Source organism: Hippocampus guttulatus, chromosome 1 (assembly GCF_054856545.1).
Source record: "Hippocampus guttulatus isolate MCC_2025c chromosome 1, RoL_Hgut_1.0, whole genome shotgun sequence".
Lineage (NCBI taxonomy): Eukaryota > Metazoa > Chordata > Actinopteri > Syngnathiformes > Syngnathidae > Hippocampus > Hippocampus guttulatus.
The window spans coordinates 1,626,259-1,848,359 of NC_141261.1; the positions used below are offsets into that span (position 1 = coordinate 1,626,259).

The following is a 222,101-nucleotide window of genomic DNA, read 5'->3' on the forward strand; positions in this document are numbered from 1 at the left end:
AACCCTGGTCAGCAGACATTATTTTGGCCTCAAGATGCCGTGAATCAGCATGGATAGTGTGACACAAAAACATAATGTAACAGACCAATTCATTCAACAAAGAGGAGAATTGTAAACAAAACAAAAACACGATGGAGATCAATTTTGGTTCATTCTTTTTGGCATTTGGCTGTTTAATTCAGGGAGTGGACCACATTTATTTGAGGAAAAACTCATGTCAGTATGATATCAATCAGTCATTCTGATAACCTTCAAAAAAAAAAAAAAAATCTGACACTGTGCCCCACCTAATCCAAACTGCATTACTTGGTGGAAACAAAGCCCTATTTGAGGAAATGACAGTTCATTTTCTGTTTACTTTGGCTTTAAATAAGACTTAAACGGTGAACATTTAATGTACAAGAATATGGGTTATTTTGAAAAAAAAAAATAGCCATAAAATATTTGATCCTCCTCGGTGCTAAAGCTTCAATTCATCCGCACTCATGAAACTGTCACCGCTCTCCTCAAAAAAGCATCCATGCAAATGTGACTGTTGGCTATGAAAAAGCTGTCTGTACTCATTTGTAGCGTCCGGCCCGGGGACACGTGGGAGATGCCTTCCCGCACCCGCCTCTCATTTGCCAACTCAAGGCTATTGGCCACGCGTGAGCCCAGGTAGTGCCGGAAGGTTCCTCGTCCCGTCGGCGGGCTGCAGATGTTGCTTTGGATGGGCCATCGTGTCCCCCAAACCTCGATTTGCAAGGCAAGCAGACAGCAAAGGCGGGTCAACTCTGGCTGTTATTTGTCAGGGAAGTATTTGTATTGTTTATGCTCCTCTACCACAGGTTGTCACCGACATTTATTAACCAAACGCATTTGTATGCATTCTGAATGGACCTGCAACAGTCTGCAGACATTGACGTAAACAAGGTTGATGCTTGCCGCCACGCAGTCGTCAGGCAGTTCAAAGCAGCTCCGCATTACAGGCGGAACAAGCCCGTGGCCCAACCACGGATGAATATACATTAACTGGAGCAAACACCCCCTCCCGATCCCCCTCCTTTTGACATGCCAGAATTCATTTGCCAATAATGGGAATGACAGTAACTCACAATGGACACCGGAGCGGCCTCACAAAACAACTTCTTCATATGATCAGTTGTGCTGATTTTCCGAATGATAATGATTCATCAAACGATGTTGCATGGCCACAAAAGGCCTCCTGTCATTAATAAAAGAATAGAGTCAAAGCACCTTGGGGATCGTCCTCCCATCTTCCCTCCGCCAGCGTCCAGACCGCCTTATCATTAAAGCGGCTGCTACATCTCAATGAAGTCTCATTGTTGCACTTCAACATGTGAATAAGACTCACTTTTCATATTAGGCCCTATTAGCATCACTGAGAGTTGTAAGATTCGGGTGACCTTTATGTCCCAGACAACTGCATCTTAGAAGTTTGCCGCCCTTTGAAGGGAAGGTCTTTCCTCTTTTAGTGGCTTTCATGCAGGACGGCGACAAAGTCTGTGTCTCCCCTTCCTGACGTTTGTCCTCAGAGGGTCAGTGTGTCGCCAGAACGGAGCCCTTGGCCAGCCATCCGTCCATCCTGCTTCTGGGCCGGTGGATATTTTAAATTGTTACGGTAATTTTCGGACTGCACTTTACACCTGGTTAAAAGCCACAACGGCTACACGTTTTCATTTCAATGGTCGGTTTGGAATTTCAATGAACCCCGTCACATTAAAAACCGAAGGGTTCAAAGGGTGGCAAAATAGTTGCATCTTATGGTTCGGAAATTCCGGTATTTCGATTTTACATGGAGCTGCTGACTATTTAACAGTGAAGCTCTGTCTTTGGTCTGTCATCCCCTAAACCTAAAGTAACACAGACAACATTTTTTTTTTTAAATTACTAATTTGTTAAGGAAGGAAAATATGCCCTTTTGAAGAAAATTGCAACATACAAGGGTAGCATTCACTGCACAAGGTGTGTTCCCACAAATTCTACATCCTGAATCGTTTATTATCATCACAGCCATCACTCTATGTTGTATGTGTGTAGATTTTAAGGTTATGAATCACAACTCATAACTTCCATGCAGTATTTCCTCTCTATGACAAACTATTGTCGAAAGGCATGCGCCTTCCTCAGTAACTTGTCCAACAAAATAAAACACTGATGTTTCCGGATGTCATCAAATCCCCACATTGCACTGTATGCATCAACCAGACTCATGCTTCGTTCAAAACATTGTGTTTGTCATCCAACATTGTCAACACTTTCCTCTTTAGCAGACCCAAGAGACATTCTATTTCATGATAATTTTAGGACCGTGGCGACGTCCCACTCTCCAGGTTCCACTGAAATAAAGATTTTCACTCCAGATTTGTCATATTTGTAAATGAAGTTTAGGCTGACCCAATGGAACTCCTCTTCGACAGACATCAAGCAGAAGCAGAAATGAATCTACGTTATTTATTTGTTGATTTGTTTTGGGGAATAAATGCTCATGGTTGAATGCATTGCAGGGAGAAATTAAGAAGCAGAAAACGATGGGCGGGGGTGACAGTGCTGGGGAGGTTTCTAGGTCGGATCAATACACAGCACATCGATTTCCCTACTGCATCATTTACCCCCCTACGCGCACACACACACACACACACACATACTGTACATCCCGGTTTATGATACTCTTTGTTAAGACACTCCATTCTGTGGAAACAGCACCCTCCTCGTGACGCAGTCCTTCCTAGCATCTTTCTGTCACATACCAGGCTTGGTGCATTTGAGGTGATGCAGAAGCTGGTAATCACAAACTGCAAAGCCCAAATTCTCAGCACGAAACAACACACTGTGGCCATTATTAGTGGCTGTAAATGACAAAATCAAAGCATCATCACTGAGACAAACGCTCCTAAAGACTCTGACAGAAAATAGCTTTGTTTTGCTATCGCAAAGTCCTGAGTTTTTTTTTTTTTCCTCTGTGTTTTCATCCTCAAGTGTTTTAAATCCATTTGAACCTGAGCTGGCCTTTTTCTTTCCTGTGAAGTCATTTCATCCCGCAGGAATATGAAACGAATGGTTGGTGAGGGGAGTGGCATTCCCGAGCGTGCGGGCAGTGCTTCTCATCTGGAACCCGTCATTAAAAATATTCAGTAGGCATTACTTTGTTGCTACCCTTTTTTCCTCTGTCTCCGACACCTTGAAATGGTTGAGGATGCTATGGTCAAAAGGTCAAACGAGTGCGTGTACTGTAGACGCGCTACCAGAAGCAATTCTTAATGATTAACATGAGAATCATCGATTGGCTTTGAACAATGATCAAAACAAAATGGCTGACGTAGCAGGGGGAAATGCAACTGCAATACAAATTGCTTGACAGATTGAAAAAAAAGGCAAACGATTATACCCGAAAAGGCGAAATGGCATTTGATTACGTTGGAACCCACAGAGGTTCCGTGTTACACCCATGAGACTTGATTTTTACAGCTTGGGAACATATGAGGACAGTTTTGGCCCCAATACATTAGGCTCTAAACACAGTACGAAAAGGTCATACCATCAAAGACAGAAATAGACCCCTCGAGATGGAGAGAGGGAAAGAGGTGCAGTGGGGGGATAGATAGATAGATAGATAGATAGATAGATAGATAGATAGATAGATAGATAGATAGATAGAACAAAACATTCTTTCCGCCATGTTGATTGGAAAATTTTAATTCAAATATGCAGCTTGCCAGACATTTAGGCAATGCTTCTCCAATGCCGTAATATCCATTTTGGTTGTTTGTCTGTTACAAGCTGGCTTATTTACTCACTGCTTTATTTTTTAATGAGCTGAGTATTCACTCGGGTCTGCCTCCAATGAAACTTTAAAACGTGTACAGTTGCAAAGAGAGGAAAATATTTACATTGAGGTCGGCCACATTCTCCGAAGATGTTTCGATGTAGGTTAGAACTGCAGAGCCGATATGCAAACAGAATCTTGGGCTAATAGCCATCAACTTGATTGATTCAATTTGGTTCTTTTATCTTCCAAATGCCTAATTAAAAGTCAGTCACACAAAAGACCAACTTTGTGTCTCGCAACGTTAAAGTTTATCCTACTTTTCTGAGATTCCTTGGTACAACGGCTGCCGTTTCAGTTGCCCACCATTTTCAGACCAGGTTTGAGTGCCTAATCTTGGAAACAAAGCCAAACGATTGCCAGACAACTGATTGAAAACTACACTCCGGTACAGAGCCTGTTTACAGGACAAGTCATCGGTCATCATATTTTTCTTGTCATATATTACAATCTTATTCCCATCACATAAGATGATTCATACCAGGGGATATAGCAGTCATTGGCTTCTTCCTGATTTGCACCGAAAGACCGAACAGAACATGTCGAAACGGGCGTCGAAGTCTAAAATAAAAATTATTTTGAAAATCAGGCCAAGCAGCCTGCGCCTATGTCAAAATACTAACCTTGGTCACGTGATTATGGTAAATAGTCAGCTGTTTTTTGTATTCTGTCAAGGCTATCTACGGATAGAAAGATACAACATTAGGCAGTTTTGGTTTGCGGCTACAGCAGGCTTGAACGACGCACGCACACTTGCAGAATTTGGCTTTCTACACCCTCCCGATCCATGCGAGCCGTATCAGACTGCAGTGGAACGCAACACAATGCGCATATCTCTTCGGGTGAGTAAACAAACCATCACACACCAGGCTGCAACACGAATGAACGTGACGGAATGGTTATCATACACCTTTGCTTGGTTTGAGAACCGCTACAAAAGGAGCAGCAAATGCACAGCAAACTTGGCGGAACGTGACAAAACTTGAAAGCATCCTGAGATCCTAGGGAAATACATATGCTTCCAAGACCACCTCCAGGTTTTGTCATGCACCATTACGTTTTGTTGCATTCGTCCCATTTTATCATGGCCGGCTAGCTTGCACATCTGCACCGTGACCGTTTAAAAATTTGGCCAGACATCCACGGCAATCACTGCTTGTCACATTTGCCCATTGTTGTCTCACGTCAAAGCCGTTTTGTCCACGATGGCAAGAAACGTGATTGTCGTGACTGACGGCAACATGGTGTAAACGTAGCATCGTCGTGTGGCTGGTACAGGTGGACAGGTGGTGAGAGTGGGTGGCAAGGCAGGTGCAGCTGGCAATGTGTTAGTGCAGACGGATGCTTAGACCTTCAGACGTGCCAGTGACCAGACAAGAGAGCAAAAGAAGGGCTCGGCCGGGATAGGCGTGACGTGATGAGGCGGCACTGCCAAGGCCCCCCTAAACAAAACAAGCTTCCTGTCGTATGTGCGTCTGTCTCACGGCGTCAAGCCGTTTTGATCTCATCCACTTGGACACTTTGAGGGAATATTTTGCTCCCCGCCTTCCCACAGCAATCTGAATAATTTTCAACTGCATATTTTAACTCCATCTATCTTTGATGTCTTATTTGTGTGATTATATTTCCCTGCTTGTGAAAAAAAAAAACAAGCAGTGTGCATGACTGTCATGCACTCATGGCACTTTGCACAGTTGGGACTGTTTTTAATTTGTTGTGCAAAGGATCAAAGCGAATCCCCGGTGCTTGCCTCCATTCATGTAAACACCAAAAAGCAAGGAAACTTTGGCAAAGGGCGTCCTGTTGATTCACAGCTTCTCCGGAGGACCATTGTCTTTAAAGGAGATGAAACTTTTATTTTTCGGGGTTGGTGAGCGTGAGCGACTGTCTTAACCTGAGCAATTAAAGATGACACGAAGCGTCGAGACTGCAGAAAGCGATGGTGCCACCTCCAATTATTGACTGGCCCCCCTCTTGGTAGCGAGGAAACCTTCATTATTCTTCTTGCTCTGCTAATTTGTATTTGCCTGGCATTCATCACGTGTTGGTATAACCTTTAATTCGTCTGCTGTTTGCACTTTTGTCTGCTGACGTCAGGTGTCGCGCTTTCCTGCAAACTGTAAATTGGTCAAACAACTTTAGGCTCGGTCCGATCGCTTCATATTCTCTCATCAGTCAGACTTGGGAAATTGGTGTGAGAATCAAATTAAGATTTCTTGAGACTTAAATGATCACTCAGCAAATGGGAATTCAAGAAAGTCAAGCTGGCCAGTTTGGTGTGCATATTTGACCTTTATTCCCTATATTTATATATATATATATATATACTGTATATATATATATATATATATATATATATATATATATATATATATTAGAGCTGTCAGTTTAGCGTGTTATTATCGGCATTAATTTAAATCAATTTTAACGTGATTACATTTTTTATCGCGAGATTAATGCGGCAACACGTCACAGCGGATGTTACGTTGCTCTATAAATAAACCGGAAACCGGAAAACAACAAGCGCGCTGCACATGTCCACGCCCATGTCTGTTTTGCCAGCCACGTCAGCACGAGACACCGAAAACGGATACTTAAAGAGTTTGTGAATGGAAAGTTGACTTTTAAAAAGTTGCCAGATAGTTCCAATGACAAGACCAAAGTTACGTGGATGTTTTACATTCGTAAACTGCACGTCGAGTCTGAAATACCGCTTAATGGCCAAGCACACAGCTGATGTGTGTACTCCGCCCCCTCGTCTAAGTCAGACAGCTATGGATAATTTCAAAGCGAAGAAAATCGATAACACGACGAAGAGAAAATTTGCTGAAGCCATAGCTAAATGTATGGCTACTGCATGCAAGCCTGTCAACATTGTCCACAGCTAGACTCAAGCTGAAATCATTCGCATTGCATCGAACGACTCCACTACGGATTGCCAGCGAGAGCCTCCATTACAAGCTATGTATAGAAATTGTGCGTAGCGGAGAAGGCACTGTTTCAGGAGAGAAATAAGAGACGAGGTTGATGAGCCTCTGGTGAATAAAGAGCAGGTAGCCTGTTGAGTACGATGTATGCCACTGAGGCGATGGTTACCTGTTTGGAACTATTTTGTGTGGAAGGTTACCGTTTTCCGTGTCCGTATAAATAAAGGGGGTGGAGCTTCTCTGTGTTCGTCTGACAGTGACGGTGCGCTGAGGCACGTCGAGAGTTCAGCGGTGCAGTGGTAGCGACCACGCTGAAAATAAGAAAACGTCTCCAGTGTTGTGCCTCGAACCAAGTATAGTCATCCGAAATGATGTCGACACAAAACCATAGAGAGACTTCCGCGTAAGAAAGACCAACAGAATCAACATAGCCTGACTGCTGTGTTCAAAGCAAACTTGAGAAAAACGAAGTATGCAACCATGGCTTGAATCCACGATAGGCTGAGTACTAGTTTACCTTAGATGTGCACTTTATAATTTTATATTGCTCTGTTTTGAGTCCATAAAAAGAGCTGTTAAAGGAGCTGTTGTGTGACAAAAAAAAAATAAATTCACTGTTGTTGATAGACAGTATTATTGTGTGAGAGATTATGTGTGAATAACTTCTCCAAGTGAAAAATGTCCATGTAAAATTGAAAATCGAAATTGTTTCAGTAAATATTTCCATTTTGCACAGAGAAAACTATTTTAATCGTTTGACAGCTCTAATATACATATATATATATAAATGTTTCCCCCCAACAGCAGGCTCACTCACAAATTTTGTGCCAGGTCACAATTTTCTGTTGTGTTGATTTGTATCTCTTTGACCATGGCACATAGTTTTTCCAGGTGAAGTTGCCATGAAACTTCCACATCTTCACCATGCCTTCATTTCTGACTCAACAGGTTGCAGCACCACCGTCATTTTCAGGTCTCACCGAGCTGTGTCAACAGTGTCCTGGAAGACTAATAATGTCTCATCCCGACATCAAAGCTGCAGCTGGGATTCCTGCAGCTCATATATGAGGAGCCCACCACTTGGATGAACACGTCATCAACTTCCTGACCCAAGTACACTCACTCTCTCTCTCTCTCTCTCTCTCTCTCTCTCTCTATATATATATATATATATATATATATATATATATATATATATATATATACACACACACACACACACATACACACACACACACACACACACGTTTACAAACCTTACAGAAAGCAGGACATGCATACATCTTAACAGTGTATTTTCATTAGGGTGGTGGATGAACTGGAGCCTATCCCAGCTGACATATAGATTGACAGTCAATTACACCCACATTTGCATTTAAGGACAATATTGAGTCTTCTATTAATTCACGTTTTGAACTGTGGGAGAAAGACGGAGTATCCAGAGAAAATCCACGTAAGCACAAGGAGAACATGCAAACGCCCAACAACAGAGCTGTGAGGCAGATGTGCTAACCACTTGTCTGCCTTGCCACCAAAAAGCAGGCCAGAGTGGAGGATCTTGAAAACACAGTGGTGTTGCTCAATTTTGCACACACACACACACACACACACACACACACACACACACACACACACACACACACACACACACACACACACACACACACACACACACACACACACACACTAACGCCATATAAATGAACAAATGAGGCCTCTGTTTACAGTCAGTGCTTTTTTATTGATCTTTAATAATCCACATTCAAGTAACACATAACCTCAATTCATAACCTCTAGATCAGATCAATATGTGTTTGCAGTTCGGCTGGGTAACGTGTGAATTTGAACGTAAGATGCAGGCTGTTGCTCCTTAAAGTGAAAAGAGATGTGAGAATTTTCTAGAGTCAAGTTTTGCTTTGAAGCAAAGTTTTTGTCAGAACTCAATATTCCCCGTGTGTGATTACGGCCACACAATGCCTGTCTGAACGTGCGCGCCAGCCACTTGCTAATCATACGGCGCACACATGGCAACAAACTTTAGAAGGATAATGATGCAATCCCCATGTCAACTGGCCCCTCAAGTGCAAAGACGGGAAGAAAATACAGTGGCTGCAAAGGAGAGGTGTGTCTCTCCGTATGAAAATCCAATGCAAATAAGCTTTGGCCCCCGTGGTACTTGAACTGTTTTCTCTTTGATAACCCAATTATTGTCTCAAGAGCTGCGTCAATTGCTCCAGCGATCTCTTCTTGAACACATCACTCCTCTAACCTCAAGCACTTTCCATTTGATTCTGCCATTTTTTGACAGTTCAAAGTAATCAGAGGAGGCCTCGGCCGAGGATGAGGATTGATTTTGTGCTCCCGCTTATCATGCTAATTCCCTGAAAATCAGCCGTTTTCATCCCCCTTGCCTGATTACCACTCTTGGAAAAAGGCCCCTGAACTACGCCACGCTCCCCAGTGCTCTGTGTCATACAACCCCCACAATCCTCTGTTTTTGTCGCCGTGCCTCCACCATCGCCGCTCCAACTTCTCATTGTCTTTTCTCCCAAATAATCTCATTATGTGATTGGCGAAGACATCAGCTGACTGCAAAATTGTGCGTCAAATACCTTCATTTTACATTTGATGAACTGAAGTTTTAATTGATACACCAGTGTGTGTGAGTATACCAGTGTTTTAACAAATTGTTGGCACCCTTTAGTGAAAGAAGGAAAATCCCACAATGGTCACTGAAATAACTTCGAATGATGAGCCACAAAGCTCCTGGGAAAATCTCTTTTGGACAGACAAGACAAAACTGCCACTCTTTGACAATTCACATTCACTCTATGTTTACTGATACAAAAAAATGAATTATGCAAAGAAAGGCGCACTGTACCTACTGTGAAATATGGGTGAAATATGCTTTTGGGGTGCTGCTAATTTATCGGTATGAAACATAAAATGAAATCTCATGACTGTTAGGACATTCCTAAGCCAAATGGGCTCAGCAACAGGTCCTGGGTCCAGAATAATGACCAAAAACACACAACTACACGTACCCCAATAGAGAGCAAAGCATCAAACAATTCTGGAGAGCCCTGATCTAGATCCAGTTGAATACTGTATATGGGGAAGGACAAACACGCAGTCCGCTTCAAAACTGAGGAAAGCTGCACTCGTTTGCTTTTGAAGAGTGAGCCAAAACACCCGTTGTTAGCTAAGAGAGCAAGTATCCTCTGAGATGCTTTACTTGCTGAACATTTACAATATTCATTCTTTTACCATTGATTTATAGCTAACAGATATACTTCTGCTTGAACCAAGGTAAAATAAAGAAATACATTTAAAAAAAACATGTCCTCAACTGGAAAGTTGTCAAATATACCCTGACAGGTTTTGACAACAAAAACAAAACATTCGTTTACATTCACTAAATGAAAAAGGAGAAAACAATCAACTAAATTTGCAGCTGCCCCTACTTCATACTGCAAGTACGTTTTACAAAGAATTCAAGAAGCGTAAGATGGTCCATCCATCCATCCATTTTCCGAACCGCTCGATCCTCACTAGGGTCGCGGGGGGTGCTGGAGCCTATCCCAGCCGTCTTCGGGCAGTAGGCGGGGACACCCTGAATCAGTTGCCAGCCAATCGCAGGGCACACAGAGACGAACAACCATTCACGCCCACACTCACACCTAGGGACAATTTAGAGCGTCCAATCAGCCTGCCATGCATGTTTTTTGGAATGTGGGAGGAAACCGGAGCACCCGGAGAAAACCCACGCAGGCCCGGGGAGAACATGCAAACTCCACACAGGGAGGCCGGAGCTGGAATTGAACCCGGTACCTCTGCACTGTGAAGCCGACGTGCTAACCACTGGACTACCGGGCCGCCGCGTAAGATGGTATTTCCCTTTTTATGAATAAACATGTTACAGCGATACAGCAGGTTACAGTGATACAGAATAATCCGTGTGTGCCCGTGTGAGTGTGTAGGTGTGTGTGTTTGCAATTGTGCATGCATGCATGCATGCATTCGTGTGCACAGTAATCAGCGAGGATCATATTGATGGGGGTAGACTTACACAGTATATACATTGGGAAAATCGTAATGACATTTCTCGTTAAAAGTTGAGTCGTCTTCAGAGTGCTGGAGTTTGACCCCAGACATCACCAGTCCCAAGAAGAGCATGACACATAGCATCCTCCAAAGCAGTGCCCCCCCCCCCCCTGCCAAATCTCCCCCCCCCCCACACACACACACTCTGCCTTTTGAGTCACGATGGAAATGTTCCTCTTCAACACAATGGCATTAATTATTTCTTTGGTGCGGGTGTGTTTGTTATGGAAATGTGCGTCGTGTAATGGGTGCGGGATGAAAACACCTTCACGATGGCATACCCCACGTCTGAGCCTTCTTGCGCACGTCGACAGCAGCCGCCGCACCTTTCATGGCAAGCGCTTTCAATTTTTGCTCTTTGTTTTCATCTTCTGGAATATAAATAATTGCTGTAGGAACTCAAAACCTTATCTGCAATTAAATAATTAAAAATGCAGATTTAGGTGGGAATAATGGATCTCAGGAGAGAAGAAGGGGGAGTTGTGTGAATGGTTCTCTGCTTAATTAAAGTTTACAGACGGCTGTGACGGGACGAGACCGACTGTTTGGTGAAAATGTTTGCCGAGCGTGTTTCAATCCCTTTGTAAACACTGAACCATCTTAATCAGCTCATTAATCAAGCAAATTGCAATCATAAGGTCCAATTTGTTTGTGATGGATATGTAAGTGCATAAACAGTTGCTTTTTAATTGAAACAGTCTGGCGCCGCATGGTGAGGATCCTGAAACTTCTGCTTCAACGTTTGATTCGATGTTATGCCAAAGGCGTTTCGACGTAAAAATATTGTTTCTTCCAGTTCCACGTAGCAGCGCTTGTGTCAAGGACGTAACCATCTTGGGGGTTACGTCCATTATCTTGATGAGGAGGTTCCTTGCACTGACAGTGGCAATTTGCAGTTCTGAATATACTGCACTCAAGGATCACATTTTGACCTCGTACATCCACTACCCCAGCCATGCAGCATTCCTTTCCATTGCACTTGTTTCACAACATTCCTGACTTCATTCGGTCTGTTGTTAGGGGGGCAGTATGATGTCCCAATTTGCGGTGCTGACCAGATGAAGCAATTTGCTGATGGTATTGTGCCAGAAGCTCTGCAACTTCTATGGCAACTCTAAGTTGGCTATTTTTGCTTGGTTTGTCTCATGGCACGGACAGGTAAATGCTGGACTCCCCATGCTGCTTATTCGCCAGAGCGAGAAGTGAGGCCCATGTCGGCCATCTTGCGTTGCCACTTGCTAAGCGAACCTAATTTGAATACATTCATTTTTCTGGGGGGTTTACACTTCATTTTGTGTCTTCACAGCAAAAATGCCACAGTATGTGACCTACTGTTGTGCCGAGAAGTCTGGGGAAAGTGCTTCATGCACATTTCATTGGTAAGAATTGGAATTTAATTTTTTCTCTTATAAGGTATCGCTCGAGTGCTACACAAAGATTTTTCCGCATCATATTGTTATAACCATGAACAATGAAATAAAAGCAAAGCCCATCAGAAAAAGGATCCTGCGAAATGTAAAAACCTGCCATCTGTAAGTCACGATACTGAGATAAAACCAGTGAAATGTGTTCTTTGAGAGGCTCTCTTTCCTCCATACAAGGATCCGAGCATAAAACACGCACCGATAGAATTTTTTTCAGCTGAGAGGGGAAAAAACCCCCCTAAAAACTCACATAATAGTGGCAATGCAGGTCCATGCCTTGTGGCCAAATCCATCCAGCAGCCGTTGGGTCGTTTCACATCAACAAGATATGAAACTAAGAGAAGTTACAATCCAATTGTGATTTTATGGACAACAGACCGTATAGATCTGTAATTTCCCCATTGCGGGACAAATAAAGGATATCTTATCTTATCTTATCTTATAAATCTTCTGCATCTTGAACCCTGACACATCTAATCTCCTAGTTAAATCCTGCCAGTGATTTAACAAGAATTCTCACTTAAAACAAAATTACACTGTCAGAAAGCTGAGGCCCAATGACCCCGAACAAATTAAATTACTGTTACGTAACACTTGCCGCCAACTGACGCTATTTCTGTCACTGAAATTTGAACCAACAAAACACTATCAATTGGACTTGGAGGGTGTCTGGTTTTCTTCAGCCTTATTTGCTTCATGTAAAAAAAAAATTTTAAATCCTTGGTCAATGTCATTTTTAGAATTTAAAAGCCCCAAAATGACAAAAGTAAGCTTCCCTGAAGCAACTTCTTGCAGAGTGCAAGACCAATGGTTCCTTCCATCACTGTACCACCTTGCTGCCCTCTCCTCATATAGACCACGTTTTAGGCATTCGACAAGTGAAGTGCACCTTACCATCTTGTTACAGTGATGTACAATCTTTACCAGATGACGACAAGATCCTGGAGAGTAGCGCTCAAGTGATTGGCTGCTAAAATGCACAGGGGCATGCTATTTCTCATTCTGCACTTGCTGAACATAATTTCTAAACTGATTTCAGGCTCACCTCGAGTGCCGACACTTGTTGCAGTGCTGTTAATGCTAAACCATGGCTGACACACAAAAAGAAAAAAAAAATAACAGCACAAACCACAATTTCAAAGCTGCTGCCTTAATTTACTTCCGCTGAAGGAGGCGACAACAATGGCAGAGCCGCAGTTTCAGAAAGCTATTGAATGGATGAATCGGACCATCACAGGTGCTTTGAAAGTGCAGTGACCTCGGAAGTGTAAACATCACATTTCACACACTGAATGACGAAGGTTAATTTTGCATAATATTTGCTGCACAATGACAGGTTGCCGGCTCAGCGGCGGCCCCTTGATTGACAGTCTCTCGGGTCCTACGCCATTTAACCACCACGACCTTCCACACATCACGGCCCTTGTGAAAAGGTCACCCTTGTTTTGCTAATGAGTCATCTGATCTCAGGAGTTGTGTTGACCAGGACCCGAAAGTGTTCCATATTTTTACTACATGTGTTTGGGACTGTGCTACATGGCACACTGTACGGACACATTGTCGTTCTTGCGGCACAATGTACTCGGCAACTGTGCTTTGGGCCTTTTACCGCACTATGTCATAAAAGGAAACATGAATTGTGACCTTGAATACCTTACAAATAATGGGATAGCAGAACCTGCCTGCATCCTCCTGGAGGAGCAACTCCAGGAAATTGGCCTTATTCCCAACACACTGGGAGGCAAGTGGCAATTAGGACGCTGATTAAGGCAAGGCGCTCTCAAACACAAATTCATAAAAGAGGAGATCATATTGAAATGTCCTGACCTTGTGCTTATTATCCGCAGCTAATCACTGCTGGCCTCCTGATAGAGCTGCAACCTGGTCAAACTGTTTGATTAATTTTCTTTCGTTCTAGTTTGCACTGGTTGTGTGTAACTGGGGGATATTAAAGGACTCCTCTGAGGTTTTAACCTCATTTGTTTGGTGCATTTTATCCGTCTAATTTTTTTCCTGAATGGAATCACTTTTTATTTTTCCCTGACGAGAGAGGGAAGTCTTTAGGTTCACTTGCTGGGTCCTCATCTCAATGAAAACGGTTCACACTCCACACCTATGTTATGGAAACTGCACTAAGGCAGGCAGGAAGAGGTTGCAGAAGCTTATAAAGGGAGCAGAAAAGATTTTGGGATGACTCAACAATTCCCGCTGCCTCAGCAGAAAAAAATGACATCGTCAAGCATTGCTCTCATCCTGGTTTTGCTTTGTTTCACCTGTTGCCCTCTGGCAAACACACAATTGGATTAAAAAACTGTTTATTTCCGAGAGCCGTAAGTACTCTAAACTGTCTCATGCAATTAACTTCCATCACAGTCGCGAGCAATGTATTTTTCAAATATTTTTACAATGTTGCTGTCATTTCTATTGTGTTTTTATCTACACTGCACTTTGAAATGGATAGCTCTCTTAATCTTGTCAGATGCTGTAGGCAAAGCAAGGCAAGTTTATTTGTATAGCACATTTCAAGACAATTCAGAGTGCTTTGCAAGAAATTTTCAAAGCATTAGAGAAAGTGAAACAAACTATTAATCATGACAAAAATCACAATAAAAGGAGTTTGATGGAGAACATTGGAGAACGTGAGAAGAAGCGGCATTGCGTCTTTGTCGTCGTTGTATCCACAGAGGAACTGTGGGACTACGTGAGGAAGTCTGGCGTGACAGAAAAGTATATTACAATAGTCCAGGACATGTTTGCACTTGAATAGCAGTGAGCTGTGCTGTCGGTTTGGCTGAGGAGTCGAAGGTAGAGGTGGGTATGCATCAGGGATCAGCTCTGAGCCCCATCCACTTGGCAGTAGTGATGGACAGGCTGACAGACTAGGTTAGACTGGAAAACGCCATCCACCATGATGCTTGTAGATGACATTTTGATGTGCGGTGAAAACAGGGACAAGGTGGATGAACGTTTAGAAAGGTGGAGGTATGCTCTGCAAAGTAGAGGTATGAAGGTTTGCTGAAATAAAAGGAGTGTAACAGCACTTAAAAAATGTTACTTGAGATCATGTTGAACCAGGAAAATATCATTCATGAAAGGTGGTAGTGTTTACATTACCCCCAGAGGCAACACTTCATCGGATTTTTCAAATCATTTCTTGCAATGACTTTCTCTTTCAATAATACAATTGCTCTATGACGCATCATTCAGCCTGGTTAACTATTGTTATTGATCCATAATCAGATCCGATCTACTCTAGTCATGAGCAGCTGAGGGCCTGTTAAGCTCTATCATATTAAGCTGGCCGTAACAGTCAAAGCTCGCCATAACCCCGGGGGGGAAAGTTCTGAATCCAGCCGGCTGCAGGAACCAGTGGCGGCCTCCATGCCTCTGCTTCATCCTAGGCTGATTAATACGCCAAATAGGAGGCGACACACATCACGAAAGATGCCAATGGTAATTAATTAGCATCTCATTTTGAGCATGGCACAACAGGACGCAGAGCTTGCTTCTCTATGCCATCTCCCCCAAGGCTTTGTATTATCAGGGTCAAAATCCTAACTATGAGGGCCGCTTAATAAATTGAGAAGGGCACGTTGACAGTCAAATGTTCATGGCATGTCCCCGTCTCGCCGTTGGCTACAAAAAAACGGTTTCAGCATCGTCCAGCGCAGCACAAGAGATCATACGGGTGGGTGGGGGTGGAGGGGGGGGGGGGGGGGGGTAAGGGGGTGGAGATGTGAGGGGGGGGGGGGTAAGATTGCTTCTCGCTGAGTGGAAATGTATCCAACATTTGGCCTCTGGCTGAAAGTTTTGCAGAGAAATGTGAAGTTTGAATGTAATTTACCAGACAAAAACATTTGCACTCATATTGCTTATTTTGTTTGGAGCATAAATTGTTTAAAAAACAAACTGAAGTTAAACTGGTTTGATAGCAAAACTTCACCAAAGGACACCAGTTCTGTGGGTCATTGACCCTTTTGGCCGCAATGCATGGTGGCGGTGAGCGTAAATATAAATATATACAAAGTATTTTTTTTGCATACTGCAATTCATTAACTACACTTGACAGTGATAAACAAATCCTGAAAGATACTTAGTAAGTCGTAGTAAAAACAGGCTGCATGCAATTGGACGTAGCCGTACGTAAACGCTCTCATACTTTGCGGTGTAAAGGTGAATAACAGGCTCATTTGCATGTTTTGGTACATTTACATGAATTTATTCATTGACACAAACTTAATGTTATGAAACATTTATTGATTGGCAGTCTAGCTGATGCTGCCTCTGGAGCCAGTCACAGCAGGGGGTCTTTATTCGACTCTTCCAGTGCATCAAACTGTTTCATAGCTGCCCGGCATCCACATTTCAAAAGCCTTATCAGATCATGTTAAACGTGACGGCCGACATCAAAATGTGACGGGGTGAGATGGAACATATTGGAATCTGTGGTGAACCAAAATGTTTGGTGCTCAGCAGCCCCGTCCGCCCATCACCTGTGATGGTTACCGCGACAGACATTAAGTAAACTTAGCAAGACTTGAATAGGGAGGGAAAATCCAAATCTCACGGCCCACTGCGTTTTAGGGCAAACGGGGTTGCCGTGGCCCCCTGGAAACATCGTGTAAACGTAGCCTAAAGTAAGTTAGTCATTATCAAGAGGAGAGGGGCGGACCTTAAATTTAACTCTAAAATTCATCTGTCATAATTACTTGTGTCACTAGGACATGTTTGAGCCCAGAAGAAGATGTGTATGACGCACACACACACACACACACACACACACACAACACACAAGCCAGAAGAATAGCGCTGCTGTATTGTTCACAAAAGGCCCCATTACAGATTCTGATCTCATTGAGGTACGGTTGCAACGATTCTCCTGTTTCCAGTCCTGAATACAACTTTAGAAAAAATAAATCTGCACGGGCAGTTTGAGCTCAGGTATGGGGACAAAAACAGCCAAATCGCCCTTCTCTGCATTTTCCATGACAGCAGAGATCTAATACTGGCTATTTTTTTCTTCTTTAGGCTTAACGTGTTTTTGTACATCCCTCTTCGTTCGTGTTTCAACTGCACTATTTGGAGCCATCATACAGGTCGGGGAGGCACATCGTAGCATTGGAGCTAATATAAACTGACAAAACTTGAAGGTAACATGGCGTGAGAACATAGAACTGATGTGTTTGATCATCAGGAGTGTTGTTCGGAGCGAAATCTCCTTGAAACCACACTAATGCGGCTTATCAGGCGTACTGTTTACCTGCAGGCGATGAACTAGCCTAATGTTTGGCTTTGCCACGCCACAAGGACTCTGCTGTGTGTTGTGAATTAGGCAGAACCACCTGGGCTGCAGCTTAAAGAGCGACGGGGGAGCAATAGGTGGATAGAAGCGACCTGCCTCTGCCAACCGCACGGCCAGATTGAGATACTGCACATTATTGGATCCAGCCTTGGCGAAGGGGGGAAGCGGCATGGCTGGCCCGCCCAGTGAAACCACAACAGAAGGCATGAAAACAAACTTCTCAGAATAGCAGTCCTCTCTGCAGTTTGGCTGCCTCTTCAAAGATTTGTGGGGAGATGTTTGATCTGGGTTCAACAATCTGCAGCGACTGTACACTCTAGCGGCATTACACGGTGGCAAGCAGAATCTGCCTCTGCTCAGAGGTGCAACATATCGTCTCAAGCCGACGGCCAGGTAGCTTTTTATCGTTCGTTCCTGGCCACGCTCCATTGTTAACAGACGGAGAGACTGTCCGCAAACGTCTGCGACACATTTACTCTGCATTTCGATGGTATTTGGTGTCGCTAGCCAGAAGTTCACCAAGGGTTTCCCTCTGTTACCAGTTAAACTCTTTTTTCATCCAAATACCAATGTTCTTTTCAAGCCCAGATTGACAGTTTGTGATTGCGCAACAAACTGCGCCATGTTGAAAAAGTGCTGATTGTTTTTCAGTCAAAGTTGAGCTGTTGCCTTAGAAGGCTTATGGTGGCCTTCATTTTGTGGCTTGAAATGGCAAGGTATCAAAGAGTGTGAGAGGACAATGTGAGCAGACAATAAGGCCGGAAAAAAAAAAAATGAGACAGAACGGTGATGCACATGATGACAACGTGACTGCATAATAAGCGCCAGCAATTAGACCGGCCCGGCCATTGGCAGATTGTAATTAATGCGCTGCCGGTCCATAGAATCAGTCAAGCTAATTTGGTTGTGGGTGGGGCAGGGGTGCAGATCAGATCCGAGGATAATTGCGGGTGACTTGGGTCGCTTGCGGTCCGTAGCTTGGGTCTCCTGAGGATGTTAAGCAATTGTAAATCCCCCCCTTCATCATCTAAACATGTGCCCTGCAGAGCTTGCTGGAGGTACACAGACTAGTACAACAAGCAACATTGGGGTGGGCGGCTGCTCGGGTGCGGGGGTTGTCAATTGCATTCACAGATGATCCTAATTTGGTGTTGTATGGCGCGTAATTTAGATCAAACATAGCTATGGAAATGAGTCTGTTTTTTCATAATTAGGTATAGGGCTGGGGAAGATCTTGGACCACCACAACTAGGTGTGGTTCTGCGGCCCTTCATCCGCTTGTGGCCGTATTCTTCTGTCTCTGTCTGCACTCAAAGTGGAGGAGTTGAGATGGAGAGGGGCGGCAATGATGGGAGGGTGTGGGTAGATGTGGGTTGCGCATGTGTAAATGTAAGGCAAAAGCAGCCTTCTGCCTGCCCGTAGAAACAAAGAGTTCACTTCGAACCAATTCGGATGGTCTTTTTCCATTGACGGACTCACCAAGTTGTTCGTGTTGCGTCCACACTCGGAACTGGCCCTCTGCCAATGTGCACACATGTGCGCGCACACGCGGATTACCACAATCAAACATTTAACGGTTGCGAAGGTGTTTGCCGTCAGCTCTTACTAATTCCGATTTGGGATGCAATTAAGAAACAAAAGGTGGGAGTGAATCAGTAACTGAATCGTGATCTGTAATTTTTTTTTTTTTTTTAACTCGCTTATCTTGGACCCATTTAGGAAATTGGATTTGGATTGCAGCGACTCTCACCTGACCTTTCATGGTGCACTGTGCTACACTGATTGGCAAACGTTTGCAAGTTTCTTTTGGTAATGGACTGTTCAAAGTCGCAAACGGTCGCAAAAATGTTCGCCAACAATTTTAATGGTCTCAACAGTCAAGACATTTTGAACATGTTCAAAATTTGATGACAACAAGAAAAATAAAACCAAAAAACAACATTCACTCGGTGGGGACACTTTTGCAAACCTTCTCTGCTCAGTAACACGCATGCTTCGATAAGTGCCCCATCAGCCTGTGCCACACTTGAACAGTTTCAAGACAGCGTCCTTCAACAAAATCCTGTGAGCAAGGATATTCGCTTTGCATGAAATCAGTACTCGAGAAGTAGGGTTCCGTTTTAAAAAGGCTGGTGATGTATCCCAAAATGCAGCGGAAAAATAACGGGCAACCAATGGTTTTCTGGAAAACCACGACATCCCATTGTGTATTGCTTCAATAACAAAAAGGATTTTCTGTGTCTGAGGTATTCATGAGTTGTACAATGAAAATATCTTTAATGTGATCAACACATCCCATTCTGGAGAGATATCAAGTGTTTTAACAATATGATGTTATTTCTTTATCACTGTCCGTTTCCTCATGAACGTCACAGGTGAGCTGGAGCTCATCATTTAGCTGACTTTCGCCAGCCAATCGTAGTGCAACTTATTTATTTGTTGAATATTTATTACGGAAGTTCCACAAGCTGACGTTGAACTGGTAGCTTGTAATTATGATGTGATTCACTGCCCCTGTGTAGTATTCACCAACTATTTTTAATTTGAGTGATGAATGCTCTTCACAGTCTCGTCCACAACATTAAAAAAAAAATCCTATTTACTTTAATCATTAGGGAGTAGGGAATAATTCAAAACAGTTGTGTCGGTAGCAAAGAAGTCGAAAATCATTTTCAATCAAAATCAAGATTTCTAAAATCATATTCAAGCTTCTTCCTCTTGTTTGCTCAATTGCCGTGCTTTGATTTAATTACATAGAAGGGTTTGTTAACTAGTGGTGCAAGTTTTTCCCACCTAGAAGTACGTGTTACATCATGGTGAAAATGTCTGTCGTGGAGAGTCTTGGGTTTGACCAAACTGCTTCTAATTAGCAAAGTTTTCCTGCCAGAGATTTTCTTTAGGGGGGGGGGCTAAATGTTGACGGTAACGAGACAAGCTGAAGGATGTCCTCTGTGCTGTGTGATGATGTGTCTTCACGGTGGCAAGATGGTGCACACGGCATCTCTGCGTGAAGCAGGTAGTCTTTTGAAATCTCATTTAAACATCCTCCTCAATACTTTGAGTGAATTGTTCATCTCATCTCTAATTTCCAACGACAGTTTCAATAATATGACACCTTTTCTATTGAAATTCACTTGAGAATATGAAAGACGTTATTGGATAACTGAAGACACCTGCTGCTAAATTTGTGAAGTTTTTGAGGACTCCCTTGTTCATTGAAAAAGTTCATTGCCCAGAATGGACTTGTTTATTTATTTATGTTTTTTTTTTTAATGAAACCCTTCAAGTTATGTGCTGAAAATGAGCTGTTATTAAAACAAAGGACTTCTAAAGCCTGCTGTGTGTGCGTTCTAATTAATTGGAACCTCTCAGAGCTGCTTCCTCACACTGTAAATCACACATGAGTAACTGTAAGTCGACTTTGCATGTTTTTGACATCAAAAAGTCATGTCACAGCGATGAGTTCGGATTCACAACAACCTTTGCAGGTGCGGCCAAATTCCTTTTTTGTTCTATGGTGCTAAAAGCGCTTTTTGTCATTTGTCTGCGGGCACAAGGGTTCGGGTTATCTTGTTCGGATAGGACAGAAAAAGAAATATCCTAGTCAAAAAAAGAGTATTGAAAGAGGCCCCAAGTGTTTAATCGCATAGCTTTGGGAGGAATTGAGGGTTAGGGCGCAGATTTCTGAGTTTTTGTTGATTTAGTTTTAAATATATGTAGTTTAGTTCTCCCTGTGTCCCATTTGTATCTCGTTAGGTTTTTGTGCCCACCTGTGCTTGTGTTGACCAATCAGCTCCCTCAGTCACTTGTATCTTGTCCAGGTGTTTCTCGTGGTCTCATCAGCTGCTTGTATTTAAGCTTTCTGGTTTCTTTCGTTCTTGTCGTTTTGTGTTTGCTGTTCTTGTCCAAATCAAGCCATGCTGTATGTTTTTTTTCCCCTTGTGTTTGTTTTCTTACTTTGTTTGGACTTTATTTTCTTTCGTTTTGATCATCCGAAAGTGCTTTATTTTTTATTTCTAGAATTAAATACTTTAATACTTAATGTTGAATTAATTAATGTTGAAGTTTCCTTGCCTCTGTGCTTAAAACATTTAGTAAGCATTTGTTGAGTATTCTTTCAACCTGTTTTGGTATGTTTCTTTGTTTTTTTTTAAATCCAAACAAGAATATATTAAAAATGGCAGTCGTGGACGTACCAATGTCACTGTGTGAATCTTTCTTAGCCAAAATCCACCGTGTCCACGACCCCCCTCATTCATCCTCCCTTGCAGAGAAACCTGAGGCTGGCACAGAATAGACGGGCTGCCAAACTCGGCACATGGCTCCTGATCTAGGGACAACAGAAGTGAGGTCCCTGCAGGGCCCTTCCGCTCTTACAAATCCCCACCACCACCGAACATACACACACGCATACACCGCTCTCCTCGGGCAGAGGGGGAGTACACAGTAGCCACCCCGGGAGAAATGAGACAACGGGGACTATGATTCCTTACAGCAACACTCCTCTTTCCACCTCATCTTCCTCGCTGCTGCAGGCTGCGTCCTGCACATGTGATCCAGAGCAGGGTCTCATGCTGCATTAGCCATACACCTCTGTGTCCTTGTGCACGTCGCTCGCAGCTATGTGCACTCATGTGACATCAAAAGTGGGACACAAGCATCACACTCGCAGGCAGGAAGGATGGAAAGTAGTGCAAAATGTTCCTTTTTTTTTTTTGTACCACAATCACAGAACAACACCGTCATCAGTAGTATCATTAGTTATTATGTTCTGAAGATGAGCACACCCGCCCGATTGGCTGATTGCGAGTGAACTGTGCGCAGGCTCTTGTAACTACAGTACATAGCCCAATTCCACAAAAGTTAGGATGTGGCATAAAACATAGATGAAATGCGAATAAAATTATTTGCAAATCATTTTCAACTTAGTACACTGGAAAGTCAAGGGATTCTGTCGGCCGAAGCTGATCTGAGATTAATTGACAGAAAGTGAAAACGTGTGCTGTGGTCTGACGAGTCCACATTTCAAATGGTTTTATGTAGGAGGAGTTATTTGTTTGTTTATATGTGGTCTTCAATTGAGTGGAAAGTGAGACGCTGAGACTGGCATATTGTCAGAGGTCAGGAGACACATTCCTTGCGCCACTTGATGATCAGTGGAGTGTATGAGGCCAGCTTTGCTGACATCACCTTTGTGTGTCGTCCTTCCCGCTGAGTCACGTTTGTCTTCTTTTATCAGAAACTTTCCTTCCCAACTCTTCCATCAGCACACTTTGTAATGGCTTTGGAAAGTGTTACCTGATGTTCATTTTCACTGCCTCCCTCTCCTGACACATCACAAAGATCTGCTGCTATCAGGAGGCCACATCATTATGAATTATTGTTTGTGGTCCATGTAGAAAATTGTACTTTGTGGCTCAGTTTCCCCCGTGATAAATCAACCCGTCATTTCTCACATCTTGGCCCCTCAAAGCTGCTGAGCCAGGGACATGAGCTCCACCCCCACCAACAACCCATTTACTACACCGCTCCCCCTCTCCCATCACCACAGTGACAAAACTTCCTGCAGGTTGTTTGCTGTTGCTTTTCTCCCATTTGTCAGCTGCAGTTCTTTGCCCTTCTCTGATTAGTAGCACCAAACGTAGCTGCTACACAGAGAAGAAGAAAAAGCATTAGCTGCTATCTGATTGCTGCTTGCTTACTTGACTCTGAGGTGAAGCAACTCTATCCAACTGCATCTGTCCCTGCTAAAGTAATCCTGCGTGGCAGTAGCAGCAACAAGATAAGAACCTCCAACAAGTTGAGAAGTTGCTGACCATCGCTCACAGATAGAAGACCAGCATGCATCACAGGCGGGTATGCCACCCTGACCGAGCCTGATGGGGGTGAGAGGATGGATGCAAGGCAAGAGGAGAACAAGCAGGAGGGAACATGGAATCATCTTTGGCGACAGTAATTAATTGTAACAAAAAGCCGCTTCCTATTCACCTGCTTCAAATAGACGGCCGCAGGTTATTGCGAGGCATTACCTTGATATGCGCGCTCGCCCGGCGAGTCACTTAGCTCTCGCGTCAAGTGCATACTGATCACTGGGCCGCCCTCCAACTTGCTCAGACTGATGAATATTAATAACTTGGCAGCTTGGTGCGCTGATCTGAGATGTCTGCTTACTGCTTCCCAGCGTGGAGCCGCACCTTGCTGTAGGTGACTGTCTGCTTTGATTAGGGGCAGATTAAGGGCTCTTTTTTTCTGTGCTGTGGCTCTCTATTCTCACATAGCCTGTGTTGCAAATGTTATGCATATAGACTTAATGTAAAACAAACATTGCTGAATATAACATTGACACTCTGTGGGAGAACATGTCTATTTTTGTTGTCACTTGTTTAGTATGTAACCTTTATACAGGTAAGGACACTCAGAACAGATTCTTATTTTCAATGTCTTCACCTTTAGTTTACATACTGTATTTAATATGCTTCAACCAAACTGTCAGTGTAGCATCTACATCAATCGTACATTTCTGTATATACTGCCGGTGGCAAAAAAAAAAAAAAAAAAAAAAAAGACAGTAGGCAAAAAAAAAAAATGGCCCCTAGGCTGTGATTTGAACATCACTGTTGTGGACCATCCTTCATAATCAACAGCAACTCTGGGATTAAATTCTTGCATCCTCAAATTAGATAGAGGTAGAGAGTCTACGGACTCCTAAATTCAACGATGAACGCATTTTTAAAGGGTTCCTTTGGATTCACTTCAACCAAAATGAGCATCATTGCTGGGTTCAAGAGAGCCATGATAACACGGTTCCTTTTCTGAGAGGCTTCAACTCAGTAATTACAACAAAGGTCTCTGTTACTCATGTACCATCAAGCCCACCTCAGGTGACATCCAATCAGGTGTCTGATTACTTGCTGGAGTAAGGCTGAGCTAACATGGCGACCGGCCTCTACCTCATCTGTCTTGGTCTTTGTGGGGCTATGGGGGGGGGGTTGCTTGGTTGACTGACCCTTGACCCCGCAGAATGGCACAGCATCCATCACATCACGTTAGGTAATGTGGTTAACTGTCTACTTCCTGAGAGAATCAGCACTGCTTAAGGGGAATTGTGAGTCAATTTATCTCCAGGTGGATGGGCCAAAGGGGATGATCCTTCATCTTGTTGCCTCTGAAACGTGATGAAGTCGTTATGTGGTGGATGCAGGTGAAAAACGAGCACAGTCCATCATTGAGCACTTGCTGTCGGATTATCTGAGTTGTTTCCTGCTGACGGTGTGGGCTGCCGCTGCCAATGTGAGAGAAAGCACTTTTTTTTTCCTAAAATAATATGGTAAAATGGCAACATGGATGAATGAAGTGTTGAAGCGTTCCAGTAGCATAGTGACCGACGGGTTAGCACACCCACCTCAACAGGTCTGAGGTTGGTATTTTGAATCAGGGCTCGTGCCTTCCTGTGCGGTGTTTTCCTTGTGGTTGTGTTTTCCTTGCGGCTTCTTCCCACACTCCAGACACATGCATGTTGGTTTTATTGAAGACTCTAAATTGCCCTTAGGTGTGAATGACAGTGTGAGTTCTTGTTTGTCTATATGTGCCTGGTGATTGGCTGGTGAATGGCCACGGTGTTCGAGGCCTCTTTCCCAGTCGGCCCATAAAGACTGTCGTTTACCCGCAGCACTAATGAAGATAAGCAGTGTCGAAACTGGATGCCTGTTAACAGTCAGATGGGACTGAGTCATCTATACTTCCTGTTCATGGAGGGCGTGATAGTTCCCAGGCTAAAAATGTGCAACACGGACCTGATTTTGTGCAGTTTCAGTGGCTTAGCATCTGGCTTTGGTGATAATCCCACTTCTGTCCTGCATCAAGCAGCTATATTGATGTAGCTACATTTACTCACATTATAGAACAGAAGTGAGAGGGCACTCTTCACCTGAAGAGCGATTGTTTGTGTGGAGGACTGCGCAAGGTGTTAGAGCAAGCAATTGGATAGCCATGAGAGCATGGAGATAAACTGAAGAAAGAATAAACGCGTTCAATGTGTATCTCCAGCCACACACGGGTCGTGCCGACACACCTAATGGCCATTCACAGAGTTGGGCAGATGGAAGGCAGGCGCCAGGAACAAAGAGTGCCTTTCCGTTCACCAACTCTGCCCATGCGTGGGATTCAACATGGCACCCGGAGACCCTCTTTGTGATCAGCCCACACTTCATTGCAATACCAGGATGATGCCAGCAAGTGCACGCCACGACAAAACATTATCTGCGCGCTGAGTTCCCCAACCACGGCAGATGTGAACAGCCGCCTTTTACGTCCCGATCGCTCGGCCGCATGGCTAACACAGGGGAGGAAGTTGTGAGGGGGAGTGCGCCGCTAAGGTGGTGCCACACCTCACATTGAGAGTAAACAGCTGATTTACGCCACTTCCCAAAACCCAAATTATGTGTCGCAAGCAGATGTTTGAGTGGCTCTTAGGGGTCCTTATTGTCCATGAGGAGGGGGGCTTTCATCGTTAGACGTGTTTATGGGCTGGTGTTTTTAAAATGTGTTATTTTAGCGTTGCTAATAGCCCCAGGCTGGACCAAGTGGACTGTCAGCAGCACACAAGGGGGGGGGGGGGGGGGGGGGGGGGACCAGCACCGTGGACCGAGCCTAATGGAGGAAAAACAACCTGAAGCTCCGAAATACAAGGTTGAGAGCAAAAACAACTGCTGGCACTCAGCCCTTGCGCAATGCAATATATCAACAAGAGATGCTTTAATCCACTGTTTTGAATATTTAGCCTGCAACTACAACCTGACCAGATTTTAGGACCACAGGGGAAGTAATTGTTGCACACTTCTTGACAAACTGAGTTAAGCGCACCTTAAGGAGGGCTTTAAGAAAACAAATGCCAATCTTTGTCACAGGTGGATATGGATAGTATAATGGCTGCCTGCAAGTTGATTGGAGCAAAGGAAAATAGCTCGACAGGATGCATAAAGGTGCTTGTATGAACCCAGACAGAACGGCGAAATATGGTGCTGTCCAATTTTGAATGTCCCCTAAATAACCCCACTGCAAACATGCCCTCCAACACACACATGCACAAACGCGTGTGTGTGTATATGTGTGTGTGTGGGTGTGTGTGTGGGTGTGTGTGTGTGTGTGTGTGTGTGTGTATATGTGTGAGGAAACAGATGTTTGTGTGAGCACGGCAGCCTGGCAGAGGGAGGCCAGCACCAGATGCCTAAACTGGTGCCAAGGTTCAAGATTGTACAGACGTTAAATGTTGCAAAAATTGCCCTCAGTTTGCCATAGGTACATCCACGATGCCCCTCCTCCACTGCCCCCTGGCTACTTAACCCTATCCTTCTGCTCAACCACCATACTTTGCACCTTTTTTTTTTCATTCATCAATTTGTTGAATTATTTACTCATTCCCTTACTTGCTTGACTATTTAATGACCTTCCCGCAGGCTTGATGCTGGTGTGTTTATATCACATAATTGCGATTTATGTCTTGATACTAATTGGTGCCATGGCAACAACCTTTTCTATTGGTGTTATCGCATGAACCCCCAAACAGGCAGGGCACTAGACCGAGGCGAGGAGATGCTGAAGCTCCGTCAGAAATCTGTGTAGGCCCAGTTTAGCCCCTCCACCATTTGATTTGATATTCTAAAATATATTTGTTATCTTCTCAGCCCCCAATACGTATCAGTCAAGATGTTAAAAATCAGTATGTGTAGACCCCGCTTGACCAAAACAGAAGTGTGACAAACCTCATGTGAAAACATCATCCTCACAGCCATCATTTTCACACAATGGAAGTAACGTGAACACTTGCTCACACTCAGCATGTGACTTATTATATCCTCCTCCCATCAGTCTTCTATTCAAGGTCAATGGAAGCTTCATCTGTGTAAATCTTTGTTATTAATACACAGTCAATAAATCCACTGAGTAATAACGTGCACCTTCATTAAGAGGCGTGAGGTGGAGGTGCGCTTGTCTGACAATGAAGATCCTTCCTCTTCCTGACACGGGAGACAGTTTCTGCCTCTCCTGACGGCTCCCCGTGTTTGCTACTTGCTATGGTAGGGCCTGTATTATTAACATCATCACCATCACCCACGGGAAATGGCAGTGATCAAATTGCACTCTAATTAAAATGAACCTGTGCTGTTTAATATGTACAGAATGGCGCTGATTGCGCAAACCATCTCCTCCCTTTGCCAGTGAAAAGAATGTGGGCCCCCGCCGACATGGGTGGAATGTGCATTCTTTCGAAGCATCCGCATCATGTAACCGGTGGTATCCGACTGCGATGTTTATGAATATTGAAGACGCACAGCAGAATTTCTTGCGTTGGTTGCGTTTAATCGTCTCAATCACAAAGCCTGACAATCATGTTCTCCTCGTCAATTATATTGATACAGCACACCCCGACGTAAATTATAAGACACAATGACGTATTAAAATACTTAAACTTACAACAAACAAAAGTTTCTCCAGCTCTACAGATGCTTACCTCCCCATGGACATCTAGGAAAAAGGGGAGAGTCAAAGGCAAGAGTTCAATTTAAAAGTGGCAGTGCCACATTAACGAGTGAAGTAGGGGAACACCTACAAATATTTGTTCCATTCTTTGATAATGGACTATATGGTTAAAGAACATGTCAGAATCAGAATCGCCTTTGTAGTCATTGTATAGCATACAACGAAATTTGAGTGCCACTCCTCTGTGCATTTCGGAAAAAAAAAAAATAAAATAAAATAGAATAAAATAAATTCAAAACTCAACAACACACGTGTCAGGTAGTTATCAGTTCACAGATTTTGTGTAATTATAATGCAGTACAGCAAGTATTTCCCCGCTTTTACAGGCCCTGTTCCAATCATCTTGGCCTGATAAATTGGTTGCGGATTAATGTCGCAGAACATTCGAGTTGTCATGCAGGCATATTTCGAAGGCCCTTTCTTCATCCTTACCTTCCTGACGATCTCGACGCTTTGACACATAAGTTAACAAACTTACATGTCAGATCACCTCATCTGTGTCAAACATAATAAAGCAGAGGCCGATGGATGTCATCGGAAGCTCGCATCAGAATTTGTCTTCACCTCAAATGAGATGGCTCGAATTCGGTCCATGATGAATTTGCCCGAAAGCAAGCTCAGACTCAGGTTTGTCCAATGTCCGTGAGTTGTGAAGGCAGATTGAGCGTTGCTACTATGTTTATGTTCACTGGTCTCCAGAGCTAAAACTTTTACCTGGGATGCGATCGATTTGAATTGTTTATAGATAACCGATGTTTCATCCTCACGAGTGTCCCCCCCAGCTTGGTGTGCCATTATGTGTGCGTTTTCATGTCCACAAAGGTCATGCTTTTCTGTGGTCGAGAGTGGAACTCATTTAGAGGGCAATATGTGCCGGTGAGCATTAGTCAAATGTGTTGTAGGCTCTCTTCTTCATTTTGGGTTCACGCGGGCTCCTGTCGACTGCTTGTTTACTTCCAAGCCCGGCGTCGCTCGAGGGAGCAGGTAGCGTGCACACCACTGCACAAACACTGTGCCCCCGCCTCACTTTTATTTGACATTTTATTTGGCTGTGACAAATGAGCAGCAGTTGCATTACAACATAATTTGTCTCTTTTTTATTACCGACACAAAGGAGGCCATTCATTAATTATTCTGCCGTTGCCGCTCACCGCTAACTGGAAAGGTCCCTCTTTGGACAGATGGCGAGGACAATGTTATTTGTATCAATCAGTCCAAAATATTCAATGAGGATTACCATTCCTTGGACCTTAATTTATTTCTCTGCACCTCGCCCCATTCAAAGCCTCACTGGGGCACTTAGACTGAAGGATTGAAAGCTGAATTTCAGGACAGGCAGAACAGGGAAGACAGTTGCCTAAGGAGGCCCAAGGCTGAATTTACTCTGCAGTTCCAAGGGCCCCGTTCTGATTTTATGCCTTTATCTGATCTCTTTCAATGCATCCTTTCAGTGACATATCCTATGTATGCGATAGGGCTGTGTTTATATTGAAATTGCAAGTATAACCCGGCAAACGTCAAAACCAGGCAATGCCGTCATAAAAGTCATCAGTAACAAATACAAAATAGAAATATGCAATGTTACATTAAGTTCCCTTTGGCAGATATTTGATTTGTATCCATATTTGGAAGAGGCCCGATGTTGATCTGAGGATAGTACCTGCAGATTCCAAGCGTTCTTTACCTGCACTGCCAGGATGAATATCCCAAGAGCAAATATTTGGAAGTGTTTGTCTCCCCATTACCACGCAGTGCAAATCCAACCTAAGTTGCCTGTGTTGTATGTCTGTCTATGATTATGATCTCTTCGAAAAAGACTTGTTTGGTTTTTCATTCCAAGTTATGCTGTTATGTAACCTACGAAAAAAAGGACACATTTCATGAGATGCACACTCCGGTTTCAGTTCTCTTTCGCAAACTTGGTTTCCCTGGTATAGGTGTTGTTGTGCACTAGTTATTTGAGGTCAAATGTCAATGTACTGCACTTTCATCATCAGTGCTCACGCCAAATCGCCTTTTGAAAGACAGTCGAGCGAGGGAATAAAGTTTTAATTGTAGGATCGTTCCCAAGAGAAGCATTTGTTGAAGTTATGTATGCACCTGTCTCGTCTCGGATGCACTTTGTAGCAGTTTGTCGGTTCGCAAATGTGTAGCTGCTCAACAAGCTCCTTGGTTGTCATCAGCTCTGCCTCTGACTCCGCCTCTAACAACTCATCATTACCTCTCTTCGCCCGCATACAAACCAGTCCCAGAGCGGCACTAGCTTGCCCGGGCATCATAATTTAAGCACCGGCATTGAAAGAGAATATATTGTAATGAATAGCATTTACAGAGGAATTAGTTTTATGCAAATGAGTCGAGATGAAAGCAGGTACCTTTATAAATTATGAATCATGTTCTCTCAACTCCCCAGATCTGATGAAGGGAGTGCACCTCCCTCTTCATTAAAAGAGGAGGAAGATGCTTCATCAGGTAGCAGCCAAGGGAGCTAAACTACTTGCTGCCACCTCTTCTTCGAAGCACAAAGTACTGAGAGGTGTAAAGCATGGCAACAGACTTGGAAAACCGCGAGGACAGGAGACATGAGGGGGAAAAAAAAAAAAAATCACCATTTCTCCTCCAAATGTTTGCCCACCGACTAAAACAATCTCCCCGGACCCTTGATGGCCCCTGGCTGAGCACAAGAATGCCCAGGCACTACGGAAACACTCATAAAAAGTCAATTCATCAAGACGAGCATAATTTGCTCAGAACAGAAAGCGCCACAAAAGGGGGCGAGCTTGTCAGCAAGACAGGTGGCGGGAGATCTCGCTCTGATACTGAGCGATATGAATAATAGATTCCGCTAAATGTACGCCAGGACCCAGGCTGTAAACACAGCTGCCTCCTTTCTCTTCCAACAGAACAGCTTGGCTGGATGAGAAGCCCGAGCTCTCTGCCTCCACCTGAGGACCAAGAGGGGGAGGCTGTGGGAAGGAGGGGGTAGGTGGTGGTGTGGGGGGGGGGGGGGGGGGGTGATTAACTAATCAAATGCACAGGCTAAACAGGAGACAGACAAAGGAGGGAGGTACAAACCAGCTATAGACATAAATATGCCGAAAATATAATATGGATTCTTGTTTTTGCAGCAGGTGAAAGGGAAAGCTGAGGCAGGTTAGTATTTGGGTGATGTTGGGGGAGGAGGGTCCGTTGGTTCAAAACTCTTCTGCTGTTTGGGGGATTGCAATTAAGTATTTTTCCCTCCCGTCTCTGTTGTTGTTGTTGTTACTCAGTCAAACGCTCTAAATAATGCAGACGCCACCAATGGCATTTGTTTTGGACGCCACGGTGTGAGCCGCAGCTCACATCGTAGCGCGGCACACACGAGGGCGGTTACTCATGAATTATCGCGAGTCTCGTCGGTTACTCACGACGGGCCGCACTGCTGATGTAATCTTCCTCGCCAAAACCGCCGCCCACTCTGACACGTCAGCGGCACGGGCGATGGGTCCCCAGATGAAATTTGTCCTGCCGAAGGTAATTAATTCTTCAATTAAAATGTTGTTAAATATTTTTAATGAGTAATTGTCACGAGGGACTTGGTGGTGGGAAAAAAAAAAAAAAAAACGATGTTCAGCCAGACAGAGCCAATACACAAATCTGGAACTTCTGTCGATGTCTTCTCTGACCCACTTCTTTTTTTTTTTATGATTTGAGAAAAATCCAATGTGAAGGTTGCTGTGCCACAAAAGATGTCCCCCTCCTCTCAGGTGACTCCTCCCTAATTAGGACACAAGACGGCACGCAGGATTCTGTAACATCACAGAGCCCGATCCGCTTGACCTTATTTTTTGCTCAAATAAATCTTTCTCAATAGAGTTGCTAACACGCTTGATTATTCACGGAAGCCGTACTAACTGTAAAGACTAATCCCGTAGTTAACTTGAACAATCATCAGTGACAGAACTTTTGAGCAGAAAAAAAACGATAAAATTATACTGGCACTTTAAGAGTGTGCATCTTGTCCAACGGACTGACATTTATCAGCAAATTTTGTCGATAGTAAATGAGGATTACCGCCTTAATGTTTACGACTGGCGGAGATCGTGTTTCTCTTTTCACACACATCCACATATAAAATAAAACAACAATTTCTACTGCTGTTACCAGACTAGTATTTAAAGAGATCTATATGACAGCAGAAGTCCAAAATCCATTTAAGTCATTGTTAGCTCCGCATCCCACGACGTTTTTGCGCATCTGTGCGTTTGCTACTAAAACACAATGGCTAATCATGACACTAGTTCAGGGAGCCTCAGTTCATTACAGCTCTGCACTCTTGTTGTCTCAATTAGAGTCTGTTGAACACACTGTTTGCTTAATTGCCCAAAAACCACCCCCCAGGACCTCCCTCAACGGTGTCCCATTAAGAAGGGCCATCAGAACAATGATACCTCACCGGTGTACGTTAAGTGAGCGATGATGGATGAGAATGGGCCTCTGTGTCAAAGAGCTCTATTACCGGAGATTGATGCAGCAGGCACGCCAACCGCCAAAGCCATCCCGAATGTCCTACTTCTACCTCTATCTCAAAGGGGAGATCAGAGGGACAAAGGTAAGCTTATCTCATCAAGCTCATTTGTATAATTAGCGCTCGATTCCTGGCGATGGATCCCTGAAGCTCAAGTAAACTGTGTGACAAGTCGCCATAAAAGCAAGAAGCAGTTTTCGCGACGGTATGAGCTTGTTCACGAAGAAACTTTTTCACTTCACCTTTGAGTATTGTTGGATTTTTGTCATTTTTATCGATGCTAAAATGGCCACAACAGAGCCAAACGGGGCAATTTGCTATCAACACGATATTGTTATGATGAAAATGAGAAAATCAGACAAACGTTTTAAATAACAAACACAAACTGATTAAAAAGAAGTCGCAAGGTGGACACGGGTGGCGAGTAAACAACCCAGAGGGTTAAACAAAACGGTTTTTAAAAATGTGGCCTTTGACCTTTGCCATGTTCTGCTACCAACCATGGCCAGTAAAAGAAGCTGTCAGCGGGTGCTAAGAAATACTTTTAAATGTAAATTATTGAGCATTTCTAAATAAAGACACCGCTTGCTTTCCCCGCACTGCGCTGCATGCCGCCGCCACTGCAGCCATCGAGGTGCGGCACAAAGACACACAAACCCTCAAACGTCGTATTCTTAATTATATAGAGAAGCCATTATATTCCCCAGATGGTCTGGTATATTTAAAGAAAGCAGGGTCCTTCCAACACTTTGCCTCTTAGGAATCTCATACTTAACAGGAGTTCTGCTCTTAAGGGAGCCTCCTCTGGGCACGTGTGAGCCAATCAGCAGACGCGACGCCGTGCTGAAGAAGCTTTGAACTCATTACGTACGTTTGAGTTCTCCAGGCATGTGTCTCTGCAGAGAAGATTTTCACAGGTAACATTTGTTATTTATTTTTAAAATTAAAAGGTCTTGAAAGGATTTATGGAACTGTGATGTCAGTCTGTGTGTTACCCGTTGAATATTTCAAAATGTTTGGTACCAGAAAACTTTGGGATGGCGGAGTGTCATAACCATGACAAAAACTTTAGTGTTTGGTCTTGCCCTGCCAGATATTCTCCAAAAGATCATTAAAACCCCAATCAAAAATAATCAGGTCAAGCCATTTATTTATGTCGCTCTGAACCACAGCAAAGTCTGAAAGGGTATCACATGCCCACAGTTAACGATAAACATAAACATCTGATAAAAAAAAAAAAAATAATAATAATAATAATAATAAACATCTGACGAAAAATGAGGAACCTTGTGATGGAGCCGCAAGATGGGTTCTTCCCCCTTCCGGCATGACCAGGCTGAAATGGATGCAGAGTAGGCCACATTTAATACAATATGGTTCTGTACAATGTTGGTGAAAATAACATGATGTACAATATAATAAGATGTGAGCTCTCCTCAAAATCAGCATGGTTAATCAATGAAGAAATCTTTACAGCAGTGCTTCCGATTGGGTGGTCCACCTCAGATCCGCTCCAGATCAGTCGCTGCAGATCTTGTCCAGATCAGTCGGCGCAAAATCCGTACGGTAACACCCTATTGGGTTATTGTCATCTCGCCCTCTCTCCAAACCAAGGAGGGGGGGTTTTAAACAGAAGAAGCGACAGTTAAAATGGTATGTACTTCAACCAAACCTCAAAGTATACAAAGAGGTCTCAATTTGGATTTAAAATCTTTCTACTGAAGCGGCGGCTCTGATTTCTGAGGGTGGAAATGATCATTTCTGCATCACGAGCAGATAGAATGGGACGGATCTTTACAGCTCACTGTGCCACATTGAAATCATGGATCCAAAAGAAGGCTAAAATCATGACGCCGGACATTCTCAACGGCTCTGCCTTGGTGGAATGACAGAAGGGTTTTTTGACTATTTGCTACCACGTATACGGCTACGGGGTTAGTGAAATAACATACAGTATACTGTCAGATACCGTTACATAGGTCTGGTAGTAGCATGGTTAGAAAGTTATATCTCCGAGCACGTCGACTGAAGTAAAAATAAACATTACAGTACTTCCTAAGCGGGAACCGCTCTCTCGCCTCAGACTGTAACCAGCCGCGCCGTGAGGCTTTGTGCCGCATTAGCGGCCTCTTCCAGTGACAGGTAATAATGCACACGGCTTAATTGCAAATGAATGCACACACCCCATTTCCATTAGGCATAAATAATTTGGCCACTTGGGTATGTGGCTCCCAAATTACTTATTCTTTTTGTGTCTCAAATTACCTATTCTTTCTGATGTTGGGTTTACTTGATTAGCGAGCTGTGCGGCACTCGCCACTGGCTTGCTTCAGGTTTCCACGCAACAGTCGCGTTTGCGTTTGTTTGCTCATGTGAAACGAATCCCATCTCACCTTCCTCGTGAAAGATGAATATTCAGCTACACACACACACACACACGCGCACACACACACACAAAACAAACATCCTCTCACCTTCATGAAATACAGATTTTTTTTTTCTTGCACTCACAAACTGTCAAGAAAATCACTTCTAGTGGACCACCATCAGTAGGTCCATTTTTTAAGAGTACAAAGTTATATAGTCACATAGTTACAGAATAACCGTACATATGTAATACAGAAAGACAATTTTTTTTCCCAAGTCAATACACGAAAAAAAAACCCCAACAAATCACACAAATGAAATAAATAAATGCATGCATTTAAGAACTAGATAACTGGAATGCCTGCCTCGACTTAACTGCTTTGTTTTTTGAGTCCACTGAAGAGACAGCTCATAAAAGGAAGTGCTTTCCACAGTTTGGGGGCAATGGACTGCTAGGCAATAGCGGTAGTATTGGCGGCATTTGATGGTGAAATGGGTGATGATGGTAACAGCTCTGATAAGGGTTGTCTTGGTGTCACAAGTTGTAGTAGCCAACAAATAACACAGAAACAGTTTACCCATTGGGCTCAGTTTTCATGGCAATCCTCTATAGATGATCACTGCTTAATTCAAACAGCCTTATTCATGGCATTGACGCACATTTGAGGTACGTAAATGACAAGCTGTTTTTTCAGTCCTTCATCCTGTTCTTCAAACAGTTATGTGTTATTTTGTCTTGGTTATCGGTTTTCACCTGATGACCGCTTGACATTTCTTCCCTGTCTGAATGACCATATTTTCCGTGTGGTACTTGATGGAGGATCCTGCATTTTATCTATATAATCTAAAGTGTTTGTAGTTTACATGTGACACTGTATACGTGAGTAGGAATGTGGTTGTCTTGAGCACAAAATTAGAGAAATGTCATTATGCTTAACACTCTTCTAAATGGCATGGGACCCTTTTTTTTTTTTTTTAACCTCGGGGGAGAGTCAAGGAGGTGATTGGCTACCCGGAACTAAAAAAACTGAAGCAATGAGAGGGGGCTAAAAAGCATCACCAAACTCAAAGCTAATGAATGAACATGAATGCATCGCTGCAGCATGGTTTGCTGTCCCCAATTCCTTGCCGTCCGGTGAACCAATCAGATGGCTATTTCAACAATTTGAAAAACTTTATTTCAGGTTTATTAAGAAGGCGAAAAATATGTTCAGGAATAAAAACATAGTTAGACTTGGTCAAGTTTAATGGCTGAGTCTGAAACAAGTCCAAGTCAAATGCCAAGAAGTCCGGGTTAAGTCTGAGACATCAAAAAAAAAAAAAAAAAAAAAAAAGTGTGGAGTCCAAACTCAAATTGTTGTTTGTTCATGCTTTGCATGAAAAAAAAAAAAAGTATTAACAAGCTATGCCCCTCCGGAGATGCAAGATTCAAAGTCTCTGAACTGCAGAAGACTGTCACTGCTTCAATTCCCCAAAGGAGAAGCGACGATGGCCATAACCCCACTTTAACTTCCCGCCAAGTGGACCCACACGTCGTTCCCAGGTTGCAATGGGCCTAATTAAAAAGTCCTTTCTTATGATGACCGCTTGCCCCACGTATTTTGGAAAACAACTGCAGGGCTTGCTCCGCCGGCAGCCAAATATAGACACGATACGCTAGTCGTTAGCCTCGTCAGATGGTCCCGGTCCGACATGAGAGCGAAAAAAGTGGGGCAGCAGCCGAGCCTCCCCAGTGGACGCTGGACTGCAGCATGCACACACACAGGCGCAGATGGCCGGCGCTCTTTCCAGGGTTCGGGAAGCAAAGCCACAAAGTGATACAATTTATTTATTGGACATATTAGCATTAATTTTAGCTCGCTGGTTAAACATTTGACATTCAAAAGCTTAACCCTTTTATTCCCTTCATTTTCCATGCACACGTAGCATGTTCCGGACCAAAAATATCCTCTTCACATTTGTCGGTATCTAATTAAGAACTGCAGAGCGCTAAAGTGGCCTGTCTGACATGACTGAATGCTCTCGGATTCTCCCATGACCCTTTAAAAACCTACAGGCAAATATTTCTCTTGGGACACAGACACTTCTATGGATTGTTTCAAGTCTCAACTGTTAGCAACATCCAATAATACAGTATTTACACAGATTATGGCATATACAGATTCAGTTTCAAGAATACTATCATTCTCCTCAATTTAACACACATCGGAAGATCTAAAAACCTATTTTCGTCGACAAAAGTTACATTTCAGTCATTGCTATCAACTGTCAAAACAGATCAGAGGTTAACAGCGCACAGCCTGTAATGTGCGGGCATAACATTTCAGTAATGTTCCAGAGCATATGAAAGTCATATAAACATATATGGTATGTGTGATAAAAACATGCGAAGCCTGTCATTAAAATGACGAAAGCTATATTTGAAGTAAAAAGCAGGCTCTGTGCTGCAACATGTCGGCATCAATCATTCATCAGCCAATGTGGGCGATGAAACAGAGCTAAATAATTGATGAGAACATATTGCCTTCCATGAACCTTTTTTAACCTAATTTCAGAGATGATTTCTGGCCATGTGACGCACGTACTTTTCTTCCTGCCCCCATCACACGTGAGCTCAGCTGCAGGTTCGACACCCGAAACAGAAAAACGTGATGGCGAAGACATGTCAGAGCAGGCTCGCCCCCGGCCGCCGGCCACGTGGTGCGAAGGCAGCATCTGCCAATGGGTTTGAGGGGCAAAATCAGGAGCTCCCATGACACCGTCCCGATGCCAAAAATTGGTGGCTTCGGTGCCAGCGGGTCAGGGCTAAACGGGTCGGCACTATCCAGCACATGGAAAAATGTCAATCAACATTTCAGCTATAGTACTTCCTTTTGGACCAGTGGTGTCCAAACCACAGTCCTAGGTCCATTTTTTTTTTAAATAAAAATAACAATTGACATGGTATTCATGAAATATGCATACGCAAAAGAAAGTATTTGCAACAAAAGTTCACCTCTCTTCATAATGGTGAATAATGATGATTCCATTTCAGAAGCAAAAACAAAAAGGTCCCTCCTTTCCTTTCTGCTACAATTCATGAACATATCACATTCATGATCCTCAGGGAACGTGCTATGAGATTTTGTATCTTTTTCAGCGTATTCCAAAAATGTGCTTGTTTCAAGTCATTGATGTGGAGATTTGCTTTGTGTCTGGATGGGTTATGATTCAACCGCAAAATGTCCTAAATTATACCAAATTGCCTTTAACAGAAACAAATCAAAAAGTTAACAATATGTATTTGCTTGATGGATCCGTTTTAGCATATTTAATCAATTTCAGGGAAAAGTGTGGACATCCCTGTTTTACATGTTTTAGTTGTTGATGGCTCGCAGTCAAACAGTGTCTAATGTGAGCACAGAACAAAGTGAAGTTTCCTCTGGGTTGACCTCGTCACAAAGTCGTGGTCAATTTTCAGCAATAAAAACTCTTCTTGAAGCCAGTAGACAGAAAATCCATTTAAGGGCAGAGTGCGACACCACGGTCACACTCATCCAAATTCCAGAGCAGCGCCTCCTCCCAGCTGGTTATCTACAGTGGGCCACAGAAACCAGAAAGGGGAGGAGGGGTCCATTTGACCACAGGGGAGGCCTGTCAATGGCCCAGATAGTTCTGGTAATTTCTCTGCGTTGACTCTGCTGTGCTTTTCCATATTCAGCAGGAACTGGAATATGGACGAGAGTTGGGGGTGACAGAGGGGTTCTTTGTTCTTGTGTGACGGTTCACTGGGCCAGAGGTTGTCCTAGGGAGACGCGCCTTGAAATGGAGCGAGGCGTTAGGTATATTTGAAATGATGCGTAAACAGGATTAGCATTATCAGGCACACTTGAGAGGGACTGCGCCGACAAACATAGTGTTCACTTTTGAAGACGCAGGATGCGCACGAGGAATGGCAAACGAAACATGGATACGTCAACAAAGAGGGCGGCCATATTACGGTACTTAGACCGCGGTGTTAATCACTGTTTCTCTTCTAGGAAGTTGGGCAAAGGGACAGAACGCAGCCTCGTGGAGGGTGGTGATGAGGAGGAATGCACTTCATGGCACCAAACCTGACACCCTTTTGCCTTTTGCTCTGAACGAGAGAGAGAGGGAGAGAGAGAGAGAGAGAGAGAGCTTCCTCCCCCCTGTGGCGCGCTGAAGAATGACCGTGATTTTCTTAAACTTGTTTGATATTGATTATTTTCAGAATGCCAGCCCTCTTCACCATCCGCACGCCCTCACATTACGGGCGGTAGCGGCGGATGGTGCTAATTTCAAAAAGCTCATCTCCTTCACATACAGTTCAGGAAGTTGATTTATAGACACCGCTCTCAGACTTAATTGCAGCGCACGACACAGTCAGGCGAGGGGGGCGGGGCTGAATTGACAAGCGGCACAGACAAACAAACAAACAAAAATATTCATACTTCCTGTATTTATTTATCAATGTTTTAGATTGCACTTTGCCTCCTAAATTCAATAAGAAACACTGTCATCTTATTCCTGGGCTACCAACAGATCTGTCTTCGAGGAAATGGAAACGTATATGTGCTGTAACCGCCTCACATGCCTCCGCCCTCCTCCGGCTTGCCGCATCCTCGAGATTCACCGCTCTGCAGAATGATGGCCATTATCTTGGCAAACATTTATCTTGATTATTTGGACATAAATTCTTTGATAATAATCTGCAGACGATGCTCATTCAACTTTGTAAAAAAATAAATAAATAAATAAAAAAACACGAAACGTCAAACCTCCAGCAGCGGTGCAATCTGACTAGGTGACACCAGCTGACTCCCACGCTCATATGTAAACACACACACACACACACACACACACACACACACACACACACACACATTTAATGTCTGATATCGACCTAGCCAGCGACTGCTAAGCCTAACCAATACAGTATACTACACTGAATTGTGTTTTATAATAATACTTTACTTGCGATTTCACATCCACGTTTGGCTAAAAAGCAAAGGGAGGATATCCACACTCTTTCCCCTCTTGTCGAGTGTCTTTCCTTGGGGTAATCCGCTTGTTCCTTGACAAACATGCCATGTTTTCGAGGTTCATTTAAAAAAAAATAATAATAATACAGTAAACTACTTTGTATATGGAGCCTCAGAACCCGATCACGTTTGCAGTTTTCCTGTTGCAATGCATCAGTAAATATGTGGCAAAATGTCTGCAACTTCTTTTCTTTTTTCTGTCCCTTTCAGCCACATCACACAGTCTGTGGCGTTAAAAATAGGATATAGGATTACACAACAGAGGGAAGGATGAGAGAACAATTGTCTCAACACATTATCAATGACTGTTGAAGATCCCATGATGGCAGCAACAATGCCAATAATAGTTCATTTCCAACGCCATTCTCCCCGGTCTAGGATCTGTGACCGTCAAAGTTCATGAAAGTTTCAGTCGCAGTTGTTTTGTGTGGTTTCTCAGTCAAAGCATGTAAACAGATCAGTGGTGTACTCTAGCTGGTAGGTAAAAGCTCCCTTTGTTCTGGCACGAGGTCATCAAAATCATTTCTAAATGTGACATTGTATCAGAGGCGTGTCAACACGAGCAGTCAGATGTTCGGCAAGATTAAAAACATTAACAGCAACAACAACACCAACAAACAATTACCTCAACCAGCCCTGCAGTCACAAGACATTTGAAGGTCACTAGTGGAGGTTGATGGTTTTGGAACCAAGCAGCCACTTTATCATTATACGTTTCCATTTTTATTTTTTTATTTTTTTAAATCATTGCGGCAGGTACTAGCAAGTACATCTGTCGCATTTAAATTTGAATTGCATCACAGGTTTTTCTTTATTGTCTTAGAAATGTGGCTGCTAGAGTATAATGCTTTGCTTTTTATGCCATTTTAAAGGATTTTTATCTATTTCTGACAAGTCAGATATCAGCCGTTTTGTCCTTCCAGCTCCGATTGAGATTTGCCACATAGGTGTTCCACCACTAAACACGCACATACACTGAGAGAGAACACACATGCCCGCACACAAAAACGCATCCCATCTCACAAGGCCACAGTGGTCGATGGTTCATCCAGCTTGCAGACAAGCTTTGAACGACGTTGAGCCGGCACAAACATGCAACGAGTCTTGCTTTTGGCTTTCGTCCAAACTCCATCTTGCGTCTTCCGGGAGAACAAGAGGAGAAATGGAACAACTGGTTTTAATGAAACAATTACACGACGCTAATTATTATGTTAATGTTTTGCTGCTATCATCAGGCGCCGCTAACAGCCTTGTGCACCTAGAGGTTCAGAGCCAACTGTGTGTGTGTGTGTGTGTGTGTGTGTGTGTGTGTGTGTGTGTGTGCGTGTGTGTGTGTGTGTGTGTGTGTGTGTGTGTGTGCGTGTGTGTGTGTGTGTGTGTGTGTGCTCCCAGCAAGGTGGCGCGATGGACGCCTGTGCGGCAGGAGTGCGCATTGTGGAAATGTGAAAAGACCCACAAAGCGCTGACTGTTGTCACAGAATGTCAGGTACATTAATTCCCATAATGCCCAGCACAAATAAATTAGCAGCGGGTTGCCAGTGATTCAAAGCCACCAGCCTCCGTGTGCGTATGTGTGTGCGCTCAAGCCTGGAGGCAAAAACAGACACAAATCTTTATTAAAAAAAAACAGAAGGTTTTCAGGTGTGAATGTGCACCATCCTTCCCCCATCCCTAACAGCAGCGAACCATGAACATTCACCTGGAGGTTCTATAAGGAGAGGAGGATGGCGATGATAGGGGCTTTTTTTTTTTCCTCAGTTGGTTGAATGTCTTCAGGGAATCAACATGCTCAGCTGGCACTCTGAGTTTGTGTGTTGGTGCATGTTTGTGGGTTTTCGTCTATGAGGGAGTATGTCTGTAGATTCTCAGCCACCCAGGTCATGGTAGTTGCCAGGTTGAAGATTGAAGCCAGGTAATTGGACCCATCTTGTTTGTTCACCTTTCGTGTCCACCTTTAATCCAAAAGACATCCTCAATTAAAGATATTTGAAGGCTTTTTCAGTCCAATTTGTTTTAAATATGGGGTCTCCCCATGTACTGAATTGCACGCTGTGTACCCTGGGGCTGTGTGGTGACATGTTCCGCGATTGTGTCACCCCTTTTAAAGTGACTCTCTAATTTAGTTTTGATTTGGTTTAAGGTTCACTTATTTTATTCGTCTGCTATTTTGATGGAGGAGTCGTGATGTGTTGTGATGAATTTTGTTTTCCCAACTTCCCCCAGAAAAACAGTTGGACTTAAACCATTTAGAGTTGGGATAGGCAGCCAGCCAAAGGCTGAGAAACACTTTTTTTTCTTTTTACTCTTACTGCAAAGAGCCATATATCGTACACATGGGCGCACATAAATTTCCTCTTCCCCTTGGCAGCACCTCCACAAAATGTATCTTTCATTGTTACAAAAGAAAGCCCAGTCTGGCTCATTTTAAGAAGGGAGAGGCAAGATTTATTTTTCATTTTTCATTCAAAACAGTAAGTGCACTGTCTTCATCAAGGCATTGTCCTCATGCCGTTACCTGTCAATAAGTGCACCAAAATAGCTGTAAATCCCTCAGCGCCTATTTGAAACACTTTCTGACTTTGCAACGGCACCACTCCAGCGTAGAATATTTTTCTCGTCGAGGTGATTTGCCTTATGGCAGACGTCCCAGCCACGCAGTGGCGCCCAGCAACGCACCATTCCGTGGTCCCCGCCCCTCACCACATACACAATGAATGGGGTTGACAACGACGCACTGCTAAATTGAGAGTGAAAAGGGCTTTAAGAGCCACATGAAAGCAGGAAAAGAGTCGCATGTGGCTTGGGAGCTGCGGGTTGGCCAGCCTTGATTTAGAGCTTTCGTGCCTTTGTTTTTGTTAGTTTCCCAACCAGTCACCTCGTATTAGAATTTTTTTTAGAGGGGACCATGTAACAGTTCTATCAAACAGTCTGAAGTCACACTTGGCTCTGTCTCAGCCATGAGGTCTCAGCCGCCAGGTCCCAACCAGCTCTCGGTGGGACTACCTGACTGAATGACGGCTCAATGGCAATGGGAACAAAATGCCAGGCTCGCGGCAAAAAGAGGTGATTCATAAACAGTGGTCACAGGGTCTCGGCTCGTACTCTTTGATTGAAACCTGTTCAGTGGGACTTGCTAATTTCATTACATGGTTTCGGTGCACACTGAGCCACTCCCAAAGAACCACTTTGAACTCTTGAGGCCCGAACAATGACATGGGCCAGTTTGGGGGTTGACGGGAGTATGATGGGTCTGCAGAGGGTCGAAAACAAAGCAGGCCGTGGGTTTTCATAATGCTGTCAAATATTTGGATGTGTCCCACAGACGACAGCGCAGCTCCTCCTGGGCCTTCTTGCCTTTCAACAGGGGAACAATTCACGTCGGCATCAAGTTGGCGGGCACCCTGCCTTTGGGCAAAACCTTTTATGAGGAGCCATTGCATGCTGTCACAGCTGTTCTTCCCGGGTTCTTCCCATGAACGCTGGGGATAAAAAGCCTATGAATGAGGAAGCTCTTAAGTCGTCACAGGTTCTTCTGTTCTCTTTCCTCCCAAACTTGACTCCGTTTGAACTTTGTTTCCAGGAGTGTGATGATTTATTAGGCGTGTAGTGGGGCTAAAAAGTACAAAACAAAACCAGCCTAAAAAAAAGCCCTCATAGTTTACAGTACTGATGATGGATTGATAGGCAAAAAGGAATCGTGGTCAGCACATCTGGGGAAATTTGGGGTTTGAACTCTTGGCTTGCGGCTCTGGCCTTCCTGTAGGAAGTTTGGCTGTTCTGCACATGCTTGCCTGGGTCTTCTTCGGCTTGCTCTGACTTTCCAAAAACATTCACTTTAGGTTACTTGGAGACTCCAAATTGCTCATCGGTGTTAATTTGAGTGTGAATGGTTGTTTGTCCTGTACTGTAATGTACTGTATCCTACAAATGGCTGGTGACCAGTTAGGGAACAGGTGTCAAACTCAAGGCCCGGGGGCCATATCTGGCCCGCCACATCACTTTATGTGGCCCGCAAAGCATGTCAAGTTCCGTGATGTTTGCTAAAGTCTGAACCAAAATGTCAAATTGCCATATGCAATCCACAATAACAGTCATTATTTTTGACTTCTGATTTGAAAACTAGTTATTCATCAATCTGTTGTGCACTGTATGTGTATTATGTAGAGGGGATTGAACATTGATATGGTTTCCCAAAATTCATAACGGCCCTCCAAGGCAAACCGTAGCTACAATGTGGCCCACGACAAAAAGGAGTTTGACACCCCTGAGTTAGGGTGTCCCCCTCCCAAAAATGCAGAGTAAGCTTGGATTTGCTCTAGCTCACGTGACCTGGTATTGATAGAGAAAATTGATCAATATTGTATTGTATGTCATTTTTGCAGCACACTGAACTACTCGCTGTGTTGCGGGTTTTCCAAACATACACAATGAAGCTGAGTTTGGAAAGTTGACTGCAGTATGAATATTCATGGCAAATTAGCCTAGCACTGAGCAGCTGATAGCATGCACATCTTCACCACAGTATTAGGCCTGAGAGGAGATGAAAGAATCTGCAAGCGTCTGTTGCCATCTCGGTAGACACAATGGACAACCAGTGGCTCAATTAGTCGGCCATCTTAGACTGACTGCTTGACAGCGCGAGCTAATTGTTAATCCTGCTATAACCGCTGGTTGCAGAAATGTATCATGTAACAAAAGGGCACTTGGTGAAGCCCCCCCTGCCATTGCGGATGTGTACCGGTAACAAATATTTAATCTTCATTTGCGGCACCTTAGCAGCAGTGAGTACTCATGTCAGCCGCTCTCCCGGATGTGAACGAGTGTGTGCGTGAGATCTGGCTAATGTAAATGCATCCCCGCTCGAGCAAGTTCCAGGGGTCAAGTGCCATTCATCACAAGACACAGCCATTTTCTCCTCTACATACGCGGCAGCTGCTGAGGAGGACAGAGAAAAGGAGGTATTCTTTGTGGCAGTGAATACAATCCAGGCTTCATACGGGAGGCGGCGGGGGTGGAAGAGGAACACAAGGTGCCACTGTGTCGGCATTCAAATGTGAGGCCGACTGCCGATGTCATTCACCTCCGCAACCCCACCTCGAGTCATAAGACGAGCAGCATTCCTGGGAATGGGAAGTGACACAAAGAGCCATAGTGTTCCACAGTTTTGTCACACTGACTCATTAGCCTGCGACACATAAGTGATATTTTTTTTCTCTCGGTGTGTCCTACCAATGATTAATATCTGCTCTCAATCTCTGTGGAGAATGGCCACTTTCACAAACAAGCACATCTCTTGTTCACAGAAAAGAGGAATTCAAAGCTCCCAGGCTTATAAAGGCCAAATTGGATAATTTGAGGAAAATGGACAAAGGTCATGTCTCATCTTCATCCATTTTTTTTTTAGGCCTTAAAGATGTTCACGTAAGGCAGTTGGTGAAAAGAATGAAGTGTGGCCTCAAAAAGCCTGATTGGATCTTCATCTTGTTCACCACAGCAGCGCCCTTTTTAAGATGTATGTTTCTCTGTCCAGCGTAGTTGTTGCATCACGTAACAACTCCGAAGATGGAGTCCAGCTGACTACACCAGGTTAGCAAAGATCAGCTGAGGATGGTCACTAAGTCGTGTTTGAAACCAGGAGATTGCTTCTTTGTGGATATTGGACTTTGCCTGGAGGTACGTGCCATTTCTGAACAGCAGCAGACACTGGGGCCTTTTGTCTTCCCAATGATGGAAACTATCAGAAATTTCCCCCAACACATGATTCAATGAGGCCTGTGTGTCAGTCTCGGTGGTGTTCTGTTCCGCTCTATTCATGGCGAACACCGAGGGGAAACCCAGCGATGCTGGCGGCCGTGGGCCTGTTTTAACTCATGCGGCACGACAACAAACTTCCAACGATTCATTTAACTCATCATTACACGGCTTTTACTTCGACACAGCACCGATTCAGTCTTGTCTGACTTTGAAAAGTTGGTCGCGGTGATCCACTTTGTCCTTTTGCGACTGTACCTCAGCAGACATTTCGTCCTGACAAATCTTGTTACGCTCATAGCGGCCTGTTAGAGTCCTCTTCGCAAAACTCAAAAAGGCCCAAACTATGAGGACACCAGTGTGGCGAGATTGGGGGACAAAACAATGCAATGTTGTTCTCAAAAGTCAACTAAAAGTGTGAAGAGGCGTCAACTAGAAGGACTACACGAAAGGTTGTTGGAAATCAGCTTGACACTTGAAACGTGGGTCAAATTAACAGATCAGGTTCTTTTGTGGTCCTCTTTAAATGTCTCAGTTCATCTTGTGACTGGGAAAAGGCCAAACCTTGTTTATAAGCAGTACTAAAATGTGTCCTGTACCAGATCACAATTGCCGTTAGCGCTGGATGAGTTTGATCCTTTGCATCAAATCATCACATCTGGATTTGGTTATCTCAAATATGTATCACAAATAAAATCAATGCGACATGAAAACGAAATGTCTGAGTTTGCAAAAATTGTAATCTATCAGAAAGTATTGTTTGGTTTTTAGGTTCTGTCTCCATCAGAGTTCACGTCAGGCCAAACAACAAACAAGGCCTGGTGTCACTTTAAACGGCAAATTAAGATTTGAAAGAAAAAAAAAGTTCCTCTCTGTTATGGTGTTCTGTCCCCTGCATCTCTTCATGTAAATTCACACAACTAGTGTTTACAGCAAGGAGGCACTGTCAGAGCGGATAAAGGAAGGTTACCTGGTGGCTGCTTTCCACCAGCAGATTTATCCACACTGATGTTTTGATGTCACCACAGCATCCTCCGGGCGCTCCGCTCTTTTTACCGACTGCACCCCAATCAAATCTTTGAAGTAGTCATGTATGCATAAGCACCGTCTACCTTAATGCTAATAATTAGCGATTGAAGACGCAGCTCACTGGGATCGCTTCCTCGGGGCTAAACTTGCTTTTCCTGCTTTGATCATCACATTAATTAAAGCTGGCTCCCTTGACAGGGCGTGGCTGAAAAGCAGGTAGGTGTCATAAGCAGCTCGGTGCAGACACCAGCACCTGGTGTGTGAGTACCACGTCTATCAGGGGCCATGCCTTGAGAGTCAGACGACGGCGGTGTTAATTCAAACTGATGTCCCATAAGGGGAGAGGAACGACTCAATCCCAAGATACCCCAATTCTCTGCTCTGGAGGCGGGCAAGGCTTCAGCTTTGCAGCATCTCTGGCCAGAGGAGGAAAGAAGTCATGTTGTCAGACCTCAGTGTCAGCTCGCGTCATCACTAGCGCCTCGGGCAAAAATTAGAAATGTGTTTCAAGAGATGTGTCAAAAGTGTTCTCGGTCCACATCACAGCAGGGGAAGCGTGCAAGGAGGACCCGAACCAAAGTCAAATGCCACAGGGAGTCAGGGGAGAAGCTCACCTATCATTTATTTACATCAGAATGGCTGCAAACGATGAATAATTGCGCAAGCATGCGTTCACATGTCAGCCCGCCGTGTAATTATTCATGTACCACTTGTTCAGGAGGTCAACACAAGATTGTCATCACCTCGTCCAAAACATGTTGCTGTGCCAAAGGTAACCTTGGGCTTAGATCAAGTCAGAGTAGAAGTGGCAACATTTACACACCATCCATTCATCTATTTTCTTCTGTTTAGGTTTACGGGTGTACTGGATGCTATCCCAGCTGACTAGGAGAGACAAGTTACCCTGGTCTCGGAGGGATGTGGGATAACCAGGACTTGTTGTTGTCGCTATTCGCAGCGCACATATACGATCGAAGGACCATTCATATACACACATAGGTGCAATTTAAAGTCTTAAATTACTCCCAAAGAGAATCCACACATATGGGCAAAACATGAAAACTGCACTCAGACATGGTCAGACATGAGATTCAAACCTCGGAATTGCGACTGTGAGGATGAGATGTGCGTGCCACGTGCTTCACAATGCCTCTCGCCGAATTAAACTTAACTCTTTAAAATGACACCGAAATTATTCCAGCTTGGAGCGTCCAGCAGATGTTGCACAGCCTCTTTGAACCCTGGTGGGCCTCTGAATCGTCCCCATGGAATTTGATTAGGAAAATAAGGCAAATGATGTTCATTTAACATGAAACTTAGATTGTGTTTGTTGGATGCACTCAAATCGAAAAATGTGGCTCTGCTCTAGTTGATGAGTGTTTCCTCCACATCCTCATCCAGCGCCTCACAGCGCACAACATTCAATAGCAATTAGTGTGTTCAATATGTTGAAATGAGCCCACATACCTGTTTAATCAAACCCTCTCCGGGCATTGAGTCAGTACTCAAAGGCGACGCTTGAAACACAAAAGTGCGTCGTCTCAGTAGCCACTTTTGATCTACATCATTAACGTTTTGGAATCAGGAGTTGACACGCGGCCCGGTTTTGTTGCCGCACTCCTGGATCGCTTTCTGTGTGGTGGAAGTTGAAGATGTTTGGAAAATTGCTCCGATTATAGTCTTCATGTGCCATTTGATAGCAAGTCCAAGAACAAGGCACCGCCGCCAAACCTACTACATCAACGGGAGCTGGCGGAACGGGCAGTCCTTTCATGGACCACATGGTCTCTTTACCGAGTGGACACATTTTATTATCACGGTAATGGACTTTTTTAATTTCACTGTGAGCAGCCTTGCCCCACTTGCTTTGCAGAGCCCAAGCTCAGTAAGCAATTTTATAAGTACATAAAGATTGTTTATTAAAGCGGGTGATAAGGTTGAGTCCAGTCAGGTTTTGTCTTCATCCATCAGAAAATGATTCTATAAGTTCTTCAGGATGAGCACCTTGTATTTGTATTTCCTGTTATACATTCAAAACATTCTCCTTTTCGGCCTCTGATTGCAGAGCCGCTGAACTCCATCTGGTGCTGGCGGCTTGAGGTGGGGCCAGCTCCTCCTCACTCCTCGCATAACCAAAAATTCCTGTCCTAAATGGTACGCTTACTCACATGATATTGCTGCTTTGGCATGATCATCAACTGACATTGTACATTTCCATATCATGTCTTTCTTTTAGCCTGGAGGCACAAACGTCCGTGCCCATGGGCGGCATTTATGAGAAATCACAAGAAATCAATTTCCTCCCGAGATGAAAACAACAAAGGCATTCCTTATGGCAGGCCGCCCTTCCTGTCATCTGCAGGCCACAAGTCTGCTAAGCTAATAATAGCAGCCTTTTTACAACTTTATGCTCGTCAGGTGACCTGCTTGCGCGTCTGTGAGGACTTGAAAGAGAAAATGATGACCATAAATGTGATTCCTGACCACTTTTCATGAGTTATATATAGTTGCTGCTTTTGCTGTTTGGAACCTTTTAGGCAGGGCTGATCTTCGATTCAATCACAAACAAGTTGACTATGAAGTTCTGTTTTTTTGTGTTTTTATCTTAAAACAGCCAGGATATACTGTACAGTATGTGTTTTGGATCCTAAAAAAAAACACATTATCTTCATCTGAACCGGCAGAGTCAAACGAAGTTTTATTAAGATTAAGATTAAGATATCCGCAATGGGGAAATTACAATCAGACTTCAGAAAGGAAAACGCTGGGTAGGGAGAGGGGGAAAAAAAAAAAACAGAAATCAGAAGTCATAGGAAATAGTGACAAACTAACATTTTGATACCCGTTCTACTACTGCTCAATTTATGTGAAGAAGGGGTTTGGTGAAAAAATGCAATTTATCTATAAAATAGAAAGACATTTGCAATGGGGGTCAGATTTTCTCAATGGAAAGGACACATGTATTTTGCCAGAACCTTTGGGTCTTCACTTTTAAAGTTGGGATCGAAACACAAAACGCATTTGTGAAAAACTCTGCACATTCATGTATAGGTTCAGTGTAGGCATGCCTAAAAGCCAAAGAATCAAAACAAGAGCCTTCATATCACGACAAACCACAGTGCTGCTTTATTGTTTGCTTTCTCAAGTCATGTAGTTTGTCCAACTTTGCCTGTACCGTCATCCTATGTATTGATTGATATTAACTGAATTGCCATTAATCCCTTACAGCCCCCCATCCAACCCCCCCCCCCACACACACACACACATTTATTTTATAATTTATTTGTAAAAAAAAAAAAAAAAGAAAACTCAGAATCACAACGTTTGGTGCACGTTCTGCTCTGTGTGAAAATTAGCCGAGTGCAGATTGCTCTTGTTTCTTTTATTTTAAAAGTGGAAACTGCTCAGTACTGGGGTGGAACGATTCTGATGGGATGCAGGAACACTGGCCCAGTCTAAAATCAAGACTTTTTGCATCATCACCTTGCTGGCATTTCGTTAATAAACATCTATCTATCTATCTATCCATCTATCCATCTATCCATCTATCCATCTATATATATATATATATATATATATATATAAACAATACATCATTCATTGACGTGCAAATCTTGACCTACACTGATTGTGGGTTGAATTTAGAGTGTTCAATAAATTAAAGGTGAAACAATGTCCTGTCATTTTTCTCTCTGCAGACCTTGAAAGAAAAATATTGGTAGGCCCTGAAGATCATTTTGACTCCATAGGCATCTGGGCATGAAACTTTTCAAAAAGAAGCAAAGTTTCCAGTTATACTCGGACATTCTTTAACCCATAGTCTTCTTGGCTGGTCCCGTGATGAAAAAAAGTTCATTGAGTACAGTGGCAATATTTCCATGTGATGGCAAACACATTGAGCCTTCCTGTGTAAACACACAACGCACTCGTCACCCATCAGCGAGCAGTCCATCGTGCGCTAATATCTCGGGGCATCAGCAGCTACTCCGGCAGCAGAACTAACAAGTTAAGCCCAAACATTGGGTTTGTGTGGCGCTGGCGGCATGGGGAGGGGGGAGCGGGGGCTTTGGGATAAGTGGGAGTCATGCATACATCAAATAGAGACTGATGGTCAATATTGGAGTATGGAGAATCAAACATGTTTTTTTTTTTTTAAAGGGAGAGGCTTATGCTCCAACCTCACAGTGCCAGCCTCGTCGGTTCCCGGGGCCCGGGATCACTATTTCTTATTTGCTGTATTAGAGCGAAAGAAGGCACAAATGTAAATTTCCCAGAGCAGGTGTTGGTGCAATGTCTTTGCGCACACACATCTGCAAATGACACCCTTTGAAGCTCCTGTTTGTGATAAAACCATCAGAGACATGGAAGCAGTGCACGATGGGGAGGATCCTCAGTCACGGCTCAGGTTGAGGGAGTAAAACCTTCCCATCATCTGTCAGAATCAGAATCGGAATCATCTTTATTGGCCAAATGAGTTGAACACAAAAAGAATTTGACTCCGGTAGTATAGGCTACACTAGTATTGCAATAACAAGCAACTACGGTCAACAAAGACATGCCATATAAGTATCAAAAGACTTTTCCGTAAAGTGAGGGGACCGTTGTGCAGTTTCCTGAGGTCCACGATCATCTCTACAGTCTTGAGCGTCTTCAGTCAGAGGAACAACCGCTCCACTTCTTGACAGTACGCAGACTCGACGCTGTCTTTAATGAATGACTGTGGTGTCGGCTGCGAACTTTATGAGTTGGAGGGGTTAAGTAGTGCTCCATTAAAATCACCCAAAATGATAAGAAGGGGTGACTCCGGATGCTTTAGCTCAAGTTTGTTGACTAGGTCAGCCAGCGTTTGTAGCCCTGTGTTCGCGTTAGCTTGCGGAGGGATGTAAACTCCCGCAAGTATGAAGGTGGAGAATTCACACGGCGAGTAGGATGGCTTCCAGTTTAGAAACAGCGACTCCAAGTCCGGGCTGAAGTGTGTGTTGTACTTCGTGACATCAGTGCACCATTCCTCATTGATATCGGAGCATAGTCCACCACCTTCTGATTTCCCTGATAGCTGCTTCTCTGTGGTGTCTGGGTGGCAGTTACTGAGCCGGGTTTCGGTGAAGCAATGCGCAGCAGAACATACAAAGGTTTTGTTGGTCCTTGTGAGAAGAAGAAGTTCATCCATCTTGTTTGGCAGAGAGCGAAGATTAGCAAGATGGATCGATCAGAGCGGGGTTCAAAATACACGCTTGACAAGCACGCCAGCTCGCTTCCGGAGGATTTTCCATGCTCCGTACAGTGCAGCTGCCCCGCCAGCTATTTCCTCCAAAAATATTGTGGGTTTCTGTGTGTAGGTGAAAAAAAAAAGTCTGAGCGTCGACTCCCTAATGCTTAGCAAGTCTTCTTTCGAGTTAGTAAGCGGCATAGGGTCGCCCAAAAAAAACCTAAAATGGCAATACTCGCGATACTAGGGTGAGCATAACCAAGGTAGCTACTCGTGCCGGCGCCATCTTAAGCACGACCTGTGTGTGGTGCTGTTTCAAGGGTATCCAAACTATGGCCCAGGCCCAAAATGAACGACTGCCATGGCCCATTACCCTGCGTTGTACGAAAGTGCTTACACATTACACTGGGTGGCAAAAAGAAGGAAAAGAAGAGCAGTATGTACAGTATGGTGGTTTCACAGCATATTATAAACAGTAACAATATTATCTATTGATAATGACCATGGAAATAAATCCGTTACAGCAGCAAATCACATGAATTGTGATTGTATTCTTGACTTTCTTTGCGTTCCACTCTCTTTAGTACAGATCGCTCTGGTTTTGATTTTGAATGTGGAACTGTGATTTTGCTGCTGCTCAATACAGGGTGGCTCTGTTCTACTGGGATACAAAGTCTCGAAAAATCTTTGACGTTTTGCTTCGTCGTGCTGTTACAATACTGGACTGTAATATTTGTCATGACTTAATTTTGGATCACTGATGGTGCAGTGGGACAGTACATTCACCTGACGTTGGACAGGTTCAGTTCCCACTCAGTGGTGGCATGGATGTGAGAGCAAATGGTTCTCTGTTTCTGTGTATATGTGTCCTGCGGCTGACCAGTCCAGGGTGGTTTTTGCCCACAGCCAGCTGCTTTATGCTTCAGCTGGCTGGTGCCATTGAACAGGCAATGGATAGATGGATGGATTCCTTAACCTAAACCAGTGGATTTGTTTTAGCGTCTTAAGTAAATGAAAAGTGGTTCTTACATCAATCGATTTTTCCGTACATGGCCCTTGGAACAATAATTTTGGACATCCCTGATCCATCAACTCGGTCATCTGTAAAATATTAGCAATTGTGCTCATCATCCGAGGGAGCGGTCATACACATCACTCCCACTCGCAGACATTACACATATCCTGTTACAATGTCAGATGACAGGAAATAGTCCACCCGGGGTGAAGCTATGGAGTATTTTTGGCGTAAGGTGTGATTTGAACTGCCTCCTCTCAGTTTACCTTCTGGGAATCTTTGCCATGTCGGACATGTGAATCCTGAGGTTATCTATCGGCTTCCATGCGCGTATGGTGCACAAAGAGCAAATCTCACTTTGCGATGTCAAAGGTATGAGCGAGCTCATTTCTCCAGCTTGTTATTGAAGTCATAAATCGATTATGAAGCATATTCACCAAAATCCATCTGGAAAATGTGTTCAATGTTTCGATAGTCTCAGCAGAACCTCCCCACCAGGTAAAGTGATGTTGCATGACCCCCATCAAAGCTGCGTTGCTACTTTTGACACGTCGTCTGACTTTTTGTTATCTCCACGATTCCCTCCGTTGTTGTTCCCGTTTGCGCAGCATCAGTGGAACCCACCGCCACCACCGCCGCCTCTGCTGTCACGCCAAATGGTGTTTTACAGCATCTGTTCATTATAGATGGCCAACATGATGGATATGGTCATAATATTAATGTAAGACTGACACAGCAGAGACATGAATCATGGCCGCCTTTATTTCCAAGCCGGCCCGACACTAAAAAGTGATCTATAAATGTCAGCATTATAAAGCACATTTGACAGTGCATTGGCTCTGTTATCAGCCAGCACTTATTTAGCAGTGCGTCTTGCTCTCGTGGCAGCTGGCGACACAACCATGAGCGCTCTTCTTCAGGTACGTGGCCTGTGGCTATGGAGTTTCAGTGAACACTTGGAAATGGAAACCGTTCAATCATCTTGAATGTTCATTTCCCACATCGCGCTTGATGTACAGCTTTGCGCTCTGCGCCTTCAAAAGCCGCTTTAGTTACACAATCACAAGGAGATTTGGAAACTCAGATTGAATGGCTGATCGTTCTCCTTCATGATCTGCTAAATTTGGAAGACTTAACTGGATGGAAACAATCCTCAAGAAAACAGGCATTGCGTGTTTAGATTATTATGATGTCATTTCAATTATTACTTTTGCCTTTGATAAAAATGTACGCTACACACAAATTCAAAATGTAATTTATGACAGACCAACAGCTATTTTCAGTATTGTTTCTTCCATTTCTTGACTTCCCTTCTAATGTCTTTCTTCCCTTCTTTGGTTTCCTTTCTTTCCTAAGTTCCCGGTTCAAGATTCAAACTCATAATGTAGAACAGTGTGGCAATCTGCACAACACGTGTATCGTCCTGTCCCTGGTTCTGTTCACTTATTTATTTATTTTTATATTTATACGTTTTCTATTGATTTCTTTGTCATTTCCGTTTTTCCATGTCTTCTCTTTCTTTCTTTTTTCTTTTTTTCATTCTTTCATTCTTTCTTTCTTTCTTTCGTTTGTCACTCCTTGCTTTGTTTATTTCTCTTCTTCCCTTTCACTTTCCTGCTTACCTTTCACAATATAAAAGCCGTCTGGAATGTAGTTGTCCATACCTACCAGTAATAGACCTGGTGTGGCATCACATAATATTCAAGTGATATGAAAAGCTTTGGCTGGACGTGAAAATGCAATTTCAGTAAAACCTTTGCTTTTGGTTTGGTTTTAAGGGAATGGGTTTGAGTCCCTTCAAACAGAAGAAGAGAACACATTTTGACTGGACTGGAAATCCCTGTTTTCAGTAAATCCAACGTCAGAAGAATAAGTACAGTCATTTGACTTTATCAGAGCAGATCGATGTGTGGCACTTTTTTAACACGCGAGAGCAAAAGAGAGCGGCAGAGAGAGAGAGAGAGAGAGAGAGAGAATTTTCCTTTCTTGCTAAAAAAGCAAGCAGCCACCCAACACCCACAAAGTTCTTTACTTTCTACAGTCAGTGTAGGATGAATCAAAATGAAGTGCCTAATTTCTTTGTTGTCCATATATACTGTATATACGGCAAGCAATAATTGCATTCTGAGGAGTTGCACAGTGGGGCACAACTGTACTGCATCATACTGTGAGAGCTGTTCCAGATTTTCTTTTTTTTTTTAATATGGCGTAATTGTGTATGTAAATTGAGGTGACAAAAATATCAGCCACAGCGCACACTGTGATGCAGTACAGTTCTAAAACACTTCAAAAGACAACACAGTACTGAACATATTGCACATTTAATATTCGTGTAATTTAAAACGGAACATGCATATCGATAAAACCATGTAGCACTTGCATTCACTGTTTTACTGTGCAAAACGTGTAAAAAATACATGCTACAGACAGGATATGGGTATGGGAGGTGGGGGGAGACATGAGTCGTAGATATACAGTATGTACAAGTTATTATGTATTAGGCTGTATATTTTACAATTTGGGGGAAAATTAAATTTGCACATATATTAGAGTGTTATGTACTGTATGGATGTCCAATTGCACATATTTCTGAATAATTTATGTTAGGTAGTACCCACGGGGCAAGATTGAAATAACTTTGACTTCCCACTGTTTTTCGGACTGGTATTGCACAGTTCATTTCTTTGTTTTTGTACCGTATGTTCAAAATAAAGTTCAATACAATCAAAAGCAAAACTATATTCCTCATGTTGTCATAATGGTGTGCTTGATATGTCGATATTTGCAAGGAAAAAGTCTTGCACCTACCTCTTCTTGATCTAGAATGCTTGGTTTTATTCATAAAGTTATGGAGCAAAAATATTTGTTTGAATTTCAGGATTTCATATTTTCCTCTTGCAACTTGCTAACATGATTAAAAATTGTTTTTTTTTGAGTGAGTGAGTGAGTGTGAGTGTATGAAAGACAGACAGAGAGAGAGAGAGAGAAATGTCCTCCAGCCGTGCTAAAACAATCATCTACTACATTTGAAAGTGATGTAGATGACGAGCGTTGGTTGGTATGTATTGTCTAGAATTACACGTCACATACTCTCCACCACAAGCGTCCCTCCTTCCTCCCTCAGTCGTCCTCCTCTTGATAGGGAGTGTTGCCATTCTGTTTCCAGCTCGGCCTGTTTGGAAGACGACTGCTGCTCCCTGCAGTTTGAACGCAGTCTCTCAATGCCGCGCTCAGTTTTCAGCTCTGACACAAACAAACACAATTTATTTTTTTTTATTTGATCTAACAGTTTTTTTTGTTTGTTTGTTTTTTAATCTGTCAACAAATATGCCATGTGACTATTCGGGCAAAATAGGAATACTGGAATCCAGCATTCATACAGTAGGTCATAATCCACTGTAGATCTGCTTTTCTAAAATCTGAAAAAAGAATAATTAGTGTATGCAGCCACGATCTGTGTTTTTCTTATTTGCTATTTCTAAATTTGAATACAAACTGTGATTCAAACAAACATGGCTACGCAGTACTGATAACGCAGCGTGGAAATAAATAAATGGGAATTAATGATATTGTTTGAAAAAACACTGACTAAAGTATAAATAAAATTTCATAAAATAAAATTACTCTTTAGAGTGGGACAATGTTTTAGGATGTTTCCATCTATAACTTTATGCCATAGTTGTACTCCTTGTTAAGATGAACAACGGACCAGGTATTTGTGGCAAACTGAATTGATGCGATGAAGCAGAAATTTCAGAAAGCATTTACACCACCTGTTGCCCCCCCCCCCCATACGCGTTATTACAGGCTAATTTTTAAAGGATCATTACCCTCGCTGAAAAATTAAATTAATAAATAAGTTAAAAAATGAAAGGTGAGCCTTGCCCAAATACGTGCCTTGTAAAAGAAACATCTCAATGATAAAATAAAATGAACTGCGTACATTAAATATTTCAAATTATTTGAACGTTACACATTCATATTTGTTAACTATCTACGTATTTCGGTCTTCATTGTCTCTCCTCTATTTTTAAAAATGCCATTGGTTTCAAAAAATTTCGAAATGCAAGTAATATTTTTATTTATTAGTAGTACTGTAATTGATTGGCGGACAGTGCAGAGTGGACCCCGCCTCTCACCCGATGTCAGCTGGGATAGGCTCCAATTCTCCCCGACACGAATCAGTACAAGCAGCATAGAAGATGGAAGGAAGGATTTGTTAGCATAATGTAAAACTGGAAAAAACATTAAATGCATGCTATGTTTCAGGAGTGTACATTTTCAAAGAAAATATGAGTATGAATGATTTCATCATAAGGCTGCAACATTAAAAAAGAATGTGGGATGATGAAAGCTTTCTGGTGTCTTTGCATTGAATTATTCCTAATTAGAGGCAGAAATGTGAATATGTCAACATGGGTCTTTTGATTCATGACCTATGACCTTTCAACATACAAGCTGTGTTGTTTGATTATGCAGTGTTCAGTATACGTTATTTTACGTTCGATTGCTGTTTCATAATCAATTAGACCTTAATTGCATGCATCTTATTCCATACTTTCTTACCAAACTGGAATTAGGACTTTTGTTTTATTTCTGTATTTAAAAAAAGACTTGTATGGATAGTATAGTTCATATTTTTGCATTGTTAGTCATTTGGTATGCCTGATTTGCCTCGTATTGTTTTCATTTTGGAGTCTGCTGAAACTGTGAATTTCCCTGGTGGATGAATAAAGTATCGATCTCATTATGTCTAAGCGCAATAATCATATGAAATACGCTAATCACATCCTTTTAAATGATTGCCTTTTCAATACATATTTCACTGACTTTATTAGCACTAGAGTGTCCTGAATAGTCAAGTGGTGTAGTATAAGCCAGGTGACTTTTTTTTTTCGATTCCCCCCCCCACCCTCCGCAGGGCCCCGTCGAGGCACCGTGTGGTCGAGCGAGCACAACTTTGTGCGATGAAAGTGAGCCACAGATGAATGTACGTTGAATTCTACTTCCTCTTGCAGATGATTAGCGTTGCTGCAGGGGAGATGAGATGCTTTGACTTATCTCTGGCAGCCTGAAGTGAAGCTGCGCTCTCTAATCTGATTGGGCGCGTTCCCCCCGAATCGAGGGCAATGGCAAAACAAAAGATCCCCAATCAGATAGCAGGGCTCCCGCTGAAGTGGCTGGCACGCCATGAATGCTTCGCCCTGTCATGTGCGCTAGTATCTTGCAGCGAGATTCCCCGTGTCGCTTTTATGTGTTAATCGCCGGCGCTCAGTACGGCCATTGTGTCTTCGTCATCGCCGGGGGAGCCAAAGTGCAAAAAAAAAAAAAAGAGAGGGGGGAGAGTTGACTGTGAGGAGGCGAAGAGTGCCGGCATAGTTTCACACAAGCCCCCGCTCCCACGTATGTAACCCCTCCTGGAGGGCCAAGAGTGCAATGTGGCGCTGTGCTGCCTCAGACGCTTCCGATTCCTGTTAGTGGAGAAGTGTTTCGGAAGATTTCAGTGAGCACCTGTGTGACTTACAGTATGTTATAGACTGCTGTTGTTCAAACTGCAGTCTGGAAGCCATTTGTGGCCAGCTGTTTTGTTTTTTTAGTGTAGTTAGTTTTTTGGGTTTTTTTTTTTAATTCACAGTTGACACTGCCTGTATAGTTTTCCTGCACTTTACACTGTATTGTAATCAGTTGACATTGGGTGGCATAGCAGGAGAAAAGAAAGAAAAGAAGAAATGTCTTCTCATTTCTGACTTTCATGATTTCCGCCTGTCACACATCATTGAATAAGATACAACTCAGAATCGTGATTGTTTCACAGCAAACATGGTGCATCAGCATGTAGTTGTTCTGCTTTACGGAAATGGAATAAGCTGCCAACAGAATTGAAGTTAGGCCCAAATGTAAATGCTTTTAGATCCAGGTTAAAGTTGTGCTCCCCCCCCCCCCCACTCCCCGCCCCCCTACCTATGATTAAGGGTTTTTAGAGCATTTCTAGAGTAAATTTTTCCCAAATTATGTTCTTGTGCTGGACATTATTTTAGTGATTTAAGTAAAATACTTTTTTTTTCTTCACTTTGCTTTTAAAAGGCTTGTATTAATAAATCTGCCTTGCCTTGTCTTGCCTAAATTCAAAATTAAACAGGGAAAAAACAAAGGAAAATTACAGCAACTTGATTTATGTAATGTTAAAGCTTTTATTGTGCAAAAAGACAGCTTCATTTTATTTTATCATGAGATGGATCTTCTTCCCACCATACAATTGTGAAATAGATAGGTAGATAATTCATCCCGTGGAGAAAATCCGTCTCAGTGGCCATCTTAACATGTACAGTCAACACTCATTTATAATACAGAAACAACCAACAAATTAAAAACAAATAAAAGAGCCGCATTGATAAAGAATTAGAATAAAATCTGCAGCGAAACAGATGATCGAAAAAAAAAGATTTAATAAATGTAGTCTAATTATGCAATGGTAATATTTGTACAATTTATGCAAAATATATCAGTTGTTGACAGTGATAGGCTAAGTAATGAAACAAAGATAAATTATACTGTCCAACCAATTTGTACATTATATTGTATAAAATGTTAATATGCGCAATTTGTATCCATAATATTACAGACGCTAAGTACAAATTAAAGAGTATAAACATGGCTAGTCCAATGAATAGCGTACTTTGTCTCTGCATCTTCAAGTAGACTTTGTTTCAGAACGTGGACAGCAGGTTTCATTATCAACGCTTCATTAACTTTTATTTTTCCAGAACATGTGCTCTAGACCTTCCGTGTCAGCAGGGTGGTGGAGACCTGGCAGAGGGGCGGCGGCGTCCAGGCGTAAACAGCGGTGAGGAGTGAACATGTTGTCGCCCGTGTCTAACATCTGACCTGGCCGAAACCCGTGGCGAGTCGCGCAGCTGAACGGGAGGCCGTCTGGGAGAGGGGGATGGCAGGCATGGCGGGCTTGGCCGCTCGCCGCGTCCCGTTGGCCAGACAGCTGAACTATTGCGGTGGGAGAGATGAGGGGGATGGGGGTGGGGGAGCAGTTTGTGTGTGTCATACATGACACAATCATCAGGGCTACAGTTGACCGTTACGCGCAGTAGCACCCTCTTTTGTATCCTTGGCCCAGAGAGCGGTTGGCAAAGAGCCTGAGTGAGGTGGAAACATGATTTACGAGATTACACCTGAAGTGAATGGCCTAAATCGGTGATAGCATAGCCATGATATAGAGACCATTTAAAAATGTTTTGTTAAATATAGTTTTACCCCTCCTACCCATTTAAATGTTTACTTTGTACCTGTTATCATTCTCTCACTGTGAAGAAATGGGAAACAATCATATAATATCACTTTGAGGAAAGAAAAGACCCTCTCACTCAAACACTTCTCCAACTAAGACCTGCATGCTTGCTTCATTTTTTTTTTTTTATCTGTCACTCACTTAACCATTCAACTGATGCATGAAAGATATTTTAACAATGTGGCAAAGGTAATGCCAACTTGCAATGCAAAACACCATCCACGGATGAGAAATAGTATTGATTTCACTGTAATTATAAACTGTCGCACAAAACGGGCACTTTAATCGACAGCGCAGAAATACATACAAACAACACTCATAGGCATATAGTCTCTATGCTCTGTCGGAACGATATTCAGTTGGATACCTACTCTGCCTCCTCTTCTTCTTGCTGTTTTTTTTGTGATGCTGCAAAATTTTCAGCTCAGTGCTGCCCAGCGTGTTGTGGCATAACATGGCACAGAAAATTATCACTTCAAAAGATAAACCACGACATAGCCGCGGCTCACTATGCACACAATATACACTCCTTGTACATACACCCTTTGTTGTGTTTAGCATCCACCAAATTAACATGAAACTCTTTATACTGCAAAACGCACGGCTAAAAGCAAAAAGGAGAAGTGAGACGTTAAAAATGAGAGTCCGGCAGGACAGTCGCTCAAAAGGTCTAAATTTGATGCTCGTTGCAGATTTGTTCTGTTTGTGTGTCAGCAGCGGGTTTGCCCCGCCCGCCCTGGTCCGGCTCCAGCCAATCGGGCACTGATATGCAGGGGCAGGAGCAGGAAAGGGCTGCCTGGACAGATGGCAGCCTGACCTGGAATATAAGGCCTTTGTCAATGTTCAGGATCCTGCCGATGACAGGTAGACTATTGTAACGTAGCCTGTTGTTCCCAGGTGTCATATATGCTCCAATTCAAAGAATTAAAGTCAAATGACATAAGCACTCAAAAAAATAAAAAAAACACCTTGAGAATGACAACAACATCTGATGAAATAATAACAGTAATTCATTGTTGTAGTACGTGTAAAAGTAAAACCTGTGACTTCCAGACACTCAGACTGTCTCCAGGTACGTTTGGCAATCTTTGCTTTTCTTTTTCTTGACACCAACAATCGTGAGCATGAATACGAAGTGATGTTTGCTTTGCGGGATTTGGTGTGCCCGTTTCCCAACATGTCTCTTTGTCGTATTCCAGCCATGTAATCCCGCAGAGCAGCCTGGCCGACCGTACGCGCCGTTCAGATGTGTCCTGACGCTCTGAGCCCAGTTGTAATCCCGCATTAAACCAGCGTGAGACCTAATTGAAATAATCCCCACCGACCTGTGCCAGTGCCAGTTTGGGTGATGGGTCCAGTTTAACCCACTGTGTGACTCTGACCTTTCCCTCACTGCTCGCTGGGACCATCTGAACCCATCCCAGCAAGGACATCTGGTCCGGTAGTGGGGAGGTCGTTTGTTTCGCCTGGCTGGTCCCAGAGTCCTGCGAAAGCCTGCCGGTGTTGCTGGAAATTCGGAACGTTTACTTGGAAATGTCCGCCATAGATGTTTTTACATATTGCTGCAAACATGTCAAATAGAAGAACGTCTTGGTGTTCTATGGCTGAGGAGACGAAAACAGTTCTTGTCAAAAATAAAAAAAAAGACGGGGGCCATTCCAGCCCGTTTACGGATGTAAATAATAGCCACTCTTGTCTATTTCCCCGCATAAACCAATTGAATTCCCCTCAAACACACCAAGTTGGGCTCATAAACTTTCAAGCGAAAATGAGTCAAATGTGTTATTTGGGCTTTTAAACACATTCAGCATGTTTATACAGCCTCACCTGAGTTATTGTGTCTCTGCATCTGCAAGTCAAACAGAGCCGCTTAAACCAGCTAACTGTATAAATGGGCGTGTGTGTGTGCGAGCGCACGTTCCTTCTAAAGCGTTCCACGATAGCATCGAGCTCCAGCGTTGCTCCTCAGCGGTGGCCAGCACGTGAGAGGTGATGGGGCGGCCATTGTGTTGAAGCGGAAAAAAAAAAAAGACATCACACGTGGGCGTCGTCGTGTTGTTCTTCTTCTCGCCATTGTTACATGCATTTATTGATCTTATTCAAACACTTTTTCAAGGTGTCTTAATTACTTGCAAAGAAGCGTCGCCTTGGCGGGCATACAACTCAAATAAGTTGATTTGCATTTCTGTGTTGTGAGTGTTTTGGCAGCGCGGCGCGAGTCCAGATTGTAACCCCCATTTCTGCCTCCAAGAAACTGCCTTGGAGGAGCGTCCACGGAGGGATTTGGGATTTAGTGGGAAGGTAAGTGTGACTACAAGCTTTGGCTCGCCATCTGCTCCCCAGCAGAGTGGAGGCCAACCTGTGCAGCCTGCAGCAAAGACCTGGGCGCCACGCTCGCCAACCTGGCGCCTGTGGCCGCAATGTCCAACAGTCTGCTGATTAGTTGTAAGAAGCACTCCATATGTAGCAAAGTTTGCCGTCCCCCCCCCCCACCCCCCCCTCCTCTCGCCGAAGCCAGTCTGCCGCTCTTCCTCTCTCACCTCCTCGCCGCATTAAATAAATATGGACGTATGGAAGTTTATCTGGAGCCTCGGGGCATCTGGCAGGATGGCGACCTGCCTGCAGCTCCTTCTCACCTCTGACTGGGTTCCCAGCCAGGCACGGAAGGCAAGATGAAGAAAGAACTCTGGCTCTCCTCCTCTTCCTCCCTCCGTGCGCCTGGCAGCATGGCGAGGCAGATGACGAGGGCTTGCGGCCGCCTGATCACCCCTGGGTGGCTCGCGTCTCATTCATTTCGTGGCAGCAGGAGGAGGAGGGGGAGGAGGAGGCCTGTATTCCTGAGGAGCAAGCGGAGTGTCAGAGGAGGGAAAACAAGAAACATAAAGCGTGTTATTAAAGCAGCAGCGGCGTTTATTAATTATTCATGTTGAATGTGCAGCACTCAGGTGAGCGCTGACAGAACGACTCATTTCACAGCTTAATGACGGCCGGGCGGCTCGTGCGTGCGATTAAAGCGCAGAATAAATCACTAATGGAGGCACCGGCTTAAATCCGTCTTCCTTTGTGTTTACTTGCGTGTGTTTTATTGCGCTGCCTTGCTCGGAGGCAAACACCTCGCCGTAACCTCGCCGCGAACGCCAAATGATAAACAAAGGGTTGATCAGAGGATTCATCCCAATTATTTTCTTCAAGCAGAATCACGTCATCACTCCGCCGTGATGCGATTAGCCCGGTTCTGCGCTACGCGTCTATTCGTCTGCTCGCACAAAAACACTTTGCCATAATAAGAATTGATGCACTTGCAGGAATTTGGAGAAGACCATAAACATGAAGTCAGCTCGGCAGGAAGCCTGAAGCCACACTGCGTTTATTTAATGCACGCGCATAAATGTCTGTTCTCCCTTCGCCATCGCTCTCAGGCTGACAGCGCACGAGGAGCTCGTTTTTTCGCGCACATCCTTATTCTCTCTGCGGGCGGGAAAAACATGTTTGCTTGTTTCTTGCGATCCGTACACACCATCGATTACTTCCTGAATGAAATACTGGAGGGCTGGGCATTGTCACCTGTACAGAGCGATTGTTTCTACCACTGCTAATTATTAACTATTGGAAGCCAAACTAACTCTTTGAGAAAATAACCAGGTCCTAAAAACCGAATTCTTTCACATAGTAGCTGCACCACAAGACGGCAATTTTACATTAATTAGAGACACCGCAAACATTAAATCAAAGTTTCAGGTGGTCTTTTGCCGCTGAAGAAAGGTTTCAATGAGGTCATCGAGTATTCACACATCCCGCATGCTCTCTGGTCTCCCACAATTTGGCTTCTAACAAGTAAAGGTCAGCCACGTTAGCCGGCGTGCACTCCACAAATTTTAAAAAGGCTCGCCGGTCACGCCGAATGTATTCCCTGCAACATAATTAGCCCCATCAATTCCCTTTCCCACCAAGCTAGCGGGTGTCTCTAAAGCCCCACCCACCCCTTCTCACCTCAACCCCCGCCCCCTTCCGCTGCCCTCTCGCCGCTCCGCCACATTGTCACTGCGCTAAACTTTCCGCAGATGCATAAATTAGTCATCAACATTAGCATTAGCCGGTGCATGGCACCCGGTGCCAACTGCTCTCTGAACGGCCATAAAAGGTCATGTTTTGATGACTGAATGCCACGCAGGCACCTGGCTCCCCTGAGGAGAGTTCCCCAGGTGCGCGTGAAAGGTTAAAAATTACCTAGCCGTCGCTGCTCGTCTCTGGTGAAGGAAATAATTAGGGGGTTTTAGGGAGCGCCAGAATGGCTGTCTGTTGGATGACAGCGTTACCTAATGGTCGTATCTGGGGAAGAGTCAAGCAGCCTGTCATTCTCTTGACAGGACAAATGAGCATAATGGTGGCAGGGAAATGGGCGCCTGTTTCCCCCTCTTCCAGTCAGGGAGGTGGGATAAAGCAAACGAGGGGGTGGGGGTGAAATGGCAGTGCCTGAGCAGAATAACATTAGGATGGACCTTTTACATAAATCTCTGAACACATGTAAGAGGGCTGTTTAAAGTCACTCTCCGTGCTCTCTCGCCCTGTTGGCTCTTCTTTCCTGATACTTTGCGCTTGGTTTGTCAGCAATGTTTATTCACGGCTCTGCTCAATGGAAAGTCCTGTACTATTCAAACTTCGAGTTGCACCTGAGGACTGTGAACTTGCCCATGAGGATCCACTCATCCAGGCATCCATTTTCAACACCGCTTATCCTGAACAGGGTTGCGAGAGGGTGGTGGAGCCTGTCGCAGCTGACTCCGGGCAAAAAGTGGACTACACCCTGAATTGGTCGCCCGTTAGTCAGTCCGGTCGTTTGGTTTGCACAAGGATTTGTTTCTGCGTTTTCAAACATAAAAGGGTCTGGACCAGCGTGGGAAACAATCCCTGGTCCGGACCAAACAGTGTAGGTGTAAATACACCATTAGATTCACGTTAACCCACAATTCCCTTCCTGTAAACGTCAAATCTTATGCTATTATGCTATAATAACAACAGGGGATGCTAGTGCACAATTAAAACTCTTTTTTCTAACTTTGGCATGTGAGTCACTCACTTTTGTGTTCGTCAGACACATCACAAGTTATATAAATCGAATGTTCCGGGTAAAAAGACTTGATGGGAGCTCAGGTGAATCCCGCTAGCTCTTCATCGCTCTGATTAGCCTCCCAGGGTTTCTCAATGGCTCTGAGGTGCTGTTTGACTCCACTAACCCCCCCTATCCCATCTCCTTCCTCACATCCTGTTAATGACAGAGGGGTCATTAACACAACAAACTGAGCTGCCCTGTATAAATAATACACTCACACGAATGCAAAGCGGCTCAGCTGACACGGTGTCTGTGGCACCTCCAACATCTGTTTATGAGCATTTTGCCTAATGATATCATCCGATATCATTAACAGTGGCAGCGTGCGCCACAGCAGCAGGTGCAGCTGTTTACATCCTCGCCACCCTAACGCACACGCTCAAAGACTTGCTGTCTCTTGCTAGCCATCCCTCCATCCACCCCACTCGCCGAACCACTAATTAGGACAATTTTCCCGAACAAAAAACAGGGTCCCCTGTGATTTCAATCCGCATATCACCTGTAATTGTAGTTTTTAACCAGAGGCTGATTTCATACATTTTGCGGCCATGGGCACACCAGCAGCTGCAGAGGTTTGTTTATAGACGGAAATAGGGTGGCTCTGGTCGGCCTTGGAATGTGTTGCCGTGGCAGGTGGGGCTTTGAGAGACACCGCCTTTTGTTTCCTGACTTGGTTCGGATGTGGAAAATGATAGAAAATTATTGGAATAACGATTACTGGCTGCAACAATGAGTGCGGACTCCTCCTCCTCTTGAACGGAAGGTTGTGCTCAGGGTCCTCGCAGGTTCTCCGGAGGCTGATTGGATCATGCGCTGCAGTAATTAGTCAGATGGTGGAATCCAGTGTTGTGCCACACAGACCGTTGTGTCGCATTACACGGTACCCAAAGCCATAGTATTATTTATGGATCAAAAACAAATAATGCAAAGACAGTGAACCATCCAAGTCTTCATTTCTCGTTTATGGATGTGAACCTGAGAAAGAGAGGCATGAAGAAGTGAAATTCATTGCTAGTGCAGCGGTTCACATGGTTTTCTTTCACACAGTGGGGGAGCCATTCCCACTCAGTGATGCTGAATGGCTTTGATTTCCCCCACCAAAACATCCTGATAAACTTGGGGAGCCATTGATGACAAGCAATGTGTCCGGGCCCTGGACAAACCTGTGGCGATGTTTTTGACATATTTTCATTTTTTTTAATGTTTTACTCATCACACATATCATCAACAGAGATGTACACGCAGTCGAGATTTCTATAGGTATCTAAATGAAAACCGAGGATCCTCCCCGCTCCTTTATTGAGACTGAGCTGTGCACGAGCAGTCATCTTAACAGGACAATCACTCCTAGGGAGAGTGGCATTAGTGCTGAACTTTCTGAATAGACAATCTGTTTGAATATGGACTGATTAAAAGAATGAGATATATTTTTGTGACGATTTCTAGCTCGATACAGGTTGGCTTAAGGATTGCCATTGTCGCTATTCAGGGAGCTCCTTTGTGCAAATGGCGGTTCACATCTGACAGTGCTTATTGAGAATACCAAACTTGGGTGTGTTTTATTTGGCAGTATAGCTTTAACGTGCACCGCCAATCTCGTCACATTCATCGAACTCAGAGTCGGCTGACTCTTGACTCCAATTAGCTCTCCAAAAACTCCTTAGCCTAGGGGCACATACTTTTTCCCACTCTGGACAGTGGAGGTTAAAATAGTGCAACCAATAAAAACATGAAGACATGTAACTGTTAGTGTAGTGCGAGAAGACTGCGCGTCTCTATTGTTGTGAATTAGATGAATATCAGATCACATAATATGGCCAGCTCATGCAGCAATCCAGGTAAATTGAAATGGGACGCACACGTTTTCTTGCATCTGTAAAGTATGTGGAAAAAGTGTGTGAGATCCCATCTGCAGTCAAACGATACACACATGCACGCACACACACACACACACAAAATGTCTTATATCATGTATCTGGACATGAGGAACTGCAAATGTACGTATACAATCCTCATCCTCGCAGCTGTGTTCTTAATGTTGATTACACAAGACACAAACGGGGTGGGGTGGGGTGGTTGGATGAAAGCATCCTGCCTCCTCCACTATGATCCGGTAGCTTCATGAGAAAGTCCTTCATGCGGAGACTGAGTAGGAACGGCTGACCTGCGGTCCTCAATGACCAATGGATCAATGGTTGGGGGTCCAAGGAAGGCTCCAGGCCCTCTTGGCTCTTCTTTCCTGCATGCATCTCAGCAAGTGGCGCATCGCAGGGACGGCAGAGAGACAGCAGCCCAGGGACAACTGGCGTACTAGCCGAGCGCAGATAAAAAATTAAAACCGCTGCATGCTTGAGATGCTCGAGAGCTGTCGAGCGAAATGTAGATGGAAGCCCACTGGGCTGAAATGATCTTTATCTCATGTGATGTCTTGTTGGGAGGTGTTAAACCGCATCTCTTGTTCAGCAGGACAACAAAAGTATCCAAAAACTTAGAACTGAGTATTGCCCATGTGGACTCATCTGATACATCTGTCCCAGTTTTCAGATCCCAGAGGAACTTAGTCTATGAGCCAATGCGCATATATATATATTTTTTAAATTTATTTGTTTTGTTTGATTTTTTTGTAAGAAGAAGAAGAGAGAGAGAAACAGAGAGAGAGACAGACAGACAGACATAGAGATTCATCATATATACAAAGTATATAGATGGATGGATGGATGGATGAAGGTTATGCTGAATTATCCAGCTAAAGGACTTGGTGGGTCAAGTCAACCCAACGTGAGGAACCCCTTCAGTCAAGTGATTGATTTTATCAGGGCTGCGGCTATGTTGTTCCTCTCTTCTTGAGTAAATGACACTTTTCGACTTTTATTAAGACAAGATGCACTTTTCAAACGGTCTTCTGCGGCGACGCACTCATTACTGTGTAGCCTTGGGCAGCCTTTTCCATCCCAACCCCACTTTTTGTTCCCTCCTCTCTGATTTTCGTCAGCGCTATCGTCACTCTAATGTCACAGAGCTTTCTTTCAAAGCCGCAGCAATGATTTGGGCTCCCAGCAGGTGCCGCCCCAACGTCTGTTCAATTATTAATGCGAGGGCCACATGGATGCATTACAGCCGCCGCAGCTATTAGATAAAAAGACGACGGCGTTTGACACGCTGCATATTTCCTCCCCGCCTTGCCGCCGCACTCTTTTGTTTTATCCATCGCAGTGCTCATATATATATATATATATATATATATATATATATATATATTTTTTTTTTGCTTTTGTTATGTATGAAGATATGAAAACAGCCATTCACTCCTTCTCATTGTCGCTGAGTGGCTTTGACTGGCTCTCATCAAACTTAGGTCCTACCCCTCACCACAACCATCCATCCAGGAAAAAAGGACGATGTGTTGATAAATAAACCTTTCCATCCTTTTGTTGGATTGTTTAGCCCGCACTGAACTAAGACTGAGTGGCGAAAGAGCCAATGCGCGACGCACCAAAGTTCATATTTAAAATAAAAAGAATTATTTGTAGTCGAAGAAAATATATTGATATTTCATCTTGCGCTTGTTGAACACCTCCGCTTGACTCTTCCCCAAGTAGTCAAAGATGTCATTACTCTCATTACAAGTAATACAAGTGTAGTGCATGTAGTTTGTTGTAATCTGTCACTATGGTCGAAAAGGCCATATTGACGTGACAGGCTTTACACGAACCTCACAGACAAAATGATGTGGAAGGGAAAAATCGGCACACATACAGTATACCCCAACTGCTCCTCATCCCCCTCTCCCTCGTTTGATTCTCATCTGTGGTACATGCCAACAAAACCTAATTGCGTCCTGTACTCTTTCCTCCCCACTGACGCTGCTCGCTTTTGTGCCACCAATTTTTTTGTGTGCTAATTAGGCACGCAAGTGCGGTGTTTCGCTGCAGACAGGTGCTGCAGGGGTCACGCACATGCACACGGTGAGAGACAAAGAGGCGCTTGCGGCATTAAAAATAAATGGAGAGACGAGATTAACGAGAAAGGCAAGGCACGTTAATTTCTCGCTTCCATCTGTTATTACATAAGCGCTGCCAACAACGACGTGTCAGTGGAAGGCGGGCAAAAAAGAACTGTAACTGAAGAGCGTGGATGAGAAATACCACAGGGAGGCCGAGGAGGAAGAATCACACCAATGGAGAGAATTACAAAACGCATCAAAACTTTTCGCTGGTCTGAACATAACATTGCGTAACCTGTTTTTCATCATTTTCCAGAGCCACAAGACTAGTACTCTTGATGCATGTCAAAAAGATCCCAAAGACTGAATTTATGGAAACATATCTGCAAACTACGCAATATACTCAAAAGCTAAACAATGTAAAGTGGCTTCATGTCGGGACGAAACAGTGCTAATTTGTGCAAACACCTTTGACTTTCGTTACCCTTGCAGCTAGCTTCTACTTGCCGAAGCAGATGCGCAAAGGGGAAAAAAAGTGAGCATCAATCGGACACACATTTTGTTCGTCACTTGCGGAAGCAGCACTTCACACACTACACTGTGTGTATGAGGCGCATGCACACATCACCAAATGCAAATACCCCCACTTCCCGCATGACAAAAACATCACCTAGCCAGTTGCCACTTGTTGAAGCTAATAATAACTTGTATGTCCAACATAATTCAATGCACCCTTTGGATTTAATATGCGGATGTACTGTAGGTGTTTATGATCATTTTTCAGACACAATAATGTAGGCCAGTGGCTGGATTAGCTTGAAAGTGGTTCTGAATCTTCACCGGGCCACGCTGCTTCTGGTGTTTGTTCATCATTGTGATGTCACAATTCTGCAAATCAAATCAATTATGTCCTCTTCAAGTAAAAGTCAGAAAGTTTCAGTGTTAATAAAATGAACGATTCACTCATTTTATATGCAAAACCATGGATTTTTCCTGTCCTAGGCTGCACACTCCAGCATTTTCACGTGTCTGCTGACCGCATTTAATGGTGGGTGTTACATTAAACTGTTTGCTAACCATTTGTCTTGAATGTTGCACCTGCACTTGAGTGGGTGAACTCCTGAGACCGAATTGCAATTAAGCAGCTCTGAGAACGCTCCGAAAAGCAGGACAGGAGTTGGGTAAACACCTTTTTCGCGCTCAAGGTAACAAGCGGGTAGTGACAGTGAGAAACCTCGCAGGGAGCAATTTCCTATTTATCTGTCTTCTGATCTGACCTCTTTTGACAAGGGCTCATTACCGAACTCGTCTTGCTTTGACAATCATGGCCCATTATGAGCATAAGGCAGGCTGGAGGTGCTAGATAGGTGAGGTAAAAAAAAAAAACACACGGCGGTGGGCTTTAAGTGCCTGATAAACAGTGTTGAGATTCTTGTGGTTTTTGCCCTTCAGGGCTGCATCCTACTGGAGTTCACAAACTCATCAGCATGTGTTCTTTGGCTACGCTGTGACTTGATCTGTTGAAAGCTTGTCTTCCACTGTGGCCTGTCTGTACCATTATTGGCCAGCCTTGTAGTCACTGGACAGTCTCCGTGAATTTGAAACTGGGCCTTCAGTGGGGATTTGACAAATTTAATCCATCTCATAAAAGGATAACAACCGTCACGGCTCAACAATTTTTCTGTGTTTGGTTATTTGACGTTCGCAAACAATGGCATTTTCAATCAACAACAAGTGGTAGATATGGCAAAGTGGCCACCACCTGAGACCGTTAACTACGGGTTGATTTTTTTGCATCTTAATTCATAGTCGCAATATTAATCAGAATACCGCGGTGAGACTCGCAATCTACTGCAAAGAAAATTTTTGATTTGACTTCCCCTTTAAAACCAGCACTATTTTGTCACAATGATACAATACAAAAATACAGCACACAAATGTGCAATATACATAATCTGAAACAGTTCAGATTCAATACTTAACGATAATAACCTAATATAAATATCCATGCATCCTTTAAATAAAATACATCATGCTCACCAGAGATGCTAGCTAATTAGATGTTGTGCAGATTGCTACAAATGTTTTGTTGTTTTGTTTTGTTTCTTTTTTATTTGGCAACGGTTCTGCTCCAACCAACTAATCAGAGGATGGAAAACTGCTGACATCAACAATGGTCAGAATAGCTGCATCCGGGAGGACAAATTTGAAATGTAATTGGTGAAAGAAACCATCCCGTTGCTAAAATAGTTTAGATCTGAGCAGCTAGCATTGACATGGCTGTAATGTCATTGGACATAAATATAATCTTCACTTCTTTTATACAGAGTGTGCATGTTCTCCCCGTGCCTGCGTGGGTTTTCTTTGGGTACTCCGGTTTCCGCTCACATTGCAAAAATATGCATGGCAGGTTCATGGAACACTCTAAATCAGGGGTGTCAAACTAATTTTTGTCGCGGGCCACATTGTAGTTACGGTTTCCCTACGACTGTAGTTTTAAAATCAGAAGTCAAAAATAATCACCGTTATTGTGGATTACATATGACAATTTAAAATTTTGGTTCAGACTTTAGCAAGCATCATGGAACTTGACATGCTTGATTTGCTCTTGCGGGCCACATAAAATGATGTGGCGGGCCAGATCTGGCCCCCGGGCCTTGACTTTGACACCTGTGCTCTAAATTGTCCCTACGTGTGAGTGTGAGAGTGAATGGTTATTGGTCTCTGTGTGCCCTGCAATTCGCTGGCAACCAGTTCAAGGTGTACCCCGCCTACTGCCCGAAGACAGCTGGGATAGGATCCCGCGTGCCCGCAACCCTCGTGAGGATAAGCGGATTTAAAAAAATGAATGGATGGATGGACTTATACTATACAAAGAAAGAAGATTATTTTGACTGTGCTAAAGTCCACAAGATAATCAAAAGTGACAAAGCCAAAAAGAATTTGTTTATTGTACACTAAAGGTATGCTCCTGTGAACCTCATGAAACCCAACAACAATCCTTATAGCCACCAACCAACATATGTAATGGAGGCCAACTACAGGCTAAGCTAACTTGGTATTGTACTTTGGCAATCATTCGTGGAATGTCAGAACGGGGGGGATTCAAATCCTCAGCAGGTTTCTGCTTGATGTGTAGCACGAACCATGTTTGGCAGCTTGTTCTGCTTTATGCTAGCTCACACATGCTATGATGCCAGCAGTGCGCGTTGTCATGCTCGCTGCCCCCCATGTATTATTCACAGCTGCATTAAAATACAGCAAAGGCATACTGGTATGTTAAAGGTGCCGTCACAACAGTTGAAAGTGTCTCTCGCAGTGCTTTCCTATGGTTCCACAGCAGTGCAGCTGCCTAAATGAGAAGGATTAAGATCAGAAGCAGCCCGGATTAGGGCGGCGGGCATGGACGCGGAACGCATTCAAGCACAGCATCTTTTTAAGAGCGGAGACGTGGGCAAAGACAAGGCAGCGGTGCACAGAGAGTTGCTCGAAAAAACACAGGGACAAGTGCGGAGCAACATCCCAAAGAGAGGAAGGCAGGCCTCTTTTAACCTTGGAAAACAAATTTACAATTCAGGGCAAATATGGGAATAATTAATTCCAAACTGTCACCACCATAAAACCACATTTACAATTTAAATTTTAAAATGTATTCCATGAAATTGTATTCATTTAGTCCACACGGCCTATTCTGTCCTTTTTGTAGCATTTGTATTGGCTGCACTGCTTCCAGTATATGTAGGGGAAAGTTAGGGGTTTTTTTGTTTGTTTGTTTTTTCTATTTAGGGATGGAGGGGGGGTCCAATCAGAATAATCATGTATGTGTTGCCATGTCAATGTTACTGTGCCAGGATATTCTGAATCAGTAGTAATGTCCCATGTTTTTTTTAAGCAGAGTTGAAACCCTTTTTTGAAATGGACAACTATTACTCGGGTATTGATGAATTAAAAAAGTTGGAGGGCTACAAGTTTCATACACGCTTCTGAATTAACACATTTCAAGGCTGCACGGTGTTGGAGTGGTGAGTGCAGGGTTCGATTTCCCATGCCTGCGTGGGTTTTCTCCGGATACTCCGGTTTCCTCCCACATTCCAAAAACATGCATGAACACTCAAAATTGTCCCTAGGTGTGATTGTTCGGGCGAATGGTTGTTTGTCTATGTCTGCCCTGCGATTGGCTGGCATCCACTTCAGGGTGTACCCTGGCTACTGCCTGAAGACAGCTGGGATAGGCTTCAGCACGCTCGCGACGCCTGTGCGGGTAAGCGGATTACAAAATGAATGCATGGATGATTTCTTTCGGCAAGTGATGTTTTCAAACGATCACATCCACAACATTCGGAAATCACAATGTCCCACCATTGTTGAGCTATTTTTAGAAGAGTCCCATGGGGCTGAATAATATGGTCCTTGGGGGCGACCTGGTGCTGGCTGGAACATGTTGGTGATCCCTGCTTTAGCTAATCAGATTTGAAATTCATTCTCCCAGGTCAAGCTTGTCCAGCTCAGTGGCCCTCGATGACATCATCATCCTTTGACTGCCTCTGACAATTTTTTGCTGTGTTCTATTAAAAAAATAAAAAGATTGTGACTGGCTCAGTTGTGTGCTGCTGTTTCATAGCATTTTTTGTCTTGTAACGATGGTTTTTCTAATTACATTAAAAGATGGATTAAGTCAGGTAAGGCCCCTCCGAAGTCCCATTCTATTACGTTGGCAACACGATGGAGGGTAAAGATGTCTGCAACTGAAGTGGACGCAGTGAAAATCGTTCCGTCTGAATGGATCAACCTGCCTGATTCCAAAAATATGCCCTCTCACCCCCCAACCCTCCTCTCCTTTGTGCCATCACAAGCTGGAGGGCTCGATCATGTCAGCTCGGTGACATCAAATGGACTGTGACACCGCTGCCCACCACCGGTGACTGATGCCTTTTTCCCTCCCCTAGTCAGGCTGCATGGTGCAGCCGGTCAATGGGCCTAATTGGAACGACAGGTGACACACATGTGGAAACCAAAAGATGATGGGAGCGACAACTTGAATCATATGACCTGTGCCTCACATTCACACCGCCCACAGACTTCACCTTCAACTATATCATTAATCGACAAACATTTGCCTCTTGTTTTCGTCATCGGGTCAAAAAGTATGCTATTACTATACTAGACCATTCGTTCTTTTCGTTAATATTTATAAAATAAAATGTATTTGAACAGCTAAATGATGTCATCTGATAGGAAACATTTAACAAATAGATACCGGTAAATGATTAAATAAATACCATTCCAAGGTGTTGAGGCTTTAATGAAACCAATTCTACCCAATTTATTTGAATCAATCAAAGTAAATAAGGAATTAAAAATAAAGACTTTTGACTGCTTTCAAAAGTAGCCACGCTAGATCCAAAACGCACACGTTGATGTAGAGATGAAAAATCTGGGCCCGTTAGGAAGGTTGATTACAGTTGCATTAACATAGCTAATGTGGTGAATTAAAAACAAGTGTGAGTGTCACATTTGGCAGTCGTAAAAGTTCACCGGCTAAATATTTGGGCTAACAAACTTTTTTAAAGCCTTTGTCATCAAGTGTTCTGGTAGGTGGATCATTAGTGAAGTACATGTAAAGTCTGTCAGATCCCCTCGTTGTTTATTCGCGGGGGTCTGAACTGTCGCCTCCAAAAGGAGCCCACAGACTGGAGAGTGGGATGCAGTGCCCGTGGGAGACAGGATACAGTTCTATTTGTCAAAGTGTTCTGTCTGATATACTCGAGTGTTTCTTGTTTGGCTGCTGAGAAAAGCCACATAAGTACTCACTCTGTTTTCGCCATCACTGTGATTGCGGAGCGACGGGCTTTTCTTTTTCCCTCGTCGCTCTCGTATGCCACTGAACATTGACAGGCCAGTCAACCTTGATGTCAGGCCGCCATGGCTTTTTAAGAGAGGAACCAAAGGGGTCTCTGGTGTAGTGGTTAGCCATCGAGGCCGCTCTGCTTGCAGCCAATAGACCTCGTCCCTGCCCTACAACAGCACCAGGGAAAATTCCGAGTGTTCTCTCTCTAGCAGTAATGAGATCATCAGTGTATCAGTGTCGCAGTTTTTGTGCCGCATGACTGTGTTTGGTTCCTGCGCTTTGCTTTGGAACTTTGTACTGGTGGTGGCATGGTACATGCTGATGCCTGTCATACAGACGGCATAACTTTGGTTCCCGGCCAGCGCCTCCATACCTACAGAGGGATAAACAAATAGAAAATGTGTTGCGCCGAGATGGGAAGTCTTGACTGACTTAAGAGGGTCCCCAGTAACAAACTGTCGCTTGGTGAGTTTTTTTTTCTCTTTGTTGTGAGACAAAACTTGACTTATTTACAAAAACATTTTTTTTTTTGGGCGGGGGGGGGGGGGGGAGTTCTAAAAGGCTAAAAGATCAAAGTTCTAAAAGGGATTAATGGCATTACTACCTTTATTGGGTAAATTGATTGGATACATGAATGAGTAACTGAGTGATCACGGATTGGGTTAAATGTGTGCAGTAGGTCAAGGTACCACTGTATTTTGCCACGTAATGAAAGTTGATTCTGCCCTTGAAACAAAAACTGTGGTTCAACATCTGTGTGACCTCTGGCAGCAGCTGGCAATTTGGCATCATGGCGCTCACCTCCTTTGATAGGCTCCCATTGCATCCTTTTTTTTTTTTTTTTTTGCTAGACTTCCTATGGGAAGTGCAGCAGGCATTGACCCACACAAGCCCCAAGGTGAGGAGTAACAATTGAGGAGCAGTCCTGACTTGTGACAGGGGGATGTACTGTAAGTGTTTCATAGTTCCGATGATTTTGCACGTCTATCAGGAACAGAGGACAGGGGACAAAAACACAAGATTCCGTAGCTGCAATATCAAACTGGCAGCTTGTGTACAGTATGTGGATGTGTCCTTGACCAATGTCATTTGTTTGCAGATCCTGCTGTGGGTCTGGTTCAACATAAAGGAATTTTCACTGTCACAATCACAGCTCGTTCCTACCGACTGCTGTCAGGCTGCTGAATGAAAATAACAACAACAACAATAATAATAATAATAATTACATGACGTGAAAATCAATTGTAAATAGCACTGCGATTTATCCCTTTTGTATTTATATTGCACTTAATTGAACGGTGTTTGTTTGTTTCTTCTTTCTACCCACATTCTTGCTGCCGGAGGCTGTAAATTTCCCCAGTGTGGGACAAATAAAGGATATCTTATCTTATAATTCACATGAATTCAACCAAACTGCAAATAACGCATGACCTAGCAATTTGATCTCGTCACTTTAATTTTTCTGTGAACAGGCTCGATCATAGGTGCTTTCCGCAAGTTACACCAATCATAGCAGTCCGCTGCATGATCTTAATACACTTCTTGGTTTTTGTGAATTATAGTCGAGGCACGCGTAACTTGTATTTTTCATATTTTACAAGCAATAAAATTTGCTAAAGAACGTGTCAAAAACTTTGGTGATGTCCTACACGAGAGAGAAGGTAAACCCGTCAACCAGAGGCGGGCACTGCATTTTGCAAAGGGGCCATATGAAAAACTGAAACGTATGCTGAAGGCCGAGCCCACATCACATCATAACCTCAACTTTGTATATATTAGTTTTAATGTACGGTAGTTAGAAAAATCATATTGCCTTGTTTCAATAAAATGCTATTGCATGGATAAGGTATGTATTTGCATTTTAATTAAGGACAGTTATCGAATTACAGTATACGTCATTGAAGGAATGGAGAAAAAAGAAAAAAAATGTTAAATCGTCATATCGAATCACAACATAAGCTTTTAAAAATTGTAACATGTGCAACAATTTATGTGAAATGCTGCAAAATTAGGTGAAACATGCGCGCGCACACGCACGCGCACACACATGCACACACACACACACATGCACACACACGCACACACACGCACACAAAGCTTGTGAAATCCTAGAGGGGCTCCTAAATGTTTGGCCTTCCAGTTAGTTTGTGTTACAGTGCTTGGTCCTACTCCGTCGAGGGCTCTTCTTGCAGGCAAGTCTGCTTGTTTTCCACTTCTGGGAATTCACTGACTGCACTTTCATTGTTTGACAGTCTTTTCCTGCTTTTCTGTCGTGGCTGCAAAAGGTGTTTTTCTTTTTTCATTTTTTTTTTCTTTTTTAAGGCATTAATACGCTTCCACTCGCCTGCTTCCCCAGGGCACAACCTCATTACAGCTTCAAGGCAGAAAAAAAAAAAAGAATCAACCAACTGGCAGCTTTTCTCTAGCTCAAACACTTGACCAGCTGTTGTCAGGCTGTGTGGCGGTGCAGCTGCTGTGCACTAGGGGGCAGCACTTTCTACATCAGTAAGGCCTTTCTACATTTGTCTTCCTGCGCACGCACATGGTTTCTGGTATTTATCTATATTTGTAGCAGAAATGTCAATAGAAGTGTCAGATCCCTCGTATGGAGCCAACAAACAGCATTGATGAAATGCTTATTTAGCTGCAAAGATGATTTCTAGTGATGCAGTGCATAAGCCTTAAAATATACACGCAGCATCTACTTGGGCAAAAATATGAATTCATGGAGGAGCTAATGGACGGCGTGACAGCATTTCAGTAAAGCTAATAAAAATTGATTTTCCCTCCGCAGACATCCCCGTGCTCCACATGTGTAATGAATCTGCCGAGCGCTCATCAAAAACAAAAATTGGAGAAGTAAATCTGCTTGTAGGTCTCGCCCTCATCTGCCTGGGTTTTGTCCCGCAGGCAGTGATCTGGCCAGAGCTTTCTGCGAGATGTCTCTTAATAAACTGACCCCCCCCCCCCAACCCCACCCCCTACATTAATAAAAGTTTTGCCACAAATATTTAATCCTCAACGTGACTGACAATGTTGTCAGACCTCCGGACAGCTTTTACGCTATGATTACAAGCGCTCCTCCGTCCGTGGTACTTTGGATTATTCAAGATTATGTTGTAATCCTTTTAATCCTCACTGCATTAAGATTTCAGTCAAAATACGGAAACAGTAAAGAAGCACTCAAAAGCAATAAGGTCTTAAGCGGGCGGCGCCTTCATTTCCTCTCTTCTCCTCCTTATTTACTCTCCACGTTGTCAATATGAAGTGTAGCGCATTCGTAATGCGATGGCTCACCTCTGGGTTCCCATAGTTGCTTGAAACGCAAACGCTTGAATGCTCTGTTATAAAGTACATCTAAACATTTAGATTGGGGGGGGGGGGGGGGGGGGGGGGGCTGGCAAATGGCTTCTAACATTCTTCAGTCACTGCACCCGTAGTCCTGCTCTCTCAAGGTTGAAACAGGAAGACCAAATGAGAAATAGGTCATGTGAGTGTGCTGTGTGTCTCGACTTTTAACATTTTAAATTGTTAAGTATATAAGAAATGAACCAACTTCAACAGCAACCCAAACACAAGTTTTCATCACAGCCTCTTTCAGTTGTTTCTGATGGGGGGGTGGGGGGGGGGGGATACTCCTTTGAGTTTCTTATTCAACAGGACAAATACTAAAAGGCTACATTGTTGTTGAAGCCTGCACGCTGACTTGGGTACTTGTTCCCTCTTAAAAGAACCTCTTTTGTTGTTTTGTCTGAGTGAAATGTCTTTAAATTGGCAGACAAATGATTTCTCGGCCGTTGCCATCTTATGTTACATCAACAGTGAAGATTAGTGAGCGCGTCCCGGAAGCAGCAACGCAAGCTGTGACATTAGCGCTACTGTGAAACCACAAATGAGCTCAATTGTTTAGGATCTTGAGCACCTTCTTTCTCCAAGCGTCTGGCTTTCCGTCACTTTGGTAAAGGTTCATTTTTGTATCAGCAGTTCACAGCTTTTTATCTGAAGTGGATTGAGGCATGTCTCTGGATGTTATTTTTCTCGCTAATGACCAATTTGCATCGTCCCTGACTCGGTAGCTTCTGTACTTGGTGTTCTTCTGTAAACTGGAGCTGGTGATACTGTCACTAGCAATTGCTCTGGATCTCTCAAAATGTTTCTGTCATCAAATCCTGGTGTTCTCCTTGTCCAATGGGCATCTGTGGTTTATTTCTACTGCGGTTGCACTGGCTGTGGGCAATGTGCATCGCTGAAAGGCTCTGATTGATCTGACCTGATTTCAGCCTCTTCGATTTTTTTCACCCATAGACAACGCTACGGTTTTTGTGTCGGTTGCACCTCACTCTGAAACAGTGTGTGGACAGTTTCTGCGCTATGTAGTCTTCACATTAGGACACACCTGTGACACATCTTTCGGTCAGATGTTCCAATAATTTTGCTCTAATGAAAAATGGGTTCGATTAGACAAAAAGGTGCTACTCTCAAGGTTGTGTAGCAGATCTACATGCCAGCATTGTATCTGGAAATTAATCAGTTGGTTTTGCATAGTCAACAGTTTTGAAGTCAACCCCAATTTTTCGCAGTCCACAGGAAAAATGAAGGAATTGTCCTCACCGTTCCAGTACTTTTCAATTGCATTTTATTGTGCACAACTAGATAAATACATTGGTCAACATTTACATTTTTTCTTTTTCTAAGATACAAGTCAACCTTTCTAGATTTTTTTTTTTTGCGCTGATTGTGAATCTGTCGTCCTTTTTCTCGAGCACATCAGGTTTTCATGATATGAAATATTGAATCTCTGCCCAAATCCAGTTCAGTTGTATTTAACTTTTATGTGTGATGCACTTTCATTCCGTCTTTAACAAGTGTTTGGTTTAAAACTTGCATTAAGGTACAGATTTGATTTAATTCATGTGCAAAACATCGAATCAATATTCTAGTACAATTTTTATGTCTACCTTAAAGTGTTCATAATCAAACTGTGCGTAAATATGCTCTGTTTTATCATGCAATATGAAATACATGGTTTTGGAGGAAACCCCTGCCTGGCGAATGTATTTTAATTTTGGTCATGATTGTGGAACTTTAAGAACTTCATTTTTAGGTGGTGCTTGGTGTGAAACGTTTAAGAATGATGGGGTTTATGGATCTATAAGAGGATGAATAGAGCTACAATAATGTTATCTGGTCCTCCCGCTATCTCCTCCTGTGACGGACCCTTCCCAGCTCCTTAGCCGCTGAGGCAAAATTGCCTCTTTCATGTATTCTGACATGTTTTCACCACTATGAAAGACCTCGGAGGCTCGAGAGCAGCACAACCAGATCAGGTCTGAGGGAGATTTTAACAGCATCATCTTTGATTTGCTGGCCGGCGATGTAGTGATCCAAAGCAGCCACAGACACAAACCAGCCGTGCCTCCCGGTGATGCTCTGTTTTTCTGCTTGATACTTCTCTTGTTTCCTTCGGGCAGTTAAAAATGCCGGGAGGTGAAAGGAGACGCGGCCGCTTGCCTGGCGCCGTGCGTCTCAACTTCAAACCTTATAAGATCTCCAACGCGCCTCAGAGTCAGACTTGAAACCAGCAGCGGGGTGATCCTGAGCTGAGAGGATTTGAAGCGCTACGGGCCGGACGCACGTCTCGCTGTGCGCGTGTCCACGTTGGCGAGGTTGCTTTCACTGGCTGCACTATTTTGCACTCATTACACGCTCAGTGAGGATGTCTTGTTACATGAGGTACATGAGGTAAAATGCATCCAAAGGAGATGGAAAACAGGCGGTAATTTACGTTTCAACAGATAAATGGATTAAAAAATATACTTGGTGAAAATGTGGACATAATATGGACTTTTTGCAGGCTGGCCTACCAAAAATTGGATCCAATGCTGCGGGAAAATGTTTTACACAAAGTTGTGGGTTCAGGTTTGTTTCGGCCACCTGAAGTACCTTCGCACTTTATTTTTTCTTTACAAATATAATGAAAAATACTTCACTATAAAAACACAACTTTTCATTTTGAAGGGGGCCAAAACAGTTATTTGAGTTGGAACAACTTTAAAGTACAAAGTATTGAAATTTATAGCAACAATGTTCATCAAGAAAACTAGCAAATGTGTGCTCCCCCCCCCCAAAAAAAAAAAAAATTACTGAGTTCCAGACAATATGAAGGACAAATTTGTTGTGAAATGAGAAAAAGCCCATTTTCACAACTTTATAAAAGGTTGCTGCCTTGAAATTTTAAGTTCACCAAACGTCTTTTTTTTTTTTTTTTTTAAAGCATCCTGAATGGACAAGAAGACTTCTAAAAGTATATCTCCTTCCAAAAACACATCAGAACTTTTCACTGGGGCACACAGTATGAGTTTACCCGGAGCACTGTTGGGGCTTCCGACCTCTGAAACTTGTGACTTGTTACTTGAGGTTTTGAGATTTGTGTTCTCTCATGGCCTTTTTGACTTGGCGAGAGAGGCGACGTGCCAAGGCAGCATGGCAGGTTGTTTGGTTGTAAAAGTAGGTCGCAGTTTGCTTTCAGGACATGGTGCCGCCCTCCTGACCCTGGCTTCGATCCCGCTCGCAGAACCCTTCAGCGCCAACAAGCACATGTTCCTCCCCGACGCCGGCCGCCCGCAGGACAATGTGGCCCCGCAGACCCTCGCAAACACTGACAAGTCAAAGCTCCTCCGCTGCAGCATCTGTGACGCCGCCGCTACCGCTCTGCACACTTTGAGGCTGAACAGGTCTGAGATGGTCGCACTCAGACGATGGCCTTTACACTCGAAAATAATGAGATCAGCTAGGCTGAAACGTGTGTCCCCCTGGGAAAGTACTTCATGTACTACTAGAGTTTCTTGTTTACTTGACCTAAGCGATTAATTTTAGTGTTAATGCTTTGACGTGCATTTGTTTAAAATGTTTTGTTTTATTTTTTCAGTATGTGTTTCAACGAATTTTACCTGCCTGTGCTGTTGACTGCACGTATTGTAAATGGTAGGCTCCAGCACATGCGGTCGCGATTCTAGCAACAATAAGCGGTGCAGAAGATGATTGAATGGATTTTATTTTCCCTTTTTTGTTTTTTTGCATGTTCTTCTTTTTTCTCTTTTAACATGTGGTTTAGGTTAAGGCTGGCAAAAAAGAAACAATGCAAATAGGTGACCACATGCATTTTTTTTAATCTTGCAGCATACAAGTTTTATTCATTTGCATGCGAGTCTGGTGAGCTATCCCGGCCTGCAATCAAGCTCAAAACCAAACCGATAATAAAACACAGCATTTTCATTTTTTTTTCTCCATCATATGTGAAACAAACTAATAAGACATTGAAGGAAAGAACAAAGGCAATCATTTGGAGCGGTAGACTGATTTGTACAACAGAGTATATGGATTTCCTTTACGCCTCAAAACCCAAGAGGCCACACATCCAAACACTGAGCATTTGTGGCCGCAAACATTTTTACTGTGTGCTGCAGCAAATCTGGGCTGTAATAAACAGAAAGATTTAACGAAATAGTGATGATTATCTTCAGGGGTGCATTAAATTTAGTGGTGTATTTGTGGTCTGCTTTGCGCAGGGAATAGAAGATGGGTGAGTTGCTTTTTCAGTGGTAATTTGTGTTGTGCATGTTTTCCTGCTTGTATCTTATGAGTGAGTAATGAGTGAGTAAAAAAAAACTAAAATTGAAAAAGAAAAAGATACGGGTCTTTTGCCCGTCGCGGCTTGTGTTGATGGAATTGGTTGCTCCGAGACACAAAGTCCCTGTGATTGCGCCGAAGAACATGAAGACTTTCTGTCCAGTTTCAATTAAACAAATGAGAGAACAATTTGAGAGCAAAGAGTCAATCCTGATTAATCTCTCTCTAAAGAAAATCAGTGATTGCGGTCAATGAGGTTTTAAGCCCGCAGTGTGTGGTCGTCGACATTGTGGGGTAGCGTTCGGCAGCAGCATCGCTAGATAATTCAGTTCCTCAGACGTTAATGCGAAATGATCGCCATCCGTTTTCACCATGAGGGCTTCTTTGCGAAAACAGATACTGTACACACAAAAAAATGGAGCCAAATGTATAATTAATAAGGATGCACTTGTATCAGTACCTATACCATACATCTTTACTCATACTCGAACTTATAAAAAGGTTCAGATACCACAATATGGATACTGCTTCACCACCCTGACATATACCTTCGGGTAGGAGCCATGTCAGCCATGTGAAGGTATTTTAAGGTAAACCTCGACAACACTTTTGGCTGACTGCAAATTAGGCTTTGCAAAGTTGAACAGGCCAGGTGGGAAACCGCAGTGAAGGACATGCCACGTCACCTGCCTGGTTTTCCACAGCCACCTGGCAGATCTGGCCAGTCACATACATTATTTACATCAGGGGTGCCCAAACTTTTTGGACCGAAGATCTACTTCTCGATCAACTAACCTCACGGGATCTATCCTTACCGACACACGCGCACACGCACATGCACACGTACACGTACACGCACACGTACACGCACATGTACACGCAGCCTGTTAACTATCGTAGCTCACACGTAGCGTTTTAAAGTGCTTCCCTGGGCCCTCCTAGGTTCCTATTCTTTGCCCGTGCCCTCGGTGAATTGTACACGAAGCAAACTCTGAATGAGAATCATGAGGATAAAAGATAGAGCGCAACAGCTCTGATCACAAGCTGCAATTGCGGACTGCTGAGCGCAAACAACTTTCGGTGACATCATCACGCGCCACCACAAATTCAAGATTTACCTGCTTTCTTTTATTTTTTTAAATATTTATTTTGTGAAAAGGAGACTGATAGGATGATTATGGTGCAGCGTACATTAACACAAAAAAAATATATTACTAACATGTACAAAGACACACGAATGGTCGTTTGTTTTTTTTCTCCTCGACGCTCTTCGGATCTACTTGGGACCTGTTTTAGATGTACCGGTAGATCAGGATCGACGTAATGGGCACCCCTGATTTACATCATTTCAAAGATTAAGCCATGCAAGTACACATGGACCTGTACAGTGAAACCGCAAACGGCTCATTATTTAATGGTTCCTTTGAGCACTGCGCTAACTGTGAAGTCACTTCATTAAAAAAAAAAAAACAGAATCCAACATGAAGTGAAGTGATGACAAGCTAATGTTTCTCTTCAATAGTCCTGACGATTTTTTTACAACTAAAATGTCTTGTTACGGGTTACATTTAAGAGGAATGTGAAGCAAACATGCAGTCGGGTGTTAAAATGTGAGTGATGGCAAGTTTTTATCCTGAAAAATGTCATATCTCAGTGAAGTTTGTGTTTTTGAACAATGTTTGATTAAAATTAAAAACATTTTCATCGCAACTGCAAGACATTCTTTAGGTATTGGTTCTCAAGTGCTCCAATCTAAATATTTGTACTCGTACTTGGTCTGATAAATGTGGTATCGGGTTTTCTACGTACATTTTGCAATAAAGTTATTTCTTGATTAAAAACACATACGGACGCACGCACACACGTTCACATGTCGCACACGACCATTGTGTCAGGTGATGTCTGGAAAAATCTCTCGCGCCACACGAAGGCGGCGAACTGCATGACAACATTTTGACTGGCAGTGTACACGTGAGCTCATTTTGTCTTAACAACAATGGCGGCCACGGAGGAGTGTTTACGCGTGCTGGGATGGATCTCACCTCAAGGCTGACCTGCACATAAACAGGAAGACCACAGGCGCTGTCACAAAAAGCTCTATTCATCATTTAGCCAAAGCAGCGGGAAGAAAGTGCTTGACGTGAAAGCACGCCGCATCCACCTTGGAGCCGTGTGCCTTCGCTCGGTGAACAAGCGAAACGCTTTCAGACAGGTTTTCAGTTTAAATGTAGACTGCGTACCATCAAATACACTCAAGTCGAAATGAAAACCACTAGAGTCAAGATCAGGACAAAAACAGCGAAACATCCAACTGTAAGGATGTAAAAAGGAAAGGGCCTCATTCCACATGCCAACGACGCTAATCTCAGTTCTGTTTCTTCTTTCTGTGGCTGATCTTCAAAGATCGAAATATGAAAATCAGAATGATGACCAGAAAGCTTCAGCGATGGCTCGTACTTTCTCTCTAGATTTTCTAATTCTAGATGACGTCACCATTCAAAAGGGCATTCTACTCGAGTATTATGACATTCACATGATGTTCACGTTGATCCACAGTCGTACTTAGGTGAAACGTGGACGCTCTATGCCGCATTTTGGTTTTCTTAGAGAATCATGAAGCTCGTCAAACTGCCGCCGTCAGGCGTCGTTGAGGCGACGGACTCCCTGTCAAGAATGTGACACAAAGAAGTATGTGCTCCCTTTTCTGGACATCTTCATCTTGCTTTGGTTTGGAGTGCGCAAATTGAAGTTGCGTATGCACGGCATCATCGTCATGCCAGGCACTCGGGGAGATTAACAACAGCGCTTGTGTCCCGCTCGCCTGACAGCGCCCAGATCCAACCGTGATAATTGTAAATTGCCTCTTTTCATAGATCTTTAAGTCCACACAGGGTTGTGGAGAGCGATCACAGCGTCGGAGGCGTGTGGCCGCACCAAACTGCGAATTACTCTATCAATCAGTATCAACGCAATGCACCCTTCAAAATAAAATAAAAATTGCTTTCTAAGGGGGATTAATTTTGAAGTCGTAATTTGCTTTAGAGATATCAAAATATATGGCGCTTCTATATTTACACATGTTGAAAAGCACGACACTTTTTCAGCCATTGGACAAGTTGGCAAGATACACTTTCTCGCAATGTGAAGTCAAAGTAATACACTGGAATTATGGATGGATCTCCAAAATGCTCGGACAATCTTATTTTGGCTGATCTACTGTTACACTAAGAAGCTACATGGAATATGGAGGGGAAATATATATACAGTATATATAAATAATAACAAAAGTAGAAAAGGAATTTTGAATCCAAATCTTCAGGTAGGTGCCTAGACAGTGTTTTGGTCATTTTTGTGTCATCTTTGAGTTTCGAGATGGCGCTGTAGTTAGCAGCCGTCTGCAAGAGCTTTTCAAGAGTTCTGCTTTTTTCTTTGCTTTTGTCTTTTGTTTTGTCATACGGTGTTTGTTGTCCTTCGTGTGGACCCATTATGGACTGTTTTCAGTGTTTTTGCCACGACATTCGTCGAAGGAGAAGAATCTGCATTTGATGGTTGCGCCTTCTCGGCGGCATGCATGTACCAGCACTGATTTGATGGGTGGAATGTCAGCGTTATTTGACAGTCGCCGCTTGACAACCCCGGGGCGCTTGTGTTTTTTGTTGCGGTAATGGACAGCATTTTTCACCGGCTAGTTTTTTTCAGCAGAGATGTCGGCACTGTTGGGACAGTCTGCGTTGGCGCGACTGGCTGGATGGCTGCTGGATCTGGCTGGAGCTCAGTATGCGGAGAGAGAAGCGTCGGCGTGGAGTGCGGATGTGTATTTGGAACTGAGAGTCAGCGCTTGGAATTGAAGCGGATTTACACGGGACAGGAGAAGTGAACCAATCTTTTTTCATGAATGGACTCTACAGGTTCTTGTTTACTTTCAAACTTAGCTTGTAGCACACGTGTGGGAAGTCATGCATGTTTTGAGCATGACATCTCTGATTCACTGGTGCAAGGACACTTTGTTTTCGCCTCTTTCATCTATAACTGCTTCATACAGCAAGGCACATGCAAGAATAGTGGTTACGATTGCATGACTCTCCATGTCTTATGTAAGGTGTTGTGTTATATTACCGTATTTTGTTAATTCATGTTAGCTGTTCTGAAAAGCGCTTTGTTATAGCTGCAGCTGTTGTGAAAGAGCTAAATAAATAAAGATGTATTGTATTGTGTTGTATTATGTTAGGATTAATTTCTGAAAAGGCAAATGTAGAAATGTGCACTTCTAACAATTTTTTTTAAAAGACCAATGTAATATGATCAAAACATAATACTGAGGAAGGATTAAGTACTTGATAAGTACTTTTGTTAACTGCAAGGGTTTTTTGTCTTCTGCAAGATGGTGACAGGATTCATTTGGAAACAAATTGTTGTTACGCAAGTTCACTGACATGTGACATCTGGGAGCATCAGCTGCTTACGTGTAAAAAAAAAAAAAAAAAAAAGTGTCCTTGATTACAAAGCACAGCTGGAGTTGCATACTGGAATATGTGCCATGGCAGAAGGAAAGTGAGATTGAAGCCATGTAAACAGAACTATATGTAAACAGTGTACACAGTGGAGTTGCGTCACCAGCCCAGCATAAATAGACGCAAGGTAACAATGATGACAATGTGGAATGGATCATGTCAAATATTTACATTTCTTCTTGCTGTAACCAAAACACATTTCAAAGCAGGAGTAGCAAGCACTCAATGACACTAAAGGCAGGAAGGTCAATGTGAAGCCACGCGACCTCACCTAACAATTTCGATTTTCAATTTTACATGAACATTTTTCACTTGGAGCAGTTATTCACACATAATCTCTCACACAATATTACTGTCCATCAACAACAGTGAAAAAAATATTTTGTCACACCACAGCTGCTTTAACAGCTCTTTTTATGGAATCAAAACAGAGCAATATAACATTAGAAAGTGCACATCTAAGGTAAACTAGTACTCAGCCTATCCTGGATTTAAGCCATGGTTGCATACTTCGTTTTTCTCAAGTTTGCTGTGAACACAGCAGTCAGGCTATGTTGATTCTGTTGGTCCTTCTTGCGCGGAAGTCTCTCTAGGGTTTTGTGTAGACATCATTTCGGATGACTACACTTGGGTCGATGACAACACCGGAGACGTTTTCTTATTTTCAGCGTGGTCGCTACCACTGCACCGCTGAACTCTCGACGTGCCGCAGCTCACCGTCACTGTCAGACGAACACAGAGAAGCTCCACACCCTTTATTTATATGGACACGGAACACTGTAAGCTTCGACACAAAATAGTTCCAAACAAGTAACAATCACGTCAGTGGCATACGTCGTATTCGACAGGCTACCTGCTCTTTATTCACCAGAGGCTCATCAACCTACTCTCTTATTTCTCAGTGTCTTCTCCCGCTTGGTGTACCTTAGCCTTCTCTGCTACTTACAATCTCTGTACACAGCTTGTAATGGAGGCTCTCGCTGGCAATCCGTAGTGGAGTCATTCGATGCAATGTGAATGATTTCAGCTTGAGTCGAGCTGTGGACAATGTTGACAGGCTTGCATGCAGTAGCCATACATTTAGCTATGGCTTCAGCAAATTTGTTCTTCGTAGTGTCATCCATTTTCTTCCCTTTGAAATGATCCATAGCTGTCTGTCTGAGACGAGGGGGCCAAGTACTCACGTCAGCTGTGTGCTTGGCCATTAAGTGGTATTTCAGACTCGACGTGCTAAGATGATAGCTCAGTTTACGACTGCAAAACATCCAGGTAACTTTGGTCTTGTCAGTGGAACAATCTGGCAACTTTTTAAAAGTAAACTTTCCATTCATAAACTCTTTGAGTATCCGTTTTCGGTGTCTCGCGCTGCCGTGGCTGGCAAAACAAACGTGCATGGACATGTGTAGCGCGCTTGTTGTTTTGTTTCTGGTTTATTTATAGAGCAACGTAACATCCGCTGTGACGTGTGCCGCGTTAATCTCGCGAGACAACATTTAATCCCGTTAAAATTCATTTAAATTAATGCCAATAAACACACGCTAAACTGACAGCTCTAGTATCTATATCTATTTGAGCTATATTAGCCTACTATCAAAATCTTTTTCCATTTTCAAACATTTTTTATAAAGCTCCAGGGAGCCACTAGATGTCGCTAAAGAGCTGCATGCGGCTCAGGAGCCGCGTGTTGCCGACCCCCGGTCTAAAACAAACATTGAAGACTCACTGATCCAGTCTCATGAATGCATTTGGTCTTCTTACAAAACTTAAATGAATGTCAGCGAGATTTCCTTTTTGTTGTTATGCAGACTTGGTCTAGTGAGTCCCTTCGTGCGCTCTGTGTTTATACCATCTTCCAAACACATTTTCAACTCTAAATTAAGCCCACGAGGGGGGTGGATGGAGGTCTGGGGGAGGAGGTTGGCACATTTGTGACACACATGACCTCCCCTTGCCGGCGTGGAGGATTATAGCGAACAAAAGTTGGTCCAATCGCCGCACCAGGGTTTAAGAGTATTGCGGTGACAGATTAGAACATCTTTCACCCTAGGGAGGAGATAAGAGAGCATCGTCCATGTTCAGAAAGCTTGGAGCCCTCCACCCCCTAAACTTCCAGATGTGTAATACTCATGTGGGTTATTTATCAAAGGTTGGAGGAATACTTGTGTTCTGGCCCAAACGCTCTGTTCAGCTGTTTGCCTGCTTTGACTCCTTATTATCCCTCATAATTACAAATACGTCAAACGTGTCACGCCACCACGCCTGCTAACATCGCCGTGTAGCTGGCCCGCCCCTCAATTAGCTCTCAGTGCTCCAGGTTAATAGAACTTTTGATTGGACCGGCATTGCTTTCCTGTTTTCATGTGCGCGGGTGCCGACCTCATCTTTATCTGCTGCTCCAAGGAAAGCGTCGCCTGTCCGCGGCCACTGCCGCTGCAGCTCAATGCCACATAGGCATATGCTTTATTTGGTACTGAAGATGGAGACTTTGAGTCTATGGTGGACCAAAGCCCACACAGGAAGGCCGAAGTCCATATTCAAACCTTGGACATCTATATTGTGTGGGGAATACGCTTATAAAAATATTTCCCTAGCATAATTGGACTCTTTTTATTATACTCTATTCTTGGAGTATCCGCACCACAATTTTAAAAGTGAAACAACTGTGTCATTTGTTCAAAGTGCAATTTTTACATTGGCTTAAGTCATCATCATCATTGTGCTTTCCCATTCAAACCTGTTCTGTTCACTTTGACTGAAAGCAAATCCACTCAAGGCAACATCCATCCAGCCAGTTTTGCTTCAACAACTGTTCACTTCAAACCAAAGGTTTTCATGTTACGAGACCCTTTTGTTTTACATGTTTTATTTTGTGCTCAATTTTTGTTCCCGATATTCACAACGTTGCAGGTTGTGTTTCTATTTTGGAACAAAAGCAAACAAGAAGCAGGGACAGAAAAAAATAAAGGACAGAAATACAAGGACAATAAGGTGGGTCAGTAGGGAAGAACGAAATCAAGGTAAAAGGAAGTTACAAAGGGGCAACTGACGCAAAGCGAATGAACAGGGACAGCGTCGTGATGAAGTGGTTTGCACGGATGCCACAAGAAGCGTGAAAGAAAGCAATGAAGGAAAAAGGTACAGTCTATGGTTTTGAGAATAAATTATATTTTGACTTTGTGTTTATGTACATTATTAACCAAGACTAATGTCATGCTTTAGCTTGAGATCAACTGAAAATTAAACATTTAAAACTAATCATAAATGTAATCTGACATAAATTTGTACATTTAGCTGTAACACATTACAGTTTTTTTTATATAGTTGGTGCAATTTTTTATTTTAATTTTTTCAGTAGAAACTGCAAGTGCGACACCGAACACCCGCCTATTGGCCAGCCTCCTCTTCCTCCTCTTCATCATTTTCCCTGCTCAGCTGCTTGGAAGCCTCAGTGAGTCGCAGTAGTTTGGTTGCCATGTTGGAGGCAAAGCGACAAGAGTGGTAGAAAAGAAACCAACCAAAAAAAAAAAAAAAAAGAGCTTCTGGTGGAATTATACTTGACCTCGTCATCATCCCTGCTCATCTTCTTTTCCTTAACTGATCTTCAAACTTCAAACAAACCAAACAAGGGGTCATAAAGTTGACCCCATGTGCAAAAGCCTCGGGAGGAGGGCCTGGCAAGCACCAATGGAAATGCAGCCTGACAATCCTGTCCTCCCTGAAGCAGCCGGGTGCCAAAAATAAAAATAAATAAATAAATAGATATGCAATGCTCCTTATCTAGAGGGCTCTGCATCCAAATCTTCAAGAATAGACTGCAGGACTATATTCAACTGCCCTAAACTCTGGAAGGGGTCAGGCTGGACCCCTCACTCACACACGTTTTCGCATTTCATCTGTATGTGAATAGACAGAAAGGTGTTCACACATGAGCACGAAGCACAACGTCAGGTCACTTGTACCACCCCCTGTAGTTAGCACGTCACAGTGCAGAGGCGCAGGGTTCAATTCCGGCTCCGGCCTTCCTGTGTGCAGTGTTCATGTTCTCCCCGTGCTTGCATTGTGTTTCTCTGGGTACTCTGGTTTCCTCCCACATTTCAAAAACATGCATGGTCGGTTAATGGAACACTTTAAATTGTCCCTAGGTTATGTTAGCACGGATGGTTGTTCATCTATGTGTGTCCTGCGATTGGTGAGCAACCAGTTCAGAGTGTATCCCACTGACTGCTTGAAGACAGCTGGGGTAGGCTCCAGCACCCCCGCGACCCTTGTGAGGGAGGGCGGATTAGAAAATGGATGGATGGGTGGATGGATAAAATGGACAATTTGCAGGCTTTTTGGCTTGAAACTACAGTGATGTGCGCTGGTCCAAGACTGACCACCAGAGGGCAGAAAGGAGGTGGATTTCGGTCCTCGGTATGGAAAACAAAATGACTGAAATTGTTTTACATCCTTTTTTTTCCCGGGGGGGGACTATCGGAGTGAATGTCATGTATGTGAAAGTCAAAACTCTGGGCGGGTTATTGTATAAAATGTTTTACTCACATTAATAAAGGAATAACGAATATATCGGATTACTGTAGTGTGAAATGCTACTTTCAAGACTACGACACGAATGAAATATAATATTTACCTTTTGAATATGCTATTTGTGTATAAATTAACAATTATCTAAATAATAGGTAGCCCCCGAACTTCTCCCCATATCCTTCTATACTCCGTAAAGGAAGTGAAACTAAAACGATAGATAATGTGGGCCCTGTGGTGGGCTGATTTGGAGATATATACTTCATATTGTGGTGTGTTTTATATTGTACTCAACATGCACCTATTGTTTTTACTTAAATTGTATGCGGGATATTTATATTTATATGCAATAATTAATATTTTATAGTCCCGGTGCTAACTCGTCTCAGGGCCCTCTCATGGAGAGAAATATGATTTGTCTGGTTGATGGTTTTGCTTTACAGACTATGCTCTCAAAGAGAAGTTCGATCATAGTGTTTCCCGGTGAAACACTATGATCAGGATTGAAGGAAAATGAATCTTTGCTCCCATCTAGCGGGTGTTTTTAGGGCGCCTTTTTTTCTTTTGAGGAGTTTCTTTAACATATTTTTTTGTTCAGATTTCTCAATCTCAATTGTACGGAAGAGGATTGAAATTACTGTTTCCTTTTCGACTTTTTTTTTCTTTTTTCTATTTTTTAATCACACTCCTGTTTTTACCTTCACCATAAATCACCTTCCTTTTATATTATTTTGGGTACTTTCTTTTTCCTTCTTCCACTCATAACCATTTCGACCTTTTGTAACTATAACAACCTTCTGTCTTTTGTTCTTTCCCCTACATATACATATTTGCCCTACTTACACGCTTTCTTTGCCCTTGTTCTAACCATAGCCAATATCAACTCATAATAAAAAACGCTTTTGGTCTCATTGAAATAAAGAAATAAATACATTGATCTCCTGTTTCTTGATGTGGGTTCTGCATGTGACCAAGAGATTTATTTTAATTATATATTTTTAAATGTTTTTATTGATTTATATTGATTTCACAATCTCTCAATATCTTCCTTTTTTAAATATATATGGGTAAAATAATATAGAGACAGGGGCCTCTTATAAATTAGTGTCACTGCTTACTCTACTCTCATGGGGAAGAGCCTTAATTTATAAACCTAAGCAAACTTCCAGATTTTTGAAAAAAAAATTGAAAGAAAACTTTTTTCTTCATATATTTTTTGTGTTGCCTGGCAACTTGCTAAACCTAACCCTTTTTAAAAATCCTACTTTGAAACCTATTCCAACTCAGAAACCTTACTTTAAAATGCTAAACCTACTCTGGAATCCTGGAACTTCAAAATCCTAACGCTAATTTAAACCCCTACTTTGAAATGCTAGCACTAATTTAAAACTCTCATTTGAAACCCTAACCCTACTTATAAACCATACGTAGAAACTGTAACTCAAGTGTAAAAACCAACTTTGAAACTCAAACTCTAGTTCAAAACACAACTTTGAAACCCTAACTCTAGTTCAAAAGCCTCTTTTGAAACCTTAACCCTAGTTAAAACCCTAATTTGAAACCCAAATGCTGCACCCAAACAATATACAGTATTGAAATAGGAACCCTACTTTAAAACCTTTTTTAAAACCCTAATCCTCATCTTAACTCCCACATGAAAAATCGAACACTAACTAAAAACCCTACTCTGAATCCCTAACCCTAGATTAAAACACTATATTGAAACAGTAACTCTAGTTTAGAATTCTATTTTGCACTCTGATCCGAGTTCACAACCCTACATTGTTACCATCACCCTTTTACATCCTATTTTGAAACCTTCACTCTTGTTTAAAACCTTACTTTGAAACCTTAACCCTAGTTTAAAATGCTATTTTGACAACGTAACACTATCATAAAAACCTACTTTCAACCCTATCCCCAGTGTAAAACCCTATTTTGTAACCCTAGTCCTATTTTCCATCCGTCCATTCATCCATCCATTTCCTGATCCGCTTATCCTCACAGGGGTCGCAGGCCATGCTGGCGCCTATCCCAGCTGTCTTCGGGCAATAGGTGGGGGACACTCTGAACCGGTTGCCAGCCAATCGCAGGGCACACATAGACGAACACGCACACGTACACGCACACGCACACGGACACATACACGCACACGTACACGTACACGTACACGCACACGTACACGCACACGCACACGCACACGTACACGTACACGTACACGTACACACACACGTACACGCACACGTACACACACACGTACACGCACACACGCCATGATGACTGAGGCATGCAATGCACTTTTGCAGCCTGTTAACTATCGTAGCTCACACGTAGCGTTTTAAAGTGCTTCCCTGGGCCCTCCTAGGTTCCTATTCTTTGCCCGTGCCCTCGGTGAATTGTACACGAAGCAAACTCTGAATGAGAATAATGTCGATAAAAGATAGAGCGCAACAGCTCTGATCACAAGCTGCAATTGCAGACTGCTGAGCGCAAACAACTTTCGGTGACATCATCACGCGCCACCACAAATTCAAGATTTACCTGCTTTATTTTATTTTTTTTAATATTTATTTTGTGAAAAGGAGACTGATAGGATGATTATGGTGCAGCGTACATTAACACTAAAAATATATTACTAACATGTACGAAGACACACGAATGGTCGTTTGTTTTTTTTCTCCTCGACGCTCTTCGGATCGACTTGGGACCTGTTTTAGATCTACCGGTAGATCAGGATCGACGTAATGGGCACCCCTGTTGTAGAGTAATGTGAAATGATATTGAATGTCATGAAAACTAAGTACATTTTCGAACGTGTCATTGGGAGTGAATGTGTAATTTCTCCATGTTTAAAATCATTTCCAAGGTAAATTGAGCTGCACATGTAGAATCTGTTTTGGACTTGTTGGTGCCTTAATCTCAGGCAGTTTTTTTAGGGTTCAATTATAAGTAAGATACAGAATGAACTTTATTCAGTGAATCTACAGTATTTTGTTGAATGTCTACTGCCGTTGTTATTAGTTATTGTTTTATTATTGTACATATGATATTTGCCTCATGTACAGTACGTTGTATACAGCAATGGTTGTTTGCTCTATAAATACAGTTGAGATGAGTTGAGAATGTTCCATTGAGAATGAATAGGGATTTTTGTGTGGAAGCTTTATTTAGGGAAATGTTGAACTTTAGGGAATCGGAATGATTAGCATCCACATTGGATGAGCTGAATGTTTTCAATTTCAAATGTAACAATGTGAAACTGTTGAAAGTGTCACTGGGAATAAATAGGGATTATTTTTGTGACTGTTGTCATGGTGAAAATGTTGCATTTTTGGTCACTGGGAATTTGAGGCAAATTGAAAATCACTCTAAATGTGACTTTAATGAGTTGAATGATTTCAATTCGAGATTATGTAAATTCGCAATGTTGAATGTTCCATTGGAATTAATGATCAAAATTTGTCTGAACCTTGGCCTGATCGGGAATGAATTGGGGATTTTTGGGCGAAACGTTTTGAATTTCGGGAAAACCGGGAATATCTGGAATAAAATTCTAGTTCACAGTTTGGGAAATTTTGGAATATGTTGAAATTGGAATGATGTAAATTGGATGAATTATATGGAACGCATATAAAAAAATGGAGGGAAATATAAAATAGGAATACCTGTAGCATTAAGTGTGAAGCCCCTCATAACTAGAAAAACAAAACATCGTGCTTCACAAAACAGGTCATAAAAGACAACAAAGATCCAAATTTGCAAAGTCTGAAAGAACTGATTCAGCTCTTTTACTTGAGTCGAAAATAAACAGTACAATCTCTGAATTGTGCTTAGGGCTAAAACATTTTTTTTAATCAAATACTATTCAGTGCCCATTTTGATAACTCGGTACAAAGATTTTTTCAGATTATACGGAGAATTGGTGTTTTTTAGACTGCTACAAGTGCACAACAAATCATTCTCTTCAATCTGATTTTGAATGGGGAGTGCAGTATCTTGCTTTTTCGATTCTGTTGCCTTCATTTTAAATGCTCCCTGGTCTCTCCATATTGCTGCTGTTTCTGTTTTTTTCGCCTGATAAGACCCCAAGATCAACCAGACTTCAGAGACATTATTGCGTTGATATCTGCAAAGGTTAAATATATTAAAGAAACAAGCCTCTCTTTACAATTAGTACATGGATTGTAGTATCACCTCGTAACCACCAGAGGGGAAGCTAGTACAGGAAAAAAAACCCACTAAATCAACACTGATGTCGTAAAATTGCAAAATCATAATGCAAGAATCTATGTTGTACACCGTTGCCATATTTCTCAACGATTATGTGTGAACTTTATCTGACCGACTATTTAAACGCAAAATCGCATTGTCTGCGGCAAATTGACACACCGTAGTAAATCAACGCCTACATGTCTGTCACAAATGTCACGCCTCCTGCCGCTCGTCATTGGTTGAATTAGTTGCGTTTGACTCCCACCGCTGACTACTGATTGGACAGAAGAGACTCAAACCACAAAGCAACACGGAACAAGCTTGGTGGCGGGGGCGGGGGGGAAAGTTATGGAGAGAAGTATAATCGGATTCAGTCCGTGTCTCCGCGAGTGTTTTGTTTAGCAAAAACAAATTAATTTATTATGTGCGTATAGAGAAGTCGTGCAATCGCCCAGCTCTATCAATGAATCCATAGAAGGGCGTCTTGCGAGAAAGAGTGGAGGGACAGGTCTGTTTTTCCGTTTCCAAGGACTGCGTTGCTGATGTCACCGCAGAGCAGGAGGGCACCAGACAAGGACAGGTGCGCGGCGTAAAGTTGCCCATCCAGTCTGTTTGGGTCGAGCTGGGAAACAAACAGCTGTTACGGAGATCAGTACGTTGAACTTGTTTTGACTGCAATTCCATCAATTTGTCTGCAAATTTCTGGATTATTTGGAGATACAAACGTCGCATTTGAAACGAGGAAGACTATTAAAGTCCCTTCTATGTTGTTAGATTGCAGTTTAACCGCAAAAAAAGGAAGGCCCTGTTGTGGGGGGCGTGGGGTCGAGACACCCCAGCACCAAAACCGACACTTTCTGTCTCGATGCGACACTGACGCAGTCGGTTGGCCTCGCATCCAAGCGTGCGAAGAGGCGATGCGCGAGTGATCCACGGTGGCGACCGACCCCATTCCATGTGGAACAGACTACTTATCATCGAAGTGGAATATGACACTTGATTTAGACAATCTGCAATGATTCCCCTGTGCGTCACTGCGTCTTAGCACCACCAACCGCTCTCTCCTTTACGGAAGATCGTGTTCGGGCTGCAGAAAAAAGAGCAACCAACAATGTCCAAGACGCTCAAAAAGAAGAAGCACTGGTCTGCTAAAGTCCAGGAGTGCGCCGTGTCGTGGGGGGGATCCGGTGATTTGGTCAACATGGTGGAGGTACGAGGCGGCGCCGAGCAGGGGGAGTTCCCCTACCTCGGCCACATTGCAGCCGAGGCGATGGTCTGTCACGCCGGAAGACTTCCAGGCAGCGGGGACGTGCTGCTGGAGGTCAACGGCACTCCGGTGAGCGGGCTCACCCACCGGGACACGTTGGCTGTCATCCGTCACTTCCGAGAGCCCATCCGGCTGAAGACAGTCAAACCAGGTGTGTGTGCGCGCTAACCCGACTCTTCTGCGTTTCTGAGTTTGGAATCTTAAGGGTTAGGGTCATTTCCATGTTTTCAGTGTCTGTTTTTGCTGCAGTAGGCTCCTGCTCATATCGTGTTTGCGTGTCCGCGTGCGTATGAGCGAGGTCACATCTGGCTGCTACCGCAACATCCGCTTGCCACCCTTAGCCTGAACTCATTTTGTAATCTTCTTTGCATCCACGTACAGCCATTGCTATTGCAACGGTTGTGTCAAGCGGCATAGTTTCTACCTTGACTTACGAGTTTGATTTCGCTCTATACCACACTCGTCACTCAGTTCTTCATTTAAATGAATTTGAATGACATTAATCCTGCAAAATACAAGGTGTTTCTTAAGTCTGAGTCACTTAATATTACATTATATACATATACATATATATATATATATATATATATATATATATATACGTTTTACATTTGAAGTTTCAGTCACCCAATGACTGACTGACTGACTGATTAACTATCACTGTGTGTTGACGTACTTCTTGCTGCGTGTCATGTTCGCTCACTATGGCGGTTCTTTGGCAACTGCGTGGCTACCCTGTGCCCCACAACAGAGAAAAGACAATGAGCACTGGCAGCAAGACAACACCAGACACACACATTGATGAAATTACTCCGTGCATGAATGATAAGGCCGTTGTATTTCCACAGATTGATTTTGTAAGATCAATGCTGTTTGAAAAATGTAGGAGGTTTTTTTGTTGCCACATTTGCAATAATGCACAATGGCCATAGGTGCTGTGTATCTCTGCTGATGCACTGCAGGAATGTGTAAACGGCTGATTTGTCTGCTCGGTGTTGTACGACCGAGTACTAGCACCATGGCAAATCTAAATCTAAACTAACCCGTTAGGCCGACATTCCATCAGGCCTCAGGGCGTAACCATGGTCACATGTTCTTTTTTTCGTATTGACGTGCATGTACCTGTTGAGAGTGGTTGTTTGAAGGCTCATTAGAGAGAATGGCAAGATTTCCTTGCAATGTAGGTGCAATCTTTGAGTGCAATTTTACAAAGCCTGCCACAATAGAGGTTGCCTCAATATGTTTGACATTGACACAAGACACTATTTCAACACGGCCTGCAATTAAGCATGTTTGGGATTCTAACCACACATCAGTCTTTTTGATTGTTGGAAAGGGTTTTAGGATGGTCGAGGCACTTCATTTGTGGAGAGTTTAAACTTCAAGCATTCAAACACTGTGCGGTCTTGACGCTGAAGTCGGAAGCATCTTTTGTCAAGTGGCTTAAATGCACAGTCATAGACTGTGTAATATTTCATAAGGGAGAACAGTGGAGTCATTTTGTATTCTTACTATGTGTTCACAGTGGATAGTTAATCAGCACTATTACTCCACTTTGACATGTTCATCTGGGCTTCTCTGTTCCCCCGTGGGGCCCTACCGTGTGTTTATATCTCAGTCTCCTTTCTCATGATTAATTCAAGCCTCATCTATCATTTATGGCTGCCCGGTGCTAAGATGAGGTGGCTGATGGGAGGATCAAATGATAGCACCCTGGCATAGAAGGAAACATTGTAATGTTGGGAGCTAGGATAAATTGCACAACATCTTTTGCTCATGTACGGGAAAAGTGTAATATGACACAAAAAAAAAAGAATGTTATGTCAGTGTGTTGTGTTTTTCCTGGCTTCTGCTAAGGTTCTAGTCTTTATACGTGTAGTCTTGAATCGAATTGAATTCCTTATTTGGAACATGAGATGGATTAAAAAAATGTCACTTAGTCTAAATCGGGGGTCGGCAACACGCGGTTCTTGAGCCGCATGCGGCTCTTTAGCGCCCCCCAGTGGCTCCCTGGAGCTTTTTCAAAAATGTTTGAAAATGGAAAAAGATGGGAGGGAAATATTTTTTTTTGTTTTAATATGGTTTCTGTCAGAGGACAAACATGACACACACATTAACATTTTCGGATGCTATAAAAATGTGTCGAATACATATTAAATGTCAACATTTCGTCAACGAATATTTCGTCATAGCCTGCGACACACGTTTGTATTGGCAGGGCGGGTTGTCAGTCAGGGGGGCTGTTAAAAAAAAAACAGCTGCCTTTCATGTACAATTCATTGAGGGTACTTGCTAAGAATGGGAATCTGGTAAACGGTACACATGAGCTACGATAGTTAGCACGCTGCGAAAGTGCGTCCCGTGCCTCGTTCATCTCAGCGACCGTTATGGCTGTCGCTCATTACGGCATGCGTGTGTAAGTGTGTGCGTATGCGAGTGTGTGCGGTAACGGGTTGATCGAGGGAGGTTGGTTGTTCAAAAAGTAGATCTTCTGTCAAAAAAGTTCGGGCATCCTTCCTCTGCAGGATGAACTGCAGGGGGGGGGGGGGGGACTTTTAATCATGAATGCTCATTGTGTATTTGTAGCCAACTTAGTCATGTTGATAGCAGGCTAATATAGCTCATATAGATACATACTGTCGTGGTAAAGAAGGAGCTGAGCGAAAGGGCGAAGCTCTCAATTTACCGGTCGATCTACGTCCCAAACCTTCGATCTCGACCGAACGAACGAGATCCCGGATATAAGCGGCCGAAATGAGTTTTCTCCGCAGGGTGTCCGGGCTCTCCCTTAGAGATAAGGTGAGAAGCTCGGCCATCCGGGAGGGGCTCAGAGTAGAGCCGCTTCTCCTCCACATCGAGAGGAGCCAGATGAGGTGACTCGGGCATCTGATTCGGATGCCTCCTGGACGCCTCCCTGGTGAGGTGTTCCGGGCATGTTCCGCTGGCAGGAGACCCTGCGGACGACCCAGGACACGCTGGAGAGACTATGTCACCCAACTGGCCTGGGAACGCCTCGGGATCCGCCAGGAAGAGCTCGAAGAAGTGGCTGGGGAGAGGGAAGTCTGGGCTTCCCTCCTAAAGCTGCTGCCCCCGCGACCCGACCCCGGATAAGCGGTGGAAAATGGATGGATGGATGGATGGATAGATACATACAGCGTGTGCTGCCTTCATTATAAGGCTTTTTATTTTTTGCGGCTCCAGACATATTTGTTTTTTGTTTATTTTGGTCCATTGTGGCTCTTTCAACATTTTGGTTTGCCGACCCCTGGTCTATACCAATCGGCGGAGTGTGCCTCATCGCCACATTTTACATTTTACTTTGAATTTTAGATATTTTCTTCTCTTCATACTATAATCGTCATGAGTATACTGCATAGTTCAGCGTGAGTTTCAAAAAAATGAAACCAGATTTCCACTAATTCGTTTTAAATGCCCCACCATTAATCTGGAGATTGTTTTATTATTGTAATGATGGAAAGCCGTTTTTTTTTCTTCCTCACAGGTATAACAATTTACAGTAAATAATGAATGGATATGGGATATAACAGGAAACCTGGGTGCCTGCTTAATACCCATGCTAGCACAAGAGAACATGCTAGCTCCTCTAAGAATTCCAACGTAGATTCAAACCCTGCCCCCCAGACTGTGAGGCACTTCAAACTCCCGATTCAAGTTTGTTTTTTATTCAAAATGTATTTCCCAAAGTGCCGCTAACAAGACAATGTGCTTCCCAAGTGTTTTTCTGTGCCAAAATCACGAAGAAACAAAGAGAGACTGAAATGCTTTATGTCATTGCCGCAATTGAACAAAAGTTGTTTTGAACTGGTATCCAAACGCAAGATAATTAATTGAGCTAGCGCAAAGATCAAATGAAGCTGTCTTACCATTTTCATTGATAGGTCTTCAGTCTTTTGAATGCATTGACTTGAACGATCTGATCAGAGAGGGATTAGCATAATAATTTTGCATAAGAAAGATAGGGGGGGGGGGGTTTTCGATGTTTTACCTACTTTTGTCATCTTGTAATGAGTGGAAGCTTGGCGACAGCATGAGAGCTTGCTTCTTTTTTCGTAGCATATTTGACCTGCAGACATAAAAGCGGAAAATAGAGAAGTTAACGGAAATGAAAAGCTATGATTCAATACATGGGTGCAGAGGTGGAGAGAGGCCTGCCGCAAGCAGGTAATCTTGACATCTGATTGAACTGAGTTTCATCCCATTGCACTGTCACGCTACTCCGAGGTGGGCCCATCTGTTGTGTTGGTTTTGGGCCATGGGACCTCCTGCAGAGACAATAATCAAAACAACATTGCTGCTGCAGTATGTTACCTGTGTAAGATATATATATTGAGTGAAGCGATGCAGAGAGGCACACAGAGTATTGCAGAGTTACGAGAAGCACGTACTAGATGACGGAGAGCATTACTAATCTCCGAACTGGGGGTGATTATGCTGCCATTAATCATGATAATAGGAATGCTGCTTCGCTGTGGTAGCCTAAATGGATTGTGCCAACATTTACTGTTACAGCATATACTGTCGTCTGAACTCAGTGTTCCCTGGAACCACCTTGAATGTCAAAGATAAAAAAAAATAAATCGACAGTGGCGGTTTCAGTCACTGTAGTTTTAAAAGGGGCATATTATGAGAGCGAAAAGTTATGTGTGTTTGGCGGTGAAGCGCGAGTCCCCCAACTCCCTCAATTGCCGAGTAGCCACCAAAAAACATGTTTGCAATTGAAAATTATTTAACTGCATAACTAAACAAAATGACTTAGGGCTGAACCAAGGCAAAAACAACGGACACAACATCTGTCTGAGAAAGTAAAAACTCAAACCTACAGTAAATATTTAGGAAACCAAAAGACCTCCCTTAACCTCCCTTAACTAACAAACAGAAGGGAAAAAAAATTGTAAACAAAAATGGCAGTTCACCACTCAGGGAAACCAATGTCCAGTCAGCAGTCAGCACTTGTTGAAATTAGTAACAAAGTCAAATAAAAATATACAAAAAAAAACAACAAAAAACAGATTAAAAATAAATTATGGCTGTTCCTACTCTGTACATGTTGGCCTGGCATGGAGTACATCCGAACAATGAGATAAGAAGATTCGAACAAGGAAGTTGTCATCGAGCTCTATTAACTCATTCACTCCCGAAGACATTTTTAAACGTCTTTTCAGACTTGGTCCAGAATTGGCTGGTACTGAATGAGTTAATAACTCATTTTTCACAAATTTGCCTTTGAGTATTGTAATACTAACGTTTGTGTGTGTTACTACAGCGTTCGTGTGTGCATATTCGTCATTTGAAGTAATATCAGACAATGGAAGCCGATGCTAATTTTCCGTTAGCATGTCAATTTTATATTGACTTAACCATTAGCACGGATGATGTTTTTACAACGAAGCATGCGTTGTATTTAAATACAATGTGTTTATTTATTTGTGGGATTGTGTGTTTAGTTTTATAGTAAACGCTCACATGGGTGTCATGAATCAATTCTTCAAAGCACCTTGATGGAAGGCGGAATCCCAACACATCACAGGCTTGCTGCGCAAGTATTGTGATGCATTCACGGCACTTTGACAACATCGGGAACCTGCACACACACCGCCATTGGGCACATTCATAGTTTCTCTTTATTCTCGATTATAATGTTTTCAAGATCAAGGGAACCCAAACATGAAGCCACAATTACATTTCGTTCAATTGCACAGCCCTAAATTTAGCTAGGGCTACACCTATTTTCTGTACATTCGCTTCCAGTTGACTGAAAGTATGTATGTCTGATCCCCAGGTATTGTATTGCTGACATGTACTGAATACGTTATCCATGTTGTGTAAATCGAGACTTTGGTAGTGGTCTGCGCCTCATGAATTGCCCTGTAAAGCAAGCATGGCAGAACTCTCTATTGTTAATAATAAAGATGATAATTGATGATCTATAACTGCTTCAAACAACAGAGAGTATGCAGAAAAGTGGTTCAGATTGAATGACTGTCTGTGTCTTATGTGTTGTGTTGTATTAGCGTATTTTGTTATTATGTTGTTATGGCTTCAAGATGGTGCCGCGAGAGTGGCTGCCTTTCCAGCAGCTCCTATACTTTTTGTTCTTCCTTTCATAACTTTACTGCTGTAAATTGGGAATTTCTCCATTGTGAGACGAATAAAGGAAACTGATTCTTATTATAATTCTGTGTACATTGTATAGCCCTTGTACTTGTGGACACAGCGAAAAGAAAGCGGCATTTACAACTCTCTGTCATCGTTTGCTGAGGTGCTTTCTGATGCTGTAGCACAGCTGGTGTTTTTTATTTTATTTTATTTTTTTGCCAAATCTCAAGGTTAAAAAAAAATGCTTTTAGGTGTGACAACACCTGCCCACAATATGCTTAACTTTTATTTCACTGTGCTATGACAACTGAGTTTTGGTTCTTAATTTGAAATAATGCAGTCTTGTGAATTTATTGAATTGATGATATTTGGTGAAAAATGAAACAGAACTTTTACTGAGCCGTTTACTTCTTTTGATGATTTTGCGGTAAAATTTGCTAATTGATTTAGACTCACGAGAAATCATTTCTGCCATCGTGTCGTCGCACCATATACAGTAAATAATGGCATTAATTATCTGATGAGTCACGGAAAGAATGAAAGCTTTGCTTTTTCATTCGAGACTGAAAAACCAAAATAGTTTTATGAACACATAGCCAATCCAATCTACAATTGTCCTTTTGGGAGGAGGTGGCCACAGCTCTGCATCTAATGAACATACCTGTCAACTTTTTGGAGCGCCAACCTGTATAAACTACCAAAAAAATCCTTATAAAGAGCAAAAAATCCTTATAACATACCAAAGCATTTTATATGTCAAAATAACGGCAGAAAAAAACCCACGAAATTTTCAATGATATTTATTGTAGATCTCCATAATACAATGTCTGTTTAATTTCTAATCATCATTCTACTTAGTGGCATTACTGTGTTCAGAGTTGTATTCCTGCGTTACTTTTTTCACCAACTCCAAATCATTTGGAGTTGGTGAAAAAAAAAAACTGGAAATGTTCAGAATCCGTATGATTTGTGCGATACGGCCATATACGTAAGATTCACCACAAAATCCGTATGAACTATGGCTAAACCGTATGAGCCTCAGGTATGAATGAATACAAAGTGTGTATTCCTACAATAGTGAAATGTCATGCTTGCTGGAAATGAGCCTCTTGAGTGCTCTCATCAGAATTCATGAGTGTACGGTCAATTTGACTTGTTTTGCTTCTGAGCGTTACGAGGGGGTTATTGATCATGTCCAATCTAATCCACCAGAGCATCCAATGCTTTTCGTGTGATCAAGAGCTTGTGTATTTGACTCGCACACAGTTTATAAGTTGCATTTATGAAGGGTGACATGAGCTCAAAAGTGATCTGCAAATAAATTGTCTTTCAGCTCTTGAGCACTTTGCGTCATTTCGTGTTGATCAACCAATTGCTGCATTTTGGTGAGTGTGAGGCTTGTGCCTAATTTATTTTCAGACTAGACCCACACATAGTGACATTGCCCCCAGGCTTTGGCGGCAGTAAGCCCCTGGCCAACTCCACAGAACTTTGAGCAATTGACACAGGAGGTCACATGTTTATTCGTCACGGTTAAAGTATGCGGTAGGATGTGCTACTTGTGGAACTGTGACATCACCATGCTGCAAACAGTGGAGGGTCCTTGTGCCGTCCGTCCTTGTCGACATGGTTGCTTCTGTTATCTTTGTAGGGTTTTAAACCAGGGTTTTCCCGAGCTCAAATTAAGGCAGAGGTGGTACCATCCTGCATGTATTCTGTAAATTCAACAGATTCACTTTCTCTTATAGGAAACATACTTGAAGTTAAGCATTCCACTAAGAACATGACTATTATCATCTTAAAGCAGGGGTGCCCAAACTTTTTGGACCGAAGATCTACTTTTCGATCAACTAACCTCCCGGGATCTACCCTTACCGGCGCGCGCGCATACAAACATACACGCGCACACGCACGCCATGATGAGAAGAAACAGCCTGAAACCGAGGCATGCGATGCACTTTGCAGCCTGTTAACTATCATAGCTCACACGTACCGTTTTAAAGTGCTTCCCTGGGCCCTCCTATATTCCCGCAATAATCTTTGCCCGTGCCCTCGGTGAATTGTACACGAAGCAAACTCTGAATGAGAATAATGACGATAAAAGATAGAGCGCAACAGCTCTAATCACAAGCTGCAATTGCAGACTGCTGAGCGCTAACAACCTCCGGTGACGTAATCTCGCGCCACCGTAAATTCAGGATTTACCTGCTTCATTTTATTTTTTTAAATATTTTTTTTGTGAAAATGAGGCAAAAAATATATTACTAACATGTACAAAGACACACAAATGGTTGTTTGTTTTTTTTTCTCCTCAACACTCCTCGGATCTACTTGGGACCTGTCTTAGATCTGCCGGTAGATCAGGATCGACGTAATGGGCACCCCATGTCTTAAAGCAATCATTTCTTAAAACCTGCACAGTAGAATGATGGACTCACAGCGTATGTGGTGAGGCCACTTTTGTTTGAAACACTCCTAGATTATTTTGAAGCTGCCTTGAAGCGTCCATGTGTGCTGCAATAGCATACTGCCGTGTCCTCTGTTAAAAAGCTCTCGAAATGTTGCAACATTTACAGAATTCATCACATACTTTATTTTTGACAAAGTTGCGTCCTTTCGCCGAATTGAATCCACAAGTGAATAGACACTGACTAAACCAACTCTGCTTTGACAGTGTGTGTTGCCATAGACAGCTTCAGCCGCTATCAAAAACAAAACTCTGATCAGAATTGTACCATTTAAATCTTTAACAAAATAGCCTTAAAATTTAAAAATCGCATTGAAATTGCTCTTTAACATGATGATTACAGTGGGGGAAAAAAATAATTCCAATGCGGTTGTTAATGGAAGCAATGAAGAAGAAATGTGGTCAAGCAGGTGGCAAAGAGGCGCAGCCCGTTGGGTGTTTTGTATTTTTGCAGAAGCAAACCATAAACAAATAAATGGCATGTTGGAATTGAAAGTATTTTCACGTCTTTGTTGCTTACTACTGAAACTAAAGCATACTTATTGATTAATAGCATCCAATTATTGTATCGTATTTTGATGGAACTAGTGTAGTTGCTTTCCTTAGCAATAGACAGACTTTGCCATTCTGGCGTGCGCACGGCGATAGAAGAAAATGTCACTGCATGTGCATCATTTAGAATATATATTTCAAAATGTCAGAGATAAAAATGGATTCAAACCATGCGTATGGTGTGCAGCAGTGATTTCAAACTACATCGTCTGATTTTGTACGTTTCACCCGTGTGCACTAAGGTAGTGTGCAATTTGATGTAATTTTATAACAGTAGTGCAATTGGATGTTGTTATTACAGATGGCATAAAGTAATAAAGAAATCATGTTTTTTCATAACACCAACATTTGTCCAAGAAGAAATGATATGACAACAGTTTATTTTTTTTTATTGTTGTTGAAAATGTAATATGTGAATGAAGTTTAGGGCGTGTAGTGCAGAACTTTGAAAGCCTGCGGGGAACCTAATCCCATCAACTTTTTAGTACATATATTTCAGTCACAGCCATGGATTTAGTGCCCGGGCCTTCAGTGGGGACTTGCCAAACTTAATCCGCCTCTTAATAGCACCGCGATCGTGTCACAGTTACACAACAAAGCAATACAATATAAAAATGGCAAATAACAGTGCATACCTGTATTACATACATCCGGAGCAGTTCAGAATCGATGATTATCAAATAACATGACAAAAACTCAAAAATACATCATACTCGAGAGAGATGCTGATTATTAAAGTTATTATTCGCTACCGATGTGTTTTGCTGGTGGGAATTTTCTTGTTTCGACGAACCTGTCAGCGAGCTGGCCCTCTGAGGTGAAAGAATCGGTCTCATTGCTCATGCATATATATGGTGAATAAGTTGGATCGGCCAGCACTGACTGGACAAAATCAAGTAAAAAATAAAAATCCAACATTCACATACACATAGCAGTGCAGCCAAGAAAAACAACAGGAAATGAAGAGAATAGACTGTTGGAAATGAATTAATACCGTTTCATGAAACAAGTATTACAATTGAGATTGTAAATGGTCTTTCATAGCTCTTTGCTACTGATAGTTTTTAGGCAGCTGAAAAGGCCTTGCAAGCCATTGATATGTTTACAAGCCTTATGACTTTTCTAAACTTCAAAATGGCTGACATCAATCACAGTGTGATCTGCAGTTGTCTAGAAGCTCTGTCATGAACAATGTGACAATAATCATCCCACGTGATCAAAACCATCCCATGAGATTAATTTATGATGCACGTCATGCATGAGTCCTCAAAAAATCTAAACTGTTGATTTGAGTGCTTTGTCACGATAGAATCCAAAAGTTCCCTCAAGATGGTCCGGTTCCAAACAGCTCTTGTGGGTTTCATGGCGCAGACTTGCTCTTGACTGCCACGGGGCTTAGCAGAGCTGGACTGGGAAGGGGTCGGCAGCCTCAAAGCCGGCGTCAGTCACGAGGCTCTTTAGAAGCTGGCTGAGTCGTGCGGCTCACGCTAATTCAACAGTTTTGTTTTCAGGCGCCAAAGTGAGCACTTGCGCGTGCACGCACGCACGCACACACACACACACACACACACACACACACACATATATATACCTTTTAACCTTTATGACCTTTCACAGCAGTCAACCACGAGATGGCTTAATGGTTAGACTTATCACGGCCAGAATAAAAACATTGGCTTGCCGGGAAGCTTGCAAACTGCCTTGTTGTCACACTGTGTTTTATTTTTTATTGTGTTTTGTTTTGTTTATTTAATTAATTATGTATGTATTTATTTATTCGCGTGTGTGTGTGTTCATTGCTGTCATCGTTATGACGACTCTCTGATATTGTAATGTTGCAGTCAATAATTCCCCCCAGTCGTTGATTGATTCACAGTTGAGTTCATCAAATGTTGTCCTGAGTGTCTTTTGTCTGATTCCAACCTCAAAGTTTCTCTTTGACGTGATGCATGGTCTCAAGTGCAAGACACGATGTTCATATCGCCAACGCTGAAGCAAAATGAAAAGCTGGGCACCAGTTGAGTTGCATGATGCTGAGGGGTTGTCACCAAGGTTTACTGAAAGCTGGCAAGTGATTGCCTGTCTTTGAAATGGTTGGTTTGGCTGGCCCAAATTTCCACTTATAGGCCAGCAAATGGTTTAACTTAAATAATGTGTTAGGCAAATGAACAAAGTAACAATTGTTCATTTTTGGACTTCAGTCCATCCCCCTACACAAAAAAAAACAAAAAAAAACACTCAGAGTACACAAATGCGCAGCCTTAACACAAATCCAACGTGCTCGCAAACGTCTTATTGTCTATGCAGTGGATGTATTCGCCATCTTATATGCTGTACTTGGTCTTTTTTGATGGGGGTGATTTTTTTTTCCTCTCTCAAAAAAACCAGCATTGTGATCATGGAAAAAAGATGTCAATCATTAAGTGTCTCTGCCTCCTGAATTCCTGTAGAAACAAGATTAGAAATGAGACTCTCAATGATCTTCAACACACATGCGCATAAACACACGAAATTGTCGCCACTTAAAAGCTACTGCGACTTTGGAGTGATGCATTCCGTGACTTATTAACCTCAGCTGTGAGTCACATACGAATGAATGTTTGTCCTTTGTACTGACGCGCTGGCATGCTGCCTCTGCGGCACTTCCAGTTTACAGCTTGTAACGTTTCTTCATCTTGTCACTGAAACCAGAAGCACTCAAACAAAAGGGCAAAAATCAATGACTGCTTATTTTCATCCCTTTCTACACCATCTTATTAGTGACTTATTGATCTGTAATTATGATGCAACATCACGGTTGAGAAACAAAACTTTATTTAAGGCCGAAGTTGTTTTGTTTTTTCTGGATGTGAGTCGGACACCACAAACAGACTCGCGACAACATGTCCAAAAATCAAGGCGAAAGAAATAGATACACGGGATAGTGTTGTTGATGCAGTGCAAACATGTTGCCAGAAGGTTTGACTATGTTTGCATCCTTGATGTGAGAGGAAATTTGCAACCCAACAGAGTACTGATACAAAAATGTTTTGATGGTAATGATCTTTCATTTGTATAGTGCTTCTCCACCGACGAGGCACTCGAAGCGCCTTACACTGACTTCTCATTCACCTACTCGTGACGCAGCATCAGGAGCAACTCAAGGTTCGGCATCTTAAGGGCCGGCCGGGAATTGAACCCCTAACCTCTCGGTTGGGAGACGACCACACTACCACTGATCCAGAATTCACCCAATAATGTAACTGGCCACGGATTCTTGAACCTATTTCTTATTAAGATGTTCATTTAAAGGATCTAATTAGCATCCATCCATCCATCCATCCATTTTCCGAACCGCTTGATCCTCACTAGGGTCGCGGGGGGTGCTGGAGCCTATCCCAGCTGTCTTCGGGCAGTAGGCGGGGGACACCCTGAATCAGTTGCCAGCCAATCGCAGGGCACACAGAGACGAACAACCATCCACGCCCACACTCACACCTAGGGACAATTTAGAGCGTCCAATCAGCCTGCCATGCATGTTTTTGGAATGTGGGAGGAAACCGGAGTACCCGGAGAAAACCCACGCAGGCCCGGGGAGAACATGCAAACTCCACACAGGGAGGCCGGAGCTGGAATCGAACCCGGTACCTCTGCACTGTGAAGCCGACGTGCTAACCACTGGACTACCGGGCCGCCCTAATTAGCATACATTGATTCAAAATTTTAATTTCAGAAATGTTTGTCAATCGTCTTTGTTTTTTTCTCAGACAAACTGCGATAACAACATTTATTGACAGAAAAGTGCACCGACAAAGTGCAAACGGATATCGCTGGTCCCAAGGAGTCAGGAGAAACAATGCATAACCAAAAGCACTTGCAAAAGGCAGGGTACTAGGGAAGACCAAGAATAAACAAATGAAATGCTAAGAAGCCAATAACACAAAGCCAAAGATCAAGAGCAAAATAAAAATACTTGCAAACTAGAATCTATGGATAACGAGAGGGACCAACACTTGAGGCACTACAGCAAGCAAGGTCAATAATCAGACAAGAAACTCGGCAGCTTGGCAGTCCTGAAATACTTGGCGAGGCTTGATGGGGGGGAATGCAGAACAGGTGCACCTGCTGGAGGGAAACGCCCTTCAATCCAGCTGCAGCTGAAACACAATCAAAACAGACAGAACATAACATGTTCAGCATCGACCGGATGTCTGAAGCCACTTGTCTCGTTGCTTTTTACACTAAGATAAGATAAGAAAACCTTTATTAGTCTCGCAATGGAGAAATTCCAGATTCACAGCAGCAAAGTTCTGAAAGGAAGAAGTAGAACAACAAAATATAGGAGCTGCTGGAAAGGCAGCCACTCACGCGGCGCCATTTTGAAGTCAAAATAACAAAAATAACACAACACAGCACATAGGACACAGACAGTCGTGCAATCTTCACCACTTTTCTGCATACACTTTGTTGTCTGAAGCAGTTCTAGATGAAAGAGGAGAGGATCAAAGTGTCCTTTCACCAGTGGATCAGAGACGTCATGCTGAAAATGTGCACACGTCTGCTACAAGCTAAGTTTTGAAAGCAAACACGAAGCTGTAGCGTCCATTGACGAAAAAGAGATTGGCTCACATCTCCTGTCCCATGTAAATCCACTTCAATTCCAAGCCGCGACTCCCAGTTCCACATCCGCATCGGCGCTCCGCGCTAACGCTCCTTTCTTCTCATCTTCGGCTCCTCAAGCCTTACATCCATCCAGCCGCAGACCGTTCTACATGATGTAAAAGAAATTGATTGCATTTTTCCCTGTAATCAAGGAATTTTAGTCAAATGCTCATCCTTGCTACTGGCTATAGCTGTAAGAATGTACCTTAATTTCTGGAAAACATTGCAGCGTGCACTTGAGGCTTTGCAGATGCTCGGTGCTTCGTTAGTTCTAGCCATCTGTTTGTTTAACCCACTTTATTGTCCATTTTATCGCAGTGCTGCAGCAAGCACTGCTGCTCCAGCATGAAGATTTATGGCAAGCTTTGTCTCAAGTAAATTGCAGCACGAGCCTAACATCAGGAGTCTTGACACGGCCGAGAAGTCAGCACTGCAGTCTTGGCCTGACGCTGCATGAAGCCAGCCCCTAGCTTGCTCCGAGTCAACAGAGACAGGTTTTCACCTTCATTTTGCAGCTTTATCAACATTTGATCCACTTTGCATTAACTGTACTTACAATGTTGACTCTGAAAATGCCCTCAAGGTCTGTGGAGACTCCTCCAATGATCCAGCTTGGTTGCAAATGTCATCTTCAGCCACATGTTAATAGACGGTGACAGGATGCCAAAGAAGTGTCACTTCTCCTTCTGTCATAACTCCTTCCATCCTTCTTTTTTGGTTACGTATGTTCCTCTCCCTTTATGTCTCTCTGGATGTGATTATGGGTGAAATGGAGCAGGTTTCAGTCCCTTCTGTTGTGTGACTTTCATTGCTTGAAAAGAAAAAGGGTCGTTTCTAGCGCGCACATAAACATCATAAAGACACCTTTTATGAAGAATTAATGTGAGCGATCACATAAAGGGACCGGGTTCACCTCTTCACTCGACCGCTTTTCCTCGCTATGCTCGTAAAACCCGCCACACTTGTTTGTTGGTTTCGGGGGAGTTTCTAGGTAGGATTGCATTTCCAGCTTGAGAGACGATGTTTGTTGTTGTACTTCCAGCTGACTTAAAGATCTGTCTTTTTGACCCCCACAGTGCTGTCTTGGACACCATAATGGATGAAAATATGGCGCGGTGGTGCCCAGCTATTAGCTGCTATCGATTTACGCCTGTTGGGATATTTTCTTTCTGCCATTTAAACTTTGAAGAGCAAGGCTTGTGCCGGGTTTAAAGTAACACAGGCCAAGAGCACTGAGATCATTTCAGGTATACTGAGCATTATCGGCAAGTGCCGTTAAGAGGGAGGGTTTTTGGGGCATGCTTGGAACAAAAAAGATGAGACACTCTCCGGGTGTGTGTAAGTGTGTGCACACTTGTATTGAAGAATAGAGGAGGAAGACGCTGCAGTGAGACCAATTAGCCGATTCCTTGATCCCGCGCCCTACAGGGGCAAAGAGAGCCCCGGCGATGCAGCACTGCGGCATCGTGCGCACGAGCTGGCTGCAGCGCGAGATAACATTTCACACTGTCAAATGACACAACCACAATGCTCCCACTTTAGTTGTGGGTAAGGATTTGTCAGGTTTCTCCTTCTATCGCTTTGATCACATTCACACCGAGTTCATTTCCTCATTGTCTAGATTCCACGAATAACAGTGAGCCTAGCTGTCCGTCTTCTCAAACGCTATGCGCTATGTTATTCACTGACTATGAATCTTTACTGCCACTGACTTGTAAAGTTGTGCCCATCAATGCGTGATCATAAATCTAACTATTCATATGGATGAAGAACATATTTATAGGCTGCCTTCTTCCACAGTGAATGGATTTCATGACTTAATTATATGATTCATTTTCAATGTCTGAATATGAGTCATTGTGGTCAGTCCATTGCTGGGTGAAAGCTTTCCTAAACCTGTACCAGGTTACCTTGTCCTTCGTCTTTTACATGTGGGAGGGATGGTTGCAGTCGAGATCTGTAGTTCCTTCGGCTTCTTGGTGTTGAACAGCCAGGGCGCAGTGTTGTTATCAACCACCGCCATGCCCCAGTTGGAAGACGGTAAAGTGGTCACGATATTATAACGTGGCCGGCCGGTCCTTGTCCTGAGCCGCTGTCGTTTATCCTTGTGAAACTATAAATTCGACTCATGTTGGCTCTCGTCTCCTTTTTTTTTTTTTTTTGTCTTTCTCAACTTCTTAAGCCAATCACTGGTTTCCATTCTGTACTTCACTTTGGCCAACTTTTTCCCTTTATTCTAGCAATATGCCAAACCCAGTTTCTCTATATGTTGTCATGGGGGAAAATAAATAAATAAATATATATACTGTGTGTATGTATATAAGAAAACCTTTATTAGTCTCGCAATGGAGAAATTCCCAATTCACAGCAGCAAAGTAATGAAAGGAAGAAGTAGAACAACAAAATATAGAAGCTGCTGGAAAGGCAGCCACTCTCGCGGCGTCAAAATAACACAACACAACACATAGGACACAGACAGTCGTGCAATTTTTACCACTTTTCTGCATACACTTTGCAACGACAGTCAAATGGCGCCGACATTCCTCCCAGTCAAAAACAGTGCTGGTATACCCATGCTGCCGAGAAGGCGCAACCACCGAGCACAGAGTCTCCTCCTTGATGAATGTCGTGGCCAAAAAAATGCTGAAAAAAGTCCACATCAGGTCCAGGTTTTTTTTAATGCAGTTGACCGTACTTATGCTGAGTTTAGTGTAATAATCTGTTCCGTAACTCTGACAGGACACGTTTGTTGAATAGTTTGAGCTACATGCAGATTTTTGGGGTAATTTGGAGAATTTATTGACACATATACTGTATGCTGTGACTTTGCCATTGTCTACAAAATAAAACAGAAGATGGATGTTTCTTAGGTTCTCTTTATACAGGTAATAAACATCCAATGTTGATTCATAAAAATATTGCATTCACCGTAGTGGAAGTACAGCCATTTTATACACGACCCCAATTTTGGGGGGAATCGGTAGTATTTGGACAATTAACTCACAAGAAATGAATTGGCCAAACGTGGAGTTGTATCGTTAATGTTAAGTTTGCATTTGGCAAATAGAGTTACAGTATTCTGTATAAAATGGTTATACTTTTACCAAGTAGGAATACTTGGTAAAATCAATTATACAGTATTCAAGTCAACGCAATTGTTTCATTCAAATTCATTGTTCATCTCAAAGCAAAATAGATCAAAACAAAATCCAAATCATTCTGGACCTGATTGTACACACTGTATTCTCTGCAGCACGGGATTTTTCTCTTTCCACTGGATGAGCATTTTGAGAAAAGTTACATATTCATGGGAGATAACAATGGTTGCTGTCCTTCGCTAAACTGAGGAGGAGGAGCGAAAGAGGCGGATTCGGAGGGCAGGCGGTCCGAACTGAACCCTCTGCCTCGTCTGCAAGGAGATGAGCCGCTCCGTGTGTTAGTCAAAAGTTGTAAATGAAGTCATCAATACCGCCACTGAATTATGGCCAATTGAAGATAACGGGGTGTCAGAAATGTCAGACTTTGCAGTCCATTTCCTACACAGCACAGAGGCTTTAAGATAGAGACTCTGGTGCTGCTTGTCACGGTGTTCATTCCAGAACATTGTTTTTATTTTTAACCTGGGTTTGATTGCACCCAAGGGTTCGGCGAATCAATCTCAGGGGTTCAGTGAAGGTCAAGACACGTGCTCTGCATGACCATCGTTGGCCGCCATACCATTTGTTGAACATTTTGCGACCTTATGACCTTGCATACAAATAAAGAAAGAAAAGCAAGACTTCACTACAAAAATGATCAGTGCCTCTCGCCAAGGTGAAGCCATGCATTCCTGAACTTGTCTCAGTAAGACAAAACAAAAAAGCGCATTGATTGTTTTGTTGTTTTTATTCTTTGAACACTATGATTTTGTGTACGTCTGCTGCATGTTTCATTTTGTGAATGGGGGTCATTCCATGCCAAATCAATCAGTGGGTTGAACAAAGAGGATTTTGATTAATAATAATACTTGCTGCACTTGTTGAAAGTGATGGCGCAATACTAAATATCAAATTGTAGGCCAATAGGAGCAGGGGTGTTGGGAGCTAAGGCCCACCGAATTTTATTATGTTCTGCTGTTAACTTTGTTCAGATAAATGACCGGTCGACTCGCTGCGACTCTTTCAATAATATTATATTTTGCAAACTTACCCGATTAAACACGTCCTGATAGAGACGTGGCGTGCAAGTAAAGGAGTTCCCTGTCTTTGACGAGCGAGCACCGATGTTAGCCATATTCGACACTTGGCATCACATTTCATTCAAAATCAGGCAAGTAAAATGTACAGTAATCCCTCGTTTATCGCGGTTAATGGGGACCAAAAGCACCCGCGATAAACGAAAATCCGCGAAGTAGCGTCCAATTACCATAAACAGGTAAAAAAATATATATACTGTATATATTTTTTTAAGTCCGCAAACGGTCCGCGAGAAGCTGCAAAACAACAGCGAGTCACATAGAGCAACATATACAATACTGTACTCCATGTATATGTAAAAATAATAATAATAATAATCTTTTTTTTTAATATACACATATGCGCGTGTTGTCAGGCAGCAGCTTGGGCTTGAGTCAGGTGCTGGCGTGCAAGGCTGAGCCTCGTCTTGGGGTTCAGAGGAACAACAGGAGAGTGTTTTGCTAAACTCTGCTGGAACCCAGCTGAGGCATTATGATCCCCCCCCCCCCCCACACACACACACACGGTCAGACTTTTTGTACTTTGTAGTTCACTGAGCACAGTGCCAAGTTAAGTGAACTATGGATTCGTGTGTGTGTGTGTGTGAGGAAAGGGTGCCGACACGCACTTGTGTGTATTTGTTGGGATTTCCCGCTCCTCCAAGCAGCCTTGTGTCCGCCAGTTTCAAGATGACCCCTCCCCCCCTCCATTTCAAGCGAAGCGTTCACGGAGTGTGTACACTCTCTGCTCCATGTCTGTTTCTGTCTCTTATCTCACTGCTTCATTTGCCTGTTGCCTTTCGGCCAGTAAAGCCCAGAGATGGAGGGCACTTTGACTTTATCACACCATAACAGGTGTGTGTGCGTGTGTGTGCGTGTGTGTTCGTGTGCGCATGTGTGTGATCAGATCTGCTGCTTTGCTGCTTTGCTTAATCATCCATCCATGTGTGGATGTTTAAAAGGGACAGCTGCAAGGAGGAATAACAAGCTCAAGATTCCAAGTGTTTTATTCCCTACCAAATGTTTTTTTCCCTCCCATGCAGGCCTCTGTCAGTCCAATTTTCAAGGCCTTTTTTCCATGCATGCCTCAGTGCTGCGTCACACTCCCTGTTGCCTGCCTGCTGACTCTGAAGGGTAAAAGCACAAAGCTGTTAGTTTTGAAATATTACAGTCTTGGTGTTTAATTACGATCCCGGCTGCCGGTCCGTTGAGGTCTCCTGTCTGTACTTTGTCATTACTCATTTCTTTTTCTGATTTGAATTTTTATCGATGATTTGTGCCAAATTTGATCTTTCTTTCTGCAATTGTTCGTCTTTTCCATTGCCAGATTTCTGTTGATTTGGAATGATGGACAGTCTTTATAATGGGTGTAAGTGGACTAAACTCAATGTCACATGTGACATCAAGAACACAAAACATACCTGCCCTTTTGTTTTAGACCCTATTTTCAGGCAAAACAGGCCCTCGGGATGTCACCTGTTTTTATTTACCATGGCCATCTGCTTCTCCTCTTTCTGTCTGTCAGCACCTCCCCTCAAGCTCATTGAAGATGTACACAGCCACTGAAGGCCCGGAGAATTACACCGTGCATTCTCTCCTTGTGACTGTCGCAGACTAGTCAGTGTTGTCGAGGTGCCAGATGTGCTCTCTCTGAGTGAATTGTGGAACAAAGGTTTAAGCGTAATCTGTAATCCAAATTTGTCGAGTGAAAATCTACGAGGAGAAGCGTCATGAATGCACCTGAGTTCATTAGTCTAAAGCAGGGGTGGCCAAACTTTTTGCCTTGGGGGCCACATTGATTTCCAAATTTGACAGGTGGGCCGGGTCAGCACAAGATACAGTACATATAAAAAACTGCATATGGTGGCAGTCCATACCAAACAGCAACAGAACAAAAGCATGAAAGTATTAACATACTTTTTTTTTTTTAATGAGAACAGTGAAACAACTATGGTATACTGTATGTCCTGTATGAACATCCAAGTATGTTAACAACATACACACACACATACACATGTTAACAACATACACGAGCAACAAAGTGCAACAATATATTGCCCAAAAACTGCAGCGTACAGTACAGGTATATGACAAAATATAACAAAGTTCGGACTATTTGCTAGAAAACGAGACGAGTAAAAGATCTGGTGGCTTTCTTTCCACTCACTCACTGTCTCGAACTTGACCTCCGCTCGTTCACCACACAAGACAGCGTTGCTCAGCTAATGTCGTGCAACAAACTTTTGAAGCCAGCCACGGGAAGCTTCGAAGTCTTCGATGCCCATAGTTAGCGTTACGGAACTCGCTTTCTCTCTTATTAGCGGTCCAGTTTGCGGAAGGTTTTTAGCACGATAACCAAGCCATTCCAGGAAACGTTTATTTACCAGACTGTCCGTCGAGCCGCAAGCAATTTACTCTGAGCATGGAAATAGCCAGAATCGGACTGAGCAAGAATCGCTTACTCGTTTTTCAAAGTCTCGTAGATTTGAGTCTTTCAGACTCCAAGCATCTCCTGAATGTTTTGTACTTTGTAACCCGCTTCGTTTAATCAGATACACTTCACTTTCTCTTCCGCGGCCATTACTGTTCCTCTTCGTTTGAATGCCATGATCTACAGGACGTAAAAATTTTCGCAATTCCAGTAAAACTAACTGCAATAAAGAGTCACTTGCATGTCGCCGTTTTGGATCCAATGATAGAAAATAGCCGCGCGGACACACTTATTCCGTCGTATCGAGCGGGAGTTGCTTGAGTTGGCGCTACTGCGGGCTTCCGTATGGCCTCTGGGTTCCGGAACTTCTGTTGTTATGAATTGATCGTTCATGTAAAATAGTCGTAGAAAGTTTAATGTATATGTTTTTTTTTTTTTAAACCGGGTTCGGGAATATCCGTTTGACAGAGGTCCGCAGGTGGTTTTTTCCCTCTATTTCTCTACCTCTCTCGTCTCCCCCTCCCTCCCTGTGCTCTGCAACTTCAAGTAACTACGCCACCTGGCATTGAAATGCATGTCATTACAAGTCCAAATGAAACGAATGCAACATTTACATCGAACCTTAATTGTGTACCAACCTTCGGTGGGCCGAATTAAAAAGAGCAACGGGCCGAATCCGGCCCGCGGGCCGTAGTTTGCTCACTGCCAGTCTAAAGTAAACACATAAATCTGTATGCTGAGCATTTTGACATCCATGCTGCCTTCCCCCTGTCCCCAAAAAACAAGCCATGCAGCATTCATCTAAACCAGAACTTCTCTGTTAATGACAACACAACTCAATGTTTTTATTCATAAATCCCCCAGCACGCTTAAATATTGCTAAATGGGTTACAGTGTATTGTTTTCTAGTTGAACATTCTGAAGAATTTGGAAATGCTCCATAAATATGTTCTACTTGAAATTTGCAATCATTCACCAAACCCTCCATGGGTCTTCGTACCCCCCAAAATATTTCTTGTAGTCCAGCTGCCGCATGATCACTTTATGTAACTGTGTATCGATTTTCATGGCAAACCTCTGCACGGATTGGATGTTAACTTTTCAGCTTCTTACTCACGTTATGTTGAGCACAGTGTAACAGTGAGTGGGATTGGGCAATGAGAATTCTGATGATCGCGTGCCATGATTGTCGGAGCCGTGCGATCCAAGTCGACAGAAAAAGAAAGACGTGCTTTTCTTCGTAAAGTGTTTGATCAAGGTTTCAGTATGTGTTTCTCAGTGACCACTCCTCACCTACAGTTTACGCTTTACTCTAAGGCAGCTTATCACAAAAATGTATTTAGCCACGTCCTCCCTTTTAACTCCCTACTCACGGATAAAGTGTTTTTACCTTTGTCAAGCTCAAGTGCAGTCGGTAGCGCCCTCGGTGACGGAAAGAACAAAAGCCTCTGCCAAATGATTCATTTTAATCATTGTAAAATGATTGTTGTTGTTTTGTGGTTATCCGTGGAAACAGTGGTTAAATTTGCAAGTCACTCGGAAGGATTTCAGAGTGTAATTTTTTTTGTGTGTGTGCGTGCGTGCGTGCGTGTGTGTGTGTGTGCGTGCGTGCGTGTGTGTGTGCTCATTCTGAGCGTAACAAAGCCACTCTTGATATTCTCTGCTTTTCAAGTGTATTTTAATGAGCAGATTCTCATTTGCAAGCCACTCTTTGATGGCAGTCAAATGCAAATACAGTGCTAATGAAAGAACCGCATGCATTTTATTGATTATTCAACTTACTTAAACAAGGATAAACAATGAAATAAATATTCTCTAAGTACCTTACCTATTAATACTGTACATGTGTGTAAGATCTTCCTTTGTATTGATTTGTAGAATAGCAAATAAAGCTTAGATTTGTTGTTATTGTTTTTACATTTGCACACACTTTTCTTAACCTTCATTAAATCCACAGCAGTGCACTGGTGTTTTGTCATCTTCCACACCCCCGACCACCCCCACACCTTTATTCCATCACCTCCCACTCCACTTAGGTAGCCTCCTGGGTTTAAAATTATGTATTGTCACGATCATAATAAGGCACATGCTGTGTTATGTAGGTGGTCTGCGATAAGATACTTAAACGGCGAGGTAACATGCCCGTGAATTCAACAAAACAAACGGGGCAAAGACCAGTGACGCGTGCTGACACCATCTATAAACAAGCATTACAAATGCTGTAAAATGCATTTTATTACTACTTCCTATTTTCTGCTCCACTAGCAATTATCCATTCCCGATTCTATCAATAGACACCCATCCAAGTCATAATAATCAACTGAGAAGGAGGAGTGCAATTAACTCACTGTCCACAACTGTTGCATCTGGATCGTAAGAGTGTCAGGGAGCCAGAAGAGTACGAGGTACGTTGGTGATGCAGAAGCTGCAAAAGCACGGCGAACGATGTCTGAGTTGATGTTGCGAGAACACAAAGGTGAGAGAAAGGCGCAGGAGAATGAGGTGGATGTCAGATCATTGAGGGAAGGAAAAGGGAGGTGGGAAGAAGTCATAGATTGAAAAGTCAAAACGAAGCAATTACTCATCGTTCCATGCTATTGCCCTTTCTTATCTCTGCACCAATGTTGAGTGAGGGCTGACAGCAGCGAGCATCTTCTCTGACCTCATCGACAGATGGTTACAGCAGATGACCTACAGGATGACCATTCAGGGTGGGGGATGGGTTGGTTACCTGTACCCATCAGGGTACCATCACAGGAAGCCACATCAGCGATGTACTGAGCAATTAATTAGCTCTGATTCATTTTTGTACGTAGTTTAGCATGTGTTATCTTTGGTGTTTGATATTGTCCAATATATGACCATCTTAATGATGATATGTATTAAACCATTCATTTGACGTTTGTTAATTCTACTCAGGGGTGGTGCTGGCGGGGGGCAGGGGGGATGGGGGGTATAGTACTGTACTGTTATGTCAGGATGTCAACGCTCATATCAATTTTGGACACCTGAGCATTTGGGCCTGGCTCGCTGACACCTCAGGACCACTTGATCTCTATCAGATCAAAATTTACGCTCAAATGGGATCTTTCTACTTGTTTATCTTATTATGTAGTACACCGATGACAGTGCAGTTTATTTTAAATTATAAATCTGAAAGGGTCATCAGATGCTGCGAAACTCATCGGACATAACAGTATTACTATTACATTCCAAAAACATACAGATAAGGTTAATTGAAGGCTGTGGGTTATTTTGGGGGGCGGGGGAGTTGTTTTTTGGTTTGTTTGTTTTTTTGTTAAGTGAGACTGTGAGTGTGAATGGTTGTTCACTTACGGCTGGATGAAAGCGTTGATCTAGCCTGATAGATGCTTATCTCATGCAATGATGATTTCAAGGTATGTACCACTACAGTTTGTTCCTTGATTTTCTTGCAGATAAATTGGCACAAAGTGCCCTATACAGGGAAGAGCAGATGTTTTGTAGATTCTATGCAGCCTGCATTGGCTCTCGCTGGCTGTTGGTGTCTCGTGATGGGAGTTTCCAGCATGTCGACAATGCAGAGCCACAGATGGGAAATGATGTTGACCAGATTGTGTCCATGCAACCTCCAAACAGTTTAAAACCTGCGTCCTCCAGGGATTACCGACATTTAGTCGGATATTGGCCTAATCCACAGCAAATTCATTAGGATGTATTCTCGTTAATTAATCGCTTGTGACACGAGCAGACACATTTGACAGAGCTTTTGTTGTCATGCCTCACTGAGCCTGGTCGTGACACCTCTAAAAGACGTCATCACGCAGCCAGGACTCTTACACAAAAGACGTGTTGATCATTTGATGGGTAATTCTTTGCTGAAATATGACTAGAAAAGAATGAAAACCTGATCATTCAGGGAATTCATCTAAGCATGAAATAATTGCGTTTCTTGTCAGATCTCCACTTACAGCGGATTGATGATTCTCTGTAGACATTCAGTGATTAGGGCTCATGATAGCAAAGGTAGCAGATGTCAAAACGTGTGCCTGTCAGAATCAGAATACTTTTCAGGAGATAGCATGCAAACCACCGTGGCTTATTTTTTCTATATGAAAGCAGACACGCAGTGTGTTTTTGTTTTTTTGTTTTTTTTCAGTGTTATCAATGCAGATGCTTCACATGATAAAGGCAAACTAAGCACATGTTCTCTAGCACCCCTCTTCTGAAAAGCAGTTTTGAGGACCTTTATCCATGTTAATCTTAAAAAAAAAAAGGAATCCGGAAGATTTTGAACATCTAGCACAAAATGCTCACTAGAGCTGACGTGCATTCATAGTATTTAAACTCGAGGAGATTATTTCTCCTTCTTTAAACGAACACCAGTATTGATATACAAGCAGTAACCGTACTGTATCTGCCGCTTGGAATTTCTGAAGTCACAGGTTACATTGAGATGGCTGCCAAGTACATTGTGTCAGGCACTATCGCCTGCCAATTTTGCAGTTTACTAGTTTTGCATGAAAAGACCACATGATTTATCAATTGTAATACAATCCTGTCAATATTATGAAATCGTTGCCTAGCAAACATTTATGAGTGATGGTGCGCTTTCAAACACAGCCAATGTTTTTCCCCATCCATGTGGAAGTGGTTAAAATGACTGACTCTGTCTTTTGTTAATTGCATTCAACATTGTGTCTCTGCGTCTCACGCCTCCCACCTCTTCTACCCAATCCACCCTAAAACTCACCTATTCACACATTTTGACCAAAGGCCCCCCACAAAAAAAAAAAACACGTTACAGGCCTCCTCTCATCTCCCTTGCTATTTTGTTGCTTTTTTTCCCCACCCAAACCTGACCATCCTCACTTTGTATCATGGGCTCAGGATCAGAATGGCTTCTGACACCTAGCACCTAGCTTAGGCAACCATTGCTGCTGAATGACACGTAACATGGAAATCAAAGTAGCAAAGGTATGAGAAATAACTGAAAGAAATGTGTCTCATGAAAACAAATGAGGGCGAAAGAAGTCGTAAGCAGGGAAATATATCAGCAGAGCTGTTGCCGTGGGGCTTTACATAAATAACCTGGCTCCTGGGGAAGGAACGAGAGGCGGCAGAGAGGTTTGCTTCCGTCTCCGCTTGCTGAAACACAAGCGCTGAGCTTTTTTGATTGTTCCCATCTGAGTCGGTAATGCCCCATACTGCAGAGAAATCCTGGTGTAATATTGTTGTGCTGCTGGTGCTCCTTCAATTTGTTCTCAAACATGGACAAGTGAGGACGAAAGCACCTCATACTCACACTCATCGATAGTGATCGATTCAAGGGAAGAGGCAGTCTGTTAATATGACCTCGGCCAATTTGGCTCTTTATTTGACATTTGACTAGTGGGAACCTTTCTGTATCTTGCATTGCACTTTCTCTTCTCCGCCTCCTTATTTCAAGCGTTTCTCTGCACAAATGCTAACAAGTCCTGCCCTTTATATTGACTAAAAATTCTCCCCACCTCTGCCCCAGCTGGAGCATTAATTGCCACATTGTTGTGTCTTATCTCATTCTGGCATAAGGACTCATCAGACATTTGTGGCATTTTCAGTGAAGGTCATTCCTCAAAGAGCCAAAACAAAGTCAAGTGACCCTCAGTGAAAGGCTATGCTGTGGTATACGCTGCTCAGTCTTTGTACAGCAATTAAATTATGTGAATGCTCGGTTTGGGCCGCAGCCGTCTACGCGGTGAACGCTCACCCTTTCTTGGACTTCACTTCTGTTGTCATTATGTTGTCAGAGCAAGTGAATGAGAGAAATGTTGGTCCCTCTTTCTCAGGAGCACATCCTGTGCTTTGTGCACTTGCATTAACTGCACATGAGAAATCTGGAGTAGGGAGGAGATGATGTATACAACAGTAGAGTGCTTTTGACTGTAAATTTGAGGTTGCTGTGCATCTTATCCGGTGGCCTTGCATGTGTAGCGATGAGTAGTCATGTAAGCAATACGGGCAGCAATACTCGGCTTCCTTCGAGCCGAGTTTGCAATCATCTTCCACTGGCATTGCCCCCTCATTTGAACACAGCTTCAAAATCATCTTTTTGCTTGTGGCATATTAGATTCCACTCCTGATGATTTGGTTTTCCGATATAACTCTGGTCTCATCAGCATCCTCAATACGCTCGCCCCTGTCAAGTCCCGCTCTGTCCTTTTTACTCGGTCTGCCCCTTGGTTCACCCCTCATCTCCGTTCCTTGAAATCCCAAACCCGGCAGCTTGAGAGACTTTATAGGAAAACCGGCCTCACTGCTCACAAGGACATCTATGCAGCTCAACTATCCCTCTACAAGGATTCCATCTCTCAAGCAAAATCACATTACTACTCTGGACTCATCTGCTCCAATGCTGGAAATACAAAGACTCTCTTTTCCCTTTGGAACAGAATCACTCAACCCCCTGACTCCCTACCACCTCACTTTTATTCTCGTGACACCTGCAACGCACTGCTCCTCTTTTTCAACGAAAAAATCAACAGAATCCACCAGCATCTGGGCTCCTCTGTACCTTTCCCCTCCTCTGACCTTCTCACCCCTTGCAAACTGTTCTCTTCTTTTGAACTCCCCCATCTCTCATTAATTTCAGACCTCATCATTAAATCCAAGACCTCCTCCTGTCAGCTCGATCCCCTCCCCACAGTTCTGGTCAAATCCTGCCTACCCTCTCTGCTTCCCTTCATCTCAGCCATTATCCATTCCTCTCTGTCGACTGGAATTGTTCCTGTGCTCTTCAAAACTGCAGCTGTCACCCCAATCCTGAAAAAACCCGGTTCAGATCCCAATGACTTCAATAACCTACGCCCCATTTCCCATCTTCCCTTCATTTTGAAAATTCTTGAGAAAACTGTCGCCTCTCAGCTCCACTCCCACCTCACCGACAATAGTCTTTATGAACAATTCCAGTCCGGCTTCCGTCCCCGCCACAGTACTGAAACAGCCCTCATAAAAATCACAAACGATCTTCTCATGGCAGCAGACTCTGGCCTAATCTCCATCCTCATCCTCCTTGACCTGAGTGCAGCCTTCGACACAATCTCTCACCCCATCCTCCTCAACAGACTCTCTACCATAGGCATCACCAACACCCCTCTACGTTGGTTCCACTCATATCTCACTGGCCGCTCTCAGTTCATTCAACTTGATTCTTTTACTTCACAATCCCTCCCCGTCTCTTCTGGTGTTCCCCAGGGTTCTGTCCTAGGTCCGCTCCTTTTCATTGTCTACCTCCTTCCGCTCGGAAACATTTTCCGCAAATTTGGCTTACACTTTCACTGCTTTGCGGATGACACCCAGCTCTACCTCTCCAGCAAACCCGACGCTTCTCTCCCACCCTCATCCCTCTCTCTGTCATGATTCGGTTTAGGGACCAACAGGTGGCACTGTAGGGCTTCCCCGGCAGCTGCACACCTGTTGGTCATTTGGTAATTAGTTGTATAAAAGGACTCCTGCCCGAACACTCGGTGTCGGGTCATTGTTGCTTCTTGCTACTGTCATGTGTGTTGCTGTTTGCTCTTAGTTTCTGTTATGTTTAGTTCATTGTTATGTTTTAGCTTTAGTCATGGGTTTTGGTTGATACTTTGGACTTTGTTTGTTTGGGATTTAGTTTTCTTTGTTTTAAATACAATTCTAAAAATACACCCTGCTCCTCCCTCCTGCCTGCTTTTTGGGGTCCACCACCACCTTGCTATGTGACAGAATGACCCGACCACCTGGACCCCGCAGGTACTACGGATTGGTCCCTGTTCCACCATGTGCCTGGCGGAGCGCGTCTGCGGCCGACACCCCTTTCCCCTTTCAGGCAGCGCTGGTGATGCGGCTGTCCTGTTTTCGTCTCGTCAAGCCGCGTCTACGGTGGGCCGAGCCCCGTCCGCGTCTACGTTGAGCCGAGGCTCGTCACGTGTCTGTTGGAGTTGAGTCACATTCATGTCGACGACGAGCCGTGCCACGTCCACGCCCACGTCAGGCCGAGCCCCTGTTCACGTCTGGCTGTTCCTTGTCCCCCGTTACGTCGAGCTCCGTCCACGTCAGGCCACGCCCAGCCAAAAGGATTGCCGTCGCTTTTGCTTCTGTTCCCTGGCGAGGTGAAGGTCACCGTCGCTTATCGTTCCTGTATTTCGGCGAGGCGAAGGTCGCCGTCGCGTTCGTTCCCGTTTTGCGACGAGGCAAGGATTGCCGTCGCTTTTAGTTCCTGTTCCCCGGCGAGGCAAGCTTTTGGACAACTTTGGGACGTCTGGGATCCGTCCCTTGAGGGAGGGGTACTGTCATGATTCGGTTTAGGGACCAACAGGTGGCACTGTAGGGCTTCCCCGGCAGCTGCACACCTGTTGGTCATTTGGTAATTAGTTGTATAAAAGGACTTCTGCCCGAACACTCGGTGTCGGGTCATTGTTGCTTCTTGCTACTGTCATGTGTGTTGCTGTTTGCTCTTAGTTTCTGTTATGTTTAGTTCATTGTTATGTTTTAGCTTTAGTCATGGGTTTTGGTTGATACTTTGGACTTTGTTTGTTTGGGATTTAGTTTTCTTTGTTTTAAATACAATTCTTCAAATACACCCTGCTCCTCCCTCCTGCCTGCTTTTTGGGGTCCACCACCACCTCGCAACGTGACACTCTCACTGTCTCTCAGAAATCAAATCTTGGTTCACCCATAATTTCCTCAAGCTAAACAGCAATAAAACGGAACTCCTACTCGTCGATACCAAATCCACTCTAAACAAAGCCGACAGTTTCTCCCTCATAATTGATAATGCCACTATATCTCCTTCCCCCCAGGTGAAGAGTCTGGGTGTCATCCTTGACAGTTCACGATCCTTTCACTCCCACATCAATAACATTACCCGGTCCGCTCATTTCCACCTTCGCAATATAAACCGCCTCCGTCCCTCACTCACTCCTCACACCACTGCTATCCTTGTTCACAGTCTCGTCACTTCCCGTATTGACTACTGTAACTCACTCCTCTTCGGTGTCCATCAAAATTCCTCCATAAACTTCAACTTGTTCAGAATTCAGCAGCCCGGATCATCACGAGAACCCCCTCCTTCCATCATATCACCCCCATCCTCCGACAGCTCCACTGGCTTCCTGTCAAACTTAGAATCAACTTCAAATTACTTCTCTATACATTCAAAGCCATCCATAACCTTGCGCCCCCCTATCTGTCAGATCTTCTTCAAATCTCCATTCCCTCTCGCTCACTCTGGTCCTCATCCTCCCTCCACCTTTTTCTACCCTCTGCCCGTCTCAGTACAATGGGGTGCAGAGCCTTCAGTCGCTCTGCCCCCAAACTCTGGAACTCACTTCCTCCCAACATTCGTAATATTGACTCTCTTTCCATATTCAAAACCCAGCTCAAAACCCACCTATTCAGACTTGCCTACCCGCCTTAAATCTTTCTTTCTTTGTCTATTATTTTATCTGTGTTTTACTATTGCTCTTGGTTGTACAGTGTCCTTGAGTGTTATGAAAGGCGCTTGCAAATGTGATGTATTATTATTATTATTATTATATGAACCAATAAGTGGGAAGTCGGGAGCTGTTGACTCAAATGAAGTGACACCGTTTCATTTCCTTATTATTTTGTCTATTTCTTAACACCACATACACCACTGTCTCTGAGGCATATCTTGCCATGTTGACTCCTCCAAGCTCATAGTCATCATTAGATTCCCTGTTGTTAAGGCCCTTCCAACTATGCTGTATTTCATCTCTTCACTATGGAGCAAAGAAAAAGAAGAGTGTGGCGCCTGATTGTTTTCAAGCGCATTTTGCATCAGTCTATCCCACCTTCTGCTTATGTGTGTTTGTTTGCTGTGGGCTGAATTTAAAATGTTTTTTCTTGGTCAACTACACCCACCACTGAACCAGTCAAGGTACAGTGACAACATTGTGCAGAAAATGGAGCATTGCCTCAAAGCTCCTCACAACCTGTGCACCGTGAGGTCGACGCGCTCACCACTGGAGCACCGGGCTGCTTGGTAGACAATGTATTACAATAAAAAATAGTTTTATACAAACAGCCAAATTCCAGGTGTCATCAAGACAGCAAAATGGATACCAATTTGCGATGATGTATGAATTTGTTTGTCATTAAGAGTTTTGGAAAGAATTTACTCTTTGAGTTTGTTAAAATGCACTCGGGGTTTGATCCATCCATTTCTCATACAGATTAACCTTCTCATTGGGGGATACACCCTGGACCAGTCACCAGTCAATCACAGGGCACATCTAGCGACAGACAAACATACATATCATGACTAGGCTGGAACTGTACCCACTCTGCCTGCACAGAAGTCAGGCAAGTGCAATACTACACCATCAGTGACTTGTACACATGGCTAATGTTACAAAATATTACATTTTGTTGGCTAAACAGGCAGCTGTCGAGACCGAAATTGGGAAGAAAAGCAAATGAAAGAAAAGTTGAGCCTTGACATCATTTGAAAATAATTACAAAGAACACACTCAGGGTTTTAGCTACGGTTTTGCTTGACTGTCTCGGAAAAGGTTCATTTAATCCTTGTAACCTTGACAATGCCTTTCATTAGTCCCACATTTAGCTTGTTTTTGTAAGTACACTGTAAAGGTCATGAACCTTTTTAAGTGAGAAGAGCTCCTTCTTCTGTACTGATTAGTGCGAAAGGCTACCACTTTGTATTGGATAAACTTTATTGTCAAATGTACTGTATGGGTAACATACAGCACAGATGAAATTTCTTCCCTCTCAACATAAAACAAGAGGAGCCGCTGCGGGTGTCCGCGCCGCTATCAAAAGAAAAGTTAACAAAAAAATACAAAACAACACTGAGACACAGACAATCGTGCACTCTTAACCACTTTCCTGCATACACTTTGTTGTCTGAAGCAGTTATAGATGAAAGAGGAGCGAATCAAAGTGTCCTTTTCACCAGTGGATCAAAGACGACATGCTGCAATGTGCACACGTCTGCTACAAGCTAAGCTTGAAAGCAACAAGAAGCTGTAGCATCCATTAACGAAAAAGAGAGATTGATAAATGTAATAATGATATTCATTTCCAGACACTGATCATGTTAATGTCTCACAATTATTTGGAAAAAGATCATTATGTTGAACACTTTCTTTTTTTCATATATTACTCGCAGTGTCTGCATGTTTAAATTTAACAACATTCCTAGAAAATCTAAACTGGTGAGCTATTTTTAGAACAGCCCCACGGGCTACCAAAGTGTTCCTCGTGGTCTACCTGGTGCCCGCAAGCACCATCTTGGTGACCCCCGATGTACAGTAATGCCCTCTGATCATGGAGAACACCAGCTGACTCCACTGAAACCCTTTGCAGAATCAGCAGTGTGGATGAATGGATGTTTATCAAATGCCACCCATGAGGTCTTTTTTTCCCCTTGCCCTGGCATCATTGTTTACTTGCAGACTGGGCTTCTCTTGGATGTCTCCTTGTTATTGGAATGGACTGCTCAGCAGCATTCATAAATGTTCACGTGATGCCAAATGAGGCTGCCCAAGGGACATTGCGGCACAAACTTTCTGCTGTGCGAATGAGAAGAGGTGACAACAGCATCGCTCTGTTGGTCTTGCGGGAGGTTGGGGGAAGCGTCAAGAATGCGGTGGCGGTATTTCGCAGCATCTACACTTGTAAAATAGGCAACAACAAAGCCTCCAGTTGCCCCGAGAAGTGGTGTCATCCGAGTGATTTGAGGTCTTGCTGAATTTACCAACTATATGCCAGAGCGCCAATCAAATGGACCTGACTCACCACATTCGGGTTTAGAAATGCAAACCATGCAGCGCATGGTTTAAGGGTGGGATTGTAGCGACTTATGTCTTCATAGAAAAGCAGTGACTGGAAATCATTCATTTTTTTTTCTTTTTTATTCTGAGATGATTATGTTCTCTATTGCCTGAAGGAATGCTTCGTTATTTCTGAGCCCAAGGTCTTCTTGATCTTGTTGATGTTGCCGGAATTTCCACTCGCATTGCCACGAACCTCGGCATGTAAACCATTCATGAAACTTCCACAGCGAGGCGACTGTGTCGGCCATATTAGATATTCCATCGCCATTAAAATCGCAGCTGGAGTGTGAGGTTTGAGAAAGTGCCTTTGCTGAATTAGTGGCTAAGAAATGTGGCTTTGCGGAGAAGCGAGCCTTCTACAGTGCCACTCAAACGTTGTCGAGTTCTCTCTGGCATCATTTGTGTGTGGTTATATGAACCGAGGAAAGGCATATTAGGGATATTATTTTTGCGAACCCGCTGTGCTCTTCTGTTCCCGTTGAAACATTTTCAGATCGTCCATTTAGTCAGAAACCTTACTAGCGTCTAGAGTCACGAACTCGTTCCAAGGCAAACCAGTGATTTTCCTGAGCATGATTTTATGAAGTATCGTCTTCAAATCCCGCTGGGAAATGTACTGGCTAGGTATTCAACTGGTGATTAAATGCTGTCCATGCCCACTTGCGGTATGTCCATTCAGTTTTTGTCCTCATAGCAGAATTTTGACTTTTATTTCATAAAAATCGAACAAAAGAAGAAAATAATGTGAGCGACAGATAGACTGCTAAGTGAATCACAGTCACTTTTACTGTGTTAGCATTAAGATGGCGGAAGAAGTTATTATAGGTGTTAGTTTGGTTAATTACACGACATGTTATTATCATTATTTCATGTTTAAACTTCCACTGGGAGTGGGAATAAATAGCTTGAAGCAAGCACTTGGCCTATTTCTTTTCAAGAATACACTCACTATCTGCTGGTTCTTGTAAAGTTTGTCGCAACCATGCCGGGCTCAAAATTCAAATATTGATATCAACCTATCACAAATAATTTTGTGGAATTTCAGGGACATTCAGACAATGACGACTTTGTGGAAGAATATGATAGTTGCCAAAAGTTTTGTTGCCTCACCTTGAAAAGGGGGAGACGCAGGAGAGCTGTCCACCGGGATAAGCCAGCCATCTGTTGCTAGCATTGGTGTCTGTCAACTTAATTACGTTTAAAATTAATTAACAATACCTAATTAACATAATTAAGTGACTATAATTATGATTACCCGGCTTGGGAATTTGAACGCGTTCTTTATAATTCGGTCCACACTTAAAAAAACCGTGAGGCCTCAAGATCACTGTTCCATTATTTTTCTTGAAACTGTTCACAGGCTATTCCATTGTTTTGTATTAGAAACTAGATTTTTTTTTTTTGCCCGCTTTCTGAAGTCTTCATAATTTCTCAACTTTCATTAATCTAACTCATTAATCCTTAATATTTTGACAAAAAAAAACAATTCTGGTGACATTGGTCTTGTTGGGAGGGGGAAAAAAGGTTGAAAGTTTGCTGTCTCACATCTAAAAAAGCAATCATTGACAAGACATTGTGGATGCTCATCGTGTTACTTGCTTTGAGGGGACACGCTCCCCCAAAACCTGTGAAGCACCCACGTGGACCTTCCCGTGGCGCAGCTCTGCCATACTGAGAGAGTGTAGAGCTTCATCAAGTCTGAAGCATTTGTCATCAAGTGAAATTAATGAGGATATTGTTGTTGGGAACCAACAGTTCAGGATTTCTAATTAAAAAGCTTTCCGTTAATATTATCATTTCACTTTTTGATGTGTTTGTTGGCAATCTCCTTGTTGTATTCCACAATGCAAAGTATGTTTGTATCTCATCACTTGCCGTAGCCCGAGCGGGTAAACTAGAAATGTCGGGATTGGTTGAGAGGATAGTCAGGAATGGATGCCAAGTGAGGCCGAATAAAAGATTAAAATCTCCAAGAAAGCGTTGGCCGGCTTTTCCTTGAAATTATGTTGCTGGGCCACAATTGTCTTTGCTCGGGTGGATATATGGCGCCGTAACTGATAGCTTGCAGTTTAAACTGCGCTTCGTTAGCATGTCTCTTCATCGGTCCCATTTTCGGGATGATGTTTTGCAAAATACATGTACCGGCACTAAATACACATACTGGGTGCGTGCCTTTAGCGTTCTCTTTCACAGCCAACCTTCCCACGTTAACCTCCGCATGCTATCCTCAGTTACGTCTGCTTTTCTTCTATATGAGAAATGTGTCGGCACAACATCAGTCAGTCAGTCAAGCGGACTCCTCATCAAAGTCACACAACAGCATTCACAGATTTTGTGACTCTTGTGAATAGAACTTTATGTGAGGCTGTATCAGGAACATTAGCCTGATCCTGATCTTGATCCTGATCCATATCCATTTACAATTGCCCTTCCAAAATAAAAAAAAAATAATCCATACATATTGTGATTCATGGGAGGAAAAACAAAGCCTCACACCTCCCATTGTTTTCCTCCTTATTTGCAACAACGGCATGGACTCGACATTCAAACTAGAAAGATGTACGCGTAGCCTGGCAATTTAGGCAGAGCACGCACGCCTCCCCTGCGGCAGAAGTGAGCTACACTCGTAAGTCATGGACCAAATGTGTCACGATGCTCATGCTATTTCTACAGCATAAGAAAATGCTGTATGTGTCATGAATGTAAGGCTTATTTGGCTGGCTTCTTGTGCTGCAATGCGTCTTGGGCTGGGTCATCCTCTTTTGGTGTTTATTGAGTTGGGTTCCGTCAGCGCAGGAAAAGAAGTGTGATTAATGATGTGAGGTAATTACCGGTATTCATCAGCACGTAGTTAACATGCCGTTTAAGTTAACAGGCTGGTGGCACCAACGCCGAGGTGAAATGTTATTAACCCACCGCCGCACTCAGAGGGGGGAAAACAAACATAAAGGTACACATTTTACATGCTAGGTTTACTGCTTCCATGCCTGGTTGTGCAGGGAGCATAGGCAGGCATGAATAAAATTTGCAATCCAAACGTGACAACTGTCTGTTTTATATCTTGCGGAATTTGTCTCGCATAGATTGGACAAAATCTATGCGAGACAATGCTGCCTCATCGCTAAAAGTTATGCCTTTTGAATCTTAAAGTGTAAGGGGCCAGCCGGGATGTTCTGTCCCAGTTTTGGGCAGGACAATCTCTTGTTTACAGCTGTTTTGGTCTCATGGGCTAGAGCTGCCCCATCTTTTGCTCTTTGTCGATGAGGGTGTTCCACGGCTTGGTGCAGGGAGCTTTGATGCAGATGCAAGGCATCAACACTATGATAAACTTCTGAGACCCAGGAGCAGCGTAATGCATTCCATTAGGGAGGTCCCCTGAATGCGTTTTGGGCCAGAATCTGCTAGTGTGCAAACCCCACGTTATTGACAGTTCACGTTGCTTTCAGATCACAGGGGATAATTCACAGGCAGTTTGTGACCAAGTGTACTTCTATCACAAATGCAATTTCGGGAAACAAGTGAAATCAACTAAAAACATCGGCGAAGACGTGACTTGCAGATTTGATTGACACGAATGCATGTGAAAGCGCCTATAAGAACTCTTCCATCCTTGTTTTGTACATCCATAAAGTTTTTGGTCAACAGGACAGATGGCCAGTTTTGATAGCATTTTCATCACATGCGCAGTATGTCCCATTGCCCATCGGCCTGTGCTGACAGCTTGTCTGAGTCACCGGGAAGCACATTCGACGGGCATTTGAAAGTCGAGCAGACAGCGGGAAAAGGACAAAGGTTGGAGTGCGCCTCATTAGCATCCCTGAGAGAGAAATTGTTCCGAAAATCTTGATTTGAACCAAGGTTTGGTACCAACGCATGTTTGTCTAAAGAGCACGTGTCAAATTCCTTGAGAGGAATTCCATGTAAATTACTTCACACGTATCGGTTGATGTGCATCACACATCTACGGGGTTGGCAGATGTCCTTAGACGCTTTCAAAATGTGGTATTTTCTGTGTCTCACTTGCACTCCACCCCACTGTTGCTTTCATGCAAGCATCAGGGCTTTTGTCCAACCCGGTCCACTGTTACACTGCTTTTTTTTTTTCTGATCGGCGACCAGTTCAGGGTGTAGTCTGCCTTTCGTCCAAATTCTGCTGGGATTGGCTCCAGCAACTCCCCTCGACCCTCTTCAGGATAAGCGGCGTTGAAAATGGATGGATGGCTGAACTTTAAACACATTTTCCTCCCCGTTGAAAAGCCTTGTTTCTGCCAAAGTTTTCTCTCTACTCATCCTTCATTCTGCAGTCTTATCCTATTACTTTTGCTTTGACCAATCAAAGCGTAAAATTTCATTGAAGAAGCCAATGTATTGATTTATTTGTTTTTAACAAGTCCTCGTTTTAGAACCAATAGAGACCAACAGTCTTCCACACTCTGTCGTCAGGAATATCTGTCACCATTTCACCCCTTTTATCCTCAGAGAGGCTTGTGCTTTTTTGTTTTCCTTAAATTCTTGTTGGTTCATTTGCATTTAATCCCATTTCTGCGTCTATCCGCTACTTGAGGACAGCACAATTAACGGGTGTGAGAGATGGCCAGCAGGTGAATGGGCACAAGCGAAAGGCTCTGTGACAAGTGTGTGGACTGAGAACTCATGTCTGGTTGGAAGTAAAGACCATGCGAGAGAAAGTAATTGCAAGGAAAGGCTGTCTGCGACCGGAGTGATGGTTCTGAGCTGTCTACACTTTGAACAAAGTCTACAGCAACACGATAGTTACCTGGCACAGATGGCCTGATATCCATCAAACTGGTGGGACTTGACAAAAGCCAAATTACAAAAGGACTGATTTGTGGTTTAAAAGGTGCCTGGTAGGCAACATCGTCCACCAATCAGGGACCGGACAAATGTTCTGGCAAGGACAATGTACGAAGCGCCCACTTTGAAATAGAAGAGAGAGCAACAGTTGCCGACGTAGTTGGATCTGTTTATTGAACAACGCGTTTATGAGAACAAGAGATGCCCAGATGAGGACTCACCAGATATGTTTCATCCTGATGTGGAAAAATATTGGCAACACTTCAGTGAAAGGTGCAGGTGCACGACACTGCAATGTTGCTGAATGAATACCTACTCTTTAACACAAATACAACATTGATTTATAACATTTCTGAAGGGAGATTATTTGATACAGCTCAGGAATTCGCAAGTGTACAGTGCAAAAGCATTCACTTGACGATGATAAACACAAAGGTACATGGTACTTACCGTACATGGTATACCTATTCTCAGTTGTCTCTTTTTGTTTTTGTTTTTTTGGCATCTATCCCCCCCCAATATAAGCATTGGAATATGCAGATTGTGTACTCATAATTTGGATCGCCTTGAACATTACATTGTGAATTGTAAATGATGTCCCTTTTTTTTTTTTTTACATAAACATAAATTGGTTTTTTTTCTGTTAAGGTAAAAGAAGCTAGGGCGGCCCGGTAGTCCAGTGGTTAGCACGTCGGCTTCACAGTGCAGAGGTTCCGGGTTCGATTCCAGCTCCGACCTCCCTGTGTGGAGTTTGCATGTTCTCCCCGGGCCTGCGTGGGTTTTCTCCGGGTGCTCCGGTTTCCTCCCACATTCCAAAAACATGCATGGCAGGCTGATTGGACGCTCTAAATTGTCCCTAGGTGTGAGTGTGGGCGTGGATGGTTGTTCGTCTCTGTGTGCCTTGCGATTGGCTGGCAACTGATTCAGGGTGTCCCCCGCCTACTGCCCGGAGACGGCTGGGATAGGCTCCGGCACCCCCCGCGACCCGAGTGAGGATCGAGCGGTTCGGAAAATGGATGGATGGATAAAAGAAGCTATGTGAAACCTGTTGAAAAGAAAATAATTCAAGTTGCTATTTACTGTCATTTATCAATCACTTTTGTAATATACACTTCAAATATAAAATGCCACTAAAAGCCTTCTGATTTTGAGCAATGTAAGATGCAAGGCTGTGCTCTATGGCTCCCTTCTTCAGTTCAGAAGGTGGCTTTGACATCTGTGTTAAGTCTGCCTCTCACTTTGCTTCTACTGGCTGTGTCTGCCTTTGTCCATCAAACAATATTGCGGCATGGTCCGGTCCTTCAGTTGTGTCCGCGTCCAAGTATGACAGTGAATGGCAGGCTAGGTAGCCAGCACCACATGAATGAATCTCAAGCTTTGATTGAATCTGTGCGAGGCTTGTCGGCTGGTTTTGATGCATTATGCAATTGTGGCTTTGTAGATGCAAACCACTGATTCGCTTCCACCTGCCAACCCACTTTAGTCGTTTTTTTCATTTGTCTTCATTATTAATATTATGCAGAATGATCCGATTGTAAGCTGCCTTCAATGCAGGTCTCAGTACCAACATTTATCCTCGCAGAATTCAATTACAGGTTTCTCTTTTTGCTCGCTCTCTCTCTCTTCCGTTTCATTCATCTAAAAACCTGACTGGGCTCTGGAGGATTTTTCAGAATGGCATTCGAAAAGCGTAAATCTGAAGCTGTGTTCATTTCACACCACATTCAGTGCGATAGCGCCAAGGGCAGCAAGAGGAGCGCCGATACGAGGCATCAGTCACAAGCTGCTTCAGCTCTTGCTTTGCCCTCAGAGAAACAGCATTTAGCAGAAGAGCGGTGTTGCTGCTGTTTAGTTGGATGTCTTCGCAGATATCTTGTTTTTGTCTGATGTCCATTTTATTCACTCTGTTTGCGATGGTTTTGTTCTTTTAAAAAATGAGTACATTTAAATGTAAGCATTTTTTAAGTCAATCGGAGAAGACATTTTTTTTTCATAACTCCAATATACAGTATGTTGTGATTCTTGTGACTAAGCAAGATTTGATGACTTGACTGAGGACTCATTTGAACTAAGTAATGACCTGACTCGAATTGCTTGAAATTTGCTGGTGACTTGACGTGATTTTAAACAATAATAATAAGAATTTACTCATGGGACTTGCTTGAAGGTTACGACTTGAGACTTGACTGCATCTGCTTCCGACATTTCTGACAATATATGCGGTCAACCTGCGGGTGCTATCATTCAGTTTATCGCAGATGCCACCTGGTCACGCTGGTTGGCTTCATCCCATGCCAGTAATTGAAAATGACTCGCATACTTCAGCGGCCCTGTTCAATTGCTTCCGCCTTACTTTTCTGACAGATGTGGCCTGACGCCGCTGAATGTCGCAGCATTATTCCCTGCGGTGTACATCTGCAGAAACACAAGCGCTATGATTGACATCATTCTGTCTCTCCAATGGTGCTCTTTAATCTGTGTTACCCAGAGGGTGGCCAACATTTACATACTCCTCCTGGGATTATATAGTGCGACTCAAGAAGCGTCGCTTCCGCACTTGAAGATGAAGAAATTTGAATAGAGGTGTCATGTAACCGAGATGTGAGAGTTACGTAGTGATGCTGTTTATGCAATCCTGAGGTAAATACCGTGGCCATAAATTGGACACCAAAAGTGCTGCTGTAGCAAATGATCAAATGTAAACAGGATATATAAATGATGAGAGTTTTGATGTTGTGAGTTTGTTCTTTCCCACCGCAGTAGTATGTGTTACTTGCATTCACACAATTTGCGATTTATTCATTTTCATTGACTCGGCGGTTATTTGTTATGTACGGTGACAATGTGTTCTGATTTATCATCGATAATTCTCGTCTGTATGCTGTTATTTTTATTTTGGGATGAATACAGATTTGTTTTTTTGTCATTTACACACACTATGAATTTGTGTCGTACGAACGAATTTAGGACCTGTTTTATGCACTCTTGAATAAATGAAGCCCCAGGACGTTCTAATTAGTTGTTGCAGCAAGATTTTTCCCAACTCAACTCATCTGATCTTATTTTAACTGTTGGTGTTGTTATTGTTTTAAACTGTACTTTCTCAACGTGTAGAAACGGCACCGTTTTAATTTGGAGTTTGACCAAAACTTGTGGTAAACTATGACTCCAGAATCGAAATGAGGTTGTGGTTTCTGAGCAAGATGTCAGCAAGCAACCATTGTGCTTTGCCTTATGCGTTAAATTGTCTTCTTTACAGTGTTTAATTTATACTTGCACTTGTATACCATTTAAAATATTAAAAGGTCACCAATCAAAATTGCCGTTTTAGAATGATGAGGAGATGGTTTGACCATACCTTAAGTCATTTCCATTCCATTCAAAATGTATTTCCATGTTCAGTCTAACTCACTTCAAGCTGAAGGAAATCAAACTTACAAATTCACGGCCGCAAGTTAAAGCATTATTTTCACGGTCTTATTTCATCCAATTGCTAAATGTTGGCACATGAGAGCTTTTGCAGCACCCACCGTGTTGTTTGCGCGGCAGCCCAAAGAGAACTACTCAGACTCACAAAAATACCCTGCCTGAAAAGCTCCAACGAGTCATCTCGCTGACATTGTGGCGAAAAAGACGTACAGCTCATCAGGCAGATAACTCAGCTCTGCCTACATCCGTTTCTGAGCAGCACAACAGTATGACTCACCTGGCAGGCTCGGTGTTGGTGCTACAGCCGCACTTTTGCTGGGCACTCCTTTTTTTGGCCTCCTTCTGTCCTGCGATGTAACTCGAAGAGGACGTTTAGACATATCTGCAGCGTGAGACTTATACATGAATACAATGACATCCATCTTCACTTATTTAGTGCCAAACCACAACAAAAGCCTTTTCTTTTCTTTTTTTTTCTTTTTTTTAACACCTGGTGTATTAAAGATCCCCCCCTCCCCCCCCCCCCCCACCCAGGTCCCCTCACGAGCCAGCAGGAAAAACATGAAATGCTGAACTCGATTCCAAACCAAATCTGGGGCAAGCATCTGTTTCCATAGAAAACAAACAAACAAACAAGAACAGCAACAAAAACCTCTGATCCTAACTGTGTTCTAGAGCAGGGTTGTATAACTATTTCCAGTAAACTGGTAAAATGCAGTTACATTTTCAGCCATATAGCCACATTGAAGTCGGAGAGCATGAGACTTGATTTTCAGTTTTACTGTTTTTGTGCTTTCTATTGTCTATTGTCTTAGTCATTAATTTATTGTTTTATGGTTTGTTGTTGTATGAATTATTATTGCAGCATGTACAGCACTTTGAATACTGCGGCGGTTGTTTTAAAGTGCTCCATAAATACAGTTGAATTGAATGGTGTTAAATCTACAGTACGTCATTACAAAAAAAGCAACAAGGGGATGTAATACAATCCCTTGTGGCGTAAACAAAACATGAAAAACTTTGTTGCTAGGCTGAAGCACTAAGGCTGCTTCTGAGTGGTCATAATTATTTCGCACATCAGTTTGAAAGTTATGCAAAACTGCAGGGAACGAAATTGATCTATAATACTATGTTGCTTTTTTTCTGAATCGACATATCACCAAATATTACATGGTTTGGAAAATGTACATATTTACTTTTTTTTCCCCAGGAAGTTCAAAATTGTGGCTGGTAGAGATGTGACCACTATTTCTCTCTGCCATCTTGTGTGATTCCAAATGAAAATAATGGATTCCAAAAAGTCGAAGGACATTGGACATTTTCCTGCACATTTCTGCAAATGTTTCTAACACGTTTTTTCTGGGATTTGTAGCATGCTCTTACAGCATACACTGCTGAGACACACACACACATTCATACAATTCAATGTTCAGTTTATGTCATTAAATAATTCATGGCCATCAACTCACTGGCTAAAAGGTGAATGTTGCCGTAATGCATGCTTATACTAGGATGTGAGAGCTGGTGAGAGGCGCAGCATATGTGCCATCGCATAAAAAGAAAAGAGCAAAAGCATTCTCCTGGGTGAGCTTTCCCATAAAGCCTTCTGCACAGCTGTGCATATTATTAGGCTGCACCGTTAAAGCATCACTGACTGCTTAATAGTCATAGCCTTTTTGAGGTCATGTTCAGTCAAATCTGACGCCATCATGTTGGAAAACAGTGAAAATAGGAATGTATTTTGTCACCATTACAACCAGAATTGAGATTCACTTTTACACTGATTCGTTGACTTGTTTCCATGTCGTGGCTTGCATGACATTGACTGCTGTCAATGTTAAATGAAATAAAAATTTTTCTACTCCACTTTATTTGACATGCCCCTCGTTCGTGCAGTCTTAAATCCCTCCATCCTTCACCCCATCACCCCTCTCAACCGTGTCATCCATACGTTCTGATTTCCCAATGTCAACAGATGCAAAGAAGCCATCGTACCACGGAGACATGTCAGAATGGATTGTTCTGCTCTCTGATCTCCTTCTCATTAAATCGTGTGCATGTGTGAGCTGGGGTTGTGGCGGTCGGTGCACAGGTTTGTTCCGCAACACGTTTTGAGCACTGGCAGTGACTGTTCCGCATGTTGCATGTCTATCGTCGCAGGAACGGACCTCCATTCCCTTATACTGGGAAGAGAGTTTAGCGCTCTTTGAAGGAAGAAAAAAATGTTGTAGGCTTCAGATGCTTCAATATGGAGAGATAATCTGCAAATAAATATAAATGTGACAATTAGAGAGGGTGCCACAAATCTGAACTGTGTTGTTGTGGGTGATTACGGTAATAAATAGTTAGAGAGTGAAACACAAAAAATGTTCATAATTACCATGAGATGACCTAAATAGATCCCGCGGGTGCTCCACGAAGCGAATGCGCTACATCTGTCATAACAGAAAATCCATCAGCAATTCCGGAGCCACAAGCCAACATTGTTATTGCAAACAGTTGATCCACATGTTGTGCTCCACTCAGCCATACTCTGAAGTGCGGTCAAGGAGAACTAGCAACGCAAAATTAACCTTGGCCACTCCCCGTGCAGGGAAAACCCTGATTGAAACATTTTATGTGATGAAATCAACAGCTTGGAGATGGGTAGAAAAGACACGCCAGATGGAGTGTTCTCAAGGCACAGCTATTTCAAACAACAGAAGGCTTTGAGTGATACAGAGCCGCTTCTTTTATTTGACATCCATACGGCCTCCACCCACCAGATGAACAATGGAGCAGAAAGGAAACAGAAATAATCAAACTGCTGCCTTTTCTTATTTTGCTCAATACTTCCGCAAATCGTCTACCTCACCAGTGCTTGAACTGCTGTTCTGACTAGCTCTCGCTTTCAGCTCCATTGGGTGAATGCTTTGCCAGTGCGACCTTTTATCTGGGTTTCACAATGAAAAATACACTGTACAACAGATCAGGACGCGAACGTCCCCGGGAAAGACGGCAATCGGCACTCCGACACGATCTACAGCTTTAGTATTTCAGCTCCCCTTCGTGTCGTGAAGAGAAAAGGCTTCGGCGGCATGGTTTTCGTGGTGCGTCTGATACACATCCTTGTTTGGACTTTTCTGACTGATGGCCCAACAGGCGAGACCTTGATAATACACTCTGTTACTTTGAGCAAAACCAAAATGAACGCTTGTAACGTCCTCGGTCCTCTGTAGGGCCTGATGGATAATTAACGGTGCCAACTTTAGGGTGTATTCATTGGACAGTAGGTGTGCGCATGCAAAACTAGGCAGAAAGTTAATTGCCCATGCAAGCAGATGTGAAAACTAACTGGGCACACCTGTTTTTGTTTCTGCCAAATGCTCAAAATGAACTGTGCAGCAAATGTGCGTGCCACCTCTGGACGTGTAAAAACCATCTCAATCGGACTTCTGCATCTTTGATCACCCCTGCTAAAATATATACACACACACCGTTAAAATAAAATAGAAACAAACAACTGAGATCAGCGCGGTCTTGTTGTGTTTTGTTGCTGGTGTCACCAGGAGCAAGACATGAAGAGCTGAACGTTTGGTCACTGAGCAACCCGCTCTATGAACTGAGTCACGGGCCGCCCGGCAGGGCCAGCATGTTGCTGGGGCCCTGCCAAGAGTTGGTGATAGATGGTGACCAGCTGCAGTCTTACTGGTGTCACCGGCTACCAGCAGGGCAACAACAGCGTGTTGGTCTTGCTGGGTGGCTGTAGCTCAGCCGGTAGACCGGGTCGCCGAGTGACCGAAGGTTTTGGTCCGTTTGAATCTTGAGACACTCAAGACAAGCGAGGTCTCCAATTTTCGGTTCGTGGTGTCCCTGACGAGCTTATCCCCTGAACCTGTCCATCCTTGTCACACATGAAAAGAATCTCAACATTTTCAACTGAGCCACCTTGCAGCTGTGTCTCTCTTTCGACAGTGCATCAAAGCATACAACATGGCTGGTCTCGGTGCCATCTTAGAATTTTTTTTCTTTCACTTTAGCATGCTCTCTTCTGTCACATATACTGTAACTCCTGCCACTGTTCTCCACCTTCTCCATCCTGCACATCCTCTCATTTTTACCTCTCTTCCAAAATATAGTGAGAAGTGTACTCTAAGTAAAAATGTGGACCAGGGGCAAGCCTATATACAGTAAGTGTCACTCCAAGAGCTCAAAAAGTGCTGCAAAAATCAGGGAATCATCATAACATCAGATTGTGGACCAAAGCAAATAAAAATGCAAACTTGCTCTGGGAGCAACAGCTCCTGTTCATTTTTAAGGTCCAGACTGTAAGAATTGTGCCATTTTTTAAAATGTAACTTCCATCCATCCCTCCATTTTCCGAACCGCTTGATCCTCACTAGGGTCGCGGGGGGGGGGGGGGGGGGGGGGGCTGGAGCCTATCCCAGCTGTCTTCGGGCAGTAGGCGGGGGACACCCTGAATCGGTTGCCAGCCAATCGCAGGGCACACAGAGACAAACAACCATCCACGCTCACATTCACACCTAGGAACAATTTTAAAGTGATGAAACAGAGCATTTTTTGGATTTCAATCAACTATCCCTGTGTACTCCAGAGACAGAATGAGATGACATTTTCTGCAGCCCCGAGTTGCCAAATACGCCTAACAAGGAGGCAATTTGCAGATGGCAGAGGCATTCTCGTTACTACAGGTGCCAGCATGAAAGGAAAGCCTGATTAGACACCCACTGTTGTCGGCTTTGCTTCCTCTGTCATTGAGGAAAAGCTTTTTTGTCTTTGCAATAACGTAGACTATTTTTTTCCCCTTATGTTGTTCTTGCACATGAATTATTCAGTTTGTGTATTTATATTGAACTTTGATTTGATTTATTATGGGTGTTATTGTGGAGCAATGCCCTACTTCTGACTGCTGCTCAGCGGCAGAGGCACTGCTGTGCTAAGCTTGTGATCTTCACCTCCGCTCTCCCAAAAATATTCCAAAAATTTGGGGAACAACTCGCCACCTTGACCACACGATTTACTACTCTTACCCCTTATCGCTTGGCAAAATTGCAGACAGAAAAGTCCGCTTGCATGTCAAGCTACGTTTGTGTTGCATTCATGTTAGAGTGCACGTGTTAGTTCCCCTCACAGTGAGGGAATGTGCTCCAACCCCCACCTCCCCGCCGACTCCTCATTCATTCAATCATTAGCCAGGCAAGAATCAAAAGTCAACACTTTTATTGGTCGCTCAGCAGGAGTCAATATTTAACCAATTTAGAGAATGATCATAGTTGTATGTGTGTGATCACTCATGTCTCCAATATTTTTTTGCCATGACAATTGATTAAAGTACTTATTCCATCATAGTATTTATCCAGTTTGCTTTAGGATTTTGAAATTAGTACCACACATCTAGGCGTGATATACATTGTACAGTGTGTTATTCGATTTGACTTGCTTGAGGTAGCTGACGTCGGCGCTCAAATCAGTGCATACAGCATTCCCAGAGCAAGAAAGTTTACATGAGCCGACAACCTTATCCTCATGGGGGCAGCAATAGTTTAGATAGCAGTTAAAACAGAAGACAAGGGTATTCATATTTATATATACGCATGCATGTGTGTGTGTGTGTGAGAAAAGTATACAGTCCACTCTCACAGACATACACAAGTTTTGGAAACCTAGCAGAAAATTTAGTGTTACAATTCTAATTTATAAGTGTAATTTAAGTGCACCATCTTCATTATTATTAAACACCAACTTGACTCACACATGACTTAAGAACGGAGGCTTCGGAAAGAGAGAAGGTAAATCAAACGTTTCAAAGGCAAATACTGTAGTGGGGAAACGGAGAAGGAGAGGTGGGATTCAGCTGACTGGTATTTCTGAAAGTGATCTAAAGCAAAGGTGCGAGCAGTCTCACGGGGATCCACCCGGGATGATAAATATCCGCAGCAAGAAAGGCAAAGAGGAGAGATGCAGTGGTAATGATGAGAGGAGGATCGGGACAAGCCACGATTCTCTTGTACGCTCCCATGTCATCACCGTTACTCTCGTCTGCTAACAAAAACCCCTCATCCCTGCCCTCCCTCGGTTTTTAATGATTCTCCATCCCTGAAACCGAATGCTATTTGTCTAATAGGCAAATGACAAAGCACAAAGACTTCTGTTGTGCCCCGCACGCCTCAAACCATAACCCTGGCGGGCCAGCGATGATGCTACCGAGTAAGTTAGCGGAAAGCTCGGCGGTACCACTCCCTCTCTTTTTTCTCTGCCTATGGAGATATGATGTAGCACACTAACGCAACCTGACAGGCGAGCCACAAAGACCGCCCTGTTCTGTGCACCGGAGTTGGATTTGGCTTTAGACAGGGGGAGGTGATTTGCATGCGTTTACATTTGGGAGATTGATTTTGTCGACCCGACGGGGCATCTACCCTCTGCAATCCCATGGCGGCAATTAGTAACCTCCATTGTCAGGACTGATTCCAGCTGATCCTTTCTGGGTTTGGTTCCTTGGACATTCCGAAGCAGAAATGACATTGTTTTATTTTGTTTTGTGTTTTTAGTTTGAATGTCTTCCATATTTCGGGTTCTGGGAACACCAGACCGCAAGCTTTGTGCAACATGCGTTGAGACCCAGTTTATATTCCCTTGACCTAAATTCCTCACTCGCATTGTTCTGGTAAAAAGTCCAAAGTGTTGCGTAACAGTGAGCTGTGTGTCTATTGGCCCCAGCTATACCGCAGTTGCTCGACTGTTTCAATGAAGAAGCAGGCAGACCCGAGTTGTTTCGAAGTCCAGATGAAATATTAGTTCCTCATGGTTGCAATGCAGCCAGCAAGCATTCTTGAACAGCAAAATGTTGCGCAACACACATTTCTTCATAAACTGAGTTTTTAACTCATACTAGCGTCGCTGTCTTTCTTCCGCCGAACCGAATGTCTTCTTCAGTTCTTCCCGCTGAGGTTTCTAAAAACAATTATATTTTCGCTTTTTCAGTAGTCACTGAAAGGTCGTCTCACTTTCTTACTTTTCTCCATGTCATGTGGTAAACACATCTGATTACAATTTTGAAATGTTTTCACATTGGCAGCGGTCGACTATAATCAAGTGCCTACACAGGTTAGGTTACATAGAATCGATTTCAAATTGGGTCTCAGTACACCGTGTCCTTTGTGATTTCTTGTCAGTTAATTCTGGTGACATAGTCACACAAGTTACACACAACATTTTTGAACACCTGTACAAGGTGATTATATCTAGTAAACTGTTTAATACCTCATGCTGTGGTTGTAGTTTACAGGGGTGTTGCACTTTTAAGTGAGCGCCGTGGGTAGTTTCAGTTACTGTTTCTTGAATTCATGATTTCAAATTCTTTGTGCGTTCTACATACCTGGCCAATAAAGGTGATTCCGATTCAGATTCTGATCGCATGAGTCAAAACTGTGTTGAACAGCTGTCAGTATTATTTATAAATGAATTTATATCACTCTTACAGTGTCTATCGTAAACGAATTTATACCTTTGTGTAAGAATGCAGAATATTTGATACAGCGCATGTGTTTCATTATTATTACACAAGCAAGTGGTCATAAGGTGGTTCCTGGTTTAGTGTATTGAAACACTATTGTGTACAGCCAAATCCTTACCAGTCATGAAAAAGTCAAAGTTTTCGTTATTTTTTTCTCTACCTCAATTCCCAAAAAAAATGTTGAATAGTTTTGGGGGGATAACTGAAAATATGGTCTTTTTCTCCTAGGGAAGGTGTTGAATGCCGATTTGCATCACTACCTCAGCCTGCAGTTCCAGAAGGGTTCCCTGGACCACAAGCTTCAGCAGGTGATCAGGGACAACCTGTACCTGCGCACGATTCCCTGTGAGTATTAGAGTAATCATTTTAATTGCAACTGGAATGATGAATAAGATAATTGCCATTTTAGCAAACTATATGTGTGCACCAGCCAAGAGTTGCTACGCCAAGTCCAACAATCCAAACACACTGTCTAGCTTAAAAGTGAGTTCACATTTGGTTGGGAGTGGAACATTCAAATAAGTCACCATCCAGCAACAATGAGATATCAACAAGCAAAGTCTTTCCCCTGAGCCGTAACTCGGCTTATTGTTGTGATGTTGCTTCAAATGAATTGCAGCTGTCCGGCTCCGGTAGTCCAAGCCTGCTCGCCGACGCGAGCATGAGCCTCAGGAACATAGCGAAAGGTTGTAGAAGCATGACTTTGTACTTCACCAGACAGCCTAAAGCCTTATTAAATATTGCGCTTGGCTCTTATAAAGATGACAGGACAGTGCCAGTGGTCCGAGGCCACCAGGTAATCCATCACATCTTGGCAGAATCCCAAGATACATCCTCAGTGCCGGCCACAGCTCGCCTTTTATACTGGCTATCCGTTATGGGTGTGGATCAGCACTGTGTCTCAGTGGAAGATAAGAAACAAAGACAAATAGAGAAAATGGAGGATTCGTGTATCGAGAAGCTAATGTCTTTAGCGGTGATAACAATAAAATGCATTTCAAGTCCCTTTACTTGGCACTCAAGGACGCTATACGACAATGAAAGAAATGAATTGAAAACAACAAACAGGCAGATCGAATGGTACTGTATTAGGTTGAATAGGCCGTATAGCTGTTTAAAATGAAAGCTATTGTTTTTTTAGTTGTGATTTGAAATGGATGAAAGAATCCATGTTTTTGAGTTGGGATAGCAGCTCAAACCGCAGCTACAGAATATTTTAGTAATTGGATATCCTATTAAAGTTTCGATTGAATAACAGAGTATGTGGATAAAATGAAAATATATCGATTGATCAAAGAAGAATCATGGGAGGAAATACCACATTTCAATGATTGGCCTCTTCTTTTTTATTTGTAAATAATCCACATTTTTTTCCCCCCTAAAATTACTGTGGAGTAGGTGGAAACCAGACTGGAACTGTTCATACAGGTTATTGTGAGACCATTTGAAGTTTTCGATGACAACACAAACAAAATGAAAAAGGTTACGAGGTCACTCAATATATAGATGGATGAATGGATGCGTATTGGGGCTTTTTGAGTTGTGTTAGATATTCTTACCTACAAGAAGCAAAAAATAGACTGGCAATTTCTGTGATACGCAGAGCATGAACTCACTTGGGTGTTGAATCACAATTTTCTTTCTGCAGGCCAATGATGAAAAAAAAAAGTCACAGCCCATATATCACATGTTTGATTTATGTTACAGTCGAATCTCATTACAATGTATCTTGAGGGGCATAGTGAATTAGTGCGTTAAAATCATTTCCAATAAAATGGCCGCCAACAACTATGTACTGTATAATGCAATATGAACATTTATAGATGTAAAAACATGAACCTGTAATACAATATAATGTCAAATTACAAATGTGTATACATATATGAAGAAAAAAAATATTAGACATGAAGCAAACAACTGTAGCGTTTCTACCTCTACCTCATCTCTGAAAACATTCAGTCAGCAAATGAAACGTGCCTTCTCCAGTTCAAGATGTGCCGCGCACGGAAGCCGTTTACGATCATCTTTCAATCTGTTGGCCTCAAAGTCTACCTCGATTTTTTTTTTTGTCACTACGGATGATTGTCGAAATCGTCAGTTTTGCTAATTCGTAGTCTCGGCTGAGCTTTGTCCCGGAGATTTCGTTTAGACAATTTACAAAGTACATTTTGTTCAGAAGCAAGGTCGCGGAATATAACGAAGTCCTTTTCATTATATTCTAGGAAAAGTCTGGTCGTTATAATGAAGTCTACATTATCAAGGTGTTTGTTGTAAGCAAAATCGGCAAATGAAAAATGAATTACGTGAAATCGGGACTTTGAAATGTGAATTTTACAGTGCTGAAAACCTAAACGGGGCACGTTGAAAAGAGCTTCAACTGTATCGAGATGGGCTTGTTGTTTATGAACAGTCTGTTTTAATGCGTATTTGAAGTTCAACCGGGAGTTAACTGGCTGTTAGCAGAACTGATCTTTTACGTTTGCGTGTGGGCTTCACAATGCTAATGCAATGTTCCTGCCAGAGCACGCAGAGGTGATTCCAGAAACGGTTGCTAACATGTCCTCGGGCACATGCGCAATGCGATGCCCAATGATTTTTTTTTTTTTTTTTTTACCCCCCCTCACTTTTGTTCACAGTTCAACCTCAGCACATGTGTATGATCTTACTCTATTAGTCCAAAGATTCTAAATATGAAACAGTCTAAACTGTCACATCTGCCCATAAGAAAATAAACAATAAAACGTTCAGCATTTCTGATGACAAATAAACGGATTCATCTCAAGGTTCGCTGCGTTCGTTGGATTAAGTTGGAAAATGTCCCCTTTTTGTTTTAGCCACTTCTCCCTTTTGCTGGCAGCCAGAATAAACGAGTGTCCATTTCGCAAACTGAGCCGTTGTAGAAGTGATGGCCCACAGCGGCATCAGGATGGATGCTGGCGCAGAATGAAAATGACGAATGGGGACATTAAATACAACGTTAAATTTCCTCACGTGTGCAAACATAGCTGAGCGACTTCGGCAGTGGCTCTGTAAAATCCCTGATTACAGCGAAAATGATGCTAAGCAGAGTTGGCGCATTAAGAAGCGTGAAGTGTTTTCCATAACAATGTGTTTCAGCATCTCGAAGATGAGAGCATTGTCAAGGCAATGCGTCGTACTTTTTTAATGAGATGCAGCAGTACGGGAGCATTGTTATTTGATCAACGCAACTGCAGCGATGTTACGACCCGGGACCAGAAACATCACCTTGTCGTTTAGGTTGAGGAAGTTCTTTTGAGAGGTAGATTGAAAGTGGAGTAAACGGAGCCATTTTTAGCTTTGAACAGTTGCATCAACATTGTCTCATATTAACAGCCGCTGGCAACCGCCGTCATGTTTTTTTGTTTTTTTGAATCCCAGAACCTTGTGACAAGTGGGAACAAATCTTTCCGAATGCTTTTGATTTTCATTTCCCGGAGGAGCCGTACAGGTTTTGAAAAAGTCAAAACTTTTGACATTTTTTCTTCAGAGGCAAACCTGAGTTTGACTGTAATTTACACCACCATTTATTGAAAAGTGTGTTTCTCAGACACTGGATACTTTTATCAGACTGTGTTAAAGATGAATAGCATTTTGTCATATGTCTTCAGACAGAACAATTTGCTCAAGATGAATTCCCTGCATCAAAGATTCACTGTACTCTATAAGCCAAGTGTTAGATCCGGAGCACCCGCACTGGTTTTGTGTCTGGTTCTCCTAAACTGTGCTGTTGTTGACAGGTACAACTCGGCAGCCCAGAGAGGGGGAAGTTCCTGGAGTGGACTACAACTTCATCAGTGTGGAAGAGTTTCGTAATCTGGAAGAATGTGGACTGCTGCTTGAGAGCGGAACTTATGATGGTATTCAGCAAACATAGCACATAGCGCGCACTACACAGTGAGCGTATTCTAAGGAATTGTGACTTTGCTTAAAAAAATGCAACTATATATACATACATATATATATATATGGAATACAGCATGAACATTTATAGATGTAAAAACATGAACATGTAATACAGTATAAACATGTCAATTACAAATACGTGTATATGAAGGGAAAATTCTGTCATAAGACATGAAACGAACAGACCTGCGATTGGCTGGCAGCCAGTTCGGGGTGTCCCCCTGCCTACTGCCCAAAGACAACTGTGATATACTCCATCACGCCCCGCGACCCTTGTGCGGATAAGCGGATCAGAAAACGGATGGATGGATGAAACGAACAACTGTAGCATTCCTACTTCATCTCTGCAAACATTCCGTCAGCAAATGTTACTCGTCATCAGCAACTGACAGTGCCGCCGACAAAGCCAACTGTCATCAATTTAGGATATAGCGCGCCCCAAAGCCATTTACAATCGTAGTCCAGACTTTTGGCTTCGAGCTCTGCCATGATTTTGTTGCCATTACGGATGATTGTCGAAATTGTCGACTTTGCCAATTGGGGGCTCCCTTTCGAAAGCGAGGGACAATTTTAGCCTTCGCAGACAGCGAGATTTCCTTCCGTTTACCAGACGTGTTTTCATACCATGTGCCCAGGACTGCACCGTGCCTCCGGAAGTACAACAATGTATGAGTCGATCAGTGGCGTTGCTAGGCAACGGGGGAATCCCGCACTGTGCATTTTGTTGACAAGCAAGGTCGCGGTGGCAGTTAGCTTCCCGCAGTTCGTTCTAACGAAGACCTTTTCACTATTTTGTGGGACAAATCTGGTCGTTATAATGAAGTGTACATTGTAAAGGTGTTCATTGTAAGCAAAAGCGGCAAATGGAAACTGGAATTATGTGAACTCGGGACTTTGAAATGTGAGCATTATAGCAGTAAAAACGTAAACGGTGTACGTTGAAACAAGGTTCGACTGTAAATACCAAGGTGATTTGCGCGCAGTGTGCGTGCTATGTGATGTTTTTGTCCGCTCTCTGTCCCAATGGGCGCCAGGTGACCGGCCCTTCATCCCTGACTGAAGCTGTAAACCAGTCAGCAAGACGAGAAATAGAGTTACTCTGCCCTTTCTGTCATAATGCAGCACAAGCGTCCTTATATTGCTACCCAACATTCACAAGCTCCCAGAGGTTTAATTATCATTTCTAAATGTCAATATTGTATATTGTGACTAAAGCAGAAAAAAGACCACAAAAAAGAGACGTGTCTGATAATTGACCAAAGAATTACCATTGCTGAGCCTCACAGTGAACATCTGTATACATTGTTTTTTTACAGCACTTTGGACAGTAAAATTGTGAAAACTCTGTTCTATAAATCAAATTGTGTGTTTGGCTGACAACCACCTCGGGGTGTCCCACACCTCGAGCCCAATGTCAGCCGGGATAGAGTCCAACACAGCCCCGAGCTTAGTAAGGATAAGTGGTTCAGAGAATGGATGGATGGATGGATGAGTCACATTGACCATGGCCATATACAGCAGGGGTGCCCATTACGTCGATCCTGATCTACCGGTAGATCTAAAACAGGTCCCAAGTAGATCCGAAGAGTGTCGAGGAGAAAAAAAACAAACAACCATTTGTGTGTCTTTGTACATGTCAGTAATATATGTTAATGTACGCTGCACCATAATCATCCTATCAGTCTCCTTTTCACAAAATAAATATTTAAAAAATAAAATAAAGCAGGTAAATCTTGCATTCATGGTGGCGCGTGATGACGTCACAGGAAGTTGTTTGCGCTCAGCAGTCCGCAATTGCAGCTTGTGATCAGAGCTGTTGCGCTCTCAATCTTTTCTCGACATTATTCTCATTCAGAGTTTGCTTCGTGTACAATTCACCGAGGGCACGGGCAAAGAATAGGAACCTAGGAGGGCCCAGGGAAGCACGTTAAAACGGTACGTGTGAGCTACGATAGTTAACAGGCTGCAAAAGTGCATCGCATGCCTCAGTTTCAGGCTGTTTCTCATCATGGCGTGTACGTGTGCGTGTGCGTGTACGTGTGCGTGTACGTGTGCGTGTGTGTGTCGGTAAGGGTAGATCCCGTGAGGTTAGTCGATCGAAACATAGATCTTCGTTCCAAAAAGTTTGGGCACCCCTGATATACAGCATGCAATTTTCACCGTAGTGGTAGTGCTTAAATGGATTAGTTCCCTTCAGATAAAACAGATGTTTTCATTGCATCAAAAAGCCACACAGGCCACGGTCGGTCAGTCAGTTACAGAAATGATGCAGCTTTAGGAACGGAAGACTATTTCAAATCCAGTTAATTGTTGGCCTTTCTTTCTTGTGAAGAATTTGAGAATACATTCACCTCGATAACCTTCAAAATGATCACGCGAAACATCCTCGACAATTTTTGTGTTTCTTTTTTTTTTTTCCCCTGTAATTTGATTTCAACAATGGACCTACAGAAAACAAGACAAACCCCTTCCAAAATGTTTTGCCCACTGCTAATCATGGATGACATGAATTATCCAAAAGGGCCCAAGAAATGTAATGGTAACGGTAGATATTTAGACTGGAGTCCTTGACTTCATCGTAGGCCAGTGTGTGACTACAATGAGACTGCATTTATTAAATGGCAGCGTCAACAATGATAGCCGACTCAACAGTTATAGTCCATGCTTGTGTCCGTCAATGAAAAGTTGGGAAGAAAATGAAAATGATAAAAACCTTGTCAATACAAAACAAAGTAAAAAATAAAATTCACTGGAAATGTAATTTTCCACCCCACTGTTATGCTGCTCCACAAAGCCAACAGTTTCTAAACAGGACCGGGGTTTGTGTTCCCGACTTTGTAAAGTCACGAGGCAAAGCTGCATCACTGTTTATTAGATAGAAATAGGGCAGCATGCCAAACGTCACAGAGTTTGGGAGGGTACAGAGGTGCTGTGCTGGCAACTGCCAACAAGTTTGAGACAACAAAAGGGTTTCTCTTTATGGCATATAGACAAGTGCCAAGGGTAGTATTGTTCGTAAGATGTCCCCTGATGCTCCCTGATTGGGAACAGAGGAATGCAGAGTTGGAATAGGTAACTGAAGCTTGGCCACACAGCCGCCATACAAGTGAAACGGTGCGACAGCTCTTTGCCAAAGCACAGAGAGCAAGATTGGCTTCACGTGCCTCAGGCTGTGGTAATCACAATCGGAGCCCGGGCAGACTGGGCACTGCCCCAGAGAGCGCAGCTCCATCCTCAATGATTAATGAGGGTCCAGACTGTGACTGGCAAGGAGATAAAGGCAAATGTATTTGGGGAGGTTAATCGGGCAGGCCAATAATAAATCTCTTCGGAGAGTAGCAATTTTATTTGTGGCTGAAACACTGCCATTTGTTGATTTATAATGATTCATCTTGTTCGTGATTTAAATTGTGTCTACGGTATCTTTGCTCTCAAATTTCCATATATTGGTTAGCACGTGGCCAGTGGTTAGCACGTCGACTTCACAGTGCAGAGGTGTACCGGGTTCAATTCCAGCTCCGGCCTCCCTGTGTGGAGTTTGCATGTTCTCCCCGGGCATGCGTGGGTTTTCTCCGGGTATTCTGGTTTCCTCCCACGTTCCAAAAATGTGCAGGCTGATTGAACACTCAAAATTGTCCCTAAGTGTGAGTGTGGGCGCGGATGGTTGTTCGTCTCTGTGTGCCCAGCGATCGGCTGGCAACCGGTTCAGGATGTCCCTCGCCTACTGCCCGAAGACAGCTGGGATAGGCTCCAGCACCTCCCGCGATCCTAGTGAGGATAAAGCGGTTCGGAAAATCAATGAATATTTGCCACATTGGGAGGGGGGGGGGGGGGGGTGGCAATACACAATTCCGTATATTTCCCAGTGTGCTCTCAAAGTTAGAAAGTGGAGCAGCTAGTGCTAAACGCTTACAACAGGCACCGTACAATACAGTGGTGGTGTATTTAAAGTTGGGGGTTTTGCGCTTAAACATAATATCAGGACAATATTGTGGTGTTGTCGTCGGAAGCGACAATTTATGATGGCTGTAATCGACCCCCTCTCAAACACAGTCTGCAAGAGGAGTTAAGTCAGCCGTTACACTGCGACACACGGCTGGGAACAACTGTAAAATAAGGCATTTGATGCCCATATATTATTTAGTAACTATGGTTTGTTTTGAAGTTGTCTCTCTTCCAGTGTTGGCGGCGTATTACTGTCAGGTATCGATCGCATGAGCAATTGCTTCTGCGGTTAGCTTGACTACTTCTTCCTTACAGTGCACATATAAATAAGCGAGTACTCAAGGCAGAAAAGAAATTGCCTCGGGCATTTTTTGAACCAAGGTAGTCGAATTACTGAAGGACTTGTTTCATTCCTAGTCCATTATCACTGAGTTACAAATCTACATAACTATTCTCTTTTTCCCAATTTTATGTTATTAATAACTAAACTTGGATACAAATGTAATGATTTTCAAAGTTCCTTCAACAAGACAGTACTGTATGTGTTTCGATAGCTTCTGCACTGTGTGTCGTAGTGGGTCAGTGGGTTGCTAGGTTTGTGTGAAAGAGACAAAAAAAAACCCCTTCAAAAATCTATGGTGAAAATGCATATTTTGATTTCTAAACAGAATGACTTGTCAAGTCAATAAATCAGTTCTAGCCAAGCAAGTTCCAGGTCCTTAAAATTGACGACTACAAGCAAGTCATTTGACTCGAGCCCCACACCTCAAATATTTATTATCACATGCATTATTTTGGCTTCATTGTGGTGCGTCCCACTAAACAAAACTGTCAGGAGAGGCCTAGAGAGCACTCTTTCTTTAGGTTACATGATTAACTATTCATATTTGAATTACAAGAAGCACAGTAAACTCATAAAATCAGTAAAAGCAACAATAGCCCGTAGACTCTATCAACTCGAAGGTTGATACCTCAACAAACCAGAAAAAAATCTCCTTAAGCTACCATTTGCATCGTGACTAATGAGTTCAGTAACATTAGCGCAGCATCCATTTTACGGCAGTCACAGTCCCTTATCTCATCGGTGTCCCCGTGCACTTTCTTTTGGTGAACATGACAAAATACAGGAGTACCACCAAGACTTTTGCAAAATGTTTGTACTTTGATTACTCCAGTCTTGGAGTATGACAAAAACAAATTGTTGTGTGGGGATGCCTCTTCTGGTTTGATTTTACATTTATACTATAGCAAAGAGCTCCTTGAATGTAACTTAGTACCACCCCCCCCCCCCCCCCCCCCATCTTAGCAGATCAGCTCTCCACTGGTATATTTGAGGAAGGATGAAAACGAGTGGTGCTCGTGCTGCACTGTGCACACTCGCTCTGTGCAGTTATCTCTGCACTGCCTTGGGCGCCGCCAACATGACAGAAAAGGCTGATGGATTTAAAGGGGGGAGATCTCATGCGTTCACAACTTTATTTTTCATAAACAATGTATCGCATCATTGTTTTTTCTTACAGGGTCAGATGGCATCATAATACGCTAATATTTAAATAACATGCACGCTGGAGTGATACAGTACTTTGTAATGCATGGCTTTGGAAAGACATAAATGCTCACGTAAAGTCACATCATTGAGATTTTTTTTTTTTTTAACATTATGCGACAATGTTATTTCAGAGAGTTTATTGCAAAGTAATCTGCACGTGGTATGCAAAGTAAAGGCAAAATATTTACCGGTAAAGTTTAGCTTTGAGAATCTGACACAGGCGGGACCTTACAAACTGGACAAATAGCCATTTTTTTGTCAAAAAGCAAAAGGGAGGCTTGTGGCCTACCATTATCCAGAGGCTGCAAGTCTAAAAGTGGGATGGGAAAAATACAATCAGTGTGACTCATTGATGACAGCAAGGCTTTCCTTTAGATCAGCATAATCTGTTATTTGAGAATTTTGTGGACTTCAAAATCAATTTTTATTTTCCCAGGTAACTACTATGGAACGCCTAAACCGCCTGCCGAGCCGAGCCCTGTACAGCCAGACTTGGTGGACCAGGTCTTGTTCGATGAAGATTTTGACAATGAAGTCCAACGAAAGCGCACAACCTCAGTCAGCAAGATGGACAGGAAGGACAGTGCAGCCCCAGAGGAGGAGGATGAAGAAGAGAGGCCTCCAATGGTCAATGGTCAAGCTGGTGAGACAAGCACTGCCTTTTATTTCTTCTCACTATAATAGAGAGCAAAATAATTCACAGTCTATCCGTGTGTGAGTTGGAGGACCTGTCGATGTGTGAAAACGTACATTTGAGTACAAATACAACATGCAACCTGCAGGAGATAATGACACACATTTGGACACCCAATCAAGGTAAATTGGCAATCGCTAGTCATTTACTGCCCTATCTAGATTGTGCATCTATACGAGAAGGCATGCAATACGGAGATCCGCTGGCAGAAGCAGGGGGTTGGACCACTGTGGAAAAGGTAATTGAGCATGTAGCAGATCATCCCATCTTGCAAGATACACATCATCAATGTAGCCCTGGGTGGTCAAGAAAGTAAAGTTGAGCCTATCGCAACAAAGGACGGAGAAGAGGCAAACTGCATTTTAAGCTCCTGCTTTGTCTCAAGCCAATGAATATACCTGCTCTGTACATCATTTATACCTACTGCGCGTGTAGAAACCTCTGTGGCTTTTGTTTTTTTTAAAATGAGACCAAAGTGTCAGCAAAACGCTCTTGTCATGTTTTATCTTTGTCATTCGATCCCAGCACATACGCAAACAGAGTAATCAATGAGCTGATGAAGCTGTCCAGATGAAAACGTGTAGGTAGGAGCCACGATACAAACAGAGTCGGGATGCGCTGCTCTGGGCCAGGCTGACACCTCTTCTGCTCTTGCCCGGGAGGCCGTTCCTCGTATATCACTGCTGACGTGCAAATTCTATGGCATTTGCTACACTCTTCTCTATGTACTCTCTCTGCCTCCTCCATTTCTCTCTCTCTCTCTCTCTCACTCACTCTAACCTCCGCTCGTGTGGTGGGATGCAACCATTTGCCCAGTGTGCAGAGGAAGAGCAACTTGAGCGGCAGCAGGGCATCATGCAAGGAGCCCAAAGGGAATCCAATGGTTCCACATTCTCACCTCCCGTCTCCTTCTCTTTCTACCACCTCCCGTACCCCTACTCCCATCCACTTCCCCTTTCTGTCTCCGTGCCGGTGTCCCTGGCGGCATGTCGGGCCGCTGCAGACCACAAGGACAAGGCGGACTGGAGGAAGTCCGTGCCCAGCTACAATCAGTCAGCTGCGGCCATGGACCTGCGAGCGTGGAGTGCCATGGCACAGGACGATAGTCAGGAGCCCCTGCCAAAGAACTGGGAAATGGCCTACACAGAGACCGGCATGGTCTATTTTATAGAGTGAGTAACCTTAACACTGCCTGGCATTGGTCGAATTACTCCCCCATTGCATGAACTCCCGAGCAGTCGCCTGACTCCCCCTTAGCCCAATTCTTCCGAAACATAGTCCAAAAATAGTCACACAAGTCGACTTTATTTATGTCACAATAAGCTAGATTAGTTCTGGTCGCACTTCGCCGCATCAATCTGGTGAAGGTATCTGTAGGTTCAGCAGTTGTTTTACTTTTTTTTTTTCCCTGTGGTGGATTTTTTTGCTGGGGGGCTGGGGGGCTGGCAGGCCCGCATCGTTTTCATTTACTCTTTTATTCGTGCCTCAAAGTATTCTCGGGTTCAAGATTACAACAGCACTCTGAATACACCGTATGATCTCAAAATGTACGATCTCAATGAGCCTTTAAATCTTCTAGCTCCCAATAGCGGTTGAAAGAGCTTTTGGGTAATGCCGGTGCTGCTAATTGCTTAATAGTCTCATTATCTTCTTAATGATCTTGACAATGCCTGAAGATGAATTTATGTGTTTGTGCAGCCATAACAGCAAAACCACAACCTGGCTGGACCCACGGCTTGCCAAGAAGGCCAAGGCTCCTGAGAAATGCGAAGAAGGAGGTGAGACATCATTTGGCAGATAGCTTCAGGTTTCCTCGGGGCTCAAATCGACTCGCTGTGTATTGCCGACTTAGCAAATGGATTTACACAGGGTTTAACATATATTCAGGAGTATAGTCGTACCAGTCAAAATATGCATCATGACGTTTGCCAAACAACAATCATACACTGACTGCAAGAACTCCTTTTGTGCATTTTTTTTTTCAAAAATCATCTGACAAAAATGTTAATATGATATTATGTGTGTCCTGTATGGCATTCAACATTCCCAAATGAATAGATAGACCTGCGATTGGCTGGCAACCGGTTCAGGGTGTCCCCTGCCTACTGCCCAAAGACGGCTGGGATAGGCTCCAGCACCCCCGCGACCCTAGTGAGGATTAAGCGGTTTGGAAAATGGATGGATGGATGGATGGATGAATAGATAGACTCACTCACTTGTATGATGCAGTGTAGTATGGGGAAGTTCACGATGCCATTCTACACTGGGAGCCAAAGAAAACTGTGCGTCTCCTCTGCATGTGTCCATCAGGTATGTTTACAACGCTGTTTATAGTGGTAAATTGGTCCCTTTTTTTTTGGAGGACACACAGGGGCACAAGTTCTCATTTAAACGGACTGTCAATACCATCCATCCATCCATCTTCCGATCCGCTTTATCCTCACAAGGGTCGCGGGGGATGCTGGAGCCTATCCCAGCCGTCTTCGGGCAGTAGGCAGGGAACAACCTGAACCTGCTTGCCCATCGCTGGGCACACAGAGACGAACAACCATCCACGCTCACACTCACACTTAGGGACAATTTTGAGTGCGTGTTTTTGGAATGTGGGAGGAAACCGGAGTACCCGGAGAAAACCCACGCAGGGGGGGGAGAACATGCAAACTCCACAAACAGAGGCCGGAGCTGGAATTGAACCCACGACCTCTGCACTGTGAGGTCGACACGCTAACCACTGGACCACCGGGCTGCCTGTCAATACCTCCTTAGGAAAAAACGCTAAGATATGTGTACCTTTGTTGAGATCGGCCATTCTTCGCATCACAGCATGAATTGAAATCTCCCGATCTTCTTGACATCCATGAAAATAGTTAAACTGAGAATATACATACGTTTTCTGGTAGTTAAAGTTAATATAGTGAGCATGAATGATTAACGGACCAGTGAAAGTTCCCACAGAACTTTTCTCAATACTTCAGTTATTTTGCCATGATAAGGACATGTATCATTATAATTTATGTTTATGTTACCTGTAGTGTGGTGAATGTGTCTAAATTGTTGGGTTAAATTTGTGTTGCACCTTGTAAATATGAAACTGTGATGCTGATTTTCGTGCAATACAGTAAAACCCTCGGCTGGTGGAGTACGCATCAAGCTACAACGTTTCAACATGCGCACTTAAGTAAATTTCCTGATGGATTCCTTCGCTCATAGAGCTTGTGAGTCAAGGGCTGAACAATGGGATGTCTGCCATCCAGTGGTGAGCAGCAGTATTACAACTCAAAATTAAAATGATGGCGGAAGCATCATAGCATCATTCATTCATTCATTTTCCGAACCGCTTTATCCTCACTAGGGTCGCGGGGGGTGCTGGAGCCTATCCCAGCTGTCTTCGGGCAGTCGGCGGGGGACACCCTGAACCGGTTGCCAGTCAATCGCAGGGCACACAGAAACGCAAGCGCGGGGAGAACATGCAAACTCCACACAGGAAGGCCGGAGCTGGAATTGAACCCGGTACTTCTGCACTGTGAAGTCGAGTTGCTAACCACTCGACTACCGGGCCGCCCATCATAGTATCAATTAGTTTTAAAAAATTACTGCAAGGGCCAGTCCAGTCTGGGTGTGGCCTGCATGCTAGGACATGACAGTACCTTAAATGCTCCATGTATTTATTTCATCTTCTTCCGTACCGCTTGATCCTCACGAGGGTCGCAGGGGGGGGAGGGGGGCTGGAGCCTATCCCAGCCGTCTCCGGGCAGTAGGCGGGGGACACCCTGAATCGGTTGCCAGCCAATCGCAGGGCACACAGAGACGAACAACCATCCGCGCTCACACTCACACCTAGGGACGGACAATTTAGAGTGTTCAAACAGCCTGCCACGCATGTTTTTGGAATGTGGGAGGAAACCGGAGCACCCGGGGAAAACCCACGCAGGCCCGGGGAGAACATGCAAACTCCACACAGGGAGGCCGGAGCTGGAATCGAACCCGGTACCTCTGCACTGTGAAGCCGACGTGCTAACCACTGGACTACCGGGCCGCTGTATTTATTTTATTTTTTTTTAATTTTCACTCGCACGGTCTTGGACCAAGCTCATAAAATCCATGAGTCCGGGCTCTCAGTCCAAGGTGCTACTGTACTGCATAAACAGTGGTACTTAGTCTCATTTGCAGAATGAACAGTGGGACAAGTTAGGTGATGCCATCATTTAACAAATTCTCTGGACTTGTAGGGGAGCCAATAACTATTTTCTTTACAGAGGAGTTGCCAACACTGCATGGACAGCAAATTGAACAATGGAGCAAGCGTTTTTCTTCCCAGGTGTATCTGCCCCCCTTGAAGACTTGTCGAGTACATGTAGAGTGCTCATCACTGCGCCAGTTAACACAAGGCAATTGCTCCAAGGACTCTGTGTGTGACGCAGTAGCAGGAACTTGAGATAATGCTCACGTACGCTCCTCCTGAAACAAAGACTATTATTTTTCTAGCTCTAACAACTCTCTCTCCTATCACTCCAAGTCTCATCTATCATTTGGAAACGCCGCAAATAAAACAAGCAATCTATCCTCAAGGTGAAGTCCATGAAGTCCTCTCCTGATTTTCTCTCATTTTCCTTCCCCTAGAGTTGCCCTACGGCTGGGAGAGGATCGAGGACCCCCAGTATGGCACCTACTATGTAGAGTGAGTAAATATCTCTTGTTTGAGTGGTAGAGGCGACAAGAATGTGAAGATGGTGGCGTTGGAGGAGGTGGCACAATATGTGGTTGTTGAGTGACATGGACTAGACTCAGTCAGCAGCTTTGATCTGGAGCACACACTTAGCACAGATGAATTATATGCAATGATGTTATGTGATTGGATTCTAGGATAGGGCCTGTTTCAGTTTCCCACAGCCCCTCAAATCTGCAAATACAACGGGCAATTCAAGTGCTGGGGCCCTGCGTGGGAAACAATGGGGAGATTCCTTTCTGATCAAGAGTACGAATAGCAGCTCAATGTTTCATTTTGCTCCCATTACTGCGGACAAAGAGGCGTGGGGGTGGATCAGTGCCACTGTTTATACAAGAGGGTCAACGAGAGGCTGCATCTCCCATATCTCCACCTCGTTGTCTGGTCGAGTATATGACGTCTCATGATTTTCCCGAGCATGAGTTGCAGTGATGAGGGAGTAAGAAGAGATTGCAAAGTGAGGACCTTCACTTGGAGTGTAACAATGTGTGTGAGTCATGCATAGGAAACAAATGTTTCATGTTTCATTTTATTTTCTGACACACACACAGGCTCTTATCATTTTCTCAGCAGGTGTCCGCTTTAGTGCACCTTCAAAGTTGCCCTTTTGGCTTGTATTTCAAACCATTACCACGGCAACACTCCGGTGATCACGCTTTCATGGAGTGGATGTTTTTTGTTTTTTGCTTTTTGCTTTTTCAAGGGAGACTGTTTACTGTTTAGCGTGCGGTGATTCAACCGAGACAGGTCAATCATAAATTGGCAGAACAAGCAAAAGCAAGCCCTTCAAAAACTATTGAAGTAATGAGGCCAATTCCTTTTCTGTAGACATTTGGATTTGACATCACAAGATGAATATGAGGCAAGAGCTCAACATGTCATCCAAACCGTAACTTGGGAGACAGCATTATTGGTAACTAAACACCAAATTAGTAGATGGGGGGAAAAAAAAAAAAGATTTGGAACATTTTTAACTAGCAGACTTCAAATCGATTACAGTCAATACAACTTCATATTTACAGTGTAACTTTGTGTTACGAACGACCTTGTTTCCGAACAAATTGGCTGAAGCGCAATGTATTAGAAGAAAATCTGTGTCGTTTAATGCACTGCTTTACGTTTGCCAGCTGTTGTGGCATGGACACGCGAAAAGCTCAACTGTGCTTTTTCTGATGCCACTTTGGCTGCACATCAGACATTTGCAAGCACGTTACTGTATTTTTCTTTGTTGCTCTTAATTAAGAGTCAGAATAGCTCGTAGCTATTTTTATTTATTTTTTTAAAGAAGGATGTCATTACAAAACACTTGGATGGTGTTCTATACAGTATTGTGATAAAAATAAATTAAACTGACCATTGAGTTGGCTCAAATTTCGTTGTGAGAAGGTGAATTCAATTTGAAATTCCTCTTTCCTCCTCCATATTAAAACGTCAAAAGCTCAAGGAAATGAGAAAAAAAATCATAAATAAAAGGACTTTATAGTCAAAATACATGTAAGCAATGTACATAGCAATATACGCCTCAATGAAGCTATATTGGATGGAACGTTTTGCAACCATGCAATGTGAACTTCTCTGTAATAATTGGTTCTCCGAGTCCGACTTAATGATTATGTGTGTGCCGTCTTGCAGCCATATCAACCAGAAGACTCAGTTTGAGAATCCAGTCCTTGAAGCAAAGAGAAAAGTAAGCGTCGAGACGCCCTCCGCAGCATCCTCAACAACGGCCACACCCTCAGGTGAGCGCAAAACACTGCAGGAATTGAAGTTGATCTGGCATTTTTGATTTCTGCACCATAGCAATCAATGGCTGCCCTGTGCGCATCTCCTCCCTCCTGCCGAGATGTTTTCAGAGTTGACAGGCAGCTTATAAACAGCTGCCCTCTGAAGCAATGATAGTCAATTTGCATAATGGAGCTGAGCTGCACTGGGCGACGAAACTCATTTTGGCAGTCAGATATTAAATTCTGAGGGCTCCGAGGTCTCTTTTACGGCACAGCAGTTAAAAGTAACTTGCGATAACAGAATGGCATTTTCTAGATCAGGGTTGGGCAACTGGTGGACAACACTCTGAGTGGTTATTATTATTATTTTACCCCCGCCCCTTTTTTTTTTTTTTAATTTTATTTTATTTTATTTTTTACATTTTTTGCAAGCCCCCAAAATTCCTTCAAAAAAACGTTGATAAACTTTCTATATGTTTTCCACAGTAAACATGTGAAGGGAGATTGGAGAAAAAAATGCCTGCAAAAAAATTTGAAAAAAATGGAAACAAAAGCTTGCAGGAGTAGACTGTCGTTTTAACTGCTAATTTCACCAACCACCACTAGATGGCAGAAATTTCTTAGTTGCACTTAAACAGTGTCTTTTACTGCCTTACAGTACAATGTGAGGAGGGCTAATATTTTTTGCACGTTTGGAATGATATGCAGTGCAAACATAGTACCTTAGTAATATAAAAAAATTGAGTGGGTTCACTTTTATATTGACACTTTTCTGTGCACATGAAAGCTCTATTTTCAACCTGCCACAGCCGAGGATCTCTGTAGTCCTTGGATGAAACAGCCTTTATTTATGCGCTGCCAACCTCTGCTTCAATACACCACCTCCACGCCCTCGTTAATGAGAATGAATAATAACCAGTGAGCTCGTGGACGTGCGTAAAGTGGCATCTAAACAGTGTTCTGACCGCACAGTAAATCTGACCTATCAGATAAAAGAGAGAGCACGAGAGTCAGCCAGAGAAGCCCAGCACCGCACTCCATCCTAATTATAGCGCTGACAATCCTGTCTGACATTTAATATAATTACTCCGCCCCCGAGACGTCCGACTGTCCCTCGGTGGCCCACAGCTTAATTATCACCATGTAAACATGATTTGGGTGTCCACTGCACAACCCACCATCCTTGAGTGTTTGTTTGTTCACAAACTATTTGCTCAAACAAATCCATCTTTGAACGTATTGAACGGTATCAGTTCCTGAACTGATTCGTTTCTTTCTCAGTTCATTTGAGCTCACTCAGTTGCACGCAGGCCGGTGGGGAGTTGAACTGCAGCTGGCAAATGATGCGGCTAGTGTGCGGGCGGGGAGGGGCATGTCATTCATTACAGAGATCCTGCCCTGAGTGATTCTAACCATTTCCTCTTGGTGGGAATATACCTCATTGGCATCCGTTTCTCCGAGCTAACAACTACTGTAATGTTCATTCAAGCCACATGAAAAGAAACACACGCACACAATTATCTGAGCAGACTACACATATTTTATTGAGAGGAGAAGAGGCGCATACACATACCGTATTGGCCCGAATATAAGACTGTGTTTTTTGCATTGAAATAAGACTGAAAAAGTGGGGGTCGTCTTATATTCGGGGTCTAGACATTATACCCATTCACAACGCTAGATGGCGCCAGATATCCATCCATCCATTTTCCGAACCGCTTGATCCTCACTAGGGTCGCGGGGGGTGCTGGAGCCTATCCCAGCCGTCTTCGGGCAGTAGGCGGGGGACACCCTGAATCGGTTGCCAGCCAATCGCAGGGCACACAGAGACAAACAACCATCCACGCCCACACTCACACCTAGGGACAATTTAGAGCGTCCAATCAACCTGCCATGCATGTTTCTGGAATGTGGGAGGAAACCGGAGCACCCGGAGAAAACCCACGCAGGCCCGGGGAGAACATGCAAACTCCACACAGGGAGGCCGGAGCTGGAATCGAACCCGGTACCTCTGCACTGTGAAGCCGACGCGCTAACCACTGGACTACCGGGCCGCCCGGCGCCAGATATCATTGAAGCGAATGCTGAACTTGACTCCCAGGCAAAAGTGAACCCCTGTCACGAAGAATAAAAATAAAAATAGCGGTAGCACGAAGAAGAAAAATTAAAAATAGCGGTAAGAAAGAAAAGAGAAGAAAATAATAGAAGAGATAACAGAAAATGGAGAAACGTAGCAACAATATGGAGAAAAGTGGGTCGAAGATCGGCCAGGTTGACCGGCAGCTGAGGAGAAGCTATGATGTAATTTACATTTCAAAAACCAGAAGCCATTCATTTACGAATGTGATTGCACTTTAGATTTGAATGAGGGAAATTAACATGCTTTTTCTCTCAAACATATTGTTAGCATCATTGGTTTCAGATGTACTGTAATTATTTTCTGTATAAAAATTAATTTGATGTTCAAAAAGTCTTTTTTCAAACTTGAGTCTTGAAGAAGAGGGGATCGTCTTATAATCAGGACCGTCTTATATTCGGGCCAATATGGTATATGTTGATGCTATCCCTCGACAGCAATAGATGACAGGTGCATTGTTCATTTTTTTCACTCACCCCAACTTTCCAACTTTACAATATTTGACAAACTTTGTATGATAGAAGAAAGAGGACTTTGCGTTCACCGTGCAGTAATTCTTGTGCGTGTATACCACTCAAAGAAAAGCCGTGTCCCACGAATGACTGTGTGCTACGGTCCGTGAACGCGCTGTCCCTCAGTAAGTGAACACGTCATGACTTGTAGCAAGATGAAGCACCGATGAAATTTTTTGATGAACTGATTCTAGTGATTAAGTCCAGTTATTGTCATAACTACAATGACTTTCTTTTCTGTTCAAAGCAATAGTCATCATATTCATGGAGGAAGCGGTGCTTTCTTTTGCTTCTTTCTTTAGCATTTCTTGGTGAGGGGGTTCTAGGTTGTTCAAGTTGCTGTTGATGTCAGTGTTGTTGTTGTTGTTGTTGTTGTTTTAGGGGGGAGAATTATCTGTACACACCGTATGAATCACTTTGTGAGATGGTTTTTAATTGCAGCATACTGTGACACAACACACAACTCATTTGAAAATCAACCCTTTTTTTTTTTAACGGCTAACTTTTCGTCTTCATCTGCTCTTATTGTTGGCCTCTCAGTCTCTTCCTTACATAAGCATGCATAAACACATATGTTCCTCCTTATATTATTTATATCCCATTCACTGTGAAGTTGCTCTGTGAACAAAAGTGGCGGAAAGGAATTTCACAATCTCAGTTACTTACGATGCTAAGATGTTTTGTGACCTTGCACTGCTTGACATACAAAAAAGAGACCCTTGGAATACAGTTTAAGTGTGCAAAAAATATAATTACACTTAACTTTGGACGAGTGTGTGCATTACTTGCAGCGAGTAAGAGGCTGTCAGATATGACATTGTCGCATGAGCGCAGACAGATGGTAGTTTTTGGGCTTTTCACTATCTTCACATCACACGGACATTGACACATCCACAGAAGCATATGTGACAAATTAGCAGCTTTTATGAGAGTCATGAACTTGCAAGAGGCAAATCTCCATTCACAATTCACAATTTCTGAAAATGGCATTTCTGCTAACTTTGTTCCTGCGACAGAGGAGCCTGTCCACGGGGTGCGACACTTCACGCGAGACCCGTCTCAGCTACAGGGCTCCATCTATCAAACTGCACTTCGAAAAAGCCCCCAGGGCTTCGGCTTCACCATTATCGGAGGAGACCGACCAGACGAGTTTCTTCAGGTCAAAAATGTCCTTCCTGATGGGCCTGCTGCACACGACAAGAAAATTGCCTCTGGTAAGGTTCCCCCTATGACACTTCGGTATCTCCGTGGACATGTCAAAGAAGCTCGAAGCTAGGTGAAGAGAGGAACAAGACTCTTTGAAGTGCTAACTCCTAACCTTGTACCTAGTTGTCATCAAACTCTCAACGATTTGATATTTATATAATAATGTGTGGATGTGCAAGAGTTTGGATGTCGCATGGTGGGTAAAGAGGTAAACAAGGAAACTCAGGCCCATCGGAATCATGTTTCTTGTCTGCCAGTTTTCATCCAACCTTTTAAAGATGTTCAAAGGTCATTTAGCTTTTGAGCAAAACGTGTTTGGATTATATCAAAGAGAAGCTACTTCAGGTAGCTGAAGTCCAAGTCGTACAATGTTCTGGTCCGCACTCTCCTGGTTAAAAATGTAAACCAGTCTTACTTGAACTTTCACGGATGAGAGCTCAGAATTGAAAAAGAAACCCTATTGATCTGCTCCAATTACCATAGCACTTTACCAGTCACAATGATCACATGATTGACAAACATTTAATTGTCACTATGACTGCTTTTATCTGATGCAGCAAGATGCTCTTAGCACAATTAAATGCTATATCAATGCCGCTTTTTTTCTAATGGTCCATTCATGCCATCCACATTTGCATTCATCATGGAGCTTTGAGCGCACACCATCAAACTGCCCAACTGTCTCTTTGTCCTCGGTTTGAAATGTAGAATGCGTTAGGCCTGCAAAGCCGTGTATTTTTTCAAAAACGATAGAGAATGAAAAGCCTGCCTTTGTGTGTCCAGTGTATTATTGTGATTACGTTACATTTTAATGAATTAATTTTCAAACCGAGATGCTCCCTTTCCCTTTGTTTTCTCTTGATGAATTCCATTGCGAACCACGGGGGCAATCGAGCTTGCTCCGATAAGGGAAATCTGATCTGTTTGTCACGGTAGCCTATTGATTGTGTGGGAAGGTTGAGACAAGCATATTGGTCAGCGATTGAGCTGGCTCTCCAGACCTATTCTTCGACCTATTTGTCAGCCAGGTCCTTCCAATCTCCTTCTACAACCAGGTGTATGTGATTGTGAGCCCACTCGCCATGGCATTGAAACACGCATGATTTGTTCTTCCAGGTGACGTGATTGTTGACATCAATAGGACATGCGTGCTGGGGAAAACCCATGCTGATGTGGTGCAGATGTTCCAATCCATCCCCATCAACCAGTATGTTGACATGGTCCTGTGCCGTGGTTACACACTACCCGAAGATTCTGGCAGTGGTGGGGACGCGTCCAAGGAGTCTTCTCCCGCCGCTTCCAAGTCTCAGGACCACCTACATAAGGTCCAGGAAGGCGGAACCCTCCCCGGGCAGACTGCTGCGGTACCGCCCATGACTAACGGGGGGCGTCACCACCACCACCATGCGCACCATCACCTCCACCATCACCACCCTCCTCATGTTCACAACCAGGAGGGCCCGGATGCCACCCTGCTCCAGCCCGAGCTCATAAGCGTGCCTTTATTGAAAGGCCCTGGAGGTTTTGGCTTTGCGATTGCTGACTGCCCCCTGGGTCAAAAGGTGAAGATGATTCTCGACGCACAGTGGTGCCGTGGTCTGCTGAAGGGTGACGTCATCAAAGAGATTAACAGACAGAACGTGCAGACGTTGAGTCACTCGCAGGTGGTGGACATCCTCAAAGACTTGCCCGTAGGCAGTGAAGTCAACGTGCTGGTGCTCCGAGGAGGTGAGTTTTCTTTCTTTTCAGAAATTTGATCAATCGTTTATTTGTATATTCGCATATTACACAATGTTACGTTTCGTTTTATTGTGAGTAGCGGTATAGCTGGAGTTGTAAAAGAGAAACACACACTCACAGGCAGGTCTTCTTGAGTACAATGCCTTCCTGGATGCTGCAGCAGAACGTACACTGTGTTTGGAGAAAGAAAATGGCTTTTATGCTTACCGGTGTGTATTGTGCTTCATGTTAACGCTCTATGAGCATATAATTTATGTATTTGATCATTTTATGCTGAAAGGGGTTTCAGAACAAATACTCATCCTCAAAGAGAACTTTAAATCAAATTACCGGTAATTTCAATTTCAAATTTAACTAATGACGGTGTTTAAAGACTCATTGATTCAAAAAAACGGAAACGTTGAGGTGCCGGTTACAGAGGTCTCACTCGGCGCAATCGAGATCCTGGCAGTATTGAATCGAGCAATTTCAGACTCCCAACACCGCAACATTTGCAACACCGCGTCGGCATCCCGAGCAGGGAGGACATCATGCTTAGTCATATGGCAAGCTGTAGTGTGACGGTGCAGAAAGGTGGCGCTTCTTGTGATGCATTTGCCGCTTCCAGGGGGCCGGCGGGATGCAGAGCCTGGGTTAACCGTGGGAAATGTCTATCCTTCTGTTCACATTCAGCCTCCACAAACCTGAAGGACTCTGTCACATTGGCTGTGCTGCAGATCCGCGCCGCATACTCGCACCGCCTGCTATTATTGTTTTCGTGTGCGTGCGTATATTAAACGCTTCATCGCTGTTTGGTTCATCGTTGCTCGCAAAAGGAGCGAGCTCCCTGACCCGCACTTAATGTGGTGTGGTCTAGAAGCATCCTAGTAAAGACAGCAAATTATTTGGCCATTCTCCTAACCTAAAAATTCTGTTGACGCATGTACTGCGCTGTTTGCCCAGGGAGCAATGTGACTTGATTCTTTGCACCACTGCGTTTCACATTTGACAAGGAAATATTCATAAGGAAATAACTTCCCTCCAGCCGCTTGTTTTATGGTGACACCTAAATCTGGAGACATCACACTTAGGAATTTGCGCAAAGGAGCATGTTTTCCATGCTACTCTATGTAGTAGTGATTCCCAACTACTGGATGGGACTTGATCTCTAATGGATAGGAAAAACATAGAGGGATTCTCGGCGGTGACATTTCAAGGAAACAAATGACACGCATGAACTCGTTCTCAACACATCTCCATGCAGAGATACGCTCAGTCAGCACCATAATTACCTATAGGTGTTTTTTTTGTTTTGTTTTGTTTTTAATAACAATAATAATAATAGGTCTGGAAATATTTCTCAAACTTTAAATTGACTCTTATTTGTAAGTACCGATGTCTTGTTCATCCTCAGTTTCGAAATAAGGTGCTCTGAAAAGCACTTTGAGCAGGCGTAGTTGTCTTAAAAATATATTTGAGAATATGATATAACGGTTATACTTCCGAAATACAATTTCTGTTTTTCTTCTTGACTTCTGTAAAAGTGGGCTAGAATTAGCAACACTCAATTCAACTCAACTGTATTCATAGCGCACTTTCAAACAGCCATCGCTGCATACAAAGTGCTGTACATGGAGCAATTTAACATATACAATAAACAGTAAAACAAATCGGTAATAAAGGCGGTAGAAAGCACCGAACGGTAAAACCAAGAACAAATCTAAGTCATGCTGAGTCGAATGCCAAAGAATACAAGTGAGTTTTGAGGAGGGTTTTGAAGATGGGCAGCGAGGAGGCTTGCCGAATGTTCAGCGGGAGGTCATTCCAGAGAGAGGGACCAGCAACAGAAAAGGCTCCATCCCCTCTGAGCCTCAGTTTAGTTCTTGGTACTTCTAATAAAGTCTGGTCCGCAGACCTGAGGCGGCGGGCAGGTGCGTAGGGGCGGATGAGCTCAGAGAGGTAAGGTGGCGCAAGGTCATTTAGAGATTTGAAAACAAATAGGAGGATCTTGAAAATAACTCTAAAATGAATGGGGAGCCAGTGAATGGGCGCCAGAGTCGGAGTTATGTGCTCCCTCTTTACGAGTACCAGTCAAGAGGCGAGCGGCGGCATTCTGGACCAGCTGAAGGCGCTGAACGGAGGACTGGCTGACTCCAAAGTAAAGGGCATTGCAGTAATCGAGCCGGGATGTGACAAAGGCATGAATTACTGTCTCAAAGTGTTCATGAGAGAGGAGAAGTTTTATTTTGGCCAGCTGTCTAAGGTGAAAGAAGCTGGATTTAACAACGGCACCAATTTGCCGATCAAATTTGAAATCACTGTCCAGTTTAAGGCCCAAGTTTGAGACTGCTGACTTAACACGGAGAAATTCGGTTCCCAGATTGACAATGGGGCGGCCCGGTGGTCCGGTGGTTAGTGCGTCAAACTCATAGTGCAGAGGTTGTGCGTTTGATCCCAGCTCCGTCCTCCCTGTGTGGAGTTTGCATGTACTCCCCGGGGCCTGCGTGGGTTTGCTATGGGTACTCCTGTTTCCTCCCACATTCCAAAAATATGCATGGCAGGCTAATTAAACACTTAAAATTGTCCCTAGGTGCGAGAGGTGTGAGTGTGCTACCCTTGTGCGGATCGGAAAATGGATGGATGGATGGATTGAATAGTTGAGCCACAGCTCTAAAGGGCCATGTAATTGCTATGCTGCAACTTTAGTTGTGCGGCTGGAGAATACTGTCTCCTACTGGCTGCATCAAATTGTGGCCCTCCGGCACTTGTCATGGTCACAAAGCTTTCAGACAGGTCACTCAGAAGTTCAGAACAACAGTCCTGTTCATTTTAAAATCGATACGGAAGCCAACATCCAATGTCATATCAGTAAGTATGTCAGGTCTGCGGGATACTCAATTGTTTAACAATGTTCAAAATATCAGAATCGCTTCTTCATAGAAAGCGAAAATCTGCTAACTGGGGTCAATAGTGGATTCTCAACATCTGCTTCAAATAGCACGCCTCGTCAGCAATGTCAATTCTCGACTGCTTGCAGTGCAGTACCAACACAACAGATCAAAGCCCATATACAGTAAATGTTGTACATGCGCTGTAATCACCAAATGTCTTGACCTCTTACTTTCTGCTTCTAGGTCAGACATCACCTGTGAAATCATTGAAACCCGTAAGTTGAAGCACACACAAATGTTTCCTATTGGTCAGAAACTGATGATAAATCATATCCGGTTGTATATGATCAATCCAATCTTCAATGATAACACGTTTACTGTATATATATTCTCTGCGAGCACCAGCCACTGTGTGCGCTGCGTTATTCTGGCAGCGCTCTTCCTGCGGGATCCAATTTGCCCCCAAAAAGTATGCTGCTTTCTGACAAACGGTGATTTTCTTGGCTCAGCCGTTGAAGATGATTTGCCTTATTTCACAACTTGCTCCCGCATTGCGCCTCCGAGCTGCACTCTTAAAATAGCAACCCGCTGACGCAGCAATAGGCTCGCTAATACTGGTTTATCGATCTCCATCAGAATGTGTCGCCGCGCTTGGCACATAGTTACCGGTGCCTTCTGTTGTTGATCCATTTGCTAATGTATTGTATGTTGTTATTTTAAGACATGCTGTGCGATTTCTCTGTTCCAGTGCGCGGCACCAACATCTCAGCCTGCTCCTCAGCATGCACCCCAACCTACATTCCAGCCTGCCTCTCAACAGACTCCTCACCGCACCCACCCTACTCCTGCCGCACAGTTGCAGCGACCGGAGCTAAACCACAGCCCTGAGACTCTCGGTCATGCAGAGGTGCCACCTCATCTGCTCTCCAATGTCATGAGCTCATCTTCTCCCAAACCAGATGCTTCAGAACTATACGTCAAGTCCAAGGCGTTGTTGGATAGCCAGCGTACGTGGGCCACATTTTCTACCCATTATGTTTCTATCTATCAAGTGATGCTTTACCTTTTTGTCTCAATTTTAAGTCCCGTATTTTCCGCACGACAAGGCACACCTAAAAGCATTCAATTTTCTCAAAAGCCGACGGTGCGCCTTATAATCCGATGTGCCTTATATATAGATCAATATTCTGATTTCTTGGATGGAGCATTTTAAATGTTCTGTAAAGCGCTTTGTTACAGCTGCAGCGGTTGCGAAAGTGCGATATAAGTAAAGCTGTATCGTATTGTATTGGATTGGATTGTATTAGCGTAGCTCCATCGAGTGGATGCATAATGCAACCTCAGCTGCTATTGTAGCTTCTATCGAAGCTTCTTATAGTGCGGAAAATACAGTAATATTTTCCCTAGTGCACATGTAACTGAAAGCTTGAGTTAAGTTCCACATTCTAATTAACTTTAATAATAATATTTGTCACCACTGTTCTTATAAAATCAATATTTGAGAGTTAAAATATCATTCAAAAGGGGTTGTCATAATTTTATAGAAAAAGAGGGCGGGGGGGGGGGGGGGAGAGGAAGAAAGAAAGATAGCTCTATAGTAGGTGCCAAGGAAAGGTTTCACACAATGGAGTCATTTTACTGTTTGGTTTGAAATCCTTTAAATGGAAATTCTAAATTGTCTTTCAAACAACCCACCTGGGTCAAATAACACAACAAATAACTGTTTTGTTGGATATGATTGTTGGAAATGAGTTTTTTTTTCAGTCCTCTCGTCATTTTGAATGAATGCAATTTTCAATCAAATGTTTCTTTGCAGCTGCAAACACCAGGGACCTAGATGTGTTCATCAAGAGAAACCAAGAGTCGGGCTTTGGCTTCAGGGTCCTCGGAGGCGAGGGGCCGGAGCAGCCGGTAAGCGGGCTTTGTTAAGTCCCCACTGTTTAACTCTGCACGTCCACAATTGCTGCAGATGTAGCGAACTGAAAGGCATTTGACCTGCTGCGAACCCAGATGTACGTTTCCTTACATTTAACTGTCTGTGTTACATGATTTTGTCCGCAGGTGTACATCGGTGCCATCGTCCCGCTGGGCGCAGCTGAGAAGGACGGGCGCCTGAGGGCGGGTGACGAGCTGCTTTGTATAGATGGCGTGCCGCTGAAAGGCAAATCACACAAACAAGTACTGGAACTGATGACCAACGCTGCCCGCAATGGCCAGGTCATGCTAACGGTCCGCAGGAAACTGACGCATTCAGGTGGGTCGACCGTCACTGCTGAGCGGGGTCAAAGTGGCAGGAAACAATAGGTGGGTCTCAAAAGACATGATTTTATCATAGCTTACGCTATGTAGTACTGGCTTCCCCAACGTTCGTGGCCTTTACGGTTGGTGAACCAGCCACGAAAACTCTCGTAGGGTCTGATTCAGTCAAGGTTTGCATGTGCAAACGTACTCAAAATTTGATGTCGCTGATTTACTAACTAGATGCAGCCAGGATTGTGTCTGCCAAACGAGTAAAGCAGCTACATGATTTCTTGTCATTGTTTGATCAAATAAAACAACTAAGCTAAAAAATAGGTTTGTTTTTTGTTGATAAATAAGGGAATCCAATCTCAGTTTGCCATGTGGAAAGTTCGGACATTGACCAGTCTCTCATGTTTTAGCAATCTTCTTCGAAGGATTCTTTTTTTTCTGTGTCAAAGCAACAACCACATTGATTTTTAATGTGTTCAAGAAGAGAAACTGGGGTCAATTACTATTCAGTAAATCTCAGTGTTGTCATCTGATGACAACCGACCGGTTGATTTCGTGATTTGAAGGGTGTGCTTTAGCGCTTGTAGCTCTGCCAAATACTGTCCACCGCAGTCAAAAGGTTTGAATCTCATCGAAGCAAAAGAAATGCAACACCACCAGAGTCGAAAGGTTTCAATCTCATCTAAGGTCCTGCGATGTGGATTTTGCCATGTTCTTCCCATCGACTTTCCCCAAATAATTCATGTTCATTGAAAGTCAAGTCAAGTCAACTGTATTTATAGCGCACTTTCAAACAGCCATCGCTGCATACAAAGTGCTGTACATGGAGCAATTTAACATGCACAATAAACAGTAAGACAAATCGGTAATAAAGGCGGTAGAAAGCACCAAACAGTAAAACCAAGAACAAATCTAAGTCATGCTGAGTCAAATGCCAAAGAATACAAGTGAGTTTTGAGGAGGGTTTTGAAGATGGGCAGCGAGGAGGCTTGCCGAATGTTCAGCGGGAGGTCATTCCAGAGAGAGGGACCAGCAACAGAAAAGGCTCCATCCCCTCTGAGCCTCCGTTTAGTTCTTGGTACTTCTAATAAAGTCTGGTCCGCAGACCTGAGGCGGCGGGCAGGTGCGTAGGGGCGGATGAGCTCAGAGAGGTAAGGTGGCGCGAGAATATTCAGAGATTTGAAAACAAATAAGAGGATCTTGAAAAGAACTCTAAAATGAATGGGGAGCCAGAGAAGGGATGCCAGAGTAGGAGTTATGTGCTCCCTCTTACGAGTACCAGTCAAGAGGCGAGCGGCGGCATTCTGGACCAGCTGAAGGCGCTGAATGGAGGACTGGCGGACTCCAAAGTAAAGACTATCACTTATCCCTAGGAGTAAATGTGAATATGAATGCTTGTTTGTCTTTTTGTGACCTACGATTGACCGTTGACCCGTCCAGGGCGTATCCCGCCTCTTGCCTTGAAAGTTAGCTTGGATAGACGCAAGGTCACCTGTGACTCCAATGTGCATTAGCAGCATTGAAAATGGACGGCCGGATGGATGTTTCAAAGCATGTGTATGTGTTTGTATCAGACGGCGGCGGCTGGGAAGAGGAGGGCGGGCAGCAGACCCCGCATGTGGCACCTGCTCTGGTCGGCAGCTCTCCGTCGACTGCCCGAGGGGAGCCCCCGAAAGCCGCATATCCCTCTCGACAGGAGCCCTTTGAAGTCACACTGCATCGAAAAGACAACGAAGGCTTCGGCTTTGTCATTCTCACCTCAAAGAACAAGCCCCCTCCTGGAGGTAAGGTCCCGAACATATATGTAGGGATGTGTATCCATAAGATTCTATCGATACTACGACTCTGAACCATAATGCTCATTGAATCCGGTCCCTTAACGGTATTCTTGTCTGTACTTTTTTTGTTATTGTTATTTATTCCTATTTATGCTGATTTATGATAAAGACCAAAACCTAAATGAAATTAAGAGCCCAACTGACATTTCTTCATTACAATCCTTAAAGACAACAAATATTACATGAATCAGGAAGCTTTTTGTGGGCCTATCGGATGATCAACAAAATCGCTTTTGACTCATGATACTTGGCCCACCCAATAATACCTAGTCAAGGATCCATTTTGCTGATTTTAAAAAGACATTCTAAATGTTTAAGCTCGCTTGGATGCGAGAACAGATACTAAGTGACATGTTTCCTGCCAAGAGCTCGGATCAAATTTTCAAATGATGTTCTTCAAACATTTCGGGATGCCATACCACAGACAGCCATAGTGCGGGTGAGGGCATGTAAATAATGTCATCATGATGACCCTGAGTTGTTTTTCCCGCAGTGATACTCACACCTACGACAGAAATACTCACAAACGGCCGTACTGTGATAGTCAACGTTTGCTTCATTGTTGTCCGTGTGCATTTCAGTAATACCTCACAAGATTGGACGCATCATTGAAGGCAGCCCTACTGACCGTTTGGGCCAGATGAAGGTGGGTGACCGAATCTCTGCTGTAAACGGTCAGACCATCATGGAGCTGTCACACAACGACATTGTCCAGCTCATCAAGGAAGCAGGCACTTCAGTTACCCTCACCGTTGTACCCGAAGACGGTAGGCTGGCACGTTTTTAAACATACGATGAGGCGATGATCATCACGCGTGTCATTTTGAATATTCGTGTGGCCTTCGCTCCGACAGACAGCATGCCTCCCTCCACCACAAACTCAGCCATGCAGAGTCCCTCGGTGCATCCAAGAGCCGTTGGCCAGCAGGCTCCCAACTATGCAGACAGGTAAACCACGGGAAGACCATCGAACGGGGATTGTAGAGAAATGACTAATACGTCCAATCTTCTTAGCGCAGCGAGCAGTTTGCGCTGAACTGGGGCTCACACACACAGCAAGACGGAAAATCCCCTTCCATCTCTGCTTGAATGGTGGAGAATATAGAAAAAAAAAGATTACAGAGCAGTCAGGTTTCATTTTATGCTGCACTTTTTAATCCTCCAGCAGCAGTTCCTCACCGGCTCAGCATTCCAATTCTACCCATTAAGCACCACTGCAGAGCCGCTGAAGATGTCACTTTTTCTTTGTGTAGTTTGTGAGCACAGAAACGTGACGGCAACAAGCGCCAAAAACCTTTCCTAGTCATGTCCAGTCAGTCCAACACTGTCACCAGCACAACTTTTTGGAATACAGTATTAATTACAACTTGGTCATTTTACTTTTCTTTACATGACCACGTTACGCGAGGCTTTGTCGTCATGTCATTATTCGAAGTGGTTTCCCTGTTTCTGCTTACATAACATAAGGCAGTCAGTCAGTCAGTTTCTGAAACGGGGTTATGGGAAGCCCTGGTGGCAGTTGTCGGAATTGCAAGTTGCTCACCAGCGATCTTGTTTACATTATTTCAGATGTTTGAAGAAGGATTCGAACCAAACAGGGTCTATGAATGCTGCTGAAGTTACACTATGAAAGAGTTTTGCCTATCGAGGGTACTTCCTCTAATGTGGTGTGGTGCGTTTGAAATCAGTAGTGTTGAAGCTATAATGAGGCACCTCATTGTGTGTACTGTATACAACATTTCCATAATTCCTTTTCAAAGGGTTTTGTGCAGGGATTTTGAAGACTGTAGACTGATTACTACATATTTACACGGTGCTTAAATTATCCTTTGTGGAGCAGGAATGGTGACATGGGAACACTCAACGCACCGGGCCTAAAGCAGGTGAGAAGACTGCATTTGTTCATTTTTTCAGTTTTTCTCCTCCTCTGTTATTTGGTTGCTCAGCTGTTTAGATGCTGTGCCAGCTCAGGGAAAGTTAATGTTTTCCAAATTTCGAGCATGCGTTTGAATGGATTTCTCTGCAAAAAAGGACTGTTTTGTGGTGGAGTTGGATCGTAGCCAGAGGGGTTTCGGCTTCAGCCTGAGGGGAGGTAAAGAGTACAACATGGGCTTGTTTATCCTGCGCCTGGCTGAGGATGGGCCTGCACTTAAGGACGGAAGGATACATGTGAGTTTTTACAATTTGGATACGAATGAAGACACACTCTTAAGTTCTCTCGTGACAAAAAAGCTCCATGCATAAATCTGCTTCGCAGGTTGGTGATCAGATTGTCGAGATCAACGGTGAGGCCGCTCAGGGCATCACGCACACTCGGGCCATCGAGCTGATCCAAGCCGGAGGCAATAAAGTTCATCTGTTGCTCCGACCCGGCCAGGGTTTGGTTCCCGATCACAGTGAGTGAAGCCGGACACCGCGTGCTCACACCGAACCGTGCACATAGATCTCTAGCGTTGGTTACTGTCCAGATGCTGCTTCTTCTCATGCATGTGTTGCAAGCTTTCTGTCTCGCCTCTTATTTCTTCAGCTCGCTAGCTCTCTCATGCGCCAATATCTGACTTGCTTTCTCTGTTTGTTTGTTTTTCCATTGGCACGGCTGTCTGTCTGTTTCTATTTGTCTCTTCCTCCTATAGGTCTGAGCTCTTCTTCCACCCTGTGCTTCTACATGAAACCAGAGCATCACTAAAGGCCTCACTGCTTTTCTTGGTCTGTCCCTAAATAGCCGCGGTAAAACCTTGTGCTCCTCTCCTCCTTCCCAAGTGATCCGTCTGCTGCCAGATTTCAATGTTGTTCTCCGCTCCTTCCTCTCACTCGCCGTCACATTAATAGACCCAGTTGCCTGCGACAGCACATGTAATTAGGTTCTGAACTTGGCTGGCTAAACCAAAGCAGTGAGTCCTAGAAGAACAAACAGACCTGCAGGGGTTAGCAAGTTGTTATTTTGGATGCCACTGAACACATGCTTTTTCTTAAGGCAGAAGATTAAGTTTTAGATCGAGACCACTGCATTGTGTGGAGCGATATTAGTGTGGTATAATTATTATTCATTTGAATTATTATTATTATGTACAACAAGTTTTTTTCACAGTACATTACATTGCCTGAAGTGTTGGCATAAACTTTTAAAACTGCTCACATGATAGTTGTGACACACAGGATCACTGTTGGCCGAATTAAATACCTGGTTGGGGAGGCCTATTGACCAACGAGTATATTGGAATGTGTTCTAACAGCAAACATTGATTAGTAAGGGTGACAAGAATCCGTGTGTGTGTGTTCACTGGCATCCTCTCGCCGCAAAAGGAGAAATTTTCATGAGTTGGTGCTCCTGGAAATTGAGCACGCTAGCAACACTCTCTTTTCTGGCTGATCTGTGTATGGCCACAGCTTTGCACAACACAGCTCAGAGAGATAACTGTAGTGATCTAAGCAGCCTGTGGGTCGTGACTATGTTGTGACACAGGATTTAAATATTGGTGTCCTAAAAAAAAAAAAAAAAATCAAGAAATGCTTCTTTTTTTTTGCCATCATGACAATATTGCACCTCTGGTGCATGATATTTTTCCCTCGAATGTGCAAAATAAAGGGTGTGTTATATTTTCAGCTCACAAATGATCTTATGTTCCACTCCTTGTTTCCCAGGTTCAAAGGAAAACGCAATCATTCCAACCTCAAGCTTGCCCAAACATTCTGTAACTGACGAGCAGCTATCATCTCCAGCCTCTCCATCCTCTGTCTCCATCTCGGAATGGTCCCCATCTTCACCCCCGGTAACCATCTCTGATGACTTCTCCAGAACAGAGCTGTGGTCAGTGGGCTCGCCCACCACAGGGAGGGCGCATGCACGTCAACCTAACAGATTAACAGGGCAGCAGGTTTCCACCAAGCGCACCACCAGTCCTGGCACACACACCAGGAAAACAAGCCGCAGTGACTCCAAGAGAGCGACTGAAAGCGGAGCAGATCACGCCAACAGGTCCCACAGCCCCAAGAAAACAGAGCGGGGATCCTTGGAGGACATGAAGAGTCTTCGAAAGCACGAAGGGAAGAGAGACCATCGCTCCTCCAGCCCCAAGAAGAGTTCCAAGAGAGAACATGACCCCGCTGTGCCTTTAAGGAACCAGGAGGGGTCCCAAAGCCCGCGCCGCCCAGCAGGCCAGCAACCGGCCGGGGAGGGGCGAAGGTACAATGATGAGGTTGCAGCGCATTGGCAGGAGAGAGGCACTACGGAAAGCGATCGACACAGGAGGGGCAAAAAAGCTGAACAAGAGGCGATGGCACAAAAGTCACACGTACACAGGGAGAGGTCGGGATCAGGTGCCGAGACGCTGAGCCGCAGGAGTGTAAAAGACAAAGAGAGTAGGTCACAGAAGTTGCCCGAAGATGGGAGTAAAAAGGACCCCAGGGGGTCCAGCGGTAGCATCCAGGACCCTGGCTGCAATGGCACGTCCAGCAGCAAGAGGCCTCCCATCACGCCGGGGCCGTGGAAGGTTCCCAGTCCGAGCAAGATCCAGTCCCAGGCGGACACAACATAGAAACCATCTAGTCAATCATGGACTATGATTTCCTTTCACCCAGTTTTGCCTGGCTCACTTTGCTAAGGCTGTGTTGTGTTCCTCCATGCACGCTGGAATCTGCTTTAGAATCTGAATTTGTTTTGTCTTTTGTTTGTTTGTTTTTGGGGGGGTTCATTTCAGAGTCCAGTTTGAAGGAAACTGACCTATTTCCCCATTCACTGTGAGACTTGGATGAAGGATCTGATTTTAGTCACTGTGAAGGTTCAAGGCACATTCCCGTGCTGGCTGATTCTCCGTTGATTGTGGACGTATTCTAGGTGTTGGACAAGTCATTTGGTGTTTTTTGACAACACTATTCCATTGATGAGCTGACCGCTTTCGTACTCATCTGAGGTGACGACTCTCATGATCTTGTCAACGTGTTGACAGCTTTTGTGGAGCTTTTGAAACACGCCTCAACAGACCGGACACTTGTGCTTATTGTTCTCGTATTTGTTTCATCTGTGTTGATTGTAATGTAACTTATTGAAACGGTAACTGTCAGTAAACATGCTAAGTCATTTCACTTGTCAGGTCTTAAAGGTAGGAAGAGGGTGTGTATGTTAACAGTTTAAAATGACAAGTGTGCGACAAGAAAGGTTTTGGCAATGGGGGGGGGGGGAGGAATCTATAGTAGCTTGATCTGCCTACATTATATCCACACACACACAAAAAGGGAAATTGTGGTGTTAAAATTGCTCGTGAACAGGTCCCGAAGCTTTGACAACTGCAAGAACTGCACAATCGATACCTTCTGTGATCCGTATGGGTCAACTTTGCAGCTCTGTGTTTTCGGTCATGTGGCTATCATGCGTTTGCAAGCTTTTCCATATCGCTGTAGCGTTGACTTAATATACCTGATCTGAGCGTTATTTATCAAAGTGTTTACGACATACTGACATATTTTAGATGAATGGAATTAACAGAACTTGATTGTAAGAAGTGACGGCTCTGACTTCGGCATTCTTAAAACAATGCTTATATACCGGTACTGTTATCACCAGAAATATGGCCACCCCAGCAATTAAACGTTTTCTTTGTTCATCTCACATTTTATTTGCCACTAAATTGCTCCCAACAAGTCAAAAGTCTCAAGTCAAGGTTTGTTCTTCAAATTCTTGAGAATTGACATAAATGCGATTATTATACACACCATAAACAATGATTTTTTTCAAGGTTTTCATCCAGATATATATGTATATGTGTGTGTGCGTGTAGAGAATAAGAATGACTCGACTGGGAGTGGAAAATTACACAGAGTTTATCAAAGGAAGTCAACCAGTGGCCCACGTTCTATAATATAACCTCTCTGTGGACTTATTGGGGTGATTTTTAACCTGCACTGATGTTGCTGCTCTTGAACACTGTGTTGTCTGGTGGCTCGCACACTTTTATTCACACGCTTGTTGTCATGTGAAGCATCAGACTGCCTGTTGAAGGATGTACAGAAGAACCTGTTCCTTTTTTTTTTTGTCATCTACGTTGTTATGGTTGACCCCTGTACTGTTTACCGTGTATTCCATTAACACGTATGAGACTGTGGCCTTGGATCGCTCAAACACATTTAAGAAATATATAGTTTTCACATCACAGTTAGTTGTAAATGTTTTTAAATTGTACAGCACCTGTATAAATCTTTGCCGTCATGCAGAAAAACTATCTATCATCTGTACATTGTTTCATTATTTTTGTAAGGGAACTGACAGGAAAAGATATAAAATTGGTGAAAATAAATAGCCTTGCATTCTGATCATGCACTGATGAATAAAGGTTTACCGAATAAACAGAAGCATGTGTTTGTTGATATGTTAAGATCAGTGGTAGTAAACATTCAGGCGTGACCTTCGTTTCTCTTAAAAACATTCAAATGAATAATGTTTACATATAAGATAAGAAAATAACCTATTTGTCCTACAATGAGCAAATATATGCATAACAAAGATGTGGCTTCAATTTGCAGTGAGTGAGTCACAATAGAATTTACATTGTTATAAATACTGATCAAAGAAAAAAAGAGAAAGTAATAATGTAATAATACAACATGATCATAATATACTACAGTACTGTACATACTATTATAACCTTGTTTTTACACACACATATATATATATATATATAATCAATATCAATCTATATTTCACGTTATTAATCAATGGTCCTGGGTGGAGGGAGGGCGTTTTGTCGCATCCTCAATGACGTCACTCGTTCAGAAGCGAACGTGAGCCTTTGCACGCATGCAGTTCAGGAAAAACGTCATCTCCCATGATGCTTTTCGACATTAAAAGGCAGGAGATCAACTGAAGCGGCACGTCTCACGCGTGCGCAGAGGAAAGCAATCAGTGGCCGTTCGAAGTGCCATGTTGCGCGGACCAGAGAGAGAGAGAGAGAGAATTGCTCCCTTAAAGGGGAAGTCAGTTCCAAAAGTTGCTTCTCAGTACAGTAATATGTTCTATGCGCCTTCCCTGGTCTACACACAGCCTTCTGAGTCATACTGAATTTGCAGAACATGAGTGAGTTTTTTTTTAGCCATCTCAAGGTGCGGCCGTTTTGCCACTTGCTGTTACTGGAAAATGACATCACGGTTGCTCAGGGCTCAGGTAACAACCAATCACATCTCACCTGTTTTCTGAAGCTGAGCCGTGATTGTTTGTTACTGGGCCAATTTCAATGATGCTAGAACACATGCATGGAATGTGTGCTTTGACCCTAGTCCTATTTTGACAAAAGCTTTTCACAGACGCGTGTTTGACACCTGAGAGCTGTTTCATTACATTTTTTGGGGAAGAAAAAAAACTTAATTCTTCAGAAAGCCCGTCAACAACCATGCACAAATGAATGAGTTAATGTGCTCAAAAAGAGGTTTAATACACTTCATAAATTGAAAGCAAAAGTGTCCACACTCCAAAAGATGTAATGAAAGACATTTCGTGCTGGGAGTGGACCGCCCTGTGATGTTGAAGAAAATATATAAAATAGAAAAGAAAACTGGGGCCTCCTCAATTTCTGCTGGAGCATTGACCCCCTGAAAAAAGAACAACAAATCCACTCGTGATGAGGCATAAACGCATCAAGTTATTAACATGGAATCTGCTGATGCTTTTTAGTCTTAGAAAAGTCTTAGAAAAGTGAATTTCAGGAAATGTCCATCAGGTGGCTCTAAGTGACCACGAATGACAGAACTAATCGTCAACATTTAGAGAACATGACTTGGAAAGAGGAACATATTTTTAGAACCAGTTTTGTGGATAATTCCGGGGTCCTTTTGGCTTCCCTAACCTGTTCCCGAACCCTGTGGAAAGCAGAACAAAACAGAAACGGTTTGCACTGAAATGGAGCAAACAGATAAGTATGATGTTTAAGAAGATGGCCTGGGATTACCAAATGTAAAAAATGAGGTTACAACTCCCTTTGGAGACGATGGCAGTAGACCCGGAGCGGCTGGCTTTGCTGAGAAGGTGATGGTATTTATTTTTATTGAACACTTTTAAGATATATCTGTTTTGTCACTAAGGACATTTTTGTGTTTTGAATGAGCATTACTCACTTTTTTGCTTGTCTCTGAACCATTTCTGAAAGGGATAAAAAGCATCCAGTGAGCCAGCATGCATTTTTTTGGGTGGAGATTTTTGTGTGTGTGTGTGTGTGTGCATACCTTTTTGCAGGATGAGCCCTTCTCATTGCTCTTTTCTGATTTATCTCCTGACATCACACCATCGGCGAGCGAGGCCTTTTGGTTCACATCGCACTCTGCAACTTGCGCTGATGAGTGAAAAACAGAGCTGATAAAATTGTTTTTCTAACCAGGTGCATGGCAACTCGCTTCTCTGGTGTGCAGCTCCTTTAAAGGCTGAAGCTACTCACCACTTCCTCCCTCAAGAGGTGTATGTGACAGCCACGCTGGAGTCAAAGGCTCTGTATGAGAAATACAATGAGAAAAACCTACACATGATGGGTATTAATAGATTGCATAAGATATGAATCGTTTCACGGGTTACCCTCATTCAAAACATTTTGGTTAGTGATCTGTTTATTATTGGGTACACAATTGCACATTCAATGACAAAAATGTTGAGTTAAAGTGGCATTGGTAATGTCTTTACCTTTCCAACTCATCATTTCATTTATTATATGAGCAGATTTTTGCTAATTTTCTGGCCGCATCCGTTCATCCATTTTGGATGAAAGATGGACTGCACCATAAAAGGGTTGTGAGTCATTCATGGGGATTATTCATATTGTCTCCGAGTGGGAACCGAATTCATGCCGAGTGTTCCATTTGATCATTTTTATTCTCTTTACTTTCACTGACCTTGACAGCAATCTCACCTGTGAAAGTCATTTTTACTCTCAGGCTCTGCAAGAAAACAAGACCAATAGGTTTCGGGTGTCTCGATGTCTAAGATTGCAAGAACACAGTACACTTACCTTACTTCTCACCCAAGGCTTTGTTTCTCGCTCAAATGAATCGGCAACTCGCTCTGAAGTACCTGACCACTCTGAGGATGTGCCAATTCTGTTCAGGTTTGCTGCCGGTGTGACCTGTGGCTGACTGGCAACAGGAGCTGCGTGGTCCATGAGAATTTCATCTTTTAATACAATCATCAGCCACAACAGTATGACCACTTGCACAACATGATATCAAATACAAAAGAATACAGCTCTCGTATTAGATATCATTATATCAGGTAAGTGCTTAAAATGTCGTGATTGTTCAGTGTATGCTATTTGTTCAAACGACATGATTGGTGACATTGTTACAAAAGACACCTTGATGAGAAGCCAACTGGTATGATTCTGGAGTTCTGTCTGGAAGTGACGGTGCGGGCGTAACGGGACTTTCTAGGGATATACACAGTGGTGTTTATTTGAGACATTTGTGCGATCGCTCTTTTATGTTGTATTACTATCATAAGATGATGCCGGATCTTACCCAATGGGTCACCCGGCGCAGCCTCGGCAACCCCGCTCGGTGGAATGGTGATAGTTAGCCTTTCTGAGGAATTTGAGTGTTCTGAAGACGCCACAAAAAACATGTCACAAAACCACGTATGTCTTTAAGGTCCACTTGCTAGTGTACAAAGGCATATTGAGTAGATTAGGAGTGATTTTTAATTATTTTTTTTCCCCAAACGCACATACTTTAAGACACGTTAAAAACATTCAAGAAACATTTTCCACGAAAAATGGTTGGCAATGGGAGAAAAAAAATCACAGAACTTGGAAAACCTAAATATGAAAACAATGAAATCAAAAAAGTCGAACATTAGTGTATCCGCGGGTGCCGAACTAATTGTATTATCACCAATCACCGGTAGATGGCAGACATGTCTTACATTCACACTGCAGGGTGTGATGCCCGATTCAGATTTTTGGTTAAATCTCAGTTTTTTTATATACTCGTTCACACTGCAAAAAATAAATGCGAATGCAACCCGTCCGTAATGTTTTCGATGGAAAATGGGCAGAATGCCAATGGTGAATTGAAGACTCAGTTGTGGGGAGAAGTGAATATGGATGTGAATGGTTGAGCGGTGATCAGTGCAGGGTATATCGAGCCTCTCACCCAAGTCATCTGGGTTGGGCTCCGTGCAGCTTCCTTGGGACAGAGTAGGTGCTATGGAAAAAAAGTATGGCTGTATTGATCGACGGAGATGTTTAACCAGCTGATACCAACCTGTGTCAACAAATAGCTGATAGGACTCGGGGGTTCGTTCGGGCAGAGGCGGAGGTACATCTACATCAGTATGAGCGCCTATTGAAATTAAACCAAAAGAATAAAAATAAAAACCGCATCAGTTACTACAAGGACATTTGGAATGATGTCCCTGAAATGTAATAGCTTTATTATATTTTTTTATATTAGCCATTTATCCATAAAGTTTCAGTAACACTGACACAGATATGTTTGCCTTTGTCTGCGTGATCTTGTGTTCTATAGCACCTGCCAGAGGGCAGGGGGTGGAAGAAATTGAGCCTGATCATTTCAAATACCGGTAAATTCCATTATTGCTATAAAGTGGGACGATGAAATTAAAATTTGGAGCGGGGTTGAGAAAGCATCTACTATGAGGGCACTGACCAGCTTACACAATGGATTGTTGCACATCCTTGTAGAGTACGCTCACATCATGTGGGACTAAACGGGGATTGACCACTCACCAGAGGTGACGGTTGACTCAGACTGCAGTGTGTGGTCATTCAGAGATGATGAGGGATTACTGAAGATTGGACCAACTGTCCATGGCTTTCTCAATGGTGCTGCATTGTCAAACGGGGGGCTGTCAAAGTAGGGGTCCTCCACCAACCGACGGATGGAGGCTGCTGCTGCAGTGGGTGAAGGTGGAGGCTTCGGTGATGGAATGTCGTCACCCTGCCATATGTTCTCCACTGCAGCCACTTCTTGGCCAGTGTGAACCCCATTCTGTAAAATTTCCTCCTGACGGGACGTTACGGCTCCGTGAAGTAGTTGCGGTTGATCCGGCTGATTGTTTCTATCTTTAAGATGACCTTCTGGAACAGAAGGGCCCAATTTCTGTTTCTGTGGCATGTTGTTCATTTCCTCATCACAGATGCGTTGGCATTGTAGCTCCTGACTTCCAAGATCTTGCTCCCTCATAGATGCTCCCCTGGTCAGCTTGGTGGTTTAACAAAAGTATACGAGTCAGAAATCCTGATGGAATATTTTTTTGAGTGTTATCTCCTGTGAGGGTTGTGTTATTTGTTGATCACCTGATTTTTGCTGCTCTGTTCATCCATGGAATGCAAGTATCTCTCGAACAGTAACCTGATGACTCTGTAGACTAATTCATACTGCTCCTAAGGTTCAGCAACATAAGAAATGTGAATTTTTAAAAAATGTGTTTCATGGATTTGTATGCAGATGGAAGAAAAATATGGACGCTACCTTGGTTTGAACCACAGATGGCCTTTGGGTTCTCATGGTATGAACCAAGTCACATATATTAAAATCTGGGGTGATTGTCTAAAAAAAACAACAAGCAAACAAAAAAAACAACTCAATGCAATTATCGTCTTTCATGATTAAATAAAGAAAGAGCTGCAGGGAGACATTTCTTACCTCTTTCTTGAGGAGGTTCCAAGTATAATCGATGATGCATAGGACTCCCGTTCGACCACATCCAGCACTGAAACCACAGCAGCCATGAGGACTTCAACAACACGCAACTTGTGACATTTTTTTCGACTAAAACAGTATTTTAAGTTGAAACAACTTTCAAGTATAAATTCGTAACATCTATGGCAACAATGTTGGTTAGCAAAACAAAGCAAGTTGTTTGCTCCAAAAAGGATTTGCTGAGTTGCTTTTACTTACCTGTTTAAGTTAAGCATGAAATCAAATCAAATCATCTGGATGCAGATACATTTTTTAGGTAGACTACACATTGACACACCTTTTTTTTTTCAGTATAGCACCTCCATAAAATAAAAGAGTGGATATATTAACTTTTGCAAAATATTCATGAAGGCTGTAAACAGTCTTGATGTGGGTAAAACCTGAATGGAAACAGGCTATAGGAAATAGGCTGTTGATTTCCTGTCAAATAGGAGGGTCACGCTGAGAAAGGACATAAGATCAACACAAATCAACCACAAGAATAGAAGCGCCTCAGCAGTCTAATGAGTTGTGTCGAAAATCGGGAAATGAACATGGAAATAATGGTTTTTGTCAGTTTTGTTTGGGGCTTTTTTTTTGTTTTTTTTGTCGTTATAGTTTGCAGTTCTCCTGAAACTAACAAAAGTTGTCAAATGTTTTTGTTACAGCATCACTTAAAGATGTTGTTACTGTAGAATGAAAAAGCTGACCTGCAGTGGATGCACAATGGGATGTCATCATGGGACTGATAGGTACGCATCTCCTCCAACAAGTCCAAAATGGAGGGAATAGAATCCGGCACTCCATGATCTGGCCACTTAACATAGTGCAACTGTTTCAATGTTCGGTGTTGCTGGAGAAAGTTAAGACAAGGAAGACAAAAACACGGCAAACTATTATTCAGCACATATCAGCAATATCAAATCACATTTGGCCAACAACACTGGGCAGCACAATGTTTGGTGAGTCTGACAGCTGTTTTTATCTAATTTTGGGGTGCAAAATCCCAATCTGACCTTGGTTTTTCTCTATGACGTCAAGTTTTTGAGCAATGGTATTCTTGTTTTCTTAAAAAAGAGGAAATAAATGTGGATGTAAATAAAAGACTATGATGAAATAGATACAAGCTTTGAAAACTGAAAAAAAAAACCAAATAAAATGAAATCGACTTACAAACTGAAGAGAAAAGCCAGCCCTTATCCTCTAAACCAGAGGTGTCAAACATACAGCCCGCGGGCCGGAATCGGCCCCCAAGGAGGTTCGATCCGGCCCGCGGGATAATTTAAAAGTGAAAAAAATGCATTAAAGACAGAATGAATGTTTTAAATAAAACGCAATTCCTGGATTATCCGCTAGGGGGCACAATGTTTTGATCACAGTAGAAGACAACATTGTTTTGATCGGGGAAGAAAACAGCAGTCTCAGTCTGTCACCGAGATAGACCCAACGCAGCAAATGATATGAAAGTGCCAATCAATGCTTCTTGAGACCAAAACAAAGGAAAGAGATGAGATTTTGGTGATTCATAGCTCAGTATGGTATCATGTTAATGGTTCGGCCCACTTGACATCGACCGAGTCCGTATGTGGCCCACAATGTGAAATGAGTTTGACACCCCTGCTCTAAACTCCATCTATGCTAGCTTTCTGTTTGTAGACATTGATCGTGCTGACCTATTGGGAGTTGTTCACAGCTCTCACCGCACTGTCTCAATTGTGACTTGCAACGCAGCTGGGGATGAATCCTCTCCTTACCAGAAGCTAATCGGGGAAGTTTTTCTTATCTGGAGAGTAAGCTGTCGAGTAAAAAAACTTGATGTGCAAGGTAAAAAAAAAAACTGCAATTTTGGAATCAGCATGCCAATTTTCATTTTAATCAGCATAAAAATCCAATACAACAGATTTTTTTTTTGAAATTGTTTCCCCAGTGTTAACAACAGCAGCATGGATAGTGTTTGTTAAAATTTTCTGATTACCTTCTCTTTGTTATCACAATTGTACACGCTGAAAAAAAATGGTGTGCTGAATTTACTCAATTTTGTCAAGTGGTGATTGCACAAAATAAAATCAGCAGAATCCAGATATTTTTTGGTATACCATACATCTCCTTATAAAATGTGTATTATTCTGTGCAACCACTCAGCGAAATTAAATGGATTACATGCAACCGGCATTTTTTTCAGTGCAGTAAATATGCGTATCATCATCATCACTTACATTGTCATATGTCAATCTTAATGTCCTCGTCAGATAGGCTCCTTTGTCTTCCTCACAATCCTATACAGAAAAACCAAAAGAGCGCCTTCAGTTTTGCTGCTCACTTTTTGTTTGTGGAATAAAAAAAAACAAGAATAAATTTGAAGGCCTGGTAATAATCATTAGAGGGGAGAATACTCACACAGTCCACGAAGAAGGGCCCACATGCCTTTGACTTCTCCTCCTTATGCGGCCAATAACGCTCACATTTTTTCTGCAAAGAACAAAAAATGCTTATGTCATACCCGAGAAATAAATATCAACAGAAATATCATTGGGAATCTTTTTATTTTTATTTTTTATTTTTTTTTACCTTTCCCATCTCAAATTCTCGGCAGGCCATGACTACAACCTAAGGATAGCAAAAACAAAAAGGAAAACTGGCGCTTAAAGGTCTTACATCCGGGTGCTGTTTATTACGATGATTATTGCCTCCACCATGAAAGATCAGGCAAGAGATTAGTTTTGATTGTCATTCGTTTAGTCATTCACCATCAGTCAGTGTGGTCATCACAAAAGTTAGTCAGTCATGTTGACAATTGTTCTGGCCAAGATTTCAATTTACGATAGAGTATCCTAAGCCACATGGCAACGGTAGATGAGGGCAAAGGGAAAACTTTAGAAAGCCTATTGCTTGTCCGCAGATGGTAATAAGTGGCTTGTACTTTTATGTCATACTCCCACAGCATCCTCAAGAAGTCCAGAACTGTGTGATGTAGTGGACCCTGAGTAGCAATGTAAGCCTTGGTGCCTGTCACTCCCTGCACATAAAAACACAGCCAAGTCACATTAAGCTCATATACCGGTACTTAAAACGTATAGAAAATATGAACACGTTGCTCTTACTCCATCAGTGTTATTTGGTTTACCTTGATAAAACTGGCATTAATGTAGTCAGTGTCATCTTTGGAGGTGGTCAACGTGAGCTTCACTCTGCTGTGGTCAACTAGGAAAGATGTTATTGAACAACAACATCAGGCAAAAGTAACAATTCGAGAGGCAGCTCCGTTGAACCCCCCCCCCAGGTGGCCCAGTTATGTCAAACTACGGTAACCTTCGACTTAGTGGTGCAAAATAACGTGAATTCTTTCATTTTCCATCATTATAGGCCTTGAATGAAGCTTACATGGAAGGATGTCCTTGTATCTGTTCTTCCTGATGTTTTCCTGAGTTTCTGCTGAATTGCTCATGTAGGTCTTGTCATCACGGTATTTCATTGACTGGTTTCTCAACCTCTGCAAAAAAAAAAAAAATTGTGAAAATGCTGGCACGACACACTTTTTATTATTGTTGTATTTTTTTCTGTATACGGTCGGACCATCACAAAATTGTGGGCAGTGTAGGAGATGAATCATCTGCGGATGATTAGAATCAGTGACTCACTCATTTTACTACAAAACAGACAAACTGAGAGGACTTCCGCTTCCATTCTACCTTGTGAAAACTTTGTCATATCACTGGATCATGTTTGCCAAGACTTTTAAACGCTGGCCCTGTTGTTGGAAAAGGACAGCCTCTTTTCTCAGGTCTGCGGAGCCTGGAAATGAACTTGTACTTGTTGAAAAAGACGTAACAGAAGTGTAGTTTATTTCCCCTGGAGTGGTGGGGGGGATGTGATGGCATGACAGTTGAGCGCCTCTGGCATATGACTTGTTGTCATGGCAGCCGCTGGGCGATGATCATTTCTGTTGATTTGATGTCTACAAAGCATTTTATGTTGTTCTGTACATTCTGCTCTCACTCTCTGCCTGTTGAGTTGTATTCTGATGACATGCACTCTTGCAAAGCTCTAAATTCGCACGGTCTCCCTTTGTGCTTCTGATTTCATGTTTGACGCTGTCTGTCATTTGCCATTTCATTTAACTACCTAACTGCCAAGGTCAAACTTAATCGGCTCACACACATACACACATTCAATGTCAAGTGTTATAAACGGGTACCTGTATGCCGCTGCAGGCAATGTAGGGTAAATTGAACACACGGGTTAGCAAAAGAAGAGTTGTAGAAGGTGGCAGAATCTATACAATATATTCAGTCTCACAATAGAGAGCCTCGAGGTTTTGTTTCACCCTATTACGTACTGTCAGTTTTAGCTGCTTTCATAATGTTTTACTAGCACCGACTATGTTTCTCATCAGCACTGTGACTACCATGATTTTTTGGGGGGAATAATTTAATCTCACTTGGCATCCACGGCAATCATGGCCTGACACGTTTGCCCATCCTCCCCCCCGCAAGTTGTCTAACGAACAAATGGGCTCGCTGTGGGATGATTGCATGTCAATCTGAAAGCAAACATTTTGACCGTCTTCCTTCCGTCATTGAACGGCATGAAGAGGAAGCATAATGGTGTTTTTAATAGAATAGTTAGCCCACTTCTCTAAAGTTAATCATCTTACGCCGCCTTCAGAAAACTGGCCTTCACTTGCAAATTTGCTGCAGGCTGTTTTGGAATATGTAGTGCATTATAACACCTCACTCACCACAAACTCCTTGTCCTCATTGTCTTGTCTCTCCAATTTGTTCAGTAGGTTCCTCACTATGCAGGCCTGCTGCTGCTCCGTGACTGCGTGCTCTGTGTCCATAACAGCCTCAGTTAACCATTCATGTCAGGACATTGATCCACAGGTCTCGGACTATAGGGACACCACGAGTAATGCAAGGCCTGCTGTCACTGCTGCACTTCTTTATTGCAGTTTGCACGTCAAGGAACTAGGGTGAAAGAACAAGGAAGTTCATGGTTTCTGTGGTATATCTCACTGGGTCCTAAAGTCACTCGATGCAGTCAGTATTACAGAGGGGAAACGCAAAGAACCAATTCAGGGCACACAAGAGGAGTTTAGGAATGTATAGATTGGGATGTATCGTGAAGATCCTGAACAAATGGATATCTCCGAGCAATGATTTGATTCTCTACAAGTGTGAACATTTCCACTGTTCGTGTATGTACCTCAACTTCGCAATTGCAAATCGGCATTTTAACGGTAGTGCAAAGCACATAATAATCATTGTTGAACGAACCAAGCCAAATGATCATATCAGAGTTATTTTGGTGTTTTGACCTCTGCGTAAGCTACATGTTTACTCTTCATAAGGGTTGATGCGTGTGTAATATTTGGTGACACCTGGTTGCAGCCTTGTGAACTATCAACAACTTGTACAAACACATTTTATAAGATATCATTCATTTGACTGCATTTGGTTCTAGTTGTGGTGTAGTGATTTTAAATTGGGTAGGCATGATAGACTGATGAAGGGAACGCTGAAAAACATTAAGACATGACTTTTGAATACCCCCTCTACTCGATCTCATCACCATTAATTAGAACCGGTAAAGCCCTCTGACTTGAAAGTTATAATGCATTAGAAAAAAATCATAAAAACAAATACCAGTAGTTGTCCTTTAAACTCTTGCAGTTACAGTGTGTAGGCTGGAGTAAATGGGGTTAAAATGAGCTTGCTTAGGTGAGTTGAGGTGGCACGGTGGTCGACTGATGAGCATATCCGCCTCACAGTACAGAGGTACAGGGTTCAGTTCCGGCTCCGGCCTTCCTGTGTGGACTTTACATGTTCTCCCCATGCCTGCATGGGTTTTCTCCAGGTACTCCGGTTTCCTCCCACAAAACATGCACGGCAGGTTAATGGAACTCTCTAAATTGTCCCGAAGTATAATTGTGAGTGCGAATGGTTGTTTGTCTATGTGTGCTGGCAACCAGTTCAGGGTGTACCCCGCCTACTGCTTGAAGACAGTTGGGACAGGCTCCAGCACGCTCAAGACTCTCATGAGGATCCGCGGATTACAAAATGATGAAGGTGAGTTGAGGGTGTGGAGCATTATGAGCCCATTTCACAAGGTGCATATTCATCAAATAACCCATTTATGATGTTGTGGAATGTACCCTGAAACAATGGTTCACTTGTTCTGGCAATGCCAGTATACCAACACATTTTGGAAAGTTGTATCCAGATTTATCATTGAACATATTGACTCTGACTTTATGCTATACTGGAAAAATGTACTATTTGGGTTCTACAAAAATAAGGAAAAAAACACAAAACAAACCTTCATTATAAATTTAATACTCATTCTCGCTAAGTTCCATATCCACAAATCCAGATCATTCAAAACCTATTTTCTTAATTTTTGAAGCAGAAACAAAGCAGTACCTGAGCTCTATTATGGATTCCAAAAACAAAAAAGCTGTTAAGACTCTGGCTATATGCTCCTCATTTGAAATTTTTGTCTAAAAATCCCCTGGCTTCCTTTTTTTCCCTTCTTTTTTGTTTAAACGTTTGTAATGTGTATGTATTGGCAGCACGTTTGTTTTGTTCTCTGTTTGCTGAGATTTGTATTCTGACTTGTTCAATAAAGATTTAAAACAAAAACACGAAAAAAACGTTTGCGGTGAGTTGACAAATCCTGAGCGAGAGGCCGAGTGACGTCAATCAAGTCACGTGGTGTTTATGGTCGCCTCGCCTTTTTCCTGTTTAACATCTTCGAGTTATAAATTCACCATTTCAAAAGCAGCATTTCCGACCATTGATGACATTCGGGTGAGTCAAATATCCACCGGATTCTCTTTTGTTTGGTCTGTTTTTTTGTTTAGACCAATTTTTTAACAAGTTAACATTGCGACGTTGTTGGGCATATCGCACTATCTTTGGTAGCCACAAACCTGAATGTTAGTTGATGTTTTGCTAGCTGACAGCAACTAATTCAACCTTGCACTGACTTTTCGCAGTTCCGAAGAAATATTTCCGACACCACGATGTGTTGTTCAAAACGTATAAGTCAATGTGGTTTAGTACATTTTCCCTGGGTGTTGATGAAATAATTCAAATGGAACGTGTCCGCAGAGCTTCTTGCGAGCGAGTAAGTTTGATGTCCTGTGTGCGTGTTTGGGTGTGTCTGTCCTGTGTAAAGGCATCTAAAACACACAAAAGTAATGTATTAACACTTCGAGATGAATTAACAGGTGCTGCTTTAAATCATTCATCCTTGAGAGTTTTTGAAGTTTACTTTGCCCAGACCAAAACGAAATCTTACCTGCTTTTTAAAACGGCTTTGAGGGGATAGTACCTTTTTTCTGTTTCAACATTATTATTGTGTCCATTTAGATGATCTTTTTTTTTGTGGTGAAACTTCACTGGCTCCCCATACATTTTAGAGTTATTTTCAAGATCCTCTTATTTGTTTTCAAATCTCTGAATAATCTAGCGCCACCTTACCTCTCTGAGCTCATCCGCCCCTACACACCTGCCCGCCGCCTCAGGTCTGTGGACCAGACATTATTAGAAGTACCAAGAACTAAACTGAGGCTCAAAGGGGATCGAGCCTTTTCTGTTGCTGGTCCCTCTCTCTGGAATGACCTCCCACTGAACATTCGGCAAGCCTCCTCGCTGCCCATCTTCAAAACCCTCCTCAAAACTCACTTGGATTCTTTGGCATTCGACTCAGCATGACTTCGATTTGTTCTTGGTTTTTCTGTTTGGTGCTTTCTACCACCTTTATTACCGATTTGTCTTACTGTTTATTGTGCATGTTACATTGCTCCATGTACAGCACTTTGTATGCAGCGATGGCTGTTTGAAAGTGCTCTATAAATACAGTTGACTTGACTTGACTTGAAACTATACTGTACAATGCTGTTCTCCATTAAATCAAACACACTTGGGTATTGTTTGTTGTAACTATTAGTATAGTTGTGCGCAGCCTTCTTCCTACTCTCCTCGCAAACAAAAACAATACTTCCTTTCTATAAGTGCATATTTGTCAATTTATATTATAAACCTGACAGTTATGATACTGAACTATTGTCTTTTTTTTTTTAAATTGTATTTTAGTTTTAACAGATATGTTTCGTCTCCTGGTCTAAACCAATCATGGACGTCTCCTCCTTGTTTCTGCTATCGCTCTATCTTGGCCTTCCCATGATTGCTCAAGGTGAGTGGCAGAGGGGGTTGGAGGGCTGTCAACATTAGCGTTGTTCTAATCGTTTCTTTTTATGCAATTGCAGCTCAAGAATGTTCCAGACCTACCCTCGGCAACAACATGAACCTGAGGGATGATGACATACTTAAAGATATATTTCCAGATGGGAGCAAAGCTAATCTTGCCTGTGCTGTGGGTCACGTGCAAGCTGGGGGGAGTCTATCCATTACCTGTACAGCTGGCGCCTGGAGTCCCGTGACACTGGAATGCGAGAGTGAGTTGTTTTGTTTGAATTTATTTTTATTAATTGAAATGAATTTGCAATGTATAGTAGTGTTTTGTGATTTAAGAATCCTGAATAATTAACCATCATATAAATTTGGGGTTGCATTTTTCCAATGAGGCTATTTGATGTGCATCTCATTTCATAGGGTGATATACGATTCAAGAAGGGTTCTTTTTTTTTTTAATTGAGGTTTTAATAAATGCAGTGGGATTGCAATTTAATGCACTCAGTTTGAGAAATGATGCAACGAGTCTTTTGTTGTCATTTTACAATATGAATGAACACGCCATTACTGTAATTGCCGCAGTTCCTTTAAAGACTATTCGATACGTACCTTAATGTATTTTAAAGTGGACTGATTTGATTTGATGCACCAGCAGCTTTGAAATCAAAACCGATTTTCTGATTCAAACTTTTTTTTGCAACCCAATTTTTTTTTTTTTTTTTCAGGGAGGAGCTGTGGTGCTGCAGAGGAATTGTCGAATGCATATCTTGATTATTCTGAGGGGATTCAGTTTGGTGACAAATTATATATCAGCTGCAAAACCGGGTAAGAAAAGTCATTGCTAACCTTGTGATTTGTGTTGTTGCTAGATTGTATGGAGGAGTATTCAGCCACACGTTAGGTTTGGGGTGTGTGATCATGGTATTGCAATAGATACTTGATTTGTGCTGTGAAAGAAATTAAATAAAATCCGAGATTATAGTATAGTTATAATTTTGTGGAGTGATTTCCCACATTGACGGGAGCAGACCCGTGACTACTGTCTGTCTTGAGACCTCGCATATAGGAATCTGCTTTACTCTCTTATCTCTATGATTTTTTTTTGTGTGTTTTGTTTTATTTGTACATTTTTTTTCAGTTCTGATTTTTGAATCATTTGTCTACTGTTTATGTGCCCTGCAATTGGCAACCAGTGAACAATGGCCAAAATCAGCTGGAATCGACTCCAGCTCACTTGTTGGCCTAATGCGCTTCCAAGCGTTCTTGGAAATAGATGGACATCTAATTGAATTTCAACTCGTGTTTTTTTTTTTTTTACCTGATTAGTTACATATTGGTTGGTGAACCTGCCCGCATTTGTTTGGCCAGTGGGAAGTGGAGTGGCCACCCACCATCATGTGAAGGTATTTGACTTCAGTAGCTTGATCAATCATGACTCTGCCAATGACGTTTTACGAGTTGACACTTTTCACTTGCAGTGGTGACCTGTGACCCCCCGCGGGATTTGGCTGAAGGCTCTTTCGGCCCTATACAGGACATCTACAAATATGAAGACTTTATACAGTACATGTGTGTCAAAGATTATGTCCTTAATGGATCCAAAGCAGCATCATGTTCTGCTGATAGACAATTCAAACCTGATCCTCCTGTTTGTGTCAGTGAGTGTTGCCTTTGTACCCACCTCCCCATTTTCCAGGATAATCAGAAATCTGATTATTTCTTCTTTCCTGCAGAGGTGAACTGTGTCGAAATCAAAATTGAAAATGCTGAGGTGCTCTCAGGTGCTCGGCCCCCATATGGGCACATGGCATTCGTGACATTTCAGTGCAACTCTGGATACAAGATGGTTGGATCTCCCACCGTGACGTGTGACATAAACAGCCGCTGGTCACCAAAACTTCCAACTTGTCAGCGTAAGTCCTTTCACGATCCCACAGCATGAAAAGGAATCTCACACCGAAATGGAAGTTTTTACTCCATTATAGATGCGTGCAGTCTGTTAGGCCACCTGTGTGTTTTTGGTAAACCCATTTCAGTGCTTATGGTTGCACCACGTGGACCTCCATTGACCGACGATTGATGTTAGAAGACAAAGTTTAGCTAAAACGTGGACCATTGTCACATGAATGAAATAGACTACCGGTAGTCAATATTTACACCAAATCTTGAAAAATGTTTCACCCAAAAAGGCTGAGACAAAATGAAAAAGTCATACATTCACTGATGCAGCTTTCACTTGCTCTGTGCATCTCTAAAACCGTTCCTGTTCCGTAAACCAAAATACATGTTTGTTGAGCCATTAACATTGCATCATCAAAGAGAGCAACCCATTTTCATCACCTTTAACTCGTAAAACTGAACCAATTTTTCACATAGGTTTCCGCCCGACAGTGGCGATCTGATCTTTTTTTTTATATTAAAAAGTTTTCAATTTGCTGTGATTGGGGGGGGGGGACTCATTGAAATATGACAATACGGGGCTGAAGACTGCCCTGAAATTAGTTGCATTTTGCCCCTAAAATTTGAGACGGCGCAAGTCAATGCGCCGCCCATGTGTGACCACAACATGTTTTTTTTAAATTATTTTTTGACATATGTTAGATAAAGAAGCATCCGTTTTTCACTGGGGTGTAATTTTCTGCATTCAATGGACACACCCACCATTTGAGAGCACAGTTTTGAAACTTGATTTGAAATACCTAAAATGTTTGTTTTCACTTTTCAGGGACTTGAACAGATTTCTACATTGAAGTCCATCTAACATATTGTCCGAAGTGCTACTGTTATAAGAAAACCTTTATTAGTCTCACAATGGAGAAATTTCCAATTCACAGCAGCAAAGTTATGAAAGGAAGAAGTAGAAGAACAAAATATAGGAGCTGCTGTAAAGGCAGCCACTCTCGAACTAATTCAGTACAATACTTCAAAAAGGGTTGACGTGACCATTTGCGATGGACCTTTACACATTCTCTTTCTTTGCTTCTACAGGAATAGAAAGTCCAACGACCGCCAAACCTGTTGACAAAGGGACACCAACAGGTACCTGTCTAAATATGGTAGAAAAACGCATGACATACTGTATATTGCTGTTCTTTCTTCAAAGCCTTTAAATTTAATTACTTTGGTTCGGACATGAACCATTTGAGTAGGTGTAAATCTTGGGAAATATTGTTTCGAGCAAAATTGTGCAACATGCATTTTGTGTCCATTTCAGCCATTCCTCCTACACCAGATGACAGTAAGTCAGAGTGTCTTCTGTTTGAAATCGAAGTGGAATATAATGAGTTTGTGGTAAACTACCGTTTTGCGTATTTCTGACACAAAGCTTTTTTTCCTTTTAGAAAATGGTGGTAATCATTTGGGGATGTCTCTGGGTATTGCGTTTGCAGGTAAGTGTCCATTCAATGCAATAAGCACATACAACACTTGTGTTATTTCAACAAGGTTCTGTATTTATTAGATTGGGGTCTGGCTGTTACATGTATGGCGTGCATATTCTTGAATTAAGTTTCAGTTCCACCAAACATGGTAAATGAACTTCATTACAGTACATGCAAAATCTAAAGAGGCGTGTGCAGTTTTGATTACAGTATGTGGGGTAACGACATTGCATTACTATAGCCCTCCTATCCACTGCAAATGTTTTTGGTGACCACTAACTTAAGATTTCTGACAACAATATACACTTCAATGGTTATTGTTGCCAAAATAGCCTTAAGCACAGAGTAAATCCCGAGGTACTCATACTTGTTGCACTGTGAAATTGTTTGTGCGGTATTAGTTTTCAGAAATCTGTCGTTGCTCTGCAAGTTTATGCAGAAATCCGGGTACAGCAATTCCTGAGGGTTCACATACTCATTCTTGCAACTGTGACAAATAGTTGCCTTTAGTTCTGATTTCTCTTTGACACACAGTAAACTGCCCATACTATATTCTATATTCCTCCTCCTTTTGATTCATACACCATGTAACTTGGATATTGATTTTAATTCAAAGTATGCACTGTGTGTTTGTGTATGTGCGTGCTGGATTGATCATTCAGTCAGACTTGATTGTTGTTGTTTTTTTTCTTTGTCATCAAAGTCATCATTGGACTAGCTATCATCATTATCGTTGGATGCTATTACTTTGGAGGCCTTGCATTCATCAACAAAAAGAGCAAAAATGGGTAAACTGTTCTTTTTGTAGACTCTAAATTTGCCCAGAGGTGTGAATGGAAGTGCATTTGTCTGTGGATGGATGGACGGATGGATGAACGAATGAATGACTGAAAACACTCCAAATATGCAGACTAACCCTTTCTGTGGCTCTGTTCTTTTTTCGGAATTTCAGGCTTTTGCTACAACTCTACTCGTATCTCTGTGCCTACTTACCCTTTTTTTCAACTCCTCTTTTAGTCGTGACACCAGTGCTGGAACAGCTTTGAGGTTACAATGTTCAAGTTCCCGGTTCAGTGTAAATGAAACTATGTTGGGTGGATAGTCTGGAAGAATAAATGTATCGGCTCTGACCCGAAGTAGTAATATGTAAAATAAAAGCCTTTTAGAGTGCAGGTAAATATATTGTATGTTTGTTGTTCAAATGAGAATTTAAATGTTACTATTGTGTCACGAAATCAAGAAAATACAAAATCAATGTCCACGATGACAATGCATTCACAGGCTTTGAATGCTGTTTTAGCTAATTAGAAGCCTGACATTAAAAGTGGTGGCAGCACATTCTGGATAGCTAGCCTGCTGCACTTTGTTGGTGATAGGAAATCCCAGGTGTGGTCAACACATGCAAGATGGTGTGCTCATGAGCAATTATTCATCACGCCATTCCTGATTACAATATTTTGTGATGGTTTATGTCCCCATTAGCTTAGCACTTAAACACATTTCACTCACTGCTAATTGGCGATAGTGGGGACACCTTTCTGTGTTTGCAGTCTTATCTTTTGTTGTGTGCATGTCTCTGGGATCTCTTAGTTTCAACTTTTGCCAGCTTTTTTTTTTTTTTTTTTTTTTGGTCTGCTCATGTGTTCATACCTGTGACTGCCCATTATTGGATTGCAGCTATCGGAAAGGTCGCTCCAACGATGTGGCTACCACAGATGGGGAGGGAGTGGTGCTCTCAGTAAGACACTAGGTGCTGCTAAGAGCTTGCTCCAAAAGGATCGGAGCGGCAGGGTCAGTTCCTTTTGTTTTTGTGTTGCGTGTATAGTGTGGTACGGCAAGATCAATTCCTTTGATTTTTGTTGTATACTGATATTTGGGTTGCAGTTCAAAATATGAATATGAGACAGATGCCCAGCTTTTATTGAATAGGATTTACATCTAAATGGTAAAAAAAACTCAGCACAATTTGTTTGACAGCCACTTTTCAGGTGAGCGAAAGTATTGGAAATGTTTCAACATTGAATTTTTGGTGCAATAACTGCCATCAAGCCCGCGACTCACTGACTCCTCCAGACTGTTGCATTCTAATTTGAAATGCTTTTCCTGGCGTTTGCTGCAGCCTCTTTCATTTCTTGTTGTTTTCTGGCGATTGTCCTTTCAGTCTCTTCTTCCACTTTTCCCCCTGATGAAGTTCTTTGCTGTATTAGCAGTGTGTTTTGGGTCACAGTCTTGTTACATTTATGATTGGCTGGCAACCAGTTCAGGGTGTACCCCACCTACTGCCCGAAGACAGCTGGGGTAGACTCCAGCACGCATGCGACCCTTGTAAGGATAAGAAGATTAGAAAATGGATGGACGTCTTTGTTGCATGATGATGCTGCTCCTGATTTGTTTGGATGCATTTTTATGCAAGTCGCCATCCAAGCCCCAGCCATGACATTGCTTCACAGATGAGCGTGTGTGCTTTGGATCATTAGATCAAGCAGATCCTTTCTTTCTCCATACTTTGGCCTTTCCATCACTTTGGTTGAGGTTAATCTTGGTCTCACCAGTTCATAAAACATCTCTGCACATCTATGTAAAATCCAATCGAGCTTTCCGGTCGTTTTTGCTGATGAGTGGTTTGCATTGTTTTGGTATGGTTTGTATATTTCTTCTGTCAAAGTCTTCTTCGAACAGTGCTTTGTGATACCTTCACTCTTACCCTGTGGAGCTTGGCAATGTTGTCACTGACTTTTGTCTTTGGGTATTTCGTCACATCACTCACATATCCGTCATCAACTGCCGTTGATGTCCTGAACCGACCTGTTCGATGTTTGTTGCTCAATACACCAGTAGTTTCTTTCTTGTTCAGGACTTTCCAATTGTTGTATTAGGGCGGCAATGGCTCAGCGATGAGAGCGGTTCACCCAGTAACCGGAGGGTCCACTGTTTGATTCCTGCTCTGTCCAAGTCATGTGTCATTGTGTCCTTGGGCAAGACACTTCACCCACCTTGCCTCCAGTGCCACTCACTCTGGTGAATGTTTGGTGGCGGTTGGAGGGGCCAAAGGCACACACTGGCAGTCACGCTTATGTCGGCCTGCCCGAGGGCAGCTGTGCCCCCAGAATGTAGTTTACCGCCACCAAAGTGAGATTGCATGAATAATGTATCAATTTGTAGCTCTCTGCGTGTCTGGTTGTCTGAAAAAGGTGCCATAAAAATCTGAGGCAGTTTATGAAGATTGGCTATGCCCAATGTTTGTGCCAACTCTATGATCATTTTTCCCCTCTTCTCTCCGCTTCAAAATGGTTTGCTTTCTACCATCGACAGCTCTCTGGACTTCATATTTACTTAACAGCAAATGCAGTTTTCACAAGTGAAGCCCAAAGCCAACAACAATCTGAAGGGCACCACCCATTTGTCACATGATGCCACACTTTTGCTCACTTGAAAAGTGGGTGGCTTCAAACAAAAGTACGCTGTCTCGAGATATTTTAACTAGAGCTGTCAAACGATTAAAATATTTAATTAAAAATGCAACTGTCATAATTAACTCAAATTCACTAAAAATTAATCGTGATTACTCACGCATTTTTGATCGTTTCTGAATTTCCTTTTATATATTTTTTTGTCCTATTTTTCCCCATTTTAATGCTCTCATCAACATGGAATCATGAATCAGTTTTCTATGTGCAAAATGCAAATATTTACTGAAATAACAATTTTGATTTTCAATTTTACATGAACATTTTTCACTTGTAGCAGTTATTCACACATAATCTCTCACACAATATTACTGTCCATCAACAACAGTGAAAAAAAGTATTTTGTCACACAACAGCTGCTTTAACAGCTCTTTTTATAGAATCAAAACAGAGCAATATAACATTAGAAAGTGCACATCTAAGGTAAACTAGTACTCAGCCTATCGTGGATTTAAGCCATGGTTGCATACTTCGTTTTTCTCAAGTTTGCTTTGAACACAGCAGTCAGGCTATGTTGATTCTGTTGGTCCTTCTTGCGCGGAAGAAGTAGACATCTTTTGTGTAGACATCATTTCGGATTACTCCATTTGGTTCGATGACAACACTGGAGACGTTTTATTTTCGCTAGGTCGCTACCACTGCACCGCTGAACTTTCGTTGTCATGTCACCGCCTCAGCGCACCGTCACTGTCAGACGAACACAGAGAAGCTCCATCCGCTCGATTTATATGCACACGGAACACTGTAAACCTTCCACACAAAATAGTTCCAAACAAGTAACAATCGCATCAGTGGCATACATCGTATACCTGTATGATACAGGTAACTTTGGTCTTGTCAGTGGAGCAATCTGGCAACTTTTTAAAAGTAAACTTTCCATTCATAAACTCTTTAAGTATCCGTTTTCGGTGTGTTGCGCTACCGTGGCCGGCAAAACAAACGTGCGTGGACCTATGCAGCGCGCTTGTTGTTTTGTTTCTGGTTTATTTATAGAGCAACGTAACATCCGCTGTGACGTGTGCCGCGTTAATCTCGCGAGAAAAAAAAATTATCCCGTTAAAATTCATTTAAATGAATGCCAATAAAAACACGCTAAACTGACAGCTCTAATTGTAACACATCTAGATGTAAATAGCATGAAATAAAAGATGAAATTAAGAATTTTTGTCTCATGTTTAAAACCCAAATGTCTTCAGTATCCAATACAGCACAGGTGTCAAACTCAAGGCCCGGGGGCCAGATCTGGCCCGCCACATCATTTTATGTGGCCCGCGAGAGCAAATCAAGCATGTCAAGTTCCATGATGCTTGCTGAAGTCTGAACCAAAATTTCAAATTGTCATTTGTAATCCACATTAACAGTCATTATTTTTGACTGATTTTAAAACTAGTTATCCATCAATTTGTTGTGCGCTGTGTATGTAATATGTGGAGGTGATTCAACATTTATATGGTTTCCCAAAATTCATAACGGCCCTCGAAGGGAATCTGTAACTACAATGTGGCCCGCGACAAAAATGAGTTTGACACCCATGCAATACAGTATCCAAAACAATACAGGAATTGACCCTGCCATTCCAAATACTTTTGAGGGGACTGGTAATTGACTTCTCATTCCAACACTGCAGTGGGGATTTCATGTCCATGGTGTATCAACATTGTTTTGAGATGTTCATCCTCAACCCCGCTCCCCCCGCACTTATTGTGTTGCTGTAAAACATATTTGTTCCTTTATTATTATTGTTTGTTTTTTTACAGGAATGCGGACCATTTTTCACATACTGTATTCTAATTTATTTGGTTATTTTCTTCTTCACAGTGACCATAGGACTCCTGCTGGCACCACACTGCTAGAAATGGAAAGAGAATTGTAACCGATGTCTGTGTCGGATGGACGTCACATTAGTTTCTCATGACAGATCAGTAACACCTTTCAGTTCGCACTGTGCTTGAGTTCTGTTTTTTGTCAGCGTTTTTTTTTTTTATGCATACCATTTTCCTCACTTGCAAATATAATTTTTTAAGAATTGCTGACAAATTTCCACTTACACTCTAAAATGCAGGCAGTACATCATGGGTGTACATATAGGGGGAAAATATCTTCGGACATGTCATATTTTCTCCAAATGTACCATTGGAATTCCTGAGGAGGAAAAGGCGTGTTCTTTATGCCTTCATGCACTTCCAAGTGTTTTAGCTTGTGGAAAAGATGTATTTATTGTGTACTGCCAAAGACTTGCAAAGTTATGAAGCCATTGTTTGTCAGTCGCAAGCGGTTTTGCTGTGGCTAAGACAAAAAAATATTGATGTAATGAATGTATTGTAAATTGACATTTAATGAATGGTTTAGACACATTTTCCCATATTTATTGGCTTAAAATCAGCTTTTGTTTTAGAAGATAAATGAAATTAAAAAAGTAAAATTTGCCATCATATTTTTGGTGGGGTTTTTTTAAACAATTTTGAACATGCATAAAGAGAGTACAGTATTTCACAGTAACTTGTTGGGGGGAGGGCGGACAGTAAAATTCAGATCATCAAAAATATCGAAGGGACAAAAAAAAAAACAATTACAAGCAATCAATCCACCATATGTAATATCTTACCTGCGTATGCATTGAAAAAAGATTAGTGGGAAGTACAAACTTTCTTCCTGCCCCCATCCCCATTTATTTCATTATTAGCATAAGACTAAATAATGTACCAGTACCTTAATCCTTATGGGTGGGGAGGCGTTAGGACTGATTCGTTTCAGGGGCTAACGAAACCAGATGGTGTGTCAGTCAGCACAGGTATGAAGAGACAGGATTCGAGGGGTCTTTCAATAGTCTTTCCTGGAGATGTTCAGCAAATACGGGGAAATACAAACAATAGGGTGTGATGTTAGTTGAGACAATTGTAAGGGATGATGGGCTGAGGAGGGATGAGTAGGAATGAAGGGATGACTGTTTTGTGGGCTGTAGAGGAAGGCTGAGTAGGAATGAGATGATGAAGATGACTGTTTTTTTGGGTTGAGTCTACAAATGTCCTCGCGTGGTGGGATGCCTCCAAGTGGCGCGAGGGGGGAACGCCGGGGCTCTTGGGCCCCAGTTGCGGCTAAATGCCCACCAGCCGGCGGGGGAGGAGGTGGGGCCTCACCGGAAGGTGAGGCGCCCAGGGCTCACCCCGCTGGAACGGAGGGAAGTGGGAGTAGCCGCCCCACAACCCTCCTTAAACAAAAATCAGGCGAGGGCCCTTCCGGGGCCCGCACTGAGTGTGAACCCCAGCGAGAGTCGTACCAGGTGTGGGACCCGGGAGGGGGGGCAAGTCCCTGACGGGGGCCGATTGCCCAGGAAGGAAAGGAAAAGTCTACAAATGTGAGAAAATAGGAATTAACTTAAACTTCAATGTTATAACAACATTCGGAATATTCCTGGATGCAAACAAGGAATCAGATAACAATGGCAGGCTAATGGCACCATGTAGTGGTCACACAAATTAACTACACTTATGATTATGAAATGAGGGCTGACACACATTTGCAAACAAATTACACCCGGTCGTCGTCAGGACGGGAAGGAGCTACGGTTGTACGATTAAAACAGGGTTGCCCAAACCTTTTTGACCGAAGATCTACTTTTCGATTAACCAACCTCCCGCGATCGACCCGTTACCGCGCACGTACACACGCATGCCATGATAAGCAATAGCCTGATGCTGAGTCACATGACGTACCTTTGCAGCCCGTTAAAGATCAGGGCTCACGCGTACAGTTTTAAAATGCTTCTCTCGGCTCTCCAGATTCCCATTCTATGCCCGTCCCCTCTGTGTATTGTACAAAACAAACTCTGAATGAGAATAATAACGATAAAAGATGTAGCGCAACAACTCTGACCTCAAGCTGCAACTGCAGACTGCTGAGCGGTAACAACTTCTGGTGAAGGCAGTCTTACTTCACCGTAGGTTAAAGGTGACCCGCTTTATTTTCTTTTTTAAAATACTTTTTGTGAAAGTGAGATTGATAGAATGGTTAGGGTGCAATGTGCATAACACAAAAAAAATATTACTAACATGCACAGAGACACAAATGTTTTTGTTTTCCTCTCCACCTCGGATCGACTTGGGATCAGTCCTTGATCTGCTGGTCGATCGCGATCGACGTAATGGGCACCCCTGCATTAAAACATAGTAACATGAACTTACAACGCCTCTATATTGTCAGGTTAATCGCCGCGAACTACTGCGTCCCGATGCTAGGCTAATGTGGCTAACTTGTGGAATGACAATTTGACATAACAGCGATAAATGGAAGTAACTGACTAGTAACTGCTGACTAGTTATTTTGCGGATAAGCAAAGTTGCCTGCACATGCACTAGTCTGTGCTCTGCTCAAAATGCTGGCCTTCACCAACTCCCAACAAGATAAAATGAGAATGCAAGGCTCCCTTGACAGATCTGTGAACAGTGTCCCTCCATGTTTTTCTTTTTCTTTCTTTGATAAATCTCATCACTTTTTTAAATACTTTCGTTGTCTTGGTTTCCCTGGACAAGACATTTGGTCACAAACACAAGTCGCAACTGATTAACAGGACAAGTACACCTCATTGTACTCACGTTTTTGTCATGAACTCAGGTCTTAAGGAATCACCAATGACATAAGGAGGTACAAAGGAGTTTAAAGGACACAAGGCTGAGATCGAACTTCAGGAATTACATTGAGCATGATGCAAACCTGGAAACTGGCAAGGTGCTATAACAGGGGTGGCCAACCAGCCTGAGACTAAAAGCTGTGTTACTGCAAAGAGCCACACACACACACACACACACACATACTTTTGCCCAAAGACAGACTTTTGGAGCGACCAACCTCCCACGATCGCGCACGTGCAAGTATATGAACACACCACGACCGTGCACTCGCGAACATATGCATGCACGCCATGACGAGCAACAGCCTGAGTGCCCGAACATAAATGAAACCTAAACACACAACCCCCCCCCCCCCCCCCCCCCCCCATTCGATTGCCAATCGACGTATTGGGCACCCCTGCCTTAAAAACATGCAAGTCGCTGACTAGCTTAGCACTTACCACTTAGCGCTGTTGTCTGCGCATGAGCGGTGATTCAGTCATCTGATTGGTTGCCCTCTATGTCAATCAAGTAATGGGATTACTGATAGGCTGCCATAGTACGTTCTGTGTACAGCAGGGGTGCCCATTACGTCGATCCTGATCTACCGGTAGATCTATGACAGGTCCCAAGTAGATCCGAGGAGTGTCGAGGAGAAAAAACAACAACAACAACCATTTGTGTGGCTTTGTACATGTTAGTAATATATGTTTTGTGTTAATCATCCTATCAGTCTCATTTTCATATAAATATTTAAAAAAAAATAAAGCGGGTAAATCCTGAATTTACGGTGGCGCGAGATTACGTCACCGGAAGTTGTTAGCGCACAGCAGTCTGCAATTGCAGCTTGTGATTAGAGCTGTTGCGCTCTATCTTTTATCGTCATTATTCTCATTCAGAGTTTGCTTCGTGTACAATTCATCGAGGGCACAGCAAAGATTATTGCGGGAATATAGGAGGGCCCAGGGAAGCACTTTAAAACGGTACGTGTGAGCTATGATAGTTAACAGGCTGCAAAAGTGCATCGCATGCCTCAGTTTCAGGCTGTTTCTCATCATGGCGTGCGTGTGCGTGTGTATGTTTGTATGCGCGCGCGCCGGTAAGGGTAGATCCCGGGAGGTTAGTTGATCGAAAAGTAGATCTTCGGTCCAAAAGGTTTGGGCACCCCTGGTGTACAGTATTAAGCACCGTTGTTTGAATGGCAACACTATCGCTTTTCGACAAATTGTGTGAAAGCCTGGGAGCGGCATTGCACTAGCCAAAGAGCTAGCCACCCCTGTGCTATAATAACGCGATACTTAAATGCTTAACTCATTCAGTACCAGCCAATTCTAGACCAAGTCTGAAAAGACGTTTAAAAACGTCTTTGGGAGTGAATGAGTTAAGTAAGGTGCTATAATAACGCAATACTTAAATACTTAAAACCGCGAGACGTTCACGGTAACTAAAGGAGCGGGCTGAGCCTTTGCTCCACTTATATTCCCCCTAACAGTGAACTGGTAACATATAGTTACTAGCAATACTATATAATAATATACTACTTGGCAAAATTAGAACCTTATTGTACCTATAACATCAAAATTACACTAACACGTTTTCATGCTTCAGCTAATTCCAAGCCCTGTGCGGAAGACAGCCCCTCATCTATGTACCGTTGCAAAATATTTTATTTCCTCATTTGAATTGTTCGATATTTTCACTCCACAGACAGAAACAACAAAGTTCTTGAATGTTTTGTCTTTAAATGTAACTTCCCCCTGAAATTAAAACCTCTTTTTCAAAAAACATTCGATATATTAACTGGTGGTAAATTTTGGCTAGCTTTATGCAGTTTGAAATTCCACGAAATCATCAAATTTTAAGATTTTGGATTGGAGAAACGGTTTGTTTGGTGAATAAATCTCACTGCATGGATGATTCTCATTGTTCTTTTTTGCAGTATGGACAATGGTTGTACTGTAATACAGTTGTGAGTGTTTCGCAGACATCTGAATATTAATTTTAAAAAGGTTACTGAACAGTACAGACTGAAGAGCAAAACAAGCACTACACCAGGTAGTGCTTGTTTTGCTTTGGCTAGGACAGAAATGCTTCATGAAAGTTTCAGTTGGATATGTTGTGCTCTTTGTGAGCTTTCCACTAAATCTCGTCATTCATTCCGAAAGGAAGGTGATTTTGATTTAGAAATGACCACAGTGCCACCTTCTGGAGCAGACTTGGGTATTTAACGACCTGCGCCAAATACAGCGCGCTGCCCAGCTCTTCCTGGCCAGCTCAGAGTTGTTTGTAATTAAGAAAATAAAAGGTTTAGTACTTTCAAAGTTTAGCATAATGCGTGTTGGGCCGTGGCCAGCTCTTATTGGCCTGTGTAATATTGTTTGGAATTAAGAAAATAAAACCTACTTTCAAAAATGTGCACAGTGTGGGGACTAAAATAGCTGAATTTTTACTTTGAAACCTGATTACAGTGTTAATGCGTCGTTTACGTACAGGTAGTCCGGCCAAATCCGCGTAATTAGCAACAAGTCACGGTAACGGTAACCCCTCAAAATGTTCGCCCCCCCTGTTTAATAATTATTTACTGAAGTCAGGGGTAAACCCGTGTGCTGAGTTTTTGGCGAGCCAGTCGGCATTTTAAAGGAGTATAAGGTGAGTCGGCATGAAGAGACGAAGCATGCGGAAAAATAAGACATTTGACCGAGGCTGGGAGAGCGCAGATATCCGAAGATGTGCTAGCGAAACTAGAAAAACAACAATTCTACTTTACCAAGCTACACGCAGACCGGGAAGCAGCAACCAGGACGAGCTTTGTGAGAGTCCACAACATCGCCAAGAACACCAAGCCATTTTCGAAGGGGGAATTCGTTCAAGAGTGCTTGGTGGACTTTGCACCGCTGATATGTCCGGAGCATCAAAAGAAGTTCAACAAATCCAGGTACAGAGCCTCTCTTACTTGAGTACCTGTCATGTGTGCTTCACATCTCCACCTCAAACTTTCAACCTGCTTTGATGCACTTGTCGAAGCCCAACAGAGGCGAGATGTATCTCCTTGCACAAGAAAAAAACAAAACACTGAAACATGCTTACTTACATTTATTTCTGCATTCTTTGGCATTTGTGACAAAAAATGTTGTGAGTTATGTTGCATTATTACTGCCATACAAAATTGTGGTATCTTCATGGAAAGTCAAAATCAGAAACCATTGTCGTGTTCATGTTACTGAAAAAGAGTTACAAATGTTGCTAAATTACAATTGTTTTGTGTAATATCACTGAATAAATAGTTTGGGTTTTTTTGTAAAACAACTGCACTGTCATTATCTAACAATAAAATATACGCATCAGCTTCTGTGAACAATAGCATTTACTTATTTCAAGTAGGAATTAAATCGATACCCGGAGTAGATTTCAAACTTTTGGCCCGACAACATTTTCTGCTTCTCATTTGGCCCCCGGGAAAAAATGATTGCCCACCTCTGTTCTGGAGCAATGCTTAATGAGGTCACTGTCACAAAGTAGTTTTGACCACATTTCCGACGCCACAAGCAAATGTAATTCAATTATTGTTCACACATTAGTCCAAGTTCATTGTAAGAGTCGCAGACATTGTTCTTGGATAAATGAACATTAAAAAAAGGTTATTTTCAGTGGTTCAAGGTGAGACGAGATGTGTCCTTCACTGTAACCGATTTCAAATGGTGCTAGAAACAAAAGCAGACTCTGAGCACCAGAAGAAATCGGTCAACCTTGGAGAAAGGACTGGCCACTTGTTGCTGACTGAGTGGAGCTTCTGTCGGAACAGCTGATTTTTACTGGCAGGTGACTCTCACCTCCCGCCCCAAGAACACTGATTTCAAATGGTGCTAGATGGATGACGATACTCTAAGCCACCATCTGAAACCAGCTTCCAAGGGGGGCATTTCTGGCAGAGAACATCCTAGCATGGGGTAAAAACAGCCTTGATGCTTCAGAATCTTGGAAAAATTACAACAAAACAAGTACAAAAACAGTCAAACTGGCACATTTGGATGACAAAAGACCAGTCGGGGTGTTCTTCATCAGAAGACAGCTGGGACTTCCTTCAAAGATGGAACAAAATGAGACAAACACAAAACATTTAGTATACTGTGTCAATAACAATCTGAGTTGAATATATTCACAGAAGGCTTCCCAGAAGCATTTAGGTTCTGGATACAATCTAAACTTGGGCCTTCGTGTGTGGCGTTTGCGTGTCGTGCCTCCGTGGGTTTTCTCACCCCCCCACATCTCATTGGAAAAACATGCATGGCAGGTTGGTAAGTCATCCTACTTGAGAGTATAATTCACAGTGGTGAGTAAAAATCTAAACAATTAGTAATGCACCTCAAAGAAGCATGATAAAAAGTATCAATCCTCTGAAGATTGATACATCTCATAAAATCCCTTCTAAAACTTATTACACGGGCCACTATCGCAAAGGCGATATTTTTTTTATCAACATTGTGCAGCCCTAATTATCATAGCAAAATGTTTCAAACATTTCTCATAAGATCGTGCAATTAGAGTCTATTTAATTTTGTGGCTGCTTTGTATATAAAATACAAGGCAATCCAAGAAGGGATGCGTCCATTATTCACCAGGGGGATGGGTGGTTCTGAAAGATGGCATGGAGAACTGCCGAAAGGCACCAGAACGCCTCCTGCTCATGTAACACGCCCACTTCTGATACTCCGACACTCGATCCAAAGTGAAAAGGCCCCAAAAGCTTAGGACACCACCGTGCATCTCCACATCTGGCCTCATCGGACAACGCGCGCCGTCTCGCCGCTTCACGTCTCCGCTACGCCGCAGATTGTCAAAGATGAACGAGCGAAGCTCTCCGGTCTCTGTGATCACAAGGAAGTACAAATCAATGGCTGGCAACAGGAGCCATGACACACACACACTCGCCCAGTGAGAGAGGGCGGGGCCGGCCCAGGTAGCGACAGGTCACTGATTGGCTGCCGAGTGCAAATCAGCTCACCTCTTTCTCAAGACCACTGACAATCCCTCCAGAAAACACACACCCACATGCACTCTGCCTATTTTGCGTGTGTGCTTGTGTGTGCCGACAGCGACGACTCCCACAAATAGCTCTGGGTTTTTAACACTGATCAAAGTAAACAAAGGAAGTGCAGCAAGTCACTCCAAAACATCCGATATTTATTTTCCCGATAAGATGAAAGACAAAAAAATACTTATCACGCATCAGATGGAGCAGGACAAGCCTCTTTCTTTTATGGTTTGAGTTGTTTGTGAGGTCATGTACAGTACGTGTGATTTTACATGATTGCCACACAGATTACAATGTACGTAAGGTGACCGGCTTCTTCGCATGGCTGACTGTGCACGACTACCACGCTCCCTTCTGCCCGCTTGATGTTTGTGTGCCACTGGACCTGTTGTGTAACGCTTATAAAACATTTAAAGAGACAGCAAGCCTTCGTAGTGCGACCAATCAAAATGGGACCATGGCAAAGACAGAAACCTATCAACGAATGTATACACATACATTCCTATTCATAAGTCACAGTTCAGGGTGGCTCGGACTATGGGAAGTTGCTTGTCTCGATTGAACACAAGCCCAAGTGAGGTCACAAGTCTTTGAATGCCACCGTTCGAATGCTGACAAAACACCTGCTCGTCTCGCGTGGCTCTGCATGTTATTTTTGCTTTGCTTTTTAAGAGAAGCAAACAGTACTTCCTATTTGTCATCTTGTTAAATATTTTGAAATATCCTGAATGCCCATCAGGTCATTGCATAAAGCATTATCGGTGGCAAAATCATTCATAAATAAGAGTATTCTAAAATGAGGATTATGGAATGGATGAACGAACAAGGCTAATGACTATGCAGTGAAGCACGAGGCTAGCACAAAAGAACATGTCCATGCCACCACAACAGGGGTGGAGCAAAGTGGTGGCCAGGAGTGGTCATGGCCACCCCTTGTCCCCCCGTGGCCAACCCGCTGGCCACCTCCACATCTCGGGGAAACATTTTGATACTGCCATTTTTACATGGGTGCAGTTTTCTTCTAAACCCTTGATAATCTGCCACAAGTCTTTTAGAGTAACTTCCTTTTTTAAATAACAAGCTTAAAACTGATCAAAATTACAATTCTAAAAGAATCTGCCTTCAGTAAAGAAGACTTGATTCTAACAGTTAATGTCAATCAAACTTTCACTTCATAGCGAGCAAACAAACTGGCTGAGAAGTCATCGCTTATCGAACCATCCACAGTCACGGTTATATTGCGCACAAATTGTTGCTACAGATGTCAACAACACGTCGTCGTCCTGAAGTAACATTCAATCGCTTAAAAAAAAAAGGCTTAAATTGCGCTGACACTGTATAATAAAGTTTATGTTGCCAGTGCTTAGTGACGGCCGCGCTAGCAACTAGCAGCACTCAGGTGCCCCATATAGGCCGTCGAGAGAGCCATCAGATTACTTTGTTTCAGAGGCAGTTTAATGAGACATAAATGACTCCGCAGGCTTTGATGCTGAGAGCTGGACACAGTTGCCGTTCCTGCTGATAACTTTTAAACAAATCAGGCTTACTCAAGTGTGTTGTTTCAAATGGCAAAGTCGCGACGGTGGTTGTGATGTCACTTTGTCTCATAGACCAAAATCAAAATCGAAGGGGAGAAATGTGTCTAAACTCTCACTTACGTTTGTAGAGAGGAAAATAATGCTTTGCACAGTTTAAATTTAAGTATAAAATGTTGCTTCTTTAAAAATTAAAACCAGTTAACCGTTCGTTATTAAGTGGAAATGTGTTCCTTTAATTTGTGTCCAAATACCTGATAATTTGATCGAATTTTCAGTAGGATATCCGAATATCAAAATTTTCGATAGCTGCAGCTCTAAAAAAGTAAAAAACAATGTATAGAATTGTGAAAAAGTAAGAGATTTTCATGTCATTGTGCTTTGTAGATATAATTTGAAAGAATGAGCCATTAATCACCAGATGCCGTGACAATAGATTACTCTGCTTGGCTGTTAACTAGCAAATCAGTGAATGAGATAGAAGTAGACTATATGAGTAAACAGAAGTGAAGAATGGCAAAGAAACTGGCATCTTCTCGTAAATGAAGCTCAGCTAAATGTTGCTTTTTACTTCTACTTGCCCTGTTTATATTATGAAAAATTATTATTATTGAAATATTTCTGACTACGCCCCTGCGCCACATGCAGGCCTCCCTCAAACCTTGAAACCTTTCTCTGAAAGAGTTGATTCTGGACCAATCAGTGGCTCAACTCCAACTGCCAACCAATTGTGCTGTGCTATGCACCTTGGAAAGCCAGCATAGAGCGACTCCTATCCAATATGAGCACTGTTTGGCACCACGGCATGTGATGCAGCAACTTGAAGTGCAGCACAAGTGAAAGGAAGTGAAGCCAAAGCAGAGTCACCAGGAGAGAAGAGTAAATAGCTTCCCTCGCTTTCTCCCTCTATTTCCTGAGCGCTCTCCAACATATTCTCTCTCTCTCTCTCTCTCTCATCCCGAGCAGTGACATTTAGCCCCTCCCACTGCTCCTTCTCTCCATGACACAGAGCAAGAGAGAGAGAGAGGAAATGGGAGAAATCCAAACGAGGTGACGAGAAGTCCAGCCCAGAAAGGACTGCGTCACCTCTTTTAACTACGCAGCAGCGAATGCGTCTTGGGAAGGATTTGAGCAAATCCCAGCAGCGCTGCGGGGTGAAAACATGTCACATGACCACAGACGGCAATCTGTTATCTAATTGTAAAGCAGTACCCCGACTGGCGGTCGTCCGTGCTGGATTCCCTCTTCTCCTCCACTCCGGCACCACCAACTTTATTCCCCCTCGTGCGACACGCCCACGCGATGAAGGCGTGAACAAACATGGCTTCACGAGAGACTATGAGAGATCATACGTGACTGTAATCACCCTCCAGATGATGTGACAAAAAAAAGCCATGCTCCAACACCACGGCAGTTCTTGACCAAACATCTACGACCGTGCTTCGTCACCATTTAAGAAGCTTCCAGAAGAGTGTGCCATTAACCCTTGGCTCGGCCTGCTTTCTGCTGGAACCGCACCTCACCATCCTATCAAAACAATTGTGGTGCATCTTCAGCATCCATGTTGAAACTCCTTTGGCCGGCTCGCTAGAGCTACACAGCACGCACAAAGACAAACACACATGCAGGCACATCTAGTAGCGAGTGACGGGAAGAACACATCACAACTACCAAGGAGGAAGAAGACGAGGAAGCCTCAGCTGGCCAAAACCACAACGTCCACTTCAGGTGGAAAACTCCGTGACTGTGGGCTCCTGTTATCACAGCTTTTTGTTTTCTCCGGACATGAAAAAGTGACGTAGTAACTAATCCAGAAAAAAAAAAAAAAATCTCTCTCCTGTGTCTGACTCGCCCTCCCTCACAGCATCTCGCGTGCTTTATTTTCATCTGCCGGCAACAGCCCGACTACGATTAGCTTTGCCACTTTCAGCACAAATACACACAAAGTGATCAGACCCCACACAGATGCGTGCGCGCGTGCACGCAGGGCCTCGCGCATGCTCGCGCTGGTCCTCTTCTTCGGTGTGACGCAGCATTTAATTCTCAGTGCTTCTGTATCACTGTTAGCCTCTCCATCACGCTGAGACACAATCGCTAGCCGAGCATGAGCACAGGGCCTTTAAAGGGACCAAAACACCACATTTCCCTGCTCTCCTCTCAAATACTTTGCTGTCTTTGTTCCCCCCCCCCCCCCCCTTCATCACCCCTTAGGATTGTCTCTCTCTTTCTCTCTCTCTTTGTAAAAGACAAAATCTGACTCTTCCCTCTGAAGTAAGGCCGAGCCTCTTCCATCACCTGACAGCACTCGGCTTTTAAAGGGACATCTCCAACTTGTACAAGAACGGTAGATGTGGCCCTTAAAATGTGGGACGGTGCTAATCTGTCACACAAGTGGTCATGCTAACAATATGTTCTCATCTGATGCTTATCTAATGTATTATTATCTCGTGTAATGTTTGACAGAACATTTTAATCATTCAAAAATTGAAGCTTTGTTGTTCCTTCCGAAAAATACCAAACAAATTAAATCAAAAATAAAATTGTATTTAGGTACTAACTCAATTTATTGTTTTATGTTTTATGTTGTCTTGAGAGGGAAGAAATTTCATCTGCTCTGTATGTTACAGCACATTTTACAGTAAAGTTATATCTAATCCAATCCAATACACATTATATATTTACATATACAGTGTAAATTTGTATTAAATTTAAAGTGAAGTTATTGTGGTCAGTATTTCATAGCATACAGTACATCTGACCGTTCAAGAAAACAAAATAAAAGTATCGTGTGATGTGTTCAGGCTTTATCCGGATGATGGTAATTCGTCCTGACAGCAAGATTGAAACACTATGAAACACTAAATAATGCGCACCAAGAATTAACAGCATCAATATTCATATATGTGAGTGCCTGTGATACGTTATAAACGTAACTGAGGTGAGCTGGGATGAGCAAGCTCACCTTGGCATCCTGGAGACGATGTTTCAATTTTGCTTTCTCATTTGAATGGGACCATGCTTCCTCTACCTCTGGGAGAGCCCGTGATGTCCCATTTCCCACAGCAAACAAAGCTCACCGCCATAGGTCAAACCCTACATACCATAACAAAGTATAAACAATCAGCAGTTTACACTTGTGACAGCATGACAATGTCAAATAACATTAAAAATTGCGATTTTTTTTTCCCAAAACAGTAAGATCAAATTTACAGTCTTGTGTGATATTCCTCCTCCATTTGGTGATCATAGAATTAGCATTAGCTAACTCGGTTAATTACCCTCTTGGAAAGGTGTCCAGTCCATTTCACTGATACATACCAAGAAACAAAAGAGGATTTAGTTAGGGCAAATAAACATATGTGCCTGTTTACCTCTATTTAAATGTAAACGTGTTCTCATCTGTTTTCATCAGCTTGTCGTCCAAATATGCATACTGTCAATGAAAAAAACAAGTATTAGACACCCCCCCCCCCCCCCCGACTCCCCATCCACCTCCTCATCACCTCCACCCACTTCACAGATTCCAGAGTAAAACCCGTTATTATTCCAAGACATGTCAGTGTGCGGTGGGTTTCAACACTTCCTCAGAGCTCGGCAAACTGTGGCCTCCAAGTCTTAGACGGGCCAAAATTACCTTTATCCATGATAAAGCGTGCACACACACACACACACACACACACACACACACACACACACACACACACACACACATTCATGGTTCTGCTCACCTTCAAAATAGAGAGCATCTCAGACTAAGTATCTTGTCTTGTTATAATTCTTCATATTATCATCTACCCTTATGATGGTAGTCTTTAATAATAGCTTCTTTTGCTGTATTTGTACTATGTCACGTCGTCATGTATTAGCTATGAAGTCACATAGATTTTTAAACTGATGTACAGTGTTAAATGTCGCTCAAACAAACAAACAAAAAAGATCTGATCTCCTTTCAAGCAGATCAGGACTACGCAGGAGATCTGAAGCAAACAGCGCCCTTTCGTGTTCATTAATCCAACTGCACCCAGGAAGCGTTGTTTACATCAGGAATAAAAAGTGCGTATGACATAGAAACCTCTGGATGGATTTGATCTGGGGCCTGTGCACTGCAGCATTTTGGGTTTATCACATACTCAAACCGTATCTGCCCGGCGAAATTAAAAATAAAATAATAACGCTGGGGCTAATTTATTAAAGTGGGGTTTAAACAATCAAGCATTTCCTACCTACGATCGCCCAAGACCATTTAATTTAAAAAAAGCCCATTCATAAATAACTTGGAATTTTTTTGTGACCTGTTTAAATTGCTTTGTTTGATAAAATGATACCAGTGCGCTAAATCTATATTCATTTGGTAACTTTTATATGGAATCGAGTCAATTCGTCAAGTCAAATGTTTTTATAGAGCCCTTGATCACAAAAGACTCTCAAAAGGGTTTCCCGGCCCACAGTTGACAAATATTAACGGAATCTGTATTTTTATTTTTAAATTCCAAGCATATGATTCAAAGTGAATGAGGAGATAAATCAAGTCAAGCAGCATCACTTCTATCGTTACGCAGTGCAGCGCTTCACCAACCTCTCACTCCTGAAGTAAATAGAAGTGCGCAACATCCTCTCGCATCAAGCATCCGTCCAGCACCTCGTCAGCTCAACCTGGAACATGAATCTGCTTCTGCTCGTTCCCGTTCTGAAGGAAACATCCAAGTGTCGATATTTGGGCCTTATTTTCCGGGTAAGGTAAGGGAAAACACGCTGGCAACTACGCACTTCGTATTAGGCCATGCGTAATTTGGGTTGTTGATTTCATAACCCAGAAGAGCCATTCTAAGTGAATCACAAGTGAACATACAATGACGTCATATTGAAAGCGTAACGCACGACTGTAGAATCACATTTTTCCCACACATATCACATTTGCTTCCAGCGCGCCAAACAAGTTCACATTTGGGAATTTGGTTTGTAATTATACCGCTGAACGCAAACAACTTCCTCATTTAAAAGGAGACCACTTACCGAGAGCGCATCTTTCGCAACAGCGTCTCAAGAGTTACGACACCGCTTCCAGAACCTCCCATCCTGCTCCCGGTTGCCATTGAGGCGACTGTGGCTTGACAAATAAACTCTACGCAACGACATTTTCACGGCAACACTAACAAGCCACGCCTATGGGAACACACCTCCGCTTTCTGATTGGACATTGCACGGAATTGCGTGGCAGGCGTCACGTGCTTTTGACGTAAATGTTTACAAACAGGCAAAGAGCGGGCTGGATTTCACACAGATGAAGAAGGCGGTGTGTGCAGTTCACTCACACAAGCTTCCGCTGTCGCTATACGTCTTCGTTTCTGGCTTTATTTGGGTCAAAGAGAGCAGCTAATCACAACATTTCGTTTCCATAAAGCAGGATAAGATAAGAAAACCTTTATTAGTCTCGCAATGGAGAAATTCCCGATTCACAGCAGCAAAGTTATGAAAGGAACAAGTAGAACAACAAAATACAAGAGCTGCTGGAAAGGCAGCCACTCACGCGGCGCCATTTTGAAGTCAAAATAACAAAAATAACACAACACAACACATAGGACACAGACAGTCGTGCAATCTTCACCACTTTTCTGCATACACTTTGTTGTCTGAAGCAGTTATAGATGAAAGAGGAGAGGATCAATATTGTACCTAATATTATTTTGATTGTCAACATATTTGTATTAATACTCTTTTTAACCATTGTCCATTGTTTTTTTTCTTGGAAAAATATTAGTCCACAGAAGGAATAATATTTTATCTATCTATCTATCTATCTATCTATCTATCTATCTATCTATCTATCTATCTATCTATAACATTTACATTTAGATTGCCTGTAGGCTACTTTTGATTTAGTTGTTGATAAAAAAAATAATAATGGCGAGACCTTATGTTTTTGCTGTTGTTTTTGTTGTTCATGCGTCGGCTGTATTTGTCAAATTGTAAAGCCTGATTGGAACCAGGTGATTTTGTGCTTGCATTTTCACGTGACTACGTCAAATCTAATTGAATTTATTACGAAATGAATTAGCCTTTAATTCGACCCTTCATGAACAGCAGGGGGAGTGCTAACCTCACATTTATGGGTTCGTTCCTTCAAGTTCACAAGCGTCAAGGATGCTTAACCAAATATGATTGGTGAACTGGAGTCTGTCCCAGCTGATTTTCGGCGAGAAGTGTGTGTGTGGGGGGGGGGGGGGGGGGGGGGGGTTGCACCCTGAACTGGTCACCAAACCAAAAAAAACATTCATACTCACTTATATGGTTCCAGAAGATTCACAATCACAACGGCTCTCTCGGGGAGACTAACTACAATGTGGCCTGCGACAAAAATGAGTTAGACACCCCTGATTTAGAGTATTCATTTCACCTGCAAACCGAAGGTCAGAAACTTAAACCCCTATCCTCAAAACTGTGCTGGTCTGTTTGAAGCAATACATTTTATTCTGTTCTTCACGCTTTGTAGCATTTTTCAATCTAATTCATGAATAAGATGCAGGGGACAGTGGTCTTGTCGATTCTCTGTCCCTGGAGCGCGAAGTAATTAAAGGACACTCAATCACTTATTTAGTCCAACGTTGTGACGATTGGTGGGTCACACACAGCACAAACCACTCAGCAACCACTCTGCCAACTCTCGGGTGTTCATAACTTTGCCGTAATATTTCACTGCATATTTCCTGCGTGATTATCCGATTGGGTGCTCTGCAGGAACCAAGTTTGGTAAATAATCATTGGTGTGAGTCCGGCTGAATGAAGTCCAGGGCGTACTGTGTGTTGGACAGCTCAGCATAACTGGAAAAAGATACAATGCCTTCCAGATTGTTTCCCCCTGCAGATGTTTGGAAATGCAGCAATCTGCAGGAAACAGATGTAATATCAACCATAGTTTCTGTTGTTTCTCAATCCTTTGGTGTCCATGGATTCCATGAACAAGTTGTAAGATTTTGGGCTGTTAATCAGTTGGTTATTCCCAGGAAAATTCCCCTCAGGATGATATACATTTCTTAATCCGGAGTGTACACAATAATCTCAATTTGGTGTCAGATTTGTTACCTCCCCTTTTCTAAAATTCAATAGCTATCTATCTATCTGCGCTTTCTATTTTGACTGCTTTACAAACTACTCTGACATATTGCTCTGCATGAGCAATTATCTGCTCAAGTGAGAGTTCAGAACGCGATATGAGTTCATCCCTTTTTTTTTTCCGAACACATTGTCTCACTTGTTTCAATTAGAAAATATAGCAACGAAAACAACACAAAGGTACTTCAACTTTTAGTTATTCACTGCAGTTCCCAGTCAATTCCTTTACTGTATTCCATCTAGGTTCAGTACCTCTAAATGTTAATTTAAAGGTCCCATGCCGCACTTTTTTGACATTTTTATTATTATTTTTTAATATGTATAATCGTTGATGTCCTTTTGTCAGCTGTTTCAAAATAATGTGGGTTGGAAATGCCCAAGATGCCCTTTTTCAAGATACAGTAGTTGGCCAGCTAGATTGCTCATCATTATTCGAAATATAAATAAGATTTCCTCTGATTGAATGGATGTTCTTCTTAATGGGAAATATGGAAAACGGTTTTCCTCTGATTGGTAGTTTGTCGTGGCCATTTTACCATTGTTGTGAAACGGAATTCACCGAGTGTTGGCGACTCGCACCAGCTCTTTTGAGCAATTTGATAAGTGGACGCCCAAAACGGCGAGGCTGTAGAGGCTGTTGAGGCTACGCGTAGTGTATATTGTACTTCAATATACACTTCAGCTGTGCAACTGTTGTGCATCGCTATCATGCCATTACTTCAAGGCTGTCCTACCAACAACTGAGCGTCGGATAATTTGCCTTGCTCAAGCCATTGCTCATGTACAATTTTCTCGACGTTCCTGATATTGCTCTGTTTTTCTTGGTCCTTATTTATTGTTCTTCGTTTTCCAGTAAGTAGTCAATTGGCTTCATAAGTGTTGTCCTTTTAAGACAAGCTATTTTTATCGGTGTTTTCCTCGCCTTTTGCAAGCGCCTTTTGTTTCTCTTGTTTGACCCTGTTGTGTTCGTATTTTGTTGGTTTTGCGCCAATTTTTTCCTGTAAATCAATATACAGTATATACTGTATATATATTTTTTACATATAATGAGTCTGCGTTTGGAGAGTCCACTTCTTTCCGCAGTCTGACAATCAATTAATAAACCTTAAAACCGTAGAGTAACTGTGAAGGATGTGAAGCGGGTTGCCACAGAAAGGTGAAGGGGGCAAAAATACAAATACATTTTGGCAACAATGACAGCAAGCTTTGCTATTTCACACTTGGCATGTAAAACATTCTAAATATAGTTAAGTATTGTTGTAATTCACAATTCACATCAACATAATCTATTTGTATGATTTAGCAGTGGCCCGGCTGTGTCTGGCATGCTTAAAACCTTAAAATGTATTTTTTAGCATGTGTGAAAGCTAATGTTTACAAAGCCTTCCCACACAAAATTTGCTCAAAGAGTGAAACTGGTTTGGAAATGCTGCGGAGATTGTCCTCTCCAAAATTGAAGCCATTAATGGCCGAACTTCTCAGAGGTTGGTAGGTGGTGCAAAGTTTGTACAAGACTCAGGGGCACCTCCCTTCAGCCATCAGACACAAATGATGTTTTCATGAGGGACTACAGAAAGCAGTGAATTCCCGTTAAGAGGCTGAAATCAGTGGATTTCATACAGTTTTAAGTTAAACAGTGACAATCAATTACTTGATTGCCAAACTACAGTAGTTGTCCATTTGAAAATCAGTTAGTTGTCGAGTCATAGATTAACTTGAATTTATATATTTAATTAATGAATTATCCAAGACCTGTCAGTAGTCACGTTGATGCCGGCCGCATTTGCTTGATTTGAATCAGTCCAATAAAACGGAACACATTATGATTTAATTGGTGTGACATGCATCAGCGTTTGAAAATAGAGTTCATTCAATTTTACAGTTGAACAATTTGAAGAAAGACAAGAAGAAATGTGCCCTCAAGTTAAAATATTCATGACAAAGGGCAGAAGTCATCATTCAGATTCAAGGGGAAAAGAACAGTGAAACACGGCCTTTAGTGTTTGTGATCACATTTTCCTCAACAACAGGAAATAATGGAAGAAACACATCACGGCAAATGGATTTCATGTAATATTTCCAATCCCGATGTATTAAGATGACACAAACTATCATTCATTTAGCCTTTCCATGAACTGGAAGGGGCTCAGAGGCTCAAAAAAGCGGCCGCGCCTTGCGACCTCGGGGTCCTGCTCCAACCTGACATTTCCCCAATGTTATCTGAACGCAGAGGAGTCGAGAAGGGGCCTTCTTTGGCACACAGAGACAAAACATGACGTATTTGGCAGCTGTTGCTACGCTGAGGGGAGGGACAGGACACAAAAAAGAACCAGCTGAGCTGTGTTGATAATCAGAGATTCCAATCCACATGCGCTATGCCTGGTTGGGCGAAGGAGAGCAGAGGTGGAGAAAAGTCGGCAGGGTGGAGGCCGAAGGGTGGACTGAGCCCTCTGGGACCTTTGTGACGTCACTGAAAAACTTGGCCATACGTGCTGAGCAGCTGGGACAGAGGCGTGTGTTGCACTTTCATACAAAATTCACTCGTGGCATCAAAAATGCGCCAAAGGTGAAGAAAAAGCCGCGGGGTTTAATCTTTCAGTTGCT

At 43.0% G+C, this 222,101-nt stretch overlaps 4 protein-coding genes and 1 long non-coding RNA gene across 14 annotated transcripts; 2 read left to right on the forward strand and 3 right to left on the reverse strand.

Moving 5' to 3' along the window:
• Positions 1 to 51,559: 51,559 nt before the first annotated feature.
• On the reverse strand, positions 51,560 to 53,331 carry LOC147209967 (uncharacterized). Its single transcript, XM_086129214.1, is given in 2 exon segments — positions 51,560 to 52,250; positions 53,312 to 53,331. Coding segments are annotated over 2 exon segments (711 nt in total).
• Positions 53,332 to 96,463: 43,132 nt separating this feature from the next.
• LOC147209968 (membrane-associated guanylate kinase, WW and PDZ domain-containing protein 3-like) lies at positions 96,464 to 180,843 on the forward strand. 3 transcript variants are annotated; one of them, XM_086127260.1, is made up of 22 exons: positions 96,464 to 97,540; positions 145,612 to 145,728; positions 149,142 to 149,261; positions 155,238 to 155,444; positions 156,499 to 156,667; positions 157,194 to 157,273; positions 160,116 to 160,173; positions 161,854 to 161,960; positions 165,611 to 165,808; positions 166,917 to 167,528; positions 170,654 to 170,685; positions 171,159 to 171,417; positions 172,227 to 172,321; positions 172,472 to 172,664; positions 174,235 to 174,444; positions 175,080 to 175,265; positions 175,353 to 175,446; positions 176,339 to 176,381; positions 176,530 to 176,667; positions 176,756 to 176,894; positions 177,132 to 177,225; positions 178,141 to 178,282. In XM_086127260.1, exons 1-21 carry the CDS (start codon positions 97,234 to 97,236, stop codon positions 177,182 to 177,184), a joined length of 3,417 nt encoding a protein of 1,138 aa, XP_085983386.1. In that variant the 5' UTR covers positions 96,464 to 97,233; the 3' UTR covers positions 177,185 to 177,225; positions 178,141 to 178,282. The 3 variants fall into 3 exon arrangements, with proteins under 3 accessions (XP_085983386.1, XP_085983303.1, XP_085983216.1); XM_086127177.1 differs by having other exon boundaries at positions 177,132 to 177,204; positions 178,141 to 178,281; XM_086127090.1 differs by lacking the exon at positions 177,132 to 177,225 and having other exon boundaries at positions 178,141 to 180,843.
• A 1,057-nt stretch (positions 180,844 to 181,900) lies between these two features.
• On the reverse strand, positions 181,901 to 191,125 carry LOC147209969 (tyrosine-protein phosphatase non-receptor type 12-like). 3 transcript variants are annotated; one of them, XM_086127476.1, is made up of 23 exons: positions 190,907 to 191,125; positions 189,550 to 189,658; positions 189,293 to 189,369; positions 189,089 to 189,184; positions 188,737 to 188,775; positions 188,566 to 188,637; positions 188,385 to 188,444; positions 186,879 to 187,021; positions 186,133 to 186,199; positions 185,959 to 186,036; positions 185,784 to 185,870; positions 185,214 to 185,688; positions 184,729 to 184,806; positions 184,618 to 184,650; positions 183,985 to 184,065; positions 183,822 to 183,893; positions 183,480 to 183,616; positions 183,381 to 183,408; positions 182,916 to 182,966; positions 182,707 to 182,813; positions 182,599 to 182,623; positions 182,433 to 182,501; positions 181,901 to 182,343 (listed from the first exon to the last, which is right to left on the reverse strand). In XM_086127476.1, exons 1-23 carry the CDS (start codon positions 191,006 to 191,008, stop codon positions 182,282 to 182,284), a joined length of 2,148 nt encoding a protein of 715 aa, XP_085983602.1. In that variant the 5' UTR covers positions 191,009 to 191,125; the 3' UTR covers positions 181,901 to 182,281. The 3 variants fall into 3 exon arrangements, with proteins under 3 accessions (XP_085983602.1, XP_085983517.1, XP_085983686.1); XM_086127391.1 differs by having other exon boundaries at positions 184,618 to 184,668; XM_086127560.1 differs by lacking the exon at positions 183,822 to 183,893 and having other exon boundaries at positions 184,618 to 184,668.
• A 1,720-nt stretch (positions 191,126 to 192,845) lies between these two features.
• LOC147209970 (membrane cofactor protein-like) lies at positions 192,846 to 203,647 on the forward strand. Of its 5 annotated transcripts, XM_086127869.1 has the most exons (14): positions 192,850 to 192,977; positions 193,166 to 193,296; positions 194,268 to 194,367; positions 194,441 to 194,629; positions 195,092 to 195,191; positions 195,693 to 195,769; positions 195,845 to 196,024; positions 196,100 to 196,279; positions 197,355 to 197,405; positions 197,581 to 197,604; positions 197,708 to 197,755; positions 198,450 to 198,534; positions 199,424 to 199,537; positions 203,032 to 203,647. In XM_086127869.1, exons 3-13 carry the CDS (start codon positions 194,307 to 194,309, stop codon positions 199,494 to 199,496), a joined length of 1,068 nt encoding a protein of 355 aa, XP_085983995.1. In that variant the 5' UTR covers positions 192,850 to 192,977; positions 193,166 to 193,296; positions 194,268 to 194,306; the 3' UTR covers positions 199,497 to 199,537; positions 203,032 to 203,647. The 5 variants fall into 5 exon arrangements, with proteins under 5 accessions (XP_085983924.1, XP_085984078.1, XP_085984160.1 ...); XM_086127798.1 differs by lacking the exon at positions 193,166 to 193,296 and having other exon boundaries at positions 192,846 to 192,977; XM_086127952.1 differs by lacking the exons at positions 193,166 to 193,296; positions 199,424 to 199,537 and having other exon boundaries at positions 192,846 to 192,977.
• A 5,251-nt stretch (positions 203,648 to 208,898) lies between these two features.
• LOC147209971 (uncharacterized) lies at positions 208,899 to 217,556 on the reverse strand. Of its 2 annotated transcripts, XR_015102743.1 has the most exons (6): positions 217,401 to 217,556; positions 216,964 to 217,074; positions 215,759 to 216,021; positions 215,350 to 215,480; positions 210,437 to 210,685; positions 208,899 to 209,899 (listed from the first exon to the last, which is right to left on the reverse strand). It is a non-coding gene; the product is annotated as an uncharacterized LOC147209971 (long non-coding RNA). The 2 variants fall into 2 exon arrangements; XR_015102742.1 differs by having other exon boundaries at positions 215,759 to 217,074.
• Between the last annotated feature and the right edge of the window lie 4,545 nt (positions 217,557 to 222,101).

What these genes read in the sequence shown, in the direction of transcription:
- LOC147209968 (XM_086127090.1), top strand. Translation starts at nt 97,234, where the DNA reads ATGTCCAAGACGCTCAAAAAGAAGAAGCACTGGTCTGCTAAAGTCCAG. An exon ending in AATGGTCAATGGTCAAGCTG is followed by an intron (nt 155,445 to 156,498) that starts GTGAGACAAGCA and finishes GGGCCGCTGCAG; the next exon opens with ACCACAAGGACAAGGCGGAC. An exon ending in GGCATGGTCTATTTTATAGA is followed by an intron (nt 156,668 to 157,193) that starts GTGAGTAACCTT and finishes GTGTTTGTGCAG; the next exon opens with CCATAACAGCAAAACCACAA.
- LOC147209969 (XM_086127391.1), bottom strand. Translation starts at nt 191,008, where the DNA reads ATGGACACAGAGCACGCAGTCACGGAGCAGCAGCAGGCCTGCATAGTG. An exon ending in GGCCCTTCTTCGTGGACTGT is followed by an intron (nt 188,445 to 188,565) that starts GTGAGTATTCTC and finishes TTTTCTGTATAG; the next exon opens with GATTGTGAGGAAGACAAAGG. An exon ending in GGAACCTCCTCAAGAAAGAG is followed by an intron (nt 186,037 to 186,132) that starts GTAAGAAATGTC and finishes TGTTTTTTTTAG; the next exon opens with ACAATCACCCCAGATTTTAA.
- LOC147209970 (XM_086127798.1), top strand. Translation starts at nt 194,307, where the DNA reads ATGGACGTCTCCTCCTTGTTTCTGCTATCGCTCTATCTTGGCCTTCCC. An exon ending in CCTTCCCATGATTGCTCAAG is followed by an intron (nt 194,368 to 194,440) that starts GTGAGTGGCAGA and finishes ATGCAATTGCAG; the next exon opens with CTCAAGAATGTTCCAGACCT. An exon ending in TGATCCTCCTGTTTGTGTCA is followed by an intron (nt 196,025 to 196,099) that starts GTGAGTGTTGCC and finishes TCTTTCCTGCAG; the next exon opens with AGGTGAACTGTGTCGAAATC.